The sequence below is a fragment of the Mchenga conophoros genome, linkage group LG22 (genome assembly GCF_057382185.1).
Source record: "Mchenga conophoros isolate Kocher_MC1m ecotype Shallow Benthic linkage group LG22, M_conophoros_male_GT1.1, whole genome shotgun sequence".
Classification (NCBI taxonomy): Eukaryota; Metazoa; Chordata; class Actinopteri; order Cichliformes; family Cichlidae; genus Mchenga; species Mchenga conophoros.
Window position 1 is genome coordinate 2707717 of NC_140546.1, and position 256190 is coordinate 2963906.

The window sequence follows — 256190 nt, forward strand, 5'->3', positions numbered from 1 at the left end:
GACTCAGGATACTCGGAAGTTACACCTCCTCCAGCTTATCCAAGGGAACATCAAGGTGTTCCCAGGCCAGCCAAGAGATCTAATTTCTCCAGCTTGTTCTGGGTCTACCCAGTGATTCTATCATAGAAGCATGAACAGGTGGAGACGGAGGCTGCAGCCTGACTGCTCATCAGTTACCTGCTGAAGTTCAGGGAACCAGGAAACACTAACTAGAACACACAGCCGGAGGGATGAGGGAGATCATGACAAGTATTGGAGTGACTTTGTTAAAAATTGTCATTGTTGTGCTTCAAATTGTGAACCTTGTTTAAACTGCATGATTGAAGATATTCTTGTTTCTGTTCTCCTCCCTGCATGTAGGATGGTGGGGGAGGCTACAGCTATAGTGTTCAACTGCAGGCACATTCCAGGTAAAGAGTCTGGTTTGCTTATTTGCTCGGGAACGTCCACTTCCTGTCCTTCATGGGCTCATCTATGTTTGTATATGGGGGAGCATTAAGGGGGTTAAGCCATATACAGGGTGGGGGGAGACGACCCTTTTATGAATAGGGATGTTGTTAAACGGTTGTAAACATATGTTGTGTAGCAGGAAGTCACGTATACAGAGACACACACACATACAAACACATTCACAGTGTGTGTTCTCTGAATAAAAGGCTGCGAGGGGAGTTTGGAGTTGGCTACAGGGAGCTTGTGTCAGTTCTGGGAGGCAATCTCCCCTTGCAAGCAAACTGTACCAGTGGCTCTTGTGTTGTGTTTGCAGTCTCTCGTGGTCTGAATCCAGCAGGGTCGTATGTTCAGACCCAACAACAAGCAACACAAGGGAATGCAGACAATGAATACAAACAATAAGGGAACAGACCACAGGTGGGAACAAAGAGCAGAGTCTAATCGTCAGTTTTACTCACAGAGGGAGGATAGTAGGAGCGTCGTCTCCTCCGGCCTGAGGAAACAGGAGAGTTTGGAGCTGCTGATGCAACATCATTCCAGCTGAAGAGCCTGTGATGAGCCGGCCCGTAAAATCTCCGGCGAGCAAAACGGCATCATCCAGGTGGAGTCGGCAGCTGGTGATAGGTTGTTGCTCCACGTGAGAAGGAAATCTGCACTTTTTTCTTCTTGGTGAAGGAAAAAGGGAAACCGGATAAATGAGCCTCTGATGGCCCCAGACAGGAAACTCTTTGAGGATCGAGGTGGAAGAGCTTATGAGGAGACAGGCCAATGAGCGGGCAGCGGAGAGGCTGATCAACAACCGTGAGCAACCAGAGATGGGTGGATGATGCCCACTTTCAGCTGCAGAGCATCAGGTGCAGGCGGGGCAGCAGGTGGACGAACACGGCGTCTTTGAGGACCCCTTAGAGCCCGGTGAGTACCACTGAAAATGTGCTCCTACCAGGGGTGAGCCAACGCTTCCACTTCAGCTTTTCCTCAAGAAAGGAAACGGCTACTTGCTGCCACTTGTAGGTCGGAGTCTGCTGCTTTATTTTAGTGCTCGAGATCTCCTGTCATGTACCGCTGTGTGAGGCAAGGCAGGATAGCAGATAAAATGTGGGAGTCGGAGACAGAAACCAAACTTAAAGACAATTATTACTGACTACAAAAACACCATAACTAGACCAAGAAATACTAAACAGACGAACACACAGCTGGAGGGAATGAAGGAGGCTGTGAGAAGAAACACAAGGGAACAGATCACAGGTGGGAACAAAGCTGAACATAATCAAACTAACGAGACCAGGAAGCAAAACTAAACAAGATGCACACAGGACGAGAGACTGTCAGAGTAAAACAGGAAACAGCAGAAACACTGAGACACAGACTGACTGAACACAGGGAACAGAGGGAGGGAGAGAAACAGAGACACGACTGGGGAACAGGCCAATCAGCATGGAGACAAGACTGACTTCACAGAGAGATACTAACACAGGAAGAGGGCGGGGACACAGAGGAGGGATGATAACACAAAACCTGAGGCTAGATAACAAACTAAGACCTGGGACACAAACAGAGTCACAACAATCATAACCAAAACTTCACCTCAGAACATGAAATGAACCAGAATCAGACGTCAAACACAAACGCTGGCTCACAGACCAGGACCATGAGCCTCCACACAGAAAGACTCCACCCAAAACAGGAACTCTCTTTCTGAGAAGTGATGGTGCTCACCACTGCAGCACCACGCTGCCCTGTTAGTTTCTGTGCTGGTAAAAATAAATAGTTCACTCTGACATATTTCCTGTGTCACAAACACTTCTTCTCTCTGCTGCTTCGATGTACTTACAGTTTGTAGAAGGCAGCGTGTAACAAAGCCGTGTTATTATAAACATACTGCAGCTGCTGAGTTAAAGCTTATTATCTCTGTGATAGAAAATATTAAAAACAAAACTTCTTTCAGTGTTTTACATTCTTGTAACTGAACTTCAGATCTTGTTGAATGTTGTTTTCATTTGTACATAACTGACAGTCTGACGCCTCCTGACGTGTCAGAAGAACTGTGACTCGTCCTGTTTTACTTCCTCTTTGTTTTCTCTTCAAAGCTGTCGGACTTAAAGACACAGACAGACGGTGAAGCTGCTCAAAGATCTTTCAGCTCAAAATGTCTACAGAAATTCAAAGTGTTGAAGATTTCAGGGTGAAATACAGCAGAGGGTCCCAGGAGGATGGAGGAGTGAGAGAGCAGAGTGAGGTGGAGGTGTTAGATGATGGAGAGCAGCACCCTGACGTTGGCCTACAAGAAGCTGGTAAGCAGGAAATCATCAAAGTGACCAAACCAAAGAAAATGTTGGTGATGAAAGTGTTGTTCAGTGTCTTTTAAAGCTCTGATATCCGACCACTTTGAGACATATTAGTGTTCGTGTCACATGTGCCCAGAATATGTTTCCAGTCCAAACTGGCACACAGATCATTTGTTGCACTGGGCCTGTTTACTCCCAGTTAGGAGCTCCGTTTCTAACCGTCGGACTGTTTCAGTGTCTGTGGCTTCAAGTCAAACTGGTTCAGCTGCTGCTCTGCTTTCAGGAAGAGGTCTGTGAGTGGCAGAGAGAAGCAGCCAATAGGAGCAGCACAGCTCTTTCTGCTTCCTCTCCAAGTGATAACATGACTGTAAATACAGCCAGATTGTCCACACAGTCATTGTTTTAAACATATGTGAATGTCGAGTTTGTCCGACAATGTTGTGCTTCCAAAAATGCGTCTTTCAGAGGTGCAGAGCAGCAGCTTGGTATGCAGCTGCAGTGTGTTAGCAGCTTCCCCCTGTAGTTAATGCAGCACGTTTAAATCAGTAGGTCATAGTTGTTCTGTGGTCTGACAACAGGAACAGAAAGATGCAGATTCATTGTGAGTTCAGCTGCATCAAAATGCAGTATGAGTGAGTGTAGAGAGGAGAGAAGCAAACTGATGGAAACAGCTAGCAGAAAGCTAACTGAGTGTAACTGAAGCACAAACACAGAGTAACACACACCCAGCACCACTCTGTTATAAATCAGCTTTAAAGTTTCCACAGTTCATGGTTGTTCCTCAGCATTACACTTTCCTCACAGCTCTGACCCGCGTGCAGATGATCATCATACAAACGAATATTCTGGGACTCTCCTCCATATTTGTCCCTCAGGTTTCTACACTTCTTTCTACGTTCCCTCACGTCCATCAGGATAGTTTTGCTCATTTAGTCCTTATATTGAGAGGAGGATTGTTTTTCTCTCACTGATCTATTCAAAAGCTGCGACCAAGAAGTGGCCAGAAATGCACCGACCGATCACAACAGCTGGAATGGACTAATGTTACTTTGTCCTTGTTTGAGTTCCTGTAACTTTTTAACAAACTCGACTAATTTGTTTGGTAAATCTGATTTACTTTCTACTGGGATCATTCCTACAGTGAGGATTAATAAAAAGCTCCAAAGTCTCTCATTAGTGCTTCATAAATGGACTTTTTGTTTTATCTTTGTAGATGTTCACACTGAGAAGAAGCTTCCAGCTGTGAGAAGAAGCTGGTTCAGAGCTTTTGAAGTGAACCTGGGAGTGCTGTATCTGCTGATTGTGGTGGGAATCATGACACGCTGTGAGGAATTTGATTCCAATATGTTAGATGTTTGATTTTGAACATTAGAAGTGAAATGATTTGATGCTGCAGACCTGATTGTGTTTAGTTCCTGTTCCCACACTGCAGAGTTTCTCCTACTTCACTGGAAAACACACAAACAGCAAACTTGTTACTGTAATGTTATTGTAGGGTCGACCTCACAACATAAAGCACCTTGAGGCTGTTGCTGTGATTTGGAGCTGTAGAAGTAAAACTGAATTGAATGATTAAGACAACGTGTGTCCTCCAGTTGGACAAACCTCCAACACCTAAGTAGCACACAGGTGTAATCCTAGTCAGGTGCTTTCAGTGTGGAGGAGCTCCAGCTGGGCTCATCACTCCCACACATCCTGGAGTGAATGAAGAGCTCGTCCAGTGCTGCATGACCAGGATGGAAACCACACTGTTGCTCTGAATTTGAGATTTCACAATTGGATGGAGTTTCTCCTTCAATATTCTGACATAAACCTTCTCAGGGAGGCTGAGGAGTGTTTGAACCCACCAGCCCAGATTTACAAATCCAGAGGCCGAGTACCCGACTCTCATGTAATGTTGCAGAGGTGTGTTAACCAGGACGGCCCAACAACAAGGAGTATTTCCTGGTGACCTCACAGTAAGATGTGCAACATTTAAGTGCACTGTAATTTCAAAAAACTTTTCCTCCTTATGTTGGACACTTTTTCACACAAGTACTTCTGTATTCCTTTGAAAATCAAATCAAAGAACACACGAGAAAAAAAATGAACTGCATCAGTTTTCCTGAAAGTGCAAAATGTAGAAATGAAAGGAAAAGTTACAGTTTAAAAAACTTTAAAATCTTCGGTCAGCAGTGAAGCTAAATTTAATTGTTGTTCATTTAAAGAGTGTTTGAGACGTGGTTCAAACTTTCCACATCGACTGGATGAACCTCAACAGTTCTACAGTTTGTTTCTCTATAAGGCAACAGCAAGAAAACAAACTGTAACTGACAAAATAACATTTCCTGGGTCGAACCAACTGTGACACTGAGGTGTGACTGTGTTTGTGCTTTTATGTGTGAACGTTCAACGTCTTTAGAAAAAGAAGAGTTTATACATTTTCTGCTTTATGCAAACTCAGTCAAAAGCTCAACAAAGTACACATACAGTGGGGCAAAAAAGTACCGTATTTCCCGGACTACAAAGCGCACCTGAATATTAGCCGCACAAGCTAAAATCAGGGGAAAATCCTGTTTTGTATATACATTAGCCGCACCTGACTAAAAGCCGCAGGTGTTTCAATGTTGACTTATCATATGTAGGAGAATATGCACAAAGGGAATTGTCAGGAAAGAGATGGCTGTTTGGAGACACATCACATCACTTTTTAGGTATATGTACAAGTAGCGGTAATTACAAGTACGAAACATGTACTGTGCTTCATAAATGAGTAACAAATGTAGTACATAACAATAACCTACAGCACACCAGAAAAATAGATTCGGCCTTTTAGGCTCAGGTGCAGTGACACGGCTTCAACAAGAAGAAAAGTCAGTCATTCACCATCTTTCTTTTCTTCCTGCGCAAAAAACCACCAAAGTCCTCTCCTCCAGTGTCGGAAACGAACAGGTTCAGGATGGCTTCGTCATCCACTCTCCGCTTCTCCTTCGTTGTCCCTTTCAAAACAAAAGAAATCCTCGTTGTCAGTGTCAGAGTCGAACACCCTCAGAAGGGCCGTGGCGGTGTCCTCCTCTCCATCATGCAGCAGTCCAGCCCTTCGAAATCCGTTGGTGATCGTGGATGTTTTCAAACTTTTCCACGCTGTCAGAATCCACCGGTGGAGTTGAGCATAACTTGCTTTTCGCAAGTTTATCGCCGCTCGTCATCCACGCCTCCCGCTGAACGCTACTTTGAAGTTTGTTTTTCGTGCTACTTCGTACGGCACTACTTTGCCTGGCGGATGGACATGTGACCAACATACCACTCTTGAACCCCGATCCTTCCGCCAAGCAACGTAGTGCCGTACAACAGCGGAACAAACAAAACAAATCCGCTCATGGACAATCCATAGAAAAGCCGCACCTGACTAAAAGCCGCAGGGTTCAAAGCTTGTGCAAGAAGTAGCGGCTTATAGCCCGACAATTACGGTATTTAGCCAGCCACCGATTGTGCAAGTTCCCCCACCTAAAATGATGACAGAGGTCAGTAATTTGCACCAGAGGTACACTTCAACTGTGAGAGACAGAATGTGAAAAAAAAATCCATGAATCCACATGGTAGGATTTGTAAAGAATTTATTATTATTATTTATTATTATTATTATTGATTAACAGGAACTTCTTTCAGTCACAGTGCAGATGTTATATTTCCTTTGTTTTTTGGCAACCGGCCCTTTTTTGACGTTAAGCTGATACAACCACAACCACAGGTCTGTTAATCACAGAGTGACAGGAAATAAGCACAAACCAACATCCACACTGCTTTCTAACAGGACCACAGACTCAGAATCCTCCTTCAGTCCTGAAGGGCTCTTTCAGATGTGCTACACTGGGTCTAAGAGTGCTGTGCCTCCTGATGTTAGCTGGGATCATCATCCTGTCCATATGCTGTAAGATAAGATACAACCTCTGAACTTCTCCTGCAAATGAATGTATGACTGATACTGAATCCCAGCAGCCAACAAACATGCAGCTTCACAACCAGAACGTGTCCTTCTGCCACAGCAAATACAGGAAGTACATGAAGCCAACACAGAAGCAGCAAACACTGCAGTTCCTTTAATGACCACTGGAGGCTGATGCTGAAAGCGAGTCAGTCCCCACAGACTCCCATGTTAAAATGAGCACCTTTGCTGCAGTAAAAACATGTTTCCATTCAGGACCAAATGAGTTTTGGTCTCTAAGGATAGTTTCCTCTTCATAAAAACTGCACGGTGGCATTTTAAATGGAATTCTCTGATCAATAATATGAGCTGCTGTGTGGTACAGCCTGACCAACACGTTGGTTTTGCTGACTGAGCTTCTAGTATTTCATGAGTCTGTTACTTAGCACTGATTAGCAGGTGTGTGTCTGTGTGCATGATTCCTGGCTCATATCTTGTGTGTGTTGTGGAGTGAATGTTCTTGTTGTTCCTTCAAACTCTTCACTCAACACGGTGATTCTGTGATTATCTCAACAAAGCAGACAGGCAGCAGCATCTGCTGCAGACTGATGCAGGTGCAGCCACACTATGTTAGACAGTGGCCGTCTGTCATTGTGCGACTAGTTAGTTCACTTGGTGTATTAAGCAGGTAGCTAACAAGCTAATGTTAGCTCCATTCATCTGCTGGGATATATCAATGAATCTTTTTTTATTACATCAAATCACAACAACAGTTGCCTCGAGGTTCTTTATATAATCAGGTAAAGACTCCACAATAACAAAAACAACAACACAGAGAAAACTCCCAGCAGCTGCTGATGTTTGGATTTTAAGGTGGTTTGATTCTATGTTTTAAATCAGTTGATGATCTTCAGCTGACCTTTAGCTCCTGGTGGAGCTGTGACAGACTTAATGCTGGATCAGCAGAAACATCACAAATCTATGATGTGAGAACAGAGACGCCTGCAAAAGGACGTCTGAAAGCAGGAAGTTCCTGGAAGCTGCAGGAAGAAACATTTATTAATTATAAATAAGCAGAAAGTGTTGAAGCCTCAGAGCAGCTTTGACTGAATGTAAAAAGACATATTTTCAGTGAGAACAGGCACATGTCACATGAGTCAGAATCTATTCTTTCAAAGCATATAGATAACATCTCTGACTACAGGTGTAGAAATGCTGTTTGACTCTTCACCTTCTTCCTCCACACTGAAGCACAATTATTCTGAATCTTGTCAGTGGTTTTTGTTCACAGTTGATACGTATTTAGCTCATCAGATTTCCTGTAGTTCTAACACCTCCACCCACAGGACATGTTAAAGAACAATGGCTGCAAGTTTCTGACTCTTATTGATATTTGACAAAGCAGAGGAAGAAGATTATTTCTGTTCAACGTTTCACTCATTTTATTTTATTTTATTTTATTTTGGTTTCACTGAAATATTTCAGATGCTTTGAACAAGAGTGAGCTCCAGGATGAACTTCAAGGTAAGCAAACACCAAGTTCTTATATCACAGATATATTTGTAGAACATTTTAACTTAATTTGAATCTTTTTTCTCTAAAGGCACAAAAACCAGCCTGACTCAGTTACAGAGCCGTTATGATGAACTGAGTAAAAACCACAGTCAGCTACAGGAAGAAGTGAAGAAGCTGAAGGAGAAGATAGAAGGTAATAAAGTTTGAATAACTGATAGAAAACATCAGTGTTACACAGTGATAACCTGATTGTGTCTTTGTTTTGAATCCTACATGTTTGATGCTGTGTAACAGTTTCTCTGTATAAATGTAAGTTTCAGTTCATTATGAATAAGAGAGAAAACCTGAGTTTAAATGAAGCATTTACAGGGAAAATGACAGGAACCAAAGATTAATGTGATACAACAGGACACAAAGTCTGACTTTAAAACATGTGTTTGACTTTAAGAGAAGTGTCCTGATCGATGGACGAGGTTTGGAAGCAGCTGTTACTTTAAATACACTGAGTGGAAAACTTGGTCTGAGAGCAGGAGAGCCTGTCAGGATAAAGGAGCTGATCTGGTGATGATAAACAGCAAAGAGGAACAGGTGGGTGTGTTTGTTCATGTCTGTGTGATCTTTGATGGAGCTGACAGTGAGTTACAAAGTTCTTCATACTGTGAATTAAAGCCACACATTGATGATAAGTATACATGTGCAAACATACAGACACATAAACAAAGCAGCACATTCATTCCATCAGAAACACAACAGTTAGAAACTATGGAGGAAAATAAAGGGGAAAAGATTGAGGGAGAGCTAACCTGTAAAAATGAGTTTCAGCCGTTAACAGTCAGCTGACCTGATAGTCTGAGGAAGGCTGTTCCACAGTTTGGCTGCAACAAGCTCAAAAGCACGATGGCCTCTGGTGTTCAAATCAGAGCGAGGGATAGTTGGGAGACGCTGATTAGATGATCAGAGAGGCCGGCTGCAGTGATAAGGTCCAAGAAGCTCTGCTATATAAGCAGGGGCCTGTTCATGCACAGCTTTATATGTTCATAACAGGATTTAAAAGAGGATTCTGAATTTCACTGTAAGCCAGTGAAGAGAAGCAAGAATAGGTGAGATATGAGACTGCAGGCCAGGTTTTGTTTGCAGCCTTGCTGCTGAGTTCTGCACTAACTGCAGACCAACTATGGAGGACTGAGAAATGCAGGTGAAAAGTGAATTACAATAATCAGGCAGGAGAAAGTATGAACTCAAAGTTCCAGATGATTGAATCACAGTAAAGATTTGATCTTTGCAATATTTCTGAGCTAAAGGAAACAAGACTGGCTGACCTTTGACATGTGAGGCTCAAAATGCAGCTGTTGGTTCAAAATGATCTTTAACAGGTGATTGGATGTTACTGGTGAGGGGGACGATGTACTGACTGACCTCCTCAGAGAAACTGAGCCAAACAGCACAACTTCAGTTTGAGATGAAGGAAGTTTAAATCCATGAAATGATGACAGAGAAGCATTCACTGAGGCAGGAGAGGCTCGACAGAAAAGCATTAGTGTGTGTGTCATCTGCACAGCAGTGCTAGGAGATCCCATTAAAACCATTAAGCAGATGTCACAGGGGCAGCATTTATAAAGAGAACAGAACTGGTCCAAGGACTGAGGCATGTGGGACTCAGATGAGGACACACGTTGATTAATATGAAGTATCTGTTTGATAAGTATGAAGAAAACCATGTGAGAGCAGCACCAGTGATGCCAGTTTGTAGTGTGTTAATAAGAGGAGCACCATCAACAGTATGAAGGCTGCAGAGAAGTCAAGCAGGACTCAAATGGAGTCTTTATCCCAGCGCAGAAGAATCTGGTTAGTAACTTTCATGAAAGCTGTTTCAGTGCTGTGGTTTGTCTGGAACCAGGTTGGAATTGATCAAAGATCTGAAGGAGCTGACGAGCAACTTGATTTAAAACAGTGGGATGTAAGGAGGGTTGATCCCACTCACAAAGACTCTGGCTGTTTGAAAGTCAGCTGAAATGAAAGGGACTGGTTTCTAATAGAGAGAAGTCAGGGGGAGATGGCAGCAGGAAGGAGTTTGAACTCCAACAACAGAACTGGAGGAGAGACTCGGGGCGGTTGAAGAGGTACAGACTTGAACTCTGACCTGATACTGTTGATGTTGCCAGTGAAGAAATCTAAAAATGTCCACAGTCATTAGAAGACATGGGAGTGACAGCAGTTTGTCTCTGGGAAGACAACACTGACTGTAAGCCTGTCAAAGATGATACATCTGTGATTGGATAGTAGGTCAGACATGTGGAAGGTCAGCGTTATGTGTGGGGCCGACAACATGATGCACTACATGAAATGATGCTGCAGTGTTCATCAATTGTGTGGCAGTGTTGTTAGAGGGATCATCAATAAGTAAATTAGACTCATCTACTAAAATGACTTTATGAACAATAACCGATGAGAGAAGATTAGAGAATCCATTCAGGAAATGATTGCAGGATTTGGGAGGTGGATCGATTACAATACAGCAAACTGGAGATTCACATTGAATTATGAAGGAGAGGAATTCAAAGCAGTTAAAGAACCAGGATTAAATGGGAACCAGTTCAGATGATCCTTAGAAACCAAGTCAACACAAAACATTGAAATAACAGAAATGTTATAAAATGAGAGAAATCCTCATAATCCAGATTATTTTTCTGATTCAATCCAACTGAATCAAATGATTTGTTAACACTGATTCCACTGCAACACTGACTGAGCTACAGGAGGAGCTGATATTCATTGATTCTTTGGCTCTTTCTGATTTCTGCACAATGGAAGAAAAGTTTCATCACAGTTATTCTTCCTTCAGACATGTTCACAAGATGATGTCACTACAACAGAAGTGCTGAATTATGACTGGAGACAATATTTGTGTCTCTTCTCAAACAGGAATTTGTCAGTAATTTCAGAGGATACTCTTGGATTGGTCTGGAAGCCAAACAGACATCAGGAGGATATGAATGGGAATGGGTGGACGGATCAGCGCTGACAGAAAGGTGAGACATTAGTTTGTTTCTATTCCAGAGTTATTATTTAGAAGTGAAACATGGATGTTTTGGAAGATAGATCAGCAATACATGAGCTGAGCTATTTTCCAACAGCCCCACAAACTGAATGTAAAGAAAAGCAGAAATCCTCCTTTGAATGAACAGCTGTGCTTGAACTCTCTTCATCTGCAGTCTGTGATGACGTTCAGTTACAACAAGTCAGTTTGAAGGAATCAGGATTGAAACATGTTCAAAGCAGCGACCGACACATTTCACTTTGTTCAATTTGTCTTCATGTTTTTGTGCTGTAATGTTTCTTTTCTCACAGAACAAAAAGTGTTTCAGAGAATTCCTGTCTCTTCTTCTTTGGTGTTTGTAAAACTTCAGAACATATGAAGGAAGAAGCTTCAGTAAATATGACCTGATAGACACACATTTCAAAGTGATGTCTGTAAACAGCTGACAAAACAGTTTCAAACAGCAGAAAGTCAGCTCTGACTTCTTTTTATTCTCCATTTTTACAGCAGGAAGATTTCATATTCATCAAAGCTTGAAAGCTGTTTTAGTGTGCATGATGATTCTCAGAGAAAAGTCTAAAGGAGGGAAAGTGGGCGAGAAACCTGGGAAAGAAATACAGCAAATATTGGAAATATTCCAAAAGAGACGCATATTTATATGAATGTGACAATAGTTATGAGTTTAGTCCAGTTTCATATCAGATTTGATCTCTCTGACAGGTTCTGGGCAGAAGGACCGCAAGAGCCATCGTCAGATGACCAAGCAGTTTACTGTAGTTATGACGGGAAATGGAGTCGTCACGATTCTTCTACCCCACTGACCTTCATCTGTGAGAAATGAGTTTGGTGCTTTGATGTAAATGTTTGAATAATCCAACCAAAGACACCTCACTATGAAATGTCCTGCATGAGCCTCAGACTCAGCTTACAGTCTTTACTTGTTCATTCTGCATCATATATTGATTACATATATTGTCCCTCTGTGCTCTGTGCTGTACAGTAAGGTTGGAAGTCATCCACACAAAACCTTGAAGTACTTCATTACTCTGTAGTTCCAGCAAATTGTTCTAATAAAAGTCAAAGTGCAGCTTGTCTTTACTTTGCTTTACTTGGTTTATTCATCAGTCTGTTGGTCCTAAAACTTCAGTAAATGTCTTGTTTGTAAAAGTTCAGCAAAAAATATGTTTGATTAATAAGAATTTTAAAGGTTCTGATCAGCTGGAACATCAGAAGGACATTTTTAAACCTCTGTGTATGTGAAAGTGACAGAAAGACATTAAATGTTAATTGTGTTATGTGAGTCATGTATATTTAGTTTTGCATTTTATATGGAAGTTGTATTTTGATTTGAAAAACAAATATTTCATATAAAGCTTTAAGTGTTGATGACTTTAATTACAGATAAAATAACTTACTCAGTAACTTATTGGTTGAATTGTAAACGAGAGAAAACGGCTTCAGAGCTCTAAGTGTCGCTATATTAAAGGTTCAACATTTAACTTGGAGACACTTTGAAATATTTCAAAACATCAACAGAATATAAAGAAAACATCTCTGACGTCATGATCAACACATCTACATATGAACTGAAGTTAGCATCCAGCTGATGTCAGCCTGTACTCTCATGTAATACCACTTTGTACCACAAGAGGCTGCAGTGAGCCAGCATAGTCTGCACTGAGCTCACATTTGTATAGTTGTTGTTGCACTACAGCATTAGGTCAGACCACAAGTGTGTTGTTCTTTTACAATAAACAGCAACAATCAGAAAGTGTGTTTGGATTGACAACAACTGTGATGACACATTATAACCTGTTATTAAAGTTCTGCCCCTGCTTTGATCAAATGTGGGTTACTGCTGGTTAGTTAGTGTGACTTCATACAAACCTGTGTGTTACACCAGTGGAAGAAGCTTTTCCTTCATCAGTCTTCTTGTTTCTTACTATAGGGCTGAACAGCTACACTAACACTCTCTGGCTCTATGCTGCCCCCCTGTGGTCACAGTTGTAGTCAGTGTTGGTATGAAATGTTTGAAAGCTTCAGCACCACAGACAGCTGCAGGCAGCTCCACCCTCTCTGTACCATGTCTTTCTTAAACAGAAATAAGACAAAATAGAAACAGTAGAAGAAAATATAAAAGGCCAATTCAAATATAAAATAGACACAGCGGTCTGCAGCATCAGCAGAAGTGATACAAACAGGTGCTGAGATGCAGTGAACATAGAGCAGCATTATTATTTTCAGACTCGTGGATGGGAAATAATACATACAAATACATATTTAGATATTTCTTTTACTGCATGTTGACTGTTTATATGAAATATATTTATATAAATCACAAAATAAATAGCTGGTGTCTAATATGTGTTTTCAGCGCCTAAAGTGGAAACTGGTGAGGAAAATGTACTCAAAACAAGGCTTTACTTGCACAGTCTCCCCATCAGTTTATCAACAGACGTCTCAAATAACAGAAAAAATTGACATACAAACATGGGGGGATCAGACTGAAAGACCACGCTGCATTTTAGATGAAGCTGCTGTCCCAAATACTTCCATGTTAGAACTTTGAATCTTTAGATATTTCAGGGTATTTCAATCGTTTCCCACATTTCTGAACACATTTAGAATAACGACCACAGCACGTCTTATATTTTCAGTGACCAATCTAAAGTCTGCAAACATTTTCATGCACCAGCACATCACAGAGCACAGATGATATCATCACATCTGTCAGGACAGAAAGACTAGCAGCAGTAAAAAGTACTGCAGAGTCTCAGGTTTGTGTTCAGCCCAGGCTCTGTGCTGCAGCTCAGCCCCTCTCTCCCCACTTTCTGTACTGTTTCAATGGTCTCTGTCCAAAAACAACACTGAAGAAATAACTATGGGAGTAGTAGAGTTCATAAACTCAAATCATGTATGAATAAATAAAAATATAACATTAATACATGCTGTATAATTTGTTAAATAAACTTTGGACAAACCCAGAAAGTTGATTCTGTTTCTCTGCATGTTGTGTTTTGTTTTAATTTGAATCATGAAATATAAAAGTGGTGCAGGGGTTTTGGTTTTTCAGGCCTAGTTTGGACACCACAGTCCTGCAGACGAGGACTCAAAATTTTATTACAGACACAACAGTGCAGGTCCAAACATACCTGAGTGAACCAAACAGTGGAAGACTGAAGAATCCCCACGAGTACTGGGCAGGACTGAAAATGTTCATCCCAACTTGTATAAACTTGCTGTTGCTTCTTCGGCTACACCTGCTTCATCTGTGAGCTGTGAAAGGGTTTTTTCTAAATCAGGTGAAATCATCTCAAAAAAAGAGAAACTGACTGAAGCAAAACACAGTGGAAAAGATTTTATTAAATAAAAATAAAAGGTTATTATGATATAAAAATAAATTACATGTTGTATCATAAAGATCATAAAGACAGATTAAGATTATATTTGGAATTTATGTACTGCCATCACAAACATTATTCACTAATTCTATTCTTTCTATTCTATTTATTCTATTCTATTCTATTCGTTCTATTCAAAGCTTCACACCAAAGTTATGTCATTATAATGTCTTTGCCTGTTTTACATTTATTGTCCACTTGATGGCACAGTAGAGCAAGTGACACGCCATGAAGCGTCGGCTCATAAGTGGCCAGTTGGATGGAAAGCTTCAGTGCTTCATGAAGCTTCATCTTGGCACCACTAACAAAACCTCAGGCAACACATTAAACTAGAAACTAAGAAACTGGGAAACAACTGGGAGGACACAGAACCCATGAAATTCACAGGAACACAGCTTGATGGGACAACATGACAGAGACCAGAGGGAGACAGACAATATTTACTCAGGAGGAGATTAGTGCAGAGTGGACACACCTGGGGAACACAGCTGAACAGAATCTGACTGATGAGACATGAACACCAATATAACGCACACAAAATGGGAGATTATCAAAGTAAAACAGGAAGTAACAAAAACACACTGAGACTCAGATGGCAATATGTGAACTTGACACTTTAACTGTGGATAAACAGACATGAGGACATGACAGACTGAGGAGACAAAAAAAATAAAATCAGGAACTAGAAAATAATTATCCAAAAGAAAAACTCAAAAACTGGGTCATAGACCCAGGACTGTGACAGCATCAGTGTGCAAGCACAGTGAACACAGAGCAGTAACTGTTAGTAAAGCACAGCTGTGACTCAGCTATCTGAGCAGAAAGGTGAAGGAAGAGGCATCAGAGTGTAAGAGGACATGCACATCTACGACAGTACAGACGATATCAGAGATAATCAAAGAGATTTTCAGTCACAGGAAGAAAATGATGAAAATGTTTAACTCTCGTCTGGTGTTCATATTTTTGTTACTCAGCCAGTGTTGACAGGTCTGGTGGCCCCACCCCCATTATTGTCATATTAAATCAATACATTCATAAATAATCAAAACGCTCCTTTTACATCCTCACATCATTTGTATAAAAGCAGTTTGATCAAAGGTGGGTTACTGCTGGTTAGTTAGTGTGACTTCATACAAACCTGTGTGTTTTCCTTCATCAGTCTTCTTGTTTCTTACTATAGGGCTGAACAGCTACACTAACACTCTCTGGCTCTATGCTGCCCCCTGTGGTGACATTTCATGATGATATAAAATATTAATATTAAACAAAAAGTTTGCAAATGCACATATTTAAACACATTGAACTATGGAAGTTATATTTATATTTAGAGGCCTAAACATCTAAAAATGGTCTCATATTATTTTAGTCACAAAATGTTTCAGCTTCACTTCTATTTGACATCCAGTCTAAGACATAACTGTCAGGTCGAGGTGTGGAAGAGAGGGAAGGACTCGAACGCAGGACTCAGAATAAAAAGAAGTCTTTAACATCCAGATATTTAATGAACAAGAGCGAGCTGGAGATCACAGAGGGACATACAGGGAACATAACAGATGTCTCAAAGAGACAGCACTTTATACACAAACAGCTGATTGGAAAACAGGACACAGTTTTGGGGGGGAGCTCCCAATTCTTACTAAAGAGTTCAGTGCATTAGTGATGGATCTATTAAGGTGGGATAAAGTTTTTACAACAGCTCTCACAAATCTTTTCCAATATGGTTTCAAATCTATCAGGACTGTCAAGAGCAGCTTTGTGATAAAAACAAATATCTGTGATGGAGAGGTAATCAAAGAGTGTCATGCTAAAATGCTCTGGGAAAAAAGAATCCTTTGGGAATGTGCTCTTCACCAGGTGAACTGTGACAACATGAATCAGGATTACTGAGGGAAATCTGGAGTTAGTTTATTAGGGTTGAAAATTGAAGGCAGCTGTTTGAATTATTTTATTATACACAATGCAAATGTGCTCATATGAGTTGGCACTCTGTCTTTCGAAGGTCGAAAGCTTAGAGACATAGAGTGCACGGGGACTTTGCAGCAACGCTTACATACACATGAAAATGGTTTCCTGTAAGTCTCTGGGTGTCATGGTCCTGGTCGTTGACCCAGCGTTTTGTGTTCATTTTGGTGTCATCTTATGTGTTGTGTTCATTCTTATTTTGTATTAGTTCTTAGGGTTTGGTTCGTGTGGTTAGTGCTTTAGTGTTCTCCCTCCTGTGCTCTGTTCGTGTCCCTGAGCTTGTCTTTGTGAATTTCCTGTTTTACTTTGAAGGTCTGTGTCTGTTATCACTGTGATGTTGACCAGCAGGCGTTTAGGAGTCTTGTAAGGGCGGCTTCAAGATGGGGTCCGCCATGCTTCAGCATTTCGGCGAGGATTTCGTCCAGGCCTGCGGCCTTTCCACTCTTGAGGAGTCGGATCGCTGTCTTGACTTCAGTGATGCTGATTTGTCCGATATCGACAGGAAGAAGATCCATGGAAGGTGCCAGGTCTTTGGCCTCGAACCGTTGGGGTGGCTCAGGTTGGTTCAGAGTATCGCGGAAGTGTTCGACCCATCGTTGGTCTCTTCCTGTTGGTAATTGACTTCATCATGCGACGATCAGTTGACCAAGCTGGCATCGGTGTGCCCATGGAACGAAGCGCGTAATCTCACTGACTTGGACTTCGCAGATGACATCGCCCTGCTGGGCTCGACTCAGGAAGACCTCCAAAAGTTGACCGCGGCCCTGCAGAGGGAGGCAACGAAAGTTGGATTAAGAATCAGCGCCAAAACAACCAAGGTACTCCGAGTTGGCTATGCACGTGCCCGCATTCCTGTTATGATCAATCAACAACGTGCTGAAGAGGTGGAGAATTTTACATATCTTGGCAGCATCATCTCGAATGACGGGGTCTCTGATCGGGATGTCGACGCCAGAGTAGGGAAGGCAGTTGGTGTCCTGCGACGTCTCCAACCTATTTGGAACTCGACCTCCCTGAATGTTAGGGTCAAGATCAGACTACTGAACTCTATCGTCTTCCCTACTGCACTTTACGCTAGTGAAACCTGGCGCTCAACAAGTGCAATTATTCAACACCTGAATGTGCTTCAACAACGTGGCCTGCGGCGAATCCTGAGAATTTCCTACCGGGACCGAATAACAAATGAGGAGGTCCTACGAAGAGCAGGCACCCGCCCATTAGCCGATGTTGTTGCAGAAAGGCGCTTCCGCTTTGCGGGACATATTTTACGCCTACCCCCTCATCGCCCAGCTAAGATTGCCATGGCATGGCATCCACGCACTGGCAAGCGAAAGCAAGGCCGACCAAAGACCACATGGCGTCGAACATTTATGGACGATCTGAGAACTGTCGACATTGCCTGGGACGAAGCTGAAGCAGTCGCTGCTGACCGACATCGATGGAGATCACTAGCTGCCCGATGCGCCGCCCGGCGTAGGAGGAACTAAGTCTAAGTAAGTCTGTTATCACTGTGTCAGCTTGTGTCTTCCTGTCGTCTTGTGAATTAGGTTCATCTGTGCTCCCCTCCTGTGTGTCATTACCTGATTACCTTGTGTTTGTATATATAGTGTGTGCCTGCCTGTGTTCCTCATCGGTTCGTCTGTGTTACTCTGTTGTTCTGCAGCTTTCTGCTCCACAGCCTGCTCTTTGTTCCCAGCTCACCTCCTTATGTGTTTCCCTGATTGTGACCTTGTGAGTTACGGTTTTGTGTTTTGTTATTTTTAGTTCTCCCCAGTTTAGGGTTTTGTTCAGTTCCGCCCTCACTTTTGTTACTGAGCACTGTAAATAAACCTCACTCGCATCTCCACCACTGTCTGCAACTCGGGTCCCCATTCACGCCACCACACGATAGCTGCACCAGCTGTGACACTGGGTCAGAGAGTCCAAACTAGGTATCCTGAACCAGACCTTAGAATCAGTAGAAGAACAATAAATAACAACATTAGATAACCAAGGCTACGCAGGGTGTGTTTTTGTGTCCTTGTGTCTCTGATTCCAGGAAAAGAAGCAGATAGGAGGTCGAGGGAGCAGCAGACGTGGAGTGAATGAGGAGTTGTGGCAGACTGCCACGCCGCTTCTGGAAGAACATAGTCATAATAATACATGTTCCTCTTGTAGTATAAAACTGTACCGCCCGCTCTGAGGGTCATCTTTGGTGTGAGGCTGACTCTGGCATCACATCACAGTCCAGTGCTGTAAAATTGGAATTTCAAATACCAAAGCAAATGAAATCTTTTTAATAGACAGATATTTTCTCCTGAAATTCCTTCTGACATTTTGAACACGACAAGCTTCAGTTGAAAAACAGAGTGACTGCATCTCTATTTTGGTGGTGTCTAAGACCTGAAGACACACGCAGTAAGTGGACAAGCTCACTGTGGCCGGTTGGGAGAAGCTGGAACTAAATCCTATAAAACACATTTCCCTCAGTCGGGCTCAACAGCAGAGCAGCTCAGTCAGAAACATTTCATGTGTGTGCTGGAAAATAAAGTGTGTGAACTGAAGAGGCTGTGGTGGCCAGTCTGTGCTGAGAGAAACACACCAGTGACACAGGGCCCGACCTCATATTTCCTGTGACACTCATGTGCTTCTACGTACTTATGATGTGTACAGAGTCATGAAACCAGGAAGACTCATGAAAAAGGCATTATGTGCAGATTATTGCTGCTGACTTAGTTTCTATTTCTGTCGTATAACAGCCAGTTATATTTATAAATAACTTTTTAGCTTCTTTTTTTATTTTAAACAAACTCTCAGTAAAAAGTTTGCTAACCACAATGCAAAGCAGAAATGAAGTTGGCCCCTCTGTTGGTGGTTTGGTCTGCTGCTACTTCCTGTTTGATGTCTATTAAAAGCTGCCCGACTCAGAAACAAACCAGACAGACACTGAAGCCTCGTCAAACACTCTCACCCACCAAGATGTCCGCAGAAATTCAAGCTGCAGCAGATTTTAGAGTGAAATACAGCAGAAGGACCCACAGTGATGGACGACAGAGAGAGTACAGCGAGGTGCAGATGATAGACGATGGAGAGCAGCATCCTGATGTTGGGATACAAGAAGCTGGTAAGTAGGAAGCAACAAACATTTGAAAAGTTTACAATGAAGGAGGGAAGTGCTGCATGACTCTAATGGCTTATCCAGCAGGAGCTCTTCGGTGGTGCAACAGAAGTTTAAAAACAAACTTGCTAGAAACTGTGTGGAGCACAAATAACCTCAGAAAACAAGTTGATGTACATTTTTCAGAGCCAATTATAATATTAGGTTTTTTTTAGGCTTCAGTGACACAGGCCTAGACACAAGTTAGTAACCCATTGGTGGCCTTCGTACACTATTGCTGGTAGATTGGTCTTGCAACGTTTGTGTGGAAGTGATCAAGTGTGTTGCATCGAGTGCGATGCAAACTAGAAACAGAGAACATTTACCTCCAGGGTTAAAGTTGCTAAAGCCAGTTTGTACAAAAGGTTCAGCTTTTACTTTGAAGGTAAATGTTAAAGAAGAATCTTCATACAAAAAGTGAATTATGGAGCTCCACAGGGTTCAGTGTTAGGACCAGTTTTGTTTACATTATACATGCTTCTGTTAGGCAGTATCATCACAAGGTATAGCAGACATTACCACTGCTATGCAGATGATACCCACCTTCATCTGTCTATCAAGCCACACACCAATGAGTTAAACTGGCCATCATTAAGTGGTCTCTATGCCTGCTTGGCTGGGACCTAACATCTCAAAATAAGTCTTCCTGTGAGCAAATTATGAAGATTATTCATAATTATCATTATTAATATTGTCCTTTGCTTTAAAAGAGGTTTGTCAGACACTGTTGAAGAATCAATACATGTGGGAATAAACTAAAGATATGATTTTGCACCAAATTATATCAACCATGTTTTCCTCCAGTAGAACATTTTACCTGATTTCCTGTAATTCTCAAATATACAAGATCAACTTGTTGGAGATATCATTATTACTACAAGGCAGATCCATTTAATTAAGGCATGCACCAGTATTAAAAATCTCAATTAAAAAGAAATCAGTAATATTATTATATAAAAAAGTTGGGTTTTTTCCCTTTAGGTGTTGACACTCAGAAGAAGCTTCCAGCTGGGAAACGAAGCAGTTTCAGAGGTTTTGAAGTGAACCTGGGAGTGCTGTATCTGCTGATTCTGGCTGCAATCACGACACGCTGTGAGAAATTTTATTACCATGTTGTGTTATCGCTCCAAAACCCCATGTACTTAGAGACTGTGTCTGCACCCAAACTAACAAAAAACAAATGAAGAATGTGGATTATTAAACATTAGGTGTCTCTCTTCCAAATCTCTGTGAGTACATGAATTAATAATGATCATCAAAACTGTCTTACTCTGGCTTACAGAAACATGTTTACAGCAGGATGATTATATTAGTTTCAATGAATCAACACCTCCAAGTTATACTAATTGTTAGAATTCTCTACCCTTAGGCAGGATCGTGAGAAGACATAGCATACAGTTTCACTGCTATGCAGATGACACCCAATTCTATCTGTCCATGAAGCCAGATAACACACACCAATTAGTTAAACTGCAGGAATCTCTTAAAGACAGAGACTTAGACTATGAACAGAACACACAGCTGGGTATGAGGGAGACCGCAACGCAGGACAGAGGGAGATGCAGCCATAAATACACACAAGGGCAAACATAAAGACTGCTAATGAACCTAAAACATAAACCATAATACAAAAATGACACCAAAACACAAGAACTCAAAAACACTGGGTCACAATGACCCAAACCATGACACGTTTTTATTACAGGCTTTTGACAGCATGGCTCTCTGTTGTTGAGTAAATGTTCGATGGTTGCTTCAGACCACTCATAGTTCTTTGATTATATTCAAGTGCATAGTTATAGCTGAAGTGGCTGCTATATGACAAACATGTTATAGTGAGACAAAAACATAACATTTAGATTGGACCCCATAACAGTGGCAGGCAGCCTGCATGCTTCTACCAGTGGTTGGACCGGATCTGCCCACAGTTTTTCCTATCTTTGGAAGGCTGACACTCCACTGTTTTCCTCAGCTGTCAATGAGTGATAAACATCAATCTTTATTTACTCTGGAAAGTGTCATAAAACTTTGTGAAAGGAGTCAGGGAAGCTCAGCCATACTGAGGTTTGAAGATAGGTTGAAATGTTGATAGTTCCTTTGCGATGAGAGGGTTGCATGTCTAATCTGCTGACAATAAGTAATTGTTACAATATCAAGAAAAAACAAGTATGTCTATGCACGTTTCATGTGTTAGACTCCTGACTTCAGCTCAGGAGATGAGGCATGAAGTGAGGATGAGGAGGAGCATTTTATTAAGATTCTGTTCAGGTTTTCACTTCTTCTTCTTCTTTCAGACTTCTTGTTGTCTGTGCTCTAGCCATATACAAAAAGAAAATAAAACAAAACAACTGAGTGGCATCAATCAATAGTGCAAAATATGAACGTAGGCTAAACTACTGGAGTAAAAGATGGCTATAGCCACTGTGACTTCACCTGATGGATGAAATGTGTTTGAAACAGGATGTGGAATGTATCTGAGTAAACTGCTGAGGAAAGAACAGGCTAACCTAACAATCAGTCACAAGTCATTAGCCAGTAGGCAGACCCTTAATAATCCTACTCATAAAACGACCATATGTTACAAAACTGACTTAATATTCTGTTCAATTAGACATGAAGCTGATATGTCGTTTGGGTGTCATTCTCAATATTTGGTTCACAACACTGTGACGTACCGTAGTGAAAACTTTTTGATGTTTAATTATGGACTGAGAAAAACTGAAAAAACAATTTAGTAACTTTGGTCACATGAAATCTTAAATTCAATAAAACCTTATTGATCCTGAAGGTTGACCCCGAAGGAAATTGGGTTAAGGCTGCCAACCTTTGCCAGCACCATCTTACCCTCTGACCATACATACATTACACAAAACATCACATGGGGAAGACAGGTCAGAGAGGTATAACATGGAAAATGCACCACATGAGGAAAGATAAGGAGAAAAAAATAACTCCCCCCAGACTGAGCTCCAACAGGGAGATCAGTTTGAGAACAGAAAAAAACACCTCTGCACATGAACAAACTCTTAATACACCAAAGAAACACATGACAAGAAACAGGGGAGGGTAAAGGGTGAGAGACAGCCAGTGTAGACAGTACATCTGGGCCTGCAGCATAAGCGCTGGTCTCCTTGATCCACCGTCAGCATCAGAGGGGAATAAACATCAAAGGCGTTTGGAGGGGGGATGAGTGTACATCTGCATGTGTACATATGTCTGTGTCTGTATGTGTGTGTGTGTCCAGAGTTCAGCTGAGACAGTGTCCTTCGCCCTGCCAGGCTAAGTAAACAGTCTTCCAGCCAACCCAGGTGGCCTTGCATGGAATGGGAAGAACAGTCTAAACACAGTCGTTATCAGAGTGTTGATGTTCAGCTCCAGCCTTGAGACCACAGCTGGCACAGAAGGGGTAGCCACATGAAGTGATGGTGGTTTTTACTTTAGTGCGAACAGCTCATATGAATTTCAAAGCTGCTGTAACAGTCCAACACTGGTCTCTCAATCTCCTGTTGGAGAGCTGCGAGCTTCTCCATGATGTTATCAAACTTGCCGTCATTCTTGTGCTCAAAGAGCCGATTCTGAGAACTCACGACCGCAGTGAGCTGCTCCAAGATGTGATCCAGTTTGTGCTCAGAGGTCTTATTCTGAGTATTCACGGCAGCCGTAAGCTTCTCCAAGATCTTATCCATGCTGCACTCAATGAGCCCATTTTGAGAAACTCACGCCTCGTCCCATCGTTTCAATCCCAGCGGGCAGCCTTGTGGGGGTTTGAACAGCCGGTTCCGCTTTCTTAATTCTTCGATAAGTCAGGGCCAAGCCAGCTCCGATCAGCAAGAACCCTGTTATCATGGTTCCGAATAGGTAGATATCTTCAGCACTCAGGCTCACCCGAGCCCAGACTTCTCATTGAGAAAAGGGTGTCAATTGCATTCAGGGACCAGTTGATCCAATCCATAATTCCTCTTTTACGTTTTAGAGAACAGACTGTGAGAGAATGTTCCAGGGAAAGTAATACAAAAAACACGAGACTAGAGAAGGACATAAGAGGCTAAGCAGGGAAGCTAAGGAGCGATTTCATGGAGCGAGTGTTCATTTTCTGTTTGTTGTAAAGCAGGCGGTTAGCTGTGCAAGTAACAGAAATGGAGGGGTCCAGGCACAGAGGTTCAGCTGTAGCCAAAATCAACTGACTGCCTGGAGGAGGAGGGGAGGAGAAAAGTGTGACCTCCTTCGTCAAGAGCAAGTGTTAAAACTTAACATGTTTTTCTATCAAGCAAAAGAAAAAGGTGTTACTGACAAAGAGACATTTCCTGCTTTGTGCACACTGTGAGCATGAGGTATGAATGTGGTTGTGATTTGTTTCACCATGAGCTCACCTTTAGTTAAACAAAGAAAAATTTATTTATTCTTGTTTCATGCAAAATGTTTTCACACTTTTCTGAGTGGCTTTGCAAATATAAATACAATGAAATGTTCTATTTGTGTGTTCCACCACACTGGAGGTTTTTATTCACATTAATTAAATGAAAGTTTGGGTCTGTGGTTCTTTGCATGCTGCCACTTCCTCAAAGCTTCTTCCTGTCTGAAAGCAGACAGAAGGCTGGACAAGAAACACTGAGAGCAGCATCAGTACAGAACAGCTCGATATCTACCAGGGTCAGTACTGCAGAACTGTTAGAGTACAGCTTAAACTCCTGCTCAGCGTCTCAGTCCTCTCAACATGTCCTCAGATATTTATGCTGAACCAGATCTATCAAAGAAGGTGAGATACAGCAGAAAGGAGGACGGAGCAGAGTGGGAGCAGAGGGAGGTGGATATCTACGAGAGTGCAGATGAGATCAGAGATAGTTATGATCATTTTCAGTCGGAGGAAGGAGGTAAGTCAATTATAAAAACAAGAATTTGTAGAGCTCTGTGAACAGGAAATTTATTTACACACTTTAGTCACAGTGCAGATGTTATATTTCTTTTGTTTTTGGCTAAGCTGATACAACCACAACCGCAGGTCTATTAAGCCTTTCATGCATGAATTACTTTTCAAAGAGTTTTTTACATGTCCACTTAGGTGGACAACATACATTTGAAATTAAGTGTTTGGTATGGAGTGACGCATCAGTGTCCAATGTAGTGGTTTAGGTGTAAGTAGACCATCAACACTGACACAAATACAAGACAGCCTGTAGTGACCACTATGTGTTAATCACAGAGTGACAGGAAATAAGCACAAACCAACATCCACACTGCTTTCTAACAGGACCACAGACTCAGAATCCTCCTTCAGTCCTGAAGGGCTCTTTCAGATGTGCTACACTGGGTCTAAGAGTGCTGTGCCTCCTGATGTTAGCTGGGATCATCATCCTGTCCATATGCTGTAAGATAAGATACAACCTCTGAACTTCTCCTGCAAATGAATGTATGACTGATACTGAATCCCAGCAGCCAACAAACATGCAGCTTCACAACCAGAACGTGTCCTTCTGCCACAGCAAATACAGGAAGTACATGAAGCCAACACAGAAGCAGCAAACACTGCAGTTCCTTTAATGACCACTGGAGGCTGATGCTGAAAGCGAGTCAGTCCCCACAGACTCCCATGTTAAAATGAGCACCTTTGCTGCAGTAAAAACATGTTTCCATTCAGGACCAAATGAGTTTTGGTCTCTAAGGATAGTTTCCTCTTCATAAAAACTGCACGGTGGCATTTTAAATGGAATTCTCTGATCAATAATATGAGCTGCTGTGTGGTACAGCCTGACCAACACGTTGGTTTTGCTGACTGAGCTTCTAGTATTTCATCAGTCTGTTACTTAGCACTGATTAGCAGGTGTGTGTCTGTGTGCATGATTCCTGGCTCATATCTTGTGTGTGTTGTGGAGTGAATGTTCTTGTTGTTCCTTCAAACTCTTCACTCAACACGCTGATTCTGTGATTACATCAACAAAGCAGACAGGCAGCAGCATCTGCTGCAGACTGATGCAGGTGCAGCCACACTATGTTAGACAGTGACCGCCTGTCATTGTGCGACTAGTTAGTTCACTTGGTGTATTAAGCAGGTAGCTAACAAGCTAATGTTAGCTCCATTCATCTGCTGGGATACATCAATGAATCTTTTTTTATTACATCAAATCACAACAACAGTTGCCTCGAGGTTCTTTATATAATCAGGTAAAGACTCCACAATAACAAAAACAACAACACAGAGAAAACTCCCAGCAGCTGCTGATGTTTGGATTTTAAGGTGGTTTGATTCTATGTTTTAAATCAGTTGATGATCTTCAGCTGACCTTTAGCTCCTGGTGGAGCTGTGACAGACTTAATGCTGGATCAGCAGAAACATCACAAATCTATGATGTGAGAACAGAGACGCCTGCAAAAGGACGTCTGAAAGCAGGAAGTTCCTGGAAGCTGCAGGAAGAAACATTTATTAATTATAAATAAGCAGAAAGAGGAAGTGTTGAAGCCTCAGAGCAGCTTTGACTGAATGTAAAAAGACATATTTTCAGTGAGAACAGGCACATGTCACATGAGTCCGAATCTATTCTTTCAAAGCATATAGATAACATCTCTGACTACAGGTGTAGAAATGCTGTTTGACTCTTCACCTTCTTCCTCCACACTGAAGCACAATTATTCTGAATCTTGTCAGTGGTTTTTGTTCACAGTTGATACGTATTTAGCTCATCAGATTTCCTGTAGTTCTAACACCTCCACCCACAGGACATGTTAAAGAACAATGGCTGCAAGTTTCTGACTCTTATTGATATTTGACAAAGCAGAGGAAGAAGATTATTTCTGTTCAACGTTTCACTCATTTTATTTTATTTTATTTTGGTTTCACTGAAATATTTCAGATGCTTTGAACAAGAGTGAATTCAACAAACTTCACTTCAAACACAATAAACTGAACCACAGTTACAACGAGCTACAGACTGAACATCAAGGTAAGAAAGTATTTAAAATTAACAAGAAAATACTAATGTCAGATAAAATTTATATTTACATTTTTTAACATGTTTTTTTCTACAGAGACAAAACGACTCAACAGTCAGTTACAGGAAGAAGTGAAGAAGCTGAAGGAGAAGATAGAAGGTAATAAAGTTTGAATAACTGATAGAAAACATCAGTGTTACACAGTGATAACCTGATTGTGTCTTTGTTTTGAATCCTAAATGTTTGATGCTGTGTAACAGTTTCTCTGTATAAATGTAAGTTTCAGTTCATTATGAATAAGAGAGAAAACCTGAGTTTAAATGAAGCATTTACAGGGAAAATGACAGGAACCAAAGATTAATGTGATACAACAGGACACAAAGTCTGACTTTAAAACATGTGTTTGACTTTAAGAGAAGTGTCCTGATCGATGGAGGAGATTTGGAAGCAAGTTTTACTTTAAATACACTGAGAACAAAACTTGGTCTGACAGCAGGAGAGCCTGTCAGGATAAAGGAGCTGATCTGGTGATGATAAACAGCAAAGAGGAACAGGTGGGTGTGTTTGTTCATGTCTGTGTGATCTTTGATGGAGCTGACAGTGAGTTACAAAGTTCTTCATACTGTGAATTAAAGCCACACATTGATGATAAGTATACATGTGCAAACATACAGACACATAAACAAAGCAGCACATTCATTCCATCAGAAACACAACAGTTAGAAACTATGGAGGAAAATAAAGGGGAAAAGATTGAGGGAGAGCTAACCTGTAAAAATGAGTTTCAGCCGTTAACAGTCAGCTGACCTGATAGTCTGAGGAAGGCTGTTCCACAGTTTGGCTGCAACAAGCTCAAAAGCACGATGGCCTCTGGTGTTCAAATCAGAGCGAGGGACAGTTGGGAGACGCTGATTAGATGATCAGAGAGGCCGGCTGCAGTGATAAGGTCCAAGAAGCTCTGCTATATAAGCAGGGGCCTGTTCATGCACAGCTTTATATGTTCATAACAGGATTTAAAAGAGGATTCTGAAGTTCACTGTAAGCCAGTGAAGAGAAGCAAGAATAGGTGAGATATGAGACTGCAGGCCAGGTTTTGTTTGCAGCCTTGCTGCTGAGTTCTGCACTAACTGCAGACCAACTATGGAGGACTGAGAAATGCAGGTGAAAAGTGAATTACAATAATCAGGCAGGAGAAAGTATGAACTCAAAGTTCCAGATGATTGAATCACAGTAAAGATTTGATCTTTGCAATATTTCTGAGCTAAAGGAAACAAGACTGGCTGACCTTTGACATGTGAGGCTCAAAATGCAGCTGTTGGTTCAAAATGATCTTTAACAGGTGATTGGATGTTACTGGTGAGGGGGACGATGTACTGACTGACCTCCTCAGAGGAACTGAGCCAAACAGCACAACTTCAGTTTGAGATGAAGGAAGTTTAAATCCATGAAGTGATGACAGAGAAGCATTCACTGAGGCAGGAGAGGCTCGACAGAAAAGCATTAGTGTGTGTGTCATCTGCACAGCAGTGCTAGGAGATCCCATTAAAACCATTAAGCAGATGTCACAGGGGCAGCATTTATAAAGAGAACAGAACTGGTCCAAGGACTGAGGCATGTGGGACTCAGATGAGGACACACATTGATTAATATGAAGTATCTGTTTGATAAGTATGAAGAAAACCATGTGAGAGCAGCACCAGTGAGGCCAGTTTGTAGTGTGTTAATAAGAGGAGCACCATCAACAGTATGAAGGCTGCAGAGAAGTCAAGCAGGACTCAAATGGAGTCTTTATCCCAGCGCAGAAGAATCTGGTTAGTAACTTTCATGAAAGCTGTTTCAGTGCTGTGGTTTGTCTGGAACCAGGTTGGAATTGATCAAAGATCTGAAGGAGCTGACGAGCAACTTGATTTAAAACAGTGGGATGTAAGGAGGGTTGATCCCACTCACAAAGACTCTGGCTGTTTGAAAGTCAGCTGAAATGAAAGCGACTGGTTTCTAATAGAGAGAAGTCAGGGGGAGATGGCAGCAGGAAGGAGTTTGAACTCCAACAACAGAACTGGAGGAGAGACTTGGGGCGGTTGAAGAGGTACAGACTTGAACTCTGACCTGATACTGTTGATGTTGCCAGTGAAGAAATCCAAAAATGTCCACAGTCATTAGAAGACATGGGAGTGACAGCAGTTTGTCTCTGGGAAGACAACACTGACTGTAAGCCTGTCAAAGATGATACATCTGTGGTTGGATAGTAGGTCAGACATGTGGAAGGTCAGCGTTATGTGTGGGGCCGACAACATGATGCACTACATGAAATGATGCTGCAGTGTTCATCAATTGTGTGGCAGTGTTGTTAGAGGGATCATCAATAAGTAAATTAGACTCATCTACTAAAATGACTTTATGAACAATAACCGATGAGAGAAGATTAGAGAATCCATTCAGGAAATGATTGCAGGATTTGGGAGGTGGATCGATTACAATACAGCAAACTGGAGATTCACATTGAATTATGAAGGAGAGGAATTCAAAGCAGTTAAAGAACCAGGATTAAATGGGAACCAGTTCAGATGATCCTTAGAAACCAAGTCAACACAAAACATTGAAATAACAGAAATGTTATAAAATGAGAGAAATCCTCATAATCCAGATTATTTTTCTGATTCAATCCAACTGAATCAAATGATTTGTTAACACTGATTCCACTGCAACACTGACTGAGCTACAGGAGGAGCTGATATTCATTGATTCTTTGGCTCTTTCTGATTTCTGCACAATGGAAGAAAAGTTTCATCACAGTTATTCTTCCTTCAGACATGTTCACAAGATGATGTCACTACAACAGAAGTGCTGAATTATGACTGGAGACAATATTTGTGTCTCTTCTCAAACAGGAATTTGTCAATGAACTGAACCTGAGAGGAGAGTCCTGGATTGGTCTGAAAGCTAAATGGATACCAGGAGGATATGAAGGGTCATCAGGAGGATATAAATGGATATGGGTGGACGGATCAGCGCTGACAGATAGGTGAGACATTAGTTTGTTTCTATTCCAGAGTTATTATTTAGAAGTGAAACACTGATGTTTTGGAAGATAGATCAGCAATACATGAGCTGAGCTATTTTCCAACAGCCCCACAAACTGAATGTAAAGAAAAGCAGAAATCCTCCTTTGAATGAACAGCTGTGCTTGAACTCTCTTCATCTGCAGTCTGTGATGACGTTCAGTTACAACAAGTCAGTTTGAAGGAATCAGGATTGAAACATGTTCAAAGCAGCGACCGACACATTTCACTTTGTTCAATTTGTCTTCATGTTTTTGTGCTGTAATGTTTCTTTTCTCACAGAACAAAAAGTGTTTCAGAGAATTCCTGTCTCTTCTTCTTTGGTGTTTGTAAAACTTCAGAACATATGAAGGAAGAAGCTTCAGTAAATATGACCTGATAGACACACATTTCAAAGTGATGTCTGTAAACAGCTGACAAAACAGTTTCAAACAGCAGAAAGTCAGCTCTGACTTCTTTTTATTCTCCATTTTTACAGCAGGAAGATTTCATATTCATCAAAGCTTGAAAGCTGTTTTAGTGTGCATGATGATTCTCAGAGAAAAGTCTAAAGGAGGGAAAGTGGGCGAGAAACCTGGGAAAGAAATACAGCAAATATTGGAAATATTCCAAAAGAGACGCATATTTATATGAATGTGACAATAGTTATGAGTTTAGTCCAGTTTCATATCAGATTTGATCTCTCTGACAGGTTCTGGGAAGAAAGACATGGGAATGCCAAATATGGTCACTTTGGAGTCTGCTGTGACAGTGATGGGAAATGGATGCAGTCATCTTATTCTAATTCAAAGACCTTCATCTGTGAGAAATGAGTTTGGTGCTTTGATGTAAATGTTTGAATAATCCAACCAAAGACACCTCACTATGAAATGTCCTGCATGAGCCTCAGACTCAGCTTACAGTCTTTACTTGTTCATTCTGCATCATATATTGATTACATATATTGTCCCTCTGTGCTCTGTGCTGTACAGTAAGGTTGGAAGTCATCCACACAAAACCTTGAAGTACTTCATTACTCTGTAGTTCCAGCAAATTGTTCTAATAAAAGTCAAAGTGCAGCTTGTCTTTACTTTGCTTTACTTGGTTTATTCATCAGTCTGTTGGTCCTAAAACTACAGTAAATGTCTTGTTTCTAAAAGTTCAGCAAAAAATATCAAATGTGGGTTACTGCTGGTTAGTTAGTGTGACTTCATACAAACCTGTGTGTTACACCAGTGGAAGAAGCTTTTCCTTCATCAGTCTTCTTGTTTCTTACTATAGGGCTGAACAGCTACACTAACACTCTCTGGCTCTATGCTGCCCCCCTGTGGTCACAGTTGTAGTCAGTGTTGGTATGAAATGTTTGAAAGCTTCAGCACCACAGACAGCTACAGGCAGCTCCACCCTCTCTGTACCATGTCTTTCTTAAACAGAAATAAGACAAAATAGAAACAGTAGAAGAAAATATAAAAGGCCAATTCAAATATAAAATAGACACAGCGGTCTGCAGCATCAGCAGAAGTGATACAAACAGGTGCTGAGATGCAGTGAACATAGAGCAGCATTATTATTTTCAGACTCGTGGATGGGAAATAATACATACAAATACATATTTAGATATTTCTTTTACTGCATGTTGACTGTTTATATGAAATATATTTATATAAATCACAAAATAAATAGCTGGTGTCTAATATGTGTTTTCAGCGCCTAAAGTGGAAACTGGTGAGGAAAATGTACTCAAAACAAGGCTTTACTTGCACAGTCTCCCCATCAGTTTATCAACAGACGTCTCAAATAACAGAAAAAATTGACATACAAACATGGGGGGATCAGACTGAAAGACCACGCTGCATTTTAGATGAAGCTGCTGTCCCAAATACTTCCATGTTAGAACTTTGAATCTTTAGATATTTCAGGGTATTTCAATCGTTTCCCACATTTCTGAACACATTTAGAATAACGACCACAGCACGTCTTATATTTTCAGTGACCAATCTAAAGTCTGCAAACATTTTCATGCACCAGCACATCACAGAGCACAGATGATATCATCACATCTGTCAGGACAGAAACACTAGCAGCAGTAAAAAGTACTGCAGAGTCTCAGGTTTGTGTTCAGCCCAGGCTCTGTGCTGCAGCTCAGCCCCTCTCTCCCCACTTTCTGTACTGTTTCAATGGTCTCTGTCCAAAAACAACACTGAAGAAATAACTATGGGAGTAGTAGAGTTCATAAACTCAAATCATGTATGAATAAATAAAAATATAACATTAATACATGCTGTATAATTTGTTAAATAAACTTTGGACAAACCCAGAAAGTTGATTCTGTTTCTCTGCATGTTGTGTTTTGTTTTAATTTGAATCATGAAATATAAAAGTGGTGCAGGGGTTTTGGTTTTTCAGGCCTAGTTTGGACACCACAGTCCTGCAGACGAGGACTCAAAATTTTATTACAGACACAACAGTGCAGGTCCAAACATACCTGAGTGAACCAAACAGTGGAAGACTGAAGAATCCCCACGAGTACTGGGCAGGACTGGAAATGTTCATCCCAACTTGTATAAACTTGCTGTTGCTTCTTCGGCTACACCTGCTTCATCTGTGAGCTGTGAAAGGGTTTTTTCTAAATCAGGTGAAATCATCTCAAAAAAAGAGAAACTGACTGAAGCAAAACACAGTGGAAAAGATTTTATTAAATAAAAATAAAAGGTTATTATGATATAAAAATAAATTACATGTTGTATCATAAAGATCATAAAGACAGATTAAGATTATATTTGGAATTTATGTACTGCCATCACAAACATTATTCACTAATTCTATTCTTTCTATTCTATTTATTCTATTCTATTCTATTCGTTCTATTCAAAGCTTCACACCAAAGTTATGTCATTATAATGTCTTTGCCTGTTTTACATTTATTGTCCACTTGATGGCACAGTAGAGCAAGTGACACGCCATGAAGCGTCGGCTCATAAGTGGCCAGTTGGATGGAAAGCTTCAGTGCTTCATGAAGCTTCATCTTGGCACCACTAACAAAACCTCAGGCAACACATTAAACTAGAAACTAAGAAACTGGGAAACAACTGGGAGGACACAGAACCCATGAAATTCACAGGAACACAGCTTGATGGGACAACATGACAGAGACCAGAGGGAGACAGACAATATTTACTCAGGAGGAGATTAGTGCAGAGTGGACACACCTGGGGAACACAGCTGAACAGAATCTGATGAGACATGAACACCAATATAACGCACACAAAATGGGAGATTATCAAAGTAAAACAGGAAGTAACAAAAACACACTGAGACTCAGATGGCAATATGTGAACTTGACACTTTAACTGTGGATAAACAGACATGAGGACATGACAGACTGAGGAGACAAAAAAAATAAAATCAGGAACTAGAAAATAATTATCCAAAAGAAAAACTCAAAAACTGGGTCATAGACCCAGGACTGTGACAGCATCAGTGTGCAAGCACAGTGAACACAGAGCAGTAACTGTTAGTAAAGCACAGCTGTGACTCAGCTATCTGAGCAGAAAGGTGAAGGAAGAGGCATCAGAGTGTAAGAGGACATGCACATCTACGACAGTACAGACGATATCAGAGATAATCAAAGAGATTTTCAGTCACAGGAAGAAAATGATGAAAATGTTTAACTCTCGTCTGGTGTTCATATTTTTGTTACTCAGCCAGTGTTGACAGGTCTGGTGGCCCCACCCCCATTATTGTCATATTAAATCAATACATTCATAAATAATCAAAACGCTCCTTTTACATCCTCACATCATTTGTATAAAAGCAGTTTGATCAAAGGTGGGTTACTGCTGGTTAGTTAGTGTGACTTCATACAAACCTGTGTGTTTTCCTTCATCAGTCTTCTTGTTTCTTACTATAGGGCTGAACAGCTACACTAACACTCTCTGGCTCTATGCTGCCCCCTGTGGTGACATTTCATGATGATATAAAATATTAATATTAAACAAAAAGTTTGCAAATGCACATATTTAAACACATTGAACTATGGAAGTTATATTTATATTTAGAGGCCTAAACATCTAAAAATGGTCTCATATTATTTTAGTCACAAAATGTTTCAGCTTCACTTCTATTTGACATCCAGTCTAAGACATAACTGTCAGGTCGAGGTGTGGAAGAGAGGGAAGGACTCGAACGCAGGACTCAGAATAAAAAGAAGTCTTTAACATCCAGATATATAATGAACAAGAGCGAGCTGGAGCTCACAGAGGGACATACAGGGAACATAACAGATGTCTCAAAGAGACAGCACTTTATACACAAACAGCTGATTGGAAAACAGGACACAGTTTTGGGGGGGAGCTCCCAATTCTTACTAAAGAGTTCAGTGCATTAGTGATGGATCTATTAAGGTGGGATAAAGTTTTTACAACAGCTCTCACAAATCTTTTCCAATATGGTTTCAAATCTATCAGGACTGTCAAGAGCAGCTTTGTGATAAAAACAAATATCTGTGATGGAGAGGTAATCAAAGAGTGTCATGCTAAAATGCTCTGGGAAAAAAGAATCCTTTGGGAATGTGCTCTTCACCAGGTGAACTGTGACAACATCAATCAGGATTACTGAGGGAAATCTGGAGTTAGTTTATTAGGGTTGAAAATTGAATGCAGCTGTTTTAATTATTTTGTTATACACAATGCAAATGTGCTCATATGAGTTGGCACTCTGTCTTTCGAAGGTCGAAAGCTTAGAGACACAGAGTGCACGGGGACTTTGCAGCAACGCTTACATACACATGAAAATGGTTTCCTGTAAGTCTCTGGGTGTCATGGTCCTGGTCGTTGACCCAGCGTTTTGTGTTCATTTTGACATTGTTTTGACAACTTTTGACAAGTTGTTCACCAAGACGGTCATATGCTTATTCTGGTCACTATGGAGTCTGCTGTGACTATTATGGCAAATGGATATGGTCATATTATCCTAATTCAATGACCTTCATCTGTGAGAGATGAGTTTGGTGCTTTGATGTAAATGTTTGAATAATCCAACCAAAGACACTGTCATGGTCGGCTGTGTGGCAGGCAGGCAGGAGTGGTGGACCCAAAATGCAGGATTCTCAGGACACGAGGTTTAGACAGAAAATGCAGCTTTATTGCTGGAGCAGAACATCAAGATAAAATAAAACTCACAAAAGCAAACAAAACTCTAAACAGAGATGCAGGAGGACTGGAAATCCTAAACACGCAGCAAGTGAGGGTGAACAGACGTTAACGATGCGACACCGAGTAGGGGAAGACACAGACACTAAATACAAGAGGTGAACGGAGCAAAGAGGAAACAGCTGGGAGACACGGCTGACGTTGATTACACTGACGAGACAGGGAGAGCACAAAGCTGAACGCACTGACAAAGGACACAGACCTACAAAATAAGACAGGAAGCACACGCCAGACAGAGACAGACTCGTAAACAGGCATAATGACGTCATGGACAAACAGAGGGACATACGGGCAGAGAAGACTAAGCACAGGCAACCTAAACCAAACATAATCATCATCGTCATCAACATCATCATCAGATAACTAAAGAATCAGAATATAATTGTAATCAAAACAGTATCACCAGAGAATAACCAATCCATAATGCAAAAATAAACCAAAACATAAGAAACTCAAAATGCTGGGTCGACCTGACCCAGGACCATGACAGACACCTCACTATGAAATGTCCTGCATGAGCCTCAGACTCAGCTTACAGTCTTTACTTGTTCATTCTGCATCATATATTGATTACATATATTGTCCCTCTGTGCTCTGTGCTGTACAGTAAGGTTGGAAGTCATCCACACAAAACCTTGAAGTACTTCATTACTCTGTAGTTCCAGCAAATTGTTCTAATAAAAGTCAAAGTGCAGCTTGTCTTTACTTTGCTTTACTTGGTTTATTCATCAGTCTGTTGGTCCTAAAACTACAGTTCTTGGTCTTGTTTCAAAAAGTTCAGAAAAAAATATGTTTGATTAATAAGAATTTTAAAGGTTCTGATCAGCTGGAACATCAGAAGGACATTTTTAAACCTCTGTGTATGTGAAAGTGACAGAAAGACATTAAATGTTAATTGTGTTATGTGAGTCATATATATTTTGTATTGCATTTTATATGGAAGTTGTATTTAATTTTTGTATGATGGATTTGAAAAACAAATATTTCATATAAAGCTTTAAGTGTTGATGACTTTAATTACAGATAAAATAACTTACTCAGTAACTTATTGGTTGAATAGTAAAAGAGAGAAAACGGCTTCAGAGCTCTAAGTGTCGCTATATTAAAGGTTCAACATTTAACTTGGAGACACTTTGAAATATTTCAAAACATCAACAGAATATAAAGAAAACATCTCTGACGTCATGTTCAACACATCTATATATGAACTGAAGTTAGCATCCTCTAAGCAGCTAATGCCAGCCTGTACTAGGGTTGCCAACTCCCTGAAAAATAAATAAGGGACACCTCGTGGCCAGGGCCGGGCAACCCAGTTCACCCTTCCCAGTGTGGTGAATTTTGTAGCTCTTTTTTTTTTGTGTGTGAAATTATTTTTTAACCATTTGACTTGAATTTGATTTAAGCAGATGCATATTCTTTGTGATATGACCATATGTGAAACAAATGATCATTTAGCCGTTTATTTTTAGCTCAAAATGACAACATTAACACAGTAAAACAGGTCTCTTTCTTAAACAGAAGCCTGTCATGCTTAACTTTTGAGAATATAAGTAAATCTTTCTTTAAAAGAACTCTGTCCTGCTTAACTTAAAATTATATAAATTAATATAAAACAATAGAACAAAAATATTCTTGTAACAGTGCACATATAGTGCATTTAGTACAATTGGCTTCAGCTGAGGTATTATTTCAGCTTTTCTAAAGCTAATCAGCTGCTCCTGTTTGTAAACCCGCTTGTTCCCATGATTACGCATCATAACTCATCATCATTATTCATCTATGTATTACTTTTATGTATTAGTGATCTATTTGTTGTAATCATCCATCCTTGCAGTTGTTTATTACACAAAATAAATTATATTATCACACTTCTGGCCACATAGCGCTGATATTCACTGCACATGCCCATATTAACCTTAACCAGAGGGTTTAAAAAAACAAACAGTGTTTACATACCATATCTGCTTCTGCCGTGGCCTGGTGGACAAGAAATTGGTTAAGGGTTCCCCGAGCTTTCACGCCCCTCATGTTCTTCATGTGCCCACCACTAGAAGCATGCCTATGGAAAAAGTGCACCGGCACACAGTGCAGTGCGCTTTAAAGGTGTTATCGTGCACTTTTCCAGCCAGGTGTTTCCCTTTTCCCATTCCTCCCTGTACTTTTGCAGCCTTTTTTTTCTTTCTCTGAGTGAACAAACATTGCTGCTCTAATGCTGGGCGCACACTGTGTGAATTTTGGCCCATTTTGAGACGATTTTTGAGTCATGCGACCGACTTGGTGATCGGCCCGATTTTGGCCTTCATCGTGCATCGTGTAGTATACGTGGGATAACGAGAAGCACACTGCTCACGTGCAAACACGTAAACGTCGGTGAAAAAGATGGAGCAGCACGGCTGTGCAGCCTGTGATCTGGACACAAGCGATGGAGGCACAACTTGTAGAACTTTGGAAAGCTCATCCGAGCCTTTTCCATGTGGCATCACAAAATTATCACGACCACAACAACCATGAAAATAGTTGGATTTACATGCTGCTCAATCACAGCTGCCTGATCAATGTTTTTCATTAGCAATTTAGCAAAGTTGATGGTGGTGGTGTGTCTGTGTGAGTGAAAGACAGAGAGGGAGAGCGAGCGACAGATTTTCTGTTATAACCTTCATGTTATGGAGGCACAGTGTGAGCACTCAGGTCGCATCAGAGCATCGGGCGTATAGTGTGAGACCTGCATCGTGACCTACCAACTTCTAACCCCTGCGAGTCAATCGTGCAGTTTGAGCAGGAGCTGAATAACGTGACTGAAAAAATCGCACAGTGTCTGCCCAGCTTTAGGTGTACTGTCGTCCGAGACTTGCACCGCAGTGACGGCGTTTGTTTCCCTGTTGGCCATGCTTCTTGTTGTGGTCACCTGTTGTCTTCCGGTATTTTCTCCCTAAGTGACCTTTCCTCGACCAATGAGATGAGCGGTAATCTGAATTGTCATACTCGAATTGTCATAAGTGTGCTGTCAGCTCATTGGTCACAAAGCAGGAGAGGGGCTGGGAATTATGTTTTCAAACAAAGCGTTAATTCCATTAACATTTATAGACTACTTTTGATTCTCACTGTATTACGGGACAAAGTGCGTCGCTTATTAGCTCAATACGGGACGTGTACTTTTGTTTCTAAATACGGGACGATTCCGTTTTTTAAGGGACGGTTGGCAACCCTAATCGCATAACCACTTAGCTGGCCGCGGCTGAACTAGCAGGCTCAAGAAAGGAAAAAACACTAAACACTCATAATAAACAAAACTGTCACAACATTGCAATACTATGAAAACACATCTTAAACATAATTAAACACATTTACTACTATTCTGACTGGTTAGTTGTTTTTTTGTCACAGTGCATTGAACTGCAATAGCGGTGCTATGTGAGCTAGGCTAACTCACCAGAATAGTTCAAAAGGCTCGAAGAAACACTCCGACTCCTTCGAGGTAGGTACCCGTCTGTGGTTCACCGCTAACGACAGCTCTCTCACAAATATTAATTGAACCTCTTTTCTCTCTTTCAACTGGGAAAAACCGTGCTCCACGGCAGCATGGAGGTTTTCCTTGCCGTCTTTGTTCTTCTACACCACACCTTCACGCGCACCGAGATGCAGGTGATGCCTTCAGGGCAAGCCCGGGAATTAAACTATCAGACGAGAACTACGATGCATTCAAAGAACCCTGTACTTCTGATTGCTGTAAATCTTACGAGGGTTACATTTGTTTCTTTTTTCATTCAAGCTGAAGTCCGGGACAAACTGTGTTCCTTTTCAAATCAAATCAAATGACTTTTATAGTCACATCACATGTGCAGGTACACTGGTACACAACATGTGAGTGAAATTCTTGTGTGCGATCTTCACAAGCAACAGAGGTGTGCAAAAATACAATACCATAAGAACAAGCAAAATATAAGAATGGCATATTACTGAATGTGTATACTAAATATGTTTTTCTACGTGTGTGTACATATGTGTGTGTGTGTGTGTGTGTGTGTGTGTGTGTGTGTGTGTGTGTGTGTGTGTGTGTGTGTGTGCGTATGTACATATTTTACAAATTAAATAGAGTAAACAATAAGATAAAATACATAAAATATACAGAGGTTGGTAGTTGGACATGTGCAAAACAAGTGGCATTTATATACAGTGTGGAGTGCATAATGTTGAAGTTCCAGTAGTGAAGCTGAGGTGTCTATGAAGTGTTCAGCAGTCTGATGGCCTGATGGAAGAAGCTGTCTCTCAGTCTGCTGGTACGGGACCGGATGCTGCAGAACCTCCTTCCTGATGGAAGCAGTCTGAACAGTTTATGGCTGGGGTGACTGGAGTCCTTGATGATCCTCCCCGCTTTCCTCAGGCACCGCTTCCTGTAGATGTCTTGGAGGGAGGGAAGCTCACCTCCAATTATCCGTTCAGAGCACCGCACTACTCGCTGGAGAGCTTTGCAGTTGTAGGCGGTGCTGTTGCCGTACCAGGTGGTGATGCATCCAGTGAGGATGCTCTCAATGGCACAGTGATAGAAGGTCCTGAGGATGCGGGGGCTCATGCCGAATCTTTTCAGTCTCCTGAGAAAGAAGAGGCGCTGCTGCGCCTTCTTCACTGTTTTGTTTGTGTGTACTGACCACGTAAGATCCTCAGCCAGATGTACGCCAAGGAACCGGAAGCTGCTCACTCTCTCCACAGCAGCGCCGTTGATGGTGATGGGGGTGTGTACTTCTCTGCACCTCCGGAAGTCCGCTATCAACTCCTTTGTCTTTGCGACGTTGAGGGTGAGATGGTTGTCTTGACACCAGTGGGTCAGGGCGCTGACCTCCTCCCTGTAAGCCGTCTCATCACCATTGGTGATAAGACCCACCACTGTAGTGTCGTCCGCAAACTTCACAATGATGTTGGAGCTGTTAGTGGCCGTGCAGTCGTAGGTGTAGAGTGAGTACAGGAGAGGGCTCAGTACACACCCCTGTGGAGCACCAGTGTTCAGTGTGATGGGGGATGAGGTGATGCTGCCCAGTCTGACCACTTGGCGTCTGTCAGACAGGAAGCTAAGGATCCAGCTGCAGAGGGAGCTGTTCAGTCCTAGATCCTGCAGTTTCCTGTCCAGCTTTGAGGGAACGATGGTATTGAATGCTGAGCTGTAATCTACAAACAGCATCCTCACATACGTGTCTCTCTTCTCCAGGTGTGACAGGGCAGTGTGTAGTGTCAGGGCTATGGCATCATCAGTGGACCTGTTGTGGCGGTATGCAAACTGTAGAGGGTCCAGTGAGTCGGGTAGTGCAGAGCAGATGAAGTCCCTGACCAGCTTCTCGAAGCATTTGCTTACGATGGGGGTCAGGGCTACAGGTCGCCAGTCGTTCAATGAGGAGATGGTGGAGGATTTGGGTACAGGGACGATGGTGGCCATTTTGAAGCAGGCTGGGACTACAGACAGAGAGAGGGAAAGGTTGAAGATGTGCGTGAACACTCCAGACAGCTGAGCCGCGCATGACTTGAGGACGCGGCCGGGAATCCCGTCCGGACCAGTAGCTTTGCGTGCGTTCACCTTCCTGAAGCACTTCTGCACATCCTCCTCAGACACAGTGTGCGCACTGACGTCATTTACCGCGTAATATTTTCTCTGAATGTGGGACGATTCCGTTTGTACGGGACGGCAACTCTACTAACTAACCTTATGAACATCCACCTGCTGGCCTCTGTGGAAGCTCCGCCACAGCCACCACCAAACAACTGAGTTATTTTGACACATCGGCCAGCATCTGGCCAATCCAACACCTTTCATTGTTTATACCGTTACTAAAAAAATGAAATAAATAATCATCGGCCGTAAAAACAAAAAATCACCGCCAGTCCAGCTGTGGTTACTAACAAGAAAATGCGGTCGCGTTACTATTTTTCAACAAACAGACGGTTGAAGCTGTGTTCAGCTTACTGCATCTTATATCAGTTGCACGTGAGTAGCTGTAAGTAATCTGGACGCTACAGATTGCCCACGGACAGCAATCACTTTCTGGTAGACGATCAGTTTTTGGCACAACACCTGGAGCTCAGGAGGCAAAACAATGGCACGAGTGCTGCTGTTTGACTGAGGAAGAATAAAGTAGTCGTGGTAAGCCAATCACATGACCACTTCAAGATGACAAAGCAACAAGGTTTGTAAATTGTGCCACGTAAAACCAGAGTCATGATAAACAATATATACGCAGCGTTTTTCCCTCAATAGTTTCGTCACGTTTGCTGTCTAAGGACAGCGCAGCGAGACCTCTCTGCTTATGAACAAAAAATAAAAAAAACAAAACAAAAACACCCATTTTGTGTTGGTGGAAAAATGCACCATGTCGACCAATTAAAAAATGATATGGCAACATGACATTTGGTTGTTTAGGAAGAGGGAGATGTTTTAGGAGTGACAGAGAGAGAGAGAGAGATTTGTGACGTTTAGCGTGTTTGGAGTGTGTAGTTAGTGTGTTGTCTTGTGTAGTTAGTGTGTAGTGTTGTGGATAGTTTTGTGTTGTGTGTCAGAACAATGAGGCGACTGCTGTCTCCAGGTAGGAACAGGAGTGTCACACCTGCTGCTGTCAGACCTGCAGGTATCAGGCTGTGATGTTTCCTTTATAGTGGACAGAAATATTTGGCACAAATAATTTGTGTGACATCTTGTTGAAGAACAGCTGATTGTTCTGTAAATAGTTTGAAATGGTTATTTAAAAAATCAAGGTAAAATTAAATGGATGCAAATAACTTTGTTGTTTGCAAAACTTGTGCATAGGATTTTAAAATTGACAGTTTATATTTGCATTTAAAGTTATGAAATATGATCATTAAACATGTTTGTGGTTGTTACAGTTTTTTGTCTGATTTTGATCAGTTGTGTTAATACAGTTTGTCAAAATGAAAACATGACTGTAAATTCAGACACGTGAGGTTGTGCTGAAAAGAATGAGACCAAACAAGGCAAGTAAATAGTTTTGAAAGGTGAAATGTGGAGGAAACATCAAAAGTAGTTAAAAATGGATTATACCCTGGACCCCAGAGTGTTAAACATTTTTTTAAAGTAACACAAAAGTTACTTTTCAAGTAATTAATTACTTTTAGAATCTAGTAACTCAGTTACTTTTTGAAGAAGTAACTAGTTACTATAATTAATTACTTTTTCATAGGAACTTTCCTGACACTGCTATCTACACACTCCAAACACACTAAACATGACAAGTCTCTCACATCTCAAGACTCGCTGTCAACCTCTCTCCCTCCATTTTATCTCGGCTGTAACATCTGATGATGTCAAATGAGGACACGAGGATGCGTGGCACATTAAATGTTGCACAACGTATTCGTGAGTTTCATATCAGATAAGAAAAATATTTTCAGAAACCGTTCAGATGCACTTTTATCATTTTGTCCTATAAATTTGTTCCATCATGTGACTCGGCTGTCATATAAACACGTCTGTGTTCTTATTTAGTCACAGATCAGATCATCACATCTGTCAGGACAGAAAGACTAGCAGCAGTAAAAAGTACTGCAGAGGCTCAGGTTCATGTTCAGCCCAGGCTCTGTGCTGCAGCTCAGCCCCTCTCTCTCCACTTTCTTTACTGTTTCAATGGTCTCTGTCCAAAAAACAACAACAAAGAAATATCTGTGAAAAAGTAGAGTTCATAAACTCAAACCATGAATGAATAAATAAATAAAATAAAATGCAAACATTTTATTTTGAAGGAAATTTAGTTTAATTTGTTGAATAAACCCAGAAAGTTGATTCTGTTTATCTGGACTTTGTGTTATCAGTTTTAATTCTAACTATGAACAAAATGTGGTTTAGCTTTTCCTGTCATGACGTCTGTACCTCCTGTTGAAAGCAGCTCACAGAGAGACAGAGACAGCGAAGCGACAGCAGCATCAGAATACAGAGGACCAACATTTACTTATGATTTACTGCAGAATCAGAATCAGCTTCACATAGAAAAGCTCCAGTTAACAGAGAAACACAGCGACTGAGTGACGGCTCTGCTGCACAGGAAACTGATACTGCTGAAAACTGAGCATCTTAAAATGTCTTCCATCATTGATGAGGATCCAGAGTTGAGCATGAATGTGAAATACAGCAAAGGAGAGGACAGAGGAGAGAGACTGGAGGGACTGGTCCTCCTCCATGAGAATGTGGACTCCTGCACAGACCGTCAGGTCCATGTTTCAACACAGGACGGAGGTAAGTATCAAATACTGAGGCATCAGGAATCAGGAGAGACTGTTTCCATCTTCTCAATAAAATATCAAACTAATACAGATCCATCAAAGCTTTTGGATCCAGAGACTCAGTTTATTCATGGTGTGGAGGAAAGTTCAAGCTTTGGTGAAGGTGTGCAGTCTCTGCTCTTATCATGGTTTATATGTTTCTATATTTTTTAATGTTTTCTGTTTATTTAGAGAATAAATGATAAAAAGTGTCTAGTTTAAAGTATCAGGGTGTTATTTTAGTAAGTGTAGAAACAAGCTGACAGAAAAGTGTTGGAGGAGTTATCTCACAGATCAGTGGTGAAGGCAGAAATATAAGAAACAAGGAAGTGTTGCTCGACACTGTGGAGCGAGTATAACCACAGAAACTACTCGAAGCACACTTGTCACAGCTAGTTTTAGCTGACAGGAAATCAGACCAATGAATAACAACTCTGTTTTCATTTCAGCAAATCATGGAGATATTGTTTTAATGACATAATATTCATGTTATAATAACCAACATTGTCCTCATGATCTGGTCTTTGTGTGAAACACACTGATACACATTCGTCTGTTTCTGAGTCACATCCGAGTGTTTCTCTGTCAATCAGAGTCTCTGTTCTCACATATGTAAAAGTCACCTGAAGACAAACATGTGACAAAGTCTCCTGTAAATATCAAAACTGCTGGAATGAACTTGTTCAGCTCATCATCAGGTCGGCTGCAGGTGGAAAGTCTTTCTGACGATAAACCAATAAAATACGCTTGAAAAATGGGAAACAAATTATGATTAAAACATGTTTAATAATTAAATTAACAAATTCTTTTCTCTCCATTTTGCCTTCGTAGAAATAAAAGCCCAGAAGAAGCTTCCAGCTGTGAAAAGAAGCCGTTTCAGAGCTGTTGAAGTGAAGCTGGTGGTTCTGTATCTGCTGATTCTGGCTGGAATCACAACACGCTGTGAGGAGTTTTATTATCATGCTCATGATACACTCCCATGTTAAAATGAGCACCTTTGCTGCAGTAAAAACATGTTTCCATTCAGGACCAAATGAGTTTTGGTCTCTAAGGATAGTTTCCTCTTCATAAAAACTGCACGGTGGCATTTTAAATGGAATTCTCTGATCAATAATATGAGCTGCTGTGTGGTACAGCCTGACCAACACGTTGGTTTTGCTGACTGAGCTTCTAGTATTTCATGAGTCTGTTACTTAGCACTGATTAGCAGGTGTGTGTCTGTGTGCATGATTCCTGGCTCATATCTTGTGTGTGTTGTGGAGTGAATGTTCTTGTTGTTCCTTCAAACTCTTCACTCAACACGCTGATTCTGTGATTACATCAACAAAGCAGACAGGCAGCAGCATCTGCTGCAGACTGATGCAGGTGCAGCCACACTATGTTAGACAGTGGCCGTCTGTCATTGTGCGACTAGTTAGTTCACTTGGTGTATTAAGCAGGTAGCTAACAAGCTAATGTTAGCTCCATTCATCTCATTGGAAAATGAAAAACTTTATTTAAATCATTTTAAATTTTAAATCTTCGGTTTTGTTGCATTTCTAACCAGATATTTTGGTGAGTTTGGAAAAAGAGCAGCTGAAGGACGAGATGGAAGGTAAGAAACTATTAAAAACTGTCAGAGTTGGAGACGGATTTGAAAGGTAACTGATTTTACATTTTGAATCAGCTTCTTGTGTTAAGTTAAAAAAAAGAAACAAACCAAATGACAGCAGCTGACCTCCCAAACTAACATAAACAGGAGAAACTGTTCACAGTCAAGGGCAGCTCAGCCCTACAAACTCCTTCAGAGTAAAACAGGAAACACACAGTGAGAGCTGCACTTCCACAGGAAGTACCTGATCACATGGAAACACCTTTGATATGAGGAAGTGTTGATTCCCACGGCAGCTTGTCTGTTCTTTCAAAAACCTAAAGATAACATCTCTGACTACAGGTGTAGAAATGCTGTTTGACTCTTCACCTTCTTCCTCCACACTGAAGCACAATTATTCTGAATCTTGTCAGTGGTTTTTGTTCACAGTTGATACGTATTTAGCTCATCAGATTTCCTGTAGTTCTAACACCTCCACCCACAGGACATGTTAAAGAACAATGGCTGCAAGTTTCTGACTCTTATTGATATTTGACAAAGCAGAGGAAGAAGATTATTTCTGTTCAACGTTTCACTCATTTTATTTTATTTTATTTTGGTTTCACTGAAATATTTCAGGTGCTTTGAACAAGAGTGAGCTCCAGGATGAACTTCAAGGTAAGCAAACACCAAGTTCTTATATCACAGATATATTTGTAGAACATTTTAACTTAATTTGAATCTTTTTACTCTAAAGGCACAAAAACCAGCCTGACTCAGTTACAGAGCCGTTATGATGAACTGAGTAAAAACCACAGTCAGCTACAGGAAGAAGTGAAGAAGCTGAAGGAGAAGATAGAAGGTAATAAAGTTTGAATAACTGATAGAAAACATCAGTGTTACACAGTGATAACCTGATTGTGTCTTTGTTTTGAATCCTACATGTTTGATGCTGTGTAACAGTTTCTCTGTATAAATGTAAGTTTCAGTTCATTATGAATAAGAGAGAAAACCTGAGTTTAAATGAAGCATTTACAGGGAAAATGACAGGAACCAAAGATTAATGTGATACAACAGGACACAAAGTCTGATTTTAAAACATGTGTTTGACTTTAAGAGAAGTGTCCTGAAGAATGGACGAGATTTGGATGCAGCTGCTACTTTAAATACACTTTGTGGAAAACTTGGTCTGACAGCAGGAGAGCCTGTCAGGATAAAGGAGCTGATCTGGTGATGATAAACAGCAAAGAGGAACAGGTGGGTGTGTTTGTTCATGTCTGTGTGATCTTTGATGGAGCTGACAGTGAGTTACAAAGTTTTTCATACTGTGAATTAAAGCCACACATTGATGATAAGTATACATGTGCAAACATACAGACACATAAACAAAGCAGCACATTCATTCCATCAGAAACACAACAGTTAGAAACTATGGAGGAAAATAAAGGGGAAAAGATTGAGGGAGAGCTAACCTGTAAAAATGAGTTTCAGCCGTTAACAGTCAGCTGACCTGATAGTCTGAGGAAGGCTGTTCCACAGTTTGGCTGCAACAAGCTCAAAAGCACGATGGCCTCTGGTGTTCAAATCAGAGCGAGGGACAGTTGGGAGACGCTGATTAGATGATCAGAGAGGCCGGCTGCAGTGATAAGGTCCAAGAAGCTCTGCTATATAAGCAGGGGCCTGTTCATGCACAGCTTTATATGTTCATAACAGGATTTAAAAGAGGATTCTGAATTTCACTGTAAGCCAGTGAAGAGAAGCAAGAATAGGTGAGATATGAGACTGCAGGCCAGGTTTTGTTTGCAGCCTTGCTGCTGAGTTCTGCACTAACTGCAGACCAACTATGGAGGACTGAGAAATGCAGGTGAAAAGTGAATTACAATAATCAGGCAGGAGAAAGTATGAACTCAATGAAGGAAGTTTAAATCCATGAAGTGATGACAGAGAAGCATTCACTGAGGCAGGAGAGGCTCGACAGAAAAGCATTAGTGTGTGTGTCATCTGCACAGCAGTGCTAGGAGATCCCATTAAAACCATTAAGCAGATGTCACAGGGGCAGCATTTATAAAGAGAACAGAACTGGTCCAAGGACTGAGGCATGTGGGACTCAGATGAGGACACACATTGATTAATATGAAGTATCTGTTTGATAAGTATGAAGAAAACCATGTGAGAGCAGCACCAGTGATGCCAGTTTGTAGTGTGTTAATAAGAGGAGCACCATCAACAGTATGAAGGCTGCAGAGAAGTCAAGCAGGACTCAAATGGAGTCTTTATCCCAGCGCAGAAGAATCTGGTTAGTAACTTTCATGAAAGCTGTTTCAGTGCTGTGGTTTGTCTGGAACCAGGTTGGAATTGATCAAAGATCTGAAGGAGCTGACGAGCAACTTGATTTAAAACAGTGGGATGTAAGGAGGGTTGATCCCACTCACAAAGACTCTGGCTGTTTGAAAGTCAGCTGAAATGAAAGGGACTGGTTTCTAATAGAGAGAAGTCAGGGGGAGATGGCAGCAGGAAGGAGTTTGAACTCCAACAACAGAACTGGAGGAGAGACTTGGGGCGGTTGAAGAGGTACAGACTTGAACTCTGACCTGATACTGTTGATGTTGCCAGTGAAGAAATCTAAAAATGTCCACAGTCATTAGAAGACATGGGAGTGACAGCAGTTTGTCTCTGGGAAGACAACACTGACTGTAAGCCTGTCAAAGATGATACATCTGTGGTTGGATAGTAGGTCAGACATGTGGAAGGTCAGCGTTATGTGTGGGGCCGACAACATGATGCACTACATGAAATGATGCTGCAGTGTTCATCAATTGTGTGGCAGTGTTGTTAGAGGGATCATCAATAAGTAAATTAGACTCATCTACTAAAATGACTTTATGAACAATAACCGATGAGAGAAGATTAGAGAATCCATTCAGGAAATGATTGCAGGATTTGGGAGGTGGATCGATTACAATACAGCAAACTGGAGATTCACATTGAATTATGAAGGAGAGGAATTCAAAGCAGTTAAAGAACCAGGATTAAATGGGAACCAGTTCAGATGATCCTTAGAAACCAAGTCAACACAAAACATTGAAATAACAGAAATGTTATAAAATGAGAGAAATCCTCATAATCCAGATTATTTTTCTGATTCAATCCAACTGAATCAAATGATTTGTTAACACTGATTCCACTGCAACACTGACTGAGCTACAGGAGGAGCTGATATTCATTGATTCTTTGGCTCTTTCTGATTTCTGCACAATGGAAGAAAAGTTTCATCACAGTTATTCTTCCTTCAGACATGTTCACAAGATGATGTCACTACAACAGAAGTGCTGAATTATGACTGGAGACAATATTTGTGTCTCTTCTCAAACAGGAATTTGTCAGTAATTTCAGAGGATACTCTTGGATTGGTCTGGAAGCCAAACAGACATCAGGAGGATCTAAATGGGAATGGGTGGATGGATCAGCGCTGACAGAAACGTGAGACATTAGTTTGTTTCTATTCCAGAGTTATTATTTAGAAGTGAAACACTGATGTTTTGGAAGATAGATCAGCAATACATGAGCTGAGCTATTTTCCAACAGCCCCACAAACTGAATGTAAAGAAAAGCAGAAATCCTCCTTTGAATGAACAGCTGTGCTTGAACTCTCTTCATCTGCAGTCTGTGATGACGTTCAGTTACAACAAGTCAGTTTGAAGGAATCAGGATTGAAACATGTTCAAAGCAGCGACCGACACATTTCACTTTGTTCAATTTGTCTTCATGTTTTTGTGCTGTAATGTTTCTTTTCTCACAGAACAAAAAGTGTTTCAGAGAATTCCTGTCTCTTCTTCTTTGGTGTTTGTAAAACTTCAGAACATATGAAGGAAGAAGCTTCAGTAAATATGACCTGATAGACACACATTTCAAAGTGATGTCTGTAAACAGCTGACAAACAGTTTCAAACAGCAGAAAGTCAGCTCTGACTTCTTTTTATTCTCCATTTTTACAGCAGGAAGATTTCATATTCATCAAAGCTTGAAAGCTGTTTTAGTGTGCATGATGATTCTCAGAGAAAAGTCTAAAGGAGGGAAAGTGGGCGAGAAACCTGGGAAAGAAATACAGCAAATATTGGAAATATTCCAAAAGAGACGCATATTTATATGAATGTGACAATAGTTATGAGTTTAGTCCAGTTTCATATCAGATTTGATCTCTCTGACAGGTTCTGGGCAGAAAGACATGGGAATGCCAAATATGGTCACTTTGGAGTCTGCTGTGACTATGATGGGAAATGGAGACAGTTATATTATTCTGATTCAACGACCTTCATCTGTGAGAAATGAGTTTGGTGCTTTGATGTAAATGTTTGAATAATCCAACCAAAGACACCTCACTATGAAATGTCCTGCATGAGCCTCAGACTCAGCTTACAGTCTTTACTTGTTCATTCTGCATCATATATTGATTACATATATTGTCCCTCTGTGCTCTGTGCTGTACAGTAAGGTTGGAAGTCATCCACACAAAACCTTGAAGTACTTCATTACTCTGTAGTTCCAGCAAATTGTTCTAATAAAAGTCAAAGTGCAGCTTGTCTTTACTTTGCTTTACTTGGTTTATTCATCAGTCTGTTGGTCCTAAAACTTCAGTAAATGTCTTGTTTCTAAAAGTTCAGCAAAAATTATGTTTGATTAATAAGAATTTTAAAGGTTCTGATCAGCTGGAACATCAGAAGGACATTTTTATACCTCTGTGTATGTGAAAGTGACAGAAAGACATCAAATGTTAATTGTGTTATGTGAGTCATATATATTTAGTTTTGCATTTTATATGGAAGTTGTATTTAATTTTTGTATGATGGATTTGAAAAACAAATATTTCATATAAAGCTTTAAGTGTTGATGACTTTAATTACAGATAAAATAACTTACTCAGTAACTTATTGGTTGAATAGTAAAAGAGAGAAAAAGTGTCGCTATATTAAAGGCTCAACATTTAACTTGGAGACACTTTGAAATATTTCAAAACTAAAAAACATCAACAGAATATAAAGAAAACATCTCTGACGTCATGTTCAACACATCTACATATGAACTGAAGTTAGCATCCAGCTAATGTCAGCCTGTACTCTCATGTAATACCACTTTGTACCACAAGAGGCTGCAGTGAGCCAGCATCTAGTCTGCACTGAGCTCACATTTGTATAGTTGTTGTTGCACTGCAGCATTAGGTCAGACCACAAGTGTGTTGTTCTTTTACAATAAACAGCAACAATCAGAAAGTGTGTTTGGATTGACAACAACTGTGATGACACATTATAACCTGTTATTAAAGTTCTGCCCCTGCTTTGATCAAATGTGGGTTACTGCTGGTTAGTTAGTGTGACTTCATACAAACCTGTGTGTTACACCAGTGGAAGAAGCTTTTCCTTCATCAGTCTTCTTGTTTCTTACTATAGGGCTGAACAGCTACACTAACACTCTCTGGCTCTATGCTGCCCCCCTGTGGTCACAGTTGTAGTCAGTGTTGGTATGAAATGTTTGAAAGCTTCAGCACCACAGACAGCTGCAGGCAGCTCCACCCTCTCTGTACCATGTCTGCAACCTGTAACTTCAGTGTGTTCATTTAAATGATGAAATAAACTCTGGCTGCACATCGTTCTGCTTTTCTTTTTTTAAAAAAAGGTTAAATAGTGTAAAATATGTAAATGTACGAAGAAAATGTACAAAATTAGTGGTCCATGAATAACTACAACTTTAAATAATTATAATCATAGCGAGGTTTGGCCTGATGGTGGCAGTAATGGAAACATTAGAGCAGCGGTCTCCAACCTTTTTTGCGCCACGGACCGGTTTATGCCCGACAATATTTTCATGGACCGACCTTTAAGGTGTCGCGGATAAATACAACAAAATAAAACTAGTACCGGTACCGAAAAAAAGAAGATTTTTTCATAACACACGTGAAAAGACCCAGGAAAACCCAGTTAACGATCAAAATGATAACAAAATAACGCTGAAAACCGATAAAAACCCTGAAAACCAGACATTTCACACCTGAGCCTCAACTCTCGCGGCCCGGTACCAAACGACTCACGGACCAGTACCGGTCCGAGGCCCGGGGGTTGGGGACCGCTGCATTAGAGTACCACCATCATCAGTTTAAATTGACCACATTTTATTTGAAGAACACTCAAGGACACTGTACACAGCAGAATAATAAAAGCAACAGAAAAGCAGGCAGTTTACACAATCATAAAGTCATAAGGCATAAAACTAATTTAACATAGCAGAGTGGAGAGGTTATGTGGGATAAGCTATTTTGAACCAGTGAGTTTTTGTCTAGACTTAAAGAGAGAGAAGGAAGAGATATTTCTTAAATCAGGAGGTCGTGAACTCCAGAGTCGAGGAGCAGAGCAGCTGAAAGCCACGGTGGCAAGACAGGGGGCGGGGCTAGAGAGAGAGAAGAAGGAGATCTAAGACACCGAGACGGGATCATCATCAGAGATAGATGATGAACCGCCTTCCCAACTCTTGAGCCACGATCAAGAGTTGGGAGTTCGCCTTGTAATCGGAAGGTTGCTGGTTTGAGCCCCAGCTCGGACAGTCTCGGTCATTGTGTCCTTGGGCAAGACACTTCACCCGTTGCCTACTGGTGTTGGCCAGAAGGGCCGATGGCGCAATATGGCAGCCTCGCTTCTGTCAGTGCGCCCCAGGGCAGCTGTGGCTACAACTGTAGCTGCCTCCACCAATGTGTGAATGTGTGTGTGAATGGGTGGATGACTGGGTGTGTAAAGCACTTTGGGGTCCCTAGAGGGGACTAGAAAAAGCGCTATACAAATACAGGCCATTTACCATTTAAATGTGTACAAAAGTTGTTAGGTTTAATGTATGTGTTGTAGGTTGCCATTTAGAAAGCTAGAATGCTTCTGTTTGCTCTCTATGTAACCTACGCATATGACTACGTGCATGACATTGATAAGGGGAACAAGCAGCCTTGAGAAGAACAGATTCTACCAACAACAATCTGGGAGAGCTGCACTCCCATCATATAACCACACACAATGTATAATCATGCTTGCACAGCACAATCACACTTTGTAACCAGAATACAGCAACAAGCTTTATGAATATTAATGTGTGTAACCAATAAAAAACATGCAGGGGGAAAGCAAGTTGAAGTGGGTTGGAAACAACAAAGCTGCTGCAGGACAGGAGTGATGTGATGGGTGGAAGGGGTCCTGGTGATGATACGAGCAGCAGAGTTCTGGACACATTAAAGCTCATTAATGGATTTTTGAGTAAGACCAAAAAGAAATGAATCACAGTAATCGATCCGAGCAGTAACAACACTGTGAACAAGAACGGCAGCGGCATGTGGAGTGAGGAAAGGACGGAGACGATTAATGTTGCACAATTGAAAATATGCAGACTGAGTAACATTAATAATGTGTGAACTGAACGATAGAGTACTGTCGAGGATGATACCCAAACTTTTCACAGAGGAAGAAACAGAGACCGGCGAGTTATTGATCGTTATAGAGAAACTGTTGGTTCTGGATAATGTTGATTTAGAGTCGACCACCAGACAATACACCAGACAATTATATCCACGCTCTTTGGTTCTGTCCACCAGTTCAGAAGTTTTGGCGCGAGATATGTGAAGACTTATCAAAATGTCTGAAATGTAACATTCCAACTTCCCCCTTAGTGTGTTTGTTGGGCAGCTTAGATAATGTCACTTCAGAAAAGAATATAGCCCATATGATCTTCACTGCCCTATGCATAGCCAAGAAAACAGTCCTCATGAACTGGAAAAATAAAAATAATCTTAATTCTAACCAATATAGAAATTATCTATTAGATTACATTAGTCTTGATACAGCCTCTGCCACCACATCAGATCAATTGCTCTGGGCTCCTTTGATCAGCTCCATCACCTAGTGGGGGTGGGGGGTCATAGTTTGGTCCCGCCTTCACTGTTGTGATTGGTGTGGGGGTAGGGACAGGCTTGGGGCGTCGGGGGGTTCCTCGGAGGCAACTTCCTTGGGGGGCTCAACCCGGGGTAGCGGTCATGTCCGGTTAGGGGCTCTGTTGGCTCTCAGGTGACTGTTTCCTCGCGGCTGCGTGCAGCGGGGCTAGGGGAGGGTCTGTGCTGACGGACGTGGGTTACTGACCTGGTAGCCTGGCTGCCCCTGGGTGGGTCCGGGATGGGCGTGAGGTTCTGGGGGTGCTCCGTCTCTGGGCTGGGGCCCGGGCCGGGCCTTGGGGGCTTGGGTCCTGGTTGGTGTGTTGCCGGGGTTGTGGGCGGGTGGGTGCATGGGGGCCCGGCCCTGGAGCAGGGTGCCGCCGGTGCGTCGAGCCACCTGGGGGGCTCTTCAACTGGTGGGGGAGATTGTCACATCTTGCAGGAGCTTTCCTCTCCTCAGGAGCTCCCTCTGCAGGAGGGGGAGATACAGGAGAGGTGGAGGAAGATCTCAGCCTGGGCGTTTACTGTCTTATGTAGTCTGGAAGATGAGTGGATGGTGGGGTGGGTGCAGTTTTCTCTGTGGTGGGGTTGGGTGGACTGTCCCGGGCTCTGTGAGGCCGGGGGGCGCTGCTGCACTGGGCCCCGGTCTGGTTGGGCCTGGGCCCCCTTTCCCTGGCGGGTCGCGGAGTATGGGAGTGCCTACTGGGGTCAGCGGGGGAGCTGGCCCCAGGGAGGGGTTACCTGCCCCTCCCTTCCTTCCCTCCCCATCTCCAGCTGTCTCCCTCTTCCCGCTCCACCACAACCACCCACACATGCAGGCCTTGGAGTAGGGGTATGTCACCAGGGTGCAGAGGAGGCTACCCCCCCTCCCCCGTCCCCTTCTGCCTCTGCCTCAATTTTATCCCACAACTTAGACATTCACATTATTCACACTCTCATTACACATACATATAGGATCTTGGGGGTGGGCACAATCACGGAGTCCAAATCACCATCAGGGTGTACACCTCACCCCTGGCGTCGTTGCCCACCTCTCAATTTTAAATACACTTAGACATTGAGGGCTATCAGGAGGGACTATGCGCTTACCTGCTGCTCCTTGGCAGGTAGCTCCATGCCCTCCTGGGTTTTAATTGCACCTTAGAACACACATGCATCAACACTAAATCAGGAGGTCGTGAATTCCAGAGTTGAGGAGAAGAGCAGCTGAAAGCCACGGTGGCAAGACAGGGGGAGGGGCTAGAGAGAGAGAAGAAGGAGATCTAAGACACCGAGACGGGATCATCATCAGAGATAGATGATGAACAGCCTTAAATGTGTACAAAAGTATTTTGACAATGATGTGATATCTAACTGGGAGTGATGAGATCTATAGAAGGGGTCCTGGTGATGATACGAGCAGCAGAGTTCTGGACACATTAAAGCTCATTAATGGATTTTTGAGTAAGACCAAAAAGAAATGAATCACAGTAATCGATCCGAGCAGTAACAACACTGTGAACAAGAATGTCAGCGGCATGTGGAGTGAGGAAAGGACAGAGACAACTAATGTTGCACAATTGAAAATATGCAGACTGAGTAACATCATTAATGTGTGAACTGAACGATAGAGTACTGTCGAGGATGATACCCAAACTTTTCACAGAGGAAGAAACAGAGACCGGCGAGTTATTGATCGTTATAGAGAAACTGTTGGTTCTGGATAATGTTGATTTAGAGTCGACCAAGAGAAGCTCAGATTTGACGGTAACAGCAGTCGGTAAGAAGATTTTTACCCAGAACTAAAATGAAAACCAGAGAGCAGAAACGTAAAAGAACAAAAACAATGGTGGGGTTGGCCCGGAAGCAGAGAGGAGAAGAGGCTCAGAACATGTGGACAGTATGAAAACGGAGGAGATGAAAGAATGTCTCTGGGGGACGGACGTGTTGCTAACAGTGGAGGGGCTGCTTTGAAGATTGGCTGCAAAGGCAGAGTTTCTCTGGAGACTTGGAGGCAGACAGGAGCCCTGCTGGGGCTTGGCTGGATAACTCAGAGGACTCAGGATACTCGGAAGTTACACCTCCTCCAGCTTATCCAAGGGAACATCAAGGTGTTCCCAGGCCAGCCAAGAGATCTAATTTCTCCAGCTTGTTCTTGGTCTATCCAGTGATTCTATCATAGAAGCATGAACAGGTGGAGACGGAGGCTGCAGCCTGACTGCTCATCAGTTACCTGCTGAAGTTCAGGGTCTGGCTGCTGCGCTAGTTATGGTGTTCTTGATTACAAAAGCACCACAAGTAAACCAGGAAACACTAACTAGAACACACTGCTGGAGGGATGAGGGAGATCATGACAAGTGTTGGAGTGACTTTGTTAAAAATTGTCATTGTTGTGCTTCGAATTGTGAACCTTGTTTAAACTGCATGATTGAAGATATTCTTGTTTCTGTTCTCCTCCCTGCATGTAGGATGGTGGGGGAGGCTACAGCTATAGTGTTCAACTGCAGGCACATTCCAGGTAAAGATTCTGGTTTCCTTATTTGCTCGGGAACGTCCACTTCCTGCCCTTCATGGACTCACCTACACTCAGAAAAATAAAGGTGCCAACTGGAACCAAAAGTGGTTCTTTAGACTGATGCCATAGAAGAACCTTTTTTGGTGCCACAAAGAACCTTTCAAACAATGGTTCTTTGAAGAACCATTTCTTTCAGTGGTTCATTGAAGAACCTTTAAAGGTGCCCCAAAGAACCATCAAGAAATGGTTCTTTGGGGCACCTTTAATGGTTTTTCAAAGAACCTTTTTAAAAATGGTTCTTTTAAAAGAACCATTTTAAAGAACCATTTTAAATCTTTCAAAATAAAATGCATCATAAATTGAATTTGAGTAGGGTAAAATAAATACGAGCACAGCATAGACATATATTAATGGTTTATTGTCATTTTGTAGTAACCAAAAGACAAAAAGGCATTTTAACCCTCAGCACAACATCACTACTAATACATGTCACATATTAGTGTTTTAAACAGTAATAATTAAATATATTGGCTATACTATAAATAAATATATATAAATACTATATCTACAGATAACACAACAAATAATACATGTATTGTTTAATTAATAAAACATCAGAAAGTGATAAAACACATTAGAAATAGCTTCATAACAGACCATTAAATCAACACATTTTCATCAGCAGATGTTTGCATGTCCAGTAAAAATATTTCAACAACAAGTTTATGATTAAAATGATCAATGAACTTCAGCCTTACGCTATGTAATGTACTTTTCATGTTGTACTCATGGTCCTTTGTTAGTCCAGTTTAGGATAATCTCTCTGACGTATGTTTCATATCAAATATATGTCATATCAAAACAAGCCCACACCTGCAGTTGTTTCAGTTTTTCACTGGTGCTTCCTGTCAGCTGGTCAACCTCACTCAGGCGGACATCCATATCAGCCAACCAAACGACAAGCTCCTCCCTTTGTGCTTCAAATCCCTCCCACTCTGAGACAAGGAGCTGAAAGAGAGAGAAAAGAGTCAGTTATAAAGAAGAGAGAAAAGTGAAACCCTCCTCATAAGGTCTGACTCGCATACCTGCAGTTGACCTGTGATGGACTCCAGTTTGGCGTTCACGTCATCCCTCGTCGATGCCAGCAGCCGAGTCTGCAGGGTGCCCTGGAAGAGCTGAGTTAATGTTCGACTCCTCCTGGTCAGTCTCTCCAGCTGGATGAGCCGAGGTCTCCCCTCTCGCCGCTGCCTCTGAACACAGAAACACAAATTGCATCTGAAGCAGGAGGTGCAGATTTTTTTTGCTATACTTTTCTAAATCCAGGCTTGATCACGTGGAGGTATTTGGAAAACTTTTTTGGCCAGTGGACGATTGTTGTCTTGCAGAAAGTCAAATCAAACATATGCGATACACAATCAATTCACAAGAACACATTATAAAAATAAGTCCAGTTCTTGCCTGATTTCAAGTGAAATCTGCATCAAAAAGGGTGACAGAAGTAAAACGAGTGCAAAAAGCCTCACTTTGTACAAGCCTGCTATTACAGTTCTCCTCTATGCAGACGACTTTCCTGTTTTCAAGGCACAACTTGGGTCTGCTGTACGAATCTTATGGATACACACTAAATGAAACAATAGTGTGCATGACTCCAGATTCTAATCCCTCATCCTAATATGGTCCCAACATAGCAACAGCAATAAAGCAGATGCTGAGGCTAGAAAAATACAAAGTCCATAAACCAATGGCTGACGTGGGTTTTATCATAAGGGTGATAAATATACAGATTTCAGTCTGTCTTAGAGATTTGATGTTTATTTACCTGCAGATGCACTATACGTGCCTGCTCTATGGTTTTTCACAACATTTTGCACATCACTATTTAATACAGGAAGTACGTGAACTAAAACAAGTCATCTTTCTTTGTGAGAGGACCATATTAATGAAACAAACCTCAATGACATCATAGGGATCCCTAAAGATGCTCCTGCTGCTTCTCTTCCTCCTCATCCTAAGCTTCCTTCTCCTTGTCCTCGCCTTCCATCCAATTGTAATTCAACCTAATTGTGTTTCTCCCCCTCCTCTTCCTCATTTTGTTGGAGCTGTGAACACAATTAATGTGAATCTGGATTAATTTGTGCAAACAAGAAAAATCTACAGCTTTTTGGTCAGAGGTGCTCTTGTGATTTAAGCCGGGTAGAGTAGATTTATGTGTTGATGCTACCTGCTTCAGCTCTGGCTGCTGAGTGATATTTACACCCTGGCTGGATTACAAACTTTAACCATGTGCTGAACTTTGGCCCAGCGTTGATACCTCTTGTTAGTATAACGACCTCTTCTTAGCTTGTATGTATGATGGTGGATAAATGAAATATACAAAAAAATTAACTATATTACAAAAGAACATTAGCTTGGAAACATCAAATGACCGGAGCATAACTTGTCAACTAGTCCGAAACTAAGTTATGCAGGAACAGTCAAAGACACACCTTCTCATGTCACATTTCTATTCATTTCTATATAATTCGATTAGACAATAAAGAGTTATCTAATCTAATTATTCATTCAAAACTCTTATGCATAGCTGTATTTTATACAGCTCATACAGAATTCAAAGTACAGGTTCATGTGAGTATTTAATGTACGGCTCAGATCTACAGAATTTCAGAGTTTCTAGAGCAGACACAGAGCTCACAACAGGCTTCAGGCGCCATTTTAGTGACTTTAACAATATATAAAATTTTAATTTCGGTCTAGCTGACATTAGGTTATGTACGCAGCACGCAATTGAACCGCATATTTTAGAAGCCAAAGGTTCAAATTAGCTGGGAGCAGCTTCACTTAATTATAACAGTGGTTTTGTTAGGAAAACAGTTTCTGTATACCGGATACTAAATTGCGCTGACCTCAACGGCTAACGTATCTAGCTAATCGCTACTGTTAGCACATTAACAGCCATCTACAATGACGAGTAACAAAAACAAAACAGTAATAAGGTTTTAATGAAAATGTTTTACCTTTTCTAACAGTCCCAGAATCCACAGCTTCAAAGTCCAGCAGGTACTGAAGACTGTTATCCGTTTCGCTGTCACCGTCCGTGAGTTTTTTTCCCCCCAAAGGTCAAGGCCCGCCGCTCGCACACTCTGTCTGCGCATGCGCATCCCAACGACTGACCCCCTCCGTCCGCTCCCGGGAGGTTATAGTATGACGTGTTCTGACGTCACTCTCTCTCTCCCTGTCATTTATTTGGCTCGAAACACATATTAACAAATTGCTCAGTGATGAACAACTACTCAGATCATTTACCTAAGCTGTGCGCTTTGTCAAAACGAAGTGTGTTCATTACACTGACATTCTGTTCTGAAATTGTTATTTACTTGTATTTTATAATTTGACTTTACATACTGCTGGGTGGTTTGTAAAGTTTACAATAACTAGTATTATCATTATGCTATATTTTCAAAAATATATAATAATCTCAAAAGTAATGCCTTGGAGTAGAAAATAGTAATGCTTTATTAAAATTTTAAACTAAAGTACAGTATTTGAATGTGTGTATTGTGTCTACTGTTTGTTAACTCACCATATTCCTAATGGGTTTACGGGGTTAGGGGTGTGTGTGTGGGGGGGGTTAGGGTCTTTAGGCTTTGGCCCCCCACCCCTGCCACCAGTATATTTTTAGCAGATATTTCTAACTTTTATTTGAATATTCAGTTTCCTACCATCTTCTCTTAAAGGGTAATTGCCAGGTATCCCGCCCTCTCCCTTCGCACACACATGCACACAAAGAAAACACACAGTATAATTCACAGCTTTGTTATAGTGAATAAATATTTATGCCATTTACACCATCAAACTTAGATTGCTAAGGATGAAGAACCTTTTGTTCTTTAAAGAACCATTTGTAATAGCTGAAGAACCATCAACAAAATAAAAAGGTCCTTTGACGTATGATGGTTCTTTAGAGAACCATGAAGACATCTGAAGAACCATTTAAGAACCATAATTTTTCTGAGTGTATGCTTGTATATGGTGGAGCATTAAGGGGGTTAAGCCATATACAGGGTGGGGGGAGATGACCCTTTTATGAATAGCGATGTTGTTAAACGGTTGTAAACATATGTTGTGTAGCAGGAAGTCACGTATACAGACACACACACACATACAAACACATTCACAGTGTGTGTTCTCTGAATAAAAGGCTGTGAGGGGAGTTTGGAGTTGGCTACAGGGAGCTTGTGTCAGTTCTGGGAGGCAATCTCCCCTTGCAAGCAAACCGTACCAGTGGCTCTTGTGTTCTTTTTTTTTTTTTTTTTTTTTTTTTTTTTTTCTAAATGACATCAGAAACAGCAGTATGCGACATTACGTGATGGCAGAGCTTCAGTTCATCCTTTGTCATTTTTTTTTTTTTTTTTTTTTTTTTTTAAATAAATAGGACAGGGGGAATGAATGAGAGAGAGAGGGGGAGAGAAAGAAAGAAAACCAAAGGGGAGAAGAGACGGTGAGAAGGGGGGGGAAGAGAGGGGAAAAAAAAGAACTCCTGGGTCACCTGTATGGAGAAAAAAAAAAAACAAACAAAAAAAACAAACAGAGGAGACAGCAAACAACAAAGAGCAACATAATAATAGAGAAAACAAAGCACCATCACAATAAACTAGCTAGTCATAGATATCAGTATTTACTAAATAATAAACGATATTGTGCAGCACGCAAGATAGACAGCGCACAGTGTGCTTTGAGGCAGCAGCCAAGAAAGCTTTAGTCCGCGTCTGTGAATACCCATGTGTGCATACCTGTGTGGATCAGCATGCTTGCATTCCAAAGGTTTCTCCATGTAATGATCTGCTAGGGAGTGTGGGGGGGCCACAGCCCCGTCCTCCAGGGTGTGAAGCGGGTATGGAGGAGATCAAAACTCCAGACATCCAGAGGCCCCCAGAACACAAGAGACCATGGAAGACCAACAGAGGGGCAGCCGCGCCACTGTCCCAGTAAGAGCTGAGGAGAGTCCCAGATGAGGGCTCGCCCAGCAGCCGCGGAGCAGAAGTCAGGGGGAGTTGCAGTGACGCGCCCGTGAGCTCCGCCGGCCCCCAGCTGCGCCTGAGTGACCGAGCCCTAGGCCGAGAGGCCGGGGGCACCCCACCTCCAAAGGGGCCCGAGCGAGCCCCAGGCCCCAGGCCCCGACAAGCGGCCGCCAAGGAGTGAGCCGGTGTGTACCCGGACGCCCACCCCCAGACACATTAGCTATTTTGAACCAGTGAGTTTTTGTCTAGACTTAAAGAGAGAGAAGGAAGAGATATTTCTTAAATCAGGAGGTCGTGAACTCCAGAGTCGAGGAGCAGAGCAGCTGAAAGCCACGGTGGCAAGACAGGGGGCGGGGCTAGAGAGAGAAAGAGAAGAAGGAGATCTAAGACACCGAGACGGGATCATCATCAGAGATAGATGATGAACAGCCTTAAATGTGTACAAAAGTATTTTGACATTGATGTGATATCTAACTGGGAGTGATGAGATCTATAGAAGGGGTCCTGGTGATGATACGAGCAGCAGAGTTCTGGACACATTAAAGCTCATTAATGGATTTTTGAGTAAGACCAAAAAGAAATGAATCACAGTAATCGATCCGAGCAGTAACAACACTGTGAACAAGAACGGCAGCGGCATGTGGAGTGAGGAAAGGACGGAGACGATTAATGTTGCACAATTGAAAATATGCAGACTGAGTAACATCATTAATGTGTGAACTGAACGATAGAGTACTGTCGAGGATGATACCCAAACTTTTCACAGAGGAAGAAACGGAGACCGGCTAGTTATTGATCGTTATAGAGAAACTGTTGGTTCTGGATAATGTTGATTTAGAGTCGACCAAGAGAAGCTCAGATTTGACGGTAACAGCAGTCGGTAAGAAGATTTTTACCCAGAACTAAAATGAAAACCAGAGAGCAGAAACGTAAAAGAACAAAAACAATGGTGGGGTTGGCCCGGAAGCAGAGAGGAGAAGAGGCTCAGAACATGTGGACAGTATGAAAACGGAGGAGATGAAAGAACGTCTCTGGAGGTCGGACGTGTTGCTAACTGTGAAGGGGCTGCTTTGAAGATTGGCTGCAAAGGCAGAGTTTCTCTGGAGACTTGGAGGCAGACAGGAGCCCTGCTGGGGCTTGGCTGGATAACTCAGAGGACTCAGGATACTCGGAAGTTACACCTCCTCCAGCTTATCCAAGGGAACATCAAGGTGTTCCCAGGCCAGCCAAGAGATCTAATTTCTCCAGCTTGTTCTGGGTCTACCCAGTGATTCTATCATAGAAGCATGAACAGGTGGAGACGGAGGCTGCAGCCTGACTGCTCATCAGTTACCTGCTGAAGTTCAGGGTCTGGCTGCTGCGCTAGTTATGGTGTTCTTGATTACAAAAGCATGACAAGTAAACCAGGAAACACTAACTGGAACACTCAGCTGGAGGGATGAGGGAGATCATGACAAGTGTTGGAGTGACTTTGTTAAAAATTGTCATTGTTGTGCTTCGAATTGTGAACCTTGTTTAAACTGCATGATTGAAGATATCCTTGTTTCTGTTCTCCTCCCTGCATGTAGGATGGTGGGGGAGGCTACAGCTATAGTGTTCAACTGCAGGCACATTCCATGTAAAGAGTCTGGTTTGCTTATTTGCTCGGGAACGTCCACTTCCTGTCCTTCATGGGCTCATCTATGTTTGTATATGGGGGAGCATTAAGGGGGTTAAGCCATATACAGGGTGGGGGGAGATGACCCTTTTATGAATAGGGATGTTGTTAAACGGTTGTAAACAGATGTTGTGTAGCAGGAAGTCACGTATACAGAGACACACACACACATACAAACACATTCACAGTGTGTGTTCTCTGAATAAAAGGCTGCGAGGGGAGTTTGGAGTTGGCTACAGGGAGCTTGTGTCAGTTCTGGGAGGCAATCTCCCCTTGCAAGCAAACCGTACCAGTGGCTCTTGTGTTGTGTTTGCAGTCTCTCGTGGTCTGAATCCAGCAGGGTCGTATGTTCAGACCCAACAACAAGCAACACAAGGGAATGCAGACAATGAATACAAACAATAAGGGAACAGACCACAGGTGGGAACAAAGAGCAGAGTCTAATCGTCAGTTTTACTCACAGAGGGAGGATAGTAGGAGCGTCGTCTCCTCCGGCCTGAGGAAACAGGAGAGTTTGGAGCTGCTGATGCAACATCATTCCAGCTGAGGAGCCTGTGATGAGCCGGCCCGTAAAATCTCCGGCGAGCAAAACGGCATCATCCAGGTGGAGTCGGCAGCTGGTGATAGGTTGTTGCTCCACGTGAGAAGGAAATCTGCACTTTTTTCTTCTTGGTGAAGGAAAAAGGGAAACCGGATAATTGAGCCTCTGATGGCCCCAGACAGGAAACTCTTTGAGGATCGAGGTGGAAGAGCTTATGAGGAGGCAGGCCAATGAGCGGGCAGCGGAGAGGCTGATCAACAACCGTGAGCAACCAGAGATGGGTGGATGATGCCCACTTTCAGCTGCAGAGCATCAGGTGCAGGCGGGGCAGCAGGTGGACGAACACGGCGTCTTTGAGGACCCCTTAGAGCCCGGTGAGTACCACTGAAAATGTGCTCCTACCAGGGGTGAGCCAACGCTTCCACTTCAGCTTTTCCTCAAGAAAGGAAACGGCTACTTGCTGCCACTTGTAGGTCGGAGTCTGCTGCTTTATTTTAGTGCTCGAGATCTCCTGTCATGTACCGCCGTGTGAGGCAAGGTAGGATAGCAGATAAAATGTGGGAGTCGGAGACAGAAACCAAACTTAAAGACAATTATTACTGACTACAAAACACCAAAACTAGACCAAGAAATACTAAACAGACGAACACACAGCTGGAGGGAATGAAGGAGGCTGTGAGAAGAAACACAAGGGAACAGATCACAGGTGGGAACAAAGCTGAACATAATCAAACTAACGAGACCAGGAAGCAAAACTAAACAAGATGCACACAGGACGAGAGACTGTCAGAGTAAAACAGGAAACAGCAGAAACACAGAGACACGACTGGGGAACAGGCCAATCAGCATGGAGACAAGACTGACTTCACAGAGAGATACTAACACAGGAAGAGGGCGGGGACACAGAGGAGGGATGATAACAGAAAACCTGAGGCTAGATAACAAACTAAGACCTGGGACACAAACAGAGACACAACAATCATGACCAAAACTTCACCTCAGAACATGAAATGAACTAGAACCAGAATCAGACGTCAAACACAAACGCTGGCTCACAGACCAGGACCATGAGCCTCCACACAGAAAGACTCCACCCAAAAGTGTTAGGATGCCTGGGTCGTTGACCCAGGGTTTTTTGAGTTTATTATATTATTTATAACTTCTAGTCTTTGGGTTTTTGTTAGAGTCATGTCTTATGGTTTGTCTCTGTGTAATCCTTAGTTGCTATATCCCCGTGTCCAGTCAGTGTCTGTCTGCCCTGGTCCCACGTCTCTGTTCCCTCTGTAGTGCCTGCCTGTGAGTCTGTGTCTTTGTTCAGTCTGTGTTATGTGTTTCCTGTTTTACTTTGAAGGTCTCTATCTTATCTCAGTGTTGTCTCCTCTCATCAGTTCTGATTTGCCCCAGCTGTGTCTCCCTCCTGTTGTCCATTCCCTGATTGCTCCCTCGATGTATTTAAGCCCTGTGTTTCAGTTTGTCATTGTCGCCATCTACCGTTTATTTTGCTGTGTGTTTTGTCTGCCTGTGTAAGTTATTTGGATTCTTACGTTTGTTCTGTTTGAGTTCAGCATCAAAGCTGTTTCAGTTTATGTTTGTCTCTGGAGTCTGCACCTTGGGTCCTTTTCTTGCCTGCACACAGCCATCACATAACAGAAGATCGCGACCAGAACATGGACCCCGCAGACTCTTTTTCCTCGGAGTACAACACTGAGATGGAGCGGATGGTGAGCCTGCTCGACCGCATCGCCCAGTCCCCGGATTTAAGGACCATGGCAGTTGGGCTGAGTGCAGTGGAGGCCATCATTCGATATAACCCCCGGCTTAGCCAGTTTGCTAAGGACACTAAGTTGGGGAACACCATAACTGCCTGGAGAGAGCAAGTCAGACCTGGTGAGCCTGCTCTCTCACTCACTACATCTTCCCCACCGCTGCCCCAGGACAACACACACTCTCCTCCTGTCTCAACATTGCCACGGACTTCCTCTCCCTCCCCACACCAGCTGAGTTCTCGTTCGCCTGCCTTTTTCCTGGCGGCTATGTGGTCGGAGGATGAGGAGGAGGTCTCTTTTTCTCCACCGGTTCCTGTTTCCTCATCCTGAAGGAAACGGCGTTCAGGCCGCCGCCACTCCAGAACTGTTGAGCAAACTCCTCTCGGGGGAGACGGTGACTGTTTATCGCATGCTCCATTTGAGCATTCTGACTCTGGACATTCTGACATCACACCCACTGTGAGTAACAGTGTGTTTCACTCGGAGGAATCTGTTTCACCTGAGCCAGCTAATACAGAGACTGTTAGCCAAGTTGCTTCTTTGGATTGTTTAGTTTTCCAGTCATCTGTTCTGCAACCTGGTCCTGCTGGAGGGTCCGAGGGGCCCGTCCGGCCTTCATCTGTTGGTCCTACTGGGGTTCTGGAGAACCGCTCCAGCCATCTTCAGTCTCCACTGGAGACTCTGAGTGGCCCACTCAGCCTTTTGTCCCCGCTGAAGAGTCCGGGGGACCGCTTCAGCCATCTGTTCCTGCTGGAGGGTCCGAGGGGCCCGTCCAGCCTTCTGTCTCCGCTGGAGGGTCCGATGGGCCCGTCCAGCCTTTGTTTGTCTCCTGCTGGAGGGTCCGAGGGGCCCGTCCAGCCTTCTGTCTCCGCTGGAGGGTCCGAGGGGCCCATCCAGCAACCCACGCCGTCGACTGCAGCTCCACCCTCGCCTGGCCCAGCCTCCGAGTCTTCAGCTCCGCCTGGTCCTGCCTCCGTGTCTTCGCCTTCGGCGTCGCCTGGTCCTGCCTCGCTCCGCCTAGCTTCGTTTGCGCCTGAGGTCTCCGTGCCGTCTCAGCCTGCTCGTCCTGCACGTCCTGTCTGACCGCTTTCCAGGCCGATGACTGGACGTCATGGACGGCCCCCTGACCTACGTCGCCACCGGTGCCTCCAGCCCGGCCGGCCTCCTGACCTGCTCCGTTGTCGCTGGTGCCTCCCGCCTGCCCGGCCCCCTGAACTGTTTTCTGGGATCTTGGGCCGTCAGCCTCCGGGCCGCCCCCCTGAACTTTTTGTGACCTGTTTTTCCTGGCCGCCTGCGCCTGTCGTGAGCCTATTTTTGATCTGTTGCTTTCCCGGCTCCAGTGTTTACAGTTTTTTTTGTTTCTGGCTCCTTGTGTTTGGTTTGTTTCGAGCCCTCCTTCCTGTTTCCCCCACCGCCCACCCTGGTTGGGTTGTTTTTTGTTTTGGTGTTGGTTTGGGCTGTCTGGGAGCCAGCCCTTTGGGGGGGGGGGGATACTGCTAGGATGCCTGGGTCGTTGACCCAGGGTCTTTTGAGTTTATTATATTATTTATAATTTCTAGTCTTTGGGTTTTTGTTAGAGTCATGTCTTATGGTTTGTCTCTGTGTAATCCTTAGTTGCTATATCCCCGTGTCCAGTCAGTGTCTGTCTGCCCTGGTCCCACGTCTCTGTTCCCTCTGTAGTGCCTGCCTGTGAGTCTGTGTCTTTGTTCAGTCTGTGTTATGTGTTTCCTGTTTTACTTTGAAGGTCTCTATCTTATCTCAGTGTTGTCTCCTCTCATCAGTTCTGATTTGCCCCAGCTGTGTTTCCCTCCTGTTGTCCATTCCCTGATTGCTCCCTCGATGTATTTAAGCCCTGTGTTGCAGTTTGTCATTGTCGTGATCTACCGTTTAATTTGCTGTGTGTTTTGTCTGCCTGTGTAAGTTATTTGGATTCTTACGTTTGTTCTGTTTGAGTTCAGCATCAAAGCTGTTTCAGTTTACGTTTGTCTCTGGAGTCTGCACCTTGGGTCCTTTTCTTGCCTGCACACAGCCGTCACATAACAAAAACAGGAACTCTCTTTCTGAGAAGTGATGGTGCTCACCACTGCAGCACCACGCTGCCCTGTTAGTTTCTGTGCTGGTAAAAATAAATAGTTCACTCTGACATATTTCCTGTGTCACAAACACTTCTTCTCTCTGCTGCTTCGATGTACTTACAGTTTGTAGAAGGCAGCGTCTAACAAAGCCGTGTTATTATAAACATACTGCAGCTGCTGAGTTAAAGCTTATTATCTCTGTGATAGAAAATATTAAAAACAAAACTTCTTTCAGTGTTTTACATTCTTGTAACTGAACTTCAGATCTTGTTGAATCTTGTTTTCATTTGTACATAACTGACAGTCTGACGCCTCCTGACGTGTCAGAAGAACTGTGACTCGTCCTGTTTTACTTCCTCTTTGTTTTCTCTTCAAAGCTGTCGGACTTAAAGACACAGACAGACGGTGAAGCTGCTCAAAGATCTTTCAGCTCAAAATGTCTACAGAAATTCAAAGTGTTGAAGATTTCAGGGTGAAATACAGCAGAGGGTCCCAAGAGGATGGAGGAGTGAGAGAGCAGAGTGAGGTGGAGGTGTTAGATGATGGAGAGCAGCACCCTGACGTTGGCCTACAAGAAGCTGGTAAGCAGGAAATCATCAAAGTGACCAAACCAAAGAAAATGTTGGTGATGAAAGTGTTGTTCAGTGTCTTTTAAAGCTCTGATATCCGACCACTTTAAGACATATTAGTGTTCGTGTCACATGTGCCCAGAATATGTTTCCAGTCCAAACTGGCACACAGATCATTTGTTGCACTGGGCCTGTTTACTCCCAGTTAGGAGCTCCGTTTCTAACCGTCGGACTGTTTCAGTGTCTGTGGCTTCAAGTCAAACTGGTTCAGCTGCTGCTCTGCTTTCAGGAAGAGGTCTGTGAGTGACAGAGAGAAGCAGCCAATAGGAGCAGCACAGCTCTTTCTGCTTCCTCTCCAAGTGATAACATGACTGTAAATACAGCCAGATTGTCCACACAGTCATTGTTTTAAACATATGTGAATGTCGAGTTTGTCCGACAATGTTGTGCTTCCAAAAATGCGTCTTTCAGAGGTGCAGAGCAGCAGCTTGGTATGCAGCTGCAGTGTGTTAGCAGCTTCCCCCTGTAGTTAATGCAGCACGTTTAAATCAGTAGGTCATAGTTGTTCTGTGGTCTGACAACAGGAACAGAAAGATGCAGATTCATTGTGAGTTCAGCTGCATCAAAATGCAGTATGAGTGAGTGTAGAGAGGAGAGAAGCAAACTGATGGAAACAGCTAGCAGAAAGCTAACTGAGTGTAACTGAAGCACAAACACAGAGTAACACACACCCAGCACCACTCTGTTATAAATCAGCTTTAAAGTTTCCACAGTTCATGGTTGTTCCTCAGCATTACACTTTCCTCACAGCTCTGACCCGCGTGCAGATGATCGTCATAGAAACTAATATTCTGGGACTCTCCTCCATATTTGTCCCTCAGGTTTCTACACTTCTTTCTACGTTCCCTCACGTCCATCAGGATAGTTTTGCTCATTTAGTCCTTATATTGAGAGGAGGATTGTTTTTCTCTCACTGATCTATTCAAAAGCTGCGACCAAGAAGTGGCCAGAAATGCACCGACCGATCACAACAGCTGGAATGGACTAATGTTACTTTGTCCTTGTTTGAGTTCCTGTAACTTTTTAACAAACTCGACTAATTTGTTTGGTAAATCTGATTTACTTTCTACTGGGATCATTCCTACAGTGAGGATTAATAAAAAGCTCCAAAGTCTCTCATTAGTGCTTCATAAATGGACTTTTTGTTTTATCTTTGTAGATGTTCACACCGAGAAGAAGCTTCCAGCTGTGAGAAGAAGCTGGTTCAGAGCTTTTGAAGTGAACCTGGGAGTGCTGTATCTGCTGATTGTGGTGGGAATCATGACACGCTGTGAGGAATTTGATTCCAATATGTTAGATGTTTGATTTTGAACATTAGAAGTGAAATGATTTGATGCTGCAGACCTGATTGTGTTTAGTTCCTGTTCCCACACTGCAGAGTTTCTCCTACTTCACTGGAAAACACACAAACAGCAAACTTGTTACTATAATGTCATGTGCTTCCTTCAAGGAAGGTACATGAAGCCAACACAGAAGCAGCAAAAACTGCAGTTCCTTTAATGACCACTGGAGGCTGATGCTGAAAGCGAGTCAGTCCCCACAGACTCCCATGTTAACATGAGCACCTTTGCTGCAGTAAAAACATGTTTCCATTCAGGACCAAATGAGTTTTGGTCTCTAAGGATAGTTTCCTCTTCATAAAAACTGCACGGTGGCATTTTTATCATTTAAGGAATATTTCAAAAGTCAGACTAATGGGGTCAAAGGCTGAACTTAAGATGATTATTCATACTTTTATCATTTTTTTGTAATGCCCTTTTTACTTGTTTTAACAAATCAGCTTTAAATCGTCTTCAGACTGTGCAGAATGTGGCAGCACGACTCTTTACAGGCACCAAGAGAAGATCCCATATTATTCTAGTTTTGGCCTCCCTTCACTGGTTGCCTGTAAGTTTTAGGTTTCATTTTAAAATTTTAGTATTAACCTTTAGGTTCAGGCTCCCCAGTACATATGTGACCTGCTGAAATGAGCTCTACGGTCATCAGGTCAGAGACAGTTGGTGGCCCCAAGCACTTGATTTAAAACTAGTTGTGATCGGGCCTTTCAGGCAGCGGCACCAATGTTGTGGAATTCTCTCCCACTGGTTTTATAGAATAGAATAAAATAGAATAGAATAGAATTCCACTTTATTGTCATTGCACATGTCACAGGTACAAGGCAACGAAATGCAGTATGCTGTACAGACTCCACTGATTCTTTTAAAAAGCAGCTGAAGACATTTTTATATAAGCAAGCTTTTAATTTATTTATTTTATTTCACTGTTTTAATTGCTATTTGTTGTATATCCATTCTTTCCATTTTCCATTTTCTTTGTTGTAAAGCACTTTGTGATTTTTCATCTGTGAAAAGTGCTACATATATATCAATTTTACTAACTTACTAAATGGAATTCTCTGATCAATAATATGAGCTGCTGTGTGGTACAGCCTGACCAACACGTTGGTTTTGCTGACTGAGCTTCTAGTATTTCATCAGTCTGTTACTTAGCACTGATTAGCAGGTGTGTGTCTGTGTGCATGATTCCTGGCTCATATCTTGTGTGTGTTGTGGAGTGAATGTTCTTGTTGTTCCTTCAAACTCTTCACTCAACACGCTGATTCTGTGATTACATCAACAAAGCAGACAGGCAGCAGCATCTGCTGCAGACTGATGCAGGTGCAGCCACACTATGTTAGACAGTGGCCGTCTGTCATTGTGCGACTAGTTAGTTCACTTGGTGTATTAAGCAGGTAGCTAACAAGCTAATGTTAGCTCCATTCATCTGCTGGGATATATCAATGAATCTTTTTTTATTACATCAAATCACAACAACAGTTGCCTCGAGGTTCTTTATATTATCAGGTAAAGACTCCACAATAACAAAAACAACAACACAGAGAAAACTCCCAGCAGCTGCTGATGTTTGGATTTTAAGGTGGTTTGATTCTATGTTTTAAATCAGTTGATGATCTTCAGCTGACCTTTAGCTCCTGGTGGAGCTGTGACAGACTTAATGCTGGATCAGCAGAAACATCACAAATCTATGATGTGAGAACAGAGACGCCTGCAAAAGGACGTCTGAAAGCAGGAAGTTCCTGGAAGCTGCAGGAAGAAACATTTATTAATTATAAATAAGCAGAAAGAGGAAGTGTTGAAGCCTCAGAGCAGCTTTGACTGAATGTAAAAAGACATATTTTCAGTGAGAACAGGCACATGTCACATGAGTCAGAATCTATTCTTTCAAAGCATATAGATAACATCTCTGACTACAGGTGTAGAAATGCTGTTTGACTCTTCACCTTCTTCCTCCACACTGAAGCACAATTATTCTGAATCTTGTCAGTGGTTTTTGTTCACAGTTGATACGTATTTAGCTCATCAGATTTCCTGTAGTTCTAACACCTCCACCCACAGGACATGTTAAAGAACAATGGCTGCAAGTTTCTGACTCTTATTGATATTTGACAAAGCAGAGGAAGAAGATTATTTCTGTTCAACGTTTCACTCATTTTATTTTATTTTATTTTGGTTTCACTGAAATATTTCAGGTGCTTTGAACAAGAGTGAGCTCCAGGATGAACTTCAAGGTAAGCAAACACCAAGTTCTTATATCACAGATATATTTGTAGAACATTTTAACTTAATTTGAATCTTTTTTCTCTAAAGGCACAAAAACCAGCCTGACTCAGTTACAGAGCCGTTATGATGAACTGAGTAAAAACCACAGTCAGCTACAGGAAGAAGTGAAGAAGCTGAAGGAGAAGATAGAAGGTAATAAAGTTTGAATAACTGATAGAAAACATCAGTGTTACACAGTGATAACCTGATTGTGTCTTTGTTTTGAATCCTAAATGTTTGATGCTGTGTAACAGTTTCTCTGTATAAATGTAAGTTTCAGTTCATTATGAATAAGAGAGAAAACCTGAGTTTAAATGAAGCATTTACAGGGAAAATGACAGGAACCAAAGATTAATGTGATACAACAGGACACAAAGTCTGACTTTAAAACATGTGTTTGACTTTAAGAGAAGTGTCCTGATCGATGGACGAGATTTGGATGCAGCTGTTACTTTAAATCCACTGAGAAGAAAACTTGGTCTGACAGCAGGAGAGCCTGTCAGGATAAAGGAGCTGATCTGGTGATGATAAACAGCAAAGAGGAACAGGTGGGTGTGTTTGTTCATGTCTGTGTGATCTTTGATGGAGCTGACAGTCATCTGTTACTTGTGTCTTTGACCTGCTGTCAGTCTGTGACCTGCTTCCTGTCTCCACTCTGATGGATTTCTTGGATTCTCCTTTTTTGTTGCAGACACATTCAAACGTAAAGTTTTTACACATTTGACAAACATTTAATTTACACAGAAATGTTATAAAATGAGAGAAATCCTCATAATCCAGATTATTTTTCTGATTCAATCCAACTGAATCAAATGATTTGTTAACACTGATTCCACTGCAACACTGACTGAGCTACAGGAGGAGCTGATATTCATTGATTCTTTGGCTCTTTCTGATTTCTGCACAATGGAAGAAAAGTTTCATCACAGTTATTCTTCCTTCAGACATGTTCACAAGATGATGTCACTACAACAGAAGTGCTGAATTATGACTGGAGACAATATTTGTGTCTCTTCTCAAACAGGAATTTGTCAGTAAATTTGGAGGAGAGTCTTGGATTGGTCTGAGATCCAAACAGACATCAGGAAGATCTAAATGGGAATGGGTGGACGGATCAGCGCTGACAGAAAGGTGAGACATTAGTTTGTTTCTATTCCAGAGTTATTATTTAGAAGTGAAACATGGATGTTTTGGAAGATAGATCAGCAATACATGAGCTGAGCTATTTTCCAACAGCCCCACAAACTGAATGTAAAGAAAAGCAGAAATCCTCCTTTGAATGAACAGCTGTGCTTGAACTCTCTTCATCTGCAGTCTGTGATGACGTTCAGTTACAACAAGTCAGTTTGAAGGAATCAGGATTGAAACATGTTCAAAGCAGCGACCGACACATTTCACTTTGTTCAATTTGTCTTCATGTTTTTGTGCTGTAATGTTTCTTTTCTCACAGAACAAAAAGTGTTTCAGAGAATTCCTGTCTCTTCTTCTTTGGTGTTTGTAAAACTTCAGAACATATGAAGGAAGAAGCTTCAGTAAATATGACCTGATAGACACACATTTCAAAGTGATGTCTGTAAACAGCTGACAAACAGTTTCAAACAGCAGAAAGTCAGCTCTGACTTCTTTTTATTCTCCATTTTTACAGCAGGAAGATTTCATATTCATCAAAGCTTGAAAGCTGTTTTAGTGTGCATGATGATTCTCAGAGAAAAGTCTAAAGGAGGGAAAGTGGGCGAGAAACCTGGGAAAGAAATACAGCAAATATTGGAAATATTCCAAAAGAGACGCATATTTATATGAATGTGACAATAGTTATGAGTTTAGTCCAGTTTCATATCAGATTTGATCTCTCTGACAGGTTCTGGGCAACAGGATGGTCAGATCCTTATTCTGGTTACTATGGAGTCTGCTGTGACCGTGATGGGAGATGGACACAGTTATCTTATTCTCATTCAACGACCTTCATCTGTGAGAAATGAGTTTGGTGCTTTGATGTAAATGTTTGAATAATCCAACCAAAGACACCTCACTATGAAATGTCCTGCATGAGCCTCAGACTCAGCTTACAGTCTTTACTTGTTCATTCTGCATCATATATTGATTACATATATTGTCCCTCTGTGCTCTGTGCTGTACAGTAAGGTTGGAAGTCATCCACACAAAACCTTGAAGTACTTCATTACTCTGTAGTTCCAGCAAATTGTTCTAATAAAAGTCAAAGTGCAGCTTGTCTTTACTTTGCTTTACTTGGTTCATTCATCAGCCTGTTGGTCCTAAAACTACAGTTCTGGGTGTTTTTCAGGTTTTTCAACTTCAAATATTTTCATGATTTTTTACCCATTAAATTTTAGTTTAATGCTTTTTCATTATTTTTACAATATTCATTATATTTCCCAATATAATAAATATTGGAAGATAAGAGTCTAATCACCACCAGTGACCTCTGTCAAAGATTAATTCAAAGTTCAGCAACAAGATTGATTTGTTTGCATAAATATTTTGATGTCGTGTCAGATTTGAAATGTTTCACTCTTTAGACAAAATGCACATGAACAAAATCTGTAATTGTCTGCAACGTCCCAAACGTGTCAGCTCTAAACTGAAGATGTTTTGTGCATTTTAACATCGTTGTGCAACGTGTTGCTACATCTCTGGTCACAGGCTGCCGTGTAGGTCACAGCACGGGGTACAGGTCAGTGTAGATTTAACAAAAACATATAAACGAAGGATGAGTGTGAACAAGTGTGACCTCCATGAAGAGAAAAACAAGACTCACCTCAATAATGAACGTGACGTCAGGATCCCACCTTGAGCTTTGTGTTAACAGGACTGTGGGCCCTCTGCCAGTAGGAGGCGCTACAAACTGACTGGTGCTTTGTTGTTGGAGCAGTCAGAGGTGGGGACGGGTGGACAGGCTGATCATTGGTCCCAGAATTGGTGTTATGGACATTTATGGGTCCTTAATGAACATTTGTCAGATCACATCTGCATGTTCCTGGTCACCACAAGTTTTTCTTTCATTTAATGTAAATTGTCCCTTAAATATATTAAATATCGTCTGCTGTGTAACAAATATAATGTGTGTAATTTTAAACTTCAACTCACCTGAAAGTTTCCAGTCAGCCTCCTGCTGTTGCAGCTCCAACAGGCTTCCTGCTCACTTCAAGTTTAATCAGACTTCAGTCCAGCAACACATTTACAACCAACACACACACAGGCAGCACTGATGGTTGTACTTCAGTTTTATTGTTCTCAGAAATCAACACCAGTGAAAAATAAATTAATTCCTCGATTTTATTTTTTAAACATTCTGGTCGGAGGTGTAGAGGGAACTGCTCTCCTCACAGACCTGAAGGCTTCAAAACACTAAACTCAGAAGGAAAGTTCAAAGTTCAAATTCTGGCCAAATTCACATCAAACAAGGTTGAATAAAAGCATAGTCCTCCACGTAACTGGGATTTTATTCAGACAATGAGACTAAAGGATTAAAGTCTGAATATAAAGACAAGAAATGAAGTGATAACTAAATAAAAACACCAAGTAAGAAACAGAGCGTTGTGAAAAATAACATTTTTTCCAACTAAACTTTGTTAAATTTGCTTCTCTGAGTAAAACTGTGGGTTGACAAACTGAACCAAAATACATTTACACAGAAAGAATCTCAGTTTTTACAACTTATATTTTCATCAGCCTCCCCAAACACAGAGACCAGTTTGAGCTTAATACTGCGACAACACCTGCACTACAAAATAATATGAATATGTAACAATAAAATGTTTGTATGGCTCTATGATTAGAAAATGATACACTGCATGGTAACTGAAATAAACAAAAACATGCAAAACTTTACATAAAAAGGCTTTAAAACAAAGACACTGGAGGTAATAATCAGACTGATGCAGGACAGGACCAACACACTAACAGATTACATCATTGTCATCAAACACTTTGCAATTTAAATCAAAACCTTTTGGATATTTTTATTTTATTTTTTCTGTCAGAGAAGCAACAGAGTAAAATAAAATCTTGTAAGACTAACAGGCTTTAAAGAAAAAATAATGAAGGAGACAGTTTGAAATAAGTTGTTGCTGGACCGTTTGGAGGCACTTAACCAACCAGGTTAAAAATATAAATGACAGACGAGTCTCTGATTAACGACCACAGGGACAGTTACAGACTGTATATAAAAGAAGGATGTAGCTTCTACGTCTGATTAGCCTTGAACCCTAAATTCTCTCTGATGACCAGAAGGTGGCAGCGTTTGACAGAAGTCTGTGGGGAAACTGACATAGTCGATCTGTGACCTTAAAGTTGAAACTTTCAGGGTCAAAATCAGTCGTTTTCAGTCTTCTTTAAAACCCACTTTATTTAATCAACTGTCCAATAAAGAATAAAAATGATAAAGTGGGGCGTGGTTTAAGGCTCCATTAGTTTAGATCATCGGTGTGTAGATGCAGAGTTCAGAGCAGTTCAGCTGCTGTTGTGAGGACTGAGCGAGCAGGTTTGATTTAGCTGAGGGACCATTTATCATCAGAGGGACTGAAGGTAAGCAGTGGTACATTTAGATATTTGTCAGGGTTTTATTTACTTTGTTCAACAATCTGCTTCAAGCTGTGTTTACTTTGTAATGACAGAATTTAATGCAGACATTAAAGTAGATGGAGTATAGAGTCGTAGATTGAAGTTAACCTGGGATCCAGCAGCTGTGTCCTGATGACTGCAGAGATTCAAACTCTGCTTCAAAGACATTTACATTCTGAGGCCCATTTAGATCGTTTACATCTTGGTCAGTTCATGTTAAAGCACAACTGTTAATGACTGAACAATGAGAAGGGCACCAGTGTTCCTAGTGTTCATTTTCCATGTGTATCTATAAGTGGTTATGTCTCTTGTTGTACTGGTTTCCCTTCTTGTGGATAGAATTAAATATTCCACTGGTTGAAGCAAACAGCCCGACAGCCCTGTGATAAACCACTCACTGTGTGTTAACTAGGAGAGACTCTGTTCCTCCCCATGATCCTTATTGAAGCAGTTAAAAATAATGGACGGCTGTGTTTTTGCCCAGTTTGACACGTTACTGTACTTTAATGTGTCTATGAACTGAGAGGTCACGACCCCTTGACCATTTCCACTGGTTTCTCACATTGATCCCTTGCTTCTTTAAACAGCATCAGGAAACCAAACAGGATTCAAAACGAAACGTTAGAAACCAGCGGGGAACGTCATTGGTGGCTACATGAACCTTTGTTATACAGTCTGTGAGAACAGTTCACCTGTGAAACATGAACCCTCTTTAAGATCCGACGATTTCCAAACAATATTGTTGACAAATGAAAAACAAAATGTAAATTGTTTTGAAAGTTTTCTTAATGTAGCATAGATGTTACAATAGTCCCGACTGGTATCCCTTCCCGTCCCTCTACAATGTCCATAAGAAATCCTTTACATCAGGCACTTGTTGATTAGTCCATAGCAGCTCCGAGCCGCCCAATCAGAATCAACTCCTCTCAGTTAGTCCGCGCAGCGCCTCTCTTTAGTCGCCTCTTCGTCCCGACTTTCTCTTCCTCCTCCTTCACACTCCGAGAGGTGCGGTAGACGCCAGGAGACCTCAGCTCAATGTCACCCAGGGCCAGTGCGGGATCATCAGGCGCCACTGGTCGAGGGGCCGGGTAGTTGGGCTGGTAGTAGCGGTACGGATCGTCTTCCTCGACCTCACCGTAGTTCTGGAAGACGCTGGGTGGTAGTTGGACTGCGGGGACAGCGCCGCCGTCAGTGACATCCTCGCCTTCTGTGATGCCGACCAACCAGGCAATGAGCCAACCAGCAGCCCGGCGGATAGGCAGTGAAAAGCCCAAAACAAAGATGGCCGACCCCGCCACCACAGGAAGCAGTGTTTTGGAGCAATTTGTAGGGTTTTGATTGGGTTAGCAAGAACAAAGGGGTGGGTAAGAAGGAAGGAGCAAGAGACACAGAGACAAGGGTTACCAAAGGTTACCAGGTCAGGTTTATGAGTCAGTTAATAAGGTGAGGAGTTTAAAGTTTGGGTTACCCAGTCAGGATGTGTGAGTCTGGGTTAGAAAGTCAGTGTTGACAATATTGAGGGTCGTTAGGATAAAAAGCTTTAAATAAGTCAGACTGAGCTTTGATGTTTACGTTTTGTGAGACATTTTGTACAAATGTCTAAGTATTACCAGCCAAGTATGACATCATTCAAACTGTCATATTTTAAGTAACAATGTTTTCAGATATTGTCTTTCAAATGATAAGCATCTGGATACTTAACGTGCAAAAATATTCAAAGTTGTCGTGCAGATGAGTGTTTAGGACGAGTTACAGGAGTTTGTATTAAGTCAGTGGAGTCTGGGAATTAAAAAAGAGGAATTGGACGATCATAATCTAGAAGAAAAGGTAAGGAGAGGACGACCGTGTCAATGCTCACAGTATTTCTTTATCAAACTACTGATAATTCCATATTTTTCTTGCTCCTAAAAAATACAACAAAAAATTAAAACAAGCAACAAATGCATCACATAAAGTAGTGCTGTTTGTATACGGCACCTCAGTGAGCCACTCTAGATTCATGTGCACCAAATCTACGTTTGACTTTTAGGGATCTACAACTACAGGAAGTAATAATAATAATGGTCTTTGATGTGGTTAAGATTACATCTGCTGATGATCAGCTCAGATGATGATATATAATTGCATGTTGTTCTCTAAGTAATTCATGTCTGTGTAATACTGGGAGCAATATATCTCTTACAAAATGTTATGATTATGGTCAACGTCCTGTGAGTCCTCTGACAGATCAGGAATGTCTGCCAGGAAACCAGCAAATTTAAATGATCCCTCCCAATTCTTCCTGGATGAGTGGTCCATCATCAGGTCAGAAATATGCCAGAAGCTTGTTGATGGCTAACAAAAGCATCTGGTTGAAGTGCAGCTTGCCTGAAGGTATATTTAACCACATATTAGTTTGGGTGTTTGCATACTTTTAATCCAGATCCATAAGTCATTAAAGATTTAAGCTTTACAATCATTCCAGCCTGGAAAAAGAAGAGTTCAAAGAAATCCTAAAAAGCTCCAAATTACTACCACATTCCCGCCCATCATGAGTGTATGCAAACTTAACTGAAGCCACATCATGGTTGAAGTCACATGTGGTCTAACATGTGGGGTTGTTTGGATCATAGCAATAATTCTGATGGTGCTACATTGAACCTGCCACTGCCTGTCAGGGATTTAAGGTTTTAGAGAGGGGGTGAAAGTGGACACTGGGAAGGAAAAAGGGTGCATTGGATTTATAGCACGAGACAAAACAAATGAATTGCACAGCCCTGTTTGATTATTTGTGAACGTCTCAGTAATATTCTGTTGTGGGTTATTATGGGGGATAAAAGAAGGTGAAGACAGAGATGTGGAGACACAAACACAGAGACAGAAGAGTGATTACAACATGCAGACATTACTCACATGACCACCCTGCAGACTGCAAGCTGCACAGCTCCGTTTAGGCCACTGTGTGACCTTTAACCTCAAACACATCAGTGATGTAGCACCAACATGCACAGAACATGCTGAAGATGACTCCTGCAGGGTTTTCTTTAGCCTCTCAAAAACATGTTTGCTGACTTGTGATTGGTGCAAACTAACAGTGATCAGGATGCATGTGAGGGATCAGCTGTGAAGCTGCTCAGATAGAAATGCCTCCTGGGTCTTTGCCTGCAGCAGGAGGGAGAACAGACTGATGCTGCAAGGTAACATCTGCCTGCAGTGCTGCTTCATCACCTGCAACTTTCATGTGGATTTTGTAAAGTCATTTGTTGAATGTTTATATGGTGACATTTAATAACTAATGCATGCATTAGAAAACCCTGCATGGAGCATCTTTCCAGCAACACATTAAACCCACACTCACTGCACAGAGTGATTTAGCACCAACTGAGATGTTAAGATGCAGAGTTTATGACCACGTGTGGAATAAAACATGTTTTTGAGGCTTTTTCCTTCTACTTCCTTCCAGAGCTGATGTTCAAAGATCTGTCGTTTAAATGAGTTTTAACCACAATAAAATATTCTGTTCTTTTATTTTTCACTTTGAAGTCAAATAATCAGCATCTTTACTCAACATCTAGTCTCAGTTCAACAAACTGAACCTCATTTTGATCATCTTTAGCATCAACAGAAAAATCTACCACTGTAAAAGTCTGTGTATGATATTTAAAATAAGAAGCAGCAGAATAAATAAACTTTAAAAACTCAGCTGTTTTGACTCAAATGTTCAGAAACAAACTGTCTCAACAAATTCTGCTCAGAGTTGATTATTTTGGGTGAAATGAGCCTTTAAAGTCCGTAGCACGACCACTTTGAGGCTAAATGGTTAAAGACATCATCTCTGTCGCTGCATCGAGTCTGTTTTCTGAGCCCAGTGCGCTGCATGATATTTGAAATTGTACAAAATGTAAAAATCACACACTGAAGATGAATTTCTGTGTTTGTGAAACTGAATCCTGCATCTTAGCTGTGAGTGTATCTGAACGTGTTTCACCTTCAGATACACTGAGTGTGGGTGGATGACTTTATGTGAAGCACTAAATGTATAAAGGCTCATTTACACCATGAAGGCTGCTCTCACAGACCGGCACAGACTGATTGTTAAGGTGGAATTAAGAAATAAGTGTCTAAAGTTCTTAGAACATGTTTAGCGCCACCTTGTGGCCGGACGTCACTTTTTTCTTAAATTCAGCTTCATGAGGTTTTAAATTTCTGTCAGTTTTTGAAAGCAGGGTTCCAGAGTGTAAATGAACCTTTATACACGCAGTGTTTCATGCCCACTTCTGTGACATGCACTCTGTTTAACTCAGTGGCAGCTTTTCAGTGTGAAAATGAACCACAAGAACTGAACATCTGTCCTCATGCCTTCAGTCCAAGTACAATCAGCAGTGAAATGTTTTCATGCTCAGTTAAAAAGTTTCTTCTGTTCACATATTTGAACAAACATGCAGGTTTGTCTCATTACAGCCTCTTCAGTCTGTGGCTGTAATTACACAACAGTCACGGTGGAGGCTGCTGCTTTAATCATGTGGTTGACAACAAGAGCTCCAGAGCAAAGAGCTCCAGAGCAAAGAGCTCCAGGGCAAAGAGCTCCAGGGCAAAGAGCTCCAGGGCAAAGAGCTCCAGGGCAAAGAGCTCCAGAGCAAAGAGCTCCAGGGCAAAGAGCTCCAGGGCAAAGAGCTCCAGAGCAAAGAGCTCCAGGGCAAAGAGCTCCAGGGCAAAGAGCTCCAGGGCAAAGAGCTCCAGGGCAAAGAGCTCCAGAGCAAAGAGCTCCAGGGCAAAGAGCTCCAGAGCAAAGAGCTCCAGAGCAAAGAGCTCCAGGGCAAAGAGCTCCAGGGCAAAGAGCTCCAGGGCAAAGAGCTCCAGAGCAAAGATCTCAGTATTTTCCTTTGATGAAAAACTCCAGAGAAAGCAGCACGATTAAAAACTACCAGAATCAGAGTCTTGATAACACTGGTGGATCATAGTTTCCTCATATTTCTGAGACTACGTACCTCCAACATTGTAGCCCACACAGGAGTTCTGATCACAGTAACCCGGAGGCCCCTGGGGGCCGATGGGTCCGGGGGCTCCGGGCCGACCGGGTACTCCGGGATTTCCAGGTCGTCCTGAGGGTCCAGAGCTACCTGGTCTGCCCTGTCCCTGGGGACCTGGGAGGAAGAGGATGAAGAGTTTAGAAAACAAAACTGAATGTTAGAATTACAGAATCACTCTGTGGTCAAACTCATCATCAGTCATAAGAACCCCGACTGTGAGCCCGAAGTTATCACAACATGTGTTTGTGTTTTCTCCTGCGTTCTGTCAGTCAGAGGACAGAAAAACACTGTGCAGCTATCAAAGTGATTATTTTAATGGTTTTATGGTCAGAGTCGAGTAGTTAAAGTACTTCCAGACGTTTCCCGGTAACAAATGTTTAAGACATTTTTAAATGGCACTCAGAATTAACTTAATAACATCTCAACAACTAAAACTACAGAAAAATTATATCAACTATTTAATTTTAGAGACAATTTGTTCACATTTTTTGGTTCAGTTCAGAAAAACAACAACAACACTAGTACTAATACTAATAATAAAAATAATAATCTTACCATGTCAGTTAAGACATTTGATAAAAAATTATATTTTCTGTTGAATTTGTGGATTTTACAACATCTTAATGATCCATGTGAAACATGTGAAACATTTTTTCTTTTACTAATCAGACAATCATGTTCAGGACTTTCTTCACTGCATCACTGGGATGGTTCAGAAAGGCTTAGCAGGTAAGTTACCAGGTGGTCCTGGAGGTCCTCTGGGTCCTTGTACACCCACACCTGGAGATCCCTTATCACCCTTCTCTCCTGGTTGTCCTGGAAACACACAACAGAAATAAATACTGCTTAAATTTCTACATTTTGTGTCATTCCATACAGATACACTGTAACATGGAGAAAGTCAGGAAGTTCGACCTTTCCTGCACATTTCTGACTTTTTATTAATTTTTTGCTGTTAGACTGAACCAGTGCAGCTTTGCATCGTTTGCAGTTCAAAATAATTTTGTATTTATTTTATACTGGGCCGTGTGGCAGCCCCTCAGTTCACACTGATTTAAACAGTAACAGAGTTTTACTGTTTTGTTAAACTTGCCTCTTTCTCCTGGTTGCCCATTCTGTCCATTTTGTCCTGGGAAGCCTGGTCTGCCCGGGGGTCCCTGTTCTCCCTGTGGTCCTGGGGGTCCTTCTCGACCAGGCTCTCCCGGTGGTCCGGGAACTGTGCGGATTGACACCGGAGGACTCGGCACGTGGTTCAGGATGCTGTTGTAGCGCGCCATGTGGCCTGAAAACAGTTCAGGTCAAACATTATTAGTATTATTATTATTATTATTATTAACAAATAAAGGTTTGGGGTTTTTTAACTCACTTTGGATCAGCTGCTCACAGACCTGTCGGGCAATGGCCTGAACTGATGCTGTCGACTGGAGATCTCCCTGAAAAAACACACGATGTTCATATAAAACACACGTAGTTATGTGCGAGTGTTTTTAAATGATTCATATTCTGCGTTTTATGAAGGCGCTACAGACTCAAATTATTAGGACTGAAATTCACTCATAAATCTGCAGATTTGTTTCGTTTCTTTTTCAGCTGCTAGTGTCAAATTTTTAGTTACAGCAAATTTAAAGTAAATTTATTTTATGAAACTCAAATACACACATATTGTATTTACTTATTGGATGATGTTGATATTTCATTATTGTAATCAACGAAGGAAACAGTGACTAATGTTTACTGCATAGTAATAAAACATATATTAATATATATTATTATACTGTTTGTGTGTCCTTGAGTTTGACATTGCTGCTGCAACACAACAATATATCTCTATATGCAGGTCAGCAGACAGGACGTTTGTGACTGGGGGGAAGTAATAACATGAAGACAGAGAGCTTACCCGTTCACCTTTCTCTCCCTTAGTTCCAGCAGGTCCCTGCAAGAGAAACGAATTCATGAAAAACCAGGAAAAAACCTCCAAACTTGTGAAGCATCGAACACAAGATGAAGCAGGTGATTCTCTCGTCAGGGCAGCATGTTGATCATCTTGCTGTCCTGATTAAACTGCAGCCTGCTTGTTTTTGTCATTTATTTAAAATGTTGGAAATCTTTATCTATATGAATAATAACTAAAACATAATTTCAAATGTTTATACTTTTCAGCGTTGACATGTCTCAGAGGGAAACAGACACGTCCTAAATCGAGGGGATTAGATTTCAGGAACGTGTCGAGACCAGCGAGAGGCCTACGGCCTACAGGACTGTGATGGTGGTACGTTTGTCGGGAACGTTCCCTCTCAGAGTCTGGGGCAAATCTACAAGAAACATCGTTAAAAGCTTCAAATGTGTCGACACGAAACAGAGAATATGAATATTTGTGCAGCGCTGTCACTTAACGCCGTGTTTATAATAATAACGAAACAGACAAACATCCAGGAAGAACAGAGGAACAAACACATAATAAACCAACTTCGATGGAGCTGCTGTGACCTCGGTGCTTCTTTCTAATACAAAACTTTCACTGAATGATGTTTATCGAGGTGAGAAAGAATAAAAAGTGTTAAAAAATACAACCCAGAATGTAGTATTTATGGAAACAGTGTTAATACCCAAAACTTGAACTACTGTATATTTTACTAAATTCTCATTACGAATCTGCCAGCATGAGGTAAAGAGCTGATGAGGCCTTTCTGCAGGCCACCCATGCATCTGTAATTACATGCTTATAAAGATTTTATCACAGTGATGAATAATCATTTGTCAGCAGATTGTATCACCGCCCACAGAGTCCAGTGTTTTCTTTGTTGCTGCACTTCGAATGTGATTTACTCTCCATGAAGTTTTCACATAATCAGGAATAAATACGAAAGCAGCGAGCGCTCACACACCTCTGTTTACAGTGGCTGAAGTAGAAACCAGCACAGCAAATGGACTGCAGACAAAGGTTTACATGCACAGCCTGCATACTGATCAGCGACTCTGCAAACAGCTGGAGATCAAACTGAGACACTTTGCTGCATTTTGCATGAAGCTGCTGTCCCACCTGTTTCTCCTTTAGTCTGATTTAAATGCTTGAAACTCTTTGAATTTTTAGTTTATTTCCACTGCTGGCAAAATATTTTAACACATTGCAATAACGACACTGTGGGGCTGAAACATTAAGGCTATGCATAAGTGCAGTTCCTCTTCTGAACACTAGAGGCAGGCTCCAAAAGCTTCCACATTCACAGCAGAAATAAACACGTTTAAGTGAGAACAAAATGACTTTGAGTGAACTGTGACTCCTGCCACTGAGTCATCGCAGCAACATAACACAAGTCCTGATGTAGAAACAGAATGAGAGAAAGAGGAGCCGTCAGCACCAGTGATGGATCTGTTCACTCAAGCGTTTACCCAGAAGGATAACGACACTGCCAGCCTCTGAGAGAAAGAAAGAAGGATTTGTGTTGGCCATTTGAAAGGCTGAGGTGAAGGCTCAAACAGCACTTTTCTGTTGACATAAACACAAAACACTGAGCTCCACATATCAGTGAATGTGTCAAACAGCTTCTAGAGCTTCAGACTGGACAGGAAGCTGTTAACCTCTTTGACAGACGCTCACCTCGCTGCACTCTGCTGCCTCCTGCGTCTCTGTTCACATGCAGCAGCTCATGCTCATAAAACAAATGATGGCGTTCCTTCTAAGAGCTAAAAACCCCGCCCAGTTTGGTTAATGGGGATAGGCAGCTCCACTCATTGACAGACTCACCGGTGGGCCCAGCTCTCCCTGCTTTCCTGGAGGGCCTGTACTTCCTGGGGATCCTGGAGCTCCCGGAGTTCCCTGAAGAAATCAAAAGCAATTTTTAATTATATTATTTGAATTATTATAAAGTTGTTCCTGTTGTACACGCCTGACTGAGCTTATTAGCCCTGCCCAGCTTGACCCAGTTCCATCATTATCACCTAAAGTCACAGTTTTAATTAAACTTTACATTTAAGTGCCTAACAGAGAAGCTGCAGGCATTGCATGCACATATATCCTCCTCTGAATCCTCCAAAACATTCACAAAAACAGCAACAGTGACTTACGATGGTTCCTGGGGGGCCCTGTGTGCCTGGGGGGCCATCTTTGCCTGGCAGTCCCTGAGAAGGTGAAAGTAGATGTTATAATAAAAAAGGATTAAAGAGTTCCTCCGATGACTTTGACCCAGCAGCTGTGTCTCGCTCTTTCCAGCCTTGGCTGTGATGCTGACTCTACTGTGGCCAGAGGGGGGCGCTGCAGGGCCACAGATGCTGCTTCGCTCTGTAAGGGTCTTTTTGTTCATTTGACAGCAGCTCGACTGTCTCCCTTTTTCAACCTCTGGACTTTTTAGGAAACTTTTATCTTTCTTCTGTTTTCTTTTCCACTCATCTTTCCGTGGAGCCGTGCCGTGCATTAACGTGTCATTTTCTAAAGCATCGCACCTCTTTTGTACTTCATTGTTGCTCCTGCCCCAAATTAGCACATATTTAAAATCAATCCAATGCCTCAAATTCAACATCTGATATGTAATTTGTCTTAAATTTGCAGATCAGTTTATAGAATTGTACATAATCTCATTCTATTCAGGTATTATATAACTTAATATAATCTAGAAAAAAACAAAAGTAGTACAATGACAGTAGAGACAGTTTACAGATATAACAGTGTTACTACAGTAGTACTCATATGAACAGTATCAGAGGTGAAGATGATAAAATATCTACATTACAGGTTATATTGTTCATATTAGTATTTGACAACATCCCAGTGGTTTACTGACTGTTAATATTTGTAGTATCAACAAACTTGTCAAACAGCTGAATTATTAGTGTGTCTGTTATGACTCACTCTGGGTCCTGGAGGTCCTTCCCTCCCTGGACCTCCGGGTGTTCCAGGAACCCCCTGAAACAGCACGAGGAGAGCAGAGGTCACTGCAGGTCACGTTCACACCAGCCCTAAACCTCAACATGCATCAAGATCAGTGTCTGTAACTCATTATATGTGAGTGGGCCTGTGATGCAGCTCTGGATGCACGATTCCTAAATACCTCCGAAGAGAAGAGTACTCACAGGTGCTCCCATGACATGACTTTTACTCTTAGGGACACTTTTAGGCTGCATTCACACTGCAGGTCTTAATGATCAAATCCGATCTTTTTGTCTGCTTGTTCACACTACAAATAAAATGCGACAGCAAACGCGCTCCTGTGTGAACCCTCAACGCGGCCGCATGTGCAAAAGAAGACACACAACGCGCTCTGTTCAGACCCAGACCAACAGTATTGTGTGACTGATTAATGTAAAGACTTGTTTCAGACTTTATCTTTCCCAATTTTGTTTGTTATTTACATTTGGCCTAATAATGATCCTTATTGCTGCTTCAAAGGATAGATTTCTGTCAGAATCTGCAGATTATACAAATAAAATGTTCACGTTTCTCCAACGTTGTCTTCCCAACAGTTTCACTGACATCTACGCTGGATGGCCAGGAAGCGTTCGCGATGTCTTCTCCGGCGCTGATAATTGGCGTCTGTCTTGTGTCAGTGACGTAAAAGACGGATTTAATGCGACATGACCATCAAACAGCAGTCGCTTTCTAAAACATCAGATATGTATCAGATTCAGGACCACATACGAAAGTGACCCAGGTCAGATTTGTGCCGTTCACACTGTCACACCATGATGGGATGTGGGTCACATGGGGTCAAAATAGTCGGATTTGATGCGCTTTCGCCTGCAGTGTGAACGTAGCCTTAGTCTGAGGATATGAAGTCCTGTACCTGCGTTTTATTCGAGGTCGACACAACATGACAGACATCGGGATGAAAGGAGGTTAAACACTCGCAGAGAGTGAAGGATTTTAGAAGTGATGTGGAAGTCTCCTTCTTTCCTAAGTAACAGGTAATTCCACCTCACAGTCTAAATTTGATCTTTATTATCTCTCTAAATAATTTATATTCAATTATGAAAGCACAGTAATGTGTTTAAGCATCACTTGATGTAAAGAAATGAGAAGCTGAGTGTTGGTATCGTACTCAGAGTGCAATGAGAGCTGCGATCTGTCAGTATATAAAAGCTGATCACTATTATTACCTGAGTTCCTTGCTGTCCCACATCACCTTTCTGACCTCTCTCTCCAGGACTGCCCTGCAGGCACAACGACACACTTTAAATCAAAGATTAAGGAAAAAAGTAACAAAAAAGACTAAAAGGTTGTTGAAAACTGTATAACCCACCGGGGGTCCAATAATGGAGCGTCCACTGGGTCCTTGCCGTCCTGGGGGTCCCTGAGGTCCTGGAAGACCCGTATCTCCAACAGGACCAGTTGGTCCCTAAAGAGAGCAGGACAGAGAAAGTTGAAGCTAATGTGCTAAAAACATGGATGTGATGTAGGCAAACGTGCAGGTTTGGATATTCTGAGGTGGTGATGGTGGCTTTAACTGGTCATGTGGGACACTTTCCCAGAGATTTACTGGTTATCAGGTGACCCATGAACCAATTGACCAACCACAGGGTGGCCGGAGCCAATCCAAGATCCAAGAAGGTGAGACACGCCACACACAGCAGCTCTAATCATTTTCAAATACGTGCATGCATCAGTGTACAGTAACATTCACCCCTCAGCTACAATGACTGCTGGATTTTACACAAACCTGGAAAGCAGACTTTGATTAAACAGGGAGCGTTGTATTTATCAGGCTGGATAAAAAGGCTTTGCATCATTTCATTATTTAATTACTTAATTCTGTCTTTATAGTGATTTGATTAAGTTCACTATATTTTGTGCATTATTACGTTTCTGTGTTACCTAAACCTCAAAACACACCACATAACCGATCTAGTTATAATATCTGTGTGGGAAATGAGCTCAGGCTGGTAGAGTCACAAACAGTGGAAGCAGTGAGCTGAATCAGTTTTAGTGCTTTAACTGAAATAATAACACGTCTAACTCCACCAACAACGAGTCCTGCTGTCTGAGAAGACGGCTTCAAATACTCGGGAGGAAATCAGTTTGTGAGTTCATAGAGGAGGAAGTGGGTTTATGATCAGCTACGTGATACGTTTCAGTCACAAAGTCACTACAAACATGTGAAAGTTCAAACTAGACATTAATCCAGTCCGAGGTTATTTAAAGACTCCTTATTAAAGATGAAGCGTAGTTTGGTGTATTTCCCTCATAATGATCAGAACGCGATCTGTGCAAGCAGACGAACATTAAAAGTTACTGATCAAAGGTCAGAGACGCCTCGTTTGTGAACAGTCTGTTTTTTCCCTTTGGTTTAATAATCTTGTTAAATATTTCTTAGATTTGTGTTTTCTGTAAAATTTAGGGCTGATTAGTGAACTTTGTTGTTTGCAGCATTAATGTTTGCTCAGCTCTGAAGCAAATAATAAACAACACAGAGCACCTGTATAAAAAAGCCCAAAGCCGACTGTACTTCCTCAGGAGGCTGAGGTCTTTTAACATCTGCAGGAAGCTCCTGAGGATGTTTTACCAGTCAGTGGTTGCTGGAGTACTTTTCTATGCTGTGGTGTGCTGGGGGAGCAGCACAGCAAAGAAGGACTCATCCAGGCTGGAGAAACTGATCAGGAGGGCTAGCTCTGTGGTCGGCATGAAGCTGGACACTCTGGTGACAGTGGCAGAGAAAAGGACACTAAAGAAACTGCTGGACATTATGAACAATGCTGGGCATCCTCTGCACACGGCCATAAACAATCAGAAGAGTCTGTTCAGTGACAGGTTGCTTCTCCCAAAGTCAAGAACTAACAGACTTAAAAACTCCTTTGTCCCACACGCCATCAAACTGTTTAACTCCTCTCTGGAGGGGAGAGGGAGGGGAAACAGGAGGACAAAGGAGGGGGGAACAACTAAGCTGTAGTGCCTCTGCACCTCACTGTGCAATACCTTTTGTGCAATACTTTTGTAAATAGTCAACGGTGCAATAGACTCAATACTTGAAATGTGCAATTCACTTGTATTTTTATTTTTATTCCTATTTATTCTATTTATCCCCTTCGTATATTTTATTTATATTGTCTCTGTATTTATATATATGTGTGTGTGTGTGTGTGTGTGTGTGTGTGTGTATATATATATAACAGTTCTGTAACTGTAACTTCGGTCGTTGCTGTGCTTTTTTTGGAAGTCGAATTTCCCAGAGGAACCCACCCGAGGGATTAATAAAGTTCTATCTTATCTTATCTCTTATCTTAAAAATGCTTTTACTTTGTAACTGGCTTTTCTAACATGGGAAATGTTACAGCTACAGAATATTTCTACAGATCAAAACTCAACCGAAAAACTAAGAAAACCTGGACACTGGCCCTGCAGAGGGCGGAGCCTAATGTTTTGTTGTTTCCAAATGTTTGTTGATGAGCATGACTATGGTCTGTCATAATGAGGTTACTAAAAAGATTAGATGTGCGTGCCTGGTACAAAACTGATGACATTGGTGAATTAATATTATTAATATTCAATCATTCCAATTATTAAAAGGACTCCCTGAATAATCCTGCTTTCACAATTATTACATTTATTATCATTTCCTCAATTATCACAACCTATTTTTAATTGTTCCTGTGTAGTACTCCGTGTCTTTAGATTTTAGTGAAATGCAGAGTTACAGTGTAAGTACGTCCGGCTGGATCGTCCACGTCATTCAGCCATTTCCTCCATATGTGCCACATGACCTTCAAACTGTTTCTTATTGGTCTATGAAACTTCTTCAGCTCCATTTTTTATCTTTTATCTCATGGTGTCAAATGAGGACATGAGTGAGGCACATTCATATCATCACATCTGTCAGTGGAGAAACAGCACGTACAGACTCGAACACATTGGCCTTTTTACTGCACGCCAGCATCTCTTTCTCTAGTTTGTTTTGTTTTAGCTGTTGCTGTTTCATACATTTAGAAGCAAACATGTACAAAAACAACACTTTTATAATTCCAAATCATTAAAAATCTAATATCTGTGTTTATGGTTTCCTGCCAGAGCTTTCTCTCGACATCCTGTTCAAACCTTTTCAGCTCGACACAGAACGACGGAGAAACTGACAGCAGCATCAGAGACACATAACTGACAGCTCTGCTGCACTGAAAACTGAGTCTGCTGGAAGCCGCACACCTTGAAATGTCTTCCCACATTTACGAGGATCCAGATTTGACCATTAAATTTAAATATGGAAACCGAGACGACAGAGAGGAGAGACTGGAGAGAGAAGTCGACATCTACGAGACTTCGGTCGTCTACGCAGACCAGAAGGCTCGTTCAACACGACACGGAGGTAAGAATCACAAGAATCAAGACGTCCATGCTAGATATAAAAGTGCAGTATTAACTGTGGGCTGATCATACTTTATATGAAACACTAGCATTTTCTTTTAAAACCAACCAGTTTGCAAAGCTGCCTGAAAGCAGAGATATGGCAGTGACACTGAAAAGTATCAGTAAAATGCCTGAAATAATTTCAGGAAATTTTAATAGATGTTGTTGGTTTATTTATTCGATCAGGAGAGAAGATTTGTAACATGCTAGCTTGCTTGGAGCCGTGACGTCCTTGTTGCTCCGAGACATTTGTGGTAGAGTAACAGCAGCTTGTTAGATGAGGTTAGCCTTCTCTTCTCCTCGCTCAGGTAGTAATGAACCAAAAGCAGCTAGCTAACACCTGTTAGCATCTCCCCTCATGTTAGACAGTGTTTGGTGGCTGCTTGCTGCAGTAGGTGTCGTGGTGTTTTCACTAATATCAAATGTTTTCATCTCATCTGTTCAGATAAACTGAAGGAGGAACTTAAAATGTGTTTAATCCAACTGTGTCTTCTGCTTCACGTTGTAGAAGCGCACACTCAGTATCACCTCCCAGCAGCCCGACGAGACCAGTTCAGAGTTCCTGCCCTGATACTGGGTCTACTGTGTCTCCTGTTGGTAGCGGGGCTTACAGTCTTCTACAAATTCTGTGAGGACTCACATTTATTTAAATAACATGGTCAAAAGGTCAAAGCCTTCAGCAGCTGATTTGTATTTACATCCTGAACTGTCTCGTTTTATGGTTTTCATGAGATGTGGAGCTGACGTCTGAGAATCAGAAGCTGACGTCCGAGAATCAGAAGCTGACGTCGGATCTGGAAAGGATGAACTGCCAGTTTGGAAACAACAACCAAACACAGGCGAACACCACAGGTGAGAAACATCTCAAACTGACTCTTATTAAACTGTTATTACATGATTTGAAACTGGACCTTGTGTTGACGATGTGTTGTTTCTTAAAGAATGGAAAAGATTTGAGTGCAGCTGTTACTACATTTCTACTGAGAGGAAAAACTGGAGTGAGAGCAGGAAAGACTGTGAGAGGAGAGGAGCAGATCTGCTGGTGATAAAGACCAGGAGCAAACATGTAAGTGTGTCATAACTGTTAACTTAAGATACTAAATGTGTGATATACGTGATGTTGTTGTCAGAGCTCAGTCGTCCATGAATGATTTAAATATGTGCGGCGGTACATGTGATATGTTTTTGTGTCTCTCGTTGCTGTTCAGTGTTTTCTGTTTAAATATGGAATCTCTAAATCAATAATTATGAGTAAGATCTTCATGTTGGTTATTTTTTGGATTAGTAAAAATTAACAAAATGAAAAAAACCTGAAACATGAATCTACTCCTATAGAAACTGGAATGAGACGAAAAACTAATCATTCCTGTTTCTGACAAACTGTCAGGAATTTTTCAGAGAGCTGAATAAACGTGGAGACTTCTGGATCGGTCTGGAGAGAAAAGCACAGACAAAAGACTGGTCAACGACGTGGAAGTGGGAGTGGGTGGACGGATCACCACTAGCACATACGTGAGAAATTTAATTTAGAGTTTATAAAATTGTGATCTATCTTCTGGATAAAAGCTATGGGCGTTTTCACATATGAACTCTGAACACTGTCACAGAATCAGGACGGGACGCTTTTTCCATGTAGCACAGAACAGGAGAGAGTTTGTCCCAGCTGGAGATACTTGATGGAGGAGCTGCTGTCTGTAGAGAGTGTGCAGGAGGCAGGATACATGACACCCACTCGCTCACACCACACAGTTACTGTTTGTTAAAGATCATTTCAGGTCTGATCTGACTACACTGAACATTTATGTTCTCACCAAGATAATGTAGAAATCCTATAAATCTGCATTATTTCTAACAGCCAGCAGGGGGCGTCTCCTGTGGTTGCATACACAGGTCAGCTTGTGTTGAAGTCTGTGGGAAAATGTCCTTCAGCTGCAGTGATCCAAGTCCTCATGAACACTTTTCTATGAGTCCATGGTCTCAGTTTAAGATTTACTGGATGGTGATCTTCATTTAATCATTTATTCTCCTGTTAATGTTCAAAGCAGGTGATAAAGCAGGTACGCTTTAGTGGGAGGGGACTGTGTGGTTACCAAGGTGACTGATGAGTATGTGATGTTCCTGGATTTAAAGGTCAGATCCTCAGGAGGCTTTAAAAACACGGCTTTGTAACTAACGGGTGATGTCACAGTGGCAACGTCCATCTTTTATTTACAGTATATGGTTCTCATGCGTCCTGCATCATTTTGCATAGAAAAGTTCAGAGCTGCAGTTCATGTGTGAAAACTGCATAACTGGTAATAATGGGAATACTGGGAAGACAAATGGAAGTTAAATAGTTCAGCAGGACAATATGTTGATGTGTGTTTCTAAGCACTGCTAAGAGCTCTCTGCAAAGTACTCTGTGGTGTTTTCAGGGTTTTACCTGTAACAACTTTGTACTTGTTCAACAGAGGCTGGAATCCAGTTGCAAAATTAGATCCTGAGGATGACTTCAAAGTATTTATGGATCTACAAGGAACATGGAACTACACCAACACTGGATCGAAACACTGGATCTGTGAGAGGGACATCTACTGAGAGTTTGCTGGTCACCTCTCAGTCTGACATGTGTAACATGTAACTGCACTGTATCAGATTTAAACCTCACCAAGGATTTTAATAGAGAAACTGAAGTCCCAGTACAGCTGTGTGAAGGTAAAACTGACATAATGGTGTTCTGACCTTTATGTTTTGCTGAAAAGTCAACAAAAGTCTGTTGTTGTGAAATCCCAGACTGAAAACCACAGAACTTTAATAATCAGGGATTATGTTTAATGTCAGTGAGTCCTAAACTGTTTCATACATTTATTAAACTCCTTGAATTAAAGCTGAAAGTCTGAACTTCAATCACACCTGATTTGTTAGATTTAAAATACGCGATGGTGGCGTTCAGAGGCGAGAGGACCGACACTGTAACTGTTCAAATAAGAACTTGAGCTCATTCCATATTTCCTCTGAATCTGGATGCAGTGGCATTTTTTTCTTCTCTACTTAAAAAGGATTGAAATACACAAAACAATGTGTGAAAGTCTAATCAACCAGAAATAAACACGCGTCTCCTCTGGTGGTCAGTTTTCAGACAACATTGTCAGTTTATGTCAGTTTCTATTCTTTTATTGTGATTTGCATTGCTCTGTCTTTTTGTTGCATTTTAGTTCATTAACTATTACTGTACATGTTAACTGTTGAGTGTGTTTTGCACTGTCCCCTAACTTTGCAGTGCTGAGCTTTATGTATTTTAGTCACTGGCAGTGAAAATGAGTTTATGCTGTGCACACTGCGGCATGTGGTGGTTCAGGTTACATGCTAGCACATACACATTACACTGGCTTAATAGTTGGGCTCTGAAGGCACGAACTGTAAATTAAAATAGTTTTTAGATTTCCCATCACGCTGTCAACCTCAGTAATGACATCATTACTCTAGTCCAATCATCTTTCTTGGAGCCGATCAAACTCTGCTTCGCGTGGTGTAAATCTGTGCTCTCCATTATTTTCCCTCTCGGACTCTCTTTCATGCACCCCGCCTCCTCCCATCTCCACCTCACACAGGGAGGTCCTTTCCTAAATCCTCCCACCGCTGAGAAGCTGTCCTGCCATGACGAGGTCATCGGAGTCTAATCTCCATCGTATCTCAGTAAATCATGTCTTCTAAGTCAGCGGCCCCCAACCTTTTTTGCACCACGGATCAGTTTATGTCTGACAATATTTTCACGGAGCGGACTATAAGGTGTCACGGATAAATACAACAAAATAAAACCAGTACTGGTGCCAAAACAATAAGATTTAATCATAACACACAGGAAGAGACCCGGGGAAACCAAGTTAATGATAAAAATGATTTAAAATAAAAAGCTAAAAATTGATATAACCCCCGAAAACCATGAATTTCACATCGAAGCCTCAGCGCAGCCCAGTACCAAACGACTCACGGACTGGTACCAGTCTGTGGCCCGGGGGTTGGGGACCGCTGAGCAGGCAACATAATGTAGCACTTGATCAGTGAAGCAGTGTCCACTCACTATGACTTCAGAGAGTGGAATAAACACAGTGGAGAGGTGTGGGGAGCTGCTTTCCACCTCTGTGGATTACAGTGGGTTAGAAAGACAGACCACAAACATCAACAGATGATGTAATCTGCTGACTACAGCTGTTACGGGGTGAGGCAGGGTGCCCCCCACACAGGCTCAGGACCAACACAGGCAGGCTCACCTAGGGCCCGTTTAGGATCACAGCTTAGCGAGTGTGTGTTTGGCCTGTGGAACGACAAACGACACAGAAAGGCCTCAGACAGGAAGCCTGAACACAAATCCGTCAGCACTAAGCACCACACTCACAGGGCAGACCGTTTCTCACTGCTGGCACAACGACACTGATATCTTCTGATAAAACACTGCCACCTAGTGTTGGAACCTTTAGTTACATTGTGCAATTACAGCTCCTTTAATGAAGCCCAGACTCCTGTTCCTGTTTACTGCCTTATATTACAGACTAACACCAACACATAGCAAACACGAAACCTCCCGCTCTACCAATTTCCATAGCAGCATCTTTACTCTCTGCACAGCTCAACATAAAAAAGAGCACTTCCTGTGTGCAGCCATCGTGATACTTCACTGGCAACTCAGAAGCCAGGAAATCTTGCACTCGGATAAATGCAGGAAAACCAACCAGGTGGAATCAGCACATACTTATAACTGTTTGAATGTAAATGTGTAAACATTCAGATATGTAAACATGTAAATATCAAAACATGTAACCACCAAATAACTAACTCCTTAACCCTCATAAACACCTCTTTGTGCACCAAATGACATCAATCTACTTCTACATTTTACATAATTAAGGAGACAGAGTGCTCTCTCGTATCTGGAGGGAAGAGTAACGATAGGAGCGAGCTAAGAGAAACAATGTTTCAATATTTTTGAAACATTGTTTCATTTATGAAAAAACAATACTTTTCATAAATGAAACAGTATTTTATAACTTCTCTCTCCTGAAAGATGTTTTGCATGACTGAAAAGCTGCTCGCACAGAATTTTCATAACAAAAGATTTTTACATACGACTGAAATGCAAGCGCGGTGTGGTGCTCCGTGTTTTCACAGTGAGCAGGGGGAAAATCTGGATCTTTATCTGATAGACGTTCAACAGAGATGTGCTTTAAGACTCTGATGAACTCTGGTGAACAGACCTTCACTCATTTTTATTCACCAAAATACCAAAAGTAACCATTTTAACAAAGTCAAAAAGAGTTTCATGACTCACAGCTGCATGTTTCTGTGACAAACACAACCTCTCTGTCATTAGTGTCTCAGTGACACCTGCCTGAGGTCAGAGGATCGGAAGTGATACGTCAATGATTTCTTAGATCCTACACTTTAACTCACAGAGAGAGAGAGAGTGGCTGTAACAGCATTTGTTAGAGTGTTTGTGTGTGCAGTTGTGTTTGTGGGTAGCTGTTACTTCCTTCATGCTCGTCTCTAAAAACAGCTGCGTGACAAAGACAGAAGCAGACGGACGAGACTTTTACTTCGCCCAAGATGTCCACAGGAAACCAACATGTGAGATACAGCAGAGGAGTCCGAGCGGACGGTGGAGAGAAAAACAAAGCGGAGATCCGAGAGCTTGAAGCCCACGCCACCAGGACTAGGTCACAGAAAACCAGTAAGCATGAATAAGTACACTCATGGCCTGGCAGTAAACGCAAATAAAACATGGATGATGTCTTATTTTAAACATGAAATAAATAAATGTGTCATACAGCAAACATCTGTCCTCGTACTGAGAAGAGCAGCTCATTTAAAAGTCCGCGTGCTGAACGAAGTATAGTTACTGCGCTTTTCATCTCTACAGGTCGGCGTGCTCGAAAGAAACATTCAGCGAAGAGAAGAGACGTTCGAGTCATCGCTGCAGTGCTGGGAACGTTTCTTCTGCTCACGCTGACTTCGACAGGACTCCGCTGTGAGGGCCGACACGTGCTGCGCTGTTTACGATCAGTGTTCAGCATCCAGCAAACTGTTCTGGGAACGATGAGAACATTACAGCAATGCTCTCATCGTTCCCAGAGAAGTGCTGAACTTTTTAATGATTTCAAACTGTTAATTTAAAAAATAAACACACAAACGTTTGTTAAAGTTTCACATGAGCACGTTCCTCTGCAGATATCTCAGTGACCGTGCAGAGAGACGAGCTCAAAATAAAATTGGATGAACTAAATGAGGAAATGACCAAGTTGAAGAGCCAATGCTCAGGTAAGAGAGGAAAATCAATCTCACAGCCAGTGACAGCAAAGTTCACAGGCTGAAGAACAATTATTTCACAACAAGTTTTCTTTGGTTCTCCGTGTCCAAACTTCGAGAATCCAAACATAACTGATGGTTGGCCTGATTTTGGATTTCCAGATGATCGACCCGAACGAAACGCAACTGAGAGAGGTTACAAAGCTTTTTTTCCCCTCAGTAACTGAAACAACCGTGTTTATCTGCAGTTTGAAGCAGTTACTGTGTTTCACATTTTATTTCCTTTTTTAAGGCTCTTTCACAAACATCACTGAAGTGAACAACACCTCAAACGCGACTGAGAAAGGTTTTACACTTTCCCTAAAATGTGGAACACACAGAACTCAGAATGTTCATTTAAAGCCATTTTAACTGAGCAAAGACACGTGACAGGAGTTTGGAGTAAGAGGGTGTCGGTATGTTTTCAGGGAACGGCTGTCCTCCAGGATGGGTGAAGGTCGGCTGCAGCTGTTACTATGAATACATCATAGTGTCCGCTTTGCAGAAGAGCCAAGAAGACTGTGAGAAGAAGGGAGGAAATCTGATCGTTGTGAACAGCATCGAAAAACAGGTGAGTGCGTTTGTCTGAAGCAGCGTGACTTTAAAACGTGAGAATAAAAACTAATCAAGAAGTTTAAATCTGCAATATGAAAAAAAGTGCAGAAAACTGTCCTCTGACGTCTCTGCAGTCACCCAGATAAAATCATGTTGAGCCAGAAAGGAAGTGAGCTTAGTACAAGCAGCAGCTGGTTCTTAAGCAACGGAAGAAAACTCAGATATGTAGGTGTCTATAAACACGAACGATGATGCCTCTGACTTTGTAATGACAGAAAACTGAACACCTTTGCTTTTGAAAGAAAAGCTAAAAGTCTGCAAGACATCACTGCAAGAGATGAATCTGACAAAGCATCAGAGCAGGTCACAAAGCAGCGCTGTGATAGTGGAACACGAGGCATGAAACACTCGAACTGTGCAGAGGTGGGCGTGCCCGGAGCTCTGAGTCTGTTCGAGGAAACTGAATCGTCGTATCTAAACCACAATCAGGCACAGCAACAGTGAGCACGCCATCAAGCGTGGCTCAAAACAGCAAGAGCCCAACCAGGAAATGACCTTTAACATGTAGGCTGTGCAGCAGAGCGCAGAGGGAGGAGTTGCATGACTATATTAATTATGCTCTGAAACTAACTCACTAATACATTTGTTGTCTTAACTGCATAAAACCTGAGTCGACACTTAGAAGCTTTCATATTTTTCTACACATAGAGAATACTGGAGGGCGAAACGCCTAAAGATGGCCTGCTGTGTGGCTCGGCGATTGCTCCGCCGTGACGGGAGGAGCTCATGAGAGCGGTCACATCAAGAACTCGCGTGTGTGTGTAAACCCGACAATTACTGCAAATATGGAAAGAAGCTATTTTTATTTTCCAATTTAATCGACTGATTGACCTCCCTGATGTTTATTTATCTGTGCGTTTCTTTCATATTATTATCATCATTACTATTGTATTTATTTATTGTTTCTGCAGACAGCTCTTTCTGGAAAAAATGATTTGATTGAACTCTGTTTAAATTAGGGATTTAATAATAATAATAATAATAACTTTTGAAAAAATATCTATAAAAGTGTTTTTGTAAATTTATGTATACAGCTTTCTGCATCCTAATTCTTTTCAATCTATAAACTATTGCTGAAGTTATTAAACTGATCAGAAATGATTCTGCGTGTTTCTGAGTGTGAATAGTTGGGATGTGGGTGAGTTAAATCGGCTCTGTCTCTTTAGGACGAGGATGAACACGAGCATGATGGATGTGTGTTTACTCTGAGAAACTGAATAAAAACAAATGCGATTTCTTGATAACATCTGTTGATATTATTCAGCAGCGTGCTGAAGGCGGGCCCATCGGACACAGCCGTGGTTTCTGATAGGCTAAACCAACAACTCACCACAGGGCCTGGCTCTCCACGTTCTCCTCTGGCTCCTCTGATTCCTGGGCCTCCCTGTTAGATACACAAACAGCAGGAGGTGCTTAGAAACACACGATTACCAGGTTTGCTGCTGAGGTTTGAAGGTGAGGACAGATGACTTTATAACCCACAAAGCTGACAGATGAGTCATGGTGCAAGAAAAAAAAAGGTTTAATCTGCCAGGAAGTGAAAGTTTAAAAAAAAAGGAATTCCACTAAAGAAATGTAAACGGAACATAAAACAGGATGTTGGTGTTTTGTCCTGTTATTGGACTTTTGGGCGCTTGACACCAGAAGCGAGAGCCCGCTCGGGGCTCGCCTCCCCGCCTCACCGGGGAAGTGAAAAAACGATAAGACTAGTGGTATTTCACCAGATGAGGATCGCTCCAGCGGGTGACTCGGTGGGTTGCCATGGCTCGAGAGGGCTGCCGGCCTCTCCGGAGCTCGCCGCCACTCGCCGCGTCCGGGGAAAAAAAACACCACGGCGCACGTGAGCCTCTCCCGGGAGCCACAAATGCTCTGCCCCACCCTCCACAAGGCGGAGGGGGTGCAAGACCATTTGAATATGACCTCAGATCAGACGAGACTTTTGTGACTGCATGAATGAATGGCTTTTATGGAGGGCCAGGAGTGACAAACTGAATGAATTAAATGTTTCATTAAATAATTAAAATTGGAATTCATTTATTAAATAAATATTTCAATAATTAATTAAATGTCCAGTCATTTAATTTAAAACATGTAATACATTATTTATTTATTTAAATTTTTATTTAATTATTGACTTTTATATTTCATTGTTTAATGGCATTTTTAATGCATTCATTTTGTCACTCCTGGCCCTCCATATTTTGTGTGTGTTTAGTATATGGATAATGACAGGTCGGCAAAAAAGTCTCACTGTCGCTCTCTGCTGGTGAGAAATGAAATTGCATACTCTTTAAATACCAGGTGGTATATTAGAGTCATGGTGCTTTTGGCAGTGGTACAAAAAGTTACTCGTTTGGTGATTGTTCTTCACCATATCAAAGAAACATGTAATGTGAGTAAAAAGTGAGGTGACAAAGTGCAGGAAAAATGATGTTTGTGTCATTGTTGTGATGCAGATGGACAACGACCAAACGTGATCGCACATGTTTCATTCAAGTAAGCAGACGATGAAATGCAATGCAGCAGAGGTGAGACTTGCCCAGTAACCAAAGTGTGTGTGTGTGTGTGTGTCTCACTGGTGGTCCAGCAGGGCCTGGGGGGCCTTTGCTGTCCTGGGTGCAGGTGCAGGCTTTAGGCAAGGCCGGGCAGTCTACCTCCTTCCTCTGGATGACCACAGCATGATGAGGATGACACAAAGAAAAAACAAAAGCAAATAAATAAATATAATAACAGAATAGAAAATAAAGAAAATGTAATGGCATGAATTGTGATTAAAAAAAACAAACCAAACAAGGTGGAAATATGACAAAACTCTCCGTCTCAGATGTGAATTTCAGATATTTTCAGACTACAGTCACTGTGGCACACAGCAGTCAGTGACTGTCAGGTTCAGTCATGCTGCTACTTCACTACGTTCTGCTTGGAAACCTTCGGCCCCAGCAGTAAAGACCTCAGCCTGCACGACTGTGCAGAACACGTTAGCCACAGACGCCTGAGAGCACCTGCTTCCCGACACACTCTGATGTTGGTTTGGCGTCATGAAAAGATCCAAATAAAACCAGGCAGGCAGTTTAAGTCTAGACGACTGCTTTCAATGGTTTTACAGTGAAAAATGGAAGAAAACATGACTCATTCTAACCCCGAATGCTATCAAGAAAATTACTGTAATGGAAAAATCTCTCTCTCAGTCTCAAATAGATTGAAACTGTCACCTTGGTGCAGGCAGTGCTAATAAACTGTGTGTAAATGAGCACTTAAGAGCTTCCAGGTCATCTCCTCCTGCTTTAAACAAGCAAACATCGAGACTGCTTCAGACTTTGACCTCACCAGACTGGGAAGTTCACAGCACTTGTCTCTGTTGGCCCACGAGGTGCTGCAGACGATATCAAAGTTCTGGAGCTGAAACTGCAGAGAAGGAGAGAAAGAAAGGAAATCCACATCAGGTATGAACATCAGCCAATCAGCTGCCAGGTGTCTATGACAGAGAGAAACAGAGACGCACTGAGAACTGCAGGTAGTTCAAAGCACGGCTGGATCAGGACGTCAGTGAGGATCAATAAAAGCTAATTATGATCAGCTGATGGGACTCCGCAGGCAGCGGTATTTTTATTTTACCTGGCACATAAAAAGCTGCTGATGACTCACTGCAACTAATCACTAATAAATCACTCATTTTGGTGCTGAGCATGTGTGGCTTTTCACCATAATCCTGTATTGCACCCATAAAGAAAGGGAAGATCACCCCAGCTTTACACCTTCCTTTGAATCTTTTCAAATGCCTGTTCTCTGCTTGTCTAATTAAGTGTGGAGAATTTGGAGGTGTAAAATGAGAGCATTCGTCAGGGCCGCCCTACGATTCACAGGCTTTAAAGCACAGCGGGAGTCTCTGCATCTCGTCTTGGATTGTGGGAAATAGTTAAAAAACCAGAGTCGAACACATTTAAACGCTCGTGGAGGCCAAAATCCATAAAACTGTTTGAACTTTGAGGCCAGAAAGTGTCCTTTTTTCTAATCTTCTAAGAACAGAAGTAATCTTGTGATGGTTGTTTGCTGCTACCTGCAAAAACCTGCCGATGCTTCATTCTGCAAACTTCATTTTCAAAACTGTAAACACGTACGATCCAAAACGGCAGCTGTGCCGATGCCATGAAGCTGAGTTTAATACGAGTGTAAAACTGAACCTGTCAATCAAAGTTGTTGGGCTCCGCCCTCCAAACTGCCAAAAGTCAGAGTGAGGTGAGCGAGCAGAGCTGCCTGCGAGAGCGGGAGTGTGTGGCAGCGCCTGGCGTCGTGTGTGCGAGGGCTTCTTTGTGCGTTTGGCTGCTGAATCATAGCGGGTCTGAATGCACGCACAAGGAATTTTGCATGAGTGAAAATGAAAAGCTGCGCCTTATCTCGCTGCCATTTTGACACCAGTATAAATCCGTACTCGATTGCTTCGTTTTGGGCGCTGACACGGCCGTGCCTGGCGGGGAAATAAAATAAATAAGTAAATAATTACGCTGCTTATTTGACACAAACGGTTGAGTTTTGCAGCTTCGGAGCAAAGTCGGCGTTGCACGTTTTCTCTTCAAAGGGAGATCAAACAATCAGACACGGCCTCTGTGCCGCCGCTATTTCTGAAGGAGAGGCCGGAAATTGATTTGTTTGCATTCATACAACTGCTCGAGGAAAGATGGAGAAAAAAAGAGTGAACAAAGTGCAGCATGCATGTGAGGAAACCCTGAGTGTTAGAATTCATGTATCACATGTGCAGTAAACCACAGGAAGGCTGACAGTGGTGGATTTGGGTCTGAGGAGGGCATGACGTGCACCCATACTCTGTCCCTGGGTGTAGGCCTGTTCCAGCCTGCGGCTCTTTAGTGCTTATACTGCGGCTCCGCGTGGTTTGGGAAAATAAATGAGACGAATTGAGCTGAAGTGTATTTTATTTATGTTCGTTCTTGTTAACTTGTAGTTCTAAATTGGAAGATTATTGCGATACTGAAATAAAAATAAAACTATTTTTTAAGCGTCACACTCGTGGAAGCCGGTGTACCCGCCTAAACGCCTGCATTTATGGAGACTTTCAACCCCAGGTAGGCCAATTATGGATCTTCGGATCCACATTATGTCAGCAGCTGTTCTCCACCGTGAACTATGTTAAAAACAAACACCGCTCACGCCCCACAGACGACAGCTTACAGTCCTGTAAAGATGAAAGTGACTGCGTACAGCCCCGATCTGCAGACGCTGTGCGCAGAGGTTCAGGAGCAGAAGTCCCGTTGTAAACATGTCACAGCAGACCCGACGATGTTTCCATGAACAGGCTTTACAGCGTCTCTTTATTGACCACTTCTCACACACGGTTGCTGTACGCACACAGCCGGCTGTAGCTTTTCAGCCCACAGCCCGACACACACCAACAACAACACAACAGCATAGATTGGCACAGACGTTAAAGCGGCGAGGCGTGATTGTGGGTGCTGCTCAGGTGCATCCTCCTCCCCTGCAGTGGTGCTGCAGACCACGCCCCCCCCGCCACACACATTAACCAGGTAAAATACATATTTAGGCAGAATTTTGCAAATATCTGTTTTTCTTTTAATTTTTTAGCAGCATAGAGCTTTATTTCCAATAACTTTTTAAAAGTCAGGTCAAGGCTCCAAAAGCCCAAAGGCGATATGAGGCTGGCTCACAACAGTTTTTGTTTGCTACTTTTTCAGCAGCTAAATGTTTGTTTTGTCACAACAGTTCAGATGCATTTAACCATTAGTAATGAATTTTATTCTCTGGTTTGCTCCCACAGTGCATCTTTGTCTGCCCCATTGTGAGCCGGGCTCAGCTGGAGGTTTCTTCCTGTTTAAAGGGAGTTCGTCCTTCCAGCTGTCACCAAGTGCTGCTCACAGGGAGTCATCTGATTGTTTGGGGTTTTCTCTGACTTACTGCAGGGTCCTTAAATGTAACTGAATGAGATTTACTCTGACATTTATTCTGGGCTCACATAAAAGGCCGAAACACGCAGAAACATTTTGATATTTCATTTTTATAGCAGACTAACATCCACGATGTGTGGACTGGTTCTTATATTTGAGCAGTCAAAGTGTTCCTTCCAACACTCACTATTTCATGGACTCATCAGGGGTTCGGTATTTTGCCCAAGGACACTTCAACATGCAGACTAGAGGGAGCAGGGGCTCAAACCAGCAGCTTCCTTTGCAGTTCACAGTATTTGTGTGCGTGCTGCTCTCACCGGTGCAGAGTTGTCCTTGTTCCCTCGGGAGCGGACCATCCTACCGAGAACCTCCAGCCCATCAGTGCTGATGTTTCCTGCTGCGTTGACGGTCTTCTCAGACACCATCTTGCAGTCAACGAACACTTTGGCGCTCGTCTTACTGATGGCGAGGTGAAGCTGCAGAGAAGGAAGAGATACAGCCACTCGTTTAAAGTTTTAGAGGTCCAAACATGAATGCAAAACAAGTGATAAATGCTGTTAATAAAGAAGCAATTATTATTAATATCTGTGATGATTATGACTCCTCACAAACATCAGCAGCATTTAGAAGCCCTGCAGACGTCTCGGCCTGCAGAAAGTAGGAGAACAGCGCCCTCTTCCTGTGAAGCCGTAACATGACCGAGCTGTTCTTCATGTTTGTCAGTGCGGTGCTCACACACTGACACAGTAACAGTTGAATAACACCGAGCACCAACAGTGCACAAACATTAAACACACAAGAACAGCTCAAAGGATTTAAAATTACAGCTCAGACTGCTGGGAGACCTCGCACGACTTCTCTCTTACTTCACATGTGAACTTATTTATGGACTTTTCTTTTCTCCTTCCTCTCAGTCACCAGTCCAGGCACAGGTCTGTCCTCTTTCAGCCGTTTTCTTTCTGTCAAAGAGGATTTTTGACCTTTGCACCTTCACCCAGGGAGGCTAAAAAGCCCCACAGAACAGGAACAGAATATCACAGAGTACAACTATATTTGAACTGTTTCCAGCACTTATATAATTAAATTATTATTAAATTGCATTTAAATGTGCATTAAAACACACAGCAGCTAATAAACTGTTTTAATAAGGTTAAAAAAGAACTGAAGGATATTTGGCTGGAATAAAATAATACAATGAGCCACATCCAATTAATTTAATGTTAAAGGAAAAACACCCCACAGGGAGCACATTGCACTGTTCCCACAGGACAGTGTTACAGCAGCTGCACAGCCTGAGCTGGAACTGGGACACAAACCAGCAGAGTAGACTGAGACTAAGTGACATCACTATTTATAATCACACACACACACAGACACACACAGGTATTACTGTCACCATCACGGACAGTCGAGAGCTGAACTGCGAGGCGGTTAAAACGCCGCCCGTCTCCTCCGAGTGGCTCCTCGACACCATTACCCCTCCTCTCCCAATATGGCAGCAGACCACCAGGCTGCCGTCAGCGACTCTGCTGGTTTCACAGCAGCAGTACACACAAATGCACACACACTAACACACCTTGAAACCCCACTGACCTCCGTCTGTAAGTGCACTGTTGTGCGTTGGTGAAAGTGATGCGGTTTACAGAGAAGCTGTTTTTGGACCATCTGAGTTGTTTGTTCGTGTTTCGCTACTTTTGAAAAGTGCAAATTAAACTGTTAAAAGGGTCTATGTTTATCCTGGCAGAGCGAACACTGAAAATGCTAAACATACGCATGCTGCTATAAAGACAACAGGCTGTAAACCCAAAAAGTCTGCTCTGTAATTTGAGTTTCTATATGCCTGCATCAAATTGTGACACGTACGCACGGATGAAGAAATGTTTCTATTTTCTCCGACAGCTGGAGACGAACGTTTGTGAAGCCTTCAAAGCTCCTGTAATAACCTGGATCACAGGAGATTGTAACAGGGCAGCCCTTAGCGGCTGGAAACACAGTGAGACAGACCAAGGCAAGTGTAGTGGAACAAAGTATTTATTTGCTATACGGCTCTCCTTAAAACAATTAACTTGTCGAGCTTCTTCACAGCACAAAAATCCCCTAATGACAACTGGCAGCCTTAAATATGTTCAGCTGTCACAGACTTAACCATTATTCCACTCTCAGGTAAATTCTTAAATCCCAACCTTCCACCACAGTACACAATATATCAATAAGAATAAATAAATACATAAATACATCTTCACATTTACATATTAATAAATATTTCACACTTTAATGTTACACCAAACCCAATATTATAAAAACCCAGAAACCCAAGCACAAAAAGATTCACCACACTCTTTACCCATGGTCTCTCCCGGAACCTTTAAATGGTGTCTGGACCCCCGGGGAAACATTTGCCCAAACACCTTGAAGAGGACACAGGCAAGAAAGGTGAGTAATCATTAACTTACAAACGCTTATTTGCACCACTTTTATCCCTAGATTTCACACACACGTTTGCCTTAGTTTTCCTTATTGGTAAACCTTAATCACAATCTCAATCACCATTCTTCTCTCCTGACAGACAACCACCACATTCCTTGATGAGGAGCAGCTGTGCAGGATCTGAAACAAGGCCACCAACTGATTTTAAAATTCCCAATAAATAGTCAATAAATATTTAAACTTCTTGTGTGCAAATCCATGCTTAAAGTGCAATGCTCATAAAGTGCTTGATAAGGTGCTTTTAATAAAGTGAAAGGTGTGCTCTAAAGTGCTATACAGACAATACAATATAAATAAATGCAGTAAGGGAGTCCTCTTCCTTACAGAGATAAACACACTATTTTACTTTTAGGTGGGATCTTAATGTTGGATGAAATACTTTTCTGGCTGCTTTGCATCCTCAGATAATTATAGTCTGCAAAATTATGGGTTGAAAAAAATGATTATAATAATTCAGATTACTAATGCCTGCAAAAGTCAGATTCATTTCCACTGCAGAAATCAATCTGCGGTTCTTTGACAGTTTGATGTCTACTTTGGTTAATGTTGTGTTGCATTTGGAATTAAACATTAAATTTAATGTTAATACAGCGAGAAAGTGAGAAGGAAGTCACCGCAGCTGAAGAGCTGAAAGTGTTGCACTGAAGCTAACATGCGTTTTATATTTGGAAGGACGGGACTAGAATTTCTACACATCCCAAACTTCCTAATGATAATAATAATAATAATAATAATGATGATGAAACAAGAGCAACTGCAGACCTTTCTTCATACTGCATGATGATGTCACTAACATCCAGATGTTCAAGAACAGGAAACCAGTGAGGGCAGCCAATCAGAAGAAAGGGATCTTTAAGTGGGCGGTCTTAAAGAGATAGAACCTAAAACCTTTTTTTTTGGAACATGTAACCCAGGTTTAAAGCTGTGGATGCCCACATGTGTGTGCAGTGTAGATGTTCAGTCATGTTTCCAAATGTCAGTTTTTTAGCCACTACAACACACACATCCTGCGTTTGTCAAATAACTGAGAAAAAGTTTAAGAAAAAGTGAACTTGAGAACTTACAGGAGACTTTTTTAATCTTCAAAGTACTTAAAAGCAGGATAATTGCCAAACTGAGCTGACTATCAAATCATTTGAGTCCTCTGATCCATAATCACAGAGTCCTATACAAATGTCACACAGACTTGTCAGGTAGGCGCTACAGATGCTGGTCTAGGATTTAAAAATGTATGCAGAGGCAGACGCGCACACACATGCAGAGCAAGCAGAACAAAGGGTGAAAAGGTAAGGAGGATAAGCTCTGCTGACAGCGCGCAGACAGCAGATCAGTCAGCGTCCCTCGGCTCTGACACGCCGACAAAAACACAACACGACTGCAAGCAGGTTCAGGCTCGGGGCATGACTCAACTACAGTACGCCTGTCAGGACTTCCACTACTGTCACACTGCTCGACAGGGCCTCACGTGGCAGAGGAACAAGTGCAGGGAGCGAAGGAGGGAAGGAAGGAAGGAGGGAAAGGACCGGAGCTTGTCAATAGAAACCTGTGAAGCTGTCAGTCAACAAACCAGAGGAAAAACATCTATATAATTTTAATCAATCCACTGCATAAGAACACCAATAAGACTTAAAGAAGGGAAAGTTTCTCAGCATGTTTGACCACCTACAATCATCACCTCCAAACTACACAAGACGCAGCAGCCAGGCTACTAACATCTTCTAGCAAGTGCACTGGCCCCCAGTAGATTAACATACAGAGCAGTAGATGACCAGGCCCCCAGATTATTAATCCAAACTCCTCATAAAATACACAGCAGCTCGTTGCCTCTGCTCACAGGCTCAGAGTTTGTTGGAGCAAAGGGGGCGGAGCCTTTCAGTCTGTGGACCAGTTTACCACCACAGCTGCGATTGGTTGACTCTGTGGAATCCTTTAGAAAGCAGATAAAACCTTTTCTGTTCAAACAAGCCTTCAGTTGATCAACGCTTTTAAACATTTAACCCTTTCTATTGCTTATATTTTCTATTTTATCACTTAACCTGTTTATTTCACCCTTCATGCTCAGCGCTCTGTGACTGCCTGTCTTTGAAAAGCGCTTAATAAATAAACTTTACTTACTTAAAATCTCAGTAAAATATTACCAGACCTGTATTGCTTCAAACACTTCCACCAACACGTTTTCCCTCTTGGACGCATCACAAACTATTTCTTGCATCTGCTTTGTTTTTACATGTTCCTTTGTCAGCGGGTTCGGTTTACCCCACCCTAAAAACTAAAAGCACCTTCAACGTGTGATTGCAGCCTGCAGGACCTCCCACACCTGCACGCAGCTGTATTTAGCTATCAAAGGAGCTTCCATCAGGCCACAGACTGTATGTTAATGTGCAGGACAGACAGACATTGTCCCAGCTTCCACTGGTCTTCACTGTGTTTTTAATATTGCTTATAAAATATTTTGCTTGTATGATTTCTGCTGACTGCACAACAACTATGTCACACATCATCTTGGTAAATATTTAAGGGTTAAAGTTCAAATTATTCTCTAGCCTGTCAGCCAATCAGACGATCAATCATCCACGTGTCAGGCAAACAGACAGCGGAGGTCGGGTGTGATTCTGACCTTGTGGAAGTTTCCAAAGAAGAGCTTCTTTATTTCCGGCCCCTCGAAGGTGACTGTCTGAAACTCTCCTTTAAAGTCATTGTTAAAAAACGTCAGAGTTTTTCCTCCATCTGCAGGAAGAAACATGAGAATTAAAAAAACATAAATCAACAAATAAAACACAACATTTATAAGAAGCAACAATCTTGTTCAGAATTTTAACTCGAGTTTAACAGAAGTAGAACAGCAGCTTGCACTGTACCCGACTCTCCTTTTCATTAACATCAGGCAAATATGTTGTGTTCACTGATTTATTTTGGTAGGTTTGAGTCTAGAAATAAAGTGGAAACAAATAAACACGTCTCAGCTCACTGTCCAGGATGACGCCCACTAGAGGTTCGTTGTTCTTGTTGAGGATCTCCCAGAGCGCAAAAGGCTCCTCGGGAGTGTCGGCCAGCAGCCTGAACAGCAGGGTGATGGTGTAGTCAGAAGGCAGCCCCTCAGGATGGATGTACCTGTGAGCCAGGGTGAAAACATCAGAGCCGGGTAAACGTCCTCATTGGTGATGTCTCTTTTAGGTCAAACAGTGAGGGTTATGGGCTCTGGATGCTGATACTCAGCTGGTGAAATCAAAGCTTGCTTCTCCTTCCAGAAGCTATTTGCTGCACTTTCATCTGTCTTTGAAAAACATGCTATGATGTCTTTTCCATCAAGGTGCAGCAGTGAAACTTCCAATAAATAAGGTGCTATTTTTATGAGCGTGGAGACTGTGTCCTGTGTACCTGGTTGGCTGTGCCAGCAGCGCGTCGCTGTGCAGGTGGAAACAGGGGAACGTGTTAAAGGTGCCGGGTACCATGGAAACACCAGACATGCTGCTGTACCGATTCTCCACGAGCCCGAACAGCTCCATCATGCGAAAGCCTGATGACACAAGGAGCAATTATCACCTGTTGTAACCATTTCAATGAGTTTTCAACAAGTTACAACAAGCAGAAAAACAGCAAAAAAGCTCAGAGGAAGTATTTGTACATTTGTAAGTAAAGAAATATAGAGCTGCAGAAAAAGCAGTCCAGACATACAAGACATGACAGCAGGATACAAGATATTTAATTCAGCCAATCATTTTAAACATACCAGTTTTCACCAGTATAGAGGGCCAAAACTGCCAAAAATAAAAATAATTAAAAAGAAATAACAAAGTGACTCAACAATATAATATAATATAATATAATACAAACATGTGCCAACTGTGAAATCTGGGGCTGATGATGATGTTTGAATAACAAATAGCTTAATATCTTTTATTCAGCTGTTGTTGCTGTTTGTCAGAGCTCTTCATTATAAAACATATCTGCCCTGTTCTGTCTTTCAGAGCTTCAATTCGCCCAGCAAGATATTGATGTGATACCACAGATGTCTCTGTCAACAGTAAACACCATCTGTTAAATACTGGCCCTTACTCATATTCAGCAAATGTATTGGTGCATTTTTAATGAATATAAATGCAGCAAAAACCAATAGAAATCTATTTATTCATGAAATGTCAGCTAAACAGATACCATTTAATTTGATTTTGCATTTATTCAAAACACACAAAAAGAGGATATGTAAATTATGCTATTAAAATAAAACAAATAACTAAAATGTATTAAAATGAAAAGAAAAAATACAGAAGAAATAAAACAGAGCAACAGCTTATTCTGAAAAGTTAAATATAATAATAAAAAAGAATGATATGTTGATGATTAATGACATTTTGATGAACAACATTCTCAGTTGTTTAAGTTATTTGTTTGTACATGTGTTGGCAGTGTTGGCTCTCCATACTGTTTGAAATGAAGGGTTAGAGCTTTAACATTATTGTGTTCATCCAAACACATTAAAGCCACAGCTCACACTTGATTTATATTCTGTTTCCTATTTGAAGTTATTCTGTAAGCACTCATAACGGAGACCGTGACACGTGGACACGTGGACACATGGACACGTGGACACGTGGACACAGCAGGCTGGCTGCAGTAGTGCTCCAGCTCTTACCTGGCATCGTGCTGCCACTCATCGGCACAGCCGGACACGCTGGGAAAGGCAAAAAGTGAGTTTGATGACAAATATTTAGAAACCACCACATTCAACCATTTCTATTAATGTACGGAAAAAGCACCACATGTTGTATAATTTACTCTATAATGTCCAGTGCAGGGATCTCTTCAGGATTACATTTAGCTCTAACGTCAGGTCAGGGACTCACTGGCAGTTGCAGCTTCACACACAAAGGTCACCAGCTTCTCTTCAATCTTCTTGAAGGCGTCCAGGTCATCCACAAAGAAGACGTGCCTGTCACTGGGTTTACTGGCGATGCTCACCAGCTCCCCGTAGTCAGCATCAGCGAAGCCAATGGCAAACACGATGTAACCTTTGATGAGAATTCAGAGAGAGAAAGATCCATGTCTCCAACTGCAGGAAAACTGGAGGAGCAATATGAACGCAGACTCTTGCACATTTTAAAGGCAGATGAAGTTTGGCCTTCCAGTAACACAGACCGCAGCTCTAGGCCTTCTTCAGAGCTTCACACAGAAACCGTTCTGACCTTCCATCTGCATCTCTTTGGAGACTTTGTTGACGTCATCCTGAGATCGACCGTCAGTGAGCACCACGAGGACTTTGGGGATTCCTCTTCTCGCTCCTGCCTCCTCTGTGAAGATGTTTTTCTTCACGTGCTGGATGGCTCGACCTGAGTGAGCAGACAGAACAACCATCTCCAATAACTCCAAATATTCTACTTTTAGTTTTCAGCTTCGTATTCTCAGTAGTTGAGAAAAAGCAGCAGACGAGTTATTTGAAACAACATGTCTATTACCAGAGGATTTTTTTATTATGCTGATTTGACTTCACACCATCTGTTCTGGTTAAAAAAGTCATTAGCGGAGCTGCAGGTCTGTCACAGCGGACTTGGCAGTGATGGGAAATCAAAATTAATCAATTTTCAGCTGCAGTCTCCGGTGTGGCAGACATTATTCTGAGAGGAAGTCAGAAAATCCTGCAGCACCATCAGCTTCAGAGGATCCCTGTTTACAGAGTTAACTATTAAAAACATGAAAGAAAGGAAGCTTAAGGGTTTGTACGACATAAACTTGACACGATCAGTTAATTTCAAATTTCATGCTAATTATTCATCAGTGCAGGATGAAGATCTGACTCCAAACTGTAGCATTAATCGTGATGAAAGGACACGATTATTGATGCATGCCTTGCTGATGTACAGGACATCAGAGAGTGTTGCATCAGAGCGTCCCACCAGGGAAATCACATCACAAGTTTCACTGAATGTGTGAAGAGAATTCATGTTTCTGCAGCAGCTGGAGGACCAGCTCAACATCTAAGGCTGCCCCCCCCCCACTCTGCAGAGCCACTGCGCTGCAGGCTCAGACACCCACCAGACACCCGGGACCCCCGACTTACTCACACTCTTCAACTATGATCAAATTTTACACATTACTACCAACAGTTACCATCACATATTAATATTTAGATGTTTATTTGAATGTTTCTGTTCTTTTCTGCCTTATAAATGTGCTCATACAGGCTCATGTGGTTTTTCCACTGCTTAATATTTGTTTCATAGGCTTTAATATTCATTTCATTTTGCAGAATTAACAAAGCAACGACCAACATAATGAGCAATGATGAAGATGACTATATTTTTAGTAGTATTATTATTGCTATTTATGTTATATATCGTGATTATAAGCTGTTTCTTGATTTGAGTCTTCTTCTTTGGTGTTTGGTCATGACGTTTCCCGGCGCCGCGTCTTCATGTTGCTTAAGAATCAGGAAACTCTGGAACTAGTGCACTTTATGTCTTTAGTGCATAAATGGAAAAAACCCCATAAAGTCAAATAATGATCATCTACTGAGCCTCTTCTGTCTCTTTTCTGTATATTTACTCAGACCCACACCTTAAACCACAGCTTGACTGAGTCATTAACAAATCCATGAGCACCTGCCTGGATGTGAGGCTGCTGCACGGCCGTTAGTACATCCAGAGATCAGACGTTTTCTAGGCCTCTGGAAACAACAGAAAGCACATTGCTAATTGCAACGCGGCGATCCCAGAAACTGTTGCTTCCTGTGAGAAACGGAGGATTAGTGTTTTACAGCAACGCATCAGCAGTGGGAGAATTCCTCCCCACCAGTGACGCTGTTACAAATCTATTCTCCTCAGTCTCATCCCTGTAGGAGAAACCGCCCGCGCTGCTTTGTAAACAGCGATTAATGACTCTCACTGCTTCCCTGCAGACTTCCTCTCATCGCACACACACACATCCATGAATAAGACTATGCATGAACACGCTCGACTTGCACACACGCATGTTGACACAGAGCCGAGAGGACAACACACTTTTCCACAGTGATTTCATTTTCTGTTTGCGGTCGCCTCCTGCTCAGTAGCATTGATAACGTCACGAGGGAGTTGTGTTGAGCGTGTGCACGTTACACTGTGGATTTGTCTCGACCAGGCGTCTTTCTCAGATTTAGAGATTATTTCTGCCGCGGTAAAGACGGATTTGATCCGTCACAGTCGCACAGCTTGTATACATTCGTACACTGTATCGCACCGGCTTCAAGCGCGCACGCCAACATCTGTCATCCTGAAACTCTAGCAGACTCCAGCAGCACGCTCGTCCAGCGTCAGTGACTCATACGCAGTGCTTTCACAGAAAAGCAGCAGCCTGCATGCTGTGCGCGTCCTCACCTGTCTTAGTGTTTCCTCCTTTGTAGGAGATCTTGTTGATGGCATCCAGCAGACCCTCCTTGTCACTGTAGGAGTTCAGCTTAAACTCTGTCCGGGCATCGTCGCTGAACTGGGCAATAGCCACCTGTCACAAAACACATGAACGTAGCTAATAAACCAAAAGAGGAAGTAGGCCACTGTTAGGTGTAGGGGACGAGGGTTAGGAGGAGACTACGAGAAGAAGCACCGTCACAGAATACAGAAAAGCTGATCTCCATGAATCCTCCTTTCAGACTCGAATGGGGTCATCCTTTAGAAAGTGAACATCATGTTTGTATTACTTTTATACAACCGTGATTCTATTTGAAACCACATTCAGCATCACTACACGTGATCAGCATCACAGCCCGGCTGGTACAGAGCGACTGTAACGACCACAAAGAGCAGAGAAGGATAATGATGCCCAGGATGGAGACAGAGGAGGGTTACACCGCTGCAACGAGAGCCTCGATTCTCCCGTCAAAATCATTCCTAACGAATCAGGTTATTACTGGACAGGTCTTTAAGAATTATTACATTTAAAAACTATGAAAAATGGAGGATAGAGTTTTGTTTTCAATAATAAAGTATGAGATAATACGGGCGGATGATACGCCTGCAGCGGGCAAAGAGTCAGGCTGTGTTAGATGGGATAATTTAAAACAGTGAGGTACATTAACCCCACGCTATATATTTTTAAGCAATTATTTTTTGTTTGTTTGAACTCAAAACGTTTGTATTCCTTCTCCATCTGTTCCTGGCTTGAACCTGCTGTGGGTGGCTGTGTGCTGCTGCTCGCTGCCTCAGGTACAGGACTCAGTGAGTTGGGTGGAGCACTCAGCGAGCTCTTGGCCAGCACCAGTGGATCAGTCTGGCAGTGTGTTTGAGCTGCTAGTGAGAGCCTGTTTAACCCTCTTTAGGGCAGATTAGATTTTTTCAGTTACTTTGATCGACATCCAGGTTGTTGTTCAGAAAGAGCCACAGCTCTTAGTTTAGACTGCTTCATAAAATCATGCTGACGTTCATATTTACCTTCTGTTTTGTTGTTTTCTTCCACCTGGAACGCTTTGTTCTACAGTATATCACAGCATTTAAAGACAGTATGTACAATGTTCTCTAAAGCTCAGACAAACTGAGCCGATACTTGATGCCACTGTGACTGAACGGAGCTGAACGGGGAGGAAAGAGGAGCACTGACAGACACGTGAGCAGCTGTAACACAGAGCGTGCAGATGAGCTGTTTCATGAGTGAAGTGGGCTGTGGCCACCTGGGAGACCACTCAGGAACATTCTTTATTTGTAAATAACAAAAAATCAAAATGAGAGCAGCTTACAGGAAACTTGGCGCTGGTGCTGACTCGCTACACCGAGGCTCTGAACACAGGAGTGAAAAAGAGGTTTAGCTCAACTGGGAGAAAACTGCTGTATGTAAACAGTTTGTTCTCTTCCTCTAGTTTGTCCTGGAAAGTTTCCCTTTTCTTTGCATCTACGGTGCATCAGACGCTCCTACAGATGACGGGGAAACTCATTTAGATGAAGAGGTCCGAGCGAGGCCAAAGAAACAACCACGAGAAATCAAATCTTTGAGTTTAAAGATTTTTTACAATTGAATTACCCAGGAGGCCGCTCTGTGCACGTGGTAGTCTTATTCCTGTCACGTCCCACAATAGTGAAGATATGACTCAAGATAAATCAAATGTGATCTGGTAAGAAGAAAATTCATAGCACGCGGTCTTTAAGTCTTTCCACAAAGATGATTTCATATGATCAGCTGTGATGTATCAATGGTAGTGTTGGCAAACATAAATATGCAGCTACATCATGAGTGAAATGGTCTTCGTTAGAACAAACGTCTCCACATTAACAGCTACAGACAATCACGTCTTACACAGGCTGACAGTAATAATAATAATAATAATAATAATAATAATAATAAGAGAACTGCTGAGAATCATGACTATAAAGATGGGAATTAAACCAATGGATTCATCAGTGTCACATTTGCAATGTGACACTGATGAATCCAGCTGTGGTTTCTTCGTGAGACAGGTGAGAGGACGGTCCCTGCATGTGTGGAGGGTGGAGGAGCAGCAGTGATGGAGAGGGAAGCAGCTTTGCTGGGGTCACTGCTGTTTATCTCCACACTGTGTGAACTTACTTGGATAGTTGTTGGATACGTTTACGTAAAAGCTCTCTGACGTACGAACAGTCACCTGACCTCAACCCTGCTGAGATGATTCTTCCCTACAGCTGTCAGACTCCTCGGCCTCCTGACATCTGACCCACGTTAAACTCATGGACTAAACACACCCACAACCACCTACACACACACACACAATGGACAAAAACAAACAACTGGACCCTCATACACACAATAATAACAGGGACTGACCCACCAGCACTTTATAGAACCTCTGTAGGAGCCACATATCTCACTGTAGCTGCTGTACAGACAATCACTCTGTACAATAATAACTATAGTTCTACAACTGTTAGAACTTGTATAGTTCATATTTCTGTATAGTCCTCATATTTATATCCTGTTCACAGCCTGTACAAGCTTATAGCATATTCATAACATACCTTCATACCAATATGATGGCACTGATGGCGGTGTCAGCGCCACTGATGATCTCTTTCATTGTGCTGCCAAAGCAGCGCGCGGCAAACCTCCACCATCCACAGTGAGGACGAGGAGCCTGCTGTGCCTCAGGCAAAGTGCACATTTTCCCATCAAGTCATTGTTTTTCTGGTATTTCTGTGGCATGTCTGTCAACAACCTGTCAGTCAAAGCACGGCGCTGAGAGCTACCAGAAGCAACACACGCCAAAGCTCTCAGAGAACTGCTTGCTAAAGGCTAACAGGTCGCCCTCGGTGGTACCTGTGTGCCTTCCGGGCCGATCCGGTCCAGAGCTCCACTGGTGCTATACAGGAAACGGATGATCTTCAGGAAGTTTTCATCTCCGATACTCCAGGAACCGTCAACCAGGAAGACCAAGTCTGCTTTGGCAGCTTTACAGACTGAACGAGGAGACAGAGAAACATGAAGTAAACATAACAACAGCAACTGGTTGACTCACAAAGGCAACACTTCAAATGGGAATAAGTAAAAAGTTGTGAGTCTGCTGTATGGAAGCTTGAAAATAGCTGATTGAAGGGTTTTGTTGGAACGTTCATTGTGATCATTTTTGATTGGCTTTCTTTTACTTTGAAGGATAATTTATCATTAAAAACACATATTTATCCACTTGCTTTCATTTGTTCGCTTTATTGCCGTGAAAATAAACAAACTGGCTTCATTTAGAAACCGATGAATAAAAGCAGCTTGTGAGTGAAGCAATCCTGTGATTAATTGCACTCAAAGAGCTTTCGACTTGTAAACGATTGAAACACATTAAATGCAAAACACAGAGCTGCTTCTGCTGCTCTTCGAAAGTCATTCCAATCACTTCCTTCTCTCCTCTAATCAAACCCTATTTAAGGGTCAGCCGGCGCCACATTGATCTGCAGACGCTTCAACCCGGCATTCGACTCTTTGTTTATTGCAAACATTTCATAAACACATCTCAGGAGGAATCAAACTGACTTTGTTCTGAAGTCTGAAAACAGATTGAGTGAAACTCAAATTGCTGTTTTGCTCAAATATAATATTTTGTAAGTTGATTGTTAGAATTATTCACCCGTTCTTTGTAAGGACACTTTGGTTCACTGCTGTCAAAACTGCAGGTGGTTGCAGAACATTGACAGAGCAGCTGAAAGCAGGAGAGAGATTTATAGTTTTACGCTGGTATTACACATTACTGTCATCCTAACAAGCCTGAGCTTTCAAGGTGGAACTGTGTTTCTAACCTTCAGTGCGATAGTAGTGATTTTGCCCCCTTGTGGCATAACACTGTACAGAACTACAGCATTTTGACTCCACCCACAGATGTGTGGATTTTTTTAGAGAGTTGCTGAACTAATTAAACATATTTCAAATCAAATGCAACTGAAATATTAGCAGTAATTCAAAGAGAATTTATCAAATGTGGAGAAACTGGATGAAAGATGTAAAAAGATGAAGTCATCCTTTCCTCTTCTTCATCTTTTATCCTATTCAGGGTTGAGCAGGGACCAGATGATGATGCTCTTTAAAAAGCTAGTGCACATCTAGTGATGAAAAAACTGAAATGAGACGATGATGAGATAAGAAATACTTTATGAATCCCATATTTGGGACATGTGGAAGTGTTTCCTAAGTACCTGCCGCAGCGTACCTGCCGGGGCTGTAGAGGAGGCTGTAATCAAACACGTGAGGAGGAAACAACCACTGTTCTCCTCGTCAGCCAGAATGATTTGAATGTGTTGATCTCTGTGATCATTCCTCTGAATTTTCTGGATCATCACAAATAAGATTTATGTAGAAAGCACATTTCCACATTATGTGCAGGGCGGCCGAAAGGTTTATTGCTTTTATTTCGTTTAGTTGTCAGTGGATTCTTTCTGACTCGGTCCAGATCGTTCTGTTTCTCTCTAAATCACCACAGGTCTTCATTTGTGTGTAAATGTGTCCTTATTTGTTCCTCGCTGATGCCGACAGCACGTAAACAGCATCCTTCTCTGTTTTTGTTCAATAAATGTGTCGTGAAAGCAGAGTGATTCTATGCTGGTGCATTCTTACTACTACATTTCTGCTCTGTCCCATGGAGAGCGCTTGTTAATGGTAAGACAAAGCAGCGAGCTCATGCTGCTGTCGATGTTCGTGTTTGGGTCTCTCTGGATTGATTCTTCAGGTCAGCTCTGAATAATCTGGTTTATTCAGGAATGAAAGGACATCGTGGATCTTTTGTGGATGCAGAGGTCCACGACTGGTTTCTGATTTACTGTCCTCCATCCATCCTCTTCTCTCTCTCTCACTCATTTTCGATGCTCTTCAGCTCCTCAAAGTACTCCTTACACCTTCTCAACACTCTTCACTTGTTCCCACGTCTGTCCTCAATCACACGAACCTGCTGCACATGCTACATAACTGATAACAGATAAGACTCATTCATTTCACCTGATAGTGTTTTTTTCTTCTCTCAGAGGTGATGAAACCTTTTGTGGCAGCTTGAAAGTGAAGCTGGTGATTCTGTGGTGACGGCAGGAGAAGAATGAGAACCGCTGTAACAGATCCAAGACTCGCTCGGTTTATAATTACACTGACGTCAGACACACTGTGTGTCACATGTTACTGTGTGTGTTGTTATTGGAGCTGAGAAGCGTTGCTCTTCTTTGTTCAGCTCTCATTCTCCTGCCCGGCCAGCGTGAGGATCAGTTTGTAACAAGGTTGGCTTTTAGTGACAGGAACCCCAAAAAGCAGCCAATAGGAGACCTACTTCCTTCTATAGCACAGTGAGCTTGTCTGCATTTTGACTGTCTGTGACATCAAGAGAAAGTCTACTGAGACTCTCAGCCTGATATGTCTCTGAAGCTGATCTCATTAGAAATTACAGCAAGTTTCAGACTTTGCTGCAGATTTGCTTCTTTAACGAGTGACATTTGATAGGTGGGCATATGGATCAAACTCTGCCCCCCAAAATACTTCACAGGACGTCTTAAAAAACGTATACTTTAAAAATGAACGGAAGTATTTATGCATTTAGTTTTTATCGGTTTCAGCTTGTAGCTGCAGATTGGGTTTATATTTCCTGTAACAGTGTCATTGATATACATGTTTTCTGTCCCAGCAAAGATGATCTGAGGATAAAACCTGACCTGAGACACTGTCACATTGTGAGGATGAGGACGATCTGCAGTGTTGTCTGATATGAAGACATTTCCATGGTAAAATGAAGCTTCCCTTACTAATGTTCAGAGCTATCCGCACACTGAATTCCTCGGGCTGATTATGTCGTACTTTATAGTTCTTTAGCTGTAATGGCTCTAGTGTCTTGTGGCTGTGTGGAAGCTGCAGTTCTGCGTTAATTGCAGTCATCATTTAGACTCGTTGAGAATATTCTTCATTACATCTTTGACATTCATTCACATTCACGCGATGCTATTATTCTGACGGCGCTCCAGTGGAGTGTACAACTATTCAATGTCGTCCACACGAGGAAACAAACAAAGCACCGAGTGAAAAAGGCAACAGTTGGCCTTAAATTGAAGATTAAGTGCATCATTTAACGCTCGCCCTGAATGCGTCTGGCAGCCTATTTAAAGCTCGTGTCAAGTACAGAGAGATTATATTTAACTTAAATGAGAAATCTCATAATAAGTGCAGTGAATGAAGATTCTGCCTTTCAAAGATCCATTCTCCACATTGTAAGATTATATAAGAAGTAAATAAAGGTAACTGGTAACTATGGCTGCCAGATGAGGAAAGAGCTCGTGAACTTATCTCAAACTCTTGTTACCAGGTTACAAAACCATCGTCTTTGCTGTGTGATAATGTAACTGGCTTGTGCAGCACTTTGTGGGTCTAATAGGTGGAGAGATGTGACACTGACAATCACAGCACCTAACAGCTGAATTATTGTGAACTGAGAGGATGGTGAGTGAAGCGGGAGTCTCTGAACAGCTGTCTGTGGGGGCGCAGCTGAAACACCACCAGGTCCCCGAAAAGCCTCTTCGAGCCTCTGGCTTCACTTTCCAGACTCAGCCAGGCTTCGTCCAATCGTGGTACACAGTCCACACATAAAATACTACAGTACAGTCTATCCACCCACTGTCCTCCACTTATCAAGTGAATTGTACAAAACGTTAGTGCCTGGACTTCAGTCATGTTAATAAAGAAAAAGTCATCATGCCAATCTCAGACAGTGTGTCACATATCACAGCGGCCACGGGCCGGTTTCACGTCAGACACTATCTTCACGGCCTTTAAGGTGTCGCGGATAAATACAACAAAATAAAATAATACGACAAAAACTGTCTCTGTAAATATAATAGTAAACGTGGATGTACTGTGTAATTGTGTAACGTTATTAGCAGCGTCCTCCTGAAATGCACCAACAACATTGAGAGTAACGTCCTCCTCTCTGCCCCTTAATGCTCTCTGGTCGCTATGGTAACGCGTAAATATTTATTTCAAAATAAGACACAATAAAACCCAGGGAAACCAAGTTAACGATAAAAACTCTGAAAGCCAGAAATTTCACACCCGAGCCTCAAATCTCGCAGCCCGGTACCGAACGACTCACGGACCGGTACCGGGGGCTGGGGGCCACTGACATATCTGACTGCACACCTGTAAAATAATAAAAGGTCTCCTACTACAAATCAGAATATCAAAGCTGGTTATGCAAAACGTTTCATAAAAACAAACCAGTCAAACTAGAATACATAAATATTTATACATATTTACTGAAAACTGAGCAAAAGAAATAAATAAAAGAAGCTGTTTGGATGCAGCCTGATGTCACCAAAACACATCAACAACAATACATCAACACAAAGAGATCGAAAGATGAGACGATCAATAACAGTATTAGAACTGCTCTCCTACCTTCCTTGGCAGCAGGGATTGTGGGTGGAGGCGTGGTGGTCGGGGGCTTGGTGGGTGGTGGGGTCGGGACAGGTACTGCAGAACAAACAAACACATGAGGATGTGACAGCCTGTAACTATAACAAAACAACCCTCGTGTGCCACATGACCCTGAGTGAAACACGCGGTGAAACTGCACAGAGCGCTCACGTATGGCCCAAACGTGTACAGTAACTACATTCAGCTCATGTATAATTTGCTGCACTGATCACAGTGTTAGCTGCGGTCCAACGCGCACTCCCACTGTCTCTGCCTTCGACTTCCTGCCTGTATTCTACGTGTGTCTTTGAGCGTCTTTGTGCGTTTATGCACTCAGCGCTGTTTAGGCAGTAAATCAGCTACCTGAGGCTGAGAATTACTTGTGATGGCAGGTAGGGAGCATTCAGTAGTGGCTGCCTGCAGCGATGGGGATAGTCATTTGGAGGAAAGGCTCTGGCTTTCATTTGCATCAAAACAAAGCAATAAATCATTGTGGAGGCTCACTGCAGAGCTGCGGTACAGAGGGGAGCAGCTTCAAGCAAACAAATGTCTGCTTAGCTTCGAGGAGGGAACATTCTTTCTTGTATCTCTGGATATTTTCTTTGTCTCGTTTTCAATTCTGCGGGTTCTCGTCTCCGTGCTGCCTCTGAACTATGCTTTTCTCACTTCACTTCAGTGCACTGCAGACAGTTGGCAAAGGAAACAGGCTGCTCACCTCTGAGTTTACTCACGGCGACCTCAGGAACAATAAAAGTGCTCAAAGTAAAAGTTGGTCTGTGGGTCTGAGCTGAAACTGCAAATGTGCACATAGATGAGAGCAGAGCAGGACCTCCAGTGATCATCACCTGCACCGTAAAACTCAGAGCAGCACTGAACACAGTGCAGAGGAAACAACCAGGAATGGAGGTTAGCCAAATAACTTCTCATCAGCAGGGCGTCGCCATTTTTATTTATCAGAAACTGAGTTTGCCTGCAGTTCCAAAAACTTTTATTTTATCCATTTTATTGTATTTTTTACACCCTCTGCTGATTGTACTAATCAAGTGCCGTTACTAAATCAATACTGCTATTGCTGCAATAACAATGGAAAACAGATAAAACAGCACGCACATATCTGCATCCATCTGGAACCCTGTGAGTCTCACAGCACGGCTGCTGGCAGCTGTGCTGACTGAAAACAAACCTGTATCCAGTTATTTGGTCGACTCGTTATTAAAGCTGCACCGTCGCGCAGCTTTGGCTGTGATCTCGAGCGCTTCTTCAACACACGGTGGATGTTATAAAGTGACACGTGAGACACGCTGACGTGTGTGCGCTCTCAAAGCAGTTGATTAAAACTTCTTCATCTCTGCAGTGAAGCTGGTGATTAAAGTGTTGAATACAGCTGAACGTAACTAAAGCGAGTAGTGAATTTACTGCACACGGGCCTCATTGAAAATAAAACAACAGCCCACCCACCCCGTCACCCTCCCGTCTCCAGACAGTGGGTCTTGATTAGTGTTGCTGCTGCAGAACAAAAGGCTCATCCTGAAAAGGAAGAGGATTCAGCACTCGGCACTCCGGCGAGGATAAAAGATGTTTTATGTTGAAAATGACGTGATCGTCCTCCCAGCCCGGACCGGGCTTCTTCTTAAACCGATGACAGCTGACAGCAGTTTGTGTATAATTGTGTGTGTGTTTCCCCGCCGTGTGCTTCTGCTATATTGTTATTATGACACATGTAAGGGCGCTTTTAAAACGGGCGTTTGGCAGATCGAATGGAGGAGGCAAAGTACTTCTGGATGTGTCGGCGGTGAGTGCACGAGTGGGTTTGTGCGAAACGCTGCACATCAAAAAGCAGTTTACAGGATTTCCCAGTTTTTCAGCTTCAAATTGGCTGCAGATCTGACAACCTTAGAGGCAGCCAAAGTTTTCAGTCCTCTGTTTGTGGTCGAAATAAACGAGCCCGAGAATGACTGAGCGACGGCATTACGGTCGTACACATTAGTTCTCTCATAGAACACACAAATAAGAAAAAGGACAGAGCGCCTGCTCTGAAACATTTGTCTCACACTAAATGGGAAATACTACACACATGCATCCCTATCAGAAATAAAAGTGGCCAGTCTCCACACAAAGGTCATGTAGGGATCGTGAAATTTTAGGCTGATATTGACGATTACAATAAATATTTGCAGCACAGCTGTTGTCAGTGGATTTCTTTTGTTTCTCCAGAGACATGATGAACGACCAACATAACCAATCAGAACTCAATGAAACTACATGAATTCCCACGTGCTCTCTCTACACCAGCTGTTTGCTGTGTTTACATTAATGCAAACTATTCTTTGTCTGTATCTGCAACTGCTGAATAAATGTAGGGGACTGCTGCAGCCTGCCTTGTTGGAGCTGCCTGACTCAGTCCTGTGTTGGCGATCACTGCTTTGAGTCCCACAAAGCCAAGTTGGAAAAACCTTCTGCCCAAAATACACACGGCAGCAGCTGTCAGCAACCTGGAGACCACGTTTTACATTTTAAACTTTGGCATCACAAAACACGATTCGTTATATTCTGGTGAAAAGTATCAACGTTTTAAGATTTAAAAATAAATCTTTAAGCTTATTTGAGGCATTGATTTCAAGAGTTTCTGGGGGTGTGGAGAAACCCTCAACAAATGCATTTACTGTGAAATATTTGCACTCTTAAAAGCCTTTTAGCTCCTCATTACACTGTTGTTGAATATTTAGCCGGGGATAAATGGACACGTTGGCATCAGATAAACGTTGGCCACTGGCGTCAGAAATTAAGATCTTGTGCAATGGCATGCAATATATAAGTGTGCCCAATTTGAAAGAGTGGAAGCAACCCAGCACACACAGAGACACACAAGTGTAAATGTAAACGAGGCTTCTGTGCAGTGATCTTAAAATAGCAGCAGCAGGAGAAATCCAGTCGTGGAACTGCAGTGCACCTCGACCTGCAACATGTGAATGACACGTGTGTTCAAAGCTCAGGTCCTTACGTGTCTTCTCAGCGGTGGTGACTGCAGGCCCTTCGGTCCCGTCCTGCAGCTGAGCGTAGATGCTGATCTTATACTGCATGTTGGGCTTCAGGTTGTTGAAACAGTGCCTGCTCGCTCCCCCGCTCAGTCTCGTCTCCTGCTTCTGGCTGCCTGCAACAAAAGTACAAAGAACATCTTTATCTTTCTCAAAAATGATTCTGTATTTGTCACATGCAGAAATAAAAGCAAGTGCATGCACATGCAAGTGTGTAGAACAATCTGCACACATCGTAAACCCAGCACGTTGTCACAGATTGAAAATGAAAGCATTTATTTATCTTTGTTGTCATTAGGATGCTACTGTTCGCTTGGTTTGTTAATAATTGATGAATCAAATCCAATTATTGAACCAATCAAACACCTTCCTGTTGTACTTGTTCACTCCATCCTAACAGTCAGGGTCCATTGGTAACATGTCAAACAGTTTTCCAAGAAAAACCTGTTATCCATGAAACACCAAGCATTCACTTCATTACAGGGAACAGGTGGAACATTTTAATGACTTAAAGAGGCATCGAGTGCAAAGATAATGGGACAAGCTCACCACGAAACTACACAGGTGGGAGTGTATGGGTGGAAAAATCTCAGTTTAAGTCAAGTCAAGTGAATCAAACCAATGTGAGCAGCAGCAGCAGGACGCAGCTGATTTATTTGGCTAAATTAAGTTCTCAACATGTCTTGTAGTCCTCCAGAGGCCTGGTAATGAACCAATCATTTGATTGAGTGTGTTGACCCAGGGTGAGATCTAAAACCTGCAGGACACCGGCCCTCGAGGCCTGGAGTTCGCCACCTCTGCACCGAAGGTCACTGAACCCATAAATGCTCCTTTTTCCTCAGGCATCATCAAATCGAGTTCAATTCCTCAGAATCCATGCCAGAAGTGCCGCTATGAGTAATACTGCATATAATCTGTGACATGATTTAATCACATTGGCTGGAAGCTCGAGCTGTGAGGGAGTCATCAGGTAGAGGAACCTATGAGACGCCTAAATGCACCACAACATTCCTGTGTAGCTAAACTGGGATAAGACCATAATAAGGGTGAAGAATGGATCCTGTGCAGGAAAAGATCAAAGAGTTGTTTCTGTAAATTCTAGCTGAACATGGTAAATCCTTCTGTCCTGCAGGAGGATGTATGAAAACACACTTTACACTCTGTCTTTCTTTCTATACCCTATTCCCTACATTTACCTCCCTCCATTCCCTTTAAATTCCAGCCTGTTCAATAATAAAACAGGATAATCACACATTTCCCCCATTCTCAGCAGCAGGTGTAATTATTTACCAGCTGTTCTAACATAAGTCATTATTTAGCTTCATTGTGTGTTGAGAGAACCAACACATTGGATCTCCCCGAGGAGACACGGGGGAATTTGTGCCTTTTATGTGACGTTAATGACGCCAGTGTTATTGCTGGACGCCTAAAGGTGATGAATAACAGCTATTACTTTCCTATTTGGTGGATGACGGCTGTATTAAAAGTTAGTCTTAGCTTTGAGGTGCTGACTGAGTGGTGGATGTTTAAAATCGATTCAGGGCCAGACCATCTGTTGTTTGATGCTATTTGGACGTGTTCTCAGTGTCAGACAAAGAACTATTGTTTTTGTTGGTGGCTGCACAGAATCATAACTGAGGAAATGACTTTTATAAGCATACGGCTGCTTCACAGAGGTGACTTTGGTGCAGTGGCCTGTTTGGCAGCTGACGAACAAACACATTAAAGTTCATCAGTTCATAAATAAATTGCAGAGAGTTTCAGGAGAGTTTAACAGACACTGGAGGTAACGTGAAAGTGTATCTGCTGTCGCCATGTGGCTGTTTTTCTTCCTAGAACATCAAGTTAATATTGGTTTGGGGACCATCACTGACGGCCAATCAAAATGCTGTAATAAAGCCTTGCAGCCAATTTGTTCTGTAGTGGAGGAAGTGCAGAGCTAAAGAGGAATTCTAAATAAAGACATGTTTGTGAGGGATGTAAGGGACAAACGCAGGATTTTAGTGGACATATTATATCTGATTATAAGGACACGATCTACTTGGTTCCATTTAGAAAAGGATCATAGGTGAACCATGTATTAGAAAACCGTTCCTTTAAATATGCATTTGGAGAACTTCTACACTGTTAGCAAGAATGCCCACTCTCTGTGGGAATCTTGTAATCCTTGATCATGTTTTTAGATATTATTAGATTTTTATTTTTAGGGATCATCACAGCACCAAAGTCAGGGTAAGAAGCAAGAAGCAACAGAGAACCACAACTAGCTGCACAACTAGCTGCTACTTATAAGCTTTACATCTGACTTCCACCGAGAGGACATGTCTTCCTGTAAATCTGAATTTGTTTGTACGGTGCATGTATTAATGAAAGGTGGAATGATCCTTGTTTGTTTGTTCCAGTCTTAATCAACTGCAGTTATAAAAGTTCTGCACCAACCTAAACAAAGCACTTTACCTGGTAATGTAAACCTTACAGTAACACAGAGACAACCCCAACAGTCAAATGGACCCTATAAGCAAGCACTTGGAAGAAACCTTTGGCAGAAGCAGGATGTGTGGACATGTCGGCCTATCCTGAATCAAACTTTGTAGAGCTGCACGACGCTTTTTACTGCCAAAGTGCAAATAACATAAAAAATTAAAGGTGCTTTTCCTTCTGTTGCGCGTCTAAAAGTATAATCTCACCGTAACAAGGGCATTTATTATTATTACTCACACGTGCAGACACCTTTGTACTTTTGCTGCTTCCTTATTCACAAGGCCTCACCACAGCAGGTACTGTCGCATGTTTGATGTTTGGCAGATTTATACTCTGGGTTCCCTTTCGAGACCCCCCCCGCCGAGGGGTTTGCGTCTCCTCCTGGGATCAAACCCGGGGGCTTTTGCTTGCTATACATACATAAACCAAGTACTACTGAGCCACTACAGCCACCTAGCTTATATTATTATGTTTAACGATGCAGGCATAATTTAGCATGACACTAAAGTTAATTAGCTGACAGTCTAGTTAAACGAACGTCAGCGGTGGGCTATAAACAAAAACACGTTTCTGCAAGCAGAACGTATCTGTTGAATTTGCCAGAGTCTCGGCACACTTCAAGCTAACGCTGGGATGCACGCGCGCACTGACTCATGCAGACGGCAGGCTTCACTTCCCTTCTTCTTCACACTCCCACACATAATGAACTCTAAATAGAAGCAGTTCAGTTTTTATTGTTTTAAAAAATTATATATTGTCACAATCAGAGGAAAGAAGTTGCAGGTGCAACCAAAACTTCAACAGAAAACTTCATAAGAAGAAAATAACTGTACTTTTTCCTTCCCCCTCCTTAAAGTTTACCTCTGAGAATAGACACAACAGGGCATAATTACTGTCACTGCTGTAACAAGCACATCTCCTCGCTCGGCAGCCGTAATCGCGACCTTTTGTCTTTTTTGTTCGCTTTATTTTACCTCGTGCAGCAAATGTAAATGTCACCCGTGCTGTGATCCGTAAGCCTTCCTTTTCTACAGAGCGGCACAGTGTCTGATTGTACAGCTAAACCTTTAAAGTGTCAGCACGTCTCCGATGGGATACAACAATATCTTTGTCATCTCCGGCTGCTTAGGGATTCAGAAAATTGGACCCTCTGCTTCAGCTACATACTGAAACTCCTACTGATGAAAGCATGTGAGTATGAATGAGGCTGCTCTCCTACTGCACTGGATATGCAGCGTAGGAGTTTGATGGGAAGAATTACAGTTACGCATGCAGTATTTTGTAAATGCTAAAGCGATGCACTGTCACGTTTAACTCCTCGCCTTAATCCAAAGCCAGCAGCATGATGGGAGAAGAGTTCAGATTCGCACGTTTGCACTGATATCGCATTTGCAAACATCTCCAAACATATAGCAGCAAAATGTTTGTGAATTCACACTGAAAATTTAGCGTATTGTGTATTTAAAATATGTGCAAGCAGGTTTTTCTTGATTCAGTGACTCCCACTGTAAAGCCAAGCGTTTGTGTTTGTGCCAAGCTTTGCAGGCACACAAAGATAATCGAATATTGATCTGGTACACAAGCTTATTGGCAAGATTTTTCCAGATTACTGGACATGTTTTGTTTTAACAGTGTTTATAGGAGCTTTATATAAATATGGAGGAGAACGGTGAGATCTTCATCTGAGTCATTTTCATGTCTAAACAGGACAGACTGAGGAATCACGTGCAGGGTGGGAGAAGGTAGCGAACCTTTGAATTTAGCTCCAACAGCAGCAACCATTTCTTCTCATGGCTCATAAAACTCGCACAACAATGAGGAGAACTCCTATATAAGGGTTCCGGGTCATCGGCACTTGTGGGACGGTTTGATTGAAAAAGCACACTCGAGGTCTGCTGCATCGTCTCAGCTGGGTTAATGTTGGGACCTTTTGTATTCTTTTTTAATCATTATGGTTTCGATTTATTTGTTTCAGGTCACGGGCTGATTCCCTGACATTCTCCTCTGAAATTTCTTGACACATTTTTGAAATTTATTGCTCTCCAAGTCATTGGAAGGCATCCGTGCCCCAAGGTGCCAAATGAGCCCCGATTCGGGACGCTCCCTCCACGGTGCTTCACAGTTTCAAAGAGCAGGCCTTCTTCCTCCAACAGAGCACAGAGTTCGTTTTTTCTTCTTCCAAGTGTGCGCCGTGAGACTGTGTGCTTATTAAGGACAAAGAAATCCAAACTGCTCTGTGTTGTATCCATACGTGTGACCTGGATGTTTGGGGTTCACATGTTCACACAGCTGTATCTTAAATATCTGCAAACAAAGCTGTAAATACTTCTCAATAATCTAACCTTAAAACATTAATAAAATACATGCACAATGTCTTTCCCTAATTCAGAACGAGAGATCAGAAATGTGTTTCCTTGGTGTGCCTACGAAGCTTGGCACAAACACTGGAACCGTCCAACGTGCTGACAGATCTTCCACCACCTACAAACGAGTCTTTTTTTAGCAGCTTGAGATTGTGCACGTAGTCAAGCAGAGATACTGGGATGAAAGGAATCCCACTTGCAAATATAATAACTACAAACCTTCATGATGAGAACAGGTTCATAAGTTTAAAATGTTAATACTGAGAAATATTTACTTACATGATGCAACAAACGCCTCAGGCTGACCTTCATTTGCTTACATACACAGTACAGATGGGAGTACGAGCAAAACATCACACAGAAGGAATAAAACCACCTTTAAAATCACGCTGCCATCACTGCACTCACCAACCGCCGACTCCAGGGCCACTCTGTAGGCGCTGGCATGTCGGTGAGGCTGCCACTGGGCACACAGCCCGTTCATCCTCACCTGATAGGTACTCAGGTTAGTCACGCCCAGGTACACTGCAGGGAAACAGAAAAGGTGTTTTTACTTGCAGAGCAGATATTTACGGGCCCAGACGTTATTTCCAAATTCCATTCTTGAATGTGTCACTCGGAGCACCGTGTTTGAGTTTTACAAAAAGAACTAAATGCTCAACGACTGCTTTGGTTCAGTGAATGAAGAGCTGCAGCTCAGGAATGTGGGGTTTCTGCAGTAAACATATTTCTCTACCAACTTTAAACATCTCTTATTAATACTGGAACAATGACATCACAGCACCGTGAGCCTCTTCATGGCATGCACCAAGAACATTTCACCAATCAGACAAGCAGCAGCCTCCTCACACCAGGAGCCCCCGACTAGCTGTGGAGGTTTCAGTACATATCTAACATTTGCTCTCGTTATTTAGAAACTTAATTATTTAGAAAGTTATTTAGATTTAAATTGAACCGAACATGATAAGATATTTCCAAAAACTAAAGCTAAAATCTGTCTCAGATCTCTTAGTCTTAGAACAGATGTGATGTGGGTCAGTGACAGCTGTATTATTGGACATTTTAATGTAATTTGATGTCTCTGCTATTCTCCTACAGTCAGCTGTGGCGGAGGCTACGAGTTTTGATGTCATGAGTCTGGACACGAACAAAAGCAACATTGAGACATAAAACTAAACCTTTCTGGAAGCCTAAAAATGTGCATTATAAACTTGTAAGCATTCCTCTCTATACTGCCATAAGAGCAAAGCTATATATATGTTTAACAGCACTCAGCTCACATCTGAGGAACCACACGGCATCCTGTTTCCACACGGCAGATGCAAAAGTCTCTGGCCAGTTGGTTTCAAGGACACCAAAGTGCACTTTCTTGAAGTTATTTACAGACACACAGAAATGTAGCTGCACTGTCTTTGCTTCAGAAGTCTGGCTTATGCACACACGCACAAACAAACCCACACACACTCTGTTTATGCAAATGGTATGTATGCGCTTTTATGGTGCGACGTTTGAAAGCAGCTCGTGTTCCCAGCTGAAGAACATTAGCATGCGTGTCTCTGTGAGCTGGTAATGGCCTGTACAGCTCAGTATCATTCCCTCTGACAAAACAGAACATTTCCAGTTGAGCCAAATATCTAATCTGCATTATTGTGAACTTCATACAAATGCATAATGTATCCCTGCATAATATTCCTGCAAACCTCTCAGCAAGTGATTTAATGAGGAGACGCAAAGGGATTCTTAAGTCAGCATCTCTACATATATGTCGACACAGTAAAGGCAGCGGGAGGCAAAACACTCCAGCTGTTTGAATTTGCTACTACTGATAATCTGCCAATATTCGACAGGAATTACTGGTAAATTTCACACAGAGGAAAATGTTGAGAATCATCAGCAGTAACTTTGATTCAGTGGTCCCACTTCACCACGACAATCCAGCGCAGCGTTTCCGTTTCTGCTGATGCGGCACATTCAGACTCCATCTCGCCCACGCTCGTTAACAAAAACCCATGATGCTTATTCATTTGGGCAGTTACTCACTCCCACCCCCAAAAGAGCAATGCACCGTTTACAAGCAGACTGACCTCAGACTGTCGTGCTGGGCAGAGACGCTCACACTCCCTGCGAGTTAAAGGAGCTCAGATGGATGTAAAGCAGCTGCTTCTTTGTCTTGTAAAAACTACAATGAGGCTCTTCAGGAAACTTATATTCTGCACATACATGCTGCTCACAGATATGTTCAAGCAAACCGAGCACTGGAGACATATCCTAACAAAGGATGCAGGATCACCTGTAAAGAGTTAGATATAAAGAGCTACGTTAGCCTGCCCAACGTGCTCCCACTGCAATGGAAAAAGTATCTAATGCGCAACATTCATGAGACATGGAAACATTAACGATTAGGTCATCAGCTTTATTTTACTAATTAGTATCTTTTAAGATGCAAAATATGTCAGTTTCTCAGGCTCTGTTTCGCAGAGAGAGCCCGTCTCCAAACAGCTGCACTTTTCTAAATGCCACACAATCTGTATGTGCAGGAAGCTTCGGTCATAATGTTTCTGGTTGTTCCCTTAATATCGAGTCGCTCAGATTGTTACCAGTAGATTGATATTTGATGTAAATTCATTAAAGTAAGATTCGATTTCACTGTGAAAAGGCTTGAACAGCTGATTAGAGCACAAAAACAATTTGTGTGACAAGAATAACTATGAGATGGTGGACGGGTGGGCGGGTGGATGTGCCATGAGTTCCCCAGTTTCACCCATTGTGGCCAACTTCTACATGGAAACAGTGGAACCCCACTGAGTCATTGGTTCAGGTATGTGGGTGAAAATCAAATCTCAGGACGACCAAAATTCAGGGATCACATTAACTCAGTGGACCGACACATCAAATTCATCAGGGAGGATATGAAAAGTGGCAGGTTAGCCTTCTTAGACTGTGAGATTTCCATCAGTAGTGGGGGACATTTAAAAGCTGATGCGTACCGTAAACCTACATCCACTGGAGCACAAACTGGGCGCCATCAGGACGCTACAATACAGATTGAACACCATCCCCACAGACACAGCGGCCAGGGAAGCAGGAGAGCAAGACGTTGCTGAGTGAATGTGGTTATCCCAGCTGGACATTTGTCAAACCTGTGAAGGCACCTAAAGAAAGCTCCAGCCGATCCAGGAGGGAAGGACAATCTCAGTGATCCCTCATGTGTCCGGAGTATGGCCACTCTGTGGCTTTCAACACGCTTTGATTGTTTCATGCTTTACTTCTAAATCACTGCTTTACTTTTGAAATTCTTGAACTTAAAACTTAAATTTTGAGTATTTCACAACAAGTAACCTTTCGCTGCATCCTTGCAATAAGCATTAAAGGCCATATACAACATTTTTTCTGGGGTATTTCTTTCATAAACCTTTAGGTATACGAGTGTAAGCAGATAACCTGGAGTGTCATTCTTCTTTTTGCCACAACGACCATGATACTCGTCCTCTGCGTGACATTGACACATCAGCCCACTAAGCTCTGCTGGTCCATTGGCTTCATTAACATGCTGGTGAGCAATATGACAGATGCTCCATTCACCTCCTGGGATCCCACTGGCCTCATCATCTTGCTCTCTTTTCGACTCAACCCATCTCTCCATCTTTGTCAGAGTTCATCCCCTTCTTCTTTCCTCGTTTTCCTTCCAAACTTGTCCTTCAAGTCAACCAAGAAGTGCTTAATTGTCATGCAGGCAGCGGAAACTGTGGCTCCAATGCAAAGTGACACGCTCCATTTAAAGCTGCGTGTTCGGGCATTTAGCTGACACTTGTATCGAGAGCTCTCGCGCAGAGAGCAATGAGAGCGGATGAAAGGGTAGAGGTTCGGAGTCCTGCTCAAGGACACTTCAAAAGGACACATAGTTTTCACTGGATGCTTTGGCTGTCATGGAGATCAAACCAGAGACCTTTCAAAAAGGGCTATTTCACCGATAGGCCAGTCTGCACTGAAGTGATTAATTATCATGCAGGAGAGGAAAATCCAGGCTCCTACTCTAATGATTGTACTTGAGAAGCAAGTGATTGATTGAACCAGGCCACACACTCACAGAGCCCCAGGAAGTGTCCACATCACAAGTGAGATAACTTAAATCCATACAGTTCATTCCAGCACTGGGATGTAATTAGGTGGAGTCGACATTAAAGGTGTCAGATGGATATCAAGATATTGAGCCTGCAGGAGTCTGACTGCTCTCTGATTAGATTAGATGATATTGTTTATTCACTTGTACTCAAAGAGGTAGAATGGGCCGAGAAAACCAATAACAAGGTGTATAAATGATCCTGGGTAGAAAATGCCAACAGAACAATTAAGAACAAGCAGAGCAAAGATGTACTGGTCTATTGGGAAATCATCACGGTGCAGGAAAGGTATACTTTGTAGTTTATAGTTGCTTTTATCTTTATTTTCTTAAATAGATTTTGAACTCATATTTGATTAAAATAAATATATATATACAAAATTGAGCAAAAGGTTGGACTTTCAAATGACTTTTTTCAAAAAGTGCCACAGGTAATATGAAAGTGGTTTGTTATTTGTGTCAAGTTCATTTACTTCAAAGCTAAAACAAACCAGTTATTCTTGTGTTTCTTTAGTAGTTGTTTAAGTTAAAAATAATAATGATCGTCTGACACATCCAGTCAGTGCCGATCATAGCTTTTGCAATATTTGGTTCTTTTCAATTCAGTAATATTTATACAGTCGCCTCAAGGGGCTATTTATTGTATGGTAGACCCTAGAATAATACATACAATCACATGACCCCCTGTGAGCAAGCACTTTGGCCACAGTGGGAAGGAAAAACTCCCTTTTAACCTCCGGCAGAACCAGGCTCAGGGAGGGGCGGGGCCACGTGCTGAGTTTTTCAGCTCAATTATAAAATTAAATAACCGGCTCATGAAATCCCCTTAAACATCAATACTGACAAATATGGCATTTACATGTGCATTTATTTATACAATAATTAGGTTCTCCTTATAATACCACCTGTTAAACTGGGACTAGTCACCACAGTGGTGGAATACACTCTACATCAGGTACGCCTTGCTACCATTAACCAGGGCGGGAAACATTTCTCAGGGATTTCGGTCCAAGCTGACATCATAGGATTGTTGCGGCACATCCATGATGAGGATCTTCCATTACACTACATCCCAAAAGTGCTCTGTTGAATTGATATCTGGTGACTGTAGAGGCCATTTGAGTGCAGTGAAGATGGTAGACTGTGGTCATAGAGGTGTAGTGTTTAAACGATTCCCCACACCCTTAGACCACCATGAGGAACAACCTGCACAAGGCAGGCGGATCCATGCTTTCATGTTTGTGTCAGATTCTGATTGTACTATTTGAATGTTGCAATAGAAATGTGCGTGTGGCACGCAGTGTTGTTTGCTGCTGCCCACCTGCTTCAAGGTTCAATGTGTTGTGTATTTGGAGATGCTCTTCTGCATATGTTGCAACACTGGTTTAAGTTACTGTCGCCTTCATTTCAGCTCAAGCACTCACTCCTCTGACCTCTGAAAACCCCGGAGATGGTTACGGGAAGGACAGTTCCAGCCAATCAGCAGCCTCTGAAATACTCAGACCAACTCATGAGGCACCAACTAGAACGAAATGTTCAGAGTCACTTAAATGTCATTCCTTCCTCATTCTGACGCTCAGTTTGAACAGCAGGTCATCTCTCCATCACGTCATCCCTAACTGCACCATCAATGTGATTGGCTGCGTGGACGTTTGCATTAACAAGCAGCTGAGTGGCGTGTTAATGTTCATGGCTTTTATGGTCGCAATTACACTACCAGCTGCCAAAATGCACGTGCTGCAGTGCATGCACTTCTCAGCACATTCACAAGTCATTTAAAATGAAGATTGCAGATAAAATAATAATAATAAAGCAAGTCGCACATGAATATCCCTCCTTCTGCAGCTCCACAGAGAATATCACACTTTATAAAGGTAAAGCAGAATTAGGTAAGAGGAAGATGCAGTGCTCTTCCTCATTAAAGCATATAGGATATAACATTCAAACAGTTAACATGTTTTTGAAAGGACTGATGAAATCAGTGCATTACAACCAGTGTTGGTCAAGTTACTTGAAAAAAGTAATCAGTAACTAGTTACTGATTAATTCCCCAAAAAAGTAATCCTGTTACTTTACTGATTACTTATTTCCAAAAGTAATTAATTACTTAGCTACTTAGTTACTTAGTTACTTTTTAAAAGCACGATTTACAACCTGAAGAGGTGATAAAGTGATAGATCTTTCAGCCCAATTCTACTTTTTCTGCATAATCATCATACAAAATGTAATCAGATGGAAAAGTCTCTTTTTAAAACTTGTTTTATTAGTTTTAATCTTTTAACTTTATGCATCAAGCAAACATTTAATTATCTGCAACATTCTCTGACTGGAAGAAATTAGTTTAACATTTAAACCTATTTTCTGCACATTCCAGCACATAAAATAAAATATTTTGTGTGTTTACACTCAGTCTTTCAAATAGATGCAAGTAAAACACAGCAGAAAATAAATAAAGTCAAAGACTCAGCGGTGCTGTTGCCCTATTTTCACCTGTAAAGCAGGAGTGGGGCAGGCGGAGGTTTACCCTGGTGCAGGTGTGCCGCGGTCAGTGGAAGAATCCGCGAGTTTCTCTGTGAGTTTCCCATTACGTCGTAGCTACTCGGTGCTTGTTGGAAGTTTAGGGGTTTTTTTCACTGTAAAAAGAAGTTTTCTTCCCACGCACAGCGGACACTAATGTTTTTGTCACTTTTTATGGAATCAAACTCAAAGTAAGGTCAGTACTTCCACGCTTTAAACGCTGCACGCTCATACTCTCTCCCACAATCGATATGTGATCCACTGTTGATCTGCACACAGCTGTTGTCACCAACGGCGCACTCGCTTACGTCACTGTCATGAGACATTCTCGCAAAAAAATCATGGTTTTAGTAACGCAGTAACGCAGCGTTCCTACGGGAAAGTAACGGTAATCTAATTACCGTTTTTGCAATAGTAATCCCTTACTTTACTCGTTACTTGAAAAAAGTAATCGGATTACAGTAACGCGTTACTGCCCATCTCTGATTACAACTAACAAAAAACCAAATTTGCACTCAAAACAGGTGCAGGTATAAATATTTCAATGAAAACACAAACCCCGTCTGTTAATACGAGGCTCCTCTTACTTTACATCTAAAGAGTAAAACACTATAAATCCATAACAGAGTAAAAAGAGACGGATTTTGGATGCTACGAGGCAACAGCTGAAGAATCCTTCATCCTACTCTTTTAATCATGGTTATAGTTACAGTGAAGACAAACATAATAAAATTTTAAAGACAATATCCTGTAATTAGATTGCGACTGCTGCTAAGAGCATCGCACGGGTATCTAGGAATCAACCTCTGAAGTGTCTGACTGCCTGTTGTAGTTGAAATGAAATAAACTAAGAGGCTGCAGCTGTTCTTAATTAAAGCTGGTGGAGTTTAGGAAGGTCAGCAAAAAATGAATCTTTAAAAAGGTTGAAAGCAACATTCAAGACGAAATACAACAAGCAGAGATTTGTTTGGGGCAATGAAATAAAGCTGCAGGTAAAAACATTATATATACAATCTGCAGGTGTAGTTTTATTAGATGGAGATGAAATCAGATTTGAAGTAAATAAAAAGTGTTGCTTTGTTTTTCAGAACAATTGTTTTTTTGCAAAATATCGTGATATTAAAAATGGAGACATACTCCATTACAAAAAGAGATTACACTGTAAACTGTTGGAAGGATCCATGAACAGTTTCCAGTGACTGAAATATTGGTTTGAAAAATTAAATTAGAAAAGTTGTACGACTGCTGAAGAGCATCGGTTTAAACCGAGGAAACACTTAATGAGCTTAACTGGAGGCCACAAAGCTCTCTAATGTTATTTGCTGCTTTGAACAGGGCCCGAGTTATGTTGTTACAGTAATAACTTCCAGAGACGCTCTTAAACAGCACATTTGTATCTAATTCAGTGTGACCGGGACTATAGAATTAAAGGAATGAATGATGAACTTACAGGTCTTGGCCCTTCCTGTCAGGGCTTCGCTGGATCCGGTCGAGTAGGAGGCGATGACCTTGACGCTGTACTCGGTACCGCTCAGCAGGTTAACGATCAGCATGGTGTTCACATCCTCCCCCACAAAGGTTTCCAGGGCTTGTCCAGGGGCTGCAGGGTGCGGTGGGATAATGGAGGAGACACGTCAAGGATGAGTAGACGGTCAGTGAAGCAGAAGGAGAACAAAGGAGCACCTTCAGAGGTCATCATTAGCTTCAGCTGCAGCATAAAATATCAGTTTTCCTCTCACATTCCTCTATACTGTTAAAACTGACAGCTGTGAGAAGTGCAGCAGGTCCGGGGTATTTTCATTTGTTCCTAACATAATCCTATTTTGACAAAACCCAACAAAAAAGAGATGAGAACCAGGTAACAGCTGAATAAAGCTCAGGTATTTTACTCCACCTGAGATCAGTCCCGCAGACTGCTGAGTTTAAATCTCAGCTTTACAACAGAAAAATATGCTAACAGCCTTCTATAAAAAACGTTTGGGTCTCTTCTCTGAATGCAAAGACTGTGCGTGAGGGTGAAACTTTAAATTGTTCCGAGCCTTACACTGGGTTAGTGGTGCGGCTCAGATGCTAGCAGCTGCAGTTAGCTGTCTGCCTTCACTTTCACTCATCTGTCACTGAACTCGGTTTCTCGACCACGTTGTGGTTTTGGAGCTATTTAAAGGATTTTACTGCAAACATATTCGGTACACTGTGTGGGTAATTGTACTAAAAACCAGTCCGAGTCCTCCAGCGTTGGTGAGGAAGTAAGACCAACATCCTTTTTTGATCCTTCCTCTGAGGTAAAATTTGGCATTTTAAGTGTCAGTGACAGTTTCAAATGTGCACTTCAGCACTGGATTACATTTTTATCCCTGGTGGTTTGTTACAGTAAGAAACTCCTTCAGCATGCCTGCCCCCATCCATCAGCATTTCTGTCTTTTAGTTTTTATCCACATATTTATGAAATTGACAAAATTATAGAATTATGGTTTGCAAACATTTCTTAAAACTGTCTGGACTCGATGGGACTTAAACTGTAATATTTGAAATGAGCTAAAAGAGAGATTAGGGAGAAATAATTGGTATTGTTTAAATTACCAGTTAGAGGCTGGTAGATGACCCTGTAGCCCATTGTGGGCGACGGTGGAACATCCCAGCTGATCTTGAAGCGATTGTACCATTCCTCTGAGACACGCAGGTTCCTGGGAGCTAAGAGAGGAACTGAGAAGCAGAGAGGGACGAGAAAAGACAGATTATATGTATGCAAAGTGTTAACAAATATTAACCCTTTAAAGCCGGTCAGAGCAGCACGCTCCGTTTTGCGTAACTATTTTTAAATCCCGGTAGCTCTGCAACCAGTAAGCTAGCGCAATAATTTTTTTTGCATATGAAACCGGAGGAGTTGTACTTGCATCTTATGCCATCAGCTTGTCCTCGGTCACGGTTTCCTTCCACATAAAGCTTTGCAAAAACTACATAAAAAGCACTTGCAGCAACAAAAACATAATATTACAGAAACAGCTTTGCCGATCCGATCAGCTGTTTGTAACACTTCCTACATCCATCAGCGCGAACTATCGCATGTCTGCCATGACCTGCCCGAAACCGGAAGTGACGTCATTTTGCGGAAATGTAGTTTTTTACCATCAGCGCCTCATGAGCCTATACTGGTGTTTTTAAAAGTTATATTTGACTTTGTGACTTCCTGTGTCGTTTCTGGGATGCTGAGGACTCATATTGCACTGCTGGAAATAGTTTATTTTGATGCACATGCTGCTTTTTTTTGCAAATTTGCATGATAATATTTATTTTCGTTTTTCCTGCAGTGTACAAAAATTGGTGTATTTCAAAAATAAAACTATGAAGACACTTAAAATAAATTTCCTGTGGTGGGAAAGTATTTTGTGCAACTTTTTTGTATTTACAGTTTTGAGGGATAAGCCTCTTAAATTTCTCTAACTAGAAATATATGTTAAAAAAACAAAAATGATTTTCAAATTTTTTTGTAGTTTATTGCACTTTTTTGCAATTTATGTAATTACTATGCACTTAATGCAGACATATTATTAAAATATAATGGTCGTATTGATGTATATCAACTTGAAATGCTCCCAAAAATGGCTCCACAGCATGTGAAAATATAATATAAGCTCTGGCGGACTTGGTTTTAATGGTAGGTCTTAAAGGGTTAAGGAACAAATATCGATATAAGCAAATATTTGGGCATTTTATGTGTGAGTGTCTGGAGTCAAAACAGGGAAAAAACTATAAAAGCAGAGTGAGAGAGAAAGATGGTGAAGCAGAAAAATCATTAACAAAGAGAACAGAGAAAAAACATGAAAGGGAAAGAAGAGAAGTCGGCTGTATACCAACAAACTGAAGCCACAGTTTAAATCGAAATAAGGTAAATCCAGCAGAAGCAAAAGTACTGAATATATTCCTCAGTACAGAATGATTAGTATGAGCTTTAATAATGAGACAGGAAGTACAGAGAGGAACTGCAAGGGCAGACGCCGAGTTGGCAAAAGGAAGATAATGACGAGTCAAAAAAGGCCTAAAAGTTTGATAACGCCTAATAAAATTTCAACTGTCGGCACAGCAGAGAAGTAAAGTCTCCCCACTGTTACAGAGTGTACAGTCGAATTAATCTGCCAGAGTGATATTAAAACCAGAGGACTTATCACTGGCTCGACAGCTGGGACACGTCCTTTGAAATGGCCGAATGGAATAATACGAATCTTAAAATAAAGTGCTTTCTTTGAGGAACGTGTGCTTTTCGAGCCGTCTGTACATTCACATACATTTATGACCTCCGTGCAGCCTCCTCTGCTCTCCCACAGCCGTGATAGATTCCAGATCGCCGTGGTTAATGGGAAGCTGTGAGACTTTTCAGGTGGAAATCCCAGAGTGAATCTGCTGGCTGTTGAGTTGCACATTTGAAATGCTAAAAACCTCCCATCACTCTCCCTGAGCTGCAGCCGTCTCACCATTACTGCAACTGAACCCTCCAAATTATGCCGGCTCTTCTGCCTCATTTTCCCTCTTCACCTTCCCGGCCGTTCACCATTAAAAAGCTAATCATGCTCTCTGCAAGAAAGCCGTACTCCCCCCACACCGCCGGTATCTGCTGCACCCTCATATGTTCAAATCCCTCTGTTATACCCGCCTCTTCGGTCGTATTATCTATTTTCACTGTGCCCTTCCTGGTCCTGAGAAAATTACCATCATCCTCTGAACTCCGTCTGCATTTCCTCCCACTATGTCTTCGCCCTTCAGGCCTGAGGGTAATGAGAATCTGGAGATTTAATGAAACTTTCAGAGTAAAAAAATGCTTTTTTGGGTGCTGAGGAGCTAAGGTACTAATTCTGCATGCAGACGTCGTACTGGTTCCTCCATTGTACTCTGTGCATCTATCATCTAACAGTTGTTGAGATGACATCAAGTCCCCAAGCTGCTGCCCACTTTTTTAGTTCCTGTGGGAAATTAAAGCATTTTTACACAGCAGAGCATTAAGTCTTCCAAGACAACAGCCAACAATTTAATTGAGCAGCAAAATGTTATTCTTGAGTCTCGGTTAGAAAACGAGGAAAATGATCTAATTACAAACCCAATTCTGAAAAAACTGTGGAAAAGTCAGCAAAAGCAGAATGCAATCGTGTATAAATCTCATAAATCTATATTTGATTCACCCTCCAACACAGAACTCAGAGATCAACAATATTTTTAAATATTAGATCAGTTTTAATCGGATGACAGCAGAAAATCTCAAAAACAGCTGAGAGACGGAGAGAGTAAAGAAACTGTTTTTGGAATCTGAAGGAATCTCTGTCTGCAGGAAACAGCAAAAATCAGTCTACGTGACTTTGGGGCTCCTTTACAAACTGGCATGATTCTGTCATGGAAACCACGGCATCACTGCAGGTTAAAGCTCGGTCACATGAAGAAGCTGTATGGAAACATGACCCAGAAACACCACCTCCTTCTTTTTGGACTGGGACAAAGTGGAAAGCTCTTTATTTCTGTTCTGAAGTTTGCATGTTTGATGGCAAAGGAACGCATGGATGTCTATGGAAGTGGCAGCTTGAACATCTGGAAAAGCACCATCAGTGCTGAAAGGCGTGCTCAGGTTTCAGAGCAACATCCAGGGGAGACTTTGCATTTCTCAGCAAGCCAATGCCCAACTGAAACATTTGGAGCATCAAACAAAAACTTTTATGAACACAACTCTAAAATGTTGAAGAACTAGAATTTTCTATCAGCCAACAACGGGACAACATTCCTCTCCAGTCCAGAAACGTCTCTCCTCGGTTCCCAGACGTTTCCAGGCTGTCACACGGGGATAAACCTGACTCTGTCCCATTTTTCAAAGTAAATCGAAATATTAAAGCACTAAAAACATCTATTTTTGCTTGAGTGTTGTTATTTTTTCAAATTTAAATGCATGTTTACTTGAACTACCCAGATGTTTACAGATGGCTCCTAACAGCGTCACGAGCCACTGACTTAATCTTTTTGAGGAGAGACAAACTCTGTGATGCAGACTGTGGGCTGCAGCGTTCTGGAGAAACCACTCGTCCACGGTGCTACAGGAGTAACTGTCTGCTTCTTTTTCTCCAACAGCCACACGAGCCAACAGGAAGGGTAACAAGCACCGAGGGACCAGCACTGGTTCAAAATGAAGCACCTTTTGAAGGTGTCATCTTTAAAAGCGTGGTTCTATCTGACTGGTCATCAACTGTTGACTAAATGATGTTACAGAAAAAGAGAATCATGCTGGAATTACCAACTTTACTCGTCACCTGACAAACACACTGTTGTCTGGCTGTGTTTGAAATCAGCTAAGTTGCTGTGGGAGGCTCAGTCAGTGCAGGCATCCTGCACCAGCGTTGATGTTTAACAGGCTGCGAATGCTTAGACCGCCGCATCGCCGCCACAGTAAACACGTCCGCTTCTCTGTGATGTCAGCAGCTTCTGACAAAACAACACTGTGTGATGTTCTGTTAATGAGAAGACCTGAAACCACCTCGTTTGAAAAGATAAGCAGGACTCTTCTAGTCTGAAGGTATTTTTCCAAATAAAATGAACTGCAGACTGTGATTCTGCTGCTTTACAATCTTTGCTTTTTAGTGCTTCTTACAGATTCGAAGCTGCTTCAAAATCCAAATCGCACAAATTAAAACACCCTGCTGTCTCTTAAATTCATTCCTCATTCATTCCTCGTCACAACATATTCCACACCGAGGCTATGAAAGTCAATTATCTTCTAATTCTCGGTCTTAAATCTCTTTGCCATCAAGTTGGTAGTGACTTTTCTATCACATTATATTTGTTTCCCCGCCGCCCTCTCTGTATTACCCCCCACGTCTCTCTCTGATTGGCCCATCCTTCAGTGGATCAAACGCAGCTTAATCTGCCTCTTCTGCCACATTATCTATCTTCAGTTTGGGGCTAAAAACCCAATCATCCTCTCTGCATTCCCTGTCATGCCTCCCTCGGCGTTCGCCCCATCCCTCATAGGTTCAAATCCCAAGATTACACGGGCGCCGTTTGTCACATCATCTATCTCCACCTTAAAAAACGCAATCATCCCCCCTCCTCTCTCTCTGCAATCCCCGTCATTCTTCCCCAGGTGATCGTCTCATCCCTCACTACCTAACAGGAGCCATTCATCATCAGCGGGTGTCGCAGGCTCGTCGCTTAAAAAGCGGAGAACGTCGTTAGCGTCTGCTAATGTGTGTAACGCGTCGCACGGGGGAGACATGATGGGACGGAGCGGAAAGATGAACGACTTAAATTTAGAGTTTCCTCCACGCTAAAAGTGGAGTGTTTGTTCTGTAATGCACTTGGCGGCAGAGAAAATCATTAGCCTCTGCTGCACTCGCAGCGGCGCTCTGTCATATTTAACAAAAGAGGAAAAGATGCTTCCCGCATATTTCTGTCTTCAGCTCCACAGTAAAGCAAATGGATGCTGAGCACTGAGCGGCCGCCGTCTCTTTTCCTTCCTGGGAAACTGTCTCAGGTGTAATGAGCTGCAGAGATCTCCGGGGTTGGGTTAGGGAGAAAGTACGTCTTCCTATTTTTCATCTAAATACTTGTTAATGAAGGCAAAGTTGCAACGAAAAGCAAAACTGGAAGCGCACACCTAATTTCAAATAAAGGTTCGGCTCCAGTATTTTGAATCTAGCACTGACAGAGACTTTTCTATCTTGTTACATATTTCATCAAATCAATCAACGTTTTATCTTGTGCAGTGATTTAAACTTTACAATATAATTGGACCCTCTCTTTGCCCGTGTTGGCAGGAAGAAAAACGCCCCCTCAATCATTCAGCTTCCGGCAACATTTTCTTGAGCGTCCTGAACAAGATGAATGGCGAACACTTTGCTGCTCGGCTTAAATTGTTGTGTTTGTTTCACAGTAATGAGACTTTAAGAAAGCGACAGCCGCTGTGGGCAGAAATGCATCTCTCATCCTCAACTCACCCACAACAGATTCTCCCTCTCAGGAGGCACAAACACCCGAGACACCAGCACCTCGTTATGGGTCCCATTAGCAAACTTTTCCCAATCAGTGAAGTCGTTTCCACGTTTGATCCTGAAAATGCTCACTTTTTTGCACCCTTGTGGTTGTGAACATGACATTGACATTTCCACTATCTTTTAATTGCAAACCACAGCGCTGCTTTGTTCTGGCCTGTCTCCTGGTCCTCGCTGACCCTCAACACCTCCAGGATTGGAGGATTTTCTATCTCCCAGAATCTTTTTGGCCTTTCAGATCCAAACTTTGCTTCATGTACTTGGTTTGAATTATGCTGAACTGATTGTTTGTTAAAAGAGACGTATGATTATGATTTTATGAATACATATGGCTTTCTTCAATGAGTTATCTGTTGGCATAATTAAATCATTATATACTGAAACTTAGTGTAATATTATAACATGCTGAGATGGACAGCAGATGTACAGGACAACACATTTTCTGTCCTTCTTTGTTTTCTGTGTGATTTATACCACTGAGCCATTTATTTTTTAAAGCCTGGCCATTGTTGAAGTGTGCAACAGCTTTGCTGGCCCGCAGTGAAAAGCCTTCTGTGTTATTAAACTGGAGAGTCGGGACCGAGCTAAATGGAGACTGGAGCACGAGGTCAACATTCACCACACTGGAGATCCAGGAGCCACCAGGAGCAGCAACAGCACGACTTGAAGGAAGCAACATAATCCTGAGAGCTGTTCATACACCAAAGACGGCATCGTACCCCAACTACTGACTATTCTTCAAATGATGTATCTTTATCCAAACCATGATACATGTAAACATAACCAACCAAAAGAAAGAGAAACTAAAAATGAAACCAGGTCCTAAAACAACAACAACAAAACGTGATGGCACAGTGAGGACAGACGGTCTTCTGCAGAGCTCATCTTTTTAATCTGTGGTGGCAAAGAAACTTTAAAGTCAGGATGACACAGGCTAGTCGAACACGTGCTTTGTTGCCTTTACTCTGGATTCACTTTAGCTTCACATATTTAATCATTTAATATTCGAAGCATATCCTGCCACTGTCATACTCACAACATAACATCCACAGATTTTGAGGGCATTTCTCTGTTAGTTTTCGCTTGAGATGTTTCCACTTTTCAAAGAGGACAAAAAGGAATAATAACGATAAATAAACAGAGGGTGAAAGAGGAATCCTGAAAACTGCCACTGAATGTAGAAATCAACCTCTATCAGATCAACAGGGAAGAGATCATCGTGGAAAACAAGCACCTTCACCTTTCTTCATCCCGTTCTTGCCTTTGTTCACTTTCATCCTTCTTCCTGTCTGCTCTGTCATGACAAGATTTTCCCGGCACAAATCCAATAATACTTTAGTCTGTCTACAGCAGCAGGACTGTGCCGGAGATCAGAGCGCAAAGATGCCAGAGAGTGTCGGAGGGTCACAAGTGTGGCACTCTGATCCACAGCAGCTTCTCAGCTCTACTTTCAAACCCCAGCCGGGGTTATTTGTCCAGCTATAACAAACTACTCCTACAGTCAGCTGGGAGGACAACATGAAGTTTCTCCTCCATGTGTTTCTTCTTTTTCTACACTATGCCAGTATTTTTAGACACAAGAAGCTGAACAAATGTGAGTACAACTGGCTTAGAAGATCAGATATGATACAAATAACTTGCTGAATGAATAAATAAGCATAAAAAAGAAAGAATAAAATGGTAAATGGACTGGTTCTAATAATAACAACAATAATAATGATGATACAGCTCTTTTTGACTGAACACTCAAAGAGCTAAATGATATTAAGAGGTTCCACAATGTTCTGTCCCTTCTAGGTTACATATTTGTTTTCCAGTGTGGTTATTCTTCACGTCTGACCACTTGCTGCTGTCCTTCAAAAGTCTGTGTCTCAAACTGACAGTCAAATCACAACAGCAGTCACCACACGGTGCTTCATATTGTACAGCAAAGACCCCACAACAGTGCAGAGAAAACCCCAACAATCAAACAATTCCCTATGAGCAAGCACTTGGTGACAGTGGGAAGGAAGAAACCTGATCAGAGCCAGGCTGAGGGGAGGAGCATGTGCTGGGATTTGTTCTCCAGACTCAAACGTTAGAGCAGGACTTCCTGTAAACCAAACCATCCATCCTGTAAACAGCGTAGAGATGCAGAGATGCATCAAAAAAAGTCTTTCTTCTTGTATCGCTGTTTCCTGGTCTAATTTGTATGCTTGTGTTAGACAGCAGATAAGTTGGTGTCAAGTGGAACTCCAGCTCTGCTCTGAGGTCCTGATCACAGGTTAATGATAAAACACGATACTGCAGACGACTTAAAAAGAGCAGAGAGTGAAGAAAAGAAAGTGAAAGAAACAAAAGTCAAGCGAACTCAGCATCAATATGACTCACGCGTCCGTCCCGTCGCGGCGGCTGCCGGTCCGTCTCCCTCGGGGTAAACAGGAGTGATGGAGACTTTGTACTCTGTGCCTGACAGCAGAGGCTGCAGAACCAGGCTGTTCTGACCAGTGGGCACTGTTCTCTGTAAGCACAGAAAGACCAGTCAGGACAGTTTTGAAAGACAAGCAAAGCCGTTAATGTTTGACTTTAACATTTAGACATTTCCCCATCCTCAGTCTCTCTGCACTGATGTGACATTTCACCTCCCAAAGTTCAGCTGCCAGTCAAACAGAGAAACTGCACTCTGACGTTTTCTTGTTTCTAATCTCGATAGTTTCCACAGCTCATCGTCCAGTTTTGCTTTGTAATATTAAACGTGTGGACTTTTGTAGCTGCTTCTTAATCATGTTGCACCACATACGCTCACTGCAGGATCACTTCATGTAGATCAGATGTAACAGCAGGATAACGTGACTGCCGAGGTTTCTCGATTTAACAGGACCTCGAGTTTGCTTTAAAAAAAAATTTCTGCAAACCCAAAAAACTTGTGCATGTCTTCAGTGATTTGATTATAATTTGTGTCCACATGCAGAGATACGTTTGCGTCTAAATGATTGTTTCTTTGATCATTCTCATTACCCTCCCTCTTCCTTCACAGCATGATCGAGGTGACAGACTGCGACTGAGAACGTCTTCAAGCATTCTGCATTCTTCCCTCTGTTTGTTGATGTTTTTGGTAGCATTTCTGTATCTGCATTCAGTCTTTAAACGCACTCTGAAAACTTTTGAATGAATTATGATAAAACGCTGCAGGGACGTCGAGGAGCCGCGTTAACAATTCATCACAGCTTCGTCCACTGAGGTCATCAAGGTCAACCTGAAGATTTATTGGTCGAAAACTGACATAACATGTTGTGTTTATTGTCAACATTTAGGAAGTACCATATAGATTTAAATGATCATGTCACATTTGACCTCTGACCTCTCCTTCAAAGTCTGATCTGAAGGTCAAATGATAATGTTGCAGGTTTTGTGACAGGAACAAGTTTCCATGGGAGACTTTTTAACTGTAATTGACTAATTTCATTATAACTTTACTGTGTTTACATTAGCAGGTCATATGTGTTTAAAATTAAATCAAATTCATTTGTTTTTTTTAATTAAAATCAAACCAGTTTTTGTTTCTTTTTCGCTTGATCTTCAGTCCAACAGCTCACCGCTGGGTTTGTTGGTCTCTCTGACTCCCGTCTCCCTTTTTTGTGCTTTGTGTATTTTTTATTGTTAATATTTTATTATCATTTTTTATTTTCCATTCTTTGAACTCCTGTCTCATGTGTTGGCTTCCTCTGAGCCATGGATTTAGAGTCTAACAAGGGCGGATTTAAAAATGAGTTAACAAAGAGAATTAAGATTTCTAAAGCACGAGCTAGCAAAAAAATAGCATTAGCCTTTTTAATAGAGGTGAAGGAGGGAGAGTGGCTGCAGTGGACTGCGAGGTTTCAAATTGCTGCAGAGGTTAATTGTGTCCAGGTGTCCTCCTCACCTGTGGGCGAGCTTAGTCTTTTATTAAAACTGATGATCTCTGTTAAGGTTCAAAGTTGAGGAAGGAGAGTACACACCACCCATGGTCCAGAGGATCTTGGTCCAACAATGATTTTAATGAACACACGTGTGGGAAGACACTCTGTACGCAGACAGCCAGTAGTCCTCGACTTAATCAAAGCATGAACAGATATTTTATAGCATCAGGGTTTGATTTACTGACGCCCCTTCATGCGTCACAGATACATTTTATACATAGATCAGACTTTTAACCCAGAAGATCATCTTCTATCTTCATGGCTAGCCCTTCCTGTCTACCTTTCAGTTCTTGTCTTGTTCCTCTTTCTTGCCGAGACAACAAGGAACGGTTCCTCTTTTACTGAGACACTTTTGCAGTTACAACCAGACATGAGTAATCTCTCCTCTAAATAAATTTAACTCTATGTGTGTGTGTGTCACGACCTCACATGCTCTTTGTGTCACCTCTTCACCTACTGTCTGTGTCTCGTCCTCAAATGCTCTTTCTCAATTCACCTGTTGCACTTCTGACCTTTTACCAGACCAGAAGCTCACTGAGACTATGTGTATGTCTTCTACTAAATAAATGTTTTAACCAAGAACCTCTACTAAAACCTTAATATAAAATGATCTGATATATAAGTGTTTTGTAAGCATGTATTGCAATTCCTTCTATGTTCTAGTTTTCCCTCAGCATGGATCATCTAGACACTCTCACTAGATGAAGCTTAAGACCTTTAAAGAACCTGAACATCAACTCAAATAAGCACAGATATGCAATATGTATAAAATAGTTATAACTGCACCTGGAATACAAAGTTAATTTAATACCTGTGTGCATAAAACCTTAAAGCCTTCTTAAAGCTATCTGTTACATTGTTAAAGCCTCGTCTTAGCCTGCTGCTCAAAATAACTTCCTGCTTTCACTTCTGCATACAACTTCCTGTCAGCCTGCAACTCAGTCTTTCTGAAAGAGACACTGTTTAACCCCTGAATGCAATATAAACTCCAGATTATATTATTAATGCAATGGTAATGATGACAATTATTTAACAATAGCAGTAAAATAATTTCCCTGCTCCACATCTCACACTGAAGACAATCTAATCTCCTTCTTTACCCCGTGGACATCTTTCCTCGCTCTTCATCTCTGCTTCACTCGATTTCTCTGCTGTTGTTTGTCTCACCACATCTGCTGTTCATAAATTATACTTATATGGTGACTTATATTATTTATTTTTGTTTTTGTTCTTTGAATCCAAAACCCAGTGGAGCTCTCTTTGTTTTTATTCTCCAAAACCTCTGGCTCATTTCCCCTCCGCTCATCTTAAAGTATCACCTTCTCTTCCACACTCTTCCCCCTTCTGTTATTAAACTCTATGATACACATATATATATTTTATGTATGATGACAGTAATTTCCAACAAAATCCAATTGGAGCAAACTGAAAAGGATGGCGTCGTCTGGTTGTGGCAACATAATAAAAGAAAATCTTGACAAATTCAAGTGGCTCCTCACATTCTATTGGTTAGAAAGAAGCCAAATCTTCTCTCAGTAAACTGAACATATTATATCAGCCGAGCCTTATGATACAGTTAAGAAACACTCGTCTGTTATTTGATCTGCATAAAGCATGCTGTGAATGCTCTAAGTGGCTCTGTGAAGGGAAATGTTTGTATTTTACATATGATTGAACACAGAGCTCATCTCGCTCCAGGTAACCAGAGCTATTGTTGTATTGTGCGTAGGAGAAATCTTTAAAGGTTGAGCTCTCTCTGCTGTCTGTCTGCTGGGCCAGTTTGCATTCTGAGCATGTAGAGTCTGGCCCGACTCCATTCGCAAAACTTCCACTTTCTAAAAAAACAGAAAGAAATTCTTATACGTGTCAGTCAGAGCAGCACTGTGGGCCTTAACAAATCAATTTCAGCCCAGCCTGATGAAAAAGGCAGCAAGTCTCTAAACTGTCACAGTGTCACACAGTTGGAATAAACCACCTCCAGCTGCACTCCCTTTTTTACTCCAACCTCTTTGTAAATGCAAACGCGGTCTCATAAAGTATTTATGTGATCCAGAAACACAATCTTGTTTTGACAGAGGCTCCACGCAGGTCTGGAATATTAAGTTTGATCCACCTTCGCTGGAACAACCAGGCTTAAAGGTAAACTGCAGGGTAGACAGTCAAACACACAGCTGACAGAGTCAGAGTGCGATGACACAAGAAGAGCTGTACAGACAAAACGCCAAAGCAGAAACAAGACTTCAGACCAGAACAACTGGAACCAACAAAAAAAATCAGAAAGACTACTACGAAGAATATTTTGGTCAATATTGAGATTACAGAACAATTATTGACCTAAAACCGAAATATAAATACATAAATACTAGGGGTGCAACGATACACAAAATTCACGGTTCGGTTCGATACGTTGGTGTCACAGTTCGATATTTTTTCGATACAAAAAAATGTTCATGCCTTTTTAATTTGTCATTTATTAAAATTATAAATATATATTTTAACTCAAAAGTACAGTTTTTAAATGTAATGTTGCTGAAACAACAAAGTAATAAAAATAAATTCATCTATCTGATGGAGAAATCACTCATCTTTGGAAAAGAGTTTATTACAGAGAAATGGCTCTTTCAAAATAAAAGCTCTACTATACGCTTCTTCTGGGCTATATTCTCAGCAGCGTATTAAACATATCAGGTCCCCATAAGGAGAATCCTGTGCTAACGGCTGTCTAAATGACTCGGGTAAAATTTGTAGCATGTGTTTTTGTCTGCTTCCACTTGTCTTTGCACGAGGATGATGTCGGAGTAAACGTGCAGTCATATTCGTTGTGTTCCCACTAGTGCTGTCAGCGTTAATCTCGTTAAAACGACATTAACGCCATAACGCGGCAAATCTCCGTTAACGAGTTACCGTGGATCGCCCCGTGCGTGGGGCTGGACGGCGTCAACACCTTAACAAGCTAACTACGCTAACGCAGTAGTTCCCACCAATTGAGCATTGTGGCACATCCGACATACTGTTTTACTTTTGTCCATGACGCGCTTACCTTCAGGGTCATACGTCACATGAAAATCAAAATAGGTCCAAAGGCCAGATCTGAATGAGGGTGGGGGAGGTTCAATTTCGGGTAGCGTTGAAGCTGTTGCCATGTTGCAACGAGCGCTCAACACAGACAGCATCGTCAGAAGAAAAGTTGATAAAATAAATAAAAAATTTTGTATTGTTCGATACATATGCGTACCGAACCGAAAGCACTGTATCGAACGTGTTGCACCCCTAATAAATACATAAACACACCACAGCCAGTCAGTGTGACAAAACTAATGAATAATGTTGAACTGTCAGTAATCTTGTTTAAATCATTTTTATGATAAATCCAAATAGTCGCCCTAGATCCAAGTGGGGACGCATCCCTTATGTTGCCAACCAAGCGGGAACCTCCAGGGGCTGAAAACTGAAGCTGAGAAAAAAAAACTATCCATACCTGCAGTTCCTTTAGTGGCCACTTGGGGAAAAATGCTCATAAACTCTGGTGTTAACATGCCTAGCTTTGCAGTAGTGGTCGACATCACTGACGATGTTAAAGAAGAAACACCTTTAATCTTAGATGAGGACTTTGAGCTCAGGTCAAGTCATAAGAAGCCTTCAGTTTATTGACAGCTGGTAGCTGCTGGACGCACAAATCCTGGAGGATTTGTGACTTTGGAGAAAAAAAAAAAAAGAAAAAAGAAAAATAATATATATATATATATATATATATATATAAAAGACACTTACTGTTAAATATCAGAAATAGACCTAACATTAACAAAAAACAAATAGATAGAGAACTGGAAGTGGATCAGACACACTAAATGAGGAGTTAGGGGACAGACATTTCTGCTGAATGATGCCAAAGATCACAGTTTGGATTTCTCCCTCATGAAACCACACTTATGGTGCTTAAACCTAAATGGCTTCCATTAGCTAAAACCGGCAATTGAGACATGGCTCAAAGATCAGAAATTAAAGCTTTAGTGCAAAACACTGTATTTATTGATTATTTTCTAATAGCTGTGAGTGTCACACACAGACAGTTACAGTTTTTTAAGAAAAAGATCCCTTAAACTTTTTAATCCCCAGTTTTTAACCTCCTGGAACAAGAATCTGCTCCCGAGCAGCGAGAGCCAGAACCCTGCACACGGTGGAATTGCTCTTGATGCCCGGCAGCTTTGGTTTATTGGACGCTGAATGAAGCGGCACAGGGACATAATGGTGCTTCAATGAGTTGAGCATCACAGCTGCCTGTGGACAGATGGCTTCAGAGTTGAGTCACGCCATGGCTACGGTGTAGACACCATCATCTGGTACGGCAGTGACACAGCCATCTGAATGAACCGAACCATTAACTTCTAGATTCATAAGCTTGTAGAGACCTAAGCACTGAGAAATGTTTCATTTATTCGTGCATTAATTTTCTAGTACAAGTCTAGCAAGAAAGAACCAGACCAGGTTAGAGGTTGTAACCCAAAAAGTCCGGATTGGAAATGTTCCCGTCAGACTGCACAGGTGCACCACAAACACAATCATACCTGCTAATTACAGCTAAGTAACAGACTAATAACACGCTAGCATTTCACTCCCTGATGTCTGTATCTGACAGCAGGCCACACAGTGTTTGTCAGATGAAAAAAGCTTCATAAGGCACCAACAGACTCAGTGGCTTCAGTCAGAGGAGGCGAGCTGATTGCCTACAGTTCCCCGTGTCAGGAAATTGGGCATTTTGATGTGGGAGGCACTGGGGACAGACTGACTTGTGGAGTCCGTCTGAAGGACAGCTGGCTTCTTAATACCTCTGTGCTGGCTTCATGCTTCTGCCCAGGAGGTCAAAATTTGACGATAACAATGGAAATGCAGATATTTCTATCAGCCAGAGAAGAACAGGACAAAAACTAAGACATAACCACTCGATAATTAAATAATGTAAATAATTCAAAAGTTGCAAAAAGGCCAAGGAAGTCTGATTTCTGGCTTTTCTTTGCTGCGTGTTCCTGTGATGCAGAGCGTTCTGTAATCGTGTTACAAAACCACTAATGTCCACAATTTAATTACATATAATATGATTTGTTGCTGCTGCAGATCTAACATGCTGACTACACGTTAGCTCTTTAGGACAAGATTCCACCAGTGAAGATGAAGTGGGATGAGCCACATATCAATAACACGTGAATGAGACGCGCTCCTTCGGTGGCGCGTTGCCCTGCTTTGGCAGCCGAGAACCACAGAGTGAAACTTTGAACAAAGCAGGTGTTTTTTTCTCCCCCCACAGCAGATAGACATCTAAATAGTAGCTATTGAGCGCAGCACTTGGTGATTCATAACCTGACCGGATTGCCAAACAGAGGCCACAGCTGTTCGTGCTTTGATAAGAGATCTCATTTAACAAGCCGCCGGTGCGAGCAGCTGGTGGCTCTTTATTGTCAGGATGAAAAGGCTGAAGCGGGACCTGTGTCCAGAGTGGGCCTCTGGTGCGGTGGCAGCACAACCAGCACACAACAACACACACCAGTGAAGTCAAAAGTCACAGGAAGATGAGACGGTTCTGGAGATATTTGACACGCGTTAACCTGGCAAAGGGAACACCCGACCACTTAGGATTACAAAGAACCTTGGAAGCCATGCTCTACATTTATTAACACCAAAGAGACAATTATTACAGAATAAATGTGATTTGCACAAATGTGAAAGAAAACAATGAGAGCATGAAAAAGAAAAAAGTCTTTGTGATGCATGTAAAGGTGTGTGTGTGTGTGTGTGTGTGTGAGCAGAGTTTAAAGACAGGAAATCTGGGAGTTTGTCTTTAATTAGGATTCAAAGCAGCTTTTATCATGAAAACTAATCACACTGTAAACATGACATGTCTGCCTTCTAACGGGGACTTTTAGTCAAAACTCTCCTCATCACCGAGAACCAGACAGACGTCTTAGTTGAGCAGGAACCGTGAAGTTTGACCCTGATTACTGAGGACAACTATCTTTTAAAGCACACCCCCTCCCCTGGAATATTCCACATTCAGGTTTCCCACATGCACGTGTTGTTGGTAAAATCACAGTGTCGAGAGGTTTTTCTGCACCATCCAGCTCCTGCGTCCTTCCTGTGTGGCAGGAGTGCAGAAAGCATCAATGCCCTTTTCCCCCTTTGATTAAATTGCCATTTAAGTGGAACTGGACAAAAACCAAGCTGGGATTTTGAGCCTGTGCTCAGTGTTGGTCCAACATCCTGACGGGTTGCATGAGTCACTTTGTAGGCATGAAAGCAAGTTCTGGCAATAAAAGTCACAGTTTCCGGGGTTAAGGTAGAGACCCGGAGCCAGAACCTGTGAGCGAACTTTCATATTTCGTTATTAAAAATAATATTTGGCTCCCTTTGGACATTTTCGGCACGCGGGGCCACGATTGTACCCCATTATTGATGTATTGTCACGCACGCCTGTGGCATATTTTTGCACGAGTGTTGTTTTCTATAAAAGCCTTCTCTCTCTGCTCATTACTGCAGAAGCTGCCAGGCTCTCTCTACCTTACTGAAAAAAAGAAAAACTCTTTGAAGGCCTGCCACTGTTTTCATCATCATTATCCTCTTCCTGCTCTCGTCTCTGCCCCTTAACTAGACTCTGAAGGCCTGCCATCAACTTCAGTAGCACTGACTTTCTCTCCAAGGAGGACTTCTAATCTGAGGGCCTGCCATTGTCTTCATCAATAATCTCCCACCCTCCTCCTGTTGAAGACTGATGCTCTTTTGTCTGTTCCATTGTATGAATTTGTAGGAGTTTGACTTTCAGAGCATAAAATTTGAAGAGTATTCAAAGAAATCACACAAACGTGACTTAGTAAAGTTTACGGCTGGAAATGTTCTGCAAATTAAACTTCTGCAAATTGGTGATGTGGTCGTGATGGCTGCCACAAGGGATTTCCATTTATTTTAAATGAGAGGGGAAGGCTCTATCAGCATGGAAAACACATCACTGTCAGTTCCCTGTTGTTTTTAGGTGGTGTTTGTGTGCTGGGGCTGATTGTTTGTTGACTTTATTAATGTGCGGCTCCTATAGGCTAAGATAGTGTTGCTGAGTGTTGATGCTGGGAATGAAAAGCAGGCATTGCTGAAGACCGTTCAAATGAGCATCAGACCTGGAGGTAATTATTATGAAATGAAGTGTCTCTCTCTGTCTTACCGTCTCTGCTGCTCGGTCTCCCCTCGCACTGATGTAGCTCAGTCGATAATGTCGAGCATTTCTGGGGTCGACGGGCTGCCAGGACACCCGCATGCTGAACGTAGTTTCTTCATCGATCTTCATGCTTCTCACCCCGTACCGAGGAGCTGAAGGGTTGGACAGAGAAACTCTGGCTGCAGATCAGTGACTCAAAGATTAACTCAGTGAAGCATGAAGCTGTCACAGCCTATCACAGAAAGCGATGGTATCAAAATGTCATCATTCTGGCATTTAATTTGCTCAGATTTTCATATCACATCAGTGTCTTCGGAATATCGAAACGTTCCTTCGGAGAACATATCGGAACAACGCACCCTCCCTCTGATAATATAGAAACAGGTTTACAGACGCTATCAGTGAAACAGGAGGAGCAAACTTCTTATCTGATTTACCGTTTCAGAATTTTGATCTTATAACATCAGCATTTATAGCGTCACTTACACGCTCGAATTTTTGGAAACTTTTTTCCCAGTGCTGCCATTTCAACACAAAACCACAAAGAGTGTTCTCACATGAGTCCTAATATTATGATCTTTATCTTTTTTCTTTATTTCTCTGATTTCTAAAAGACAATAACTGCTCTCCATCCTGTCGAGATTTCTTGCTTTCCGAAATCCAAACTGAGACGACTTCGGCTGGTTTGCATTTACGTGTCTCTGTCCTGTGCCAGGCTAGAAAGAACCAGACATTTACTTCATATCTGCAGCTTTACTCTGTCAATCTGACTAAATAATCGATACTGAGTAACTGCACTGGATCCAAACTGCACCCACAGGTAACAGTTTGGTTTTTCTTATTTAGTCTGGAAAATTTCAAATTCATGGAAAATATGTGTTTCACATTTAAAAGCTAATTGGTTACTACAGTAAAAAAAAAAAAACATTGATCTTCAGGCACACGTACTGCGTGGAGAAATGAAAACTGCCAGAGTTTCTGGAAATTCTGAGTCATTATTCGACAGATCCTGGAAGATTTCTGTTGCCTAAAGAATTCCCATGAGCACTCGTTAGTCTGCCGTTCCACATGCACTTACAGGGCTGCTGATTGATGAAGATCCCTCGTTTCATGCTAGTTAGAGCTGATAAAAACACACCAACAGTTCAAAGGCATCTATTACCCATGTTCTTCATCAGCACAGGACCACAAACGCTGCCTCAGTGCGTTTCGTTACATTAAACCTCAGCAACACGTTGGTGGAAAAGAAGCCAAGTGAGAAATGAAAGTCTTAGGATGACAGAGTTGATGAAGGATGAAGTAAAACACAGACGATGGAGAGAAGAGAAAAAAGATCCAAATTCATCCCGGGATTAATTACCTGCTACGGTGGTGGTTGTTGTGGCAATGGTGGTTGTTTTTTCAGCTGAAAATCAAATGCAGAAACATGTCACTGATGCGACTGATCCATTAATTCAGAAAGTTTAAAGGATCCTTTGATGTCTGATTCCTCTGAGCGGTTTACAGAATAAAATCAGAGAATAATAACAGAAAGACGACAAACAGTCTCATTAATAAACACAACAAACATGAAAGTGTGAAGAAATCTGAGGTTTTGTAACAATAAATTTACCGGTGGACTCCACGAGGATCACCTCATCACTCTCCAGCTCATTCCCGTAAATGGCGGCCAGGAGGACTTCGTACTCTGTCGAGGGGGTGAGTTCCTTTATCAGGTACGTGTTGATATTCCCATTCACCAAAACCTGAAACAGCAGGACAACAAATCTGCTTTAGACAGACAGGTGACAGAAAAAGATGTTCCAAAATGTTTCATTCTAAGAGTTTCCTGATAAAACCGCTTTCTGCAGAGTACATAAAAGCAAAGTCACCATCAGTTAAGACAAAGATCAGAAGACATACAAAGGCCGGTGACGCCCACATTATCTCTCAGAGACTCACTGGAGTGACAAAGTTGGCTTTTATCTGCTGTCACGTGCACTTCTTCTCATATCTTAATGAAATCATTTGATTGGTGCTTATCAGGTTCAAAGACGCTGCCAGTCAACAATGACTGCGACAAAGTCAGCACACAGTTATTAAACCTGACTGTGCTGGCAGGAGCAGCTTCGTTCGTTAGTGCTCGTTAGTGTTTCAAAGGATCCGATCTGCTCATTTCTAGCTCCATATTTTTATGGAGGTGATGAAAAATAATCCTTATTTCTGCGACAGTCAGACTGAGGAGTTTGGTGCAGCCTCTCAGTCTGTCCACTGCCTGGATGAAGACATTTATCCATCGTCCTTTGAGAAGAACAGAAGGTGGTTCAGTCTTCTGTGCTCACAGTCAGCTTTGTGTGATATGATCATATAAGGATATTCCCTCTGTAACATTACACAGAGCTGAGAGTAGAAACTGCCATTTGGCCACATGAAACACTGCCAACATGTGTTTAATTTAAGCATTGAGCAGTCTAAAACTTTATAAAGAGAGTTTTAATGGTCATTAAGGACTGAATTACTTAAAAGAATGAGCGTTTTCCATCCTGAGAGATGACACTTCAGAAATCATAAGATTTCCAGGTGACTTTCTTTCATCTTCTAAGCTTAAAATACACATATAAGCGTATAAGAAACACGTGAACACCTCACTGCTCTCTTCTCCGTCGGTGGGTGTCCAGGTGAGTCGATAAAGCACCACATCAGACGCCGGGTGAGCCCAGGACACCCTGAAGCTGTTCGTGGAGATGTCACTGCTCCTCAGGTCCACTGGGTCTGGGACAGTTTCTAAACAAACACCAACAATTCTGGTTGAAACCATTTCAGAAACACTTTTGAATGTAACAATCTCTATTTACAATGATGTTAGTTTCTTACTTGTGGTGAAGCTGTCTGTCACAACCTCAGCTTGTCCTTCATCATAGACGGCAAACACACCGACAGTGTACTCCGTCAGTGATGTCAGGTTTTTCAGCAGCCAGGCTGTCACACGGCCAACATCCACCTGAAGACACAGGACCAAAACACAATGACATTTGTTCCTAAGCGACTCGGTTTGTTTGTCATGTTGGAATTAGCAGCACGGACAGTGCACAGATGCTGGACCAATGATCAGGCTCTGCTGGAATTGTTAAACTTCATCGAGGAACGACACGTTACTACTGCCTCTCTGACAAGTTTGGGCTAGCCTGATGACCTGTGTCCTCCAGAGTTCCCTCACCTCATTGGTCTGGACTCCATTGGTTTTGACGTACATGATGCGGTACCCTCTAACCTTCCTGGAGGCGGAGTCCCATGTGATTCGGGCAGAGCTGTGATCCACCTCAGAGAAACGAAGGTTCCTCGCTGGGATCAGCGGTACTGAGGGACAGAAAGCAAACCATAAACACAACATCTGGAAAGAAACGGCTGTGAACTGACTATAAATTCCTCTCCCTATGGAGGATGGATTCAGCCAAAATATATATTAATCAGTATGACTACTGGACAGATAATGCAATATTATTATGCTTTATTTGTATACCAATGAATTAACCTGTTTATTTACCTTCACTAATTTATTTATTTTTTAACTTGGCGTTCCTGCATTGACTTTGGGAGACTGGCAGCTTTGTTCCTCCATACTACTTTATTAAATGTGCCTTTCAGAAAATGTTCCAAAACTTTAAATCATATAAACTTCCCAGTTGCTCATATTAGCATAGTTATAATCCAACACTAAGAAAGCGTGTGTGGCCTCGGAAATGGAATATTTTTCAAACTGAACGTATACATCGCAAAAAGACGAAGAAAGAACGAAAGAACAAAACAGCTTTATGTTCTTTATCAACAGCAGATACATGGACACGCAAACACAGCCGAGCCTTCATGAGGGGCCTGAAATCGTGACCCCTGATAACAGCAGGTCTGTCTAATTCACACTCGCACTCATGGGGGTTTGTACAAGGGTTATTGGACTCCACTACTTTTAATTATAAAGTGGACAGAAGCTCATTACATCACCGCACTCCCTCAGGCTCTGCCTAAACGTCCTCTCTTTCTCATTTCTTCTCGCCGTCTCGGAGGTCTAAAAAAAATCCCCCCCTGCCCTCACTTTAAAAATTCTGCCGTAGAATCTGATTCTCTCTGAGCTTTGGAACTTTTACATTTAGAATCACTGATCTGTTTTCTTCAAAAGAAAAGAAAAATAATTCTGATTGTACCCACCAGTGCTTCACCTCAATTATACCGAGGGTCAGATTAAAAACAAAGCAGCAGACAGAGAGAAATCCAGAGTGGGCTGAAGGGAGTGAGATACTGCAGCGGGGTATCCCAGGGTCACAACAGCAATCAGCAAAAAGCAAATTAAAAAAGTTTAACAACAGGTAAGTCGCTAAAGTTTCCAAACGTTTCCATATAAAGTATTACAAGAACCATATAGATGACGCTACAGCTCAGGGGTGTCACTGCAGCTGGCAGCTTTGCTCAACACCTACATAACTCTAGTGTTGTTTTAACTGACAGCTCAGCCAATCAGAGCTTTCAACATTATTATAACAGCTCTGATGAAGTTTCATTAAGCAGATCACCAATACAGGAAAAGTGTGCTCCTTTAATTTAATTAGGGGTTCCAGATCAGGCAGTGAAAGGTGGAACCTAGGGGTGGGTGGTATAAACGGTATAAATTTGGCCAACAGTAGAGATTTTGACTATACAGCTCTACCGCAATAGCATGTTGATGGTGCCTGTTTTGGTTGAAAGCATTGCAGCGGCTGCAAACAATATCATCTGCAAATTATGCGGGCGGCAGTAATGGCAAAGAGACGAAGCACTTTTGGAATATGGGGAAAGCCAAAACCTGCGCTTCCTCTACTTCCCTACCATTGATTCATTAATGCTGAATTCTCTTGCAGCTGCTCTATTCCCATGTTGTTGCAGTATATTAATGACTAACTTCGTATTGTGGATGGATTATCTCAGTTGTTCTCCTGACTGAAGTTTGGTCCGTTTACAGCATCCTGCCATGCGATTGCATTTGTCCCTAACCATCAGGAACCCTCACGTTAACTTTTGTCCAGCGTTCATCCTCCAGCTTCATTGTGCTAATGTTATGCTAACGTAGCTGTTTTGCTAGCGATCACGTAGCACATCATTATATACCAGCTAGCCCAACTTCAGTAACCCTACAAACGTCACTGCTGTTTAGTTTTCTGTCTTCATTTATGTTGGAAGTGATAGCAGAGCTGTACGTTTGAATTATTTCAGAAATCTCTCAGTCAGAACATGCTATATCATGTTTAGGTGGAAACTAGAGAGCTAACTTCCTGCTAACTTCTAACTCCGTTGAATTTAATAAATTCTGTTTTCATAGATGTCTGGATGTTAAACTTTTTTTTTCTCTTTTTCTTCTCTTTTTTTTCTTCTTTTTTCTTCTTTTTTGCAAGACTAGAAAAAAAGTTCAAACATTTTGACATAATTTGTCTTATCTAATGGGTAACCTCTGGGTAACATGTGGAGGTGTGTGTGTTGTGGGTGGGTGAGGGGGGTTTGTTTTACACACACAAAGTGCGAATATTTTTAGGTTTAGTGCTATTAAAGGAACTGTGCCAAGCTTATTAAATTATTGAGTTTAAAAAATGTGAATGGAGACCCAGTAAATACTGAATCTTACAGTGCCTACTTATTTAAGCTATTTTTATAGGTTTGTTGTGTTTAACTTATTTGTTTTTTCAACTTTAACTTTTTTAACTTTTATTTGCTGTAACAAGAAATGTCCTAGCTTTGAATAACTCTTCTCTTCTCTTGTCTTCATGAAGAGTACATAGCCTGAAGTAGAAGGATAATTTCCAACATTACTCATGTGTCTGCTCTGCAGTGGGCTATTTATCATTAGATGGTTACAGTAACACCATATTTCTGCTGCATTTATGAAATTATAGAACAACAATAACTAAAATTGTGTACTTTTTATTACGTAAAGATGAGAACTGTTGTGAAGTGGAGGAAAAATGTCCTGTTTAGAGTGACTTTGCCAAAGCTCTAGAGCTACTTTGTAGTTAATCAAATGAAAAGGAGGCTGGTTTGATATCCAGTAGAGCGATTAGCAGTACGATACCTCTGAAGATACTAAAAGTAAACAAACAATATGAAAGTTTCAGTTTCATTTTCCAACTGCAGATCAAGCAGACCAGCAGCCAGTGTGAGCAAATAAATGTGTCCAAACACTGTGAAATCCTCTGTGAAATCCTCTGTTTTCCTCCATTACTGGATGTTAAACTTAATTGTTACACCTGGTAAAGCAGCAACACTGATTATTTTATTAGAGATGAAAGAATTTAGACAGTTTGACTTTGGAACCTGAAGCCGACGGAGTTTTGGACCCAGATTACTCCAAGGCTCCTACGGCAGCCATAATGCTCCAACAATCCATCAAGCGGTGCGCCTTCATAGCTTACCAAAGTCATACTAAAACATTTTTTGACAGATTTCTGTGCGCCGTGTACCACATAAAATTGGTTCGAGGTCAGTGAGCACAACCAGAATTCAAACATAAGGAACACTGTCGAATTTTGAGAAAATTTAAGGATTTTAAGTGTGCCTTATATTATTTAAAATATGTTATAAGGAAGAAAAGAATATATTGTTACTGCACATGCCTCAAATTATACCGTGATATGGATTTTAGGCCATATCGCCCAGCCCTAGTGGAACCCATCTTATTTAAAGCTCTGACATCAAGGTTCTGCTGTTTTGCTCACTTTTGAGTATGTAGTATCATTGTACCAAGGTCAAAGCCATGTGGCTCTGGACCAGGGGTGGGGAACTCCAGGCCGGTGTCCTGCAGGTTTTAGATATCACCCTAGATTAACACACCTGAATCAAATGATTAGTTTATACCCAGGCCTCTGGAGAACTTCAAGACATGAGGAGGTCAGTTAACAATTTAAATCAGCTGTGTTGGCTCAAGGACACGTCTAAAACCTGCAGGACACTGGCCCTTGAGGCCTGGAGTTTCCCACCCCTGCTCTAGAGCTTTGATGGACATGGCCAAAAAACCTCACCTAGAAATTTTCTAGGCATCCTGACCAAATGTCCGAACCACCTTAACTGACTCCTTTCAATTTGGAGGACTAGTGGCTCTACTCCGAGCACCTGACCGAGCCACTTAGCACATTTCTAAGGGACACCCTGTTGTCTGTCTCTTGTATCCACAATTTCATTCTTTCAGTCACTACCTTGAGCTCGTGGCCACAGGTGAGGGTAGGGACATAGCTTGACTGGCAAAGCAACAGCTTGACTTTCATGCTCAGGTCCCTCTTTGCCACAGCAGACCAAGAAAGCCTCTGCATCACCATTAACATTGCTGCAATCTTTCTGTCAATCTCTCGCCTCACTCATGAACAAGACCCTGAAATAGTTAAACTCCTCCATTCGGGATGGCGACTCTTCCCCGACCTGGAGTGGGAACTCCCTTTTCAGGGTGAGAACCATGGTATCAGCCTTGGAAGTGCTAATTAATTCTCATCCCAGCTACTTCTCTTTCGACTGTAAGTTGATCCAGTGCAAGGTGGAGGTCACTGCCCGATGAAGCCAGAAGAACTCCAGCTTCTCCGAAGAGCAGTAATAAGCTCCTCAGGGCACCAAAGCAGAAAACGTTCAGCGCTTGTCTATGCCTACATCTTCTGTCCATAAAGCTAACACAGTCTCACTTACTTCCAGCAACACACCGTCTGAGGCAAAGAGACATATTCAAGAACTCCAGTGTTTTACAACGGCATCTGCAAATAACTGTTGGCATCAGAATGTGAGCATTTACAATATGAATGTGCCTGCACATAAATGCATTGGAATCAAGCCAGCAACAACAAAAAAGGTCCTGCTGTCCAAAAAGAAAGTTGACATTTTTCAGAGAACACACAGTTAAACACCAGGCCTTTTGAAATAATGTGTTGTGGAGAAAATAAAGACCACAGATGAAATAGGCAAAAGAAAATCAATCAATACAGTAAAATCCCATAACAGTGATACAACGGCCGTGGTTTGGGGTTGCCTCATTGCTTCAATGATAGGGCAGATTGAAGGGCACAGTGTGATTAGTAATTGAATTCTGCATCACACCACATGTCCAAGAATGCTTGAAGACAAAGTGAAGCCATGTCTCTGAGAGCTAAAGGCGACCAATGAGAAAATATCCCCAAAAACCCCTCAAACAAACAAAAAAAGGAAAATGGACGGATACAGACTGGCCAAGTCAAACTGGAGATTTGCATGTCATTAAAAAGTTGTGTGGGAAGCACAAGAAACCTTCAAACATCTGTCAGCTTCTGTAGTGCAGTTCTTGTTTCTGAGTGTCCCATTTCCACAGAAGAATATTCAGTTTTTTTATTGTAGCTAAATTATTGAAAAAAAAAAACCTTTTTGTTTTAAATCCTTTCTTATATAAAAGGGATCAAGTGTTTGCAAGTCTCTCATGACATGTATAACCTCTGCAAGCGCACACACTTAGAGCTACAGCTAAATAACAAACAACCAATGAAAAAAACAATTCAAAATCAAATCTGCATTCTGTGGCCTCACGACCTGCTTCTGGTTGTAAAACCACAAAGTGGGAAGATGTGCAAAGCTCTCTGTAGTCTGATTTTGTATGAGTCTTTATCTTTAATCTCCATCATGCTCCTTCAAAGAAAAAGAAATCCAACTCATTTGCATGTGCAACGGCCTCGTTTCACTGCAATGATCATTAAAGCACATTTTGTCTTAACAATGGAAGAAACGACAGTTAAATGACGAGAGGAAATGAGGGATGAGAGGCCTCTGATGACACAGAGAGGCAGACTGAATGAATACGAACAAGCTCGTTGAGTGAAAAGCACATCACGACCGTCATTTGCATCATGTGGTGTGTAGCTAACGAGGAACCTCGTTTTTATAATGCAGAAGGAATATTTCAGGGAACGGGGCCGATACAAAGATGATGACCAAAACTTAATGTGTCCCATCTTCATTCAAGGGCATTAAGTCCTGCCTGCATGGAACAATAAAAGTTATTTTATTATGAAAATGTATTTGACAGAGTGTCCTCTTCTGACCCGCATCCAAAGCCTTACACACACCGTAAAGACATAAACATGCCCTGACTTAAAGCCGCAGGCCTCAAACCTTAAAGGAGACTTCATAAAATGTTAATTAGTGAGCACAGTGGGGATTTAGGGTGGGCGGAGCGCCGAGTTACTCTCATCAAAACTCTACAGAATGACAGCGAGGTGCAGAAAATAGCTGGAATAAGGGAATCAAAGTTGGCGCCATGTAGATAATTTGGCATTGCTGGCTGCTAGTTTGTCAGGAGCAGGATACGTGTTGGGACAGGACTTCAGCACGCTGCAGCCGTCTGGGAAGAAACTATGAGCAAACACTCAGCAAATGAAAAGCAAATATGTCTGCGGCAGCTGATCCCTCTGATTAGAAAACACATAAAAAAGATAATGAAAGAAATTAGCTGATAAAGGGTTTGGAGGTTTGTACATGGAGGATGTAGGTTTAAGTGCTTGGAGATGTGGTTTCCTCCTGATCAGACAGCTGACAGTTAACGTCCTGAGGAAAATGAAAAATGTGCCGGCTGCTTTCAGAGATGAGAATAGCAGTGACTCGAGTTCAAAGGGTCACACAATCTGTCGGGGATTTAATGAAATTGAATTTCACCAACAGTTAGTAAAGCATATGGGCGGCCTTATATTTCCATTTCTGCGAGGACCAGTTTGCCTTTCTTTCAGATCTCAACTCCCAGGACATTAAAAGAAGATGAGGACACTTTGTGAAAACTGTGCCTGCGCCTCATTTTTAAACTGTATCCGGCTGTAGTGTGTGAAGGATTACAAAGCCCTCGTGGAATATTTGTGAAGGCTTGTGTCTTTAAAAAAATATTTGCATGCTTAAATATTGACTGAAATTGTTTATGCAGGCACAACTGTTTACACTTGAAGCTCCTGAACTGTGATGCTGATATTTGTGTGACCTGGATGACGTCAACATTGTCGTTACATAACTCTGGTGATCAGATCAACACTTTATTTTTCAGCCAGAGTTTGAGGTGGATCCATGTCGTTCAGTCAAGAATCAGCCAAAGTTTAATGGCTGCCAACAGGACAAGTCCAACCAGTGAAGTCTGCATGGTAACCACAGACTGTATATAAAGCATAAATGTAGCCACTCTGTCATTACTGATTGGCTTGGACGCCTGTTTTGAAGGTTCAGCCAAAGCTTGACAATGTTCTGGAGACCTAACAGTGTTATTAGCAAATCCTAGAAAACTTGTTTGATTATTATTATGAATGTTAATCATCTAAATAACATTAACAGAAAATACAACAACTTTATTACACCAATCGGCCACATAATAATCCATGTTCAGGTATCAGATAATTCCATTAAAAAGCTACTAATGGCACCAAAAACAAATAGTGGCCATGAGGACCAGCGCCTGTTAGCTAAGGTGGCACCGAGCAGAGAGCCGGGCTGGGCCTGTGGCTCGAGTGATGCTCAAGTTTAAGCCTTAAACAGATACTTGAGACATGAGACACGAGAATCTTTGGCGAACTGAAGATTTTGGCTTCATTCTTCATGTATTGGCTGCTAACAACAGATCAAAGAAATATTTGATGATGGGAGTGTTTTGCATGTTAGACTTACATGTGGTCTGCTGGCTGGTCATGGGGTCACTGGCTTCCTCTCCGTACATGGCGTAAACTGTCACTGTGTACTCAGTAGCTGGAGTCAATCCTTCCAGCTCCACCTCAGTCACCGAGTCATCCACCTTCACCTGCGCACACACAGCAGGTATGTGCATTTAGCGAAGACGCAGAGACTTTCTAGTAGATCCTTTAAATCTCTGTCTTGTCAGTGGATTTCATGCAGTCGTTTATCCGCCCTGTTACTCATCTCTCTGCACGTCTACTCTTCTATCATCAGCAGTCTCGTCCAGGCAAGCAGAGAATTAAAGTGTGATTGCATGAGATGATTTCTGAATATGGAGATCTTCCTTTTACATTAAGCAGGAGGGGCCAATCAGGCTCTTGTAGTATGTCCCACATCTACTGAGCTGAAACTCAGAACAAAGGAAGATGATGAAACTCTGTTTGCAGGACCGCAGTGGTCGATTTTAAAATGTGAGAAAAACATCGGTTGTTTTCTGCTTTGCAGCTGGAGCTTATCTGCGTAGCTGAAACAGACCTTTCTGTCCCCACAGAGGCCGATTTGTTTCATCTCAATCGCCAACACAGAACTCAACCAGTCTGCAGCTGCTTGCACAGCGCGCACACAAATATTCAACTTCACCATCGCTTATTCTGCCAAACATACACTGGATGCAGACATAATACAACAAATGGCTTTTGTTGTTTCCTTAGAGAACTACAACGTACAACAGGAACAATCAGCCAGAAGGGTCAACGTGATCAATAACTACTGTTAATACTTTCACAGGTTTTTTTACTTCTTACCTCATTTTAGAATATTTCCACCTTATCTTTTGGCCTAAGATGTAACAGCTAAATAACTAAAGGCTTTATCTCTTTTTATCCTGAGACAATTTTCTGAATAGACTCTAACCGCCGAGCTTTGGGACGCCCCTGCCTTTCTCACACTGAAGTAGGAATTTCAATCAGAATCAGAGCTGCTGCAATCAGATAGGATGGCTTAAAGAGGACCAACTCTGCTTGTTTCTCACTTCATATTTTTATTCTTGGATTCTATCAAAGCGACTCTGCATCCTTAAAAAATCCTTATTCCTTTACAAAGACTTGGTGCAGCGATTTTAGATCCTCTTCTTTGAAGACCAACTAATGTAGAGTGAAGCCAGAGCTGCTGCATGTCCACATCTTACCACTTCAAATTCTGTCTTGGTTTGATATGAGCGTCTACCATCATTACAGGAGGGGTATTAAAGCATGTTTTGTGTTTTTAGTAGAATGTGACCTATTTAATCTGCTGACTTTTTTCATTTTGTCTGTTTTCTGTGATAAACACCGTAAAAGACTTCAGGTCATACATTTTCTAAGTAGCTTGGCACACAGGAGGAATTTCTTAACCCTGTTTCTTGTCTGTGCAGAGGAAGGAAATACAGTTTCCTTTTCTGAAGCGCACATGACCTACATAACCATCAACAATCAAAATGGATCTACGTGGAATTTTACTTAAATAAAGGTCACTGCCCCTTTGCTCCTGTTGAAACAACATTATTCTCTATCACCGCCTTTAAACATCATCTCATCACTTTGCTTTCATTTACCCAGCGGTGCTTGATGTGGGTGTAGGGTTGGACCCGGGCCGATGTACATGAGCTGAAGCATTTCTTGCTCGACAAGAAGGCCCTTTTGTTACGTGCACCACATTCGTGTTACTGCTGTGTTTGTTTGGCGTGGACACATTTAGCAGCTTCGGGGACCGTTGGAGTCACATCCTGCTGTAAGATCTACCTCTTGTTCACATTTGTGCTCGTCCTTTCTCTCCCTCGGGTTCAGTCTGTGCAGACCTACACTGGGTCCCTGTTTGAATGAAAGCACTTTTCCAGTCAAACTGGGCTGGATTTGAGGCTGGCTTTGGCCCAGACAAGTCACCGCACGGCCCATAAGTGGAAGCCACACGAAGACGAGCCAGCCAAGCCTGGGCTCTGACGGAGTGCCTCAGAGCCAGGCTTATCCTCACCGCTGGAAAACATCCATCCTGATTCCAAATTCCTTCCTAAATTGTTTTTATTGCTTTCTGCCTGGAGGCGAATGTGACGGTAGGCATAATGAGGTCTAATGGGAGAAGGAGGGATAAGGACGGCTGCCTGTGCCCTTCATACCTCTCCTCCTCTCCTTTGAATGTCTCGTCTTCCTTAACTGCTGAATTTACCTGCAAAGGATCCCCATGTTCCAGTCTGTCCTGCTGTTTGCTTTTAATGTCTTCTTTCCAATCAGTGCTGGTCTTTGTATGCGTGCCTGTTTCACTTTGAAGTGTTATTCAGTCTTTAAGGTGTAATTGATGCTTTGGTTGTGTTTTGTCCTCTAATTGGTCACAGGTTTTAAAGATATATTACTGTGACTCAGAGGGTGGCTGCACTTTTTTGACTCCTGCATGGTGGGGACACTGAAAGGTGGCTCAGGATCAGCCGTGCTGTTTATTAGAGTGAATTAAAGACTCTCTACTGCCACCACTTTCTCTAATATTATCTGATATTTCTGGTACATGTTTTTGGCCGTTTCCTTCTATCCCCCTTCCTTTGTTTCCTTCCTGAGACTCATAGTACAAAGTAGTCAAAGATACAGAATATGTAGAAAAATAACAGAAACGGCACATGAAAGCAGACGTTTACTTTGAAGCAACTCAATTATAATTACAAAGACATCTAAGAAGGTCAACTTTATTCAGCTGAATGCAAATTAGCAGTCTGTCAGCTCCGACAGTCACCGTCTTTATTAGACTATTTCAAAGCAAATTTAGGTGGAATTCCTGCGAACGCCGAAGACAAAAATATCAAACGAGAAGCAAAACCACAGACAAAAGTCAACAGGCGCAGAAAGTCTTTGTTATGCAAATGTCCAACGATATCCTGTGATTTTTCTCCAAAGTCAAAAAGTCAAATTGTGAGATCCTGAGCTGCTGATTACATTCACTCCAAAGTTTCTTCCGCTCAAACCTGCAGGTATTTGAAGTTATAGTTCAAGTTTTTCTATTCATGTTCACTCTAACAAAAGACTGTTCATCACACCAGAAACCTGAATGCTGGCTTATTGGTTATATCAAACCATAATGACATCCATGTTAACTCTAACAGTGTTGGAGTTAACAATTTGAAAAGTGCACATCCAGAATTCTGCTTCTATAAAGTATACGATGTGCAGTCATACAGTACGGTTACTCTGTTTGATTAAAAATGCCTGAAGTAAAGTTGGTTGAACCTCCTCCAGGGTCGCCGCCTGCACCACAGGACCACTTCCTGTCTGGCTGGACGTCTTAGACTTCAAACTTCGACAAAGAGCAAATATCAACTCTTCCATCACTGCTGCCTCTCATGTTGAAATACTCTGCTGATGAGAGCTGGGTCTATACGTCAGTGACCAGAGAGCAGCCTTCATTGGATGATGTGTCCAAGCCTGAGAGCGGCGCATCAGGTGAGCACAATGACCTGGAGCAGCGGAGTCGTTTGGTTTTTTCCATCATCAGTCTCAACATCAAGAATTCAGCTCATGTTTTTCCGATAAACAATGCTGAGTTGTAAGATGTTAAATATTCACACTGGCACATATTAAAAACCACATTTTTCAGCCACACTAACACAGTCTTTGCTTACCACTCAGGTTGATTACAACCTGATTAAAGTCTCTTTGTCAACATTTTGGCGTCTGGTTTTTTGAAATATGGACTAATTGATGAGGGCAACTGGACTTCATCAATTAATAAACACAAGGCAGCACAGGAGTTCAGTTACTTTCACAAAGTTTTGAACACTATATTTGAATGGCTTTTAAAATGACATAAAGTAGGAGATATTTTACTTGGATCAGAGTTTAAAGTAGGCCTGTGAGGAACGTTGTGTGATGTAAAGAAATCTGAGGAAACATTGTTTTGGAAAAGGAGCTGGCGCCCAGCAGGGAGCACCCTGCTCTGCATCATACAGCTCATTCTTTGCCTCACATTTACTCTCATTGCACACGAGCACACTCCTCACCTCCTTCTCATCTGAAGCATCCTCTTCAGTCAGCGGGGCGTACAGGATCATGTACCCAGAAGCCCCAGCGACGGCCTTCCAGCGGACCCGCATAGTGCTGTGAGTAATATCAAACAACTCCAGGTTGTTCACCGTGGGCAGGGCCACTGTCGGACACAAGCACAGGGTTTGGATGACGGCGTTTCTTCCTTTGACACATTTACTTTTAAACAATAAGTGTAGCTGATTAAATCTTACCTAGAACAGTAATCTGGCACTTTTACACTAACCTTCGACTGTTTTGGGCCAGACAAGTCCTGAAAATTCACATTTCATAGAAAACTCGCTCTTTTCTAAAGTCTAAGGAATTCGTTATCCTACGGCTCTCTGGCAGCAATAGAAGTAAATTAGGTCTTGTAAGTTCATGCATGATTAAACAGAAATCCAAATCTTCTTTGATGTATTTTAAACAGTAATGCACAATGTCAGGGTTGTTAAAAACAGCAGTTATTCAGAGGTCATTGTCCTGCACGGCAATGAGCCAAACGAGCTTTAACTAGAAAAGAGACTAATGAGATTTACAACCAGGTCCTGAAGCTTTGGGCCGACGGCCGACGTGATGTAGTTTTGCCTCTGCAAACCACCACAGTGTATTTTAAGTCAAGCAGTTGATGTGATTGAAATGGAGGTCTGGTTTCATGAAATCGAATATATTTCAGAGAGTCAGACAGCACGAGTGAAGTCCTCACTTATTGCTTTGATAAATGTTCCACTTTTGTACCACACTCTGCTCAAACCCCCAAATCAATTAGTACCTAGCATCATGTTTAATTTGCTGCCTTAACCAGACAGTGCAGCAGGGCAGAAGTGGCAGCTTCCAGCAAACAGCCACAGCACATTAACTTTGCTACAAGGTCAACTTGTGACTTTGCATTCATCCTCGACCAACAGGGAGGAATCCCCTGTCATTCGTCAGCGAACGCCAGGTCGAGAAGGTCAGAGAATCCAGCCAGGCTCTGGCTCGGGGTACACATGTCAGCACGAGGCCTCAGGCAATGCCACCAGAATTAGAGCTCGCCACAGGCATCCTGTCAGAGGAGGATCGGGCCACGAATAAATAATGAAACACCTGTGTAGCTTTTATGGCCCAAATTCACTGTTTTCCTTTGTAGTACAACACATGTCTGCTGCTCTATCACTGCTATTACGGATGCTGCAACTCAACAGTCATAAATTGGCTTCATTGGAATTGAGTGAAAAGACCAAAGGTGTGTTGTTCATCTCGGTCCTGTCAGTTTCTTCAAAGCAAAATTAAAGCAATAAATAAATGATTAAAAGCTCTGCAGGTTAACACTGAGTCTTTCTCTTCAGTGTGAGCAAGAACACATTTCTACTGCACAGAAGCAGAAATGGTTTGATGCAGAGAATTAACAGCACAATGAAAGATCCCAGGGGAAGACTGTCTTGGAGGTTTAAGACTGAGAGCGATAGTGAATAATAGAAGAGGTGCATGCTGGGAAAAATGAAGAGTTCAGATCCCTCATTTGGGACTTAATTCTTAAATGAGGCTCAAATGGACATTGTTCATTTGCCTCTGCAACATGTAGGTAAATCTTCGTGTGGTTTTCACAGTTCTTCAAACGGCCGCTTGAGACTCAATCCAAAAGTGAATCAATCGCTATCAAGCCAAGTTACAACAGAAATATGAAAAATTCATTCATTCATTAAAAATGTATTAATGAATTCATCTCGTCCCTGACCTGTGTTTGTGCTGGCGATGCCTTTTGGAGCTCTTTGAACAATTTGAAGTAGTCACGGTCACCAAACGTTCACCTGAATGTGAAACACCCTCAACCACTGGCGATGGCTCAGGCCTCTTAGTGGGAGGGAACCCGTCTGACTCAAAGGAACTGCAGTCGCTCTCAGACACATTCACCGGTTTTTGCAGGTAATCACATCTCGATCATAGATGCAAATAAACTGCTGACACATTACAGTCAGTCTCAGTCTGTAACGATGAGCTATGAGCGCAACTTTGCCACAAGATGTCACGTTGCAACTCAAGACTCGACTCAGCTGATTGCCAACTGGCTGCATTCTGCTTACACATCTTCATAAAAGCACGGCTGCCTAGTCCCTGCATCACTAAACTGTGTAACTGTTTGTAGACGAAATTCTGAATCCATCCATTCTCTTCCGCTTATCCTTCTCAGGGTCGCGGGGGGCGCTGGAGCCTATCCCAGCTGTCATAGGGTGAGAGGCGGGGTACACCCTGGACAGGTCGCCAGTCTGTCGCAGGGCTAACACACAGGGACAGACAACCATTCGCACTCACATTCACACCTAATGGCAATTTGGATTATCCAATTAACCTATCCCCACAAGCTGCATGTCGTTGGACAGTGGGAGGAAGCCACGCAAACACGGGGAGAACATGCAAACTCCACACAGAAAGACCCGGCCTGATGGTGGAATTGAACTCAGGACCTTCTTGCTGTGCGGCAACAGTGCTAACCACAGATTGTTTCAAATCTGTGAGGTTCTGACAAAACTTTGTATAAAGAGTTAGTGTGGCTTTCTGTGTATGTAGGTAGTAACAGGTTTGTAATTTCACAAACATACTGCATTCATTTCCACTCAATACTGAACTAATGCATGAAAAAACTGACTATGACTGGTCGCAGACCTGGTCCCCAACTCAAAGGCAACAGGACTGCAAGGTGACTGCACCAGGTTTGCTAGCATTAGCAGAGAAGTCACTGTTAGCTTCAACATGTCTCAATGAAGACGCCAATATTGTTGCAATTGAGGCTTCAAAATGGGCCTTACAGACCATCAGATGCTGCATGGTGCTTACTACCATGTTTCCTGCTTCCATCTGTTTGAATGCGTAAACATATAAACTTACATGTAGTAGCACTTCCTCTCAGGGCTTCACTTGCGGCGCTGCGATAGACGGCAAAAACAGCCACCTGGTACTCTGTCAGAGAGTTCAGATAGCTCAGCTCCACGCTGTTCTGTGTCCCCTGGACCACCTAAAAACAGATCCCAGTGGGTCACAGCCTGGATATCACAGCAGTGTTATCAAGTGCAGTAAGTGTACAATGCTGGAATGAGATAAGCCAGTCAGTCAGACACACTAAACATGTATGTTTGCTTGTGATGCTCATTCATTTCTGCTGTGCTCTCAGGGACATAACTGTCTGATACAGCTGGGATTAAAATAATCTTAATTTGCTCTAAATTAGAGCTCTTCATGTCTTTGTAATAGACAGCAGAACTTTGTTTGTCAAAAAGCATTAAAATACAGAAAAAAATCTTCTGTTTATTAAGCGAGTGCATATCACAAGGTTGAAAAAAGCACCACATCTTGCTGCAGGCATTCAGCTCTCTCCAAAGAGATTTAAATTGAGTGTAACTAGATCAGATTAGCTTTGATGAAACCTCAGTTTTCCTTGTGGGGAAACTGGGCCGTTCCAGCTGCAAGTTGTAATAAACATCAAAGAGAAATGGGATAAAAATAAGAAGGAACTGCAGGAGCATAAATATAAACTTGGAAAATTACAGCACTGCATGTCTGCGTGGTGATATAGGTATGGAAACAAAGTTTGAATGTATTATCCGGACATTTCCGCACATGGGAAAACACCTACGTCACAGAATAAGTCAGTGGATGTCTGTAGTTAGGCACACTGATTAAAAAGACACATCAGTGCTCCAGTTTTTCACATCTTCCACAGCTAATGGCTAATAATGAAAATAACAGAATATAGTTTACCACAGCATACGAGAGTGCTCGCTTTTATTATTCCCTTACTGCAAATCCTGCATAATTGTTGGCATTTATCGTGCAGATCACTCTGAGAAATTACTTAACTTCTGGAAGTGACCCTTAAAAGGATTAGCCGAGCAGCTTTAATTAAAATGCTGCCACTACATCACAGACAGTTTGTATTTTATTTGCTCTGTGGAGGCGAATCAGGACCAAAGTTCCACTAATTAAGGGGACAAAAGAAAAGCGCTCCCTTCAGTCAGTTATAAGAAGCCAGAAAGCCAGATGAGCCGCCTAACAATCACACAGTAGTTTAGACTTTATTGCACAATTACAATAAAAGCAGGGCCGTTCGCTGTGGTGGAAAAACTATGATGGAAGCTGAAAATTAAAAGTGAAAAATAAAGAGAACTATTTGTAGTTTCTTGAAAATTGCATGATTTGCATTAATCGCCAAGAAAAAGTGTGTTTCTTTCAGGCATGAAAAACTCCAAAAATAAATGAAAATGATTAAAATAATAATGGACCAACAATAAAACAAGTAAAATACCTTTTCTTCTGGCTGCCCCCCACTGGCAGGGTAGTACACCACTCGGTATTTCTCCACCTGACCCGATGCGTGTGTCCATGTCACCCGGAAACTACGAGCAGTTATCTCCGAGGTCACGAGGTCACGAGGTGCAGCCACGACGGCTGGTGGCGGGGCAGGCTCCGCCCCCCCTGCAGATAATAAAGAAAGCAGAGATTTTTCTTCTATTACGTGTGAAACTCGGGTCAGACCAGCCTGCGAGAGCTGAAATGATCCTGTTGTGTGTGCAAAGTGACTCTGAAAGTAATAAACTGCAACATCTCTGCTGCTATCTGAAGCCACATCTGTGTTTATGCGGCACAACGTTGTGGGCATTTCATTACAAAGATAACAAGGCTGCAATATATTTGGTGGGGAAGTGGTCTTGTTATTTTTATAACCAACAGCATCAACAAAGCAACACCGATGCAAACAGCAGCATCTTCGCGGTATCATCTCCGACTCTGCTGATTCCTGCTGCTCTTCAGACCTTTGATCTTCTTGTCGAGCTGCTCCACGCGGTCGCAAACGGTCTTGGTGAGACCTTCCACGATGTCGCTCATCACGCTGAAGTCTGCCACGTTGTAAACGTGAGTTTCCTCTGGAGGTGAGGCAATCGCCTTCAGCTCATTCTCATCAGCATTTTTCACACCTGGAGGGAGAGGAGAGAGAAAACCGAGTGATCCGACTGTCAGCAACGGTGACATGAAAGGTGTTGGAAATAAGTTTTCCATGACGCAACCAGAACATGAATATATACACAGGACTTCATCTACAACAGCAAAACTATTCGCCAGGCTGTGACATGCGCTGTCTGCAACAGGGTTTCTTATTCCATCTCTAAACTTTCCCCCTGCTGAAACTACAAGCTAAAGCTGAAGGCTGACAAGAGCAACAGACTGAGTCCAAAGGTAGCATAGCATCAGGGGTAGTCCGAAATGAAATGCATTAAAAATATTTATAAGACAAGAAGCATCAGCATGAATCTAAGATGCTGCCTGCTGTTCTTGCCTCATGAATATCTGCAAATATCATTAAAGGTCTTTTATTCAATTTTTGTCAGTTAATTAATAACCTGCTATTTCAGCACAAACACAGAACGGCGGAAATGTTGAAATTAAGCTGTGACTGTGCTGAAGAAGAAAACAGAGTTCAGCCTAGAAAACTCCAAAGGAAAAAATGTGAATCTTTAAAGACATCAGCTGGTTTATATGAAGGAGAGCTCAGTGAACCAAAGGAGCTGCACCATTTCAACACATACAGACAGATGTATCATTGTGCTCTATGTTTGCCATCAACCAGCTGCACGTGTAGCAGAGCAACAGCCGAGCCCATGGTGTGTGGAGCATTTAGTGCTGTCATACCAATGGCAAACAGTTCTATCCCAGCATCCTTCAGGCTCTGCGCTGGGGGTATGACATCATCCTGGGACTTCCCATCCGTGATGAGGATTCCTATCTTGGGAACACCGGGTCTGGAGCCTGACTCGGGTTTGAAGCTGTTCTCCAGGACGAAGGTCAGAGCCAGACCTGGTCGGATTCAAACAAAGACAAAGCGAAAACATGAAGATGCTGAAATAAAAATAAGAAGAGGAGCCATTTGATCTGGAATCAACGCAGCCTCGGCCATCTACGATTTGTTTAAATACTCTAAAGTCTGGACTTAGATACTGAGTGCTGTGGAAATTTTGCTTCATTTATCAAATATTTTTTTGAAAACCAGATATTTTTTTCACACATTGAAATCTGAAGCAATATTCAAACATAAATATCTCAAAAACTATTAAACCAGGATCTGTAATTTGGGAACAAAAGTACTGGCTAGTTGAAATATAAAAAAAGACCCAAAGTCCCAAATTTGGGCACAAACCAGTAAAAAAAAAAACAAAAACCTTGTAAATGTCACTTAGTGATATATAGCTGAATTTCACAGATTCCTATAGAAAACATGAACATTTTAGTCACAACAATGAAGAAAATGTTGTTTTCATTCAGCTTTCCTGCTGCGTGGAGCAAAGCTGACGAGTCAAAAACATTAAATGTAGGAAAACCATAAAAACATGGTTTACTTTTACTATAACATACTTCTGCATACATATTAAATCTATCATGAGTTGGATAAAGTGCGGGAGATTCGAGCCGTTTATCGTCTGCACTTTTAAAGCAACAGTTACGTCCTGGCTGACAGTTTGAGTGTACTTAAAGTTTCCCACTGAGGTGTAGCGAGGACAGATAAATGCCTCTGAGCCGAGACGTAGCCTCAAGAGTTGCAATCAAAGACTTGAAAATGATTGTTATAGAGCGCCTTATTAGCTCAACAAGGTTTTTGTCTAATGAGCTTGATAACATAATGAGCAGCTGAGTTCAGCTGTGTCCATTAACGACATTACAGACGTCTTCTTCAACTTCTAACAGACTGTTAAAGTACTGCTGCTCCCTCGAGCGATAGATCAGTTTCATTAGCAACACAAGAAGTTCAATTACATTTTATTTAAAGAGGGTCAAATTACAACAGCCTGTCTCAAGGTGATCCATACTTCACGGTAAAGACCCTGCAATGATTCCCTATCAACAAAAACAAAACCACGAGGAGTGTCGGGGAGGGTGGACGTCTGTGATAAATCCCTGGGGTGAAACGGTTTTTCTTTTCCGATCCTGTTTGTACTCTCCAATCAGAATAACAGATAAAGTGAAGGCTTCACAGTGAGCTATCAGGACGCCTCCATAAGACTATATTACAATTTCAGTCTACAAGTGTCAGATGAGTGGGGGAGATTTTTAGGCCCAAACTGAGACTGAATGTTCCTAATTGTGAATATTCTGTCAGATAAAACAAAGCTGTCATAATTTTTTGGTTTTTTAATTTAAGAGCAAAACAATAGTATTTACAACGTGACCGGAGGGCAGCCACACATGAAACCTTCCAGAGATTTCTAGGGTCAAACTCATAATTTAGAAATGTAACTGCACATCATCTGGATGGTGATGGAAATGCATCAGTCTTTGCTCAGAACTCCATAACTAAAGTTTGTGCACGAGGAAGACGTGCTGAAACTTTAGAAAGCTAGCCGACCTTCTGATTCACACTCAGCTCTTATCAGCCGAATGCGGCAAGGTCACCAACACTTGAAGACTAATCCAAAATGAGCTCCCCTCAGTTTAATAAGCTCGGGCAAAAGGACGGGCTTTGGTCCAAGTGCACCTCTGAGCATTATCTGTTCACTCTGATGGGGAGAGCAGACCATAATAACCAGTGGGAGGCTGGGGTTTCACACCTGTCAGTGTGTTTCCTCCTTTATATGGCAGATTCTTCACAGCATCGATTACAGACTCTTTAGTGGTGTGAGCGTTCAGATGCCACTCGATCCTGGGGTCTCCACTGTACTGAGCCAGACCTGCGTGCAAAAGTAAGAGTGGAATTTAAACTACAATTAGGTAGTAATATTTAACAGTAACTTAATAACAGATTCCAGTCTGGCTCAGACTCCATCCTCCAAAGGGACTGAAATCTTCTCACCAATCCTAGTCTTGTCAATCTCCACTGAAAACGCCTTGACCAGGTTCTCCAGGAAGGTCCTGACCAGCCTGAAGTTGATCCGCCCGATACTCCAGGAACCGTCTACCAGGATCACGATGTCGGCTATGGCTGGAGTCTTACACATAAATCCCGCTTCAGCTTAAAATCACAAGAAGAAAACAGGAATTTAGAAAAGACTTTGAAAACAGGAAAACTCTGAACTTTGAAAAGCTAAATCAGCAGAGGAAGGTTTCCCGCCATGATGGTGGACCACAAAAACATTTAGCCTTCTGCCTAACATGTGACTGAGACTATAAACAGGATCCCAAACTTCCACGGCAGCCTACAGCACATACGTGATAAATCTGCACTGGTAAAAGTAGGACAGTTTGATGTGCAGCTTCTGTCCCAAAGTATTACAAAGTGTTTCATTAATTCTAATTCAGTTCAACACAGTATAATTAAACCCTAGAGGAGCGAGGCGCTTCGTTTTAGCAGATGAAAAATAACAGCCCCCTCTGTTGTTTGTCTCAACAGTTTACTGGGTGATAAAACAGACCTGACTCTAATGAGGAAACAGCAGTTCATTTACAAAAGCCAGTGCAGCACACAGTGAGCCAAAGGCCAAGCAAATTAGGAAACAGACATATTTCTGTCCACCAATTATCTTTCACACGGAGCTGAGGAAACCCGAGTTTGGGTCTCGATGGGAAATACTGCAATCGTTAAGGGTGCTGGGTTTGAATTCAAGAAGCCTCCAAACTGCTTCAAACCGGAGTTGAATATGGCACCTAAAACTCCCAGCAGATCCACTGGATGAGGGTCGCTATACTGGGGAGTTTCCCAGTGGGAACATGTGTAGCTTCATCACCTCTCTGCAGCCCCTCATCCTCTGTTTGCTTTCAGCAGCCGCTCCTTTAAAGTCAACTTTCTACTGATTGGCTGTCGGTCACAAAGCATTTGAACAGCAGGTGGGTGTGGCTTCTATGCCTGAGATGATGTAATAAGGATGTCCCCTTCCACTGACAGAATCAAGATCCAAGTTTGTTTCACACTTTTTCTTTAAAACTTTGTTTTCCATCCAGTGGCTGATGTTCAAAGAAAATCAGAGTATATAACTTTTGAAATTTAAGTGCTTCTTTTAATGATGACATTGCACTTCACAAAAATCCCATGCTAAATGTGAATGAAGACATCCCATCATGTTACAGTTCATGAGTAGTGTTACTGTGGGTTAGCAGCTGCTGTAAGATTAACTGCAGCTACTATTTACATGATGCATTCATACACTTACAGCAGGTTTCTATATTTTATTGGACAGTCAACAATATATTATAAGAAGATGATAACTGTCCAGTGTAAGAAAAAATAAACACGATGCACAGAAGAAAGGCTGTGAGGGACTTCAGAGACTGTTAGCTCCTCTTTATTTCCATATCCCTGCACTGCAGTTTTAACAGGCGTGTGCTCATGTACAGATAGAAACTGCTCAACCTATAGCCAACAGAACTCTGTCGCCTCGAGCTCACCCTGGCCAGCACTGATCAATACCAGGTAAACTGAACAGGTGACTGCACCTGCATCTTAATGCCAACACACCCCTGAACCAACCGTCAATGCAGCGTGAACGAAGCAAGCAGATGAATCCAAATGTCTGCCCCACGGCGATGAATACCACGCCCACCACACTAGCTTGCTATTAGCAGCCGCTAACATCTCTGCATACACGTTTAACAGCAAGATATTTCACCATCAACTGTAAGTGGAATTATTACAAATTGGAAGAATTCAGGAAAAACAGCAGCTACAAACAAGCAGATCATTTAAAGTAACAGAGGAAGGTGTTTAAAAGTCTCCAAACACCATCTGGCATCAATATCAGCTGAATCACTGTGCACCAGGAGCTTCATGGCACGGGTCTCCTGTAGGTGTAATGTGTAGGTGCATTATAGTGTATTTCCCATGATTTGATGTTTTGAGGATAGTGCTGGAGATCTGTGTCTAAAGCATCAGTGGAAAAACTCTAAAAAAGGTTTTCAGCTGGGTTGAGATGAGGTGACTGTGACGCTCCAAGCATACGATTCACATTCGTCTCATCAGGCTGTTCACCGAGCTCGGTGTGCTCTGGATAGAGGAGGCCGCTGTCATCAGGACACAAGTGCCTCTGCTCAAAGAAGCTTTCTATTAATTAGCAGTGAGCCTTTCATCAAAGTGGAGAAAGCACCATGCCCTCACATCATAAGAGGCCACCAGGTGACATCAGTGTAAGGGTCAGAGGTTCAGGTTTTCCCTTTAATTGAAACCAGGCTACAGATGGCCGTATGGTGCTGTGTTAAACTTTGATTTTGTGTTTCCATGTTTTAGCATTAGGAGAAATACGGAGTGTCATCCAAAAAGATTAAATGCAGAAGCATCCTTTGCCTCTGGGACACAGAGGCTCTCCCTTCTACGGTTAAAAGCTTAATTAAAAATACTGACATGCCCCCTGTGTCATTCTGAATGTGTACTGTGACGGGGATCGCTCACGGTGGCTTCATCACATGTAATTACCACCATCTGTGCAGCTCTGTGGAATGGCCTCTTTATATTTGCTCAGTTTTGTGGTGCATTTATTAAATGTTTTAGACTCAAAGGTTCAAGCACCATAAATCCACCGTGCGCTACCTGTCCGGCACCAACTGGCAGAAAAAGTTACAAATGGCTCAAGGATATTCACTGATGAGTGGCTTTTAATTTCTTCCTACTAGCAACAGGATTCAAGCAGACGTAAAACCCATCAGGAACCCTGGAGGGTCATTCGGGGAGGATCTCCAAGGTTTAAAATGTGGGAACAAATGAAGCAAGCAGGGACCAGAGACAGGGTCATACTTGCCCAGCATGTTTTCCTTGAACAAATAAAGCTTATCAGTACACACTGACATACAAAAGCGCAGCCATGATGCATACCGATTATAAAAACAGAGCCTCGATGCTTCGCCCTAACAGTGGATTAAGTAGAATAACCATTTTACTCCCAGGAAGAAACACGAGCATTGATTTCAAGCATGAGCACAAATCTGACACATAGTTGGCTCAGTGCTGCTGCGTCTCTATACGTGAGATCTAACGTGTGTCGCTGATGCCCGTGGCACCCAATTACTTATCCTGCAGATGTAAAGGAGAATATTTCTTTCGGGTTATAACATGTCTCAAGAGGTGTATTAAGTGTGTTTGGAGGAGGGCAAGGGCATTCTTCAGCAGTCATTTCATTCATCGCTGACAGGAACTAACTAAGGTATCACTTCTTACAAGTCTCTACAGTGTAGGAATTTAAGCCTCCTCCTCGGTCTTCCAGCCGAGTCTCGGAGCCGCTGTTCAGCGTGACTTCAGATGAAAGCAGTGACACATAAAACACACAATTACTCCGCGGCTCTGGAAAGACGAGCTGTGAGCCTGGCATCAGGTTTGTGTGGTGAGACAGAAACTGAAAGTCGTTTTTGGGTTGCTGTCTGCACCACACAAACATCTGAAAGTTTTGTCTGTATCAATGTGCTGTAGTCTTCTGGTCCAAACTATCATTTTGGAGGCTTAAAGACTTTTGACCTGTTTGTTTTTGCTCATGATTTAGACAAATAAAAGCAGCTGGAGGAAAGACTTACTTCAGATGGACGAAGCAGAAACTGAACACAGTGAATCCTCTCTTTGGTCCAGTTTTACTGCACCAAACGCTTTTGTACAAGCTGCTGTGATGCACATGGTCTCGCTTCATGTTGGTGTTGTGGCCACAAGTTTTACCGTGATACCGAGCGATTCATCCGGCATGCCTAAGGACCGGTTCACGACACATTTTAATGCACTGGGTAAGAAAGATTAGTCAGTGTGCAGAGTTGCTGTGGTGAAGCAGCCAAACCACCATCTCTTCCTGAATAAACAAAGCTTCCTGACATGAACCGCAGCCTCTGACAAACCTCAGGGTCACACTGCAGCATCCAACTTCTTCATTTTTCAAAAGTCATCAGCTGTTGTTGTCCAATACGTGTGTCAAGTGCTGAAAGCACGCGGTGCATGTGTGAGCACTGACGGCGACATCATTAACACGATTTGAGACAGAGGCTCAGGTTGCATCAGCTTCCTGTTCGTTTCTTTGAAGTCTCCCATTGTTTCTGATTCATGTTGAACTGAAGTGAAAGAGCAAATTGTTTCTGAGTCTAGATCGGTTCAAGTCACTAATAAAAGGACAAAAACTTAATCATATCATATTCAGCCAACAACAGTTTGACAAATGAAGAACCTTCAGCAGTCTTGGGCTGACCTGAGAAGACTACAGTTTTTATAAAGTGCTGTTTTAACTCTATAACACAAAGTAAATAAACAGATATTTTCTAGTTTGGAATGAACTATTTTGGTGTTATTTTTAGTTTGCCAGATTTGGCATTAAATGAAACGATACAGCTTGAAAAGACCGAACTAAACACAGAATCGTCTAAAGATGAAGGATTTGAACAGAATTAAAGATGGAAGAGGCGGATTCTTCTTAGTCAGCACAGGAAATGAAACAGAAGGGCAAAGCAGTGCTTGGGGGCAGCAGGTGAAAGAACTACCTCTCTTTTAATAGCACGTCTGGGAACAGACTAGTGCTTGGACAGATGGCAGAAAGAGGACAAAAGACAAAGAAGAAGAAGAACTGGGAAAAAAAGTGGCAGACGCGTATTAAAGGATGAAAGTACACAAGTGAGTCTGCTGCGAATACCAATGCTGTGTTTTTCTCTGCTTGATTTCCTAATGCCCCCCTTGGCATTTGTTTTCTTTTATTTCTTATTCTCTGTGAGTGCGCTGCACTGATTCTCCTCCAGCACTAATCATCAGCACTGCTCTGTTTTATTATGCTGTAATTGCAATGCACATCTATATTTTCACTTAATAACTACTGTGCACACACTAATCACACGAGAAGCAGCAAACAGGATAAAAGCAAACTGGATAATGTGAGAATACAAACAAAAAAATGGAGGTAAAGAGACACGCAGAGAGAAAAGAGGGCGGGGCCAACACACAGCAATGAGTGTAACAACACAAGCGACTGACATTTGTTATCACACAAAGGAAACACTGTTTGGTTTCACAGCACAAACTGCAAAGGAAGCACGCAGACCGTTATCGTCACAGCTCCATTGAAGCGGACTGACACCTGTTTGTACTACAGCAGCAAAAATGAAGAATATCATTGTTTTTGGGTATTTTGCAAAACTGTAACATTAATGACTTCGTTAGAGGCCATCCTGTGTCTGTGACGGTGTTTTTGTGCATTCTGTTTACCTCTATGATCCATATTTGTTTAGCTTCCATGTGCTTTCGAGCTTCGTCGTGTGTATTTCTGGTTCTTTGTTACTTGTTTATTTGGTCGTGTCCTGCTCGTCGTGGTCTCTGTCGCTCAGTCTCTGTTTTGTGTTTCCTGTTTTATTTTAGTAGTGCATCGCTTTGCTTCCCCTTTCTCCTTATGTGTTGATTTGTTCCTCCTGTGTTCTCACCTGCTGCCCCTCGTTCAAGTCCTCACTCTCTGCTCGTGGTTGTGTCGTCCCTGTTTGCTGTGTGCTTCCTTTTGTGCCATGTTTCCCTCTTAATGTTCTGGTTGTTAATTATTAGTTGTTTGTAGCTTATAGCTCCCAGTTTGTAGTTTTAGAGTTTCATGTTTCGTCTTTTTTAGTTGATCCCTTTGTGTTTGAGTCCGACCTCTGCCTGCCACACAGTGGTACCTGCCACAGGCTCACATGAGCAGCCACTAAGTACAAATGAAGGAAAGGGTATTAGAAACCTTTCGTTTTCTAAAGATGTGTCTATATTTTGGTGTTTTCATATACATGGCAGAAAGTGCAATAATAATGTGAATAAAGCCACGTTTGAGATCGATGTCATATAGAAATGTTAGTAAAACAATGAACTTTTATTTTGAAATGTAAAACTAAACTCGTTTTAACTTTGTTTAAAGGCAAAGAAACAAAAGTAAACACTGGTTGAAAAAGCACAAAGCTAACAAAAGTCAACAATGGAGGGAGGAGAAAAGAGCAAAGGTCAAAGGTCAACCCAGTGTGACACCAACCGGGATGAAAAAGAGCAAACAGAAGAAACATGAGGAAGTCTCCTTACAGGAACAGTCTGTGCAGAGCATCAGTTTTCTATATCTTTAAATAATCCTGAGATACAACTTTGATTGTTTCCACACAGAAAGTTGCAGTTTTATATGTTTTGGTAGTATTGTAACTGTTATAGACTGAAACGTTGTCTGCTGTTCACGCTTTGCCTCAGAACAGAGCCGAGCGTCAGCCCGAAGACGAGCGTAGCTGACTGACAGTCGAGAGGAGGATAAGATGCTGGGATCCGGTACTGAGACTGAGACTGGCTCATCTGCTGGGATTTTACTCATATAACCAAGTTTTGTATGTTACCCTGAGACTGTTTGCATCAAGGAATTAGTTCATCCCTGATGGTGATGATGATGATACATTATTAAAAAAAGGAATTGGGTTGCTCGTCCACTGCAAAACAAACTACAAACATGTCTCTAAATATATGTAATGAGTCAGCAAAGATTCGGTTTTAAACTGATTCTGTAATTAAGAATTATTTTCTTTCACTGTCACAATCCAGCTGTGAGCCAGCTGTGTCCCTGTAGCTGTTTACTTCCTGATATAATCACTGAACAAAGTTGTCATGAATTAGGAGAGAAGAGTGAGTTTTAGTCATTAACAAAGACTGTTGGGTTTTCTTGGTATTTAAATAAAAATAAATAGACAGCATGCGTCACCTGTCCTGCAGCTCACTGTGCTGCAGTGTACAGATGCCGTTTGGGAAGGAGGGCAAGAAGAGCGGCAAACAGACAGTAGCAAAAAACAAAAAAAGCTTCATTGATGGTTTCTTCAACCAGATCATAAAAAGACCTTTAAGTGTTCCAGGTCGAGAAGTCGAAGCGTCGCAGGTCTGCAGCACAGCTGAGACAGGAAGTGTCGAGACCGGTGAACAGAGGACATGACCCGAGTCAGCTCAGTGTAAACAATATTATAATGAGTCTGTTTCTCTTTACTGATATTACATATTCATGAGTGAAAGCAGGGCCCAGAGCTGGGTCCAAGCTCAGCCTGATACCATGTCCACAACAAGGCAGCGTAACTGTCAGGTTACAGGTTCAGTTACATTCACTGTGTAATGAATGAGTCACGGTTCATGTTTCCCTTCCATTATGTTTACACAGTGTGTGTGCGGCTACTGCTCGCATGGATTTAGACAAGACAGCGATCAGCAGAGCTGCAGCAGAGAGAATGCATGAAGATTTGAAAGAATAAAGTCTCATGTTTCAATCAGACAGCCACACTGACAACAGAGCAGGATGCTGCAACCAAGCCCAGACATCCAGCCCGTCTCAGGAAGCACCCAAAACTCCTTATCACACCGAGTCCATGAGCCCACAGCCACCGACTGTTTGATGAAGCTTATCTGAAGCGCATGTGCAACATTTCTGGCTTTAAAATACAGCATGTCTGTGATTCTTTAGCAGTGTGAAGCTTATTTAGGTGGAGAAGTAGCAAAGCAAGTCCAGCACTTAGCAAGACGCCCGAGGCAAGAGCAGAAGAGCTGCGTTGCCAATATCTGCTGTGTCAAAGGTGAGCTAGCCCACCTGAACGCTTTCTCTGATGGGTTTGTCTACAGTAGAGCTAACCTACGTGCCGGGAAGTCAAAGGTCAACGTTAACTTCCGAGCAAAGTCAATTTCATCACTACACACTGAGGAAAAGCTCGTGAGAGAAACTCAGCGTTCAGCTGAGTTCAGATTCCACATGGTCATCTGCCTGGAAAGTTCAGCAAGTACAACAGTAAACGTGGTTTTTACAAAACGTCTGTGCCTTCCTGTTTCCCATCATCTGGATCATCATAGTCACCTGGAAACAATGATGCAGTATCTACCTACTTATGTAACAAAAACTGTTTACTTAGAAAAGACCAGGTGCTCTGCAGATTGTTAAAGAGTCGCTGAGAAATAACGAGACTGTGGAAAACCTCGTCCAGTTTCTGTCGGGGACATTAAAGCGGAGCAGGTTGTTAGCATGCAGCCAGTAATGTCACAAAATCACAGAGTGATTGTTAACTACTTAAATTTATTCATTAATATTCACACTTTAAATATCCAGGACTTTTTCACTTTACATAATTATCTTTGAATTATGGAATATTACAGATAAGTTATCTCTCAAAAGAAAAGCCAAAGCGGATATTTAACCTGCATTACTCCTAATGACCAGCAGGGGGACCTCCATTAGTTACAAACACGACTTCTAGTGGCACCGAAGTCAACAGGAAAACAGGCTTAGTGAACAGTTTCCTGGTGAGTTTATGGGTATAGTCACTAGTCTTAAAGCATAAGACATGAAGTTATTTTTTTATAATTTCTGGTCACTGTTAGAGTCAGAAAAGAGAATAAACATGTGTTAATCAGATCTGACTTATGACTAATCAAATCCAAGCCTTTAATGTGCCATCAGCTTTCATAACACCAACATGCTCCAGGCTTAACGAGATGTAATTGACCAACAGGCGAGGTCCCAGTCGTCGATCACCGATACTCACGTAACTCATTTGTTTTCATTAGACCTTGAGCAAGGCACTAAGCTCCAATTTGCACAAATGAAGCTTCTCAGCTCCTGGTTTTCCTGCAGTGGTCACTCCTGCTGGAGTGGTGAACACGCGAGCTCAGCATAAAGAGAGCGGCTGGAAAAACAAAGGTCACAAATAAGTAGAGAAACACGGTCATGTGCACAGTGTGCAGAAACAAGCTGCAGTGCTGTAAGTCTAAAACAGGTTCAGATACATTCAGCAGTATTAGGCCAGATAGTTATTTGTGATGTAGAAATCTCATTAAGTGTCAAATGAATGATCTGTTTTTTATCGTTGCCGAGCCTCTGGAAGGAACGTCTCCAGCTACGGGGCGCAGAAATTAACTGGCTGGATGAACCTGAGTCACAAGCTTGCAGTAGATTAATGCACCTCATCAGAGTCAACATAAATCTAAACCGGGACAGGCGAGCTCATGAACAGTTGCCCATTTCAGCCGTGAGAAGCTGAGTGAGAAACAAAGGTCTGAAATACAGCTCAGAGGTGATTCTCCGGTCAGCATCAAATATTCTCCAAAGAATTTTGTAATTGAATTCATTATAACATCGAGACCAAGCTACTACAATCAATTTGTCTTCATTATGGCGTAAAGATTTCTTGAAAGCTCTGAGCCCTCAGCAGCATTCTGCCACAGTGACTTCCTGTTACCACGATGAGTCTCAGCTCGTGGGTGGTGAGTGAAAAGTTTGCTTTCAGGTGTCGGGCTGTGGCAGGAAACATTTCTCATGCAAATGCAGGAAAAGTAAGGAAAGGTCCACTGTTTGGGGTAATGGCACCCCAATTTGAAGCAATTTTGATCAAAGACTTCTTTTTTCACCTTCTACATCTAACTGTGTGTAACATTAAATTACTCTAACTGTAACAAGTTTTCAAGAAGGTGTAATATTTCTGTTGGAGAGTGCGGAGCTGAGAAGTTCAAAAAGCCAAACTTCTTTAAAAGTTCTGGTAGAAAAGGAACAAACCCAGTCTGAATGTGTTCCTCCTGTAGCTGCATGAACACATCAGCCACGCACAGCTGGCCAACAGGTGTGCATCACACCACGGTGTGATTAGGTCATGTAAAGTCAGGTGCAATGAAATAATTATCCAGAAAATGCAGTGCTGTGCAAAAGTCTTGAGTCTTTCCTACGCTGGCAGTATGATTGGGATCGTCGTCACGCTGATAATGAAACGATCTGATGTGGTGGCTCAATAGCTGAGGGTACTTTTCAGTGCTTTCTGTAATGAGGCCTCTTCTAACAACAACAGAGCCTCCACTGTGTTTGACAGATCACCTCCTCCATACGTACCCACTCATCACTCGTTACCACCTGTTGCTACTGATTCAACCGGGTTCTTGTATAATTGGGCGTCTCTGAGCCTTTTTCTGCCTCCTACTGTTCACTGAGGCCTCTCAACAACTGAAGAACAACTGAAGGAGGATGAACTCGGGTCCTGTGTCACATCTTTGCTGCTTTTGTTTTCTTATTTTTTTAAAGATACGACTTTCAGATACTGTCCATCTGCTGAGGGGTTGATTATGTTTTGTCCTTCACGTGTCCAGCTCACTTAACTTTTTTAAGAATACACTACACAGCATATTGAGATTTACTAATACTGAAGCTCTTTGAGAATCACCTTAGTGGTGCAGAAATACTATTATATACCAGTCAGACTTATCTGTGGTGGGTTTTATAGAGTCAACTAAACAACCCCCTTTTTTAATAGACGTTAATAACAAAGTGCTTGAACATCAAATTTTAAAATGATTATTTACACAGAGCAGGGTCATTGCGTAAGTTAGGTGCTTTTTTATTCTTGCGTGATTCATAGATCAACGTTAGCAAACATAAAAATCCCTCTGAAACTGCTCAGGTACAAGAACTGAAGTGAAGTGAGTGAAAGCACTGAAGACGTTCAGAAAGTCCAGAGAACCATTTACCCCAAAATAAAAGAAACGATGGCTCCAAACAAAGTGTAAAGAATCAGCTCCAGTAGCAGTATTTATTCTTTGCCAGGAGTACAGAAATGAATCCTTGCCCTACAATAAAAACGAGACGTCTCTCATGCATGAAGATGTGAGACTGGTGCCCCAACAACAGGTTCACCACTGAGGAGAGGAGCTGTGATTGGGAATCATCCAAACATGAACTTTTCCTCCGCCTCAGTAGAACCACTCAAAGCTGGAAAAACATTGTTCTTCTTGTGATACTGAGGAAAACACTCAATACTGCTTTCAGTACCACAGGGAAGAAAAGGGATTATATATATAATTAGAGGAGCATATTAAAATTAACCAATTATAGCACTAATGTGTCTGATAAAGTGAAACTCTAACACTACATTAATGCTTGTTGAAACAGGAGAGGGCCCGGGTGCAGGGGGGCGGCATAAGACACAAAAACATTCAAATAATATCCGAGCATAGATGTTGTTTTTCTGCAGCCAAAAGTGACGTTACCTGTATGAGAGGGTGGAGCTACAGGTAGGTGTAGGTGCTAGCTAGCTTGTTTGGCACGCTGCATCCTTGGAGACGTAGGTAACGTCTGCTTGGTGCTCATTTAACAGACTAATAAAATACCAAAATTTCACTCATTAAAACTGAAGCAAAGGCTTTTCAGTGAGCTGTTAGCAGAGTTAACTACTCCGCAAGTCACATCATTGTCAGATAATTGCATCATAAATGCATTAAAAAGTCTGTTTCTGTGACTTCTGTTAACTGAGGTGAAAAAACGATCTGGTGTCATGAAAGAGGAAATGTAATATTGAGATAAAAACGTTCGTTTTCTGCTGTAGAGGTCATTAAAAACATCAAAGGGTGAGATGCAATGAGATTCTGGGAGGGCAGACCACCTGTTTCCTAGGAAGACTAAAGAGTTTCCACAAGTCTTTGGAGAAATCGATCATTATCATCAAAACTTTCAGAAACCCTGAAAACGTGTGTTGCATTTGACACGAGCAGCAGGATTTCTAAGACTTGTTTCATTTAAATAAGTTTTGTTATAAAATATCAAATGCTGTGGAAAAGATGCACAGTGGCAAAAATACCACCCCACAGATAAAGAACATGGTTCCAGTTAAATGCACAGGAAATGGAACAGCGCACATCCTGTCCTGCACACTTTGACAGTCTCGATCGACTGACTGCAGGAAGGAAGAACCAGAGTGATGAGTGCAACACAGCAAAGATTAAAAAAGAGACAGTTTCAAGCTAATTAGCAGACGTATTAGTGAGCAAACGTTCACATTCTGGTAGAGTTTTCCACCTAGAGTACAAATCCTCACAAACTGGAGGGCAAGCAGATACACTGTGATTAGCACAGGAAATATTATCTCAGGGTTACTCGTACATCTTCATTTTTCCAGAGCCAAGAATCCAACTCCAGCTTCCACCGGCGCAGCATTAAAGGCTCCCTGCAGATGAATCAGCACTTGGCTGCAGCCCATTTTCAGAAAAGATAAAACTGACAGCAAGTCAATCAGGACAAATCAATGAACTGTTTCAAATCAAGACCCCCCCACCCCACACACGCACACACACACACGAGCACAGAGCTGTGGTAATTGCACCTGTCAGGGCTGACTGAGCCAAATTGTGCCTAACTACTACATAATTACTTTTTTTGGGAATCAGCATAGCAGCTGAAGATCCCAGACTGGAGCCTTTATAAGGTGTGTCAGTCGGCCTTCAGCTCATGATACCAGCTGTGACTGTATATCCCTGGATTCAACCTGCTCCAGTGTCTCTGGCTTTAAAAACAACCCACAGCTGCCCACTGCCCTCTCTACAGAATCACACACTAGATGAGTGTAGACACACAACCTGCAGACGTCGTACGATATGTTCTCGTTACGATGTCTGAAAAAGACATTACAATCTTCTGTTGTAGTTCCAGTGATAACAGCTGAGCTTAGGTTGCACTGAAGCACAAAGAGACACACAATGAGTCGCACATCTTTAGACTTAAAGACTTTAAGACTAAATGAAGGTTTCCACGGTTTCCAGTTCTCCTTCATTACCTGCGGTTAAAGCACCCGGAACTTTCCAGAACAACTAAATCTGCTGGGCAGGTTCATGGACTCTTGTATATAATATGAAAATAATAACATCACACTTACACAGTTTTTCCTTCTCATCCCTGTGATGCATTCAGGTGCAGACATAAAGTTTCAGTCACAGCAGTTCAGCATCTAACTGAGCTGCAGAAACATCACTTTAATCTCTGCTCGTGACCACTCTGACGCAGCACCTGCAGGCTGTCGGGACTTTTACTAGATTAACTCAACTTCTGTTCATTTTAGCTTCCTGTTATGACATTATTAACACTGGTTCAAACTAGAGATGGCACGATACCACATCTTTATGTCCGATACCGATACCATAAATTTGGATATCGGCCGATACCGATATGAATCCGATATAGTGTGTTTTTAATCAATAAAACTGTTTTTTTAATATCTTGCTGCATTTTGTATAAGTTTATACTCAAGTTTAAATAAACAACAACACTAAAGCTATTCTGTTATACCTGTGTGTAAAAAACACACCGCACCCAAAATATTTCATAGTTCAGCAAAACTGATCAATCTAATAAACTTAAACCTGCTCCATCCTCCCTATTCTGGTGTTTTAAAGAGAACTTAGCAGAAATATTAAGCAACCTAACTAATAGGGTTGCAAACTCCCAGCAAAAAATAATAGGGAACCCCCCCCCCCACCCTCCACCTCATGATGCTTAATCGATGCAATCAACTTTAATTTGATGCAGTGTGAAAAAATGCACAGAAATAAATAATTTTTCAAGAATAATTAAATAGATTAAAATTAAATCAACATCTTTCTTCAACAGAACTGCAGACTGCACAGATGGTTCCCAAAGGAAAAAGTACTATAGCTGACTAGGGTATATTAGACTTAACAGTCACTATATACAGTAATGGACTTCTATACATTTTACATCAGATGAAAACTTTGGGTGTAAGAGTCAGATAATTATTGATTAAAAGCTCGACATTTTAAATGAGAATAAGAAAGAAAAGTATGTCTCTGTGCCCCCTTTTCCCTGTTCATGCCCTATCGGCCCCCCTGGCTACACTTTGCTAGATCCGCCCCTGCACATTTACCAGCCGTCAGCTGTAGAAAAAGATCCTGGTGTAGAAAGTAATATTAAATACATTCTAACAACAGCTGATCAAGCTTAAACGTGCTGCTGTTGTTCAGCCGCTGGTTTCCTCTTTCTGGTGCAAAGTGGGCCAAAAACAAAGGAGAGAGACGATCAGCTGATCATTGATCAGTTTCAAGATTGAAGTAGCAGCAGGAGAGAGAGGGAGAGAGAGAGAGGGGGGCAGTAGCTCCATATATCGGTTGTTAAGCTTAACGCTGGAATGCTTTACAGACATTCAGAGATGAACTTACACACTTGCTTTACTTCTCTCTGAGAAAACTTCCTCGGAGATGAAATGCTGGTTTGGTAGCGAGGCTACAAACACACAGCCGCTCTATCACGTGACCACACTGCTGCAACGTGCTACGGTTATGAGCTGAGTTACGCTGTGTCAAAAGTTTTGTGAGGTGCTTGTTTGATATTTAATGGATCAATTACATTTTTTATTTCTCTCCAATATCCGATCCAGTAATTTAGGTCAGTATTGGACTGATACCGATATGTAATATCGGATCGGTCCAGCTCTAGTTCAAATATGAAACATTCAAACAAAGGAAGAAGAAGAAGAGCTGTTTTGTTTTGTACCATTTCCTCTGTCACTGTGGGCATTGTGGCTCTATGGGTTGGGCTATCACCACACGTTCAACCTCCACTGCAGACACTGACGGAAGTGAGCAGTCACACAAACTGGGGCAAAAAGAGCAAAGCTCCAAAAACACGACCCATAAATCTACAAACACCTCATTAATGCTGAAACTCTAAAAGTCTAGAATCGTTATTATCTGTGTTCAGAAACAAGAATATGAACAGTAAGAAAAAACTGTTTATCAAACAGTGTCGGCACGGTTTAATTTCCTCTTCAGTTCCCTTCTCAGCAGAAGGAGACAAGCTCGATTTCAGTGTTACCTGAAGACAGAATAGTGTTAAAGTTGATCTAATCTCATCATAAGGTGATAGTGAACTTTCCTCACTGCGCGCAGGTTGAACAGGTGACAACACACCTGTCACCAAAGGGCTGCTGCGACTTCTTGTTGACATTAACTTCACGGGTACGCTGCCACCACCGGGGACGGAATTCACACGAAGCTGTAAAAGACAGTCTGTGTGTGCAGATGTGAGAAGCACAGACAGCATCAGACAGAAGATGAGAGACGAAGAGGAAGAAAACCTGAAGCTCTTTAATGAGCACCGTCACAAGACAGAGAAACTGAAACCATAGGAAGTCCCACAGGGCTTACACACACACACACACACACACACACGCCGAGCTGCACACACTCGGCAGCAGCAGAAAGAGCAAAACTGAGAAGTAGAGTGTGTGAGAGAGACAGGCAGCACTGAGTCACTGTGGCTTCGACTGCAGCTGTTTTTCCAACGAGCCGGAAGTGTCACTTCCGTTTGCTGAATTTTTTTTTTTTCAACTACAAAGTAAAAAAAGAAAAAGAGAGAAAGTAAAAACTGCACAAAAGTCCTTCGATTGGTCACAATAAACGTTAAATCCAATATGTTCCAGGTATAAATAACACAGATGGTGAATGTGTGTCGGTGTGTGCTTGTTCTTTTCTTTCTCCCTCTTTAAATTCAAAAACACTTTCACACCCTGCAGTGACACGACAGAGGAAACGCTTCAGACATTTCATGAATGCTAAAATATATAAAGCATCACTGTTATGAGAAAAAAGCTCCATATTTATGGTAGTTTCACTTCAGCGGGGAGAGAACGTGAAGCCAAAGCATTGATTTAATAAAAGTTGAAATTATTATTTGATCCCAAAACAAAATGTGACTTTGTGCTTGGTAGAACGCGCGGTGAAATGTTTCTTGTAGTTGGTCACCAGGTTTGCTCAGACCACAGGAGGGTTTGGGCCACTCCTCTCTACACAAACTCTAAATAAACCTTTAGCTTCCTTGGTTGCTGCTTGGCAACTCGAAGCTTCAGCTCCCTCACACGTTTTCTGCAGGGTTGCCGTCTGTAGACTGAGGAGGCCACTCCACGACCTCCATGTGCTTCTTCAGCCACTCTGTTGTTACCTTGGCGGTGTTTTGGATCACTGTCATGCCATCAGAGCCATCTTCTGAATGAGAGGAGTTCCTCGACCACGATTTTAATGGTGCATGACCCCATCGGACCTTCAACGTGGTGAAATCGTTCTGTACCAGCAGAAAAACAGTCCCAAAGCACAGCGAGTCCACCTTCATGCTCCGGTGTTGGGGAAGATGTTCTCGGGGTCATGCTCAGCATTCGTCTTCCACCAGACGAGCTGATGCCACTGTTGGTTTCCTCTGACCACGGCACTTCCTCCCACACTTCCTCCCACACTTCCTCTAAATCATTTACATGTTCAGCTGCTCGCTTTCTCTCTCCACTAAAACGAAACTATCATGAAATTAAAGATGATTTATTTCTGTGACAGCATATATACACACTCCCGTATCACAGCTGAAGCAAGCATCTCTAAGGTAAAGGCCATCAGTCATTTTCTGGCATTGGTGTACATTTCCACTGATTTCAGACAAAGCTCCAAACACTGAGGGGAGAGGGTGAGTGAGGAGCGGCACCGAGGCCAGTTTATGTTAAACAAGGACTGAACCGGAGGATCGTGGACTGCTTCACCTCTCAGACTCTACAGCTTCATTAGGTCTGAGAGTGAAATGTGGAAGCAGAAATTGGGCCTCTTTAACTTTTGTTTCCTTGTTGGAACAGCAGCGTGTGAAGCAGTGTTTGTGTGACCAGGACAAACAGATTAGCTTCATTAGTCTTTGCACTCAGAGCTCAGCCGACAAAAGGAGCATCGTTAACCGCTTTACACCGAGTTCCAGTTACCTTCATGCTGTTTGTGGCTGTATTTCTGCAAACAGTGGTTGAGTCAGTGGTTCTATTATTAAAATATCCTTAAACTGTCGCTTTGATGCCCTCAAAGTTTGAGATAAAGAAAATTATCACAAGTGTTTGGACTTCCATTCAAATACTGGGCTCTAATTAAGTTTTACCCAATACTAATATTTGGGAATAACGATGTAATTGTACAAATACTGTAGCAACATCAGCAGCTATAAATAGATCCAAGTGCTGGTTTTATAATCCCTGCAGCAGCAGCTCGTCTCTGCAGGTCCAACGGTGGCTGTTGGCCTTTTATACTCGTGTTTAAATCTATTTTTATTAGTGGAAGTTTGACCACTGATGTCATTTTCAACACACACACACACAAAAAGCAAATTAGATGAGTTGTTTGTCAAACAAGTGATGTGGGGAGAAAATAAGAGGAAGCAGAGAAAGGTGGACAGACAGAGGAGAAAATGTGTTATTATTCAAACAAGCACACGAGGTTGAATATGAATCATCTGCCAGTCAAACAGAGAGAAGGTAAAGAGTCTCATCATCGAGGAATATGTGAAGAAAAGCGATGGCAAAAGGGAGAAAACACCGAAGAAAGAAAGCTGGCAAGAGAAAGGTTAAAGGTTAAAATGCTGGGTACCAATCCAGTGAGGAGAGGCTCAGGAAATATACAGAAGACGGAGGAAGGAACACAGGTGGGAAAAGATAAGAGCAGCAGAGATATAAAGGCAGCAACAGTGTGACAGTGAAAGAAGAGGTGATAATGAGAGAGGGAAGACAAGGAGGAGAAAAGAGAACATTTGAGCCAAAGCATGAAGACAACAAATCATAAAGCAGCACAAACTGAACAGGACTCGACACCTCCGGGGTTCGAACCCTATTGAGACAAAAACAGAGCGAGCCAGAGAGCGAGACAAAAGATGCAGAAAGAAGTGGATGACGTGTCTTTTCTCCTTTTTGAATCTAGGAAAGAACAAACTGACAGTCAGTGCAAAAACACCCAGAGGGAGAGACGAGCTGACTGGATATTTACAGCATGGAAACAGAGACTGAAGCAAACAAACAAAAAAGGCAGAAAATCATTAGAGGAATTGACAGATATGCTACTTTGTATTCCCACGGTGGAGACGCCAGGATGGAGAAAAGGCCGTACTGGAGCCACGCATGGACGTTTTACACTGAATGACACGGATACACAAAGGTTAATAGTGATCAATATATATGGATAAGAAATGCAATAAACAAACAAGCCCGTTTCTCAGCTCGCAGCCTTTTATGGCAAATCTGTGCAGACAAAGATTTTTGCTCCCTCGTTTTCCTCTTTCAGAGTACCAGATGTCAAAACCCACGCCAAGCATTTCCATGCAGCTGGCTCTGTGATGGAGCTGTCCTCTGGTCCTTCTTGTTCCTCCATCTGCGTCCCTTCATTTCTCTCTCAGATCTAAATGAGGTTGTCACAGTGTCAAATAGGAGGCGATGGAGCTTCATCTGCACTGAACCCACATCACCACCACCCTCCTCTCCCTCTCCCTCCCTTTCCAATTTCACTAAATCAACATCTCTTCTCCTCTGGCCTTCCTAGAGCCCTCCACGTTTGATGTACTGGTTCATCATTCATCTTTATTTGTGGCACTGCAGACTGACATTACTGTGTTGTTGTTAAAGCTGCTGTGTGAGTCCTCTTCATGCAGTTGGAGGACGCTGTGTGCTGAAGCTATCTCAGCCTCCAATTCCAGACTTATTAATGGCTAATGAATCACGTGCACACGTTTTACAACAACAGGGAAATAAGAATAATTACACCCATGTGGCATAATTACTTAGCCTTAAGTACAGTGCAGCTTTTACAATTTATGCAATGATCTTGTATGGAACACATTCCCATATGAAACCTACTATAGCATAACTGTATATTAGTTTTAAATCAGACTGAAGCAGCTAGTAGAAGGACTTTAATGATCACATGCAGAATACCTAACAGGCTTTAAACCTTTGTTTCAGAGGGCCAATCACAGCTCTGTCAAACTGCAAAGCCTAACCGGAGTGGTGCACGCCTGGCTGGCTCACCTTGATTGTTCAATAAGTTTTTCTTTGTTTCAGTGCAATTTGTCAAACTGTGTCTTTTGACATAGAAAGAAAAACAAAGGTTAACATGTGATAAGAACTCGCAGAGATGGAGAAAGATGAGGATAAGAGAGGAAGATAAGAAAAACTAAGGACTGTTCAAGACTCAACTTTTTAAAAATATAATTTGCTGAACTTACATGAAATGTCCCAACTGGTTTTTTAATCTGCTGATGTGCGATGTTTGCTGAAGATGTCTCCAAGTCTGACTCAGAATGCAGGGAAATTCAATTATTTTGTAAAATTAAAGGTTTTACTGGGCAGATGCAGGCTAAACTGGGTAGTTAGTAGTATTATGGGGCATAGCAGACTGGTAGCCATCATCACTGCCAGGTTAGGTACTGGGAAGCAGCAGATACATTATAAGACATCATTGAAATAACTCTGAACTGGAATGTACGGCTTCTTTGATTCTGGAAGAAGTTTGTTACCATTATTAGTCATTTATAAAGGCTAAAGGTTTATAATGGCTAAGGGTTAAAATTCTCTTGTAACATGAGCCCTGACTGCATTAATCCACAAACAGAGCTGGACTTCAACAGCACAGGTCAGCCAATTTCAGCCCCATTATAAAAACACAGAAATGATTATGGAGCTCAATTCTAAGTGACTCATTTCCTCCCACTGCACTGCTACACAGGATCTTAGGCTTCCCCACCTGCAAACCCCACGTCTCCACCCTGATTACACTTTTATAGATCCAGAGAGGCTCCTTCTACATGCTGATGTAAAAACTGATAAATCACCTGAAAAATAACATTTATTTTTCCAACCTTTAAGAGATGAATCATCTTGATTAAAACTCTGCTCACATACACATATTTTGAGTGCACGAGTATATAAACGACAGGGAAGAAATCCATCACATATTTCTGACCTGTTTGCTTCAGTTATTCTCATATCTGAGCTTTTTATCTAAATCAGGAAGCTGCTCATTTCTGACTGTAAGGCAGTCGTGCGAGTAAAATAACAAGCCCCACCCAGACCAAATGACCAACTCACTGGACCCTGTACGCCCGCCTCATAACTCCGTGTAACCCCTCCCCTCAGTAAGAACAAACGCTTCCAGAGATTCATCAACACTGAAAACACTGAACGCTTTCCCAAATCCGACTATGATGGGGAACATTACAGCCTGATTTTCTGTGCCTGTGCCCAGAAACAAAATCAAACAAAAACATGAACGAATCCACATCAACATGTCAGAGTATTGACAAATGCAACAGTGCAGATCCATATCGAAACCGTCTGTGTGCAGCTGTTTGATGCCGCAGATGACTCACTTTTCATGCCGTTTACCCAAGCCTGACTATCCGTCCACACCCACCGTCTCACTTTGGTTCATTGATGCAGAGAATTGATCTGCCCAGAAAAATACAAGTTATACCAAGTGTATCACCTAAAAATTTGCAAAGCTTGGTTCACGTAGTTTATGTGGGAAAAAGTGTCTCAAGTTGCCTCACTGGACTCAAAAGGATTTTGACTCAAGATGCTAAACACAGAAACACTGAAGCTTCACTTCTTTCCCACTTATATGAAGTTTTGTTTTAACATTTAACGTCTCTTTTGAATTTGGATTTTTCTTCTGACATCCAGATTATACCAAATGAGATAAAACAGTCTGATCAGTTAATTCGTGCATTGCAAAAACAATCTCTAACCAAGTGCATCCATCAGACATTCAATGCTGCAAAGACTGTAAAGATCAAGCAAAAAGATGCAGAGTCATAAAAACGATGCACCAAAAGATTCAAGAGTTTCATAAAAGGTTTGTCTAAACTTCTACAGACTGCAGATTGATTTGTGTTAACTTGTCGATTCAAATTGTGTTGAGGCTTCAATCCATGCATTATACAAACGGCTGCAGGCGCTCATTGTCTCCAACTCTCTCTCGTGTTCGTGGTTTTAATTCTTAACAGAATTATCTGAAAAATACAAAAAGAAAGTCATGCGCTCAAGTGTTGGTGAGTGAAGTTATTTTTCTCTTGCTAACCACAAATTAGGAGGCATCTGTGTCTTTGTGTTGCATCGTTACTGTTTATGGATGCAACTTGCAGGCTTGCTCACATTTCCCATCCGCCTCACATTCAAATATGTTCTGGCTCCTGAAAAAGCCACAGAGAGGCCAAAATGCTAAAAACAAGGCTTTGAAACAGAACCCAGACAAATGGGTCTATGGGTTCATTACGTCTCCAATCTTAATTTAAAAAGCTTGAAAATCAGGCAGAAGTGGAGAAATTAAGGAGGAAATCTTGCTTTCACCTTATTATATATTTGAATATAATGAATCTTAATTATAAGCAGAAAAGCTGAATGTTAGAGAAAATACTGCTCATACAACCCCTGCTGGATCGATACATGTTAGAAAAGTACACAATTCATTAACTGAATTTTCTGTCACACGTTCTTTATTTTGTCCTTCACAGACACACAGACATCCGTGCTATGTGATGTCAAAATTCCTGTCCATCCTTTTGTGACAACGTCGAATTATTGCAGCCGAACAAACGTGGCAGGAATTACACCTCAGTAAATGGGTCAAGCTGGTCCATGCCACACGTTCAAAGTCTCTGAGACGAAATCAAAATATGAAATGTCCAGTTAGAAAAGGAGTAAAGTATTTGGAATAACTGAGGAATAACTGGGTAGAGGTAAACAGATTCAGTGATGCCATTAAATATACATTTAGAACTGATCCTATTACAAAAACTGACATGAAGTCAGACAGAAAATTTAGACGGGAAAAATTATGAACAGCATTAAAATGTAATTGGCTGCATTGGTGCAGACATACGCACTTATTTCAGGGACGCTGCAGAACCATGTAAAGCACTGGCCAAACCATAATGAGTCATTAAAGTCGGGTGTCCTGTTCAAGGACACGGTGACGTGGAGCCAGGACAGAAGCACTACACATTTAATAAAACACCCAATCTGCCTCCTGAAGGATAATATTCTGCTGTCCAAGCATCTTCCACATTCCCCATTTATCAGCATGCAGGTTTAACTTGAATTTTTAAAGCAAACACAAGATTTCTGTAAGTGGTGCAGGTTTGTTAGCATTGCTGTCGTATGCAGGAAAGCTTGTGGAAGATGGATGCACTAACGAGCTTTAGTATCAAATACACAATTGTTCTAACTGTGACATATTTTCCCTTCAAACATCTCTCCTTGTGCACACTGCTCTCCTGCTACACTGGGATTTGAAGCATCCATGGTTTCAGAAGAAAACTATTCAGTTTTATTTATAAAAATCCCAACAGTCATATGACCCCCTATGAGCAAGCGCTTTGGTGACAGTGGGAAGGAAAAACTTCCCTTTAACAGGAAGAAACCTCCAGAGGAACCAAAGTAGAGATAGTGTCTCTAGAGATAGTTGGTTCTAATCAGGTGGCCTAAGGTGGAAACAAGCTGAAATGAGGTAAGGAGTGTTGCTTTGACACACTGGAGGAGATTCAGTTTGTATCACTTAGAAGTCCAAAAATGTGATTTCAGATGAGCTAGGCTTTCAGCTGGCTGAAGTGTGGGAGAGGTGTAGCAGCACTATAGCTGAACCTTTAGATCATATCTCACTTATACACACACAAATCATGTTTTACATTACAGGAAACAGTTAACTTACATACATTAAGTTACATCCCCGTATTCAGCTGCTTTAGAATCAGCAGTTAACCTACAACGCACAAGGAGAATATGAATACTCCATGTAGAAAAGTCAGATGACCGAGAGGTTTGACTCACTTTACTGTGACATGAGCGTGCTAGCTGCTACGCTGCCATGCACACACTTTAATGTCCTTCTTAACACTGAAGCAGATTATTCGTCTGCAGAAACTTTCAAGTCTCTGCAAGTTCATTTTGATGGTCAGTGTAGATGTAGTGAAACAAACTGAACTAATGGCTACATGCATGAAAGAAAAGTTAAAAGGTGTCATTTTCTTATACAAAGCTAAGCAGCACTGTGTGTGTGATTTATGGTTTATTGAATCAGTATTTGCCCTCCTGCTAATCTCCCGTCCTTTCAGGAGATTAGCTTCACAAACTGTAGATAAGGAATGCAGGAAAACACACACACACACAGACACACACACACCTTCCTGCCACTATTCTGTGGACAGGTGAGTAGACTAAAGCAACAAGACAGTGATGTAAGTCAGACTGACAGTCTTCAGACAAATCCTGGCAGTGTGTGCTCATTCAGCTGGATCACTGAACCATGGATGTGAATAATTTGGATTCCAATTGAGTGAGATAGTGTATCAGGATATAAGGCTGATATAATAAAGACAGAGCTCAGTATAGTTTCATGCAGTTACTTTGTTGCCAAAATCTAAAAGCACAGCTAAAACGCAGAAGTCAATGCACAGACACGCTTGAACCAGTTTGGTTTTCTTTAAAGCATCTAGAGTGTAAGTTGTCTGAAATTCACTAAATTAAAAGCACAAACTCTCCATCCCAGAATGATGCAAAGAACTAACAACCAGCAGCCAACATATGGGCCTTCAGACAATAAACTGTGCCATGGCAACTGGCACGAGTCCTACTGTTTATCCATTCTTCAAAAGAAATCTCTGGGCGTGTGTCAAGACTGTACCTGTGTTTGTGCAGCCCGTTTGTTCTGCGAGCAAACAGAAAAGGCGACTTGGACAGCAAAAAGAGAGCGCGCACACGCCTCACAATAGAATGTTATTATTAGCATGTGACATGTGTTCCTTTTTCACATGTTCAGGCAAAGTCTGACTGGCAGCTGCAGAAGTGGCAGCGTGAACTATGTTAACTGTCAGATGTCACAGTTTGGTTGTTCTCAGTTTTGGTCACTTTAGTAAAAGAGTGCCGTTTTGTCAGACTGGTGATAGACACCAACGCACAGCTCACAGCGCCGAGGTGTTTCGAGGCCGCTGTTGACACTCCTGCATTGCTCCCTCAATCAGTGCCTTAAAGCTTAATTGTTTGTGTGTCCTCAGAAGTACTTTTAGGGTCACACCTGTAACTGCCTCCTGGTATTCTCGACAGGAGACGAGCCTCAACATAAAAACTTGTCCTGCTGCAGGTGAGATAAAGGTGAGACATGTGCATACAGTTTTCAGCAGGCAGCCACCTATCACAGATGTTTCACGGCTAACGCGCACCCGTAATTATCTACAGGAGTTTCTAAAAAATGTGCCCGAGTCTGGTGGTCAGAGGAAAAGCAAGCGTCCAAGTGGCTGCGTTACAGGACTTGCAAAGCTGAAAACGTAAGAACATGGTCATTCTCATTTTTATATTATATTAAAAGAAAAAAGCGAGACCTTTTAGTTATAATGTAACCAACAACAACAGGTTCTTAAAAATATACGTGCTGTGGCTTATAGATTAAACCACGTACAGTGTTCTCCCCTCCATAAACACATTATTACTGGAACACAAACGGCGTCCTCACCCACGGACCCTGGATTCAGTTTCTTATATTGTTTGAACTATGACATCGGTTTTGTCACAATCTGTGCTCCTCGGGGTTACTGGGACATCGCTGTAATAAATCTTTTAACAACCACCCTAAAGGTGGCTGCAGGCCAAGCGTGGAAGTCACTACAAGAGCCGGTCACAGCGACACACAGCACCAACTAAAGTTTAACACTCTTTTTGGCCGCAAAGAGACTGAAACCACGCGATCAAACCGTAATCACACCTTTCACAAAATAACACCTCTGAATTAATAACATAACTCGTAAATAAAATAATAATAAAAATGTGTGTTTGCAGATAGTTTTTCTCCTCAAAGAAAGAAAGTATACTTTATTGAGTCCTGTGGGGAGACTCCTCTCTGCATTTAACCCATTCACTCAGTGAAGCAGTGGGCAGCACTGTGTAGGGACGGTACCTTGCTCAGGGGTACCTCAGGTCAGTGGATTCGAACCACCGACCTTCCTATCATGGGGCCAGCACTCTACCTACTGAGCTGTCCCTGGAAAGCCATCAGAACTGACAGTATTTGACTGGATTCACTGCAGATACTGATCCGTCTGTATTTTCTTTGTTTTTTTCAGCACTTAAAGTGAAGAAAAGACAAAAAAAAAAAAAACCAAGTGAATCAATAAATTCAACTGTCAGGAATATAAAGTAGAGCTGAGTTCATTAAAGCATCTGGATTATTGTGAGAGGCAGTGCTTCACCAAACTCTTCACTCTTCTTCAGATTTACACCGACCGAACAGAAAGTGGACGCAGCCGTCACAAAGTAGCACCATTTGCAGATACGTCTTCATACTGAGACGCAGGCTACGTGTAATAAATGCACAGCAGCAGTAACTTCATTAATTATTTAAACCGTCTGATGTGGCACTCAGGTCTTATGTGAGGTTATTAACCTAAATGCTGCTGCTGCACGGTGGACGGCTGAGCTGCATCCGAAAAATCATCGGGGAACAACAAGGATCAGGCAACGAAGAGCAGACGTTACAGGGATCATTACAAAATGTTTTAAACACTGTTTTATTTTTATTAGTAGAATACTCATACTGCAGAGCATTATAAGAGCAACGAAGAGGAAAGTGAAATGTATGTGCCGACCTGCAGGGACACCTGTGGGTGCCACCTGGGCGCTCTGACATCGAAGCAACAGATCCGATGAGTTATAGCGCGGTCGTGTCAGATTACACTCCACATCCATCACACGATGGAGGGCGGATGAGACGAGAGTTAAACGCACACAAAACATTTATCTGATGAGCTGGAATTACCTGGAAGCTCAGACACTCAGAGATGCTGAAATATAAACTCGGCAAGCCGACAAACTGTTGCAGGTCAAGCTGATAAAAACAGACTCAAAGCCAACGCAGTGTTTTCTCACCGGGCTGTACTCTAAAAAGGCTTTCCTAACACACTGCACATGCAGAGGAGACGAGAGACTGAGGATTATTTCTATTAATTCTCAGTGTCTTTAAAAAGGTGCATAGCTGGAGGCTTTCTCTAAAGTGAGAGCGCTTTTACTGACGAGCATAAAAGAGCTGGATATCACCTTCATACAAACCTGCGATGGCAGCAAGATACAGAGGAAAAAATCCATCAATATTAAACAACCCCGTCTCCTAGGAAGGCTTGAAATGAGGACCATACTATAATAACTCACTCTTAAAGGATATTTCTATAATTATCCTTCTTCAGCGTAATTAAGCCTAATATGCAACCTTCAGGAAAGAAGCTGCAGTTCCTCAAACGGCCACCTGAGGGTCACTCAGAAAAAGATATTTACAGCCTAGTTTAAAAGAATAACATGAAATAAGAGCTGTAGTGGGTCCCTACAGCCAGTTTCTCCATTCATAACAATTGTACAGTGGCTGTGTATTTTATATGCATCAGATATCTGCTGAGGTTTGCTCAGTATTATTATTATTATTATTATCTGAATCAGATGTGTGAACATCAGAGAAGGATGCCGTGCTTCAGGAAGTGTTTTCTTAGTAACCGCTGTTATAATTGTATCTGCCGTGAAGTTAATTAAAACCACCACCTTCTGTCAAAGACCAGCTGCAAACTCTTTAAGACAACCGCTGAGGTTTACAGGGCTGAAATACTGAAGCTTTCGATTTTCCTCTAAGACATGTAGAGCCTGCCAGTCTTAGAAGGAAGTAAGACATGTTCTGTGACCACCTAGGGGACCCGTGCGGAGCCAAGCGTGAAGACGAGAAGACCTACAAAACAACACCAGCAGATGAACAAGCAGCCAAAGCTTCAGACTGACAGCCTTGCAAGCAGACAGCTGTTAAAGGTCTCATCAGCAGCAAGGCAGGAGCCCAAGAACAGGCCTGTGAGGCTATAGCTGAGGTATTCAGCAAGTGTGGGCAAGGAGGAGAGCATCAGCTGTGAGCATGGAAAAGCAGAACGAGAGAGAGAGAGGTGAAGCTGCGGGGAAAGAGGGAGAAAAGGGTGGAAGGAAACAACAATGGTGCCGAGACGGGTGAAAAGAGAGGAAGACAAACTGTAATAAAAGAGGACACACATTTCAGACAAGTCCAGGAAAATGAAGTCGCCATATACGTACGCTGAGAATATGATCTGCAGGTTTTATTCTAATTACCAGAGGGAGCATACATATCTATGCAGTATTGATTACAGCAGTCAGAAAGAAGCAAACAAATCCTCCATGTTTTCAGCTTCTGAATGTAAAAACATGGCCACCAGGCACAAACAAGCAAAAGAGACTACAGGTGTGGGTTTCAGGTCTGTAAAGGAGGGATTCTTAATAGGTACAGTGATGATGAAGGGTCATAGTTCAGATATAAAGTGAAGAACAGGGTGGTTAAGGACAATAGGGAGGGGACAAAGAGAAAAAAAAAGCCAAAAAGTGGCAAAGGACCAGAAATCGAACAGAGTAATGAGAAAAAGAGATGAGAGAGAAATAACTGCTCCACCAGAGATAGCACTCGGCAAAGAGAAAGTGGAGGGCTGATGAAAAGGAGAGGTGGAGGTGATGATTGTGGAGTTTTCAAGGATTGTGTGAGAGTTTGGAGGGAGGGGGTGAAGAAGTTGTTTGTGATTTGGAGTCGTATAAAAAGCTCAGTGTTTTTAATCAGCGTTTGGCTCTTCTCTACCCACACAACCCCCACCCTCACCCACATCCACCCACCGCGAGTTAGAGCAGATGACGCACACTCAAACCCAACACACACCTGAGATACACAAACACACGACTGATTCTACAAAATCCAAGTAAATCCAGGTACAGATGCGTTAACGGGCAACATGTTCCTACTCCGAGAGCATCAAATACTGTGTGTGTGTGTGTGTGTGTGTGTGTGTGTGTGTGTCTTACAATAGTGAAACTCTGAGCACTCCTTCTGCTTCCAGCTCGTCACACATAGATGCTTGTAAAGGCTCCACTTAGTGTCACGTTCAGTTGCACTGGCTAAGCCTGATTTTTCATCATGCAGGCTGGTGTACTCGTGAATTACTCCACCTGTCCTACACCAAAATGTGAAAAGCGGTCCTTTAAAAAAATAAAAAAAATGACTGTTGTCTCTCAGCATCAAATATTGCTGTGACACATGCAACAAGACGCAAATGATACAGGCCACATCCTGTCCATGTACACAAACAAACTACTCCACAAAACGCCACACGCACAGGCTAATTATGAATATTTACTCTGAATGTTCGGCATTTCAGATTTATGGTTTATTTGTTTTGCAGCACCAGAAGAAAGCATCTAACCGGTACAAATTTATTCTGCAGCAGGAAAACAAACTTGCAGTGACAAAAACAACAGGAAGCCCTGCAACAGATGGTCTGGCCCCCACAGAGCACTGATCTCAACATCATGGAGTCTGGAACTACATGAAGACACGGAGACAGACTAAACCCACAGAAGCACTGACGTACGCTCTCCAAGATGATGAACGACTTACCTGCCAAGCACCTTGAAAAATACAACAAATATTAATTTATGTTTTAGTGCACGTTGAATGAATTCAATTGATAAATACCTACTAATTCTGAAAGCATCCTCACTATCCCATCTTTTCTATGAACTAAAGACGCTATAAAAAGTCCTTTGGCATTAAATAATTAATAAAATAAATCAGAAGAATTACATGAACATTCAAACAATCAGCATTTAAATGTGGGTCTGTATGGGTCAAGTACGTCTGTTAGACAAGCACTGAACCAAAGGGTGCGACCACCTCCAACCCCGACCCCCACCACCTCATCCTTCCATGTCCATACATGCAAAGGCTGAGGACCAGCAACAAGACCCCCACAGAGAACCAGTGAGAACAGACATGGCGTTGTTTCAGTTGTTAATAGCACAGAAAGAAGGAGCTGGAGTGGAAGTGGGTTGCCAGTTGGCTTGCAGATGTTTAGTGACTGTGGCTGGGGTAAAGCAAGTTAAATAATGAAGTTTGCCAGGTGGATGTGGAGCTGATGACTTTGACACTGAATTGTTGATCTGCCTGGAACATAGCTGAGTTTGATCATATAACAAAAAATATAAGGAACTAAATTAAAAAGGTGCGGAGAAGCTACCCAGCTCACGACACAGTTTGATAAAAAGCAGACTAGATAGGATCAGCACTGAGGGCACTTCACCAGGAAGACACACAAATGTCAGTTATATTAGGCGTATTAGCAGAATCTATTGACTATGAAAGACGCCTCGCAGTCAGCAGATATGCCATTTCACAGAGACGATCAACCATAAAAATACTGAGAAATTTAAATCGACACAGAAGACAAAAACAAACATTTCCACCAGCTCAGACATTTTGGTTTTAAGAGAAAAAGCAGAGCTCTTATTAAAAAACTTGGAAAAATATATTCAGAAGTAATAAATTTACGGCTCCCAGCAACCTTAAACTGCACTAAAACATGAAACTGTGACAGTGACTGTGCTAGAAGAGAAAGAACGATCAGGTTAATTTGCTCATTTCTGCTGCGACTTGTGCAGAAATTTAGACTTAAATCAGAGAACTGATTAAAAGAGGTGAGAGTGACGGAGGACTAAGGAGGCGCCTCTGTCAGTGCGCCCCAGGGCGGCTGTGGCTACAATGTAGCTGCCATCAGTGTGTGAATGTGTGTGTGAATGTGTGTGTGACTGGGTGGATGACTGCATGTGTAAAGTGCTTTGGGGTCCTTAAGGACTAGAAAAGCGCTTTACAAATACAGGACATTTACATGGAGAAGTTTTTGGGGGAAGTGTGTTTCACTGCAGCAGTACTGCAGGTTTATTTGAATTCTCACTCATTACCAGAAAAAAACAAACCCAACCATTACAAATGATCAAATGAGCATAAAGACTGATGGCATATAAATGTAGAGTTGGTTTTTCAGTGTTTGTATTCATGGGCTTGCAGCTCTTAGTAAGCATACATAAACAGACAAAACGGCTAGGGTGCACTTAATGCTTAAGCTTCTGTCAGCATAAAAATGTCTTTTAATTGATTTAATTGTGATAAGTGACTCATTAAGTCAGATTTAAAAGGTCAGAATGATTGTTAGCATTTCGTTTACACATAAACCAGACGCATTTGGACTTTTCTGCCTGTTTTCTGCTACTCTGAGTTTTAAACTCACAGGTTACTGCGATCTTTTTCCTAAACCTAACCGAGGAGTCTCTGCGTCTAACCTAACAAGCGAGTGAAAGTAACAAGCAACTGAAAACAAAGTAACCGATAAGTCAAAGTGCCAACAACAAAGGTCAGAGGACAGGAACCAAGTTTAGATTCGTGCACAGACCAATGCAAATGTCTTGATCCTTTTGGGCATAAATTGTGACACATCACTCAGACCGCATTTCTTCCATCTATCTGAAGCTGTGTTGAAGGAGGTTAAGCAATGTTTTTCAGTTTCTTACAGGGAATTCTGTGGTGTTCCCAGGTTGACAGGACACAGCTCCCTCAGCAACGTGCAACGCTGGGTCTCCATTGGGAAGCACCCAGGACATCAGATGCCTGAACCACTGCAGCTGGTTCAGCACCTTTGTTCTCAGCCTCACTCTGGGCCTCCACAGACTCATATTTGACGCTGGTACCTGTGACCTCATTTTCTCAGTGACCATAGGTGAGGATTAGAACACAGATCATCTCGATCAGCTCAGTTCGCTCTTCACTACAATCGCTTGGTTAATTTTGTAGTTGCAAAACTGTAAGTAACTTCATTTGAGCAGACTGAGTCCATAACTGAAGCTCAGTCACCTTCTTTCCTCTTCCTTTCCTTTAATGACCCAAACGGTTCCTCCTCTTGCTGAACCCGAGGACATTTGACATGCTGCACCATGGCATCTTTGACAAACACCATCGACTCTTACTCTACTTACTCCCACCTCACTCTCACTCTTATACTAACGGCCTGCCTCCTCCACTGAGAGCTTCTACTGATGGTAAACTGCAGGAGACAGCCTGACAAAGGGAAAGGTCGTAGGTGAGATACAGAAAGAAAAATAGTAAAGCCAAAGACACACAAACGAGAACCTGCATCAACCCGACTACTCGTGGAATAATGCGACACATTTTCCAAAACACCGTATGAATTACAGTAACTCTTTTATCCCGTCTTATTTTAACATAAGGATGAGGTGAGAATTCAAACTGGCAACATGACAGATGCAGAAAGAAGAAAATGAACAATCAGAGAAAAGCGATTTGTTGGCTGTACTTAACACCTTTGTTCCTCACCATCTCCACGTATCGCTCACTGAACAGGACAAGTCAGTGTCTGCAAAGTCCAGCATCCACTTCAAGTCACCTGCCATGCAACAAGGGCCCTCACGCTTTGCATCAGGCAAATTTGCATCACACGATCATTTTAACCAGCGTGCTGTCCAAGTGTTGACGCAGCTGTCCTCACTGATTTGAGCCTACATGTCCCAATAACCTCAGTGGTTTCATTTACAGCATAAATATGACACTTTTGTGTGTAACAGCTCATCCGACTCACAATCCATCACAGTTCACAGCAAAACAACAAATCTGACCCTGAGCACAGTTTGGATGAAGACTCACTGAGTGGTCATTACACAGACAGCAGCTATGCGCTCTCGTTCCACATCAGCTACAGCTCAGGGTGTAAGAACAGCGGTCTCAGGTAGAGGATGAACTGGGAGGGCTCGTATGAGATAAACCAGTATTGTGCCAATCATGCTGAGCACAGTCCAAGAATCACACTATAAAACGGAAATTGGCATAACAGCGCCGCTGTAAGCTACAGTTTTAACACCTTTTCCTCTTTTCATGGTCTGTAACAAACCAACAAACAAACCACAACAATGCTGGCTGTAAACCCTTAATAACACGGAGCTCTTAATTCTGTGGTACTAAACTCGGGCGTATGACACTTCTATATTTACTTGTAGTTAATGTCCCCCAAAGATTTCACCAGGATCATTCTTTCACTCTGTGACGACCAGGATCAGATCTTACATCCTTGCAAACAACATGAGCTGCAAGACGAGAAAGCCAAGAACTGCATTCAACTTTAGACAAAAAACAACAACAAACAGTTCAGCAAAGCTGTCCTCCAGAGGCCTGACAGATTAGAGGGGGGAATAAAAAGTCCTACTGAAGAATTCATGGAAAAGGATGAAGTGATAAAGTTAGAGCTCGTTGCAAAATATTTTTTCGTTTTTTTGTACAGATTCAATTTTACCTGCTCCAAAAAAACGTGACAAAGATAAAATGCACAAAGTGGTTAAGCATAGATTTAGCTGTTCATAAAGAAAGAAAGAAAGAAAGAAATGTCAAGTGTTTTTCTCCATTGTTACAACTCTGAAAGCAAAAGCTGTAATTTGGGTTTTAAACTGGTGTCTAACCGGCTGCCACAAGTCTCACCCCACCATCATTCCATCAGTTCTGGTCTTCAAAACACAAAACCAATCACACAAGTGTTCACATCACATTTTGAAAAGCTGCAAAGGAACACAGCAAAATATCAGGTCACAGCAAAGGAATGATCCTGCAGGATGCTCAGCCAATTACACTGACGATAGGTTTATTCCATCTGTTGTTTAGGAGCGTTCACACATCCATATAAAATTTATATTTTTATATATATATAGATAGAGATATATATATATCTCTATATATATAGAGATATATATATATCTCTATATATAGAGATATATATATATATATATATCTCTATATATAGAGATATATATATATATATCTATATATATAGAGATATAGATAGATATAGATATAGATATCTATATATATAGAGATATAGATAGATATAGATATAGATATCTATATATATAGATATCTATAGATATCTATATATATAGATATCTATAGATATATATATATATATCTCTATATAGATATATATATCTATATATATATATATATATCTATAGAGATATCTATATCTCTATATAGAGAGAGAGAGAGAGAGAGAGAGAGAGAGAGAGAGAGAGAGAGAGAGAGAGAGAGAGAGAGAGAGAGGCAAATGTCTGCAAAACTGAATCAAAGCTTTGTCTTACATTTGATCCAACTAGTGTGCAGACTTTTTCCAATTTTGCAGTCCTATTATATTTTGTCCACTTCATTGTGCTAAATGCATTCACAGCATAGCAATCACAGGAATAGTAAAATAAAAAATACTCATTATTTCATCACAATACAACAGGAATACAAAAACACATCTTTAAAATGAGAAAAAGATTTGAAGAACAGTTCTGAGTTCAATTTTTCTGAGGTAGAAATGTGAATTACAGCTCTAACAAAACTGAGTTTTCCTGCATTTTGCAGGACATAAAGAGATTAAAGATTTTTTTTCCTTTTTGTGGCATCTGATTGTTTGCCTCAGCATGCGCCACTTACCAGAAATTACAATTGGCTTGTTTACCGCACTCCTCTCTCCATTCATTTCCTGTTTGTTGGAGGCTCTTGCTTAAATTCCCATTTTTGTGCCATTTCATTTCCTTTCCCTCCATTTCCTTGGGTATGTCTCACTGACAATCACTGTGCAATTTGCAGAAGTATTACATTCACAGAACAGTAATCTTGACACATCGTGAAACGGCGGTGTTGTTGAAACGAACGGACGGATCAGGATTTAGTCGGTGACTCAGCCGCACCACCATTGTGGCAAAAATCAGAGCCCTGCAGCTTCACACTTACCTGCTTTTGTGTCAGTCGTTTTTTTCTTCTCTTTCAAAATCTCCAGCTACTAAAACGAAAGCTTCCTGCATGGCATCTGTTTAAAACTGCCAGAAGAAGAGCAGCTGTGACATAAAAGGTCGGCGACGACATCTTCCATTGATATGAAATCTTGATCCTGAATGTGTTACAAGATACTTTGAAAATTGCTCTTCTTCAAACTTGTTCTTGAGGAACAGCAGGTTGTCTTCCTGTAACAGTATTTCAGCAAATCATCTTCTGTCACTGCACCATACTGGTCAACTCGAGACTTTCAGCAGACGGCTGTATCTTTATCATTTCATTGTGTCTGTTCACCTGGATCATCTCCCGTCTCCCTGTTGAAGAGCTTACCTTCTGAGATCTCATTGTTCTCCTGTGTGACGCTGCCGTTTTTTCTCCCTTGGGATGGAGCCATTTCAACAGCTGATTGCTGAGCTGGAAGATATAACACATGATGCAAAAAACAACATTAACGAATGGTAGGACACTGGAAGAAGCCTAGGACTCGATGTGTGCATCGACATATGACAACATGTGTTAAATAATACACACAACCTTCGCAGCAGCCAGTCATTCAAATTCAAGCGTTTGTCTGATAATCAGCAGGTGTGAGTTCCTCTATAAAAGCAGAGGTTTGCTTGTCTGGAGCATCCAGCTGCGTGATTCCTCAGGCGTGGGCATTCTATTACATTCAACCAAAGGTCAGACTAGGGGTGGGCGTTAGAAACGGTATAAATTTGGCCAACAGTAGAGATTTTGACTATAACGCTCTACCGCGATAGCGCATGTTGATGGTGTCATCATCAAGCTCCGCCTGTTTTGGTCGAAAGCATTGCAGCGGCTGCAAACAACTGCAAATTATGCCGGCGACAGTAATAGCAAAGAGACGAAGCACTTTGGGAATATGGGGAAAGCCAAAACCTGCGCTTCCTCCACTTCCCTACCATTGATTCATTAATGCTGAATTCTCTCACAGCTGCTCTATTCCCATGTTGTTGCAGTATGTTAATGACTAACTTCGTATTGTGGATGGATTATCTCAGTTGTTCTCCTGACTGAAGTTTGGTCCGTTTACAGCATCCTGCCATGCGATTGCATTTGTCCCTAACCATCAGGAACCCTCACGTTAACTTTTATCGAGTGGAAAAAAGTTAGCATTCATCCTCCAGCTTCACTGTGCTAATGTTATGCTAACATAGCTGTTTTGCTAGCGATCACGTAGCACATCGTTATATACCAGCTAGTCCAACTTCAGTAACCCTGCAAACGTCACTGCTGTTTAGTTTTCTGTCTTCATTTATGTTGGAAGTGACAGCAGAGCTGTATGTTTGAATTTTTTCAGAAATCTCTCAGTCAGAACATGCTATATCATGTTTAGCAGGAAGCTAGCGAGCTAACTTCCGCTTACTTCCTGCTAACTTCTAACTCCATTGAATGTAATAAATTCTGTTTTCATGGATGCCTGGATGTTAAACTTAATTGTTACACCTGGTAAAGCAGCAACACTGATCATTTTATCAAAGATGAAAGAATTTAGACAGTTTTTAACTCTCAGTGATGCTGCAGTGTTCGTTTGACTTTGGGACCTCAAGTCGACGGAGTTTTGGACCCAGATTACTCCGCGAGGCTCCTGACTACGGCAGCAGTAATGCTCCAACAATCCATCAAGCGGTGCGCCTTCATAGCTTACCAAAGTCACACTAAAACATTTTTTGACAGATTTCTGTGCACCGTGTACCACATAAAATCGGTTCGAGGTCAGTGAGCACAACCAGAATTCATACATAAGGTGAACCGGATTATAGGATGCATTTAGAGAAAATTCAAGGATTTTAAGTGTGCCTTTTAGTGTGTAAATATGTTATACAGAAGAAAATAATACAGTGGCTTTTGCAAGTCACTGTATATCACGATATATATCGTTGCCGCAGATGCTTCAAATTATACCGCGATATGGATTTTAGGCTATATCGCCCAGCCCTAGGTCAGACTGCAAAATGCTCAGAGAAACTAAGAGCTACATGTCAGACTCTTAGGTTCTCAGTTAACATGTTAAATGTTCATGACAGTGCAATTAGAAAAAGACTGAACAGGTGAAGGCCTGTCAGGAAGGGTTCCCAGGAGAAAGCCTGTTCTCCCTAAAAGAACAAGCCACATTTGCAAAGCTGCATCTGAACAACCCACAAGACCGAACAATGTTCTCTGGACAGACGAGTCCAACGTGGGGCAGAGTTTGGTTATAATGAGAACATCACACTGGTGAAAACCGAACACAGCACATCAGAGTTTCAGTGCAACAACAGAACATTAGTCAGAGCTGTGAATCGAAGACATCAGGACACAGTTATATAACACCATTTCGTCAGCTCTGAAGAGCAGAGCGGTATTCTAAATGCTGAGTCAAAAGGGCTTTTGTAGCCTGACATGAATACTGGAAACACTCAGCACCTGTGGATATGTACATTCAGCATCAGGTTTAAAAGCTTTGTTTTCCTAAAGCACAGCATGAAAGCAAGTAAATACCAGCAGGTCGCTGAATGTCAATGACTGAAACTAAGTAAACACTCAGCTCTGTATTCAGAACTGAAACACTGAGATGAGGTGGCTATTTGAATTCTTCACTGCTTTGCTCTCGTCTTCCAACAATAATGCTACGTCCAGATGAACAGAACCTTTTGGGATCCAACAATGCAGCTTAAATAACATATAAGAAGTTCTTACAGAACAAAGGAGGTCGGGATCTCTTCCCCACGAGAGAGCTGCTGCACTGGTCTGTAGTCTTTCAAACTAAAGTGTGCTCTTGTCGCCACACCCCAATAAGTGATGTCACAGCAGGTATTCTGCCAATCACAGCTGATGGAAAGCACCTGCTGTCACATCACTGATTGGAGCCAAAAGTGCAATTTGGTGTCACACCGTAATCAACTCGGAGGCAGTTTTCTGTCCGATTCGGTGCGACTGCGACGCCGTTTCAGTTCTCTTAATTTTACAACTCGAATTACATCAATCAAGCTGTCCAATCAGAAATCAGCTGGAGGATCCCTGAAGCAACAGATTTAATAATCAGTGGAGTCATTCTCTTACCTTCATGTTTGCCCTGAAGAGGTTTGCTCTCCTGCCCCTCATGGACTGCAATGATCTTAAAGTTGTACGTTTTAGAAGGATCAAAGTCCTCGATGACCAGTTTTGCTTCCTGCTTTGATGCCTGAACCACCTTCTGCTCTCCGCCTATTAAAGAAAAAGCACAGACACTTAAGACTGATAATTACAAGCAAGAAACACACACCCCACCCTCTGGGTGTGCGGCCCTTTCTCCTTGTTTCTGTTTGTATGTTAAACCTCACCCCCACATGCATTCAAGTCAACTGATAGACTCTGTATGATAAAAACCGATGAAGCCTCTGGATCTGAGAAGTGAAGCCAAAGTCTCAGTTAAGTTTCTTTAAGCTGCAGCCGTTATAAACCTCTGTTGGCAAAACAATATAGAGGTCTATGAGAAAATGACTCAAAGTCTCATCTCAGTAAACATTTTCCTGAAGTTTTATGACTTTCATTGTCTAAAACCTACCATAGGGTAAGACAGACCATTTACTTTAGAATAAGCAGGGTGTTAGCCAGTCGTTTTAATACAGAGACCATGGTAGACATGAGGGTTAAGCTAAAGATATGCCAAGATTTATCAAATCAGTCGTAAATCTGTCCAAAACAGCTGCCACAGAAATGGTGTTAATTCAACAGTGATAGCATCTTGTCCTCACAAACACTGTGAGGACAAGATGTCCGTGCAGCTATCAGTCGGTGAGGGTACGAGCTCATCCCCCAGGACTTATTCACAGCACGACACAACCTGAATTTTAAGGCTGTGTTTAAACCAGTGAAGATAAAACATAGCTAAATCAATAAATCACCTCACACAGGTAGACAGCAGCGGTTGGACTGCATGCAATAGAAATCTGGCTTTGTTTGACCTTTTTAGTGTCAAGAAAAAACAATTCAGTGTCATTTTGGACAGCAAGACTGTCGGTCACACAGCAAAAGTATATTATCGAGAATTTCAGGAGGATTCTGTGTTGTGTTGAGTGTCTTTAGTAAGACTGCTGCACAAAAACAAATTAAATACAAAAAACGCTTCATTACCTTTCATTTTCTTTCTATTGTAACTCTAACCTTACAATTAAAGTAGATTTGGCAGAATAATTTTCAGTGCCAGCCTCCTTCATAATGTGACAATCACTTTGTAGATATTGCACAACTTCAGTAATTTCCATGTAGTTATGTTTTCAATTTAACACAACGCCTGTTTAGGAGCATAAAGATCACTGCAAAGCTTCAAAACTTTTTAAATTAAACTTTCAGGCTAGATATCCATCCACATCAATAGGTGTGTTTCAGATGTGCATTATAAGAAATGGGTTTTTTTTTTTACATTTAACATGTTCATGGACACAGCTGGTAATACAACACACGGCCCAGATATATGCAGAAAGAGCCCGAAAGGGCAAAGAGAACAGGTAAGCTTAAGAGTACATTTCATTTTCTGTAACAGCTGTAATTTGTTCTAAGATGAGGTCATCATGACGATTAAGTAAAAATTAAAAATAGATGTAAATCTCTGGACTGAAAAATTTATGACTAAAAAACAACCTTATGTTGTTCAGTTTTCTCTACTCCCAAATTTTACAAACCACTGAGTTGACTTGGCACCAGCACTGTTGTACCGCTACAATACAGGGTGGGCCATTTATATGGATACACCATAATAACATGGGAATGGTTGGTGATATTAAAGTCCTGTTTGTGGCACATTAGTATATGTGAGGGGGCAAACTCCTCAAGATGGGTGGTGACCATGGTGGCCATTTAGAAGTCGACCATCTTGGATACAACTTTTGTTTTTCCAATAGGAAGAGGGCCATGTGACTAGGGCTGCTCGATTATGGCAAAAATGATAATCACGATTATTTTCACTGAAATTGAGATCGCGATTATTTGACGATATTTATTTAACCCTTTAAGACCTACTATAGAACCAAGTCCACCAGAGCTCATATTATTTTTTTACATGTTGTAGTGCCATTTGTGGGAGCATTTCAATTTGCTATGCAACTGTTATAGCCCATATTTTAATAATATGTATGCATTAAGTCCATAGTAACTACATTAATTGCAAAAAAGTGCAATAAACTACAAAAAAATTGAAAATCGTTTTTGTTTTGTTTACATATATTTCTACTTGGAGAAATTTAAGAGGTTTATCCCTCAAAACTTTAAATACAAAAAAGTTGCAAAAAATAGTTTACAACAACAGGAAATTTATTTTGAGTGTCTTCATAGTTTTATTTTGGAGATACAGCAATTTTTATATACTGCAGGAAAAACGAAAAAACAATCCTATGATGCAAATTTGCAAAGAAAACAGCATGTGCATCAAAATAAACTATTTCCAGCAGTGCAATTTGAGTTCTAAGCATCCCAGCAACTATTCAGAAAGGTCAAACATGACCAGTATAGGCTTTTAAGGCCTACAAGTAAAAAACTACAATTTCCGCGAAAATGACGTCACTTCCGGTTTCGGCCAGGAAATGGCGGACATACAGTTCGCGCTGACGTCTGTTTCACTGTGGGAAGTGTTACGAACAGCTGATAGGACGGCAAAGCGTGTTTCTGGAATATTGTGTTTTTGTTCCTGCAAGAGCTTTTTATGCAGTTTTTGCAAAGCTTTATGTGGAAGGAAACTGTGACCGAGGACAAGCTGATGGCATCAGATGTAAGTACAACTCCTCCGGTTTCATATGCAAAACAAATTATTGCGCTAGCTTACACGGTTCCGGTTCTACAGGGATTTAAAAATAGTTACACAACACGGAGCGTGCTGCTCTGACCGGCTTTAAAGGGTTAACAATGACTTTAAAAAATAATATAAAATAGTGTGCAACACCACTGAAGTTTTTTTTTACCTCTCTTTTCAACCAGCAGCAGTCACTCTCCTCTCCAAATAACTTCTGCTTAGCTTTCTGAGCTTCCCTCGGGTCCTCTTAATCAGCGGTCTCCAACCTTTTTTGCGCCCGACAATATTTTCACGGACCGGCCTTTAAGGTGTCGCGGATAAATGAGGGAGGGGCTAATAATCGGCTCAGTCATTTTTAATGATCGTTGAAAGCCCAGATCGTAATCGTGATTAAAATTCGATTAATTGAGCAGCCCTACATGTGACACATCAAACTTATTGGTAATGTCACAAGAAAAACAATGGTGTGCTTGGTTTCAACGTAACTTTATTCTTTCATGAGTTATTTACAAGTTTCTCTTTGACATGTCGAAGAGGTTAACACGTGAGGAGCGGATCAAAATTGTGTTGATATCTGGTGAATGCAGTAACCGGGTCATTGCAGCAGATTTCAATGCAAGACACCCTACGTGACCACCCATCTTCCATGCTACAGTCAGCAAACTGCTTGCTAAGTTTGGTGAAACTGGTTCAGTGTTGGATTTGCCAAAATGTGGACGCAAGAAAACTGTCACTAATGAAGAAACATCAGTGGCTGTCCTAGCTTCATTCAGTGTAGCACTCGCCGCATGTCACTGGAGAGTGGATTTGTCGAACATCCCTTCGGCGGATATTAGCTACTCACAAATGGCACCCTTACAAACTCCAGCTACTGGAGCATCTCAACGAGGATGACCCAGATCAGCGCACAGAATTTGCAGAATGGGCAAAACAAAAACTGGAACAGGACCCTCAGTTCACGCAGAAGATTTTGTTCAGTGATGAGGCAAACTTTTATGTGAATGGTGAAGTTAACAAACAAAACCACCGCTATCGGTCTGACACAAACCCACATTGGATGGATCCCTCCAAGACTGTTGGAACAACAAAAGTGATGGTTTGGTGTGGTATATGGGGCACAACGATAGTGGGTCCATTCTTCATCAATGGAAACCTCAAGGCCACTGGATATTTGAAATTGCTACATGATGATGTGTTTCCCTCTTTATGCACTGAAGCTGGCACGTTCCCTGAGTTTTTCCAGCAAGATGGTGCACCACCACATTATGGGTGCCAGGTCCGAGCATTCCTAGATGAACAGTTTCCTGGAAAGTGGATTGGTCGTCGTGGGCCAGTTGAATGGCCTACGAGGTCTCCTGATCTGACCCCCTTAGACTTTTATCTTTGGGGTCATCTGAAGGCAATTGTCTATGGTGTGAAGATACGAGATGTGCAGCACCTGAAACTACGGATACTGGATGCCTGTGCTGGCATTTCTCCTGCGGTGTTGTTATCAGTGTGTGAAGAGTGGGAGAAGAGGGTTGCATTGACAATGCAACACAATGGGCAGCACATTGAACACATTTTATAAGTGGTCATAAACTTGTAAATAACTCATGAAAGAATAAAGTTATGTTGAAACCAAGCACACCATTGTTTTTCTTGTGACATTACCAATAAGTTTGATGTGTCACATGGCCCTGTTCCTATTGAAAAAAACAAAAGTTGTATCCAAGATGGCCGACTTCTAAATGGCCACCATGGTCACCGCCCATCTTGAGGAGTTTGCCCCCTCACATATACTAATGTGCCACAAACAGGACTTTAATATCACCAACCATTCCCATGTTATTATGGTGTATCTATATAAATGGCCCACCCTGTATACTGGGCTCCTTTTGGCCATGAAGGCAGTTTAACCTGTGACTCACGCGTAGGGCAGACAAATATCTGCAGCTGCATGAATAATCGTCTGTTCAGCTGTGCTGAAACTAACCGGTGAAAAAGCCTTGAGCAAACGCTTTCAGATCTGTGAACTGCATCTGTGGGGTCAAAGCCACTTTTTCCTATTTTTGGTTCATCCTCGTACAGCTATGCTTGTGTAATATTAGCTTTACAATGCACAAAAATGTGTGCTGGTCCGAGTTAACAAGAATGCATGAAAGTTATTGCCTTTTGCAAACAGGAAAAGGGATTTTTTTTGTTTAGAAAATGTCTTTCAGTTCAAAACGTTACCTGTAACGACTCCTATGCTGAAGCTTTGCATTTACCCTCTGACTCTACATCACTTTTTATTATCAGATTAACAATAAATTTTGTCAAAAAAGGTCAATCATTTAATAAATCTGCAAAATAGAACATATTTAATTCATGTAAGCTTTGAGTGGAGGCTTCACAGACTTCCTTCTGTTCACATACCACAAGAGTGTCTTACTTGAGGGCAGATGATCAACCAGCCACACCAAGCATGTCTGTTTTTAACTTTGAGTGATATCAGTTTTATGAGCGTAATGTTTGTTGGTCCTTTACTGGATCTCGAGTATTTAATGTTCTTGAACAAATTGGGCCTGTTCAAGAACACTTTACACAAGCAGATGACTTCTGATGAAGATGCGTGGTGTGATGAGATTGCCATTGACCCCGTGTTGAACACTCTGAGTTCAGTGTCTCTCGGCCATCATTACACGTGTGAAGCGTGCACACCTGCCACACACCGCTGTGCAATCTCAAAATATGCTAAAACGATCTCTTAAATTGCTCAAGAAATATTGAGAAGCCCCGGGCTTCAAAAGCTGAGGGGAGAAACTGAGGATGTGAGCAAAAATGTAATAGACTGTAAATAAAAATCATATAAAGAGTATGTGTTTAGCATCCGATTCTGCCAAACGCGCTTTGCTGTAGCAGCAGGAGAAAGTTTTGGCAGAAGTCAGCAGTTTGCAAATTGACTGTGCAGTGTAGGTTTTTGCTTCCTGGCTTGAGAGAGAGTGTACCAGATATTTACTGAGCAGTCCAAGATCATCAGAGTAGCACATGCTAATTAGTTTAAGAATTTGTGATGTAAGAAAAGTGCTTATTCTTTCTTTGCCTTTTTTTCACGAGGCTTAATTAAAATTAGCCACTTTTCCTTCTGTTCATTTCTCGTACTTTTCCTGCTGCTGGAGAACAAACGTTCCCGTTGGGATTCATAAATCTTAAACTGTCAGTTACCAAATCTAATTTCTTCTGCAGCAGCTGCTCCTTCAAATTGACTGACAGCAAAAACCAACATGATACGACGCTTTTTCAATAGCAATTGCTTCCTTGAACTTTTGACTGTCAAAAACAGCATCTTCAACCCTGAAGACATTTTAATTCAATTAAATAATAACTGGTTTGTTTCACATTTTGGAAGTAAAAAGGTAAATGACTCGAGTCTTGGGCTCAACCAGGAATAGACAAGCCTGATGAAAACCATTCGGCAGAGCTCTACAAAAACATCCCTGCTGATTAAGAAAATTAACTGCTGCTCAGTCGCTGCCTTTCCACCTTCATTACCCTCGCACCGATACCAGCGGCCTGCAGCGTGAAGATGATCGTTCCCGTCATTTGCTCCCTGCACTTAGCCCAGAAGGCACTCAGTCATCCCGGCACTTTCACTTACTTTTTAGAAATAATTTTTATCCTTTTCTTCCAAACTAAGCACTTCCTTAGGCAACATGTTGCAAAGCGGGCCTGTGCGAGCACATTTCAGAAATAAGGGCATCACGCTCTGCTAAAATGTCAAGGCTATTTGGAAACCCGTAAGACTGTATAAAAAGCCATGAATCTCGTGAGGCTGCAGTGTTCTCGACTGAGAAGTTGAAAGCTTTCTCGGCCTACAGTACAATGTGTGAAAAATGAGAAAAGGCCTCTGTGCTTAAAGGAAACTCGTGTTTCTATAATATCATACATAAGAGTGGGGCAGAACATCTGTGGTTGCCCATCGCTGTTTGATTGCTTTGCCTAATTTAGTTGTCTGCCTCTTTGGTAATTGAGCTCAGTGAATAAGTAACCAGGAACACACACATACTAACTCGCAGGACTTTTATAATCTTTTTCTTTCTCATGGTTGCTATAGGGGTCGCCGACATCTCATCCTCCTCGGTCAGACCAAAGCTTCACTCCATATTTGAATCTTCTCTCTCAGCTTCCTTCTTCTCCTTCTCTTGCCTGGCAGCTCCATCTTTGGAGCATCCTTTGTCCAACATGCCCACACCCTCCTCTGCACATGTCCAAACCATCTCACCCGTGGCTCTTTGGCTTCATCTCCAAATCGCTCAAACTGAGCTGTTCCTCTGATGTACTCCTTTTTGATCTCGTCCATTCTGGTCACTTCCAATGAAAATCTTAAGGAAAATCTTCATCTCTTCCAACTTGATTTCCTGTCTTTTTTGCAGTGCCACCAAAAAATGCATCACTGCAGGTCCCACTACCATCTTCCCTTCCACTCCTCCACTCTCTGTCACAGATCACCCCTGATGCTCATCAGCCTAAACTCTCTTCCTCACCTTCCTGTAGTGACCTGGAGGCGAGCAACAGAATATTTCACTCTCTTCTCTCGGCATCTACATCATTCATTCCTCCTTCCTCTTCAGCATACCTCCACCTCTTTACTGTGCACCTAGCCTTCCAGTACTTTTATTATTTCACTTTTATGCCAATCACTTGTTACATGCTTATACTCATGGCTATACTTATGTAGCAAGTCTACATTCCTGTGCACAACTAATTTCTGCATTCCCAAGCCCATGCTCTGGGAGTTTCCTGCTAGTCATCTACCAGCAAGTTTCCATTTTTTCCATCCACACACCACAGGCAGTGCACCCTGATCGTGTAACAGCATGAATTATTCCCGTTGCTGTTCGGTTCATTAAGAGGCTGCCAGGTGTCTTTCATCTGACTTCTTCATTTTGGTCCTTTGGCTTGCCAGTTTCTTGCAGCTTAAAACAATTCCAATTAGGTGGTTTTGAATTGCTTACCAGAACAGGATTGTGTGCGTACTGCCCAACCCTTTACGCAGTGCCACAAAAACAACATACAACAGTAAGTAAGCCTTCAGTTTAGTCACCAAATGAAAACAGAGCCATTCTCTGAAAATACAAACAAAAAGAGAAACACGTTATGAACATGTTTTTCTTTCTTTGACAGGAGCTACAGATAGAGATTTTTTCTGGATCTGCTTCTTTTCAGTTTTATATCCAACATCCTTCTTTCCATTTGCTCTCTCTTCCTGCCTCTCCAGCTCTATCCTGGCGTCTAGTATCTCCCTCCATTTGTATTCCTGTGTCACTCCCTCCATCTGCCCAATTCTACCTTAGAGTATCAGGGGAAAGCTGCACCTTATCTGACTTTTTCTCTATTACTATGATCAAATAGACATTCAAACCCCACCAAAAGCTACAGGTTTACTTGATGCTAATGTGTCCTTGGCTACTGAAATGCGAGATCTCCAATGCGCCCATTGGAGTGCGACTGAGACATGTTGTATAAGTGCTTCAAGTGCTCAAGGAGAGCAGATCTATATAAGACCCATATACCATCCATGCATTTCATGTTTGTTGACTATAAGCTCTCCACGCCCCTGTTTTCTCCCCACCCGATCAGATGTCTGCCCGAATCCTTTTTTTTTTTTTTTTTTTTTTAAAGGGAGTTCTTCCTCCCCACCATCACCGCTTATTCAACATTCATTACCTGATGGCTCAAGTTCTGTTCCATATTTGCAGAGTTGTTCCTTATAGAAGAAAATGGTTTCTTATTTATGTTGTGGTGAACTGAACTGTGAAAAACATTGAATCTATTTGAACTGAATATTGGAAATTAAGTCAATGGCATCTTTGGCCTTACAGATTTGCTTCATCCATCTTTAGACATTAGACATTCTTTTGGAAATAAGACCAAGTTTGTAGGAAGTTGTAGCTTTTGACAGGTAGCCCCAACTACCACCAACTCTTTGCCATTTCTATGTGGTTATGCATGCACTATGATTTTAGTACATTTAGGTGCTACTTCACTGAGATGAAGAGTAGGAGCTATTTTTCTCCTCTGCTGATGATCCGTCCAAACAGCCTTTCTGATAATGTCTTTATAAATGCTCTGAAGGACGCCTCATGCTGCCCACACGTGCTGTGGGAACATTCAAACTGTGCTGTTACTGAACCAATCCTTGTAACTCTCCATCATAACGGTAACAGGACTTGGGGACAGGTTGACAGTTTTAAAAGCAGCACCTTTTCCCACTGTAATAAAATATCCCTTTTTACCCTGATGTCTCCCTCAGAGGAAAAAATATCCATCGAGACGACAGATAAGAAACGGCAAAAGAAATTCTAAGAAAAATGTTGTCTCTCTGCTCTGGACACCCTCTCAATATCAGCAGCTGATTCCAAACTGGGTGTTTCAACAGAAGAGTTCACAAATCTGTTCCAGTTTTTACAGCATTTCTTGCAGTTCACCTGGGAATACTGAGGGGATTAAAAACAACACTGTTGTTCTCCAAGTTCAGCATACTCAAGCACACACACAATCTCTCTAATTAGGGCTTCGTGTTCTCCATTTCTTAATCCATTTTTATCCTCCCCACCAAATGAGACACACCTAAAATTAACCTGAATCAGAGGAAGTGTTGGCATTTATTTGGCAGCACTCTGAAGAGAGCTGAGCAGTGTTAAATTAGACTGTACAAGCTTTGAATCAAAGCGATTTGTGTAGCGATAAAAATAAAACAACTATTCTCATTTAGACAGATGAATGCCCATGAAGCAGCTTTATATTTAACACTTGTTGGTAGAAAAACCTTGAACAACTCTAAAAATAAACCCAGCATTCATCTTCTCTCAGACTGGGATCCAAACTTTTTTGTCTTTTGAAGAATTTCCAGAATTTATTGTTTATGGAGAAATTGAATCATATATTTTAAATAAAATACATTCCCAAGATGCTGACACGGCTCCTATATCATCCAAATAAAAGTAAATGTAAAAGCAATAAAAACAGCATACGCTCCGTGATTCAAAGTCAGGAATTCAGATCAAAAAAGCAGTGCAGAGCTTTTCATTTGAAAAGCTGCATCAGGATGACAGAGTCTGTGAGAGCCAAGTAAGTATAGTGCCAGTTTACAGTCAGCTACCAGTTAATTAGGTGCACCTGGATAAAACGTATGCAGGCTTGCCCTTTAAACAAACCCTCCTTCAAGAACCTCATCGAGTCAACTTCAGAGTCATCCTGGAAACTAATTTATCAACTCCATTTGTGCATACTGACTATAAATAAATAAATATATTAATTTCAGTGTGTCTCTATTCAATTACTTCCAAGGACACTTGCATGTAGTATCCCACATGCACTCCCCTGAAAACGATGAGAGTTCAGCAGTGTTGTTCACTCCAACAGAAATCAGCATGTTGTCTGATGCAACATAAAGCAACGAGGTACCGAGCTGTACCTCCTGACTGGCTGTGCGGTTAAGTGTCCAAACCGAGACGTCTGTGCTCCAGTTTTGTAAGTGAAATTGTGAGAGAAGCAATTTTTAAAAAGAACAGAATAAATAAAAAATCTTCCTTCTTTCATCACGCAGCCAAGATGCCAACTACTGAGGATGTGAGGTGCACAGCGCTGCTGTGGGGAAGTCTTCACTTATGTACACACAGATGCAGCTGAACTGGATACAAAATAAATCCCGTTGTCATCAATAAAACCTCAGATTCAGCCAAAGATTTGCCGTACCAGTGTTCAGCTGGACGTCGTTTTACAGAGCTGTAAAAGCCAAACGCGTCAAAGCCTTAATCAATAAATCAAGAAAATGTCAGCCGCAACCAACCACAGGCTACCACACTGGCCACACGAACAGCTCCAGTATCAGTTATATCAGATCCTGTGTGTGGTTACGTGTCTCTCTCTGCACAGTGAGTTATGAACCTGCATGCAAGCGAAAACCGCATAAAAAGGTCGATTTGTTTCCCCTCAGGGGAAGAAGTTCAACTGCTGTGCTCCGCCGTGCATAGCTAGAATTTTTTGTCCCACAAGCAAAAGACAAATACCGCATTGTTAAAACATGATTTATGAAAAGACATCATTCATATTAATTTGCAGATGCATTAATCTGCATCTGTTTTTCATTTCAGAGCACTTTTTTGTCATTTGAGAACAAAACCGGTGCAGCTTTTTACTGCTCCTGCTGACGGTGATTGGTCTTTAATGACACGCCTTCCTGCAGCCATCACTGCTGAGGGACCCTTGAGCAAAGCACGAGACAGCCGATCCATCACAGAGGTGTGACTGTGGGCAGCTGTGTGAACACCAGAGAAGATTGCGAATTCCTCGTCAAATTTCCCGGACAAATCAAGTCTAAACTGGAAGGTCTCTGCAGCAGCTCTGTGCAAAGGTGAAGCCTGAAAGCGCTCAGCCTGTGGCGCGTGGTGTGGGATTGTCATGTTCAAAGAATTTGCTAGTTTATTCATTTTGTTTGATTTTTGCAAATGATGAAGCACAAAGCTGCAGATTCAGTCTGATATCCCACTCTCACAGCAGTCATCATATCACACTTCAGTTCACATCGTCTCTCCCAACTTAGCAAATTTCTCACTAGGTGTAGCAACTTTCCCGTCAGGAGGAGTGTAGAGAAAAGTTTAGGGCTCTCGCTGCGCCACACCGGAGGTCAGCACAGGGACAGATTTCTCTCTGCGAGCAGCTCACAGCGGGGCCGAGAGACAAAAGACGCATTCTGTGGCTCCGCAAGCGATTGTTAAAATCACAGCACAGCCATCATCGTAAACGAACCACACTGTGGCAGAAAAACTAATCGTGTGTGATTTTGTAAGCAGCCTCCAGCAGTGGCCAAAGCTTTAAGTCTGCTGACTGCTGCCGAAAAAGTTAATCAAACCAACAAACTAAACAACTAAATGTGATAGTCACCGTCAGACCCAAACCAATTTCCCTCTTTTTAACGATGAAGCTACTAATAACAGGTGGAGACAGTGTAGGCACAGACTCAGGATCAGTTCTGGATCTTACCTGGTCGTGTGGTGTAAATGACTTTGTAGCTTTCAAACTGTCCTTTGGGTTCTTTCCAAGACACGTGCAGCTTGGTGGGGCTCAGGACTTTGGTACGAAGCCTTCTTGGTGATGAAACTAGACATAAAAAAAAACCAATACACAGCTTTACACAATAACTGTCAGTTTGATATTTAGTGTATAAATGTGCAGAATGAGTGGTTATAAAACTCCTTATCATGCACCATCAACATCCAATATTTTGCTGTAATATTGGAAATGAAACTGATGTCATCATTAATTTATTAGTAGATTGTGTCCATAACAATGGATGGAGTTCAATTTAGCCGACTGCGCGACATGGTGTCATACAGCTGCAGGAAAACGTTTCAGTCCTTTCAGATTTCCACATTTCTAATTAAAGACGACCTAAAGCATCATGTGATTTGCATCACTTCCTCCAAATAAAATGCTCAAAAAGTACAGAAAGTTAAGTTTATGTGTCATCCAGTCACAAAAAACCTCTGGCTTTTTGATCTTCAGCAAAAATTCTAAGAACTAAGAATAGCTTTGAGCACCACTACTCCTCTGTAGCTACCAAACTGATACATTTACACTCTTTTGCCTTTGTAAATATGTAACATCAAAATATAACTTACTGGGTTACATTTGATTAGTCTCACAGGACTGTTGGTGATTCACACAGATAAAGATTCTGTCAGTTGTAATATTCACCTATTGTGTATGTGCAGGTATAATTTTATAAATTCAATATTCAAAAATAAAAAAAACTCCTTTGCATCTATTTTTTGTGACAAAAAAAATGATGGATCAATATAATCAGCTGCCTTTCCATGAGCCTTTCACCTCCAGCAGACTCCACCCTCATGGTGTTTTGCTCTCCGCCTGCTGCAACTTCTGGTTGGAACTACTCTTCAGCTCAAAGACGGCGGAGCTGGAGTCCGTACGATCTTTACACGACAGACTCACTGAAGAAGCAGCAGAAGGATAGCCAGCTGACAGAAAAACAAGGAACAGGAAGAGCTGGGGCTAGCTGACATTTCAAAATAAGAGCAAGGAACCTGTCCACTTCTAAACTGAGCAAGGTTGGCATTCTTTTGGATCATTTTGGCAGCTGTTAATTTATGTCTACGTATATCTGGTAAACACTGAATTCTGTGAAAAAATGATGATTTTTTAGTTCATATTTATGCAAAAATATCTCACCAAAAACTTTCCCCTGCAACTGTACGCAACAAAACGTTTCCCCTTAATTAGTCACATAGAGCATCGGCGCTCAGGAAGTTTTACAATCTGCACGTTTCACAGAATCTGCTCTCCGTCTGTTTTACTTCAACACACTCGTTCATCCGCTGAGCGCAAAACACAACTGTGACTGACTCGAGTTAGATTGAACTCCCTCCAGAGTTATGATGGCGTCGAGGCAGGCGATCCATCTGTGCTTTTAAACCGTAAGGAAAGAGGAGAAAAAAATAAGGAAGGATAAATTGTATCTCATCCAAGTAGAGGATACACATCAGAGAGATTAGCTTGCACAGATGTCACATTAAAAAAAAGCCCCAAAAGTCCCATTTTCCTCCTTTTCCTCATCCTCGTCTTCCTGCTCTGTGCTTGTCTCCTGTCTGCATCAAAGCGACACCCCTGCCTCTCATCCTGATTAGTTGTTGTCCCCGTCCGCACCCTAGAGGGCTACATATCCCCCCTTTCCCGCCTTCCATTCTTCACCTATATTCATTTTCTCCAGCTTACGTGCTCACTGTCACCTCATCTGTCCCCGAGTTGTATTCCATATATCCTTGCTTGTCCTGATCTCATTTTCTTTCCCTTTTTATTATTTTTTTCTGCATCTGTGCTTTGAAATATGTCAGGGTGAGAAGAGGATAACAAAAAGGAGGGAATGCGACTTCTTTTTAACTGTTAAGAGAAAAAATAACAAAGGAACCAAAAGGAAAGACGCTGGAATAGCATCTCCACACTATTCCTCTCCTGTCCTCAGCAGGAGCACCTGATCCACTGAGCTGCACAATGTCCACACACACTTTACAATGGCCTCAACCTGTGCACAAAACCTCTGAAAGGTCAACAACACTGCATTGGGAGAACTTTGTTTTCACAGTTCACCAAGCGTGTATGTGGCGTTGTTGTGTTTTTGCATAGACGCTGGTTTAAAACACAGGGATAAGGCTATTGTAAAGCACTGCAACGGCAGAAACCACATTTCCAGAGTCAACAACCAAAACAGCCTATCATTTCCACACCAGCAGCGCCAAATCCCAGATAATAAATATGTATTATTCCCCAGTTTACTTTGGTTAACTGTGGAAAAAAAAGAAAAGCCAGGGGGTGGAAAATAAGATATGAAACCCACAAACTCGTCTCTGTGTTTGTGTACTCATTATGAGGTGAGCCATCTGCTGCTGCCGACTTCTTTAAATACCTACACGGAGATTGACGCCTGCTGTAGCTCAAAAGCTCAAGAGCGGAGTAAACAAGAGCCTTGTAAGAATGGTTCACCCAAAAAAACCCAAACTGTGGGTAAAGTCACCTCTTACAGAATTCTTTTACTGCTTTATATCTGCATGTGTGCATGCCGCTTTCTCCAGGTGTAACATGATAACGTATATCAATGTTAAACATGAAACTGGCACGTTTGAAGAGAAAGTAACAGTTTTAGGTCGATTTAGATGGCAATCAAAGATTTAGTCAAGCCGATAAGGCTCATCACCCCAATCCTCTGCAGCATTTTGAGTGAACCACCTCTTTATGCAAAGAGATTATCTGCAGAAAACTACTCATGTAGGTATACAAAGAAACTTGAGCTCAGCACAGGAAGGATAATCCTGATTTTAGTGGAGAAGATATGAAGCTGGTGCATTCCACAGCAGACAAATATACAGAAACACACATAAGGAATACAGTACCAGTGATTGCACCAACCTGCGGATGAGAATGAGGGCTGCATGGGATTTCGGCTCAGGTATTACAGATCTCTGTCTTGGAAACAAAGGATGCTCTCTCGTCTGAAGAGAGCTGCTCAAATCCCAAATGATTCGAGAAGCAGATTTCGCACGGCTCTGTTTGTAGTGTGGTTGAACTCGGTCGCGTGTTCCCGTGTGCCACATCTGCATATGTGTGCATTAATTATGTATACGTGTCCGCAGCTGGAAGCAAGTGTTTTCTGATGTTTCCACATTAAAAAAACATTCTTCATGCATTTTGTTCCGGGGAACTCAGGTGGTTGTTTTGAAACCTGCCGATTCCTTTGCAGCTCCATGCACACATGCCTTTTACACACACACTCACAGAAAGCCGTGGATCTTCTCTGCAGGATTGTATTATCACGCAGAGACAAGTATTGGACGGCGAGCGAAGAGCCTGGTGACGACAAAAGGCCTCACCAGTAGAGATGGGAACTTAATTCTCATCTATTTTTCATGGAGAATCCTGTGCAAACAGCCGAGGATGGAGAAGGGCCCCACCGCACCCTCCGCGAGCGGTGTGGCAAGCCGGAAGTGCAAAGTTTGAAGTGCATTTAAAGTCAGTGAGAGCAGACTAAAAGGGCAATATTAGGCAAAAGGGCAACAGTGAGCAGAGAGGAAAGAATAAGGAATGAGAAGGTTTAACAGGAACTATTAAAAAACAAGCTGGAGAGTTTTCTGCAAATCAAAGTCACTTTGAAAAATACTCTGACACTGAGGTTCTTGTTACCAAACACACTCTCATCTTAAAGATGCAACACAGGACATTTTAACACCATTTTTACACATCGGGATAATTACTGCACAGCACTCCTTATTTTTCCTTCCCATACCTAACACCACGGCTTGAGGTGGAAAAGGTCTTTAATTGTTTTACACCACAAAACAAGAAAGCAGTGCTGAAGGCAAACTGTGCTGTCAGTGACGGAAATGAATATTGGAGCTCAACAGGTTTGAGTCACTGCTCATTTCTTTTGCTAGGAAAATGGGAAAAGCTAGGGGTGTCCAACTCCAGTCCTCGAGGGCCGGTGTCCTGCAGCTTTTAGATCACCCTGGGTCAACACACGTGGATCAAGTGATTAGTTCATTACCAGCCTCTGGAGAACTTGAAGACATGTCGAGGAGGTAATTTAGCCATTTGAATCAGCTGTGTTGGATCAAGGACACATCTAAAGCCTGCAGGACACCGGCCCTCGAGGCCTGGAGTACCCCACCCCTGGCTCAGACCCTCTTAGGAAAGCTGTCTGACTATTTGTTTAACTAGTCTTCAGGAAAATTTCTCCAGGCTTCTTCAAGGACATTCAAAGTTCTCATTTGGATGTTGGCTGTCTTACGTTTCACTCTATGTTAAGATCACTCCACACAGCTTCCATCATGTTGTGGAGCCCGCTCATTGACTGGTCCAGGTATCCCTTACTGCACTGGCAGTGTGTTTTGTGATACTGACTTTGCAATCAGACACTAGAGAGTTACTGTCCGAGACCGTTTGATGCTTTAGTGAACAATGAATGGATGGACTGAAGAACCAGACGTATCTCTCAGGTCTCATGTCCTGTCTTTTAGATACTTTTCACTTGCTGTAAATAGTTTTCTTTTGAATCTTGCTTCTTCGTCTCCCACACTTGTTCAATTTCCTCAGTGTTTTTTAATGACACACTGCCGAGATACGCCAAGATTTCAGTGAACATTTTGGGAATCAGCTTGTTGGTGCAAAAATGCCATTTTATGCCTGTCAAACTGTTATCTTTGGCATTTTCTGTAGTTTCAACTAAAGAAATGGGAACAAATCATATGGTTTGTGACAGGCTGTAACAAAGTGGCTTAAAATACAATGTAAAAATGTCTGTTTGCTAAGATGTTCCCTTGGGTTAGATCACTTTTATATGCTTGAATGAATCATAAGTCAGCATTAAGTGGCTCAACAAATCTCTGATAATGGTAAGTTACAAAGACGGGTCTGAAAATGAATAAAAAAGTAACCAATGTCTAAAAAAAACAGTGAAAGACAGTCAAGACTTTTGCAAGTAACATCTCAATAAACAATAACTATTATGATGATAATCTTATAATTATTTATTTGATAACTTTGGCAGTCCTACCATCATTCCACACGTTTCATTCCCTTTAATCCCAGAAGTTCTCTTAACTAAACCCTTAAAATGACTTCAAAATAACGTTGGCATTTGACCACACTCATCATGCCTGTTCCCCCCCCCCCCCCCTGGGTTTAGATACCTGCTCCTTTATGTCTGCAGGCAACAAAGAAATGAAAAGCTCCTCCAAAGCTGGGACTGAGCCTTTGAAATCATTCTTTGACCTTTTTTTTTTTTTTAATGACAGGTGCTGAGCTCGAGGGTAATTTAAGACAAGCGCAGAGTAATTTCTTAAAACAGCCTCAACTTTATGGCACAAAGAAAAAATAAAAAAATAAATAAGTGGAAATGGTTCCTTTGCTTCATATCTATGGATAATTTAAATAGATATGAATTTGTTTCTGATATATTATAGCCATTCCTCAGCTTTTCATGTTAAAGTTTCTTCTTCTCTGCAATAAATCAGAGCCATTGCAGTGAGCAGTTTCACTTGTGGGAGCTGTCCAAGCTGCTCGGAAACCTTTAGCTCTTCCCAGGTCACTGCTGTAGCCGAGGCTCACGCACTATAGCCTCTTCACTGAGGAATGCTGCGGTTTCTCTCAGTTTACTCGCACTTTAGCCAAAACCTAGCAACTCTCCTTATTGTGAAAGAGTTATTCTGTTGTTTACTAGACTTATTCTCTCTGCAGAGGGACGGGTGAATATGGACATTATCCCTCCAGGCTTATCAGGGTAATATCCTCACTAAAGGAATTGATCTGTTCCAGTGCAAAACATTTTGAAAACCTTCAAAAAAGCATGTTTGCTGAATTTTGCTTATTTTTGTCCAGAACACGGACTCACAAAAGACAGCGTTTCACTTCCTGTTCACTTTCTCAAGTTTCTCTTCCTCAAATGTTTCACATCAAGAGTTTTACTTCCCAGTTATCATATATAGAATAAAATAATCATAATGTAATAATGTTCATGGTAATGAAAAGAAGCCTTGGTGTCACAATTTAATACACCGAGGCGACGCAGAGTTTCTCAACATATTGTTGTAAATAAGAAGGAAAACCGAACCCTCTGACTCCACCATTGTACTCTAACACTCGGCTTTGTCACTATTCAACAATATCAGACACCACAAACATAAAAAGTGTCACTTTTGTGGTTGAATATATTAATCGTGTCGAGCTAATTAAAAATATGACTGAATGAGATTAGAGTTGGATTAATATGAAACACAGTGCAGGGTAAAGGGTGGGTGGGTCACCTGGTAGCGGGCACAAAGGTAAACCAACTACGGTAAGCTCATTTTCACACAGGACGAACTTTCACACTCTCAACATGCTATTATGGCGTGGCACAGCATCGGCCCAAGTCCTGAGTGTGTGGCTGTGGAACAGCACCAAGCTTTGGTTTTCAGCAGGTTTAGAAACACTTCATGTTCAGTGTTGCCAAAAACCTTTGAACGTTAGCCAAAGCAGAAGGTGTTTGGATGGAGCGCAAGTACCTGACTGTGTTCAAAGCAAAACACTTTTGAGTATGTTAGAGGGTGTTTTTCCCCACCAGACGTGACGCTCGACACATTAAGGCTGATTCCAAACTTCATCTGAGATCCATGTGGTCAGGTCAAACTCATTCAGCTCAGCCAATTCAAGACACGTCATGAATATCAATCAGTCATTTTCATTCTTGACAAAAGGTCTAGAAAAATATGGTGTTTAAGGTTGTTCGTAATGGTGTTAAGATGAAGAGTCATCTCTCACTAACAAGGTAATATATTCAATCCTAAATGGGTTAAACAGGGTGAAAGACAACGTCGGCATGTAGAGTGATTTAAAAAAAGAGGGAAAACAACACAAACAGCTGCTGATTTAAGAGTCATGGTGAAGCATGTTGATAAACTTGATCAAATTTAGATTCGGGACTTTTGAAGATCTCACAGCTTCTAACAAGGGTTACACAGACATTTGTCACTGTCATTTCAACACTCCACGGTAACTCATAAATAAGATGAACACGTGTATTTTTTAACACTGTGACAAAACGTGCCACAGCAAAGCGATTCGGCTAAGCGACGGCAAAACTGGTTTTCTCATTCCGACTTTGGCATCGAGGCTTTTCCCAGAGAAACAGACAAAAGGATCAAGAGAATAAAAACAACCTTTTTTCCAGAACAAAGCTGCACATCGAAACAGTCACAGTGAAATTCAGATATGTGACCTGCTGAGTAAAACTGTGGCTGCAAAGTATAACAGCTTCACATTTAGAGAGCGGGACCACACTGAGGTTTATCCAACCAGCAATTAACTTTAGGAGAACGCTAAAGCACAAAAGGTTCTGCAGGCTTTCTAGCCATTTGATACCATTATGATATCAACCTCGACTTTTTATGGCTATATTTGGTCCTGATATGGAGACCCCTCGCTGGGCTTCTTTGACACCAAAACGGTGAGCCCAAGAAAATTCTGCTGGATGTTACCATCATGGAAAGCCTGCAAAACCCCGTTTTCTCTGGCAATGATCCATCCATTCTGATGTTATCAGCCCATTAAACGCATGTTATCAGTCAGTATCAGCCCATACATGTCAATGATATGCAGTCATCAGTAGCACTTTTCGAGCTTTGGCATCTTTTTGTACCAATCAATAATACTGTCTTTTATTCTATACACTTTCATTACCGTGTCGTTTACGGCCCATTCAGACTTACCAATGAACCTGCGATGCATGTCTTTGGAGTACCAACCCAAAGACATGCATGATACTACACCATCTAGCAGCTTACTAGGCTGTTATCCATGAGGGAGAAAGACAGATTGGAGATATAGGAGACCTCTAGTGGTTGCAAAAAGGAGTGCATGGAAAATCTCCGTTCGTGCTATTAACTAGCTTTGTAGGATAGCTTTAAATATGTGAAAGGGTGCACATGACTATTATTTATTTATTTTAAATTGGCCATGCTAGTTTCCCCATCTCAGTGCTGTATACACTTTTTCAATCATTTTATCTTCTTTGTCAGGTCCACATTCTCTTTTGAAGAAATTTGTAACTTTGGGTTACAAATGAAATCCCTACAACATCCAAATGTAACTTTTCACCTGGAAACACTTTGACCATTACTCCCATTTAACAGTGTGAAAGGAACAAGGAACGTCATATGTAGGAGGCCACCTACAGGCGACATGTTTGGGACTGATAAGGTCCAATCAGTGGAATGATGAGATTTAAAAGAAAGTGGAAGACCTTGTATGGCCTGTGTTCAACACTCACTAAATCCTGGCTTCTATAAGTAACAGTCTGGGGAAGTCAGTGGATGGATGTAGCTTTGCAAAACCTTGGACTGAAAATCCAGACTAGTCCTTACTAGTCCTACATCGTCAGGTAGCCCCGTTCCTCGCTCTTCTACACAGGAGAAAATCTATACATGTGCAAATCCTGACAGTTTAGCACACGGTCTGAAAGCTCTGGCTTTCCCTGTGGGGTATCATTAGGGAACTTCATGGTTAGGCCTGCCGGGCTGTGTATAAAAAGCTCTGCTTGGGCCCAGTGTGGTGAACTGGGATTGTTGATTCTTGAGTGGACAGCAGGATAGCAGTGATACTTACCTTGGCCTTGTGCTGTGTGAGGGAACACAGAGATGAGAAAGAAGCCCAGCAGGCAGAGACTCAGTCTGACTGTGAACCACATCCTGATACCAGCAGACCGAAGGACACGATACACCTGATTGGTAAAGCAGTACAAGAGGAGAAAGCAGACAACAGGGTGGAAAAAAGAGGAAGTAAAAAAAGAAATGAACGAGCAGGAAAGGACGGGTCAGGGCGTGAGATTAGGAGGCAACAGAACAGGAGTCAGACAACCCAGAGAGGATGACAAAGGAGGTAAAAGAACGGAGTAGAGAGAGGTGAAAGAAAGAGGAGCAGAAAGGAAAGAATGAGGAAGAGGACAAAGCAGGATGTGAGGGAGGATGGAGTAGTGCAAAGATAAGAAAAAGGAGGGAGGAGGAGAAGGGGGAGTGAGAAAGGGAGCCATGGCAGAGGAAGGTGAAGAAGATGAAGACATGGAGAAAAACATCATGTCATCCTGTTATCATAAGTTAAATTCAGTCATTTCTGTCCATGTTTATGAATCCATTCACAGTTAAAACACATTCATATTCTGAATGTGCAGAAATATGAAGGCAGACGTGTTTGTGGAGCTTTGCACTGAGATCTTAATGGAGATGTGACGATGTGATCTCTGGGCCACTGCAGGACTACAGTGCCCCTCCCATCACATTCCTTTGGGTTGTGACTGTGTTAAGTGTCTTTCTATGCTTACTGTCACAATTTTCACCCCACAGCAGGACATTGCAAAGTATTTTTTTATCAATGTAAAAGAAATAATGTGGTAAATTCTAAACATTTATAGAACTGAGTTATTACTCAAATATAATACTTCTGTAAGAATTTCAAGGTAAATAAAGTAAAGCATGTTTACTCCTGCAAATGTCTGAGGGAAACATTCAAAAAATGTATTAAATAATAAAAATAAAAATAATTGCAGTTACTTGTTCGTTACAGCACCTACACGTTTGTCTCAGAAATGGCTGTGTCTGTTTCTAATATTCGGTTCTTTAGCCAATTTTCTGATATTTTTGATGTGATATATTCATCGCCCCAGTATTAAGACCAACCGTTTCTGCTGCCATCAAACAGATTTTGCTACTGAGAGCAATACTGCTTTAATATTTCTGAAGAAATTAAAGTTAAAAAAGAGAAAACAAATATTTAATGTCCAGTTTTTGTAATAATGCAGGAAGGACTTGGGCTGTTAGGACGCTGATCAGCTTCTAACACGTGTTAAGGCACCGCTGAAGATCTGCTGGGGTCGTGAATACACTGACAGCTAAACCAGCTCCTCAGTGAGGAGAAGCCCGGACGCTGCGCGTTCAGTGGAATCGGCTTTTGCGCACTCCTGCACAGCCACCCGGTGCTAACAAACACTATAACACATGCTACGCCATCTCTCTCCGCACCTCTTAATTACAGTAAATAAAAGCAGCGGAAGTTTCTTAATTGAAAAGAGCGCAGGTGAGGTCTGCACGCTGCGCCACCCGCAGCACCACAGCGCGTGGAAGTGGGGAGAAAAGGGTCGCAGATTTTCAAAGCTGATTTCGGAACAACTGTGCGGCGTGTGAATAAAGAGCAGCTTTACCTTCTCAGTTCATAAGTTTGCAGGTTCCGCGGCTCTCCTCCTGACAGCTGTGTGGCGAGCTCAGCAGTCCCCACAGCGACTCTGATTCACACTGTTCACCAACTCCGCTCTCGACCCCGAGACAAGTTACACGGAGTGCTGCGCGGGACTGCCGAATCAAAATTTCAAAATAAAGTTACAAACTTGCTACAACATGTTTCATCCTTCTTGGCCAGTTTCGTATTATGCAGAAGGAGCCAGTGCGCACCAGAACAATAAACATGACGACGCTGCTGTGATTCTGATGTCGTCTGAACTCGCTTTGATTGGTCCAGTTTTGCAGTATTGAATATTAAAATAGTAGTACATACAAAACACACGCTTACGTGTTGTATATGATGTAGGACGATGAATCCAGTTCAACAGAATCTGAAGGACCCACAAACCATTACCAGCCTCCCAGTGAGCCGCTGCTGAGCAAACACGTGAACATGTTTCAGCTCCGAGCTCCAGCTGGTGCATTTATGTAGACCTTAGTAAAGACACAGGCACGCGCTGCAGTCCAGAAGCTATGAAAGGAAAAAGTCCGAAACAAACAAACAAACAACAACATACTTTCAAAGTTCTTGTTTAGTTAGTTTGTTTTAAGTGTTTTACAGGAAGTTGAGTTTAACTTGTGTCGTTATCTAAAGAGATTAAAGGTAGAAATAAATCTACTGGAAAAGAGGCAAATTATTTATTGTGTATTTATTTTATAATTAGAGTCTGATTTCTTTTTAGAGATCTGTTTCTCATCCTGTATTCACTGCCCGTCATTTTATAGACGGTCAGATTCGGATTTTAAACAGGTTTTTGCGTCCTCTACATGTAACGTATAACAGACCTGGAGCAGGGCTCGATGCGCGTTACAGTCTCTCTTTTAATTTGAAGGTAAAAGTGTCTCACTTCCCACCTCTCTGTGGTACTTTGTATCCAAGTTAACTTCTTCCGTAAGACTCCCTTCAGTTGAGACTTGCAGTGGATTGATGGGTGTTTCCCGCTTCATTCACCATCCACGCCTGCAGCTATTCATTCCTTTTACCTCATTTAAAGCGAGACGAGGCAGCAGAAAAATGCGTTTGAGCGGCAGGCAGATTGAGCACCGACAGGAGCGAAATGTGTGTTTCTGTGACCCCTGGGTAAATGCTCCGAGACGCCCAATATGATCCTGTTAATATGCCTCCTTCAGTTTGGGGCAGGTGGCTCGTTGTAAATCTAAAAATCCATGACAAAGGAAGATGAATGGGACTTTCTTTGCGAAACATTATTGGCTGAATAGCAACTGTCACTAAGATCCATTGGAGGGTGGTGAAGGCACAAATGAGCTGTAGCTATGGCGAATTAAAAATTAAACATCTGCATTTATTCCCTCTTCATCTGAGAAAGAGAAACACAGAAGGCAGTAATTTATACCTTATATAAAACGGAATAAAACCGAATGTCGAAACAGACAATTTCATTACTGTTTTGAAAAATATATTCTCATTTTGAAGTTGATGCCTGCAGCATGTTGGAAAAACAAACAGAAAGGTGCTGGATGAGCTTTGTCTTCACAACACTAGATGTTCAGGAAGTGATGAGGCCCAGTTTTCACAGTTTTCTCCAGCTGTAGGATTTTAAAACGTACTGCACAGTCATGCATGCAGAATGTGTGACTTTTGTCATCTGCTCAAAAACCCAGCTGCAAACAGTTTACCGTTAATGGCGTCTTCACAGGTGTGCAGGCTGCTGTGCCATGTTCAGTTCTGATTGGTCAAACCCAGGACAGTTTGGCGCGCTCTCTTTATTAAACGAGCTCAGAGACGCATTTGTGGGTTGAATGTTTTCATTGCACAGTAGAATTTGAGCTGACTTTGTGGATGCAGCAATAAATGTGTTCATTCAAAGCTGCCTTTGGGTTCAAAAACCACTTTGCCTCGTGTGCAGAGACTGAATGATATTGTGCACCACAGAAACAAAATTGGGAAACATTATTAAAATACTGCTAAGCTATTTGCCACGGCAGTGAACGCTTCTCCATCTTTACTGAATCCAGCCTCTTTATGATGTCTGCGATTATGTTTTTATACCCAATCATGTCACTAATTACACTTGTTGGTTAAATGTTAAACTATTTTCCTCATCTGTTTTTGCTGCTGTCACTCACAACTTAGCTATGTCAACAAAAAGTAGTCCCTACAATATCTAGATGCCAGTTTCCAAACGCAAAAATAATCCAATGGGTAAAATCAAAAACACAAGGGGAAAGGACTCGAGAACACACAGGGAGGCAAAACCAGGAACTTGCGCTGATTGTTGGGTTTTTCTCTGTATGTATTATTGGAGGGTCCACCTTACTGTGTAAAGCACTTTGAGGTGACTGTTGTTGTGATTTGGCGCTGTATGAATAAAACTGAATTGAAAAATTTACCAAGGCAACAACAACTAGTCAAAGTCTAAACATGTAAAAGAGACAAAAGGAGGAACACCAGGAAAACCATTGCTGAACCACCGACTTTCATTCCTCCACCTGCTCCTGACTATCAGTACAGATTGTCTGCGAACCTCATAGTTTATAGACAATCCTGCTTGACCTCAACTCAGAGTTCATCCATTGTGATCAGCACTAGCAGTACACTGGGTTATAACCTAAGGCTGGGTTGGGGAAACCACTACTTAAGCTGATAACAGTAATGAAAGGCAAGAACCAAACACAAAAAACCAAAACTCGTCATTACCAAAGCCATAAATTAAACTCACTAACCAAAGACTTAAAAATGAAAGAACTAAGACCTACATAATACTAAAATAATAGAAACTCAGAAAATTCAACAAACACATAATCAAAACCTGAAAAACTAGAATAAAAGAAGAAATAGCAACACGACAGGGACCAGAAACCCAGGGACTGTGACACCGTCAAGGCTTTTGTTGGCATTAAGATGAAAAAGACGCTACATTTCCCTTTTCCCTACATTTTAAATTGCTCATTTCTTCACCGATCATGTCATCTTTGGGATTTCACAGCAACATAGTAACAACCACACAGAAGTTTCAGCACTGAATGAGCAGGTGTTGCTATCTTTGAGATAGTGCAGAGCCTTGAATGAATAATGGGCTTTGTGACCTGAAGGTGAAGGTTAAGTTTCTTTTGTGCCTCGGATATTCCGGGTTTGTTTGGTGAGCATGTTGCTTTTAACAGTAGAAATTGAGGTCTTTGGAGTCTCTTGTATTATCATAATCATAAATATTTAACAGGAAAAATGTGTTCCCCTCAGATGTTGAGTTTCATGGCTCTCAAACAGCAGCTTGAATAAACAGTGTGTCTCACTGAGTTTTCTTCAATGGGAGTTTCTGTCCAAACTGTATTTTTAGAGTGCAGTGCACCTCAGAGCATATTACACTCACACCGACAGAGCTCGGGAGAGTTTACTGTAATCTGAATAGGCACTAGTGCAAATACAGTACAGTATGTGGTGTCGTGTGACATTTATAATTAGGCGTGTGCATTAAACATCATCTTTTTCATCTTTGTGACAAAAAATAATCTAAAAAGCAGATATTTGCTGTCATGACTCTTCTCTGACTGTCTGGTTGCAGCCAGGCTGATTTCTCATGCCAACATTTCTCTGTCTGATCTTGTTGTGCAAGAAAACTCTTTGTTGGGAATATAAGCAAAGTGTCTCCTTGTGCACTGATCAGCCAGCGAGCCAAGGCTTCATTATGTGACAGGGTTCAGCTGACGGGAGCCTGTGGCTGGTCATAGATGAACCGACTGAACCACAAGATTCAAATGAACACAAATTATATTTCTGCTCATGCTGAAGCTGAAAATATGACCCTGTTCACCTGCAGAGTCACAGATAGAGTCTCGCAACACGTCTTGATTGTGACTGAAAGGAAAATAATAATGATGCGCTCCCCCACTGAGGATACAGAGGGCTGCGTGAAGCACACTGACACGGCTCTACGAGGATGACAGGGAGACATCATCAGTCTCAACGGGACAGCAGTATGTATGAAATTATTCTGCATAATCTATTCAACAACACTTCAAAGAATATCATTTACAGATTACTCCCACAGAGCATCTGTTCTTATTAGCGTTTACTATGCAAACTATAAACTATAAATATGGTTTATAGTTTCACAGTATCTACTAAAAAAGAGGCTTTTTGGTGGACCTTGGTTCTGCCAGTAGGGGGCAGTGCAACAAAGGTGATCCATAGTTTTTGCAGCACTGACAGCGCAGCTTCAAAGACATATTTACAGTCTGTTTCTGTGTTTGACTTAAAGCTTCAGTTGTAACCAGTCAAACATCTGTGTGAAGGACTCTTTTACATCCTGGATTCTCTTCTTACCTAAAAGTTAAAGATTTGAACTGCAAGTATTGTTTTCGATACTGCAGCTACTTTAGAGGCTAGTCACGGTTCAACAGACAGCACACACAATTGCAAAGCTGCACCTGCATATACTCTGAGACCTGCAAACACTTTGCAAACAGTAATTAACCTTTAGAAATGAGAAATAGCTGCTGAGAAGCTTATTTACAGATTCTCTGTTTAGATGTCAGGAGGCATATGTGTGATTTTAAGAATATTTCATTTAGTAACCAAACATTTCTTTGGACAGCTCTTTCTCGGCTCACTTCAGCAGGTTAATTTAAAAGAAAACAACACATCACGCTGTCCTACAGCCCATTTTCAAACCCTTCATTGTCTTAAAATTGAAACATTAGAGTCATGTGACATCAACAGAAACAAATCCTGCTCATCAGTTTGCTCTTTCAAAAAACAAAATCTTTAAAAATTCACCAAAGCCTTGGTAGTTTTTTGTCATGTTTATTTGTTTCTGTAAACGGCTGTGCTAGATTATATTTTAAGCTCATGCAAAAGACATAACTCAAAGTTAATCTCTCCCGTCTATTTACATCACAGCAATGTGATTGGACTGATTTTAATTGTTCCAAAGCAACAATAATAAAAAACACCAAGCTGTGAGAAGCTGCTGAGCACACTGCTGGTTCTGTGTGTTCCTGTTCTTCCACATCTGAGCTTTTGTCCTGCACACACTTACTGTGTTAGCAGCTCGTTATTATTCCGTCTGTCCAACACGTTGCTGTTGGCGTAGATATCACAGTAACCACGATCGTGCTTGAAACAGAGCCGCGCAGCTGTAAGTGCAATACTATCCACCCCTTTATCACTGCCACTGTTAGCTGTCAGCACATCTGACACCATCCAGGGGAGTAAGAGTAAAATATCCTGAAATCATGTCCTGATGTTTATTTCCTGACTGGGATCCAGTGTGACTCTGTTCTAGCATTACTATGCTGCCCTTCCTGACAGTACATTCATGCACTCTTCATAGTGACAGTGAATTTATTATACAACAATCACTATCATGCCAAGCCTCGATTCTTTCATGAGATTTAAAATATTAGATATGATCTTAGCTGTAATGGTGGGGAGCAGTTTTTGAAGATATTGGTTTCTAAATGATAACGACTCGAGTAGCTTCTGAGCCTTCGGTGAGACTTGTGCTGGTCTGATGTCCTGTAGTGTTCAAGTGTTTTGTTTTAATATGTCAGCCTGTTTAAGATGCCATCAGTTTATAACCTTGAATGTTTCTGTCATCATCAGATGCTGTGGTTTCTGTAGAAGTCGTTAACTTTGTCCATTGGTCTCTGTGACCTGATTATAATCACTTGCAGTAGTTTATGACAAATTCTATTGCTTTGTTGTTTACTAAGGTTTATTTTCCTTTCTACTGGCTGGTAATAGTTTTTTAATCTCATCCTGATGACACATGTCACTATTTATCTGCTCTGAAGTAGCTTTGCATAATTCACGAGCCCTCGATTCATCCTCTGTATGAAATAAGCTGCTTTAGCTACTTTAAGACAAAGTTTGTCTGAATGATCTTCCTCTCACGAACAAAATCAGAATCAGAATCAGAATCAGAAAGGGGTTTATTGCCAAATGTTGAGCAGGTTTACAACATTAGGAAATTGCTGCGGTGCTTCAGTGCAAACATGGTGTCATAAATTGCGCTTAAATAGACATGAAAAAATAAAAGTAGGGATAAGAATTAAAAGTGCTACGTAGAAAGATATGTGCATGAGCTATACATGAGATTTTAAGGTTTTAAAGTGGGCAGGTGCTCCTGTGCTCACAGCCAGAGCTGTGTTACATCATGTTGGCAGGCTTGTGTGTTTGTGTTGAATGTGTTTTCTGAAACTCCCTCAAACTTTTTAAGATAAGATGCCACTCTTGAGACGAGGGCAAGAACCTGAATATGACAATAAGAGATAGATCTGCCATTAGTGAGGCGTGAACACTTGAAGTAAAAGCTGTGGTAGTGATGAGCAGGGCAGCGGAGAGAATGACGCTGAAAAGGTGAAACAAAGCTCTCAAACTCGCCCCTGTCAGCAGCTGCAGGGATAAAGGGTTAAAAGTAAACAGAGGACAGTGAACTTTGCTCCTCGGGGTCGACTGTAACATCACTTCTTCTTGGAACAGCAGTGCACATTCTGCAACTCTGAGATCATTAAAGCCTGTTTTTATGAACTGGCTGTTTTTTTCTAACTTACATTTAACCAAGAAACTCTTGAGATGAACGGTTAATTATTAGTCAGCGTTAACGCGGCGTGTTTGGTGATGGTGAGAGAAACCAGAGCAAACATGCGAGCCATCAGTGGGAGGATGAGATTATCTGTGATGACTTTAAGTTACTGGAAACAGACAGTTAAGCTCAAACCGATCAATATACTTTGGTTTATTTTGCTTCGTATTAATCTGGCTGGTTATACAATTTGTCTGATGTTTTCAGAACATTCTTTGTAACATTTCTGTTACACGTCTTCCAACTAATGAGCTTTAATCACTATAAAGAATACAACAGGAGAGCCTGTCTTTGTCACTGAAGGGTTTTATTTGTATTCAGCATTAAAAAATTAAAGCTTACTTACAGTCACAACGAAACTGAAATGCAAGCAATTAAACATGCACAAATAAAAGAAAGGAACAGTAGTTTGAAGCAAATTACAAAATAATTAAGCAAAGAGGTAACATATACAGTTACACATTAAATACTGATTATTTCTTTTGTCGGAAAATGAAAAAGTGAAACACATTTTAAAAATTCAGTTTCTCAATAAAATCTCCAGCAGCTGGTATTTTAAACAACGATCCTTCAAACTGAAAACAGCGTTAACGACGCAAGAGGAGCCAAAAGAGTCACCGAGTCTCCAGGATCCTCCCGCAGAGAGCAAAGTGCTGCCCGCCGAGAGGCTTTACATATCCCACAAACTCTCTCTCACACAGGCACGTTATAAAAACAGGTATAAAAAGATAAAAGAATAAGAGACACTTTAGAGAGGCTTCAAAACTAAGCAGTGCAGTTACAGCCGCTCCGTCAGTAAGTTTAAATTGATCTACTTCACACTTCTCTACACTCAAAGCTTCTTTACTGGGAATCAGACACGAGCAGATGGAAAGGCAAACACAACGAAGGGCTAAAGAGCAGGAAGAGTTTCCAGGCGTGGGGGTTCAGGTGTGTGTAAACACTCTTGTGATGGACGTAAGTAATGTATTTGTGTGTGGACGAGGAAGTGAGGTGGCGCGTGGGGTTAAAAGTCCAACCCGTCACAGTAAGAAAAGACAACAACTGTTGTCAACATCATGTCACTTTGGGAGTCACTGTGAAAGTCGACGGCGTGCAGGCGTGTCTCAAAACGCCTGAAAATAAACGCGTTCAGCCAACGTTTTCTCCTTTCCACTGTTATTCTTGTTGGACTCATTGAGCCAGAATGCATTTAGCTGATATAATATAAGAGCTGCTACAGTACAAAGCCAGCACATTGTTGCTAGTAACTTGTTGTGATGTCTGAGCAGCACAGCTAGTATTCCACGCACTGCTGGCACCATGTGTGCCGCCTCCTACACACTGCATTCAGCAGCTTTGCCTCATTTTTATTTCCAGTAGTTTAAAGTATCAGGACTGGACTATTCCCTGCAGCATGTGTGCTACACGGGAGAAATAACTGTGGAAAATATCCTGTCCACGGTGCATGTATGAACAAATCCGTCATGGCTGAACATTCATTTCAATAGAAACCTTTCACCACTTTATCCGATCGCACATCGCTGATAAACTCTACTCTCTGGATCGCAGCCTGACTCATTCCTGATGAAGCTACTCAGATTTTGCAAAATCATCTTTCAAATATATAAAAGTGTCCCTTCTGAAAACAACCGCACCCATCATCAGCTCAGCAACAGTTTAAAAACAGAAGACTTCCCGTGTAATTCCTAACAAACGGTTGCATCTTTGCAGTCTTTGTAGGAAAAACTGGAACAGGGCACACGTAGGTCACATAACTCTAATTTCAGTTTTCAGCCTCTTCCATTACTTCCATCACCACAGTTCTGGGCCCAGTAAGGATCAGATAGCTGACTGTCCGGTAGTCCAGATCAAGAACGTTGAGGCCGTTGACTGAAACCACAAACTGGCGAACCTGCAGATCAGGACACGAGACAGGAAGTACAAACTTTTTCAAGTGTCCTCTGCTCAAATCAACATCAGTTCCTTAACAGAGTTGGATTTTGCCAGCCCATCACCGTGTTGTGGTACAAACAACAGTACAGTACAGTTCAGCTTGTATCTCTTCAGCACAATATCAGGATATTTGGTGCATAAATTCACAGCAGTAGCTTCTTCCTCTACTTCTAACTGCTTTGGTTGTGACTGGGCTTCCTTCAGTAGCCACGTGGCCTGTCACGCTTACCTTCATCCCTGCGAGAGCAGCTGGACCCTGAGGCTCCACGGCCTGGATGTGGCACGGCCTGTTTCCTCTGACCACAAAGCCCCAGCCCACTGCATCACCGACAATCTGCAGACACGCAGATGACAGTCACACATGTGGGTGTGTGCTATGCAAAAGTCTTTTACACAGAAAGTGAGAAAAAGACATCGTCGTTCTCATCTAGTGTTTTGTTCATGAAGCCTGTGAAGCATTTGTCTTTCCTGACACCTGTTACACTCACTCCAGCACCAACACCATCCACAATCATCTTTGAAACATGTTCACATTGAAATAATAGAACAGCATTTTTAAAGAAAGAAGGTGTCCCATTCGCTCATTTTTCTCTTGTACTGTGAAAAAAATGTTACAAGTTTTTACCTCAGCTTGATAGAAAACTCTTTGAAGTGTGTAAAATGAATTTACCGTGAAGGTTTTCTTGATGTAGGGTCCTCCTGGTTCTTGTAGCTCCTCTGTGCTCACTGGTCTCTTGAGGACTGAGACAAAAGTAAAAGACATTTTATATTTAATGCAAGCTGCTTTTGGCTGCTCCCTTATTCACAAGGAGTCGCCACAGTGGGTAACTTTCCATGTTGGATTTGGCAGATTTTTATGACTAAAAGCAGTTTGGTTTCCATATTTGGAAAAGCAAAGACGACGCTGACAGTGTGGAGGTCTAAAGCTGCTCCTTCCTTCAGTTGTTCAGCATTTTTATTACCAGATTTGGGGTTGGAGAGCACCAGGGAGGAGGAGGTGCTGGGGAGACCGACTCGTCCTCGGGTGTATATGTTTCCATCACTGCAGCTTCTCACCCGGGCTTCTCCCCGACCTCCGCCATGACCTCCGCCACGACCTCCGCCACGACCTCCGCCACGACCTCCACCATGACCTCCGCCACATCCACCTGTGACAGCTTTCTCATCCTTGGATGCTGTGACTGATGGAGACAAAGAAGTTTCTATAACCTTAATACTCTGTTGATTATATTTTACATGTCAGCGAAAACATTTGAGTTATTTACCAAATGAATATTGACATCAACATCTTGAGTTCCTGCTCTGATGTACTAGAGCAGCTCTGCATGATTCATTTTGGTTGAATCTCAAAGTTTGCTCCCTGAAACAAGTTATTTTAGTTCTTTGCCCTCTGAGCCGATTTAGGCCAGCGCTGCTCGGATCATCTGCAGGTCACACACAGGTTTGAACAGCAGCTGAGCTTTGTGAGTCAGAGCCGTGTGCCTAACGTCACCACATCAGAGATATTTCCTGATATTATACAGAGGCAAGAGGGGGATTATTCACAATAAGCCACCTTTAAATGAATGAAAATATACACATTGTAGTAATAATATGATGTGTATGCATGTATTTATGCTTCTCCCTCACTACCCCACCCATCAGGGAAAACTTGGCCCTGGACAGAAGGAAAGTGTTGAAGTGATGAGATGGAGACTCCCATGTTTTCAATAATAACGATTAAAGCTGACCCAGTTCTGTGTTTGACTTCCTGAATTTAACTTCCAACAATTCAGTTCAAACATGCTTTGATAAGAAGCTACGCTTCTTTCAATAGCAGAGATAAGCCGGGCTAACAGAGTTCATGGTGCTGACTGAGTTGTTCCTTCTGCTGTGAGACGAGGCAGTGTGACGAGCGCCTCGCCGCTGCTGCACATTCACGCCAGACGAGTTTAACGGCGATTCATTCGTTTTCTCCCTTTGTAGCACATAAACCTACGCGTGACTCTGAAGCCATGTTTGCTCTGCTGCAGTTGTCATGAGAACGGAGAAGCAGTTTGAGTGGTTACAGTTGTAACATTAACAGCAACATTAAAAAACATATAGTAGACAGAGGAACGTTTCTTGAGGTTGCTATGAGTGAAGAGGTTAAACCACTGACATGTGACGCCCGGGGGTCGTGATCATTACACGATTAGCTGAGCGTGAGAAAGTGTAGGCCGCTCTGCTCCCTCGCCCTTACAGTCTTTGATGACTTGAGGTGTAAAACTGTTAATGTGTTGAAGCAAACAGTTTTATCACATATGTAATAATTTGTGTTAAAACTGATTTTGCCCAAAACCTCTGGGTCACTTTTTAAAGTTTCGTCATGTCCATTTATTTATTTCCATAAATGTATCAGAACACAAAATGATGCTGAGTGTTTGTGGAGTCTCACACGATCACACAGATCCACGCTTAGGTCGTTTTATTAAGAGCGGCTGACTCGGCGAAGATTCACCCGGATAAGAAAACGACAGTCAAACAATAAAGTGCGTTTATTTGCTTCATGAAGGAAATGGTTGCCTTTGAGTCATCACAGTTCTTCCTCTGCAGGATAATAATTTACTGTCTTCCTCGTGTAGTGAAGTAAATGTGAGAAGTCAGTATCCATCAGTACATGCAGTCATAACATGACAATTCTTTTTCACGTGACAAAAATGGAAAAGAAACATTATTTTTAAAGGTTATAATAAGAATTAACCAGACAAGCTGAACTCTATTAACTCTGCATCAGTGACACATGCAGGAGAACCATCTGCCAGCCACTGATGGAAAAGCAGCTCATGTGGGATAAACTGAGAAGTTGCTGTTGTTGACTTATTACAAGCAGCTTTGAAACTAAAGAGAAAGAAATAAATAAAGACTAAAGCTCTGAACTTTGACTTTCTTACAACTTTTTAAATTTCTTGTATCTTGTGTGTTGTTTGTGACGTTGCTGAGAGTCATGGCTCCTGTAGGGGTCTCTGCTCTTTTTTCTCACATGTTCAGAGTTTGGAAAGTAAAGCGAGATGTTCTTACCTCCTGTACGAGGTCCCATCTCTGTTCAAGTCCAAGAAAAGCAAAATGCAGAAAATGAATCCGGAAGACGACAAGCTTCAAAGGCGCACACCAACAGATGGACGGACCATCAGTCTCTGAGTGTTGCCCGGCTTCAAGTGAGACTCTGCACAGGCTTGATGACACCTATCAGTTTTCTCAGTTCAGTACTCAGTTACTGGACCTGTGGTCTGAAGGGAGGGTAGTCAGCTGGTTAGGAATAGACGTGCGTGACCGAGTTAAATATTAAACCCTCGAACAAACAAACCAGCCGTCAGCAGGAGGCGAGAGGCGACATGTAGTAAAATGTAAAAAATGAGAAATAACACTCGTAAATGTAGAAATCTCACAGTACATTTTAATTATTAACTGTCACTTATGAACCGTTAAACAATTATTGTCACAAAAAAATCAGGTTTAATGCAAAGAGTGCATGGGAGCTCTTATATTCCATAGCAAGAGGGGATTTCATGAGTATTGCACTAATCTCCACAGACTGTTGCACATAGATGAATCTGCAGTGTGGTGCTAGAGTTTTAGTACTGTAAACCTTGTGCTTTCTGTCTGCAGACACAGTGGCGTCCTGCACACTCTGCATGCATGTTTACCTGCTGGCAGACTTTGCTTGCATGCCCTTTGTTTGGAGAGCAGAAAACAAAAGCAAGTGCTCCTGCAGCACATCAAGCTATCAAGCTTTGTGTTGCCATCACCTCAAACAGAACTCACTGTTCCTGAGGATCAATCACCTTTCAGTTTCAGCTTTTGTCCCACTGAAAGTCACTGTGTGATAATACAGGTGGTTTCTGCATTTACAGTTTTGCACTGTGTAATTTTAGAAGATAAAAACACTCAAACATTTGGCAGCTTTTGGCAACTTTACAAGAAAGCATGCAGAGACGTGAAGGATTTAGGAAGGTTTTTGCTCGTAAATGGGACTGAGCTTCAGCCTGGTTGCCATGCAGGAGCAGCTGCAGGTGGAGAGGAAGGGGAAACACAAAGATCATTTCTGCTCTGATGGGCAGAGCAGTGGAGATTTCCATCGGTCAGCACAGAGCAGCGAGTTTTCGTCCATATTTGTCCTTTGAAGTATTTTCTCTGAGCCTCATGTAATGAGGTTTCTTGACTTCCTTGTTACACCTTAATAGTAACACACACACACACACACACACACACACACACACACACACACACACACACACACACACACACACATTTTCAGGCATAAAAACAAATAAAAACATAAAGTTCAAGTAAAACTAAGGGACAACTCAATAAACACACATATGAATGGCCCTCACAGTTAGTCTCTAAAAGGGAAGGACAAGAACGTTTCCAATGTGAAGTTAACCACCGAAAACTCTGGTTTTGAAGTTTCCCCCAACAACACACATAGAGGACTCTGGAGGAACTGCAGAACTTCTACGTTGGCTTCCTTTTCCAGCTTGATTTTAACCTGGAGGTCTACAGAAACGTATGGGCTACAGGACACAGCTTCAAATGGCCATCAGAGGAACTGCAGCCTTTGCCGCTTCTGTTTCAGCCCCCGAGGTTGTCACTTGGTTTAAACTTGTCAATTGAGTCACACGGAAGGACATGTGGTCGTGATCATCGTTATACAACAACAACATGTGGGAGATAAATCCACATTCCTTTCTAATGTCTGGAGGTAAAATCTCGAGTTTTCAGGTTACTCATCAGTGAGTCGATCATGAGGCCAACAGAGCTCGTTAAACTGAAGATAAAACTACAAAGATACACGGACAGCTGTTGGCTTGACAAACAGATCAATAGAATCAGGAAATATCCAGTTTCACACCATTAACATTATCTTGGGCTAAACGACACTTTTTGCCAATGATACCCGTTTGAATAAAAAGTGATTTAATCCTGGAGTGACATGAAGGTGAGAGTGTAAACTGAACAAACCAGAAGACATTTGTGTTTGTTTCTGGAGGAAACAAATGTCCAAAACGAATGAATAAATAACTAATCATCAAGTAATGCATAAATAAATAAATAAAGCTTTTTAGATGCATCAAAAAGAATCCAGGAGCAAGATTTGCATTTAACTGAATATATTACCAAATAAACAAAACGACGAAGCCTGTGCGTCGTCACTTTGGAGATAAAATTTAGTCCTTTTTCAGGTGGCTCTGGTATCAGGATCAAACGATGATCATTTATTTTGTACTTTTAATTTATTTACCTTTTCTGTCAAATATTTCCTTTAATTAAGATGGATTTAATATCCACAGCACTTTATGTTATGCATTCATTTAATGGTTTTCTAAAAAAGCCCTTCATTTTTCCACCCTCACTGTCTGCTGGAGACCAATCACATGTTCAGTTTTTACTGTGACTTCCTTCTTCTACTGCATGATGGAGTTTCAGTTGTTCCACCTGCAACTTGGATTTAATTATTGGAATTTCTGGAAGGTCGTGGACAGTTTTCTTTAATATGAAGTTGTTGCTGTTGCGAGCAGATGTGACACTGTACTGGGGACGGATGATGAGGTGGGATTTCCTGCCATCGGCTAAAGGAGTTCAGCCCTGCAAAACAAAACAAGCTCTTAACCTTTGACACAGTGACCCACGAGTCATGTGGGTCATGAACTCCTCTAACACAACACGTCTCATGTGTTTCTTTTATTTACCTGGAAACATTAAAATGAAGCAAGCCTCTGTAGTTGTAAAGTATACGACTTTAAAGCAGTTTAGGGCTTATGTGGGCGTGAGCTCATCCATAAAGGAGTTTTATAGTCAGTTTCCATCTTGGGCTTTTTCACTGGACACCTCTGTGACTTACACGGTTTTCTTTATGTGATGACTTTTCCAGTTATTTCCAAATGTAACCAGGAGGAACAGTGAGCCGATTGTGTTGTAGTTCCATTCATTCATTTCTTCCACTTCAGTTCTGCAGTGTGGCCCCAGCTGGAGTCTTCAGCTGTCATAGAGAGAGGTGCAGGGTGCGCCCCGGGCAGGATGGCAACCTGCCGCAGGACTAACAGAGTCAGGAGTTCATCGCCTTCAGATGTTTCCTCAAAGGCGGTATCCTTGGATTAAAGCCTGGATCTCTGCTGCAGTTTAATAACAGCTCAGACTTATTATTAAAGTGTTGAGAAGTGTTAAAGGTGTGAGCCTGAGCTGCTACTATTCAGTACCTGCGTCAGGCTGCTGGTTAACTTTTTTCTCCTCAGTGACATTTGAAGGCTGGCAAAGGTGCTTTCATCATGAAACGAACATGCAGCGTTTACGCTTCTTCATCCCACGTGGCACTTCTTGATTTCATATGAGTAGAAAATGAAACAAACACAGCATTTCAGCATGTTTTAGACCATTTGAAGTGCTCTTTGCTCATAGTTTAAAGCAGGGGTGTCCAACTCCAGGCCTCATGGCCGGTGTCCTGCAGGTTTTAGGTCTCACCCTGGGTCAGCACACCTGAATCAAATGATTAGTTCATTGCCAGGCCTCTGAAGAAAGTCAAGACATGTTGAGGAGGTCATTTAGCCATTTGAATCAGCTGTGCTGGATCAAGGACACATCTAAAACCTGCAGGACTCCGGGGTTCTCTGTATTTTCTGAGAATCTCACTGCATGTGACGTGTGAATGGCAGGCCTACAAACCTATAATGTGAAGTAAACCAGGATGGGCAGGTTACAGTTCTGAGTTTGTTGAGTAAAGCTTATTCTGAAAGATCCAAGTGTAAAAACAATCTTCTGTCTCAGTTAAATTAAGTGCTCGTGTTGCACGTTGCTCCTTTGTCTACATGTTAACACAGAGCCAGTTCTGTCAGCCACGTTATTTTCTTTCTTTAAGGAGCTACTGCAGTTTATTCTCATTTGTCTCTCGTCTTTACTGCTTATAGCAAAAATAATAAAATAAATGGTAACTCTAATTAAAGCTAACCAACCTGTTCAAAACTGAACCAGAACTCACAAATGCAGGAAGTGACTCAAGTTGCAACAAATTCTAGCAACAGGAAAGGGGGGTTGTGTCTCCCCCCTGCACCTCCCTCACACAGAGATGCATACTGCAGTCTGGGAGGAGGATCTGAGATTCAGATAAGTAAGTCAGGCAACTTTAAAACTGGACTGATGCTGGCATATAGGCTGGTATACCAATGTGATAACGAACAGGAAGAACTGGTGCTTTTACCCAGCAGATGAGTGATTATTTGATACCAACAAGTGTCAAAATTGTGGTTCACTTTTGATCAAACTGGTCTCTGGTGTGGGTGGTGAAACCACAACACTTGGAGAAATTGGACAATTTGATGCGCATGGACACAAATCAGTAGATAATATAATATTTCAATACTCTTCCTGAGAATGTAGAAAATAGCAGCCCGTTAATAACCTCTGTATGGGAAATGCTTGTCCTAATTTAAAAGCTTATTTCACAATTGGGCTTCATTTAAAATCAATCACCCGAGACAGCGGTTACATTAAGGCACACGTGTCCCAAGAAGGAGCAGCGAGAGCCGCTAATGAGGTTCTTTGTCTTGGTGGCTTATTATAATGTCCGTTTTTAGTTCTTTAATCACAAAGTAATTAAATTCCCAGTCTGGGAAAACATAAAGGTTAAAAAGTAGAATATAAAAGACTAATCGCGTCTCTTTGTCACTGCATATTCAGTAGAAGTGCCCTTGAGCAAAGCACGAGGCCTCCGTTTGTGAGCGTCTTGCTCACGAAGAGATTCGGACATGTTTGGAGGCCGTTTAAATAACTGCCTGCTGGATGTAAATTCCAGTGATTAAGTATCACTCGCTGCGCACTTCCTCGTTAATAATCGAACACTGTCCTCAGCAGCGGTGATCTAACGCTGTCGTGTCTCATTGATTACGCGGATCAATGAGCTCCCAGACTACAGGACACAGAGCACCAGAGTCAATACACATAATGTTTTACAGAACTGTTAACGTGTTTCACTATTGATCCACTGTCTGTATTTCTCTGCTGTAAATTCTGACTCTTGGAAAGATCATCCATTAAAATGATGGTCATCACCAGAGTGCTGCGTGCACATACAAATATGAAGCTGCAGCTGTAAAGATCTGACTTTGAGTCATAGTAATGTGTTGGCAGGGTTTATTTATGTTCATCTTTTCAGGATTATGAGTAAACTTTAATATCTGTTTCATTCCCCGCTCCTCTGTTCTCTGCAGGTACCGCCTCACCTCCTTTGTAAAAGAAGCACTGCTGCCCTCTGCTGGACACAAGCTTCACTCACACGTCGCTGCTAAATTTTCTTCTTAATTGTTAACAGTTAAATAATGTTATGCTGCTTTATTCCATTGGCTGTCTGCACACTCACCTGCTAAATAACACCAATGAAGAACTTGAGTCCTGAGTGTTAATTAATCCCAGCCCAGCACTCATCTCTGCCTTTCACATCTTTGGTGTTTCGATAGTTTTTTCTTTCTGAAAACCGTTGAAAGCTTCTGAGTTTGATTTTTGACTCGTTCCTGTTTCCAATGACACCGTTGGCTTGTGATCCTTATAAAGTGACTTGGGCTGAATGATTTGGGACAATAGAAATAAAATGAAATTGAGTGACACAAAAAGCAGTTTATGTATCAAATATCTCATGTTACACACGAACACTGGACCAGGCTGTTTGTGTGGGTGTGTGTTTGAGCGTAGTGAGGCAAATATTAACCCCGTCCAAAGTACATTACTGCTCCAGAATTACGATGAGCAAAGAGTTCATGTATTTCAGTGCGATGCTATCTGAACTTCAAACGGCATTCAGGAGCACATGTGTCTCTAAACACGCATTTAAATGTGTAATGCTAACATTTCCACGCTTTGCTTCAGACATGTGAAGCTGTTCAACGGTGGGAACTGCAACCACGTGTTAATGTGTTACTGCAGCAATTTTATAAAGAAAGAAGATGTTGAGTGTGATTGTTTTAAAGCGGACTACTCTGCTCCTCTTTATTTTCTCTCATGTGTACTATTACAATAGGCAGCATTTCAAAGAATAAGATAAATGCATGCGAGTCAAAGGCTCAGCCTTCAAACCATACAGCTGCTTTCTATGTTCGAATCTGTAGAACGTCAGTGAGAGTGGTTGCCCCTTATACATTCACACCAGGCATACAGCTCTGACAGTGAGCCCAGAAGGCCAACAGCCAAATTTCCAGGCCAATCAGAAGTAATGTGGTTTAAAGGGAAGGTGGCCAAAAAGTTACATGGATGAACCGCAGGGCAGGACGAAGGCCAAGCAGAGGTAAAAAGGATCATTTTGCAAACATACGTTAGTCCAAGAATAAAAATATGGGACTATTAGGCCAACTTTAAGGTTGTCATGAAGGCTTAAAAACAATGATTGCAGTTTTATGGTGAAACGTTGGGGAGTCTGGCCTGTCGGTTCACCGGGTTCTCCTAATACTAATGTTTTCTATAGACCTCAAAAAAAAAGTACTGTTTCCCATATACCTGACATGAATGCTAGACACATGAATTATTAAAATTTGCAGTTTTACTGGGTTAAACTAACCAAACAGAAACCCAAAGGCCCTCTTGTCAACTGGCCGGGGTCTTAAGGAAACTTAAAAAAGGAGAAAACACAAGATGCTGCAGAAAGCAAACAGAAAATCCAAGAAACACCCACAGACAGATAAACTGACCGACAACTGAGTGAAAACTGACTGAACACAAACGAAACAAAACGTTTCCTTAAACAATCACACAAGCTGGGAAAGAAGCACAGACAAAGAAAACCAGAGTGAGTGTCAGAGATGGAGAGAGTAGGGCCTAAACGCAGGACGTCCTGTGCAGAGTTCAGTGCGTTTATTTACAATGAATCAAAGGACAAAGGTGCAAATAATCCTCTCCACGGGGTTTCTTCCTGTGCTCGCTCCCTGCTCCTGTGCTGTGGTGAGTCATCGTATCCTGACGTACAACAGCGCTCCACTGCTTCTACTTGTTTCTGCAACCCTCTGCAAACAACAACAGGCTGCTGTTAGTACATGCAAAGACCTGGAACCAAGACACGGTTGCAAACTAGCTGACTGGGTTTCTCACAACAATCCACTGCAGCTCAGCTACTCTGTTAAACAGATCAGCTGATCAGCGATAGGTGCGTGTAGTTATCCTTCCTCGGGTGTGGCTGGCCTCACGGTGGGAAACACTCTCCAGGCCTGGTGTCCCAGGGAAACCAGGACACCGCCAACAACAACAACAGCACATACATGTTAAACAGACACACAGGCAGGGCAACCAGTGAGGACTGCCAGCCCGAGAAATATAAACAAGTCCACAAACACATGAACCCTGGGTCCCCATGACAGTAAGACTATGAGCTCTTAGAATGAAGCAGGAAAAACCACCAAATAATGACCCAAACATCATAAACGTGATCGATGTAACAAAGCTGAAGTTTCACACTAAATCTGTCAGAAATGTATTTGTAGTTTTAAAATATAGATCATAAAAAGAAAAACACGCCATGTCACTGACTTCCTTTACTTCTTGCTTGACCTGCAGCTGATAATAACACAAATGCAAACAGCTGTTCTCGCTAGCTGCCTTTTTTATGTGCTAAAGTTAAATGGTGTCATTGGCACCTTAATGCAGTCACATAACTGTCATCTAGTAAGTAAGCTGCTGGCTCAGTGCAGACGTGTAAGCACTGTTTAGGAAGCATCTGCCTTTCTGGTTGCGTCACACTTCTTCCTGCCTCTCCGGTTAGGCTGAGCTGACAGCGGCGCTGTGAGCCACGAGAAAAGGAAGTTCAGATTCTGTAAGGTCAGCGCTTCTTCATGAGTCAGAGTTCAGTTCAGGCTGAGGATCATGAAGATTTGGCTGCAAACCGTCATCTCGTCTCATGTGTGAAGTTTGAAGATTTGAATAGTGTTGAAATCCTACAAAGTTTTCATGTGTATTTGTTTATATTTGCATGTCTGCAAAGTCTTTTGAATATTTTCATCGTGCACTCAAATACTGAGATAAGCAAGGTAATTAAATATCCATCCAGCCATCCTCAGCCTACGGCAGCAGGCCCCTGGTGACCCTGAAGAATGAAATAAGATGCTCGTACACAACAAGTCTGGATGTTGTTGAGCCTCATGCACCTCCACATCCACATTATCCATATTATATGGATTATATATGTGTACATATGGTATATTTATGCTGATATCCTCACTCACATTCCCCTTTATTGTATCTGTAACATGCAACTTCTGTCGGTGCTGTGCTACTGGAAACTGAATTTCCCGGAGGAACCCACCCGAGGGATTAATAAAGTTTCATCTAATCTAATCTCACTGGTCTCGCTGCTGTGGTTTGTCCAGGTGCTTTGAAATTCAAGCTGTGGCCTGACCAGCATCAGCCAGCCGAAGCATCAAAGCTTGGCTCAGAAACAACCACGAATGAGGCGCAGTTTCTTAAAATGTTTTCAAATGTTTTGGCTTTTGTCTTCTTGTCCATGGAAATCACCGTGCGCTTGCTTCTGGCATGCCGCCGTGGGCCATGCCTCTGTATGAATGCGTGCCCATGCATATGTGACTGTTTATGTCTGTGTGTGGTCTTTGTAAGACGAGGATGTTTCCCCCTGAGGGGATGGATGTACAGATCCATTTCAAAGCCCAGAGAGCTCCCTTCCCCCCGTACGTCCCCCCCAACATCGTGTTCCCAGCAGAGTCCAGACTGTCAGTGAGAGCAGAGCCTTTTAAAAGCCTGCATGTGCTGTTAAACATGGCTAAGCTGTGACTTTCTGCGGTGATCATCCAGCCTTACAGAACAGATCAACATCTTCTGAAGCCTCTCGCCCGCCGTACAAAGGGCGCCATTAGAGAGGGTGCAGAGACGAGATAGCTTTGACTAATAGCGCTCTCTTCGTAGTGTTGTGTCTTCGTCCCGCTGTTTGTACAGCAAAATGTTAGACGTTCACATGCTGCTTTGGCTGCGCTGGGTTGGGTACACTGCAGGTTTCAGGTATCTCTGAGCTTTCAGTCATTCAGTCAGAGACCGAGGCTGAGCTTCTGATGCTGGATCAGCCTTTTGTCTCCGGCTGACATGTGCACCCCCTGTGATACAAAGTCCCTTAAATGTTTACGTGTGTTTATAAGTGTTGGCCATCAATCATTTATTTGTTGATTTAATTAATATTTTATGCCATGAATTTCAAGTAGATTCACGTACACTAAATACAAAAGACTTTCATTGTTCAGTAAAAAAACAAAAACAAAAAAACAGGAGAGTACGCTGATGTTTGATGTCCTTGAACAAATCAATAAATGTCGACCTGCAGCACATGACCTCTGACCTCTCCACTGAAATTTGAGCATGTGTGTCTAAAGGAAACTTATGAAATGTCTCCAACTCTTTAACGAAGCCCTCTGAGGTGCATCCGTGTCACCTCTGAGGTGTCTCACGAACACAAATCCCAACGTTTCTCGTCTTTATCCGAGGAGGAGGTTTACGGTGCTGAAAGGCAACGTGGTTCTGCACACACGGCTTCTGGATAGCCTTTAATGGCCTGCTGCTGTGTGGTAGCAGGCGGGAATATCAGTGCACACGCTCTGCTAATTTGCAACCATGTGTTTCTTCTGATTTCTAAATAAAACACTAAGAATCGCTCCAGCACCTCCAGTGGAACGCCACCCTCCTCGCCACCTAGGGCTGATCCAAGACACACTATGGACAGAGCTCATTTCCACATCGGGTGTGGTGGTGCCACATCCTGGATGAAACTCTACCTTCTTCTGTGAACAAAGAGGAACCCAGTCTGAGGGATGATTGTGCACTGGTGAATTATTCCTGAGGTGTGTGAATTTCATAGAAACAGTAAAAGAAACCCCCCAAAAACTCAAAGCAGAGGCAAACAGGTTTACTTTAGAAGCCCTCACTGCCCACCTCTTTACATAGATGACTGTGGAAAGCCCATCCTTATGCACTGCAGTACTTTCCTGTTGAAAGTCATGGGCATTGGCTCACTAGTCCCTCTGTTTTGGAACATTTGCAAACAGAACATAAAGTGTATTCATGCAGGGAGCACTCACTGTCGTCACTGAGTGACGTGGCAGAGCTTGGTCTAAACAGTTTTGTTTTACTGCTTTAGCCAAAATTCATTTTAAGATTGGTGAAATAACCAATGTTTAGCTCAACCTACTGTTTGTGTTAAAAGGAAATATGAACTTTTAAAGTTTGACAGGGCTTCAAAAACCCCGTCCTGTGGATTTTCCACAGTTCACTGGTATTTTCAGATGATTTTCAGTATTACAATAAAGTCTGAAAATGGGGTGAAACTGGGACTGCTTTCTGTTTTTCTGAAACATCAGCTCACAGTCACTGTGCATTGCTCACATTTCACCACCAGTCATTAGGCAACGCTAAGCATTTGATAAGACAGCATACAGTTCGTTGCAGTCAGTTTGGGACTTTGACTCAGTGCAACATGCAATATGTGTCCACGCACACTTTTCTTATTTGTTTTGAAAAAATCGCAGCAGCTACTACAGAGACCTTTAAATCTCAGCTGG

General features: G+C 41.9%; 9 protein-coding genes and 1 long non-coding RNA gene across 20 annotated transcripts; 6 read left to right on the forward strand and 4 right to left on the reverse strand.

Annotated features, from left to right (window-relative positions):
• The first annotated feature begins 2507 nt into the window (after positions 1-2507).
• LOC146548518 (CD209 antigen-like protein A) lies at positions 2508-13258 on the forward strand. The gene is made up of 7 exons (XM_085261362.1): positions 2508-2741; positions 3949-4059; positions 8125-8163; positions 8243-8347; positions 8603-8742; positions 11077-11183; positions 11912-13258. Exons 1-7 carry the CDS (start codon positions 2597-2599, stop codon positions 12030-12032), a joined length of 768 nt encoding a protein of 255 aa, XP_085117488.1. The 5' UTR covers positions 2508-2596; the 3' UTR covers positions 12033-13258.
• Positions 13259-24284: 11026 nt separating this feature from the next.
• Positions 24285-31126, forward strand: LOC146548519 (C-type lectin domain family 12 member B-like). Its single transcript, XM_085261366.1, has 7 exons — positions 24285-24561; positions 24939-25055; positions 26536-26625; positions 26711-26773; positions 27029-27168; positions 29503-29636; positions 30365-31126. Exons 1-7 carry the CDS (start codon positions 24405-24407, stop codon positions 30483-30485), a joined length of 822 nt encoding a protein of 273 aa, XP_085117492.1. The 5' UTR covers positions 24285-24404; the 3' UTR covers positions 30486-31126.
• On the reverse strand, positions 26489-38471 carry LOC146548520 (uncharacterized). 2 transcript variants are annotated; one of them, XR_014890326.1, is made up of 4 exons: positions 38293-38471; positions 32138-32261; positions 30873-31072; positions 26489-30247 (listed from the first exon to the last, which is right to left on the reverse strand). It is a non-coding gene; the product is annotated as an uncharacterized LOC146548520 (long non-coding RNA). The 2 variants fall into 2 exon arrangements; XR_014890327.1 differs by having other exon boundaries at positions 30873-31076.
• Positions 38472-42732: 4261 nt separating this feature from the next.
• On the forward strand, positions 42733-50254 carry LOC146548521 (CD209 antigen-like protein C). 2 transcript variants are annotated; one of them, XM_085261361.1, is made up of 8 exons: positions 42733-43089; positions 43947-44057; positions 44662-44709; positions 45325-45363; positions 45443-45547; positions 45803-45942; positions 48059-48165; positions 48893-50254. In XM_085261361.1, the coding sequence occupies exons 1-8, from the start codon at positions 42933-42935 to the stop codon at positions 49011-49013; spliced, it is 828 nt and encodes a 275-aa protein (XP_085117487.1). In that variant the 5' UTR covers positions 42733-42932; the 3' UTR covers positions 49014-50254. The 2 variants fall into 2 exon arrangements, with proteins under 2 accessions (XP_085117487.1, XP_085117486.1); XM_085261360.1 differs by lacking the exons at positions 48059-48165; positions 48893-50254 and having other exon boundaries at positions 45803-46545.
• A 5356-nt stretch (positions 50255-55610) lies between these two features.
• LOC146548522 (nesprin-1-like) lies at positions 55611-58264 on the reverse strand. The gene is made up of 4 exons (XM_085261364.1): positions 58147-58264; positions 57083-57231; positions 56218-56382; positions 55611-56140 (listed from the first exon to the last, which is right to left on the reverse strand). Exons 2-4 carry the CDS (start codon positions 57137-57139, stop codon positions 55973-55975), a joined length of 390 nt encoding a protein of 129 aa, XP_085117490.1. The 5' UTR covers positions 57140-57231; positions 58147-58264; the 3' UTR covers positions 55611-55972.
• Positions 58265-66566: 8302 nt separating this feature from the next.
• Positions 66567-73370, forward strand: LOC146548523 (CD209 antigen-like protein C). The gene is made up of 7 exons (XM_085261363.1): positions 66567-66770; positions 67978-68088; positions 70348-70386; positions 70466-70570; positions 70826-70965; positions 71442-71548; positions 72276-73370. Exons 1-7 carry the CDS (start codon positions 66626-66628, stop codon positions 72394-72396), a joined length of 768 nt encoding a protein of 255 aa, XP_085117489.1. The 5' UTR covers positions 66567-66625; the 3' UTR covers positions 72397-73370.
• A 271-nt stretch (positions 73371-73641) lies between these two features.
• Positions 73642-234200, reverse strand: col14a1b (collagen, type XIV, alpha 1b). Of its 9 annotated transcripts, none has more exons than XM_085261523.1 (48): positions 234088-234200; positions 232500-232614; positions 223836-223952; positions 212126-212269; positions 209393-209476; positions 175685-175843; positions 175443-175562; positions 173533-173697; positions 172659-172820; positions 172151-172320; positions 170737-170863; positions 167850-167995; positions 163829-163958; positions 156384-156523; positions 156041-156167; positions 155811-155950; positions 154800-154932; positions 154548-154592; positions 153194-153339; positions 144425-144554; positions 136617-136739; positions 135487-135636; positions 127808-127924; positions 122522-122671; positions 119503-119577; positions 114916-115055; positions 112017-112140; positions 109851-109994; positions 109512-109676; positions 109301-109339; positions 108046-108184; positions 107636-107778; positions 107285-107394; positions 102498-102656; positions 99593-99670; positions 98842-98928; positions 97596-97649; positions 86241-86336; positions 86098-86151; positions 84854-84907; positions 84073-84126; positions 83753-83824; positions 81905-81940; positions 81374-81440; positions 81101-81289; positions 80746-80823; positions 79966-80121; positions 73642-76166 (listed from the first exon to the last, which is right to left on the reverse strand). In XM_085261523.1, the coding sequence occupies exons 2-48, from the start codon at positions 232579-232581 to the stop codon at positions 75925-75927; spliced, it is 5562 nt and encodes a 1853-aa protein (XP_085117649.1). In that variant the 5' UTR covers positions 232582-232614; positions 234088-234200; the 3' UTR covers positions 73642-75924. The 9 variants fall into 9 exon arrangements, with proteins under 9 accessions (XP_085117649.1, XP_085117648.1, XP_085117650.1 ...); XM_085261522.1 differs by having other exon boundaries at positions 73642-76205; XM_085261526.1 differs by having other exon boundaries at positions 76065-76813.
• On the forward strand, positions 89138-92152 carry LOC146548525 (uncharacterized). The gene is made up of 6 exons (XM_085261532.1): positions 89138-89291; positions 89841-89960; positions 90065-90184; positions 90274-90398; positions 90720-90844; positions 91783-92152. Exons 1-6 carry the CDS (start codon positions 89138-89140, stop codon positions 91907-91909), a joined length of 771 nt encoding a protein of 256 aa, XP_085117658.1. The 3' UTR covers positions 91910-92152.
• Positions 94813-97413, forward strand: LOC146548526 (uncharacterized). Its single transcript, XM_085262884.1, has 7 exons — positions 94813-95036; positions 95226-95333; positions 95534-95623; positions 95774-95806; positions 95904-95957; positions 96079-96221; positions 96914-97413. Exons 1-7 carry the CDS (start codon positions 94913-94915, stop codon positions 96977-96979), a joined length of 618 nt encoding a protein of 205 aa, XP_085119010.1. The 5' UTR covers positions 94813-94912; the 3' UTR covers positions 96980-97413.
• Positions 234201-240997: 6797 nt separating the features above from the next.
• Positions 240998-245890, reverse strand: LOC146548527 (DEP domain-containing mTOR-interacting protein-like). Its single transcript, XM_085263149.1, has 5 exons — positions 245683-245890; positions 243606-243824; positions 243314-243384; positions 242873-242977; positions 240998-242602 (listed from the first exon to the last, which is right to left on the reverse strand). The coding sequence occupies exons 1-5, from the start codon at positions 245699-245701 to the stop codon at positions 242474-242476; spliced, it is 543 nt and encodes a 180-aa protein (XP_085119275.1). The 5' UTR covers positions 245702-245890; the 3' UTR covers positions 240998-242473.
• Positions 245891-256190: the final 10300 nt, after the last annotated feature.

What these genes read in the sequence shown, in the direction of transcription:
- LOC146548518 (XM_085261362.1), top strand. Translation starts at nt 2,597, where the DNA reads ATGTCTACAGAAATTCAAAGTGTTGAAGATTTCAGGGTGAAATACAGC. An exon ending in CGTTGGCCTACAAGAAGCTG is followed by an intron (nt 2,742 to 3,948) that starts GTAAGCAGGAAA and finishes TTATCTTTGTAG; the next exon opens with ATGTTCACACTGAGAAGAAG. An exon ending in TAAACAGCAAAGAGGAACAG is followed by an intron (nt 8,743 to 11,076) that starts GTGGGTGTGTTT and finishes CTTCTCAAACAG; the next exon opens with GAATTTGTCAGTAATTTCAG.
- LOC146548519 (XM_085261366.1), top strand. Translation starts at nt 24,405, where the DNA reads ATGTCCTCAGATATTTATGCTGAACCAGATCTATCAAAGAAGGTGAGA. An exon ending in GCTGAAGGAGAAGATAGAAG is followed by an intron (nt 26,774 to 27,028) that starts GTAATAAAGTTT and finishes TTTGACTTTAAG; the next exon opens with AGAAGTGTCCTGATCGATGG. An exon ending in GGATCAGCGCTGACAGATAG is followed by an intron (nt 29,637 to 30,364) that starts GTGAGACATTAG and finishes TCTCTCTGACAG; the next exon opens with GTTCTGGGAAGAAAGACATG.
- LOC146548521 (XM_085261360.1), top strand. Translation starts at nt 42,933, where the DNA reads ATGTCTTCCATCATTGATGAGGATCCAGAGTTGAGCATGAATGTGAAA. An exon ending in TGTTTCAACACAGGACGGAG is followed by an intron (nt 43,090 to 43,946) that starts GTAAGTATCAAA and finishes TTGCCTTCGTAG; the next exon opens with AAATAAAAGCCCAGAAGAAG. An exon ending in GCTGAAGGAGAAGATAGAAG is followed by an intron (nt 45,548 to 45,802) that starts GTAATAAAGTTT and finishes TTTGACTTTAAG; the next exon opens with AGAAGTGTCCTGAAGAATGG.
- LOC146548522 (XM_085261364.1), bottom strand. Translation starts at nt 57,139, where the DNA reads ATGAGGAGGAAGAGAAGCAGCAGGAGCATCTTTAGGGATCCCTATGAT. An exon ending in ATCCCTATGATGTCATTGAG is followed by an intron (nt 56,383 to 57,082) that starts GTTTGTTTCATT and finishes TTCTGTGTTCAG; the next exon opens with AGGCAGCGGCGAGAGGGGAG. An exon ending in CCATCACAGGTCAACTGCAG is followed by an intron (nt 56,141 to 56,217) that starts GTATGCGAGTCA and finishes TCTCTCTTTCAG; the next exon opens with CTCCTTGTCTCAGAGTGGGA.
- LOC146548523 (XM_085261363.1), top strand. Translation starts at nt 66,626, where the DNA reads ATGTCTACAGAAATTCAAAGTGTTGAAGATTTCAGGGTGAAATACAGC. An exon ending in CGTTGGCCTACAAGAAGCTG is followed by an intron (nt 66,771 to 67,977) that starts GTAAGCAGGAAA and finishes TTATCTTTGTAG; the next exon opens with ATGTTCACACCGAGAAGAAG. An exon ending in GCTCCAGGATGAACTTCAAG is followed by an intron (nt 70,387 to 70,465) that starts GTAAGCAAACAC and finishes TTTTCTCTAAAG; the next exon opens with GCACAAAAACCAGCCTGACT.
- LOC146548525 (XM_085261532.1), top strand. Translation starts at nt 89,138, where the DNA reads ATGTCTTCCCACATTTACGAGGATCCAGATTTGACCATTAAATTTAAA. An exon ending in TACAGTCTTCTACAAATTCT is followed by an intron (nt 89,961 to 90,064) that starts GTGAGGACTCAC and finishes GGTTTTCATGAG; the next exon opens with ATGTGGAGCTGACGTCTGAG. An exon ending in AACACAGGCGAACACCACAG is followed by an intron (nt 90,185 to 90,273) that starts GTGAGAAACATC and finishes TGTTTCTTAAAG; the next exon opens with AATGGAAAAGATTTGAGTGC.
- LOC146548526 (XM_085262884.1), top strand. Translation starts at nt 94,913, where the DNA reads ATGTCCACAGGAAACCAACATGTGAGATACAGCAGAGGAGTCCGAGCG. An exon ending in ACGAAACGCAACTGAGAGAG is followed by an intron (nt 95,807 to 95,903) that starts GTTACAAAGCTT and finishes TCCTTTTTTAAG; the next exon opens with GCTCTTTCACAAACATCACT. An exon ending in CTCAAACGCGACTGAGAAAG is followed by an intron (nt 95,958 to 96,078) that starts GTTTTACACTTT and finishes GTATGTTTTCAG; the next exon opens with GGAACGGCTGTCCTCCAGGA.
- col14a1b (XM_085261522.1), bottom strand. Translation starts at nt 232,581, where the DNA reads ATGTGGTTCACAGTCAGACTGAGTCTCTGCCTGCTGGGCTTCTTTCTC. An exon ending in GACCAGCCAGCAGACCACAT is followed by an intron (nt 156,524 to 163,828) that starts GTAAGTCTAACA and finishes TCTGTCCCTCAG; the next exon opens with TACCGCTGATCCCAGCGAGG. An exon ending in GGCCCTGGAGTCGGCGGTTG is followed by an intron (nt 122,672 to 127,807) that starts GTGAGTGCAGTG and finishes CTTTTGTTGCAG; the next exon opens with GCAGCCAGAAGCAGGAGACG.
- LOC146548527 (XM_085263149.1), bottom strand. An exon ending in GCTCTCCAACCCCAAATCTG is followed by an intron (nt 243,385 to 243,605) that starts GTAATAAAAATG and finishes CTTTTGTCTCAG; the next exon opens with TCCTCAAGAGACCAGTGAGC. An exon ending in CTGCTCTCGCAGGGATGAAG is followed by an intron (nt 242,603 to 242,872) that starts GTAAGCGTGACA and finishes CCTGATCTGCAG; the next exon opens with GTTCGCCAGTTTGTGGTTTC.